The sequence below is a fragment of the Corythoichthys intestinalis genome, chromosome 13 (genome assembly GCF_030265065.1).
Source record: "Corythoichthys intestinalis isolate RoL2023-P3 chromosome 13, ASM3026506v1, whole genome shotgun sequence".
NCBI lineage: Eukaryota > Metazoa > Chordata > Actinopteri > Syngnathiformes > Syngnathidae > Corythoichthys > Corythoichthys intestinalis.
The window spans coordinates 5,152,995-5,360,744 of NC_080407.1; the positions used below are offsets into that span (position 1 = coordinate 5,152,995).

Below are 207,750 nucleotides of genomic sequence, written 5' to 3' on the forward strand. Positions count from 1 at the left end.
ATGGCAATATTTAGTCACAATTTACAAAGTCACATTTATCCTTTAAGAATTACAAGTCTTTCTATCCGTGGATCCCTCTCACAGAAAGAATGTTAATGTAAATGCCATCTTGAGGATTGTCATAATAAATACAGTACTTATGTACTGTATGTTGAATGTATATATTCGTCCGAGTTTTATTCATTTATTTCTGAATGCATTGCCAAAATGTATATGATCGGGAAAAATTATCGGGAATGATTGGAATTGAATCGGGAGCAAAAAAATAGCAATCGGATCGGGAAATATCGGGATCGGCAGATACTCAAACTAAAACCATCGGGATCGGATCGGGAGCAAAAAAACATGATCGGAACAACCCTATTAATAATACATTGCATTTTGAGGAAATACCTCATTTGCTTGTACTATATTGGTTCAATAAACAAAGTTTACAAAAAAAAAAAAAAAAAAAAAAGACTAAGGTGAACACGCGGAGTTTGGCCTTCTGGCCGGATTGTCAGTATCTTGCCGGATCTCTTGCATACCATACAAATCTCATGGTTCAGTGTAGTTGGATGCGAGATATGTGTATTATTTTCATAGATTTGATTAAATTTTAGGTCACCGTTTTCACTAGTATAGGCTCCAGCACCTCAGCATTTCTTGCGGGCATAAGCGGAACGAAGACAAGTGAATGTTTAATTTTTTTGGTTTAAAAAAAATGCCAAATAACAATTAAATTTACTTTGAAAACAAACCTGTTTGCTTGGCTTGCTAAGGTGCAACACTGCAATTTGGTCTTTCAATACCGATTTCATGTACTGATGTTAATTATTAGAAGTAGAGAACAAAACAGTCTCACCAGAACTCAATTCCTAAAAAAAACAAAACTTTACTTCCGAAAAAAAAAAAAAAAACACATCCTCTTCATACAGCAGAAACATCAACAACGATACCACGTACAAACGAACAAGACACGTTTCTCATCTCACAGCGAGCTTGGAAAGCCACATAGCAACCTGGCTTTTACACATTCAAAAACACAAGGCAACACAATCACATTATGTTTTTTCAAGATTCGAGGACCCAGTGATCGAGGTTTACGCGAGTTGACCAAAGACCTGCCACGAGGTCTTACAAAATTCGAATCGACTTTGCATATTCTCAGTAGCAACGTTGAGATAGCAATGTTGAAAGGCTGTTGTGGTATCGGGACATTCGGCAGCATACAAACAAACGCGTTTAAATAAGTGGAAAGTAGATCAAAGATCAGTAAACGTCCAACTAATACATTTTTGGGCTTTCAAGTCTTTTTGCCGTGCGTTAATATATATCTTTTTTTGTTGTTTTTTAATTATGGCCCCATTTAAAGTGAACATGACCTTCACACAAACACAAAGTGGCATCAACTCATTGGCTGCCAATGAGTTTAAAATGGAAAAAAACCTTGGATGCACTCTTAGAGTTAATAAATTACCATTACTTTGTGACAGCAAAGAAAACTAGATACATTTTGAAACTTTTTTTTCCGAAAAATTGCCGTTTACAGGCGAACGGAAAAATTTTCGGGGCCGTTTGAAAAATTCCCTGCGTCGCACGAAAATTCCGATCCTGCCGATACTTGAAAGGTGCTGATCGGTCAAACGGTTCGGGCTGTGCGTTTTTTTTTGTTTTTGTTTTTTTTCCATTAAAAATGAATAGGAACGTTTTTGGCAAATTTCTGGGGAACCGTAAATGTTTTCCAAATTCTATATACAACTTTTATGCCCCTCATTATCCCGGAATTTTTTATGCCCAAATTGTGTGATTTGGTCAAAATTGAAGGACTTGATACATTTTGAAACTTTTCTTTTTTTCCCCATTAAAAATGAATGGGCAAGTTTTAGTCAAATTTCCGGGGAATCGTAATTTTTTTCCAAATTCTGTGCATAACTCATTTGCCCCTCACCATCCTGGAATTTTTGATGCCTAAATTGTGTTATTGGGCAAAAATTATAGGACTAGATACATTGTGAATTTTTTTTTTCTCATTAAAAATGAATGGGCAAGTTTTTGTCAAATTTCCGGGGAACCGTAAATGTTTTCCAAATTCTGTGCATAACTTATTTGCCCCTCACTGCCCTGGAATTTTTTATGCCTAAATTGTGTTATTGGGCAAAAATTATAGGACTAGATACATTGTGAATTTTTTTTTTCTCATTAAAAATGAATGGGCAAGTTTTTGTCAAATTTACGGGGAACCGTAAATGTTTTCCAAATTCTGTGCATAACTTATTTGCCCCTCACCGTCCTGGAATTTTTGATGCCTAAATTGTGTTATTGGGCAAAAATTATAGGACTAGATACATTGTGAATTTTTTTTTTCTCATTAAAAATGAATGGGCAAGTTTTTGTCAAATTTCCGGGGAACCGTAAATGTTTTCCAAATTCTGTGCATAACTTATTTGCCCCTCACCGCCCTGGAATTTTTGATGTCTAAATTGTGTGATTTGGTCAAAAAATTGTAGGACTAGATACAATGTGAATTTTTTTTTGTCATTAAAAATGAATGGGCAAGTTTTTGTCAAATTTCTGGGGAACCGTAATTTTTTTCCAAATATTGTATACAACTTTTATGCCCCTCATCGTCCCGGAATTTTTGATGCCCAAATTGTGTGATTTGGTCAAAAATTAAAGGACTAGATACGTTTTGAAACTTTTTTCCCCATTAAACATGAACGGGCAAGTTTTTGTCAAATATACGGGAAATCGTACATTTTTTCAAAAAAATTTCCACCGTCACTTTTATTCCCCTTGCCGTCCCAGAATTTTTGATGCCCAAATTGTGTGATTTCGTCAAAAATTGAAGGGGTAGATACACTTTGAAACTTGTCTTTTTGTCGTTTTTGTCAAATTTCCATGGAACCGTAAATGTTTTCCAAATTCTGTGCATAACTTATTTGCCCCTCACCATCCTGGAATTTTTTATGCCTAAATTGTGTGATTTGGTCAAAAAATGTAGGACTAGATACATTGTGATTTTTTTTCTCAGTAAAAATGAATGGGCAAGTTTTTGTCAAATTTCCGGGGAACCGTAATTTTTTTCCAAATTCTGTATACAACTTATGCCCTTCACCGTCGCGGAATTTTTGATACCTAAATTATGTAATTTGGTCAAAAATTGTAGGACTAGATACATTTTTTTTCCGGAAAATTGCCGTTTGCGGCGCAACGGAAAATTTTTCGGAGCCGTTTGAAAAATTCCCTGCGTCGTGCAAAAATTCCGGACGTGTCGAAACTTGAACGGTGCCGATCGGTCAAGCGATTCGGGCTGTGCGGCGCGCCGAATGAATCCCATTAAAAAAATTTTTAAAAAACAGAATAACACTATCTGGGTCTTTTTCAAAGACCCAGATAATAAGGCCAACTAGTAAGTTAAAGAAAATATCCCCTATTAATACTATTGTGCTTTACAGCTCCCAAAAAGTTGAAATTTTAAACATTTCAATCATATTTTACTCAATTTTAGTGACAATATTTGGCCCAAATATGTCACCAAAGGGGGGTATACCAATACTTGATAAACACATAGTTTTTTTGTAATTGGCTTGGGTGAGTCATATCATCTTAATGTTAATTGAACTTGCGATTAATGATTAAGGCATCATGTCCATGTTTGCATAATGCTAAGAGTCTTGAATGGCTATAACATAAAACAAATGTGCCTTTCTTATCTAGCAGCACTCTCACGGTGGCTTTTTGTTTCCACCGTGCTGTTAAGGAAGACACGTTGACTTCAAGTGTTCTTTCCTTAAGGAGAAGCGGAGTTGTTGTTTTCAGAAGGGCCAGTGGAAGTCGTCCAGGTCCCCCGACTGACCCACGTTGACGTCGGTCTCCAGTAAGCTCATGATAACGGCCATAGCCGCCTCGTCGCTGCTAAAGCTGCTGAGGCCCGGCACCAGGATGCTGTCCAAGTCCTGCTGGGACGTATCGCCGGCTGCGAGAAGCAAATAATAATAACAAAAAAATTCTAAATAACAAGTGAAGTGGGTGGCTAGCAACAAAACAATGTTTGTTATTTGGCTGCCAACCCTCCCACTTCAAATTGCTTCATTATTACAGTGGGGCAAATAAGTATTTAGTCAACCACCAATAGTGCAAGTTCTCCAACTTGAAAAGATTAGAGAGGCCTGTAATTGTCAACATGGGTAAACCTCAACCATGAGAGACAGAATGTAGGGGAAAACCCCCAGAAAATCACATTGTTTGTTTTTTAAAGAATTTATTTCTCTTTTGGTCACCTACAAACAAGCAAAGATTTCTGGCTTTTAACGAGGCTCCACTCGTTACCTGTATTAATGGCACATATTTTAACTCATCATCGGTATAAAAGACACCTGTCCACAACCTAAGTCAGTCACACTCCAAATTCCATTATGGCCAAGACCAAAGAGCTGTCGAAGGACACCAGAGACAAAATTGTAGACCTGCACCAGGCTCGGAAGACTGAATCTGCATTTGGTAAAACGCTTGGTGTAAAGAAATCAACAGTGGGAGCAATTATTAGAAAATGGAAGACAGACAAGACCACTGATAATCTCCCTCGATCTGGGGCTCCATGCAAGATCTCACCCCGTGGCGTTAAAATGATAACAAGAACGGTGAGCAAAAATCCCAGAACCACAAGGGGGGACCGAGTGAATGACCTGCAGAGAGCTGGGACCACAGTAACAAAGGCTACTATCAGTAACACAATGCGCCGCCAGGGACTCAAATCCTGCACTGCCAGACGTGTCCCCCTGCTGAAGAAAGTACATGTCCAGGCCCGTCTGCGGTTCGCTAGAGAGCATTTGGATGATCCAGAAGAGGACTGGGAGAATGTGTTATGGTCAGATGAAAGCAAAATAGAACTTTTTGGTAGAAACACAGGTTCTGGTGTTTGGAGGAGAAAGAATACTGAATTGCATGCGAAGAACACCATACCCACTGTGATGCATGGGGGTGGAAATATCATGCTTTGGGGCCAAGGGACCAGGACGACTGATCTGTGTAAAGGAAAGAACGAATGGGGCCATGTATCGAGAGATTTTGAGTGAAAATCTCCTTCCATCAGCAAGGGCATTGAAGATGAGACGTGCCTGGGTCTTTCAGCATGACAATGATCCCAAACGCACAGCCAGGGCAACAAAGGAGTGGCTTCGTAAGAAGCATTTCTAGGTCCTGGAGTGACCTAGCCAGTCTCTAGGTCTCAACCCCATAGAAAATCTGTGGAGGGAGTTGTCACTGCTCTAGAGGAGATCTGCATGGAGGAATGGGCCAAAATACCAGTAACAGTGTGTGAAAAGCTTGTGAAGAGTTACAGAAAACGTCTGTTATTGCCAACAAAGGGTACATAACAAAGTATTGAGATGAACTTTTGGTAGTGACCAAATACTTATTTTCCACCATGATTTGCAAATAAATTCTTTAAAAATCAAACAATGTGGTTTTCTGGGTTTTTTTCACATTCTGTCTCTCATGGTTGAGGTTTACCCATGTTGACAATTACAGGCCTAATATTTACAAGTGGGAACACTTGCACAATTAGTGGTTGACTAAATACTTATTTGCCCCACTGTATTATTACTATTTTTTTTCCAAACTTCCAAAGTACCTGCACTTTCAGAAGCACTCGGGCCCAAAGCACTCTTTAAATCAGATAAACTTCCAGCTTCTTCCTCATGACCGGACAGCTGCAGAAAAGCAACAGTTAAACAACAATAAGTCAAAGCACAAGATTAAAATTTTTAGCTCCTCACGCTTGTGCTGGCTCGCGGGGACTCGAGCGCACTCTGGGATGCGCCGAACGGACTGGACACGACACTTGACGGCGAGGAGTTTGCCCTGTTAAAAGAAAAAACAAAAAAAAACTAAAAAGAATGTATTTACAGATATATTTTAATCATATATTACCTGTTGGAATCCATGAGTTCACTAGCAATTTGGGTCCCGATGCTGCCCGCGTAGATCATTTTGCCTACGCCGCTCGTGAGGCCTGGAATTATGGGTTGTTGTTTTGATTCCTCTGAATAAAACAAGACATTTCAGCATAAAAAAAAAAATTAAAAAAAACATTTATCAATACAGATCAAACCTTTGGAGGTGCCTGCTACCTCGTCATCTTTTGTGTGACTGCCCCCCCTGCTGATAAAAACAGGTAGTTAAATGTTAATTACATATACATTATATGCATATAAACATATATGTTATATACTGCAGGCCAAAGGTATTGGCACCCCTGCAATTCTGTCAGATAATGCTCAATTTCTCCCAAAAAATGATTGCAATTCCAAATGCTTTGGTAGTAATATCTTCATTTATTTTGCTTGCAATGAAAAAACATAAGAGAATGGGGGGAAAAAATTAAATCATTATCATTTTCACACAAAACACCAAAAATGGGACGGACAAAAGTATTGTAATTAGGGCTGTCAAACGATTAAAATTTTTAATCGAGTTAATTACAGCTTAAAAATTAATTAATCGCAATTAATCGCAATTCAAACCATTTAAAAAATATGCCATATTTTTCTGTAAATTATTGTTGGAATGGAAAGATAAGACACAAGATGGATATATACATTCAACATACGGTACATAAGGACTGTATTTGTTTATTATAACAATAAATCAACAAGATGGCATTAACATTATTAACATTCTGTTAAAGCGATCCATGGATAGAAAGACTTGTAGTTCTTAAAAGAAAAATGTTAGTACAATTTATAGAAATTTTATATTAAAACCCCTCTTAATTTTTTCGTTTTAATGAAATTTGTAAACTTTTCAATCAAAAAATAAACTAGTAGCCCGCCATTGTTGAAGTCAATAATTACTTACACAATGCTCATAGGTGCTGAAAGCCTATAAAACCAGTCGCACCCAAGCGCCAGCGGAGGGTGGCAAAACTCCATAAAACACAATTAACAAGTGAGCGTTTCACTGTACTGTCATTTAAATCTGTCTGAGCAGGGCATCTGCGTTAATTGCGTCAAATATTTTAACGTGGTTCGTTAAAAAAATTAATTAACGCCCGTTGACGCAATAATTTTGACAGCCCAAATTGTAATACAAGTAAAACTTGGTAGCACAACCTTTAGACAAAACAACTGCAAACAACCGCTTCCGGTATCCATCAATGAGATTCTTACAATGCTCTGCTGGAATTTTAGACCATTCTTCTTTGGCCATCCGCTCCAGGTCTCAGATTTGAAGGGTGCCATTTTCAGAACTCTCCACAGGTGTTCTATGGGATTCAGGTCTGGACTCATTGCTGGCCACTTTAGAGGTCTCCAGTGCTTTATCCCAAACAATTTTTCTAGTGCTTTTGAAGTGTGTTTTGGGTCATTGTCCTGCTGGAAGACCCAGCTTTCTACATTATGCTGCAAAATTTGTTGGTAGTCTTCATGCACACGGTCAAGCAGTCCAGTGCCAGAGGCAGCAGAACAACCCCAAAACATCAGGGAACTTCCGCCATGTTTGACAGTAGGGATCGTGTTCTTTTCTTTGAAGGCCTCGTTTTTTTCCCTGTAAACTATGTTGATGCCTTTTCCCCAAAAGCTGTACTTTTGTCTCATCTGACCAGAGAACATTCTTCCAAAACGTTTCCGGCTTTCTCAGGTAAGTTTTGGCAATCTCCAGCCTGGCTTTTTTATGTCTCTGGGTCAGAAGTGGGGTCTTCCTGGGTATCCTACCATAGAGTCCCTTTTCATTCATACGCCGACGGATAGTACGGGTTGACACTGTTGTACCCTCGGACTGCGGGACAGCTTGAACTTGTTTGGATGTTAGTCGAGGTTCATTCATATTCCGCACAATCTTTCTTTGAAATGTCTCGTCAATTTTTCTTTTCCCTCCACATCTAGGGAGGTTAGCCACAGTGCCATGGGCTTTACACTTATTGATGACACTGCGCACGGTAGACAAAGGAACATTCAGGTCTTTGGAGATTGACTTGTAGCCTTGAAATTGCCCAGGCTTCCTCACAATTTTTCTTCTCAAGTCATCAGACAGTTCTTTGGTCTTCTTTCTTTTCTCCATCCTCAATGTGATACACAGAAGGACAGAGGACAGTGTTTGAGTCAACGTTAATCCATTTTAACTGGCTGCAAGTGCGATTTGGTTATTGCCACCACCTGTTATGTGCCACAGGTAAGTAACAGTTTTGTTAATTAAACAAATTAGAGAAGCGTCACATGGTTTTTCAAAGCGTGCCAATACTTTTGTCCGGCCCATTTTTGGAGTTTTGTGTAAAAATTATATTGATGTTTTTTTTTCCCCATTCTCTTTTGTGTTTTTCATTGCAAGCAAAATAAATGAATGTAATTGTAATCATTTTCTGGGAGAAATTCAGCATTATCTGACAGAATTGCAGGGGTGCCAATACTTTTGGCCAGCAGTGTATATCATATACATACATACAGTACATATATCTATATATATTAGGGCTGTCAAACGATTAAAATTTTTAATCGAGTTAATTACAGCTTAAAAATTAATTAATCGTAATTAATCACAATTGATCGCAATTCAAAACATCTCTAAAATATGCCATATTTTTCTGTAAATTATTGTTGGAATGGAAAGTTAAGACACAAGATGGATATATACATTCAACATACTGTACATAAGGACTGTATTTGTTTATTATAACAATAAATCAACAAAATCAACCATTAACATTGTTAAGCGATCCATGGATAGAAAGACTTGTAGTTCTTAAAAGATAAATGTTAGTACAAGTTATAGAAATTTTATATTAAAACCCATCTTAATGTTTTCGTTTTCATAAAATTTGTAAGATTTACAATCAAAAAATAAACTAGTAGCCCGCCATTGCTGATGTCAATAATGACTTACACAATGCTCATGGGTGCTGAAGCCTATAAAATCAGTTGCACCCAAGCGCCAGCAGAGGGCGGCAAAACTCCATAAAACACAATTAACATGTGGGCCTTTCACTGTACTGTCATTTAAATCTGTCTGAGCAAGGCATGTGCGTTAATTGCGTCAAATATTTTAACGTGTTTAATTTTAAAAAATTAATTACCGCCCGTTAACACGATAATTTTGACAGCCCTAATTTTTTTTTAATAGCAATACATAAAGATCTGACGGCAATACTTACGAGACCACCCGGTTTAACGAGACGATAAACTCAACTTCTTTGGTCCACGGATTGGTGAAACTAAACCACTGGCTTTGGAGTGAAACGTAAGGGCCGTATTTGGCTTTGAATTTGTAGCATTTTGTTTCCAGCTTCTCTCTGCTGCGCAGCACTAATGACAGAACAAGAAACCTTAACAGAAATGTAACTCCCATAACATATTCTCTATCAGCATCAATGGCATTTTAAAAAATGAAATAAATCAATGTTCATTTCACAAACAATTGATATCAAATGATGAAATAATATCACCTAAATGAGATCTTCATTGAAAAGCAATCCATCACCTTGCCTGTGTTTTTCCGCCAAGTGCTGCAGGTCATCCTGGTGGAAGTACTCGTAACAGGAAGTTCCTAAAATTTCTTGCGGGAGGTAACCGATAATGGTAGTCGCTCTGTAACGCGCACACACAAAAAAAAAAGAGAGGATGACACCAAAATATTTAGTTTGGTCGTGCAAGCGAGCTACTAAATTTGGGCGAGCACAGAATGACTGAGCCTCCATCACGTCCACATGCACTCATCAGTCACGCATGTGGGAGAAGCCAATTCACTGTACTTAGGTGGTGAAATTAGGGCCCAATAGTAGATATTTTCACGGGGACGCCATCGAGATGGTCCCTCTGAGAAACAACGGCAAAGACACAAAAGTATTAATTCCTCTGGTGGCGAAATCTCTGCCATTGCTTGCTCAGTTGAAATTTGACCTCGGGCTCGTGATAGACTGGCGTTGGGGGCGCAATTTGAGAACAGAACAAAAGGGGGAAAACTCACTGTTGCTCTACAAAAGTGAACTTGCCGTCGATGGCACAGCGAGTCACGAACTCGGTGGGCTTGACTTTCACGTCTTTGGGGGACTGGTGGGACGCGTGGTCCTGCACGCGGCACATGGTGACCAAACAGGTGAGGCCCGGGGCCTCCTTGTCGCCGTCAGCCTCAGAGTCCTGTTCGCCCCGGGGCCAGCTGCGCATGTAGCCGGTGCAGTGGAGGGTGCAGTATCGGCTGGAATCTGTACGATTGTCAAGAAAAAGGATTCCGTGCAAATTTATTTAATTAAAAAAATAATAATAATAATAATTAAAAATATATTTAAAAGGTTATCAATAGCCTGTTTAAGATGGAAGTTGGGCATTAAATAAAGCGGTGCGCTTTGTCCCCGCTAGAGGGAGCCAGTACAACACCTTTGATATCATTGCATAGGAATCATGTAGCATCGTGTTGCAATAAAACGATTATTATATTAGCAAAATCATTTTCAATATTGTGATCAGTGATTGATGAATCCTGCTTGCTTTTTCCAGCACGAAAAAAGCTATTAAAAAAGAGGTTGTTGTATTTTTGGGTTTTATAACAATTTTAACCTTGTAAGGCCTGCAATATCAAGCAATTGTCAGAGAATCAAAACATTTGAAAAATAAGATCTTAATGAAACCTTTTCTTTTTTCAAATTTGTAAAAAAAAAAAAAATAATAATATGTGTAATAAGCGCTCTAATATCTATAACCGATGGGACTGTCGCGCATGAGCAAATCGCGATGTTTAAACGATATATCGTTCAGGCTTACTTCAGAGACTGCACACTGTCATAAAAGCCAGAGGTGGTGCAACTAAATACTAGAGATGTGTTTTGATTGTTATTTCTTTGTTTGTTTCTCATGATTCCATATATTTTTCCTCTGAATGGAGTGATTCTATATTTATTTCCCTGCACTTGCTCCATAAAAGTAACATTTACTCACCACCACAATGATTTTATTCATTTATTTTAGTGTTTCTGAATGCCAAATAGTTGCACTTTTGAACTAATCCATTTTTTATTTTTATCTGCGTTTGTTCAACATAATGTCTGAGTGAGTGCTCGTCCGAGACTGGTGATTCCATACTTTTTGCTAGGGGTTGCAGATTTACAGCGATGAATAAAGCTGCAGTTACAATATTTCCCACCAAGCGTCGCTGCCTCTCCATCTCAGCGTCCTATTACATGGAAAGTATTTCATTTAACTATGTGCTAATACAGTGCTATAATGCTGACCTATTTCCATTGTTTCTTCCTTTATTTCAATCAAATTGGCCCACATTGCAGACAACGTACAATCCATTTCAACATTCGCTGCCAGGGCCTCAGTTGAAATGAATTGGACGTCGATCACCGTCAATGGGCTCCATGTGATAGCAACAACAGGGTCCCCCCCCCCAGGATTGATAAATCTAAATTCAAGACCTTTAAGACCTTTTTTAATGCCATTTCAACTGAAAATTAATACTTTTCTCGCACCCATTATTTAGATAATATTGAATCAAAATAAAAAAATAAAGCACTGAGCATCAAATTTAACCTCAATTACTAAATGTGTTTGACAAAAGAATGCACATTTATTGAAGATACAATTAAAACACATTTAAATATAAGGTCTTTCAGAATTTTTTTTCCCAGGATAAAATGGATTTTACACTATTATTGTAAAGCAACTTCAGAAATTACATTTGCAATACAAAAGGTTTCCCTTTTAAGTCAAGGTGGTAGGTAGGTGATTGTCAAGTTGGCCACCTTAACTGTAAAGTGCTTGCAATTGGCAGTGAAAGTTTAAAAAACAGCCAATAAATGGCAGTAGTTTACCATTAATTACCACAAAATAAAAAAGCTACACATGACCATTTCCCTTGGTAATTGTTTTTTTTTTCTAATCACATTACAAGAAGTATACAAAGCACATGTTAATCCTTTGTTAGCTATTGAAGACATTTCTTTTAATCAGATAGAGAAAATCCATACTCTTATTTAATCAAGAAAAACATTTAAACATTTATACCAGGAGGTGTTTTACTATCACCTACATTATAATTTGCCTATCACCATGCATTGTTATTCAGATCAACATTACCCCGCACTCGTTCCAATAATAGACAGTGTCAACCGTGTTGTGTATCTGAGAGTGATGGTGAATCTACGACTCTGTGTTTATCCATGCTAAGGCTAGTGCACCTCCTAATACCCCATTGAACATGGCTAACTCTTGAGTTAAAACTGCGAAATTCACATTCATTCGAAAGGCAAACCGTGCAGAAATACATTATTGCATCTAACACATTTTAATTGGAGAAATTGGCAACTTACTTTGAAATGTTAAGCAGGTCCACTGCCTTCGCATGACCCATAAACTGCGACCCAAAGTATCTGGATGCGACTTGGTCACCGATCCAATACCTCACATGCTGGTCCAACTGTTTGGACTTGGTTGTCTTGTCGAGGCTTTCGTCGAACATAACAACTAAGGCATCTGAGCAGTTCCTTGCGTTAGCACACAGTACTGTGCGATTGCCTAATGGTATGATGTTGATGCTAATGATGCTAACGGCGCGCACGCACGAGGTGCAGTGCCTCGTAAAAATTCTACGCGTCATCTTCGTTATGGATTTAAAAAAAAAAAAAAAAAAAACTTCGCCACGGATATAATTTAGGTTGCACTGAGATGTTCTTGAAAATTAAAACCACAGTGAAAAAATTCCAGACTTACGACAGCTGATTTAATACTTTTAATACCTTTAATAATGGAAAACTAAATTCAATGCTTTTTTAATACTTTTAATAACCCGCGGGTACCCCGAATAAGATCAAATTACTCACCTTTCTTAATGGAAACGGTGGGCAGCGTGCGCTTATCCTTGTGCTTTCCCTCCACTCGACTGTGCTTCATGCGGCAGAAGAAAGAGCGTCTGGCGCCGGAGGACAACTGAGACGACGTGACGGAAGCTTCCGCTTGGACAGGGACGCCGGCTGGAATCGCAAAAAGTTGCACCGGGTGTCCGCCGTGTTGGATTTGACTGTCGTTATGGCAACAGACTCACTAGTAGCATCGATGAGGCGATTGTGGGGGTTCAACTCAGATGACGAGAGTTGTTCTTTTACTTTGCTGATGTCTTTGGGGTGGATGAAGTCAAATAGACTTTGGCCCGTCAGCTCCACCTAAAAGTACAAACAGTAATAAATTCTATTCGTCGGTTTTGATGGGAGCGGGGCAATGTGTGGTTTGCTCACACACCCTACTAAAACTGAGGGTCTTGGAGACGGACTCAGATATGAACAAAATTTTCGCCCGGTCGCAACTCACAACCAACAGGAAACCGTCAGCAACCTGGAATGAGCACGCAGATGAACAAATATGGAAATTTTTCCCCCCAAAAATTGAGTCACTTACCCTGAGCAAAAGATGCCTGAGGTCATCGTGAGGGAGGATGGAAGGCTTACGGGCAGCCTCAGCGAAGGCGCTGCCCGACCCGGCTGCAGAGACATAAAAACTTACCGTATTGGCCCGAATATAAGACGGCCCTGATTATAAGACGACCCCCTCTTTTTCAAGACTAAAGTTTGAAGACTTTTTGAACACCAAATTAATTTTTATACAGAAAATAATTACAGTACATCTGAAACAAATGATTATAACAGTATATTTGAGAGAAAAAGCATGTTATTTTGCCTCATTCAAATCTTAATATCTGAACATTTAAATATGTAAACTAAAGTGCAATCACATTCGTGAATGAATGGCTTCTTGTTTTTGAAATGTAAATAAACCAATTTATTGTGATAAAACAACAAAATTGCAATAACTGCATTAACTATCAAAGTCTAACTGTAGTCTTGAAACAAATCTGAATAAGGAAAAACATTGCAATAAAATAATGCAAACTGGTTGAACTTGAGAGTAGCTGAGATCTGTCATGACAGAACATCGCTTCAATGATATCTGGCGCCATCTAGCGTCGTGAATGGGTATAACGTCTAGAACGCGAATATAAGACGACCCCCACTTTTTCAGTCTTATTTCAATGCAAAAAACACCATCTTATATTCGTGCCAATACGGTAATTTACTTCAACGGGCGAACGGACGCCACACCATACCTTTAAGAGCTTTTAGGTGCTGCACGGCTTTTCGCAACACGGTGAGTTTGTCCAATTTCCTCGCCATGGGCTGGCAGGCGGGGATCATGGCGGCCAACTCATCAATGAGGTTGTTCATTTTATCTCGTCGTCGCTTCTCGATCTGACGGTGAGGCTGCCTGTCGTACATACAAAGACAGGATTTGTCTACAAATGTGCCCTCTGGAGGTGTATTTGTAACAGTTCACTGTTAAAATGATTTGAGGAGTTTCATTCCATGGGAAATTTATACCTGAAGCATTTCATTTTGGCTTGCTGGTCATCTTCTGATCTGTAAAACAAAACCAAAGAAAAAACTGTCACTGTAAATAGCACTGAAATACGATCTTGTGATTTTTTTTTTTCTTTAAGCAGGTTGTACCTGTTGAGTTCCTCATCCATTTCAAAGTCAAGACCGTGCCTGTCAAAACACACATTTTAGCATACAGTATTGCAGTAACCACAATGAACTGACTAATCAACAACTAATTGATTACGAAATGAATCGACGGCTATTTTGATTTAGCAATTCTGCTTTTTTTTTTTTATTTATTCACTCCAGTGGCACCACCAGGGGGTGGCCAGGGGTGGCCACGGTCCCCCCCCCATAAAATTGTTGGCCACCCCACTGGCCACCCTGCTTGCCAGTATATCATTAGATTGTTGTAGCATCAGTTATGCATTTCATCCCAAATGAATGCATTTATCTTGTTTTGTTAAATGTACACTTTATGCCTAATATATACATAACACAATAAAACTAGGGCTGTCAAAATTATCGCGTTAACGGGCGGTAATTAATAAATTTTTAAAATTAATCACGTTAAAATATTTGACGCAATTAACGCACATGCCCCGCTCAAACAGATTAAAATGACAGCACAGTGCAATGCCAACTTGTTACTTGTGTTTTTTGGAGTTTTGTCGCCCTCTGCTGATTGATATATCTTCTCTGCGTTGGGAAATAACATAAGGTGTTAAGATAAAGATCAATGGCTACCTTGTTCCCCCACATTGCTTCCCATGTAATTTCTAAACGTAGGGAAAGAGATTGTGAGGCTTTAGCCAATTAAAAAAAGGCTCCAAAGGCTGCCAAAATTCACTCTACTCATTTTACGCTGCCTTTTATCTCTCTATATAGGTAAACCGGCGCCATTACAGATTGAGCCCGACAACGCGTGGGTGGGTCATGCAGCGCATGCATTAATTGCATTAAATATTTTAACGTGATACATTTTATTAATAATTAATTACCGCCGTTATCGGGATAAATTTGATAACCCTACCATAAGGCTAAACAGTGTAAATATTATGTTTGTAATGTTAAATACAATTAGAAAACGATTTAATTTAAAAAAAAAAAAATATATATATATATATATATATATATATTAAAAAAAGGCATGTCCGATTTTTTTTTGCCGATTCCGATACTTTGAAATGACGTGATCGGACCCGATCGATCGTCATCCCGATCGATCTGGATATCTCTAGTGCTAACCATCTCTGGTGATCACATGTCAGTATATCAGCCAATTGAATGGATAAATGAGTCCAGGCGTTTTGCTTTGCTGCGTGCATTCGCACATTGACGTGACTCATCATCGTCAGACTCAGAAAACTGCAACAGCTGGGGAAACCTCCATGCCGTCCGTGGAATAAAATCAATAATAAATATTGGTGGAAACTGATTACGCTAGAAAAGCACTTTTTCATGCTTATTGTTAACACTTGTGTATGTAAATCTGATGTTGGTAGATTTGTTTTCTTCTTGGAGCTGAAATGCATGTGTGGCAGCTTAGCATTTTTTTTTTTTTTTTTACATAGCGTTTTGACAGTTGCCGTCATATTTTCGGAACAAAAGCACCGTGGACTGGAACAGCATTCCAGCCCTGAATTTTATACTGGAACAGCATTCCGGCCCTGAATCTTATACCGGAACTGCGTTCCTGACCGTTCTGGCCCACTTTCACCCCTGATTAGCGGTCTTACTGTGCGAGGGTGTCCAAAGTTCCATCCACAACACCCTTGCGCTTCCTGGGTAGCTCGACAGCAGGCAGCAGGCAGCTGGTTTGGCTCAGCCTTTCCTCCTCCGCGTTGCCACCTAACACACACACACACACACACACACACACACACACACACCATACTTAAATCAGCGTGGGTAGAACTCCCGCATCTATTAGTAAAAGCAAATGGAAGTGACAAAACCCAAAAAGCTCAATGTCCTCTTAATTTTCCAGACTTTATTTTGTCTTCGATTAAATTAATCCCATTCACAAGTCGACTTCAGACACACACACACAGTAGGCTAATCTGTGCACAGCTGTCATGTGTTCCGTTAGGCGTAAGCCAAGGTCAACCATGCGTCCATCCAGAAGGCACGTGAAGATAAATGAGGTTTTAGCTATCATCTTACCTAAAGTTTATATTGCCCCATAACATTGACCTACTTTCTTCACACATTGCAACAAAATAATTGATGAAAATATTGACCTCGAGTGACCTACATTCACTTTTTCTGATTGAAATCCCCTCAGAACTTCAATATTTTGTGATCTAGCGCAGATTATTTTCATAGCTCAACGCTGCTATTGACACGATTCCTCTGAATCCCTATTGGGGAGTTTAGTGGGTCATCAGTGACGCAAAAAGAAGAACGTGGGAGCTCGTCGGCTCGCTCTCTTCCGCCCACTACTCCGCCGCGCACGTTCGCATCTTTTCTCTCACTCCACGTCATCGTTTCGCTCGACTGTGACGTGTCAGCAAAACGCCATGCGTGCACTAGAGTGGCATGAGCCCACAAAAGCATGCATGATATGACCTACATGCCATGCTTTACAGTCTCTAACGAGGGATTATCACATCCCACATGGATGACTACAAGGTATTTGGTTGTCAGATAAGTAATAAAGGCAATTTGTTATCTACAATATCGTTTCAATCAACCCTACTTCATCTTATGACAACTAGTAATATATTTTGCTTCCTAGTATTATAAGAACAGATTTAAAAGCCAATTTCAACTTGTTATTGTTACCCAGTGCGCCCAGCCGTTATTAACTTTCAGGAAGGGAACTGTGTGTATATGTGTGTCCTTCAACTAGAGGCAGACACAAATGCACTCTAAGTACAGCATGTTCTAAAGTTATTTCTAGATGTCACGGCCAGCAGCAAAGCTTTCCTGTATGTTAAAAATTTCAGGGGAAAACACTTTTACTTTACTTTTAAAACTTACATTGAAATTGATCATTTGTCACTTCACTAATTGATGTGATGAGTTGATGTATTTTATACTAAACATTGAAACCTCAATTTCCAAACTCCATATTATTGCCAAATGCACGCTTTTTTTTAATGAATGAATAAGTTTCAACCATTTATAAGCTTACATGTTTTACCTGACAAATATATATTTTAAAACAAACAAATAAAAACAATTTAAAACATATTCTGGAAACATTCGTGACGATTTTACAGCGTCTTGATTATGTCGCCATCTGCGGGCCAAACTGAGGAAGTGCTGCTCCACTGATCTACTGACCCACTTTTCCTCGTGGTCGCACGTGACTAAATTAAGCCCCTCGTGGACGGTTAAAACCAAGTGAAAAATGTATAAAAACCAAGCAATAAGCAAGATATGCATCGAAAGACTCAACGGTATCTGATTAATCGAATTTGGATGTCTATTCAGGACGTTATGTCGCCATGGTGACACTCACGTGCCGACTTGAGGTATGTCGAGCAAGCGAGGCCTCCCCCTCCCAACATGATGGTGCGTTCAATGGTTACCGGGATGTCGGGGAAAAAATATATTAAAGCTTCCTGGAAAATGAATCAGTGTCGTGAAAATGAACTAAATGTTTCAATATTAACTTATAGCGTCAACATGTTGGATGGAAACATTTGAAAAACGACATTTTGATTGATAGTATCGCTAACTATTTAAAATTACAAAATGGCTGCGTTTTCATTCAACATATAGGTACAGGTCTGCTTATGATTTATGTGCGATATATATTTATCTCCGTGACGTTTCTGTAAGTTGCTAAGCTTTGATAAAGCGTTTTAATATAAGAAATTTCAAACATCCGAGTGCTATGGAACGCAACACTAAAACGAGTTTGTACTAGGGAATGAATGGGCGAGTTGACTGGATTTTAACCGGCGTTTTTATTTTTAATTAACACTATGGTATCTTACTCAAACAATACCCAACTAAAAATGATATGTTCAATTTTGTTTTTTCAAAAATAGCTTTTATTTTTCCCTTTTGCCTTGAACACTAGTAAATGTTCCAAGCGTTCAAAAATGGCAAATTTTCACCGATATCACATCCTACATGTAAAATTTTAAATGACTTTCATTTGTCTAAAGGACTCGGACGTGATAAATGGTTCGCTGCTAATGCTAAGAGATTACGGTTGGATGTAGAAGGGTGTCACTTACCTGCCAGACTGTCCGCGGTCCCCCCGGAGCCTCCGTCCGACATGGCCGAGCGAGAGGTGCCGATGTCCGGGAGAAGACTTTACGGCGCACCGCGGCGCGTGTGGAGGTGCCGAGCGAGAGAGGCGCGAGCCGTGAAAAGCCGGCGACTTGTATAATTGACTTCATTTTTGCCTTCCCCTCCCACTCTTCTTGTGTGTGCGTGCATGTATTTTTTTTTTTTCAAAGGAGGCGGAGTGGGTGTGGGGTAAGGTCAAGAGGGCCAGAAACGTGAGGGATGGGACAGCCGTGTAAACTAGGAGGGCGTCCGTGTCATTTCCCCCTTCCATTCACGTCCTGTCTAATGACGTCACTCCGTATCATTCATTGCATACGTTAGCATTCCTCCAAATTCATTCATCCTATATGCTGTTTGTTTCATCAGTGGACAAAATTTACGCTGTGTTCCCAATTAAAAAATACACAAACATAAAAAATGGTCACAGTATTTTATTAACTGAAAAAATGTAAATTGTTAAATGATAGCGATCCAAAATTATGTTTTTTTTTTTTTTTTTTTTAGATATCCCGAATTTATTTGAATGACCTGATACAACACGGATCTTTGTTTACGTGCCTCCAGCCCTCCGTAGGAAGCAGCTCAGTTTAAGAAAAGACGTCTCACTCTGTTCTCCGGCCTTGCTCCAGTAAAAAAAAAAAAAAACTCACGAGTGTTTTAATACAATATTATGAAAGCTAAAACATTGAAATTCAGTTCAATTCTTACTGTTCTAACTGCTTTAATGTTACATATTTTATAAATTAAGTCAATAGCTGCCTTTGACTGCGATAGACGTCCAATCCATGGATAAAAGTATTGTCAGTCTTCTTAATCAAAATGGATTAGACGTCACTCGCGTCAATGGCACGGAAACGTGTCAAAATTATCGCGTTAACGGGCGGTAATTAATTTTTTTATAAATTAATCACGTTAAAATATTTGACGGAATTAACGCACACGCCCCGTTCAAACATTAAAATGACAGCAGTGTCATGGCCACTTGTTACTTGTGTTTTTTGTCTTCCTCTGCTGGCGCTTTGGTGCGACTGATTTTATGGATTTAAGCACCATGAGAATTGTGTAATTATTGACATCAAAAATGGCGAGCTACTAGTTTATTTTTTGATTGAAAATTTTACAAATTTTATTAAAATGAAAACATTAAGAGGGGTTTTAACATAAAATATATATAACTTGTACTCACATTTATCTTTTAAGAACTACAAGTCTTTCAATCTATGGATCGTTTTAACAGAACGTTGATAATGTTAATGCCATCTTGTTGATTTATTGTTATAATAAACAAATACAGTACTTACGTACAGTATGTTGAATGTATATATCCATCTTGTGTCTTAACTTTCCATTCCAACAATAATTTACAGGAAAATATGGCATATTTTATAGATGGTTTGAATTGCGATTATTTACGATGAATTACGATTAATTAATTTTTAAGCTGTGATTAACTCAATTAAAATTTTTAATCGTTTGACAGCCTTAATTTAAAGTAGATTTCATGTCTGTCGCTGGTAATGGCAGTGAATGAGTTAATAATTAAAAGCCCTAATTCTTTTTTAGTTTGTTTTGATTTTACATTAAAATAACCAAAAAGGAAAACAACTGTGTGTATATATAGTCTTTTTTTAAAATAATGTACTTATTTGAAATAAATAAAAAGGGAAGATAACATGATATTCTGTGTAATTTTTATTTCTTTTAAAACATGACAAAATATAGTCAAATAGTATCATACCACTGTGTAGTTTACTACCTGCCTCCAGCATGAAGGAAAAATAAAAACATACTTTCTTTGTGACCGAGGTCCTTAAAAGCAAAGATGAGGGAAATGGGAGATGAAAAATTCAGATTCTGAAGTCAGAGTGATTGGTCTTCTTCTGACTAGACGATCTCGGTGCCTCACCTACATAGTGTAATTTGAGACCTTTGCACGAGACTTTACATAAGAGCGACTGCTGCACGTGCCAGCCAGACACGTGTTGACCTATATATTATATAACTTATGTAACTTTGACTCGTTAACCCATATAGGGACGGGCGTCTCGAGAAAGCACCGAGGTGTCACGTTAGCTGGTGGAAAACAGCCACATCATCATCACGACCGTAAAATAGGTGTTTTATTTCAATACCGTAATGAGAATGCATATAAATTCCAATAAGTTTTAGTGTTCACTTCAATGTAGGTCACACGAGTTGGATTTTTTTGGACCCCTCAGTAGGAAAGACACACAATAAAGCAATTACTCAGCATGAAAGAATGTCACCGTGTCGCCCAAACTCTTCAATTTGAGACTCTAGTCACATATGACGTACATTGACTCATTTGTATGCATTTGCCAGAGACAATAGGCAAATCACGAGAGCTGAGAAAGACGATCATGATGACTTGTGACTCAAAATATCACCTAGGAATCATTCTACAGTTGTGTTTGGAGTATTTTGGTGTACATTATTGTTGCCTTACACCACCAAAGTGCTTGCATTGACGTACAGCGGGGCAAATAAGTATTTAGTCAACCACTAATTGTGCAAGTTCTCCCACTTGAAAACATTAGAGAGGCCTGTAATTGTCAACATGGGTAAAGCTCAACCATGAGAGACAGAATGTGGGGGAAAAAAAACCAGAAAATCACATTGTTTGATTTTTAAAGAATTTATTTGAAAATCGTGGTGGAAAATAAGTATTTGGTCTATACCAAAAGTTCATCTCAATACTTTGTTATGTACCCTTTGTTGGCAATAACGGAGGACAAACGTTTCCTGTAACTCTTCACAAGCTTTTCACACACTGTTGCTGGTATTTTGGCCAATTCCTCCATGCAGATCTCCTCTAGAGCAGTGATGTTTTGGGGCTGTCGTTGGGAAACACAGACTTTCAACTCCCTCCTCACCCCGTGGCATCAAAATGATAACAAGAACAGGGAGCAAAAATCCCAGAACCACACGGGGGGACCTAGTGAATAACCTACAGAGAGCCTGGACCACAGTAACAAAGGCTACTAACAGTAACACAATGCGCCGCCAGGGACTCAAATCCTGCACTGCCAGACGTGTCCCCATGCTGAAGAAAGTACACGTCCAGGCCCGTCTGCGGTTTGCTAGAGAGCATTTGGATGAGGACTGGGAGAATGTGTTTTGGTCAGATGAAACCAAAATAGAACTTTTTGGTAGAAACACAGGTTCTCTTGTTTGGAGGAAAAAGAATACTGAATTGCACCATACCCACTGTGATTTCAAGGTCCTAGATTGCCTAGCCAGTCTCCAAGTCTCAACCCCATAGAAAATCTGCGGAGGGAGTTGAAAGTCCGTGTTTCCCAACGACAGCCCCAAAACATCACTGCTCTAGAGGAGATCTGCATGGAGGAATGGGCCAAAATACCAGCAACAGTGTGTGAAAAGCTTGTGAAGAGTTACAGAAAACGTTTGGCCTCCGTTATTCCCAACAAAGGGTACATAACAAAGTATTGAGATGAACTTTTGGTATTGACCAAATACTTTATTTCCCACCATGATTTGCAAATAAATTATTTAAAAATCAAACAATGTGATTTTCTGGTTTTTTTTTTCCCACATTCTGTCTCTCATGGTTGAGGTTTACCCATGTTGACAATTACAGGCCTCTCTAATATTTTCAAGTGGGAGAACTTGCACAATTAGTGGTTGACTAAATACTTATTTGCCCCACTGTATGTGTCCTGCATTTTAGGCTTTCCACATACAATTTAGATAAAGCGCTATATAAGGACTCTCTCTCCACTCCACATTTGAGGTCAAGCATCACGTCCGCAAACACCTTGATGCATATTTACCCCTTTTTTTGCGTGTATGCTGCTGTATTAATAGGTCATGTCCTCTTTTGTCTTGGAAACGTGGATCCTTTAACTGTGTTTTTGCGTCATTTGCACGTTTAGCAATGCTCATCACTCAAATACACTGCTGGCCAAAAGTATTGGCACCCCTGCAATTCTGTCAGATCATGCTCAATTTCTCCCAGAAAATGATTGCAATTACAAATGCTTTGGTAGTAATATTTTCATTTATTTAGCTTGCAATGAAAAAACACAAAAAAGAATGGGAAAAAAAGTTAGATCATGATCATTTTACACAAAACTCTAAAAATGGGCCGGACAAAAGTATTGACACCTTCAGCCTAATACTTGGTAGCACAAACTTTAGACAAAATAACTGCGAACAACCGCTTCCGGTATCCATCAAAGGAGTTTCTTACAATGCTCTGCTGGAATTTTAGACCATTCTTCCTTGGCCAACTGCTCCAGGTCTCTAGATTTGAAGGGTGCCTTTTCCAAACTGCCATTTTCAGATCTCTCCACAGGTGTTCTATGGGATTCAAATCTGGGCTCATTGCTGGCCACTTTAGAAGTCTCCAGTGCTCTTTCTTAAACCATTTTCTAGTGCTTTTTGAAGTGTGTTTTGGGTCATTGTCCTGCTGGACCTCTGAGGGAGACCCAACTTTCTCACACTGGGCCCTACATTACGCTGCAAAATTCATTGGTAGTCTTCAGACTTCAAAATGCCATGCACACGGTCATGCAGTCCAGTGCCAGAAGCAGGAAAACAAACCCAAAACATCAGGGAACCTCCACCATGTTGACTGTGGGGACCTTGTTCTTTTCTTTGAAGGCCTCATTGTTTTCCTGTAAACTCTATGTTGATGCCTTTTCCCAAAAAGCTCAACTTTTGTCTCATCTGACCAGAGAACATTCTTCCAAAACATTTTTGGCTTTCTCAGGTACATTTTGGCAAACTCCAGTCTGGCTTTTTTATGTCTCTGGGTCAAAAGTGGGGTCTTCCTGGGTATCCTACATTAGACTCTCTTTTCATTCAGACGCCGACGGATAGTACGGGTTGACACTATTGTACCCTCGGACTGCAGGACAGCTTGAACTTGTTTTGATGTTAGTCGAGGTATTTTATCCACCATCCTCACAATTTTTTGTTGAAATCTCTGGTCAATTTTTCTTTTCCGTCTACATCTAGGGAGGTTAGCCACAGTGCCATGGGCTTCACACTTATTGATGACATTGCACACGGTAGACAAAGGAACATTCAGGTCTTTGGAGATGGACTTGTAGCCTTGAGATTGCCCATGCTTTCTCACAATTTCCGACAGTTATTTGGTCTTCTTTCTTTTCTCCATGCTCAATGTGGTTCACACAAGGACACATGACAGAGGTTGAGTCAAATTTAATCCATTTTAACTGGCTACAAATGTGATTTAGTTATTGCCACCACAATGCCATGTGCCACAGGTAAGTAACAGATGCTGTTAATTACACATATTAGAGAAGCATCACATGATTTTTCAAAGGGTGCTAATATTTTTGTCCAGCCAATTTTTTGAGTTTTGTGTAAAATTATAATGATTTAAAAAAAAAAAAAAAACTCTTTATGTTTTTTCATTGCAAGCAAAATAAATGAAGATATTACTACCAAAGCATTTGTAATTGTAATCATTTTCTGTGAGAAATTAGCATTATTTGACAGAATTGCAGGGGTGCCAATACTTTTGGCCAGCACTGTATATTTCCAACGAGCACACCTCATTCAGTGTAGATGTCAAGATTGTTCAGAGTTGTAAAAGTGACACAAGTGGAGAGACTTGAGTTTTTATTTTTTGCCCTGTTATTAACATAAAAAATTACCATGTGAATATATTACTTGTATTTTCCTTTACTGGGCTACATCAGACAGCATACAAATACATCATGACATACATAACCCATCAACATTGTCCTAACTTGGACGACGACCACTTTTTGTTATTTTTTCTAGACTAGTTTGGTCCATACTTACTGTTTGATGTTTTTTTAAAAATTTAATTTGTACTATTTTAGGCAGTGTTGTTTTTGTCAACGATGACGAACAAAAATATTTCGTCAACAAACATTTTTTTCATGACAATGACGGACAATAACGAGCTAAAAACGTGTCTTGGGAGACTAAAACATAACGACACGAAGGCCAGTTTTCGTCTGACGAGACTAAAACGAGACGAAAATGCTCCATAGTTTCCGTCACATGTTGACAATGACTGACATTTTATGGGTAGTTAGCCAACATTGTAGCAGTGTCTGGTTGTGTCACTCATGGGATGTGCTGCGCTTCCCCACGTCACCCGCTAGTGTCCTCTCCAGTCTCCACATTGCTTGTTTTGAGACACACACTGTAAGATTTTTCTTCTTATCTTGGCAAGAGAGAATACCCAATATTGCTTTAGCCTTTAAAGGACTGTGCTGAGTGATCCTCAAACACCAAATGTAATTTATAGCATTAGCATAGCATTCACGTTGGTGTTAGCATTAGGCTATTCTAACGGCGAGCGTCCTTTTAAACTCTCGGACTTTTTTTTTTTTTTAATACATAGTTTGTGGCATCTAGGTAGGTATAAATCATTGAAAATAATTGTCCTGTTTTCATGCTGAGTGTGTAGTATCACGTGATAGATTTGTAGAGGCTACATTATGTGCACATCAGTCAATGTTCATGCGAAATAGTTGCAAACATTTTTTTTTAAAGATGTCGATCGGGTCCGATCACGTCATTTTCGAAGTATCGGAATCGGCAAAAACAGTATCGGACATGCCTTTTTTAATATATATATTTATATGTTTTTAATTAAATTGTTTTCTAATTGTATTTAACTTTACAGACAAAATGTCTTACACTTATCCAGAGTCTTTAGTTTTGGCTTAAAGTAGGGCTGTCAAATTTATCGCGTCAATGGCAGTTATAACATTAAAATAATTAACGCAATTAACGCATGCGCTGCACTACCCACTCACGCATTGTCGCGTTCAATCTATAACGGCACCGTATTACGTATACATAGAGCTAAAAGGCAACGTAAAATGAGTAGAGAGAATTTTGGCAGCCTTTGAAGCCTTTTTTTAATTGGCTCAAGCCTTACGATCCCTCTCTCAGTGATTAGAAGTATCGAGGGAAGCAATGTGGGGAAGCAAGGTAGTAGATCTTCTTCTTAACACCCTTTTTTATTTCCCAACGCTGAGAAGATATATCAATTGGTACCATTACGCACAGTCATGGTTCCACTTCCTATCATGCACTTGGGCAGAAGTTAAATGGCTGCAGTATCATTTACTGAAAGCTCAACAAACACACTAAATGGCAATATTTAGTCACAATATACAAAGTCACAAGTCTTGCCCTCCCACAGAAAGAATGTTAATAATGCAAATGCCATCTTGAGGATTTATTGTCATAATAAACAAATACAGTACTTGTGTACTGTATGTTGAATGTATATATTCGTTTGAGTTTTATCCATTTTTTTCTTAATGCATTGCCAAAATGTATATGATCAGGAAAAATTATCGGGAATGATTGGAATTGAATCGGGAGAAAATAAAAAGCAATCGGATCGGGAAATATCGGGATCGGCAGATACTCAAACTAAAACGATCGGGAGCCAAAAAACATGATCAGAACAACCCTATTTTTTTTATTTATTCATTTTTGGAGTGAAACTTTCAAATTTGACAAACTAAAATATTGAGTAAATGTCGACTAAAACTAGACGAAGACAAACACATTTTGAAATGATTATAATATGACTACGAGATTAATTAGTCAGTATTATCGTCCAAAAGACTGATACGAAAAATAAAATGGCTGCCAAAAACAACACTGCTTTTAGGTCCTTCTTTCACTCATCACTACAACTCATTGTACAGTTCAGTTCCTTCACTCACATTTCTATAACTATTTTAAATTGTGACAGCAATAACAACAACCGGCTTTTGTTGCCAAGAAAGGACAGTAAATGTACACACAATTTGTTATACAAATTGTACATTAAATACTTTACATTACCGTCGAGGGTCATTTTTTCCCCCGTTTTGTCCCATGAACAAATGGATCATGTCATTTTGAACATGAATCTGACTCAAAGGGGGTAAAAATGAATAGATTAGGAATAAAAATTAGATTCAAAGACATATAATTAATAAATAACGCAGTAATATACACATAATCTTTTATACATTACTTGTACTTTACTGTAGAACTCATTACTTGTAACAGAATTAGTTGACGTTATCATTTCCTTCTGCTGCAATAGCACCGACGTGTGGCGAAAATGGAAACAACCTCAGTGCGTTTTACTTTTTCTGTAACTTGCCTGCATTTGTTCTTTTTTTTTTTTTTATGAACAAGACAGTGAATTTGAACACTATTTGAGGTGTGTGTAATGATTAAGGTAGTTTGACGTTAGGCGCATTGAGCGTGAGCTACATCTGGGATTCACGGTCATGGTCTTTGGTAGCCGTTTTTTAACAAGCTGTGCAATTAGAAGCAGACGTCAATGACAATTTCAAAAAAACAAACAAAAAAAACAAACAAAAAAAACAAAAACAAATGTGTATTGAGTGTTAAAATGTAATGTGATATGGCGTTCCATCCACAAGGCTTCATTGTCTACTGTTTGCTTTGACGCACATCATTTTACGAGGATCCTTTCTTATCAATGCCATAAAAATACTGTCATTTAACTAAACCGTTAACGTCAATATTGCTAAAGCTGACCTAAAAAATTTTTTTTCCCTTTCATTTTTCTAAACTTTCCCCTTTTTCGATTCATTGCGATGACCACTGACAAAAAGCCATTTATTAGTTACACGCAAAGGCACTTCGAGAAAGGAAGTGATTGGACCTTGTCTGATTTTTTTTTTTAATCTAGGGGCACAAATGTTAGGGGAAGTAACACAATGGACACTTTGTGTCTGTGGGGTCATCTCATAGGGCGCTGGGAAGATTCCAGCATGATTTGTTCTGTTTATAGGTAATTATAAACCAGGAACTAAAATAATGAAACACTAAAATTCCATCCCTGGTTCCTTAAAGCTACTGCTATTTCTTCAAGCCTACGTTATTTACCCTGTAACACCTATAGACTACCCTTGTTACACTTGGAGGCAACTAAAATCCAAAATCCGCAAGTACGAGACAATATTTGTAGTACTTTGAAGAAAAAAAATTCCTGAGAGGTTTTCAACAAATACCCAATTTCCTCAAAAAGCTCTGAGCAAAACTATGGCCAATCATGCTGAAACCTTCTTGTGTATGTTCAGTAGCAGGTACTTGTTTTGCATATGAGCTAGTTCAAACTATATCAATATGTCAAAGCAGTGATTCGCACGTACACTTGAAGTGACCGAGAGGCGGCTCGGTTTTCGGCACCAGCGGGGGCCAATGGCGGGCCCGACCCTGTTACGTCCGTGAATGTCTTATTTTGGATACTCCCTGTTTGAGCACGTCAGGCTTTACCGGGCTTCATGTACGTGGGGATGGTGCCTCGTTGAGTCAAGCCCTCGAAGCGTTTGTAAGTGTAGTTGAGGAACACCCAATCCTTGGACTTGAAATCAGGTTCTGTTGTATTAGCTGGAACAATTTGGTTTCAATCAACATGGATTAGATATCTATCACTGTCAATGGCAATCAACATGAAAAACAAACGCTTTATACCTGGTTGGAGGATGTCCGACTCTGGGAAATCATCAAAATTGGAGGTGTCGTCGATGCTTTTGATTTCAATGGAGATGGCGGCAGGGCGTTCTCTGTTGAAAGGAAAATACATCAATATTTAATACAGTGCTGGCCAAAAGTAATAGCACTCCTTCAATTCAGTCAGATAATGCTCAGTTTATCCCAGAAAATGATTGCAATTACAAATGCTTTGATAGTAATATTTTCATTTATTTTGCTTGCAATGAAAAAACACAAAAGAGTATGTAAAAAAAAAAAAAAAAAAAAATCATTATCATTTACATAAACTCGAAAAATGGTCTGGACAAACGTTTTGAAAAATCATGTGATGCTTCTCTAATTTGTGTAATTAACAGCACCTGTTACTTCTCTGTGGCACATAACAGGTGGTGGCAATAACTAAACCACACTTGCAGCCAGTTAAAATGGATTAAAGTTGACTCAAACTCTGTCCTCTGTCCTTGTGTGTAGCACATTGATCATGGCGAAAAGACAGAAGACCAAAGAACTGTCTGAGGACTTGAGAAGCAAAATTTTGAGGACGCATGGGCAATCTCAAGGCTACAAGTCCATCTCCAAAGACCTGAATGTTCCTGTGTCAACCATGCGCAGAGTCATCCATAAGTGTAAAGCTCACGGCACTGTGGCTAACCACCCTAGATTGACTCTAAAATTGACGAGAGATTTCAACGAAAGATGGTGAATACCTCGACTAACATCCATACAAGTTCAAGCATAATGTAGGGCCCAGTGTGAGAAAGCTGGGTCTCCCTCAGAGGTCATGGGTCTTCCAGCAGGTCAATGACCAGAAACACACTTCAAAAAGCACTAGAAAATGGTTTGAGAGCAAAGAGTCCAGACTTGAATCCCACCAAGAGCACCTGTGGAGAGATCTGAAAATGGCACTTTAGAGAAAGCACCTTTCAAATCTCAGAGAACTGGAGCAGTTGGCCAAAGAAGAATGGTCTAAAATTCCAGCAAAGCACTGTAAAAATCTCAACTTTAATCCATTTTAACTGGCTGCAAGTGTGAATTAGTTATTGCCACCACCTGTTATGTGCCACAGGTAAGTAACAGGTGCTGTTAATTACACAAATTAGAGAAGCATCACATGATTTTTCAAAGGGTGCCAATACTTTTGTCTGGCCCATTTTTGGAGTTTTGTGTAAAATGATAATGGATTTTTTTTTTTTTCATTCTCTTTTGTGTTTTTTCATTGCAAGCTAAATAAATGAAGATATTACTCCCAAAGCATTTGTAATTGCTATCATTTTCTGGGAGAAATTAAGCATTATATGACAGAATTGCAGGGGTGTCAATACTTTTGGCCAGCACTGTATGAGCAATAAAATGGTCAACAAAACCCCCAAAAAAACATACCTGATATGTTCCCAGTCAACAGACTCAAAAAACTGATGGCTTTTGATTTCTTCCACGCTGCCTGCGCCGACTCGGTTTTCGGCATCAGTGCAATACCTGTTTCGCAAAAAAAGGCACAACGATCACGATTCATTAGTATTTATTATTTAGTCAGTTATATCCAGTATTTTAAAAAGGTCGATACCGCAATATCATGTCCTTAGCTCGCTCCGAAATGGGGACTTCGGGGGGAAACACGAGTGTCTCCTTCCAGTTCATTACTTTCCTGTACGTCTCCTGCGGCGTCTCCGAACAAAAAGGCGGATAGCCTGAAAACAAACCCCATCGTTTTACACTCCCTCTCTCTGCTCCACGTCCATAACAAAGACTACGGCTCACCTATCAGCATCTCGTACATAATGACTCCCAATGACCACCAGTCACACAGCTTGTTGTAGCCTGTTTGCATGAAGACTTCTGGAGCGATGTAGTCCGGTGTGCCCACTGTGGAGTAAGCCTGAAACATAAGAAATATTTTGCATCCTTGCACTATCCTAAATAACCAAAAGAGGGCAGTCTAATTCAAAAATCCGCACCAGCTGTCTCCGGTTTTTCTTCCAGGTTTCTGCTTTCCGCTTCGAGTTCATGTTTTGAAAGGCTGCATTAAAATAAAGAACATCAAATTAATCATTTAAATCCCATCTGCAATAGTCTCCATTTTGGTATTTATAATTTTGTGAGTAAAACCAAGAAAATAAATACTGACAAAAGTCGCTAGGCGGGTTGTGTGTCAGGTTCCTGTAAAATTCAGTGCGGTGGGCTTTCTTAAGTCCCGTACACAAGCCAAAATCAGACAACTTGACATGTCCCTGTGAGAAAAGGCCTTTTAGTGACATACGTCTTCTCGTCGAACAACATTCCATCAAGCTTGACACCTCACCCTGGAGTCGAGCAGCAGGTTGTCCGGTTTGATGTCTCGGTGGATGAAGCCCAACTGGTGAATGGAGTCGATGGCCAGCACCGTTTCGGCAATGTAGAACTGCGTGGCCTCCTCGGACAGGGTGTCCTTCTTCATCAGCAGCGTCATCATGTCGCCTCCGGGCAGGAATTCCATGATGAGGTAGAGGTTCCGTTTATCCTGGAAGCTGTAAAACATTTTCACCACCCAGGCGCCGTCTGCCTCCACGAGAATATCTCGTTCGGCCCGGATATGAGCAACCTAAACAAAAATACGGATTAGTTCAAAATCATAGTAATATGCCGCTTGAAAGACTGTACCTGCTCTTTCTCCAGCATGTCCGCTTTCCGTAAAATTTTCATGGCGTAAATGTGCCCGGTGTCCTTTTTTTGGACCAAACGCACCTGCCGGTAGGAACTCAGATGCAACAATAGAATACAACTCTAACACTCCACCAGATACAGTTGTGGTCAAAAGTTTCCATACACTTGTTAAGAACATAATGCCATGGCTCTCTTGAGTTTCCAGTTATTTCTACAACTCTGATTTTTCTCCGATAGAGTGATTGGAACAGATACTTCTTTGTCACAAAAAACATTCATGAAGTTTGGTTCTTTTATGACTTTATTATGGGTTAACAGAAAAAGTGATCAAATCTGATTGGTCAAAAATATACATACATGGATCTGAAAAAGCGAATAATTGACTTGAACAAGTCAGGAAAGTCACTTGGAGCCATTTCAAAGCAGCTGCAGGTCCCAAGAGCAACAGTGCAAACAATTGTTTGTAAGTATAAAGTACATGGCACTGTTTTGTCACTGCCACGATCAGGAAGAAAACGCAAGCTATCATCTGCCGCTGAGAGAAAATTGGTCAGGAGGGTGAAGATTCAACCGAGAATCACCAAAAAGCAGATCTGCCAAGAATTAGAAGCTGCTGGAACACAGGTGTCAGTGTCCACAGTCAAGCGTGTTTTGCATCTCCATGGACTGAGAGGTTGCCAAGCAAGAAGGAAGCCCTTGCTCCAAAAGCGGCACCTTAAGGCTCGACTGAAGTTTGCTGCTGATCACATGGACAAAGACAAGACCTTCTGCAGGAAAGTTCTGTGGTCAGACGAAACAAAAATCGAGCTGTTTGGCCACAATGCCCAGCAATATGTTTGGAGGAGAAAAGGTGAGGCCTTTAACCCCAAGTACACCATGCCTACCGTCAAGCACGGTGGTGGTAGTATTATGCTGTGGGGCTGTTTTGCTGCCAATGGAACTGGTGCTTTACAGAGCGTAAATGGGATAATGAAGAAGGAGGATTACCTTCAAAATCTTCAAGATAACCTAAAGTCATCAGCCCGAAGATTGGGTCTTGGGCGCAATTGGGTGTTCCAACAGGACAATGACCCCAAACACACATCAAAAGTGGTAATGGAATGGCTAAATCAGGCTAGAATTAAGGTTTTCGAATGGCCTTGACTTAAACCCCATTGAAAACTTGTGGACAATGCTGAAGAAACAAGTCCATGTCAGAAAGCCATCAAATGTAACTGAACTGCACCAATTCTGTCAAGAGGAGTGGTCAAAGATTCAACCAGAAGCCTGCCAGAAGCTTGTGGATGGCTACCAAAAGCGCCTAATTGAAGTGAAAATGGCCAAGGGACATGTTACCAAATATTAGCGCTGCTGTATGTATATTTTTGACCCAGCAGATTTGATCACTTTTTTCTGTTCACCCATAATAAAGTCATAAAAGAACCAAACTTCATGAATGTTTTTTGTGACAAAGAAGTATCTGTTCCAATCACTCTATCAGAGAAAAATCAGAGTTGTAGAAATAACTGGAAACTCAAGAGAGCCATGACATTATGTTCTTCACAAGTGTATGTAAACTTTTGACCACAACTGTATATTCTTTTAGTGTACCTCTCCAAAAGCACCACGTCCGATGACTTTAAGGGACTCAAAGTCATCCAACCCCAGTCGTGTCCTCTTCAAGCGTAAAAACTCTGTTTCTTTGCGAGCGTGTTGTGAGCGACGCATTACTTTCTGTCAAATGAAGAGGACATGCAATTACAAAATGAACGTTAAAAAAGCTCCATACCGAGTGGCGACGGTAAATTTTTTCCAAAAATGCCTCATGCAATCGTGTCATTGGGTGACAGAATGTCAGATGTACCTCCTCATCCAGCAAACCTTCATCATCCATGGCCTTTTCCAGCTTCTTCTGCCTAAAAACAGAAAATAATACATAATCTTTATTTAAACTGCGTATGTCACCAAAAAGCATGTTTATTTCATATTTCACGCCGTGTTTTATGCTCCGGAATGAAATGGACCGCTTGGATGTGTGTGGAAGCGATCGTTTTTTTATATTCAATTTTTGAATCCCACGCCATGAAAATGAGTGACTTCCGGCTTCAGTCTTGGGTTTAGGACGAATGCGAATGTGACGTCACCCGGGTCAGCATCTTACAATACAGCATTGCTTAATAGCGTGCAAATGGACTGCGGATTCAGCTGATTTTGTGGATTAATTCGTTTATTTTTCGCATCACGCCAGTCAAACAGCTGCAGAAAATTGTTGCTGCACCAGGGCAAGGCGGTTGAGCCTTTTTGTGTTTCAAAAGGTTCCCGTCCACCGTGGATTTGGCCCAAACAAGCCCTGCTACTGTGGGACCATTGGACTTACGAGGAAGTGAGTAAACATCGTATTTTGTATTATGTCAAATACTGGGAACATGGCACACGTTCTAATATGGAGGTGGCTTGCATTTTGTGGCTTATTGTCCACCGAGGATATCACTCGGCCGACAACCTGCGGCTTGTTTGCACACGGCCCTCTATACTCGGCTTATTGCCTTCTTCGTGTGCCCGGTGTTCTGTCAAATTTTCAACCCCATCAGTCAATTTTGTTTTAAAAATGGCCGCAAATACAGCGATTACAAAGTAAACACTACAAACTTTCTTTAAATAAAGGACTACCGGTATTTATTTACGTTTGATCATGAACAGACATTTAGAAAAGTTCTCAGACACATCCTGCCATCTTCGCCGTGTATGAAAGCTTTATTTTACACCATCGTGTTGACCATGTGACAGCTACGCGCTCCTCCGATGTCGACAACGCCGACACCGTGTGAAATGACCCGGGGTAGTTTTGTGTGATTTTTCGCTTCGAAAAGCAAAAATAAGACTGTGAAACGTCACTCGGTTCGGGTTAGCATGTCGGCTAGCTGTCACGCCTCTTGGTTTGTTTACACTTTTCGAAGCCGGGGCAGGAAAATGACAAAAGTCTGACTAACTACGGTGGTATAAAATATCGTTCAGGAGGTTCGACAGTAAAGGTGAAGTCGACAGTTTTGACCATTATGGAGTAATTTTCCATGTTGTACTGAATAAATGCATTTTTATTATTTCATATTCCATTTAGTCCAAGACTGTTATTTGACCATACCATTTATTTAGCAACTGGGGAAAAATACTAGGATAGAAAGACTATCCTGTAAAAAAATTGGAGTAGAGAGACTGAAACAATGACATTTTGCGGCGCTCTTCGTCGCATTTTCTGCGTTCTGAATAATTCCCCCTCAATGGGTTGAATTCTAAATCAGATGAAACCATGACCCTGCCGATGTCATCCTCCTGTTGGGCACGTTAGAGCCCTATAATGGTAGGCGTGGCTAAACGGCGGATTAAACAACTTATTTCTCTCATTTGCGCTTTGCCAAATTGTTGTATATAGTCAAATCGTCTCAAAATATGATTCTAATTCACATAATAATGCTGTTTAAGACTTTTTTTTATCCTGTCATACACACTAAGTATTTCATTGTATTTTTAAAAATGTAACTGTAGAGTTAGTTAAGGTAAAAATTGTACTTAAAAGTTAGTGTCTTGCATTTATCACCTCAATATTGTAAATATTTGAGGTGAACAAAAGCATTTAGCATCTCTTTAGCATTTCTCTTTCATCTTCTCAGCTCTTTAGCATGGTGTTTGTACATGAGATCACCTCCCAGGTAACGCAATCTCCCTTTGTTTGCAAGCAAACACCGCACATGTGGTGGACAGCGTGACACCCGAAACTTTAACTAACCTATTAGCTCCCATTGACGGCGATAGAAGTCCAAACCTTTTGGACTCCTAGTCGAACAAGATTGGACGTCTATTGCCGTCAATGGCACTGAAATGTGAAACTGGCCTCATCTCGCGCTCCTCGTGCTGGGTGAGCAGCGTGCTGTAGAAGTTCTCCAGCGTCAACTTGGCCACCGTTACCCTTTCTCGGGTGTGGTTGCTCATCGGGAGGGCGGCTGCCGTCCCTCCGGTCATGGCCATACTATCCTGTGAGAAACACAGTAAGGAATGCCTTGATTAGATCACCCAGAGATTTAAAAAAAAAAAAAAATGTCTGCAGGCTCCAGATAGGCCATGTTTGGTCTAGTCCATAACAATCTCACAAAAACAAACTTCCTGATTTGCTTTGAAGGGGAAAAAAACAGTAGTTGGGGAACTTAAAGTGGAAAATGAGACACAATCAATGTGTTGGTTTTACTGGAAGAAACTCTTCATTCAACAACCACAAGGGAAACAAAAGATTTACATTTCATTTGGTGCAAAGTATGCATACGTAGTAGTACAGACGTAGAAGCAGACTCATGCACACACTCCACCCTTAAAAGGACTGCAAAGAGACCTGCCAGGAAACTTTCCATCCCTGAATGAAAGAGTCCAGTCATGACACTAAGGAGAGGAATGGGCTACGCACACATGACTAATAAAATAAGAGGAAAGGTAGAGGTTGGGGGAGCAATTGATGTATCCATCTATAAATGTATTTTTTTAATTAAAAAATGCAGATTATATGAAAATGCTAAGAATTCAACAGAAAGTCAGACTTTAATTTGGAGCTATAAGGAAATACATTTAAGCAAAGTGAAGGCAGCAGAATAAACAGGAAATTGAAATGAATGAAAATATTAACAAGAAAGAAAAAAAAAACATTTGAATTGTTTAGAATTTACCTCGTGACTTTATTTTTAGGCAGCGGAATGACCTAATGGGTTATCTATATTAATTTTACGGCAGTCTAATAGATTCCATGAGCCAACAGAGTAAAAATAGCCACTACTTTTGAAAATACCATGATGTCAACCTACCTCCGTGTCCTGCTCCAGAGTCAATTATTGGCTCGGCGCCAGCCCCACCACCCGGAGAAAAAGAAAAGAAATGGTGTTGAAGCGCCTTTTCTGCCCAAAATGTAGGCAGAAAAGGCTGGAGGCACCACTTATTCTGCTAACTGTCACCCTTAACGGGGAGCCGCTACACAGCTGTCAATATAGCCGATATCAAAAACAAAACATGGCTCATTTCTTCATCCGATGACAGCAGGCGAACATTTAATTATGTTGTAAAAATTAAAACTGTCTTCGCGCGTCCCTCTCTGTTTGAGTGCGACGGATCTCCAGTCTTAATGGTGAAAAATATGAAAAAAGGTAGCGTCTGTTTCTTGGGATCGTCGGGCTCATCAGACGCCGCAGTTACGCAATGGCGTAGCTTTGGAGAGACGTCAGATCGGACCAATCATATGCGGAGAAATTGGAACCGGCCAATCACGTGGAGAGGATTTTTTAGGATGACAAGGGAGTCAGCCAATAGCGGGTTTGGACAAGCCCCATGGTTTTCGTGCGCTTCAACGCCGATTCATTAGACTGGTTTGCGCTGATGAAAGAAGTCACTGTATCCAAGCTTTTTTTTATTACTGTTTAAACATCATTCTAGCATTGTATTTTGATACACGTTTTAGATAGCACACTTTCTCAAAAATAAACAGTCGCATCCCTCCAGTTTTGGCGCAATTAAAGACAATAATAGCCCATTCAGAGATTTCCATTACAAAGTTTTAAATGTCAAATGTAGTTGAAGGAAAGTCTCCATATTTGGACAATGCAATGCTTTTTAAAGAATGGACTTATGATGTCAGTGTGCATGGACGAGGGGATGTGGGTGGGTGCGACCTGCTGACACTTTGGATTCTGGGTGCGGTGTTAGCACAGAAAGCTTTCATAAATATAAAAACCCAACGTCAACATTGCCCACCAAGCTGTGACGCATCTTCTATTTTTAGTTTTTGGGCCAATAAACCACGTGGCTTTGGGGTTGAATTCAATGTGTTGTTATTGAAGGTTCCCCAAACATGATCCGCATCACTCTTCTCCTTTTCCAGCTTGGCATTTTCCCACTGCTATTTATGTTCTGCTTATGAAACACTCTAAAGTTCGTAAATATACTTTTTTTAAAAAATTCCTATTCCCCCCGCAAGAAGAAATGGTTGTGAACACATGCACTTTAAATATTACAGCATGAGCACTTTTTGGTTAGTGAAATTGTTTATTCAAGATTTAACAAAAATGGACACGTTAGCATAAAATTAGACCTCAAATATTTACAAAATGACTATACAAAACATACTGCAGCCGAACGATACTTATTTTTTCCTCAAGTAAACATTTGTGTTCTTTTATGGCTTTATTCTTTTCACCCGACAGACACATCCAGCATGGGTTTTCGAGGATTGCAGTTGAGTGTTATAAATAAGAAGGACAATGATGTCAAAACGGGGCAGGTCATGAATCAGCAGGTGAAGGCTGGCTCGGCGCGCCGTTGCGGGTACGTAGCTGAGACTGGGCAATGTCTGCCAGGGCGCTCTGGATCTTCTCCAGCAGCATGTCGCCGCGGTTGACCACTTCTTTTAGTCGGGCCGCGGCCTCGTGGTTCTCCTCCTCCAGTTGCCGCAGACTGGCTGCCTGATGAGGAGCAGCACGATGGTGTCACAGTTCATACAGAGCAGTTGTGGAGTGCAAGACTATTTACCTGCAGGGCTGCCGTGGACTCCTCGCTTGGTAAAGAGTCAATCAGCACGTCTACATCTTTCGCTGTTCTGGCAATCAGGGCTGCAAATAGCTGAGCGTACTCTTGATATAGAATGACAACTGGTCACGGTTTCGTCAAAGTTAAGACGTAACAACACATATCATTTGAATTTAAATATGATGGATTATTTATGACTAAGCATTGGGAAGTAAAAGTGAAAACAGTTTGTTCCTGCATCATTCACTTTTGTAAACAAGTCTCAATCGTAGAGTACTGTAATAAAACAACTTGCTTAAAAAAAAATTATACATCTTTTAGCTTTAAAAGTAATAAATCGAGCACCTTCTGTTTGGTTTGCAGGCTGATCGTTGTTTAACGACGTCTGAATATTACTGAAAGAGGCAGGGGGAGCGCACTGTTGCAGGACGCCGATCGCGTTACAAAACTGATCTGCAAGCTAAAAAACAAATATACAGTGTGATTAAAATAAGTGTTTAAATCACGGTGTGATGAAAATAAGTATTTAAACTCGGCAATAACGTACCGAATTGACAGCATCTTGAAGTTGCGTTAGCCTATCCGCCATGTTTCCTGTCTTCTTTGTTTAACGGTTAGTAGTGTAACAATAATAGCTTGACTCAGTAGTGCCACCCTGTGGGTTCATGTATGTTACGATTAAACAAAGATAATACTGTGCGTTTAGTTATACGAAATAATTATGTGGTTTTGTAGTAACATTTAAGAACAATATTTTATATTTTCCATGATTTGACATTTTATCTTTAAATTCTGCTTTTGTCACGCTTGTAGTGTAATCACGCGAGATTTTGTGAGAAGATTCGCGATTGTTGTGATATTGTCTTTTATTATTCCTGATAATCATTTTACGGATCCGGTTTACTAGGTCGAGCAAAGTGTCAATTGAGCTAACTGGACGCGACTTTTTTTTTTTTTTATGTTTGTTTGTTTAAACGTGACTATTGTTAATTAAAAGAGGATCACCTTTGGTGACTCTATGTGGACTAGCGCGTAGCAATAGCTAATGCTAGCTACCAAAACAACAGAAAGAAGGGACCGGGCTAATAAAGCTAATGTCTTGCACTTTGAACTCGCCAGGTAAGTACGATATGGTATATTCCGTTATCCTATTGCTATACATAATTGTGTCGTTTGAAAATATTTCACTGATTCTTCAGTTCACGACGGATTTCGAATTTTACGGCGGCGGAACCTTAATTTATCTATTTGGTCTTTTGACACGGTATTTGCATAGAAAACAACCCAAAAAATATGAAGCAAATAAGTGATTAAGTTCGGACCCTCAAATTTAGTTTAATACAAACTACGTACGACCAAAAATGGAAGAATGACTCAAAATCTTTAAGTGATATTTCCTAATAGTAAGGGTATGTGGTATTTCTTCAGAGATGAATTGCACTTTGGAGAAAGTCCTGGTTGATGCCAAATCGTTGGTGGAAAGACTCCGTAACCACGACAACGCAGCAGAGATGTTAATAGAGCAAACGACTTTCCTCAACAAGCGGGTGGATGCTATGAAACAAGTGAGGACAAGTATACTGTATGAAGAAGTCCACCACGTTTGCTGAGTGTTTTTATTTTTTTCCAGTACCAATTGGAAATTGACACACTGAACCAGGTTGCACGTCATCGGCCTCGATCTAGTCTGATCCTTGGCATCCAACAGGAAAATCGTCAAATAAGAGCCCTACAACTGGAAAACAAAGGTTTAGATGAGTAAATTAGTAAAGTAATTTTTGTCATGCATTTGACTTATCTCGCACATATTTTTGTCCAGAGCTGCGTACGTCATTGGAGGAACATCAGTCGGCGCTGGGGCTCATCATGAACAAATACAAGGAGCAGATGTTCAGGCTACTCATGGCCAGGAAGAGGGATGACCCGAACATTGTGACGCAGCTGAAAGAGCAGCACACAACGGTGAGCGGTTCTAAAATGTTGTACGAGTACAGCTCTAATTTAACATTCCTGCAATCGGATTTTTTTTTTAACAGGAAATCCAAGCACATGCCGACAAGATCAACGAAATGGCCTCTGTCATGAGGAAAGCGATAGAAGTGGATGAAGGGCGCTTATATGAAGATGAGGAACGGATTAAACGACTCGAGGTAGAAGCAATTTCTCGTCTCTCGCTGAAACTGAAATAAAAGCTTCATTGTGTTTCTTGCATTGTAGCTAGAGAACAAAGGACTACGAGAACTGCTGGGAATCAGTCGCGAAGCATTCCGGATCTTGAAGGGGGAAGACACGTCGGAGAGCACGTCACTGTCACCGTCATTGACAAACAGTGACGTCAGTTTGCAACAGAGTTAGACTGACGACTGGGTTGATCATCCACACTTCCGGTACAGTGTGATGCACCAGTTTTCTCTCCATGGAGCCAGTCCAACCTCATTTTCCAAACTGCCAGTGAATCTACTGTATTAACCTCCTCCAGAGCTGCATTTGAACAATCACTTTTGTCATTTTTGGGGTACTTCTTTTAGGTTTCAATAACTTGAAATTATGTGTGAGATTCAGCAAAATGAGAGCAAGAATAAATCGATGACTATCACAGTATTCTACTGTTGTCATTGCTGTATTGTTACACAGTTATCAAATTTTTTAAAAAGTAAATAAATTTACTCATTGACGGCGATGGATGTCCAATCCATTTCAACATGGAGAGGCTGCCACTGAGTTAAGAAAACATTTATTGCACATTATATAGTTTTCACAGAGTATGTGTTGCAGTAGTTAGAAAAAAAATAGTTTATAATGTACCACAGTTAATGGTCTATCTGAAGGTGTTGTCCGAGGCACATCAATGTAGCACGCAGGCATCTCCTGGTGAAGTTTCTCCTGTTCCGGCCGCATGTCCCTCGGCCGTCTCATGACGGCATCCTTTTTTGTGTGTGTCACCCAGTGTCCTACGACAACCATTCAGTGACGTGTCTCCTGTTCCAGCTGCGTGTCCGGCAGCCGCCTCCTGACGGCATCTTTTTATTTTTTGTGTTTGACCCAGTGTCCTACAAAAAACATCCAATGATGTGTCTCCTGTTCAAGCTGCTTGTGTCCAGCGGCCGCCTCCTGATCGCATCTTCCTTTGGTTTTTGTGTGTCACCAAGTGTCTTACGACAACCATCCAATGACGTGTCTGCGCTTCCAGCTGCGTGTGTCCGGCGGCCGCCTCCTGACGTTTTTTTTTTTTTTTTTTTTTTTTGTCACACAGTCTCCTACAACAGGCATCCAATGACTTTTCTCTTCCCACAGAGCGATGCCAAACTTATGTTTACCCTGCTAACGTCCTGAGCTAAAGCTACAGCCGCCCCCACACGCCGTGTCTGTCTACAGGCACCCGACAGCAGTGACCTTACGCTCTCGGCCTTCCCTAGGGCTCGCGGGGATTCTTCCAGCAGGGGCGTTCGACTGGCCGTCTTTATGGGGGGACTGCAGCCGCACCAGCGGGAACCCCATTCTCGCCCCTGCTTTCCGAGCCCGCACTGCAAGCCCCCTTTCTCAGGCCACCTCCTTCAAAACACTGACTGCCTTTGGTTGGTGCCTGCACGGGCACCCGACAGCAGTAACTACACGCTCTCGGCCTTCCCTATGGGCTCGCGGGGATTCTTCCAGCAGGGGCGTTCGACCGGCCGTCTTTACGGGGGGGCCGCAGCCGCGCCCGCGGGAACCCCGTTCTCTCGCCCCCGCTTTCCAAGCCCGCACCGCTAGCCCCGTTCTCAGGCCACCTCCTTCAAAACACTGACTGCCGTTGGTTGGTGCCCGTAAGGCGTCGTCCGCCCTCAGTCTCGGGATTTGGCAGCGCTTGTGAGGGGTCCGCCCACCCTCTAATGGCATTTTCGCCGTACAGTCCCTTCAACGCACTGACTAAGCGACAATGTCTTCACCGTTTCGGCAGCATGTGGCACAAAGGCATCTCCCGGTGATGTGTCTCCTGTTCCAGTTGCGTGTGTCCGGCGGCCGCCGCCTCCTGACGGCATTTTTTCCCCCCGCCACCCAGTGTCTTAAGAAAACTATCCAATGACGTGTCTCCTGTTCCAGCTGCGTGTGTCAGGTGGCCGCCTCCTGGCGGTAATTTTTTTCCCTCTGTCATCCAGTGTCCTACGACAGACATCCAATGACGTTTCTCTTCCAGTAGAGAGTTGCCAACCCCACCGGTTACCCCGACAAGTGGCTTTTTAGTAATTGCAAAACAAACTTCACTTTCGGAATTTTATATATATATTCAATTATAATATTATAATTTTTTACATTATATTTTACAGTATTAAGAATTATATAAGTTTGCTATTTTATAAATTTTAGACCATAATGTTTATGAATACCTTATATAATTATTTAATAAACTATCTTATTGTTTAAGTTTTATTATAAAAATATTGTGATTTATATTATTCTAATTAAACTGTAATGAGTTTTAGCGTCATGCATTGTTCGTTTTCCTCAATTTTATTGTGATGTATTCTCCTGCCATTTATTTGGTGTACTATATTTTGCTTTGTTGTAAAGCTCTTTGGGGACCTCAGATTTTGTAAAAGGGCTATACAGTGGTACCTCTACATACGAATTTAATTCGTTCCAGGACCTTGTTTGTAAGTCGAAATGGTCGTATGTCGAGCAGGATTTTCCCATAGGAATACATTATAATTCCATTAATTCGTTCCAAAGCCTAAAAACATACACTAAATTCTTAATAAATACTGCTGGCACCGTTACAAATGGCAATTAAACATAGAAAAACAAATAAGTTATAAATAAATAATTCAGAATGATATAATAATAAGAAGAATAATTAATAATTACTCCTGTAAATAATGTAACGAATCGGATTCTAATATGGCGGACACTTTTTACTGTCCCTGAACGCACCGCGAAGGTGACGTCTCAGTGAGATAGGTCGGTGCGGTGGAGATAATACTTTCGTTTTCTTGAGAGCGGTCAACTGCTTAAGACAATGGGCGTTTTGTGTTGGATAAGTTCTTAAATAAATGATAAAAACGTGACGAAGCTGGCGATTTCCTTGGCAATGTTACCACAATAATAATTGTCACCTTAACTTATAAATAGTGGCGAACGGTGGTCGGAAGAGGACCATGGAGCTGTATTGTTGAGCCAGTTCAGGGACGCGCACCCCAAGCTCATATTTTTCTATAACTTGCATCTTCATTTCAAAGGTAAGCATCACTTTTTTCCTTGTTTCTCCAACTGTATCAACTTTTTTTGAAAACTGTGTTGATTTCTCACACAAGAAAATCCACCGTGCGTTCGTTTGCAGTGCTGTCATGTCGTCGTATTTCGAGCAACTCGTCGGATATAGAAACAAATGGCGGCTAAAATTTTACGTCGGATGTCGAAAAGATCGTGTGTCGAAGTGATCGTATGTAGAGGTACCACTGTATAAGTAAATTTGAATTTGAACAAATTTATGAATATTGAAACGTTAATACAAACAAAATTGATCAAGTTAACATGAATGAAAATCTGAAGTATGATTAGGGCCCCCAATAGCACTCTCAAGCTGGTGTTTTTTTCTTCTATTACATAGTACTTAAATGGCCTTGGGTACTAAGGCCTCAACTACATTTTTGCTTTAAAAAGCTTTAAGAAAATCATGTTACTCACGTGTCATCATGTCTTCTTAATGGAAATTGATTATAGAGGACAAGTCCATCTCTGCAGAAGAAATAGCAACTTTACTCCCTTGCATTAACAATGATTGAGGCACACTGGCATTAGGTACCATGTCCTCAACAACATTGCTGTTTTAAAATACTCATCAAAAATCATGTTACTCACACATCATGATGTTTTCTTAATGAAAACTGATAGTAGAAGCCAGGTGGAAAGATGTTGCCCTTGTCCTCCATCTGTGCATATATGCTGGTTCTACACCAGCTGAGACAAGTACCAAAACGCAAAACAGATCCAGCAAGATTCAGTTGGATTTGTTGTGTTCTGGCGCTGGTCTTGCTGGTACAGAAACCAGTATAAACTGGATTCCATCGCAAGGATTTGGTAAACTATAAGGAGATGAAGGGAAAAAAAGAATATAATTAGTTCACTATTTGAATTCATTCATTCGTGAAATGAATTACAGATGAATAAAAAACAAATAAATTGTAAACTTTACTAAATTTAACTTTTGAGTTTTGTCATTTTTGTAAATGTTAATCGCTGTATCATAGCGCGTTATATATCCTTAATTTGCTGGACTATGAATGGACGGACAAAGAATGGCATTGTATTTCAGTAAAAATTGAGGTTACACGGTTGACATTATATGACATTTTTATATTTTGTAGCCATTTGCATCGAGTAAAATAAGTAAAAAAAAAAAAAAAAAAAAAAAAACAGCGTTATTTCAAGTTTTTGTTACCCGGACTTGTCATCTGGCCGAAATACTAATTGTGCTCCGCTGTGCTAAGCATGTCTACTTTAAAATGGAGCAAAATTACATTGAAGTCGTGTTTAAAACATAATTTTGGCAACCCCTTTGATTAAAAATAAATAAATAAATAAACACTGCAGCTAAATACATTTAGTAAAAGTATTTTAAATCGAAATAAAGGCTTAAATGTCATTTCATATCTTCGGCGGGCTCACTTACCTTTGAAGTTGCCGACGAACGGATTTTAAAGCTAATTTCTACCTATATGCCTCGTTTTCTCAGATAATAAACCCATTTCTAGTTTAAAATGAAACATAAAAACGTGAACGCCGTATTCAAATGAATAATTATGGCTAAACTTGCTCGACTACGTAAGTTTTTCGTTTAAAACCTAAAGACGTAAGCAACAACAGTAAAGCGTCATGACAGCGTCGTGTTAAAACGGATACTTCGCTTGACTCTTCGATTATTTCATACGTTACACTGATATAAATCGAGGGCAAACATTTTAAGTCGACATGTGAACGTTATTTCATGTTTTTACTTCTTCTGACTTACATTTTGGTGACATTTTTTGAAGGCAGAGCGGTGACATCTGAGAAGCGGTCGGCGTTCCTGTGCTACAGTAGCGGGAAAGTGACAGCTGCGTAGTCAAGCGGAGACCAGATGATGACGTCACTTTTGCTTTTTGCAGTACTATGCAACCTTCGTGATTGTTTTTATTTTATTTATTTATTCATTTATTTATTTATTTATTTTAATTTATTTTTAAGTGTGTAAATCTCGCTATACTAGTATTTTCTACAGCCATTAAAAGATTTAATGTTGAACGCTTTCACGACATCACGAGTTTGCCCCAGCTTCAAAAGCGTTTCGCCTTGTTTTCTCACAATATATTAGAGAGCAACAACTATTTTCTGTCCTCAAAAGACTAAGTTTCCTTGCGAATTTAGTATGTGTTTCATTCTCTCGTGTTCATTTTTTCAATTAAAAAAAAATCAACATACTCTTTAAAGTGAAGTAAAATATTAATGACTTTTATTCAGCAAATTAAAATGAAGTTATCGGTTAAAAAGGAAGAAAGTTGATGATTTGTTCGGCGAAATTGCCTTAAGTGGTTGACAAGGTGGGCGTTTTTTGCACAAGATATCGCGTGACTCGGTAAATCTCGCAGGGAGGCGCGTTCACTGACCTCAGCGCGGTCGAAGAAGCACAGCCACAGAGTAGGGAGGCGTTAGGCAAGCAGAAGAATCTTGAAGTTGTGGAAGTGGGAGAAAAGCATGTTGCTTCTTCGCCCGCGGCGATTTTCAGCAGCAAAATATAGAGGAGTGAGAGGTTACAAATGACTGACGGGACCTATCGAGATCAGTGTTTGCTTTGCAGTCAGATTAACGGAGATAAATAATGTTTTGGTGGATCTGCTGGCTGTTGATACTGCGTTTGAAATGTGTAGTTCAAGCTCAAGATGAAAGTAAGTACAGTGAATTAGTCTGTTTTTGGTGTGTAATTTAACCTGAAATATGATAATCTGAGTATAAATTTGTTAAACGACATGACTCCACACAATGAATGTGTATGCACATATATTTTTTCAGTTAATGTGCAGTGGAAATTATTCAAAGAATGTGTACTAAGGAAAAAGGTTAATCACTTTACAATAATCAGTTGCTTCTTTTGGATATACCATATAATAACTGGTTAAAGATAGAAAATCAGAAAATGCCTGTGTATACTTAAAATGTATGCGCAAGATAGAAATCTACATCATGGTTATTTGTAGTGTGTATATTTGGGATGTTCATTTTTTATTCAAGTGGACCAGTGTGAGTACAGTATTCATTTTTGGGTACTCACCCATACCAAGAACCAATACCACGAGTACCTTTGAGGGATAAAATGCAATTAATTCATTGTGAACAATGACATTAGTCAATGTCAGAAATTACAATCAGTTGCTGGTAATATCAACCTTTACGTTGTATTGATACTTGGTCATCCACTGCAAATGTATAAAATATCATTTTGCCCATAAAAAAATACACCTTTAGTTTCTGATTAATTGAGGTTTATTGAAACATAATGACCCAACACTTTTATAGAATCTTTGGTTTTACAGTAACATAAACAGGTGTTTATGTAGGTTAATGGTTTCCACTCCAAACAATCTATTATAACTCACGTGCTTCCACTTAAATGAGAAGAGGGGGGAGTAGGTTTCCAGCAAAGTAAAGCTGGAGCCTGACCTGAAAAATAACAGCAGAGATCAGTCACCTTGTGACGAGAATAACCTTCTTCATCCTTTTTAAGTGAACATCTACGCAACACAAGCACAGTGGTGTCACAGATACTGCAATGTAAAATCTGGCCTCAAGAAACACTTTCCCACAGCTAATGTTAATCTGGATAAGTGAAAAAGCAATGAGTTATGATTACTGGGTGTTAACAGTAGATTTCACTGTATGCACTGCAAACTTGGCCTCGTTCAACCCCAATGGAACTTGACTTGATTGAATGTAATTATAAGATATGGTCTCAACCCAATGACTGGCTGTCACAGGTCTTTTGGGTTGTCTGCCCTGATATGACACATGATGTTTTCAAGTTATGAAAACTTCATAGTCTGATTTTCCACAGCTAAAAGCTTTCATGTGGAGTAACTCGACCGTTTTTCTTGTGCTAGACCGGGTGTTTTTCCTGCCGGGAGCGTTCCAGAACGTCAGTGTATCGGGGAATGAGACGGTGCAGGCTGTCACCACCGGGATCCCCTCAGAGGTCGCGTTCGTCACGGTGCAGTTGCACACCCAGCGTCACAACGTGACGCTTTCCTACAGCACCGTAAGGAGATTCATTCTCTCAAAATACAGCACTACTAGGCATGCATAGAATCCTAACGTCCATACAGTGGTATGAGAGCGCACAAAGTGTTGCCTTTTCTCAAACAAAGCTCGTCTTCTGCTCGTAACAACGGGTCACATGCTGAGAAGAAAGAAAGTACAGCACCGCATGCCTGCCATTGTTGTCGTGCCATGTCACATTTCACTATTTCCATTAGGGATGTCCCGATCCAGGTTTTTGCACTTCCGATCCGATACCGATATTGTTTTGCACTTCCAATCCGATACCGATACTGGCCGATACCGATACCGACCTATCTGAGCATGTGTTAAAGTTTAAAGTTATTTAGCCTCCTTACTTAGTTGTCAGACTCATGTTGAAAAAGGTTTTAGTACTCTTGATAACAACTAGCCAGCTGAATTAAGTGAGTTTGAATAACACATTACGGTTGGTAACAAGAAACTGACCTGTTTATTCAGTGACAAACACAAAACATTATAAATAACAAACAGAAATGGCATAGTCAGTCAGTAAAACGTGAAAATCATATTGTAAATTGTCTTAAAAAAGCAAAACACACCAACAACCTCAGTGGAAAATCCCACAAATCCCCCAAGCTATTAGATGCTTTTAATGTTTCATGCATTAGTTACAAAAATTGTATAAAAAGCCTCTCAGGTTTAAATAAACGACTATTTCAGTATCAAGTTAACATTTTAAAACAGAAAATAAAATACTCAAGTCCCCATTCTGTATCAGCAGCTTTAAACTACATTCAATTCATTTAATTTTGCGAATCAACTGTGAAAGTTGTTAAAATTGCTCCCGTTATTCCATAATTTCCCTTCTGTCTACTTTTGACATGTGAAAGTTTTAAAACTGTTTTGAAGATAGAGTCAAGTCAAGATTTTGCCGATTTAAGAGTATTTTAGATAAAAAGTTAATTAGGTTCACTTGGAAGGTTCACAACAGCCTACTAGAGAAGTCTTCTGCTTTAAGATGGCGGCTGTTTACTAACGCATCTGGTTTTCAATACTTCAATGTTGCTAACGCAGTCGAGTCTGTCTTTTGCATCTAGTTCTATATACATATGATATCTATTATCTCCAGTAACACGACGTTGACGTAGTTTGTAGCGGCTGTCAGCACCAGTCAGGTATTCTTGTGTTTTTTTATCCAGCGGCATTAGTTGAGCTAAAGCCGTGAGTTGAGCATTGGCATTACCCGGGTCTATGACAAGCATTATGTTTACTTTCGGGACGCAATGCGGTCCGTTTCTCATTGCGTCCCGAAGACCGCGCTGTGTATTAGTTCCGCTTTACTTGACATATTTCAATAATCGGAATCTGGATGTTTGTGAATCGTTCTCGAATCTTCTGCGGCCGAATCGCTCAAGGATGTAATGACTGCTGGGATTGTTGTACCGTGGTTCTAAGTGTTGGATGGTGCGTTTTTACTGACGAGAGATAATGGCTCGTCATCCAGAATGAATTCTTCGGCAATGACTCTTATTCCCTGGGCTTTGGGACTGTCGAGTGCCAGTTTGTCACGCATAGCAAAAGTTTCTGCCAGTGTTAGTTGCATAGGACGTTTCTTTTTGTCTTCGGTTTTCTTAACATACTCCTCATATTGTTTGTGGTGGTATTTCGCTAAATGCTTGATTAGGTTGGTTGTATTAAAACTTCATACAGCTTTACCACTACGCTTGACTTTATTGTGGCATATGTTGCACTCTGCCTCTTCGTCTTTGTCGTCCTTGAAGGTGGAATGATCCCACACAGCTGACATTTTTACCGATAAAGTCTCTCGGTAAATTGGGAGACGGTAATGTAAATGTAGTGTGTTGAAGGTGTGCCGTAAAATGCGGACCGGATTTTAGGGAAACCGAAGCAAAAACTGGAATGGATCATGTCAATCGGTGCGCTGGAAAACCCGGACCGGATTTTTAAAAAAAAAAACTGGATCGGAAGTCTGGATCGGAATTTTTCTGTGTTCCGATCCGATGCCGATGCGCATTTTTTTGCCCATATCGGCATCCGATCCGATCCAAATATCGGATCGGGACATCTCTAATTTCCATTACTCTGCTTGCAAAAATGACAGCAAAACATCACCAGCTGTGCTTAGCATGGTGAATAAGATAACGTGTGTTTGAACAGAGTAGAAAATGACTGGGCTTACGTAACCTTCAGATGCCAATTAAGGATGGCGTTCATGTTTGTTAAATTAGTATGTTTGTAGTGATCGTGAGGATGCCTTACCTTCAGGAGAGGTCCTTTCAGTTTCTGTTTAAGGCCAAACTAAAACAAATAAATACGAATTTGTCAGCAGTGTTGACGTAAATGAAGGTCAAGGATTTACAAGTGTGGAAAAAACCCTGAAAATAGGAATTTCACAGGGGATTTTTTAAAAATAAGAGAGCGTGATTAACACGTTTTGTAGATCAAATGATTACGAAATGAGCTTAACGGCCACTTTATGTAAAAAAATAAACACCACAGTAGGCTATTTTATTTTAACATAGAAATATTTCCTGTGACTTGTAACCACTCAGTTGGTCTGTGGCGCATCGGATAAATTCACCGGAAAGCAGACCGAATGGACAATTTCTGGCCATTGCGGGCGCCGTACAAAGCCGTGATTGTACCCCCACGGTCAGAGTCATCCTCTGTGGGCATTTTGCCAAGTGCTGGCAGGCTACTTATATAGAAGAAAATACTTTTGTTATTATTGAATGATCATTTTTCCCTGCCATGGACCATCAATAAGGACCAATGATTTAGTTGTAGACATATTTTTGTGTTTTAAAGGACAATAGAGACCGTTATTGAGCGTTCAGATGACAAGATTCTGGGAGTAAATCAGGATTTTGACAGAACAAATTAATACCTCTTGATGTTTCCTTCTGTGCTATTCTTTTAATTCATTATCTTAGCTGCTAATTTCAATATGATTTCTGTGTTGCAGACACCAGTATTTGGTCTCTCTTCAACGGCAGTGGACACAGGCATCCTGTTACCTCTTCTGCCGGGTCAAACGTCCTTTACTTTGTTTCTGTTCTCCGCTGATGGGAGCACAGTCACAAGTACGGGGGTTATTCTCCCATTCTCCAACACAGGTATACAAAAAAAAACTACTTTTTGATGTTAAAAAAACAGGAAGGTACTGCGATTTTGGTTCCAAGTTGCGTAAGATTGGAGGAAGTTGCATGTTGTTGGTGCTTCTGCTAAATCAAAACACTTTCAACTTAAACTGAAGTGAGATCATCTTCATTTTTTTTTTCAAGGGAGGGAAGCGCAAACTATTCACTAGTGGGTGTTTAGTAATCATGTGCCTTCTTTCCTGCAGCAAAGTCATACTGACTTGATTCATTTAACCCTTCAGATCCTGTGCCAGGCGGGTGTAACATTGAGTTCAATTTAAACATCGACCCCAACATCTACCTGCGCTACAACCTCTTTGAAACCACGATCCAGTTTGCGCCGGCTAACCTGGGGTATGAAAGGTAACCTAAAAGTTAGCATGTGCATCATGTTTGCTTTTTACCAATTTTTCCGGTAGTTGCTTCATTTTCTGAGAAATGTCCGTTGAAGGAGCTAGCAATCCGGCCAGAAGGGCAAACTCTGCGCGTTCACCTTAGTCTTAACCCATTGTACTGACTCCATTTTGAATGGTTTAAAGAAGGCTCACAGAAAACAAGTTGACAATTTATTCAGCTCGACAGTGATCAAAACGGCAAGGCGAAACAGAAACACACAGGCGGGGAGGCGAGGTCACCCTATGACACGTCAACAAAAGGTTCCCCAGAAAAAATGACAACGCTTAGTTAAACTTTCAGTCTTTTGAAGCACAGGCCGAGTTTGACTTTTGGGGCAGGGGCCAATGTACTTCTAAAAATTGTATCCCCTGGGCAGAGCCATATGGATGTAGATTTGTGTCTTAATTATTCAATCAAAAACAACTTGCTTCAATAAAAAAAAAGTTGCTTCAATTAAAATATATATTTTCAACTAAAAAAATGTCACTTCAATCCCCAAAAATTGTGTTTGAATGCAAAAATAATTTGAAACTCTAAAAAATTCATGTGAAAGCTATTTTTCTTTGATTTTTTTTTTTTTTTTTGGAAGCAACTTTTTTGATTGAAGTAATGTTGATTTGTTTTTGGGCCACGTTTTGACTAGGACATTTTTGTCTTTATTATTCAATCAAAAAATAAGTTGCTTAAAAAAAAAAAAAGATTTTCAAAAAGAAAATCACTTCAATCAAAAAAGGAAAAATTTCTATTAAAAAAAATTTGAATGCGAAAAAATATTTGAGATTGAAAATTTTGCATTTGAACACTTAATTTTTCATTGAAAAAGTTTTCTTTGATTGAAGCAATCCTTTTTGTATCTGAGCCATATTATGATTAGGACATTTGTGTCTAAATCATTCAATCCCAAAAAAGTTGCTTCAATCAAAACAAATATTTTCAATCAAAGAAAAAAAAACATAAAAATTTTTTTTTTGTTTTCTAATATATATGTATATATATGTGTATATATTTATATATATATATTTTTTAAATTTATTTATTTTATTTATTTTTTTAATGCAAAGCAAATGACCGTCTAAGGTGCTCGAAAAATAATTTTGACCCATTATAAAATATTTTTTTGTTCATTTCATTCATTTTTGTTGCAGTTTTGTTTCTTTACAACTTTTATATATATATATAGGAAAGTGAATTACATGCAGTGACACTTTTCGGGCTGACCCCCCCTTAAAATCCACTTATGTTTTGAAGGCTCTCGTTGGGCGGGCCGTGGACAGGAAGAAGGGTGTGTTTGGGATTATTATCCGTTTGTGGATTGGACGGGAGGATTCGGGAGTTACTGTTGTCCGGGCAACGAGGGTTGTGGATTTTGCCACCTCAGCATCAAAGGGGCTCTTGGAGTCTTGTAAGTTGTGTTATCAGTTTGATATCGGGCGTTCTCCGATGCTCACTGTGTTGGGACATAGCGTCCCGCCATTTGTTCTGGACTGTACGGGCGAACTGATTGCAAGAGTTGGTGCGTCAATCTTGCTCATGACGCACACGTTGGGCTTCCGTGATAAGAAGGCGTCGTGTATCTTTTATGCCCTATATTCTGCTTATTTTCCTTAAACTATGGTGTAAGTGATGTTTATTTTATATTGTGTGCCTTAGAGTAATACAAACAGTTAGACGGTGCCTACAAGAAAAGGTACTATCTCCTGCACCGTCAACTGTCACAAAGCTGATTCACTTATAAAATCGCTTCCTTAAACTTTCCTGTTTGCTGGCGGTTGCTTTTAAAGGGCACAAAGAAGGATTGTTCCATTGCCGGGTGAATACTAACTATTCTTCTCTGCTCAGCCGTCACGCACTGATGCCGTTTTTAAGGCGGGAAAATAGGATTTTCAGCTCATTATGAACGTTGATAGATAATGAGATGGAATCATTTGTAGCAAATAAACAGGAAAAAAAATACTTGCTTGAAAATTATGAGCACGGGTTGTCTGCATGTGAGATGCATCGTTGTTTAAAGTTTTGGAACTTCAAATTTTAGCCATCAAATAAGTTCCCGCACAGACTAAGGTATTTTCCTTGTCTACCAGGGGCGACTCTCCTCCATCCTGCGACACGACTACAGGAACAAACACAAGGTGGCGACTACAGTACGACATCTACCGGTACTTCTTGCCTGAGAACGACTTGTCGGAGCGCAGCCTGTTTCGCGGCGTCCAGACGGTGGCGGATGTTGATGGCATGGTGGAGAACGGCAAACTGGTGCAAAAACGATCACTTAAATATTCAACGAGATTAACCGTCTATGTGTTTAACTCCACTCCATACTCTTTGTAGATTATGACGCTATCATCAGCAGAAAGGAGCACTTTGGTTTTTACGTCCATCCCTGGTCAAGGCGTCATTTACTCAGTTATTGTGAGGGATCCAATTCTTAACACGTCGGCCTCTTATGTGCCGGTCCACACGTATGCGTGTAGCTTTGCTTCGAAGCTGGATGGATGTCAAACGCTGGGTAAGAGTTGAAAATGTACTAGTGAATGAGTGAATGCTTCAGTATTACTGATGTATTTTTTCCTGCCTTTTTAGGGAAGATTACAACAAAAGTATTCTTTACAATAGCTGGCTTGGCAGGCCTGTTTGTCTGCTTCTTTGGGCACCGATTCTTTAAATCAGGTGAGCCCCGAAGACTTAACGGTAGCTTGATTTTAGAATATGGTTCTTCTCTATAACCGATTCAGAACACCCAAATACAGTGCTGGCCGAAAGTATTGGCACTCCTGCAATTTTGTCAGATAATGCTCAATTTCTCCCAGAAAATGATTACAATTACAAATGCTTTGGTAGTAATACATTCATTTATTTTGCTTGCGATGAAAAAAAAACCCAAAAGAGAATGAAGAAAAAAACATTATCATTTTGCACAAAACTCCAAAAACGGGCCGGACAAAAGTCATCCTAGCCTAATACTTGGTAGCACAACCTTTAGACAAATAACTCCGAACAACCGCTTCCGGTATCCATAAGCGAGTTTCTTACGATGCTCTGCTGAAAATTTAGACCATTCTTCTTTGGCCAACTGCTCCAGGTCTCTGAGATTTGAAAGGTCTGGACTCATTGCTGGCCACTTTAGAAGTCTCCAGTGCTTTCTCTCAAACTATTTTCTAGTACTTTTTGAAGTGTGTTTTGAGTCATTGTCCTGCTGGAAGACCCATGACCTCTGAAGGAGACCCAGCTTTCTCACATTGGGCCCTACATCATGCTGCAAAATTTGTTGGTAGTCTTCAGATTTCATAATGCCATGCACACAGTCAAGCAGTCCAGTGCCAGAGTCAGCAAAGCAACCCCAAAACATCAAGGAACCTCCGCTGTGTTTGACTGTGTGGACTAGAGGTGTGCGAAATTTCCGATTCTTAGATTATTCGCGATTCGGCCGTAGAAGATTCGAGAACGATTCACAAACATCCAAATTCCGATTATTGAAATATGTCAAGTAAAGCGGAAGTAAAACACACTCAGCGCGCCACGCGGTCTTCGGGACGCAATGAGGAACGGAGCGAGAGTAGCTAAACATCATGCTTTTCATTACCCGGCCCCTCGGGTAATGCCAATGCTCAACTCACGACTCTAGCTCAACTCATGCCGCGAGATAAAAAAAACAACAACATACCTGACTGCTGCCGAAAGCTGCTACAAAGTACGTCCACATAATGTTAAGTTAGATATCATATTTATATAAGACTAGATGCAGAATAGACTTGGTGGCGAAAGCAGCACATGTAGAGAAAGCTAGATGCGAGTGTTAGTAAATGGCCGCCATCTTAAAGCAGTAGACTTCCCTGCAAGGCTGTTGTAACGAAACTTTTTATCTAAAATACTCCTACATCGGTAAAATATTGACTTGAATCTATCTTTAAAATAGTTTTAAAACTTTCACACGTCGAAAGTAGACAAAAGGGAAATTATGGAATAACAGGAGCAATTTTAACAACTTTAACGGTTGATTGACAACATTAAATTAATTGAATGTAGTTTAAAGCTGCTGATACAGAATGGGGATTTGAGTATATTATTGTTTTTAACTGTTAACCTGATACTGAAATAGTCGTTTATTAAAGCCTGCGAGGCTTTTTTTTTTTTTGTATTTTAATACAGTTTTTGTAACTAATGTACAAAACATTAGCAGCTAATAGCGGGGGGGATATAAACATACATTTTAGTGCATAATATTTATGTGCTTGCTTCTTACTGATCTGAAAAAAATTTGTATAAAAGTCGATGTAGTATATGGACTACGTGTCCCATAATCACTCTGGGCTCACGTAGCCAATGGCATGGGACGTAGCACATCTAGTTTGCTATTTCATGATATCTAGTGTGTGTGCGTGCATTAAAAAAGTTAGCAAACGCCGCTGGAGTCGCGTCTGCTCAATACTGCACAACACCAGCATACGACAATCGACTTTCATAAACAGGGCGAGTTTGAAGCACGGCGCTCTTAATTTGCCCCTCAATGTTCATCATGTCCATTGTCCGTTCTCAAAGCGAGGTTGTTCGTAGCAGCCAAGTCGGTAACAATGTTTTGGCGGACTTCGTTGTAAATACCCGGCGTTGTGCCGAAAAATAGCCGCCCCGGGAGCGCCCACACGTCAACAACACCGGCGCGCCGGAGATGGTCCGCAGTCAATCCGGAGCACTGACGCGGCCGGTATTCGTTGAACAATAGGACATAATGGGAACGATTGGCTCCGGCGCTATTTTTTGCCGGACCTGGAACGAAGATGCATTTTGCCCAGTTGGTAACAAGGAATCCGAACTCTTAACAGCACGTGTGCCGCACGCGCGCACGCACGTGCACGCGAGGCGATAAATCGCAGCGGAAAAATTACCCCCTACATTTTTATTTATCGTGCGATAAATGGAATTATTGCATATTGCAACAGGCTTAACTTTAATCCATTTTAACTAGGGCTGTCAAACGATTAAAATTTTTAATCGAGTTAATTACAGCTTAAAAATTAATTAATCGTAATTAATCGCAATTAATCGCAATTCAAACCATCTATAAGATATGCCATATTTTTCTGTGAATTATATATATATATTCTGTAAAATAAATTGTTAGAATGGAAAGATAAGACACAAGATGGATATATATATATTCAACATACGGTACATAAGGACTGTAGTGGGCATTTCAGTCTACTGTCATTTAAATCTGTCTATGCTGTCCTCACTCTGAAGCGTCTACTTTTTCCAAAGCTAGACAGCTAGTGAACGACGCCTTAATAATCAGACTTCTTCCTTTTTCATCTGATTTATTAATAAAATGGCCTCAAGCCATTGTCCTCTTTAGACCGTCGTAAAACTACAAAAAAAAGTACACAAGCATTGCATTAGCAACAATGTTAGCTTAGCACACTATACAGGTTAACTAAACATAAACAAAAAGCGTCTCATACAAAAAATATAACATTTCGCTTATTAACATAATATGTACATTCTTTACAACAACCATACTTACCGACAAATCTTGTCCAAGGATCATATAAGCACAACAGAGACGTCGTGCAGCCATATTGAACTGGCAAGAAAACAATAAACCAAGCGACCACAAGAGTTCGCTGTTAGACAGCACAAAAAGCCTTGCTGTAAAACTTATCAAAAGGCAGAATACTGTCTGAGCGGGACATGTGCGTTAATTGCGTCATATATTTTGACGTGATTAATTTAAAAAATTAATTACCGCGCGTTAACGCGTAAATTTTGACAGCCCTAATTTTAACTACCTGCACGCGTGATTTAGTTATTGCCACCACCTGTTATGTGCCACAGGTAAGTAACAGGTACTGTTCATTACAGGCATGACATGATTTATCAAAGGGTGTCAATACTTTTGTCCGGCCCATTTTTGGAGTTTTGTGTAAAATGATCATGATTTAATTTTTTTCCCCATTCTCTTTTGTGTTGTTTCATTGCAAGCAAAATAAATGAAGATATTACTACCAAGGCGTTTGTAATTGAAATCATTTTTGGGGAAAATTTGAGCATTATCTGACAGAATTGCAGTGATGCCAATACTTTTGGCCAGCACTGTATCTATTTGACCTTGAATAGTTAAAAGCATGAAAGATAAAAAAAGGACTGACTTCTAAATTTCCCTTCCATCTGGTTTATATCTGAAAAAAAAAAAAAGTTTTACGTGCATCACTATGGCAACCACGGCAGACCTCACTTGATAAATGACTTTCCCGCGCATGCAGGAAGTCATGTTTTGCGCGTGAGCCAACGTCGGTGTTCACTGGCTGCAGTTTATCCCCTTGAAATACTGTCAGTCTCTCATGTGGTCCACTGCATGTGATCTAGTAATGTATTTGAAAATGGCCCCATGATTATCCATCCACTTGTCTCCAATGTGACCATGTTTGTCTAGAAGTCTATTTTAGGATATTGTGAATCTCATTTAAGATTTTTTTTCCTCTATTTCCCAGAGTTGTTTTGCATGGGCTTCAGCTTTTCCGCCTTCTTCTTTTTCGTGCTCATCACCAGAACCACGGCGCTGGATTACGACAGTAAATTATACCAGTAATTTCTGTGTCGAAACTATCAATGTGATGTGACCAGTGTCTTGTTTGACGCTTCCGCAGTCCGTTTGGCCGTGTCGGCAGTCATCGGCGTGGTAGGCGGAGTCCTCCTGGTGATGAGTTGGTGGCGTTTCGGCTCGGTCATTGCGTGCGTGGTGGTCATCGGCCTGATGTTGGGCTTCCTCGTTGCATCCACCGTCCTCTTCACTCCCCTCGGTAGGGATAAAAAAGTTCTTTTTTTGTTCAAATGAAAGCATGCAATGTAATTTTTGCTCTTCCGCCAGGTGATCTTGATGTGTTTAGGCGCTCGGATGCTGTTTTCTGGGTGACGTTCTGCAGCATCATGATCATCGTTCCGCTTTTTTTCATGCGTTGGCCCAGAGAGGTAACTTCACTGTCATGTCATGATCAGTGTTGTCACAGATTACTTGAAAAAGTAATTTAATTACTAGAGATGTCCCGATCGATCGGGTCTGATCACGTCATTTTCAAAGTATCGGAATCGGCAAATAATATCAGCCATGCCTTTTTTTAATATACGTTTTTTTTTTTGTTTGTTTGTTTTTTTTTGTTTTTTTTTTAATTAAATCGTTTTTCTAATTGTATTTAACGTTACAAACATAATATGTGACACTCATCCAGAGTCTTTAGTTCAGGCTTAAGGTAAGGTTATCAAATTTATCCCGCTAACGGTGGTAATTAATTTTTTTGAAAATGTATCACGTTAAAATGAGGGCTGTCAAACGATTAAAATTTTTAATCGAGTTAATTACAGCTTAAAAATTAATTAATCGCAATTCAAACCATCTATATAATATGCCATATTTTTCTGTAAATTATTGTTGGAATGGAAAGATAAGACACAAGATGGATATATATATTCAACATGCGGTACATAGGGACTGTATTTGTTTATTATAACAATAAATCAACAAGATGGCATTAACATTATTAACATTCTGTTAAAGCGATCCATGGATAGAAAGACTTGTAGTTCTTAAAAGAAAAATGTTAGTACAAGTTATAGAAATTTTATATTAAAACCCCTCTTAATGTTTTCCTTTTAATAAAATTTGTAAATTTTTCAATCAAAAAATAAACTAGTAGCCTGCCATTGTTGATGTCAATAATTACTTAAACAATGCTCCTGGGTGCTGAAGCCTATAAAATCAGTCGCACCCAAGCGCCAGCAGAGGGCAGCAAAACTCCGGAAAACACAATTAACAAGTGGGCCTTTCACTCTTCTGTCATTTAAATCTGCTTGACAAGTGCGTTAATTGCGTCAAATATTTTAACGTGATTGATTTAAAAAATTAATTACCGCCCGTTAACGCAATAATTTTGACAGCCCTAGTTAAAATATTTAACGCAATTGATGCATGCGCTGTATGACCCACTCACACATTGTCGCGCTTAGTCTGTAATGGCTCCGTTTTAGCTGTATAGAGAGGTAAAAGGCAGTGTAGAATGAATAGAGTGTATTTTTGGCAGCCTTGGAGCCTTTTTTTAATTGGCTAAAGCCTTACAATCCCTCTCCCTACGATTAGAAATATCATGGGAAGCAATGTGGGGAAGCAAGGTAGCAAATGATCTTTTTCTTAACCCCGATAATTATTTCCCAACGCAGAGAAGATATATCAATTGGTAGCACTACGCACAGTCATGGTTCCACTTCCCATCATGCATTTGGGCATGCCTACAGTATCATTTACTGAAAGCTCAACAAATACACTAGATGGCAATATTTAGTCACAATATGCATAGTCACAAGTCTTTCTATCTGTTGATCCCTCTCACAGAAAGAATGTTAATAATGTAAATGCCATCTTGAGGATTTATTGTCATAATACACAAATACAGTACTTATGTACTGTATGTTGAATGTTTTATTCATTTTTTTTCTTAATGCATTGCCAAAATATATGATCGGGAAAAATTATGGGGAATGATTGGAATTGAATCGGGAGCAAAAAAAAAAAAGCAATCGGATCGGGAAATATCAAGTTCGGCAGATACTCAAACTAAAACGATCGGGATCGGATCGGGAGCAAAAAAACATGATCGGAACAACCGTAAAAGTAATCTATCTGTTACTTTTTACCCATTTTTCTCCCTTTACCGCCTCAACGTTAGAATGATAACAGAAAAATGTCATCACATGTAATTGACTTTCCGATGATTGAATTTAAAGGGGAATATCAGAAGCCCTGAAACGAACAAATATCTGACAAACTGCTTGGAATTTGTTGAAATCAACTCCACCGACCAATTAAACCCCGCTAACTCTAAGATTAAGCCTAATGTCAAAACTTCTGAATTTCGGGTTATGGTTAACAGCATATCAGTGCCAATGTAAAACAATGCAAACTGACGGCACAATAATCAGCAACACACAAGTGGATTGTACAGTGCAATAAACACAAAGGTGGTGGCGGGCGCAGATGCGCGGGCACAACCCGGAAGATTTCCTCTCAACACACACGCGGTCAATTTGGCCACAAAACGTGGCGGCAACTAAGCACTTTAGTCGGACTTACAACACATCCCACAGATGCTAAACAAACACATCACCTCACGGCATGAATGTGCAACACGCATATGATGTAAACAAAGCTTGCCAACTTGGAGCGATGACTGCCCGTCGTTGCTCCGGCAAAGCTACGAAACGGCCGTGCATGTAGGGGCTCCAACCTTTTGCTGATACCCTCCAGAATGAAGGAAAAATACTCGCCTTCATTCATGGATATCCACAGATCAACATTCCCTCGCAACGTCTCAATACTCGGCGCGAATGTCCACCCGCCTCAGTCCCACAACACGTGACGCGAGACAAAAACAGGAAATAGCTAAGAGGTTGTCATGGAAACATGTACCGGGAACCTTTTATTTTAGCATTTTCTATTCAAAATGCTCTTCGTACATGACTACAATATTCTTCATTCTACATACGTTATGAGGCAATGAAAAAATAGTAACGCATGAGACACTAAGGAAACTAACTTTAATCAGATTACTGGTGTAGAAAAATGAACGCGTTAGATTACTCGTTACTGAAAAAAGTAATCAGATTACAGACAACACTGGTCATGATGTATGAGTCGAGCATTTTGTTGATTCTAAGTCTGCTTTATCCTCAGGGTAACATCACCACATGCGGCGTCATCGGCGCGTACGCCGTCATCCTAGCGGTGAACGCCTACATCTACACCAGCCTTTCCTACATCACCCTTAACATCCTCAAGCGCTTCCTTAACAACAATTTCAACGCCATGTTCACTGACGTGCCCTTCCAAACAATCGGTGAGTTGGTAAATTGCTCGACAAATACTCGACTGGTAAGACTGTTTTTTTTTTTTTTTGTCCAGACTACATCATGATGACACTTTGGGTGGTGTTGGCCGTCGCGGGGATCGTCTTGCAGCTGTACCGGGAGCGCACGAGGCCTTTTTTCCCACCTAGCCCGTACCTCATGTGGCTGCAGGAGCGAGAACGGCGCAAAACTAACGTGCTCGACCCGAGCCACCACTTCCCACCGCTGCCCAACCGCCTCCTGGCCCGAGCACGGCAGCTCACCAAGCGGATGGAACCGGCTGGCGAGCACACGCCGCTGCTGCTCTAGCTCCCGGACTAATCCAACAAGAACTGAAAGAATCCGGACGTCAGATGGTTCTCATAGTTTTGAAAATGAATAATAATGACAATGTAGCTTTTTAGCCTTTGTTCACTGCACTTTTTCCTGTTTGCACTAAAACACAAACTAGCACATTACCCGCCCTTGCATGGTTCAAAACTCAGGCTCAACTTTTAATTGCAACAATTTTAAAAGTGACGCACCCGAGATGCCTTTAAAAAAGGCTCTGCTTCCACTTTTAAATGTCAGTGAACAACACAACAAAACTGACTATGTCATAAAGTGTTTTATAAATTGAGCCTGCAACTTTTGCTCCGTACCTTGCGATTCATTGTTTTAATCAAAAAACAAAAATAGGTGTTCATATAATGTTTTGACGTCATTTTTGATGCACTGACCCATTATCTTGTGTTGTCCACATTGTTATGCAATATTTCACATTAACATTGTGTCAGTAATTTAAAGAAAATGTCAGGATTTGTACTATATCGTGCTGTAATATAAATAAAATGTGTCTAATCCTTGCAATGTGAAGATTCATACAGTGGGGAGAACAAGTATTTGATACACTGCTGGTTTTCCCACTTGCAAGCCATGTAGAGGTCTGTAATTTGCATCATAAGTTCTCTTCAACTGTGAGGAACGGAATCTAATTCAAAAATCCAGAAAATCACATTGTATAATTTTTAAATAATATATTTGTATTTAACTGCATGAAGTAAGTATTTGATACACAACCAACTAGTAAATATTTCGGCTCTTAGTTCTTTTTTAAGAACCCCTCCTGTTCTCCACTCATTACCGGAAGTAACTGCACCTGTTTGAACTTGTTACCTGTATAAAAGACACCTGTTCACATGCTCAAACAAACAAACTCCAACCTCACAATAGCCAAGATCAAAGAGCCGTGTAAGGACATCAGGGATAAAATAATAGACCTGCACAAGGCTGGGATGGGCTACAGGAAAATAAGCAAGCAGTTTGGTGAGAAGGTAACAACTGTTGGAGCGATTATTAGAAAATGGAAGAAGTTCAAGTTGACGGTCAATCTGCCTCGTTCTGGGGCTCCATGCAAGATCTCACCTCGTGGGGCATCACTGATCATGAGGAAGGTGAAGGATCAGCCCAGAACTACACGGCAGGACCTGGTCAATGACCTGAAGAGAGCTGGAACCACAGTCTCGAAGAAAACCATCGGAAACACATTACGCCGTCATGGATTAAAATCCTACAGCGCACGCAAGGTCCCGCTGCTGAAGCCAGTGCATGTCCAGACACGTCTGAAGTTTGCCACTGACCATCTGGATGATCCAGAGGAGCAATGGGAGAAGGTCATGTGGTCGGATAAGACCAAAATTGAACTTTTTGGTCCAAACTCGGCTCGTCGTGTTTGGAGGAAAAAGAAGGATGAGTACAATTCCAAGAACACCATCCCAACTGTGAAACATGGAGGCGGAAACATCATTTTTTGGGGCTGCTTCTCTGCCAAGGGTACAGGACGACTGCACCGTATTGAGGGGAGGATGGATGGGGCTATGTATCGCCAGATCTTGGCTGACAACCTCCTTCCTTCAGTGAGAGCCCTGAAGATGGGTCGTGGCTGGGTCTTCCAGCATGACAACACACAGCCAAGGCAACTAAAGAGTGGCTCCGTAAGAAGCATCTTAAGGTCCTGGAGTGGCCTAGCCAGTCACCAGATCTGAACCCGATAGAAAATCTATGAAGGGAGCTGAAAGTCCGTGTTGCCCGGCAGCAGCCCCGAAACCTGAAGGCCCTGGAGAAAATCTGCATGGAGGAGTGGGCCAAAATCCCTGCTTCAGTGTGCGCAAACCTTGTCAAGGACTACAGGAAACGTTTGGTATCTGTAATAGCAAACAAAGGTTTCTGTACCAAATATTAAGTGCGATTTTTGTGATGTATCAAATACTTATTTCATGCAATTAAATGCAAAGTTATTATTTAAAAATCATACAAATTGATTTTCTGTTGTTTTTTTTTTGTATTAGATTCCGTCCCTCACAGTTGAAGAGAATTTATGATACAAATTACAGACCTCTACATGCTTTGCAAGCGGGAAAACCAGCAAAATCGGCAGTGCATCATATACTTGTTCTCCCCATTGTATATGTTACTCTGGCGCCCTCTGTTGCCAATGGCTTCATACGCATGTTGTTTTTTTCATAAGCATTTCGTTTTAAAGTTGAGGAAGGCAAGATAAAAGCCTTGAATTAATTTAACCTATGTTTTAGGATATTTTGAGACTTTTACATCTTTATACAACTTTTATATCCTCATACATGCATTATTTATAAATAACAATATACAGTACAAAGCACAAAAGTATTTTTTTTTCGACACTACGTTGTATCATGTCAAAAATTCCAATTTTGACTTTTTTTTTTCTATTCATCCAATTTTTGTGAATGGATTTTAAGGCAGGTGAACCAGATCACGCCCCCTCCAGATGCAGACTTGCCGTGATTGGCTGGTTCGAACAGCACACGCTTCACATCGGTTGATACCGCACTTCACTTGAAACGTTCCAAGTTTTCCAGAAGGAAAAGCCACTCACTTTGATGCAAATTGAAAGGATTTAAACGAAGAGTCGGATCTCTACAGTCTGGCGGTAAGTCTAAAATGCTGTGATTTTACGTGAAACGTGTTGAAAGTTGCAGTGATTCCACGATGCCTCGTGGAAGCACCATTTCCCATTAGTTGCATACACTGTTTGCTATGATTACTAAACAACCGGCGTTGTTTTAGATGTGGTAGCTCTTGTTTACTCACGTATTTGTCAATGATCGGCAGGTGAGAATAAACACTTAAGAGGATCAATGGTAGTCGATCTAATGTGAGTCTGCACTCGCTGAGATGATCACGTGAACGTTTTTCGGATGAAAGCGTCTAAAAGTATTCGTAACAACACTAATTTCGAGCAAAGTAATCACCACACTATTTTAGATCATATTGACGTGTATGGTTGGAAATGCACTCACAAGTTTACGTGCTGCATACTTGCTTTTCAAAGATAGATAGCTTTTACTGATAGACTCGGGGCCGGCCCAGCTTATACGCAGACTATGCAGCTGCTTAGGGCCCCTGACCACTAGGGCCCCCCCAATCTGGCAATTGTTTAATTTATATTCTATTTTGTTCACTACAGTTTGTAAAGATGTCCCGATCGATCGGGTCCGATCACGTCATTTTCAAAGCATCGGAATCGGCAAAAAAATATCGGACATGCCTTTTTTAATATATATACTGTATATATATTTTTTAAATTAGATCGTTTTCCAATTGTATTTACCGTTACAGACAAAATGTCTTACACTCATCCAGAGTCTTTAGTTTTGGCTTAAAGTAGGGCTATCAAATTTATCGCATTAACAGCGGTAATAACATTAAAATATTTAACGCAATTAACGCATGCGCTGCACTACCCACTCACACATTGTCGCGTTTAATCTATTATGGCACCGTTTTACGTATACATCGAGCTAAAAGGCAATGTAAAATGAGTAGAGAGAATTGTGGCAGCCTTTGAAGCCTTTTTTTTTTGTTGGCTAAAGCTTTACAATCCCTCTCTCAACAATTACAAATATTGTGGGAAGCAATGTGGGGAAGAAAGCTAGTAGTTGATCTTTTTCTTAACACCCTATGTTATTTCCCAACGCAGAGAAGATATATCAATTGGTACCACTACGCACAGTGGTACCACATGGTTGCACTTCCCGTCATGCATTTGGGCATCATAGATGGTTCACCACCAAACGTGCATCCAGTTTTGCACCTCCTTAACTGTTTTGACAGATCGTTCATGTAAAAGATGAATAAAATTGGAGATAGAATGATCCCCTGTCTGACTCCATTGCTGACTTGAAAGGGCAAAGACAAACATTACCAAAAAAAAAGGGGGGGGGGGAGAATGACTCTTCTGTTTCTTGAGGGAAAATGCAATTTCAGAGCAAATGCGAATGTTTTGCACCTGCCGGTGACTTCCTGTTGATTTTAGGGTATTTACGGGTCACTTCATATTAATGTTGGGGCATTTATGGGTCACTTCCTATTAGTTTTAAATAATAACCCTCTCAGGTTGGCGCAAGCTAAATCCATCTATCCATCTTAGTGCATACAGTAAGTACTAAATCAAAAACCTTCGTTATTATTATTTAATCAGTATTTAAGCCCTCTGCATTTTCAAAAAGTGTCACTCAGTATAGTATACATGTATTTATGTATTTATGTATTGTTCACTGCAGGCCACTGCCTCATTCATCATACAATGTGTCGTACTCGCCTAGAAACCTTCAATCATTCTGTCTTTTTTTGTTGCCATCTGCTTGATATTTGGCACGGTTCTTAGATTTTAGGCCAGGCGCAACCTTGAGAGACACAAATTAAACAAAAGCAAGCTTATGACTGAGTTAAATTGCACGTGACATAAATGGGCTGCAATGATGCGCGTGCATGGGCACAATGGAAATGATAATGAAAATGGCAGATTACCCCTCATTCATTATGTGTTTGTTGGGGGTTGCATTGTTTGTAGATAGAACTAGAGGACTGATATGCTGTTGGACATTGGTGTGCATCCATTTGTATAAGACTAAGTGATGTAATCGCTTAGCTGATGCTTGGTGTTAGTCACCCGAAATTAAAATAAGCCTTTGACGTGGTAGTACTCTTGCGTGTGGACCAAAATGAACTCTTTGAATGGATTTGGTTTTTTTTGCCCATCCAGTCATTTTGTTGTCTGGATTGATTAGTCAGCAATAGTTCAAATTTAATTTGGTGAGTCAGCTGCTCTTATGAGATTTTAGTTTTGAGTTAATTTCTTAATTTGCTTGTCTGATTTGATCATCGCTTTAGTTCTGTAGTTGATATAATATGTATCATAATGTTTATTTCTTCCGTTTCAGTGATATAAGTGGTAACATGACAAAGTTACTGTGTGATCATTTTAAAAATTAAGGTTGTTCCGATCATGTTTTTTTGCTCCCGATCCGATCGTTTTAGTTTGAGTATCTGCCGATCCCGATATTTCCCGATCCGATTGCTTTTTTTTTTTGCTCCCGATTCAATTCCAATCATTCCCGATAATTTTTCCCGATCATATACATTTTGGCAATGCATTAAGAAAAAAATGAATAAAACTCGGACGAATATATACATTCAACATACAGTACATAAGTACTGTATTTGTTTATTATGACAATAAATCCTCAAGATGGCATTTACATTATTAACATTCTTTCTGTGAGAGGGATCCACGGATAGAAAGACTAATAACTTTGTATATTGTGACTAAATATTGCCATCTAGTGTATTTGTTGAGCTTTCAGTAAATGATACTGTAGTCATGCCCAAATGCATGATGGGAAGTGGAACCATGACTGTGCGTAGTGTTATCAATTGATATATCCTCTCTGCGTTGGCAAATAACATAAAGTGTTAAAATAAAGATCAATTGCTACCTTGCTTCCCCACATTGCTTCCCACGACATTTCTAATGATAGGGAGAGGGATTGTAAGGTTTTAGCCAATTAAAAAAAGGCTCCAAAGGCTGCCAAAATTCACTCTACTCATTTTACGCTGCCTGTTACCTCTCTATATAGGTAAAACGGCACCATTACAGATTGAGCGCGACAATGTGAGAGTGGGTCGTGCAGCGCATGCATTAATTGCGTTAAATATTTTAACATGATACATTTTTTGCAAATTGCTCCCGTTGTACTCGTATGTCTGACGTCGCCACCTCATGATCATCCATCAGAACCATTTAGATTGTCTTGTGAGGCTGGATAGATCCAATTGATTTCCTGAGGCGATGACTTAACGGCCATTAGTTGGCCTTTTGTGTGTTTAGGAAGAAGGTCAGAACAGTCGAATGGAAAGTTGGAAATGTTATCACGCCATTTTTTAAATCCAATCTAGAATCTGTTCTCGTTGTCATGTCGGAGAAAGAATTGTGAACAGTCAGCAGGAACTGGATTACAAACGCCAAAGTGGGCCCGATGGCGTGTCGTGAGCTGTGGATTAGCATCAACAAATCAAAATGGGATTGGCAGGTGGCTACCATTCCTTGAAGCCTTTAAGATGAGCTTTACCTCCACCGTTTCACCTTGGAAACGCCAATTTGCACGTCTGCGAATGTCTTTCACTTGTATGCACTTGTACATATTTACTTTGTCATTCTCCCCTTTTAAAAAGACCCGGGCCCCATCTGTATTGAGAAAGGGGAAGCTCGGTTGTAAATGAAACACTCTTCTGACAGGATAATTAAGTCCAGACACAAAAGGCTCAGCGGGAAGGGGGAGTTGGTTTTCTCCAAGGGAAAGTCAGGGCGAGCAGAGCTCGGGGACTTGGGGAAGTGTGCAGAAGGTTCATTCGGCTGTGGTCCTGGCCACCAGCCACCTAACAGGGTGCCTACGTGGGACCTTTGCAAATGTTACCCAACCTCATTTTTTTCATCAGGTTACCAAGCTGAGGTCATTTTAACTCCACCGACCTCATTAGGTTGCATTTTAGGTGCAGGAAAAAGCAGCGTGAAGGTCGGTGTGTGCTAGGGCTGGGTGATATGGCCTTATGTACGTATCACGATAAATTGAGCAGATTTACCTCGATAACGATTAATGACGATAAATTCGCCCAAGCGGACTGTTATATAATTTGAAAATTTGAATCAATGCATGGAATACAAGTTAACGGTTTCTCGTTACATTTATTTACCAGCTTTCAATTTAACAATTGCACATGCTGTCTAAACATTAAGTATTAAAAAAATCTTGTAAACAAAAAGAATTGTAGTGTGAACATTTATAACGGCGTGTATGACTTGAAAAATGTACAAGAGTTTACTTAATGTCGGGTGAAAGTTTGGCAAAGCTAACTTAAGCCCGACTCCATCCTTTTTACTTGTAGCTTTAGCCGCTAGCGTTAGCCTACCGGGCTTCTGTTTGTTTGGCTTCCTGAAAACCACGTGACTCCATACGTAAGCACACTGTCTGCTTTCTTAAAGGGGAATGAACATAGCCGAACAATACAGAGTCAAAGCGGGATGAAAAGACTATATTTTCTTGTTTTATTAAATTACCGAATTTACTGACATGGTCAAAATGACGTCTGTCATCGTGAAGAATTTCGGTGACGGTAAATTTTCGGTCTACCGCCCTGCTCTAGTGTGTGCTCAAAGCAGAAGATGCCTTTTTGGATTTTGTAAAAAAAAAAGAAAAAAAAAAAGTGACTCGTATAATGTTTTAAAGCACTTGTCATTGGGAATATTTTGCCGTTTTTTTTTTTTTTTTCCCCAAAGAAATGATGAAATATGACATTTCCAGCTTTCAAAAGGGAGTTGGTACAAAGGGTTAAGACTAAGGTCAACGCGCACAGTTTCGCCTTTTGGCCGGGTTGTCGGGGTCTCGCCTGCCTGGGTCGGTGGAGCTGCGCCAGCACGGGTTCAGCGGTTCGGCTGGCGTGATTTCGGCAATCTGGGTAAAAGGTCAGATTCCTTCAATGGGCATTACTGAATGCTTATGACAGATGTCATTAAGTGTCATCCGGCAAATTACGTCACTAACTCCATTTATGTCCAGCTTGGATACGCTACATCCATTCAAAAGTGAGATGATTTGCTGGATGACACCAAAAGTCATCGGTTATAAGCATTTATGCTCATGACAGTGTCATGTTAAAATTATGGTTGTCTTATGACAGTCTTATGGCGCCGGTGGGACCTTTGCAAATTTTTTCATCAGGTTACCGAGCTGAGGTCATTTTAACTCCACCGACCTCATTAGGTTGCATTTTAAGTGCAGGAAAAAGCAGCGTGAAGGTCGGTGTGTGCTCAAAGCAGAACATGCCTTTTTGGATTTTGTAAGAAAAAAAATGACTCGTATAATGTTTTAAAGCACTTGTCATCGCGGATATTTTGCTGTGTTTCTTAATTTCCTGGGAACATTCACAAACATACCAAGTGCCCTTAAAACCACACGTGGGCCAGCTCTATTATTTGTTGCTCATGTTTGGAGTCCCCACGGCATTCTTGGTGCAGAGTGGTGTAAAATCAAACGGACACTCGTCCGGAACGTTCTACTTTTAACTCCTTACATAATGTGTTCTGCTTTTATATTCATTTGGCGGCACGTAGTACGCACAAGCGCATCCCGGCTGCGTGTGCGCGCCACGTGCTTGCGAAGCGTCGTCGAGGTTGATGGTTTTGCTGTCTGGAATAGCGTTGATCCTCTTAACTGATTAGTGGTTGCGACTAAAGAGAGGGGAGGCGACCTGCGTGGGAGGCGTACGGACAGATGTCTAACCCCCCCCTAAACTTCACGCACGCTTTCCTAACATCCTTGTTTATTTCAGGCATGGAGGGCTATAAAGAGTAGAGCTGGGAATCTTTGGGAACATAACGATTCGATTACGATTCAGAGGCTTTTTTTTTTAAATAATGTTTTGTACATTAAACAGCTGTCCCGATCGATCGGGTCCAATCACGTCATTTTCAAAGTATCGGAACCGGCAAAAAAATATCGGACATGCCTTTTTTTGATATATATATATATATATATATATATATATTTTTTTTTTAATTTAATTAAATCGTTTTCTAATTGTATTTAACGTTACAGACAGAATGTGTTACACTCATCCAGAGTCTTTGGTTATCAAATTTATCGCGTTAACGGCGAGAATGAATATTTTTTACATTTATCACGTTACAATATTTAACGCAATTAACGCATGCGCTGCACGACCCACTCACGCATTGTCGCGTTTAATCAATAATGCCGCTGTTTTACCCATACAGTATATAGAGCTAAAAGGCAGCGTAAAATGAGTAGAGTGAATTTTGGCAGCCTTTGGAGCCTTTTTTTAATTGGCTAAAGCCTTACAATACCTCTCCCAACGATTAGAAATATCGTGGGAAGCAATGTGGGGAAGAAAGGTAGTAGTTGATCTTTTTCTTAACACCCTATGTTATGGTTGCACTTCCCATCATGCATTTGGGCAGAACAGTTAAATGGCTACAGTATCATTTACTGAAAGCTCAACAAATACACTAGATGGCAATATTTAGTTACAATATACAAAGTCACATTTATCCTTTAAGAATTACAAGTCTTTCTATCCGTGGATCCCTCTTTTTTTTTTTTTTTTTTCTTTCATGTTTTGTACATTAGTTCCAAAATTGTTCAATTATCCTGTCAGGCTAAACCAAACTACTATTTCAGTATCAAGTTATCATATAACAGTAAACAAATATACAAAAATAACAGTAAACGAAAAACTCCAGTCCCCATTCTGTATCAGCAGCTTTAAACTACATTCAATTATTTTGATTTTGTGAATCAACTGTTAGAGTTGTTAAAATTGCTCCCGTTATTCCATAATTACCCTTCTGGCCGGTTTGCCAGGGTCTCGCCAGCCCAGATCGTTGGATCTGCGCCAGTGCGGGTCTGGCGGTTCGGCTGGGGCGATCCCGGCGGTCTGGCTAGAAGGTCAGATTCCTTCAATCTGGTGTGTGGTAGTATGAATAATAAATCCAACTGCTAGATTGGGAAATTGTCAACACAATTCAAGCATTGTCTAGAAATGAAATGTCACCCAGAGTGAAGGGAGATTGACATTTCAGAGGAAAGGAACAGTCCACATTTCATCAACATCCCTCCAAATGACATGAAACTGTTGTGTGCAACTGGATCCATGACAAAGCTGGGTGTGCAAAGACAAAAACGTGTGTTGTGGTGGTGGTGAACTTGGGAGTGGCCCTGCTAAACCCCAGCACGCAAATTCTATGATGGCTTCCAGGAAGAGAAAATGTCCAACAATGTTAACTCTCTTCCCTTGTAATATTGACCACCTTTGAAGGCAAGAGGCTGCCAGCCTCTGCCAGTTCAAATAGATTGGACGTCTCACGCCATTACATCCCTGAAACATAATAATCATAGCCAATGGTGGGCCAACACGCGTAGATCAAAAATACAACAATTCCCAATTCAAATGGATTGAACGTCAGTAGCGGTTTCTCAACTAGAACACTTACTCAATACCCATAAAATCCTATTTAAGCACTGACAAATTATTCGGTGCTTTCAGCATTCTATGACTGGACTGAGCTGTTCTGAATTCCAGGGATTAACAGAGTAAATGACGCATAGAAACCTGGGATTCAAAGATCGGATTTCGGTTGAGCAACCTGCACTTCTCGTTGAGGAAATTGACAGCTTTGTTTTAGGTTTAATCCCTTGAGAAAAGCTGCTATCTGAAACCTGGCTGAAAGAACCACGTCTATTAAGACAATCAGATGTGTTTTTTCAGACGCATTACTATTGTGAAATATGTATTTTGAGTAGGGTTGTTCCGATCATGTTTTTTTGCTCCCGATCCGATCCCGATCGTTTTAGTTTGAGTATCTGCCGATCCCGATATTTCCCGATCCGATTGCTTTTTTTGCTCCCGATTCAATTCCAATCATTCCCGATAATTTTTCCCGATCATATACATTTTGGCAATGCATTTAGAAAAAAATGACTAAAACTCGGACGACTATATACATTCAACATACAGTACATAAGTATTGTATTTGTTTATTATGACAATAAATTCTCAAGATGGCATTTACATCATTAACATTCTTTCTGTGAGAGGGATCCACGGATAGAAAGACTTGTAATTCTTAAAGGATAAATGTGACTTTGTATATTGTAACTAAATATTGCCATCTAGTGTATTTGTTGAGCTTTCAGTAAATGATACTGTAGCCATTTAACTGTTCTGCCCAAATGCATGATGGGAAGTGCAACCATAACATCGGGTGTTAAGAAAAAGATCAACTACTACCTTTCTTCCCCACATTGCTTCCCACGATATTTCTAATCGTTGGGAGAGGTATTGTAAGGCTTTAGCCAATTAAAAAAAGGCTCCAAAGGCTGCCAAAATTCACTCTACTCATTTTACGCTGCCTTTTAGCTCTATATACTGTATGGGTAAAACGGCGGCATTATTGATTAAACGCGACAATGCGTGAGTGGGTCGTGCAGCGCATGCGTTAATTGCGTTAAATATTGTAACGTGATAAATGTAAAAAATATTCATTCTCGCCATTAACGCGATAAATTTGATACACTCATCCAGAGTCTTTGGTTAACACATTATGTCTGTAACGTTAAATACAATTAGAAAACGATTTAGTTTAAATATATATATATATATATATATATATATATATCAAAAAAAGGCATGTCAGATATTTTTTTGCCGATTCCGATACTTTGAAAATAACGTGATCGGACACGATCGATCGGGACATCTCTATAATGTACTTTCTGTTGATTTTAGGGCATTTACAGGTAACTTCCTTTTGAGTCACTGCCTATTCATTTGTGGGATTCCCGGCTCACTTCCTGTTCTGTAACCGAAAATCAACAAGAATTGCCCATAAAATGCCCCAAAATAAACAGGAAGTGACTAAAAATCAACAGGTATATGGCCCAAAATGACTCTTTGCCAGGCATCAATTGGCTGCCACTCATGGCTATAGAAGTGGGAGGGGCCTGCTTGAAGTGGGAGGGGTTCATTTGCTGCCACCCTCCCAGTTCAAATGGATTAGACGTAAACTTAAAGCAGAAGGATGAAGATAGCTTGTTTTTCTGTTTATTAGCTGTTTTGTAGAATGATTTCCTGACCAATGTATCGATAATCGCTGTATTGCTATATCGTGAGATCATCGTTATCGTGAGCTTCATATCGGAAATCGTATCGTATCGGGAGGTACCAAGGGGTTCCCACCCCTACTATTAAGTGTGTTAGAGTCATGCAAACAGTTAGACGGTGCCTACGAGAAAAGGTACTCTCTTTCACACGACCCCCCCCCCCCCTCACGAAAATGAGATTCAAACCAGAGGTTAATGAATGAAGGTGTGAAAAGGATGTCAAGGTTTGCTCCACTGTCACACCTCCTGTTTCCAGTTTCATTCCGTCCTATGACAGCCTCTTTAGGGAGTTCCTGGTTTGCCCTGTGGCTAGGAGATGTAAATTTTGTGTGTGGGGCAACGGAAACAATGCAGGCTTTGTGAGAGGGAGTTTGAAGGGGTAGCCCTGGCTCAGCCGAGCAAAGGCACTTCATTAGTCAGGGCCCTCCTTTTGCACCTCCTCCAGCCCCCTCCCTCGCAGTCATCTCTCGCCGCTCACTCGTGCGTTGCCACTTTGGCCGGACAGCGTGCCGCGAATACACTTAGCAGAGACGGGAATGCGTTTATCACACTAAGAGGAGCCGCGAAGTGCATTTCCATCACTTGGTCCTTTACTGTTTTTACTCCAAGGTGAGTGATAATGTCATCGTAATCTTGTGCAGATAATGACAGCACTGGCATTTGATTGTAAGGTTATATAAGGTGACGTTCGTAAAGGAGGGATGCTGCTGTTGATGTTGGAGGAGGGGGACTATTGCCTCAGCTGTGTTGACCAAATTATCAGTGTTATTAGGACCTTCATGCTGTGATTGCTTTCCTCCCCCATTCCCATCCAGCACACTCCCCCCTTTGACAAACACTCTCACACATACAACCTCAGGGACAGTTGAGGGTAATCCTTCACATCCTGTGTGGGAAAGGGCAAAAAAGGAGCACCGACACTAACGTCACTTCCTCGTGAGAAAGTCATAAACCCATTTCTTTTCATATCCATCACTGATGGATGAAGGCGTGATTGTGGACTGTGACTAATTAAGAACCATGTACAATCAGAAGACTAAACTGAATTGAGTGACCGACGGAATTCCTCATTGACCCACATTTGAGAATCGCAGTAACAAAAAGATAATTGTCGAAGAAGAAACTTAAGACCGTTCGTAAAACTAGGCCAGGAAGTCATGATTGTAAATTATAGTGACCCTTCGTTACTTGGAAAAATGAGGACCTTTGACCTTGAATCTGTTTTATATATTTGAAATAATTTTGTGAATATTTTTTTCCCCTCAGAATGAAGAGGTGAATCATCTGTGATTGCAGTCATGGCTGTCCAGACGGGCATCCAGGTGAGTTTGAAGCAACGATCCAGTCAAATTAATCTCAACGTAAAACAAAAATCAACTAGGGCTGGGCGATATGGCCTTAAGTACGTATCGCGGTAAATTGAGCAGATTCACCTCGATAACGATAAATGACAATAAATTCATCCAAGCGGACTGTTATATAATTTGAAAATCTGAATCCGTGCATGAAATACAAAATAACCGTTTCTCGTTGATTTATTTATCAATTTAACATATTGAGCAATTGTACATGCAATCTAAACATCGAGTATGTAATTTTTTTGTAAACTATAATAATTAGAGATGTCCCGATCGTTCGGCATCCCGATCGATCGGGGCCGATCGCGTCATTTTCAAAGTGTCGGAATCGGCAAAAAAATATCGGCCATGCCTTTTTTTAATATATATGTATTTTTTAATTAAATCGTTTTCTAATTGTATTTAACGTTACAGATATAATACGTTACACTCATCCAGAGTCTTTAGTTGAGGCTTAAGGTAGGATTATCAAATTTATTCCGATAACGGCGGTAATTAATTTTTTAAAAAAAGTATCACGTTAAAATATTTAACGCAATTAATGCATGCACTGCATGACCCACTCACGCATTGTTGCACTCAATCTGTATTGGCGCTGTTTTACCTATGTAGAGAGATAAAAAGGCAGCGTAAAATGAGTAGAGTGAATTTTGGCAGCCTTTGAAGCCTTTTTTTAATTGGCTAAAGCCTTACAATCCCTCTCCCTACGATTAGAAATATCATGCAATGTGGGGAAGCAAGGTAGCAATTGATCTTTTTCTTAACACCTTATGTTATTTCCCAACGCAGAGAAGCTATATGAATTGCTAGCACTATGCACAGTCATGGTTCCACTTCCCATCATGCATTGGGGCATGCCTGCAGTATCATTTACTGAAAGCTCAACAAATACATTAGATGGCAATATTTAGTCACAATATACAAAGTCACAAGTCTCACAGAAAGAATGTTAATAATGTAAATGCCATCTTGAGGATTTATTGTCATAATAAACAAATACAGTACTTATGTACTGTATGTTGAATGTATATATTCGTCCGAGTTTTATTCATTTTTTTCTTAATGCATTTCCAAAATGTATATGATCGGGAAAATTTTTCGGGAATGATTGGAATTGAATCGGGAGCAAAAAAAAGCAATCGGATCGGGAAATATCGGGATCGGCAGACACTCAAACTATAACAATTGGGATCAGATCGGGAGCAAAAAAAAAAACATGATCGGAACAACCCTAGTTTTCAGTCAAAGGTCTGAGATGTCTTGAATAGATTGTCAAAATAAAAAATATATTGCTTTAGGTGAAATGTAACTGATTGTATTACACGCGTGCATATCATATTAAATCAAAACATTTGCGACTTTGAGGTCCTCCTACCCACTAGTCAAGTCTCTGTTTTTATGATGTCATCAGCATACTATGTACAGCTCCTAGTTATTTTGATTCCATAAAAAAAAAGTAGACATCTGTCTATCACTCGGCAAGTGAAGCAAGCCCACCTTGTGTCGCAACACGCAGTTGTTGTTCTCGTTCTGCATGTCTGGCGTTCCGCTGTCGGGACTCCGAGGAGTATCTTTTGCACATTTTTGGGAGGGGTGCCTGGAATGCGAGCCGAACTTTTTTCTTCCACTCCCAGCAACGAATGTTAGCCATGCAAAAAATCCAAAACAACAAATGTCTCAAACTACATTTTAACATTGCTCCTAATGGGATGCAATCAAATGTATCTACTGTAATTTTCAGACTATAAAACGCTACTTTTTTCCTTCAGTTTGAATCCTGCGGCTTATAGTCCAATGCGGCTTATTTGTTGATTTATTTGTGTTAATAGGTCGCACTTTATTTGACAGCGGTGTCATAAGACTGTCATAGGACCGTCACAATTATGACATGACACTATCATGGGCATTACTGAATGCTTTTCACAGATGTCATTAGGTGTCATCTGGCAAATTATGTCACTAACTCCATTTATGTCCAGCTTGGATCTTTTGCATCTATTCAAAAGTGAGATAATTTTCTGGATAACAATAAATGACATCTGTTATAAGCATTCATTAGTGCTCATGACAGTGTCATGTCATAATTATGATTGTCTAATGACAGTCTTATGGCACCACTGTCAAAATGTTACCAAATACCATAACTAGCAATTAATGAAACAATTGGAACAGTAACTGAAGAATTAATTAGCACAGAACATGGATTTTGATTGGTATTTACATCTGTAGTGCTGCACTGCATGCTAGGAGGCATGTTGGACGACAACAGTGTTGGCAGCAGAGGTTGACTGTCTACCCAAAGGGAGCAGTGATGGCCAAATGAAGCTTCTTGAAGCTTCATGGTGGTTAATTTAGTCTTATGACAGTCGTATGATACCTCTGTAAAATAAAGTGTTACCGGTTAATATCTTTTGGTGTAAATATCCTAATATACAATGAGGATAGCTGCGGCTTATAGTCCAGTGCGGCTTATCTATGAACAAATGCCATTTTCTTGCCAAATTTGGAGGGTGTGGCTTATAGTCAGGTGCGCCTTATAGTGCGAAAATTACGGTAATTAAACCTCCTGCTGAGATTTTTAGGGAATCCCAGTGAGACATTTTGACGCGGATTATTACTGTTATATTTATGGCGGAAAACACTCAGGTGACTTGAAGTTCCGCTCTGAGACCCCCAATTTAGCCAACTTTCAAATTTGTTAGATATGCATGTGTGATACATCATTGGAAAGCTTAAAATCTCAATTTTCTGGGGGAAGAAAAATTTTGAGCAGGAGGGCATTTTTTTTTTTTTTTTTTTTAAATATTTTTTAAACAGCAAAACCCTATCTGGAGGTGAGAGCACACGAGAACAGAATTACAGACGCCATGACTTTAACGAGATATTATCGCGTACCTACTTTGTTTCGATCCAAAAACTCCATGTAGCATGTATCACTGAGTGTCAAGACACAGCTGTGAATGGCCACAGCTGGATTTTTTGGGGATTTTATGGGTGAAACATGGTCATATAACTAGGCTCGCGATGCAGAAATCGCAAACATCAAGGAGTGGTGGAGATTTTCTTTGTCATATATTTACCCGATATTTCCCGATCCGATTGCTTTTTTTTTTTTTTGCTCCTGATTCAATTCCAATCATTCCCGATAATTTTTCCCGATCATATACATTTTGGCAAAGCATTAAGAAAAAAATGAATAAAACTCGGACGAATATATACATTCAACATACGGTACATTCGTACTGTATTTGTTTATTATGACAATAAATCCTCAGGATGGCATTTACATTATTAACATTCTTTCTGTGAGAGGGATCCACGGATAGAAAGACTTGTAATTCTTAAAGGATAAATGTGACTTTGTATATTGTGACTAAATATTGCCATCTAGGGTATTTGTTCAGCTTTCAGTAAATGATACTGTAGCCATGCCCAAATGCATGATGGGAAGTGGAACCATGACTGTGCGTAGTGCTACCTATTGATATATATTCTCTGCGTTGGGAAATAACATGAGGTGTTAAGAAAAAGATCAATTGGTACCTGGCTTCTCCACATTGCTTCCTATGATATTTCTATTCATAGGGAGAGGGAATGTAAGGCTTTAGCCAATTAAAAAGAGGCTCCTAAGGCTGCCAAAATTCACTGTACTCATTTTACGCTACCTTTTATCTCTCTATATAGGTAAAACGGCGCCATTACAGATTGAGCGCGACAATGCGTGAGTGGATGGTGCAGCGCATGCATTATTTGTGTTAAATATTTTAATGTGATACATATTTTTAAAAAATAATTACCGCCGTTATCGGGATAAATTTGATAACCCTACCTTAAGCCTAGCGCTCGAATATTTTAGTAATCGAGTATTCGACTGAAAATTCTATCGATTCATCGAGTAATCAGATAAAACATACTTTTTTTTAGGTAAAGAGCAATTATAAAAATACCGTATTTTTCGGACTATACGTCGCAGTTTTTTTCATAGCTTGGCTGGGGGTGCGACTTATACTCAGGAGCGACTCATGTGTGAAATTATTATCACATTATTATTAGGGTTGTTCCGATCATGTTTTTTTTGCTCCCGATCCGATCCCGATCGTTTTAGTTTGAGTATCTGCCTATCCCGATATTTCCCGATCCGATTGCTTTTTTTTTTTGCTCCCGATACAATTCCAATCATTCCCGATAATTTTTCCTGATCATACACATTTTGGCAATGCATTAAGAAAAAAATGAATAAAACTCGGACGAATATATACATACAGTACATAAGTACTGTATTTGTTTATTATGACAATAAATCCTCAAGATGGTATTTACATTATTAACATTCTTTCTGTGAGAGGGATCCACGGATAGAAAGACTTGTGACTTTGTATATTGAGACTAAATATTGCAATCTAGTGTATTTGTTGAGCTTTCAGTAAATGATACTGTAGCCATTTAACTGTTCTGCCCAAAAGCATGATGGGAAGTGCAACCATGACTGTGCGTGGTGGCACCAATTGATATATCTTCTCTGCGTTGGGAAATAACATAGGGTGTTAAGAAAAAGATCAACTACTTGTTTTTAAGAGGACTGAAAGAGCAGAAACTGCTCTTTCAGTCTTGTCTGTGTTTTCCGCCTTATATAAATTGTGATGTTCTGGATTGGATGGACGCAAACATTTTAACAGCAATGAGGATTGCCATTTAAAACAAGCCACGCCGAGTTTACCTTTGAACTAAACAGCTTGATATTCTATATTACTAGTGCTTTCATACCATCGACAAAATGATAAAGGTGCACGAAATCAGATTCATTGATTGGGTGTTATCCAAGAGACCATGTGGTGATATCGATCCATAATGACTCTGCAGCTGAGGTCCTGGTTGCATCATACGCGTTGTGCAGCGGAGCGTTCAATAAACCGTCTAAAAACACGTCATTAAAAGTGAGCATCTGTGAAGTCTAATATGTCACGTGCGCCCGCTGGCCAGGTTACGTAACCTGAAGGACGAAACGATAGCTTAAAGCGCTAGGTAATAGATTAATGAGTCTTAATTAGTATTTTAAATGGAAAGGACAAGTCAAAACAAATAGAAAATGCAAATGGTTGCATACTAAATATTAGACTGCTTTGGGGTACACCCTCCTCTTTCACCTTTGACCTTATTACAATTCCAGGAGGCCCTCGCTATAAGTGGCTCAACTTAAGAGCATCAGCTCAACTCGATAAGGGTACAATGTAATGTACGAGCACATGCTGATTTAAATCTCCGCACCACGGTTGCATTTAGTTACTGGATTATCAGACCACATTCCACAAAGAAAGAAAATGGTCAATTGGCTGATCTGCAGACACTCCTAATCCAATCACAATGAAAAATACCTTTTATATAATGTGTTTTTAATGCTGCAATGTTGTCAAGAAGAAAAGCATATGTCGCAGCGAACTTGCCCCGCTGAGTTTTGTTACGTAACGCGTGTTTGTCCAGCTGGGTCGATACAGCTCTTTTGATACGTGTTCACATTTTGGCGGCAGAACATCAGGTGCGTGCGTGCTTCCAGGTTCATGTGAGGGGGGAGAAGGTCATTTCGGAGGAGTTCACGTTGACTCCAGCTGTTAGCTCTGGGCTCATATTTGCTCCAGGTTTTATCTAATCAAATTAGGCAAGTCAAAGTTACCCGCGGTGTACTAAACCTAACTAATTGTATAAATAACTTTGAATTTATGTCATTGTGAAGTCCATGACTGTGCGTGGGACCATGTACGATTTACACTGCTGGCCAAAAGTATTGGCACCCCAGCAGTTTTGTCAGATAATGCTCAATTTCTTCCAGAAAATGATTGCAATTACAAATGCTTTGGTAGGAATGTCTTCATTTATTTGGCTTGAAATTAAAAAAAGAGAATGGGGCAAATAATGAAATCAACTCCAAAAATGGGCTGGACAAAAGTATTGGCACTAGGGCTGCAGCTATCAATTATTTTAGTAGTCGATTAATCGATGAACTAGTTAGTTCGAATAATCGAGTAATCGGATAAGGAACATGAAAAATTAAAATATCTGAGCTGAGCCTCAAACGGTATTAAAAATAAATAAATGAGGATCTATGTACAACAAAAGAACAATTGGCTAACTTGGCAAAAATCCGCTAGCTTAAATGGTATAGAATGCTAACCTTTTTTCCAATGCTCTTAACAAATGGTTCAGACTCATATTCCCACAAAAAAAGGCTGAATATACATATAAACTAAATTACGAATGCATTAAAACACATTAGCCCAAAGAAAAACTTAGCTTACGTTGGTCTTAACAGGGAGCAGTTGGATTCAGCCATGTGAAATGAGGCAGACCAGAGGGCAATGTATCCACCCTAATCAATAAACTAAATGTAAACTTTCAAAATAAAACATTACAACGCCACTTAAATTAAACGAATACTCGAGGCAACAAAATTTAATTCTTAATCGATTAATCGTTGCAGCACTAATGGGCACCTTTTGAAAAATCATGTGATGCTTCTCTAATTTGTGTAATTAACAGCACCTGTTACTCACCAGTGGCAATAACTAAATCACACTTGCAGCCAGTTAAAATGGATTAAAGTTGACTCAACTTGTGTCCTGTGTCATTGTGTGTACCACATTGAGCATGGAGAAAAGAAAGAAGTGTTTTCTGAAATCTCCGGGTTCGCGGTGAGTCAGCAACCAGCAGACTTTTGCTCAATGGACGATGTTTATTGATTAGAAAATGCAGAATAAATGAAATTTATTGATTACAATCCCACAACAGCATGCAACAAGTATCAAAACAAGAAGTGGTAACTATGACGTTAGATCCAGTTTGTCAATCCCAGAATCCCCGCGTTACCGCAGCACAACAAACTGTTCCTTAACAATGAAAATCGCTTACCGTTCACAAATGAGCGGGGAGCCAAACGCTTCCACAAAGCGGCGAAAGAACAAAGCCAAGCGACCCGTACGTAATCCTCTGGCAGACTTCCGGGGAATTGGGGGAATCTCCCGACTCTTATAGGTACGTCTGACACGGGGACACGGGTGGCCACTCCCTGCCCCCACGAAAACGCACCACCCGAACTAGGGAGACCCCCCCCCCCCCCACACACACACACACACAATTCTCATGGTCATAAAATCAGTCGCACCCAAGCGCCAACAGAGGCCGACAAAACGCCAAAAAACACAAGTAACAAGTGCACATAACCCTGTGCTTTCATTTTAATCTGTTTGAGCAGGGCATGTGCGTTAATTGTAGAGCTGAACCGAATACTCGAGCAACTCGAGTAACTCGAGTTTAAAAACTGATCCGAGTAATTTTATTCACCTCGAGTAATCGTTTATTTTGACAGCTCTATGCATCACGTTTTGCTCGGACTACTTTTAATGCGGGACAATGTGCTGATGTCACGTGCGTAGAGGAAGAAGCAAAAAAAAAAAAAAAAAACTTACTGCAGCCGAGAGCCGCTACAAACGACGCTGACGTTGCTAAATACTAGCCCGCTCGATGCTACGTTGGTAGCAAGTAGCGTCTGATGAGTCTCATAGAGATCACATGTATGTTGAGCTAGATGCTTAATGACAGACTCAGCTGCGTCTGAGCAGCGTTAGTAAACAGCCGCCATCTTAAAGCAGTAGAGCGCTAAGTGCTAATGTAGAGCGCTAAGCGCTAATGTAGAGCGCTAAGGGCTAATAAATAAGATTGACGTTACTGTCACTAGCTCAAGTAACATTAGCTCTGCGGAGGGCTAGGTTTCTATTAATTAACACCACTTTCAATGCGTGGCTAACGTGTCTTACATACAGGCTTTAACATAACATAGCGTTGTGGAGTGATGAGGGTGTAAAATAAAAACTCAATAATGCTAACTATCAATTTTAGCTCAGAAGTCATTGCTGGATAAAACACCAAGTAGCACTGGTCCCTAATGTGTTCCAATACAGCCTGTATCATACATTTATTTTGAACATTGCAAAAACTCAAAATCCTATCAGGACTTACAGTTTAGACTAACTTAAAACTTAACTAGAACTTAAAAATGGCTTGACACAAATAGAAATTCAATTGAAACACGTGGGAAAAATCCTAACTTTTAAGTGGTGTGTGTTATCAAGCGTAATGGCATTTTTAGGTATATACTGTATAAATATATGTATATACACACATATATATATATATATATATATATATATATTTTTTTTTTTATAAGAGGGTTTATAAAGGTTTTTTGAGTGAAAGCAGTGAATTAGTCTTTTTTTTTATTCTAGTTACATCTAAAATGCAATTGTTGGCTGTTTTCAACAATATACATCGAAAATAAAGACATTGATTGACTGAAAATGGTTCAAGATTAGATGAAATGTCTTGTTTTCTCATGTATATTTATAATTGCGCTTCACCTAAAAATATATTTGTTTTATCCGATTACTCGATTAATCGATAGAATTTTCAGTCGATTACTCGATTACTAAAATATTCGATAGCTGCAGCCCTAGTTAATTGCGTCAAATATTTTAATGTGATTAATTTAAAAAATTAATTACCGCCCGTTAACGCGACAATTTTGACAGCCCTACTAAGAATAAATGCTAACTGCACTTTTTTTTTTTGTTTGTTTCTTTGGGTTTTTTTTTTTCGAATCAAGACTTTTTTTACATCCATATGTATAAAGAATTCAGGGATTCAAGCATATATTCACAATCATTTTCTACGAAAAAAGCTCTTTGTCTATGATTTCACTCGGTCAGCTTTGACGGCCACGCCTACAATGCAGGCCCTCTATTAATCGGCCAACGCCCTGTGTCCCGTCAATATCATTATGAGGTCTATGCTTTGTATTTTCTGTATTTCCTACTTTTCCATAAAATCATAAATCAAAAAAGCTTTCGACATTGAACCCTGACCACATTTCTGCATAATCCACTTATAATTCAGTCTCTGTTCCCCTGCCCACAAGGTTTCCTGTTTGTTGGCAGAACAAACTGGAGTATTTCAAGGCCGCGACAAGACTGCCTTGTTTTCAGCACAATAACTCATCCCAGCGGAATGAATGGCTTAATATCACTGTGCGACATGTAACGGACATCAAGATTATAGCCTTAAGCTAGGAAAGGCAGGGTCGTCTTCCAATAAGTTATGCAACATCTGTCCGGATGAGTCATCTTTATAGACATCTGCTTGTGATTTCTCATTCCCGCTATTGCAGTTTGTAAACAATGAAGGAATGCGTTGAGAATCTGATTCGGTATTCGCGGAGCTGCAACTGAGGAGATGGATATGTGAAGACGTGAGCACGAGGAGCCAGGATCAGTGGTTTGCCGCGGGCACCGCGAGCACGTCTCTTGACGCCCATTTAGGCAGTCAAGTGCAAAGGCGCTCTCTTGAGTCTCCAGCTGCGAGTTTGACTTATACAGTGAACACTAGGGGGTATTCCAGTGAAAATCTACAATATAAAAAATGTTTTCTAGGATGTTTGCAAGAGAACACTGTAACCGAGTCAAGTAAAAACGCAAATTTTCCCCATGAACAGGGTCACCAAAACTCCCTCCCACTACGGGAGGAAATAGAGCAGCTCAAATCACAACACTGTCGAGTCACCACTGGGGTGTGGGAGAATGGAAAACCACTAAATACAGGGTTTTCCCCAGCAAGGATTTGTTTCTTTCATGGATAAACTGTCTTTGTCAAAAAGCTTGTACTCTGAATAGCAATAAGAAACCAAATCTGTTGGGTCAGAACAGATACAATATAACCCTTCAACGCCCACTAATATTTGGCATGTCTTCAGTAGGAAAGGGAACAATTGACTTTCAGTGTGTCACATGACTCCATAAGCAGTCATAGTAATGATGGAAACACAACACCTTATTGTATTTGTAAGCCAATTTTGTTTGTATAGCACCAATGGTTGTGCGATATAGCCTTAAGTACATATCATGGTAAATTGAGCAGATTTACCTCGGTAACAATAAATTAGACTATATTTATTTTTATTAGGGCTGTCAAACAATTAAAATTTTTAATCGAGTTAATTACAGCTTAAAAATTAATTAATCGTAATTCATCGCAATTAATCGCAATTCAAACCATCTCTAAAATATGCCATATTTTTATGTAAATTATTGTAGGAATGGAAAGATAAGACAAACGACGGATATATACATACAACATACTGTACATCAGTACTGTATTTGTTTATTGTAACAATAAATCCACAAATGGCATTATTCACATTCTTTCTGTTAAAGTGATCCACGGACAGAAAGACTTGTAGTTCTTAAACGATAAATGTTATAGTTACAAGTTATAGTAATTTTATATTAAAACCCCTCTTCATGTTGTCGTTTTAATAAAATTTGTAAAAATTTTCAATCAAAAGTAGAGTTAATATAATAACAAGAAGGATAAAAATAACAATAATAAAAATAGAGTGAAAAGTTTTACGTGTATTTTTCATAGCTATTTTGATATGGAATGCCAGTTCATTTTGCATTGTTGTTTAACTGTGTGTCAGAATAGGGCCTCATTACTATAGACTGAAGTGCTTTTCTTTTTGTGAATAATATTTTTGTTGTGCTTTCACTAAACGATACTTATGTTTGTTGTGAAGGAGAAGCTTATGCCAATAAACGGTGCGGTCCAAAGAACGCCTGTGTCCACTCGCCTTTACTGTATAACATATAAGTATCTGTACATATCTTACCCAAAATAAAACAAGAGACACATAATTGCCACTAAAAGAAAGAAAACTTACCGAAATATGTGTGGAGCACAAATAGCAATTTGCATTGCATTGTGAATACAGCATAAACGTCTCACAACTACTAATTCTCCCACGTTTAGAAGAAATAACATGAGTATGGAACGGCGCTGCCCCCAAGCGGCCGGTGGCATTCTCTTCACTCTTAATGTCCATAAACGGCCTCATTGTAATGTTTGGGGCAATATGCCAGCGGGTCATTCATTGCATGCGTTAATTGCTTCAAATATTTTAACGTGATTAATTTAAAAAATTAATTAACGCCCGTTAACGTGATAATTTTGTCAGCCCTAATTTTTATATAATTCGAAAATCTGAATCAATACATGAAATTAGTGCTGCAACGATTAATCGATTAACTCGAGTATTCGATTAGGGAAAAAAAAGATTCAAATTAAATGTTGCTGCCTCGAGTATTTGTTTAGTTAAAGTGGGGTTGTAATGGTTTATTTTGAAAGTATTTGCATTGAGTTTTATTGATTTGGGTGGCTACACTGCCCTCTAGTCTGCCTCATTTCACATGGCTGAATCCAGCTGGTCCATGTTAAGACCAACTTAAGCTAAGTTTTTGTTTGAGCTAATTTTTTCTTATGCATTCGTAATTTAGTTTACAGGTATATTTAGCCATTTTCTGTGGGGATATGTGTTCGAACCATTTGTTAAGAGCATTGTAAAAAAAGAAAACAAAAATTTGCGTTTTATAGCATTTAAGCTGGCAGACTCTTGCTGTGTAAGTTAGCCAATTATTCTTTTGTTGTACATAAATGTTTGAGGCTCAGCTTGGGTATTTTGCTCCTTATCCGATTACCCGATTATTCGAACTTACTAGTTCATCGATTAATTGACTAATAAAATAATCGATAGCTGCAGCCCTACATGAAATACAAATTAACCGTTTCTGGTTGATTTATTAACCAGCTTTCAAGTTAACATATTTAACGATTGTACATGCAGTCTAAACATTACAATATTTTTTTTATATACTTAAACAATAAGAATTCAAGTATGAACATTTATACCAGCTCGTATGACTTTAACAATGTACAACATTATAAAAATCAACACGACGACTGTGTCAACTTCTCATTGTAACACAAATGGCTTACCTTGAATAGTACTCTTCAAACAGACCACTTATTGTTAATGGCTGCTGTAACTAATACTCAACACAAGTGTTTATTTCAAGGTTTCAGGTTTTTTTTCCCCCAGAGCATTTTTGAATACATGCACACACCCGTTAAAGCTCTATTTTGTGATGGCAGTAATGACACAGAATAAAGCAAGCACATACACAAAAATGGCTGTGGCCGTTAAACGGTCATATTATAGGTTTCACTGTTGGATTGTACTTTATCCTGAATGCTTTACCATCATAAAAGCTTTCAGAGAAATCAAACACACGCACAGATACAAAATAACGTGACAGACTCATCTTTAGATGCGGTCGGTGCCCAATCCACTCATTATGTTCAGCCGTTTCGACAAGGTTAGAGCCGCTATCCGACTCCATCACGTTCATTTGTAGCATTAGCAATTAGCGTTAGCCTGTGTCCTAGCTACCAGTAGAAAGCACTGAAAGCACCCTCTCCTGAAATCGTGAGAACCAGGGAGGACAGCGGGTGAAAGCCCGTCAGGATGCCGCCAAGATTAATGTCGTTTGAAAGTTTGGTGATTCTCCCTTAATCCACACTCAGTCACGTTTGCTTGTAGCGTTAGCCAAACGGGCTTCTGTTTGTTTGACTTCCTGACAACCACGTGACTTCATACATAGGCACACTGACTGCTTTATTAACGGGGAATGAACATAGCCCAACAACACAGTCAAAGCCGGATGAAAAGACTATATTTTCTTGTTTTATTAAATTACGGAATTTACTGACATGGTCAAAATGACGTCGGTCATCGTGAAGAATTTTGGTAACGGTAAATTTTCTATTAGCACTATTCAAAGACAAAGCAAATTGCCTTTCTTCGCCAGGTGTGGTTCGGCGAAAAGTTCGACGCCCCAGTACTGAGACCACGGAGTCCCCGCAGCCCCTTGGCGCAGCGTCACGGCCCTGGATTGGCTGACGTCTTCCAGTACGACCAGTGGCTAGCGGTTCGACATGAAGCCACCTTGGTGCCAATGCAAGAGGACCTCGCGATCTGGCTCACTGGCATGCTGGGTAGGTAGGAACAGTCGGGTGTGAATTATAGTCCAGAAAACACGCAAAATGGATTTGGATCAAGGTCTCAACATTGGTAGGGATGATGTATCAGCATAACCTGCATGTACACTTTTTGCTCGGAATGGAACATTAATAAGGCAAAACAGATTGGGTGAACAGGGGTCAGGGCTACATTTCTCACAAATATGAACCTATTTAATTGATAGGCTAAATAAGGGGTGCTCATTATGTCGATCACGATTGACCAGTCGATCGCAACGCTAGTGTGGGTAGCTTGCAGCATCCCAAGATTTTTTTTTTTTTTTTTTTTAAATGTACATAGCTAATTATGATTATGTTGTGTTGTGTGAGCAACATATGAGTTTATGCAGCACCCTTTTCTCTTTAAGCAGCTTCTTGCTCACGTTCTGGTTCTATAGTTTCCAGCAGAGTTTGCTTTATTTCTCAGTTTAATTAACTTTATCAGTAGAAAACACAAACAGAAGGACACTTCTCTCTAAGCAGCTTCCTACTCGAGTTTTGCAAGTTAGCAAGTTCACACAGTTTAATTTTATGCAAACTCTAATGCAGGTTGGACTTTAAGTAGCAAAAATAGTGGTGTGCTTCTCACCTCCACAACATTGGCGTCTTTTGAAATTACTTACAGTGGCTGCTGCCGGCAGAAAAAAAACGTCTAATTTCCCTCCTCTTTGAAGGGGGCGGAGGAGGCGGCATGTTGTCGACTTAGGGGCTGTGCGAGCGCGAGCGTGCATATGTGTCGGGGGTGGGAGAAGTCATCAGCCAATCAAACGTGTGTTTGAAGGGGGGGGGGGGGTGGACCGGCGCATTCAGCAAGTGAAAAGGGGTAAATATAAGTTTTAACATAATGAAAATTATTCACTTAATAATGGTAGGGTCAATGCTTTTCTTGCAACATATGGGAATACAGTCCAAATTACCTGCAGTGTATGACTGAACTCATTATATAAAGCATACTAGTATAAGTTTGCTTAAAGGGTATGACAACACCTGGGGAAATGCTAATATTCCATCATTTGTCCATAAATGCATGCCTTTTGGATTCATATCATGCCACTTCGTGTAATTACACACATCACAACACCAAGAAAATGATAGAAATTTGGATCGATTGTCAAGCTAAAAGGACCCGCCCACGAGATCCCGGAAATCTAGCATATTGTGTGCGTGAAGTCACTACAAGGAAACAACCGGCTCAGTGCTTAGTACTGAATGGCGGCGATGATAGCGGACAATTTTGTTTCTAGTTGCAGCGACGAATCTGACGTAACGAACATTCTTCTAATGGTGACGAGGAGAGTTATGAACCTTTCTTTGGTGTTTTGGGTTATCAATTTGAGCCCAAACGAAAGCCATTGCAGCCTAATGAAAGGATCATTGAGAAGAGCAATCACACTGATGAAACACCGGCAACATCGTGTGGGAAACACCGAATGGTTTGTTTTGCATTTCTTTTTGTGAAGCTGATACACCGCGACCGCAAAATAATGTAATGTATAGAATAATTATCATTTATTGTGCTATCATAGGTTTTCGCTCTGCCAACAGACACAAATATGAATGGGATTCGAGGATTTGTTCTATATATTTTACGAGCGATAATTTATACATGTGTCCAGTCCTATATCCAATGCGTGATATGTTTTTATTATAAAAGAGTACTCACTCTGGCCATTTCGAGCTTGGCTGATCCGCTCCTTTGGTTAGCCTGGGGTGGGACATTTAGGTGGCTGCGCGTGTATGGTGGCTGCTTTCATCAGCAATTTCTTGGCAAAACCTGATTTCATTTGTCCATAGTTCGAATAGCTTTCAGGTGTAAAATGCGCACCACACAAAACCGTGCCGGAGGCTGGGTCTGCAAAATTAGCCCTCTTAGCACGAACGAACTTTACTCATTATCTGCATTGTCCAGCTCTTTTTCTCGCGTTCGGAAACTCATGGGTACTACATTGCGACAAATGGCTATTTGTAGACCACATAGCATGACAGGTTTGAACCATTTTAGCGATTTTTTGATAAAACATGAACGCAACTCTCTCGTCGATAAACAACGATTGCACCTGCCTCGACCTTTCGTTTCCTTGTTACGACGTCTCCGCCCCATTCGGCTGTTTCCGGAATACTTTCGGAAATGTTCGTAATTTTCGATCTATTTTCGATAATTGCTCATGAATGCGATTTATTTTTTGGTTAACTTTATTCGTATTTGTTATCTTGCCACATAACGGTTCTATTGATATCTCACAGCCCCCCTGAGTGTTTTAATACCCTTTAAAAGTTAGTGGGGACATTTTGAGCATTCTGAAAAATTGGTAGTGTTATGTCCCTACCGTCCCTATGCAAACCACCTTTGATTTGGATACTTTCATACTGCTTTCAAGTGGCTCTCAGCAATCCAAACAAAAACTCCTCATTCCGCCTGTCCCGTCCATTATTCTGAGATCTTTTGTCCCTCTTTTTGGTTTAGAATGGGCCAGGGAAGCAGTTGAAACTGGTACTTTTTTTTTTTTTTTTTTTTAAAGTACCACCCTTTCAGTATTTCTCCTGAGGAATGCAGACAAGTTATCGGCAACGTGACTGGAATGACCCATACTGTCGTGTTTCTTTTCAAATTTGACTGGGCGCCACTAAAGTCAGGTGCAGGGGGGTTAGGTTTCAAACCACTGTTGTTATGTGGATTCACACTAAAAAAACCTGAGTGAAGCAATCTTTTGTGCAATCGTTGTAGACTTTGTCCCGCATTACAATTCATTGGCTTTTGTGGAGGTCCCTTAGGGAAGAGATTTACAATGACGGTTCATAGGAGGGCCCCCTCTCTTTGAGACACTTGTTTTCTAAAGCTAAGACTTTTTCTGGGTTATTTCATGATTTATGGATCATTTTTCTGACCAACAAAAGTGGAATTTATTGGCACAGACAGATCACACTAGGGCAGACATGTCCAAAGTCCGGCCCAGGGCCCAAATGCGGCCCATCGTCAAATTTCATCCGGCCCCCAGCCTCTGTCATAAAATCAATAATGTCTGGCCCGCTGATGGGGAAAATATGTGAACCGAAGTGCACATTATGCCTTATGATAAATTCAATCCTGGTCAAAGGGCGGAATGATGGGGGAAAATATTATGTGATGCCTTAACATTAGCACATTATGCCTTTGTGATGTATGATTGCCTCTGTGACTTAGATTGTAACAACTTGTTATTGTTTTTCACCTTGGGTTCCATAGTTAGGAGGGAATCCCACGAGATAACTTGTTTTGCACCCATAATATTTACGACGGGGACAGAACATCTGTTACCAGGACCATGTGAGAAGCCCCTTTTCAAGGGGCTGAACCTAAAGTAGCTTTAATATTTGTCATTGGGCAAGGTGCACGCCTCCTGGGGGTGGGGTTGGCCGTCCCCGAAAAAAAATACCCCGAAATTAACAGGAAGTAACTGAAAATCAACAGGGAATTGACCTTAAATGGCCATAAATTGGTCGTCTACTAGTGATAAACTCATTTCAATTCACAGCAGAAGCTTGTTTTTCTGTTTATTATCAGATCATCATTATCGTGAGATTTATATCACAAATCATTTCGTATTGTGAGGTACCAAGAGGTTCCCACTCCTAGATCACACACTATTAAATGCTCTCGACAATGAAGTTTTGTTGTTTTTTTTTTGCAGAAGAGGAAGTCAGGGCCGAATTCTTCATGGAGGAGCTGAACAACGGCGTGAAACTCTGCCAGCTTATCGGAGTGCTGCAGACTAAGATCGCTCAGAGTTGCCCCTCTGCGATAGGAAAGGTGAGACGGCGCCGAGCAAAAATATCATTCTTCCATCACAAATACCACTCAAAAGTTCATTTTCCTCATCCAACAGCTCTTTCCGACAAGAAAAGTCGCATGTAAACGTGACGCTTCCCCAGGTTCCTTCTTCGCCCGTGACAACACCGCCAACTTCCTGTCCTGGTGCCGGCATATCGGCGTGGAAGAGACGTACCTCTTTGAATCTGAGGGTCTCGGTCAGTTGTGAATTGTAATTTACATCCCCGAGTCTTGTATATGATTCAGTGGTATGAAAAAGTATCTGAACCTTTTGGAATTTCTCACATTTCTGCAAAAAATCACCATCAAATGTGAGCTATCTTTGTCAAAATCACACAGATGAAAAAACTGTCTGCTTTAACTAAAACCACCCAAACGTATGTAGGTTTTCAAATTTTGATGAAGGTAGTATGCAAAAAGTGACAGAAGGGGGAAAAATAAGTGAGCCATCACATTTAATATTTTGTGGCAACTCTTTTGGCAGCAATAACTTCAACCAGAAGCTTCCTGTAGCTGCAGATCAGTCTGGCACATCGATCAGGACTAATATTGGCCCATTCTTGTCTACAAAACTGCTGTAGTTCATTCAGATTCCTGGGATGTCTGGCATGAATCGCTGTCTTTAGGTCATGCCACGGCATCTCAATGGGGTTCATGTCTGGACTTTGACTTGGCCACTTCAGAATGTGTATTTTGTTCTTCTGAAACCATTCTGAAGTTGATTTACTTCTACGTTTTGAATCTTTGTCTTGTTGGAGCGTCCGTCCTCTTTTTTTTCAGGTTTCCCTGCAAAACATCCTGATAAACTTTTGAATTCATTCTTTCATTAATAATTGCAAGGTGTCCAGGCCCTGAGGCAGAAAAACAGCCCCAAATCATGATGTTCCCTCCACCATGCTTCACGGTGGGGATAAGGTGTTTGTGTTGGTGAGCTGTTCCATTTTTCCGTCACACATGACGTTCTGTGTTACTCCCAAATAATTCAACTTTAGTTTCACCAGTCCACAAAATATTTTGCCAAAACTTCTGTGGAGTGTCCAAGTGCCTAAACAAGCAACAATGTTTTTTTTTAGACAGCAGTGGCTTCCTCCGTAGAGTCCTCCCATGAACACCATTCTTGGCCATAGTTCTACATATAGTTGATGTGTGCACAGAGATATTGGACATTGCCGGCGATTTCTGTAAGTCTTTAGCAGAAACTCCAGGGTTCTTTTCTACCTCTCTGAATATTCTGCGCTGATCTCTTGGCATCATCTTTGGTGGACGGCCACTCCTTGGGAGAGAAGCAACAGTGCCAAACTCTGTCCAATTGTAGACAACTTCTCTGACTGTCGATTGATGAACATCCAGACTTTTAGAGATGGTTTTGTATCCTTTCTCAGCTTTACAGAAATCAACAATTCGTGATCGCAGGGCTTCAGACAGCTCTTTTAGCCGAGCCATGACACACAGCAGACAATGTTTCTCATCGAAACATTTCTCACTAGGTGCGTTTTTTATAGTGGGCATGGCAGCTTTAAACCACTCATCAGGGATTGGGCACACACTTGATTTAAAATGTTTGGTAAGAATTGGTTTTAATTGCTATTTAAGTCTCTGTTTTCCGAAATTTCCGGGTTCGCGGTGAGTCAGTAACAAGCACACTTTTGCTCAATAGATGATGTTTATTGATTAGAAAATGCAGAATAAATGAGATTTATTGATTACAATCCCACAAGAGCAAGAAAACAAGCATAACAAACGCTAACAATGACGCTATATTTGAGTTTGTCAATCCCAGAATCCCCGCGTTACCGTTACAGCACAACAAGCTGTCCCTTAGCAATGAAAATAGCTTACCGTAACAAATGAGCGGGAAGCCAACACGCCGGTAAAGGGGCAAAAGGACAAAGCTGGGCGATCCGTACGTCTAATCCACCAGCGGACTTCACGGGTCGCCCAGAAATGTCCGGTTTTTGTAGGGACGCGCCCCGCGGAGGCAGAGAGGCCAACCTCCGTCTCTGAGCGGCGCAGCACTGCCCAATGACAAACATTAAAGCTACTTTTGGTTCAGACCACTTGAAAAAGGACTTTTCACATGGGACAAATGAGCTGTGCTGCAACAGATGCACCAAATGGAAAATATTATGGGTGCAAAACAAGTTATCTAGCTATGGGACCCAGGCGTGTAACTATGGGACCCAGGCGTGTAATAAAAGAATACTATGGCGCAAAACAAGTTATCTCGTGAGATTCCCTTCTAACTATGGGACCCAGGGTGAATGTGCTAATGTTAGGGCATCTAGGTGACAGAGGCAATCATACATAATGTGCTATGTTAAGGCACGTAATATTTTCCCCCATCAGTCTCCTTAGGCAGAGGGTTCACGTACAGTGGGGTAAATAAGTATTTAGTCAACCACTAATTGTGCAAGTTCTCCCACTTGAAAATATTAGAGAGGCCTGTAATTGTCAACATGGTTAAACCTCAACCATGAGCGACAGAATGTGGGGGAGGGGGGGGGGGGGGGAACAGAAAATCACATTGTTGGATTTTTAAATAATTTATTTGCAAATCATGGTAGAAAATAAGTATTTAGTTGACTAAATACTTATTTGCTCCACTGTACTTATTTTTCCCCCTTCTGTCATTTTTTGCATGCTATCCTCATTAAAATATGAAAGCCTATAAATGTTTGGGTGGTTTTAGTTAAAGTGGACAGTTTTTTTCATCTGTGTGATTTTGACAAAGATCACATTTGATGGTGATTTTACGCAGAAATGTGAGAAATTCCAAAAGGTTCATATACTTTTTCATACCACTGTAAATATTGACTTCAAATGTGCCAGTGACAGCAATTAATTTAAACTGAGAATTGTTGTAATGTTTATCTACACGTGTTGCACAACCATTGGCCATGAACTAAGTCTAATTCTAAATGTGTGTTTTTTGAGAACACATTTCAGGATAAAAGAAGCTCAGAGATTTTTGGTAGAAAAAGGCCGAATTCTATAAGCTCCAATCAGGGTGATTAGCTGAGCATGTTCTTTAATCCTCGCGTCTTAATGATGTAATAGGATCTGTCCCACAAGGCAATCAACCCTGAGTAGTTTTGTTTTCTTTTATTTAAGATGACTTCACTCCTAGTGATAGGTTGCGCAAATCAAATCACACAAGAAAAGCAAGTGAGGCTTCAAGCTGTTATATTAATATCTGTGTATTTCTGCTCCAAATTCATGTTCCCTTCTGCATGACTCACCCAGCATCCTCCTTCGGGGTATAATTAAAGTCCAAGTCACGTTTTCAAGCCTTGCACCTCTGTCGTCCCGCTCTGTCCGCCGGATGTTGTCTAACGAGAGCCGAGAGGACAGCTGCTGCCTCCCATTATTCACTCGCAAAGTTTGGATGTTCATTTTTGTGTTTTTTTTTTTCTTCTTCTAAGTGCTGCACAAGGAACCCAGGCAGGTCTGCCTATGCCTTCTGCAAATTGGACGCATCGTCTCCAAGTATGTTCTCAAAGAGGGGAATTTTACTGAAAAATTGTGTGAAATGTCCATAGTTTGATGTGCGTGCGGACTCTTTTTAGGTACGGAGTGGAGCCTCCTGTGTTGGTGAAATTGGAGAAGGAGATCGAGCTGGAGGAAACGCTTCTTCTGACCGAGGAGCCTCCTCCGGCGGTCCAGACTTTCAGTGTGTGCTGCCAACATGGTGGCCTCTACCATTCAGGGGTGAGCTTTGCACTTGTTTCGGAACGTTATTTTGGACGGTCAGCTTTGCCGCTTCACCGGCATGCCGCAGGGGGTGACGCGTGACGCACCATCTGACCACGTGACGCTCCCGCGGGCACTCCGTGACCCGCCATGGCACGTGGCATTTAGGCTTCACGCATGTGACACAGAAATTGACTTAACATTGGTTTAGTTTCCTGTCAGTTTTTAGGGAAAACAATAAGGGTTGTCAAAATTAACGCGTTAACGGGCGGTAATTAATTTTTTAAATTAATCACGTTAAAATATTTAACGCAATTAACAAATGCGCGGAACGACCCAATCAAGAATTGCCGCGAACAGACTACAATGGCGCTGTATATTGAGAGCTAAGGGCAGAGACAAGCAAGTGGAGTGGACGCAGGTGTTACCGGCACCCGCCAAGGGGGCCGCTGTTATTTCAATGTGACCGGCATTGTCAGATTGAGCAGTGAGGAAGAAAGTGGTCGAGGGAGCGAGAGAGTAGAGAAAGTGCGCAGTTAGCGCAGGCTCAAGTGCTGCGTCCCCCACATGCTTTTGTTTTGCTAATAAAAGTACCCACAAAAAGCCATCCAACGCCTCTCGGTGTTTATATGTACGCCGCCGTCTTCCTCAGGAGGAAATTGGACGAACCGAGCCAACCGACGACAGCTAGCTAACATGAATCGCTGGTCCATGGTACCGCCAATTACCAAGAAGGGCGAATTGGTAGCGCAGGCATTTAATGGAGCCGCGCTGTTTAATGGAATCAGCGGTGGCATCTCTTCCACAACTGATATAATTTTTGTGGCAAGCGACATGCGGAACAATAACTGGAGATGATCTGTGTCTTAACACCATGTTTTGTACTCGACGCAGAGAAGATATACCATTTGCAGCTACCACTGTGACTCATGGTTGCTCATATTCCCATCATGCATTTGGGCAGTTAAGAACATTTAAGTCGCTACAGTATCATTTAGTGAAAGCACAACAAAAAATAATATTCCTATCTCTCAAAAATAAAATGTTCACAAAAATAAACGCGCTCAATGCAAAGAGATCTGGTATTCCCAATCAAAATAGCTATGCAAAATAATCTTCTAGTCAAACATTAAGTTTAGCTCAACAAATACACTAGATGGCAATATTTAGTCACAATATACAAACTATCAGAATTACTATAACTTGTACTCACATTTATCTTTTAAGAATTACAAGTCTTTCTATCCGTGGATCCCTTTCACAGAAAGACTGTTAATGTTAATGCCGTCTTGTGGATTTATTGTTATAATAAACAAATACAGTACTTATGTACAGTATGTTGAATGTATATATCAGTCTTATCTTTCCATTCCAACAATAATTTACAAAAAAATATGGCATATTTTAGAGATGGTTTGAATTGCAGTTAATTACGATTAATTAATTTTTAAGCTGTGATTAACTCGATTAAAAATTTTAATCGTTTGACAGCCCTAGACTTTCTTAGGCGTCTTAATTGTTGCAAATTCCACAAAATTAAGCCACCCTCATAGTGCGCCATTGTCTCTTTTCTTTTTCAGGAGCACGGTGGGGACGACCCGCCTTGCAACTGCTCCAACAGGGTGTCCATTGAGTACCTGTCAGAGGGTCGCTACCGACTTGGGGACAAGACCATCTTTATTCGGGTAAGAGCCCAACAGACCCACACATAGAGTGCTAATAATGGGCTATTCCACGTCGGTAATCCAAACCCTCAAAGGAGCAGTGTGAATTGAGAAGGGTCCTGTTGTTCCAGATGGAATTGGATATTCCCAGAGGGAATAATTACCTGAAACCAGCAAGCCTTGTTTTTTTGTGTAGGCATCCATTGAATTGTTGTTTTTTCCCCCCGCAACAAATCCAGTGCATCCAAATTCTATGCACGTGTGTTAATGAAGCCTTATTCCCAAAACAAATGTCCACAAAACTTTACGCATTTCTTATACCGTAGACATGTTCATGTACTTTAGTTATCCAATATAGTATAATCTTCCATATTTAGTTCAGTTGCAGTGCGCCACTATAAATGCTGTTTACGTGTAAGTACCAGTTTAAAGAAGTGGAAGCTGTATGGGCCCAGTTAAGCTTGTTATCCTCCAACAGATGACCTTGTTAGTCAATTACATCATGAACCACAGACAGTGAAAATTCTCTAGTCTTGAAGGTGCTTCTTCCCGATGAATTAACATTGATGTACGGTCCTTAGATGCTTCATGGTAAACACGTGATGGTGCGCGTTGGTGGCGGTTGGGACACGCTGCGTGGCTTCCTCAGCAAATATGACCCACTACGCGTGCTTCAATTCACCACTTTGGAGCAGAAGATTCTGGCCTTTCAGAAGGGACCACCAGGCTTAGGGGGCCACCACAGCACTGCAACAGCAGCTCCCCCTCCTGAAATGGACCCTTTAGCAGCCGTCGACGACCTCATCTCTTCATCCTCCTCCGTGTCGTCGTCGTCTTCGTGCTCCAGCTCTGCCAGTAAGGCGACAACGCCCGTCCCGGGTCAGACGTGTCGCTCGTACGCGACCACACCAGTGTGTACGCCCACCTTGCCCAGAAAAGGGGTCGGCGTGGCACCAAAGAAGAACCTCCAGACAGCCACGCCGGCACTAAGGAAGCCTACCCAACTGCCCCTGCCTGTCACCAGCAAAGCCTACTCCTCGTCTCTGCCCACCACACCTGTGGGCAACTCCAAGCAGCCTCCCAGTCCAGTGCAGGTTCAACGTAAGGCTGTGACACCGCAATCAGACCCCTACTGTACGTCCAAACTCAGGCTTAGACCACCCACACGAGTCCCCGCCTCTCAACCGAGAAGTCCAGTATGCCCCGAGCCTTCTTCCAAATGCCCCAAACCCTCAAGTCCCACTACTACTACTGCCCCCAAAGACGGCAAACCCCCAACAGGCGTCACCCAACGTACCCGCTTAGCACAGCGCCGCCCCGGCTCCCCCGCCTCGCGCCTCCGTTTAGAGACAAGGAGGGTCCGCGCATCGCCAACAAATCCGAGCTCGCGAACAGCCTCCCCGGCACCACAAAAGCCATCGTCCCTGCCAATTAAAGACACCGCATCCAAGACCAAGATTGCCGTCCCCCTCCCACGAGGCGTCGCTGCTCCTTGGCGTCTCCCTGGGGGCAATGCCGCCACCGCCCCCAACATTAAAACCAACCAGAAAGAAGCCATAACAATACAGAAGGCGGCTCAGAAAGCAACTACCGTCACGAAACCCGCGTTACCTCGCGTCACCACCCACCAAAACCCCTCTTCCGATGTCAAAACAAAAACGGATGCAGGAACGAGCAGGAAAATCCCTCAGTATAAGGGAAAACGTGAAGACCCTTATTTTGAAATGAACTATCGGAGAAGACAGAAGACATAATAAAAAAAAAAAAAAAAGCACTTTTCCCCCTTTTTTTTTTTTTTTTTTTTTTAAACTAATCCTTACTGAATCTTATCTACTGCATTAATTCAAAAGGGTCAACGTTTTGTACGTTTTGTGTTTATGGTGACGTCATTGACGGTTCTTCTTGAAACTACCTTAACTGTTACTTCTAATGTTTACACTTACACATGCAGCAGTCGCGACATTGTGACACTTTTTTTCCAAAGTGAGCTTCGAAAGGAGAAAAGGCTACCAAAGTAGTCCGTGTCGTTTTAAAGCAGTCAAATGACACAACTGGAACTCAACTTTTTCTTTCTTGTGAGTGATGGATCAAGATCAGGACTTCTGTCATGTGCCTTCATCACGAATCGGAGTGAATGGCATTAGAATGTACTGTATGAGAGGATGAGGGGGGGATTTTTTTTTTTTAATTAATAATGAAACTTGCACAGTGTGTACAAACACTTTTTAAGGAAGAAAAAGCTTACAACTACTGATTAAACATGTTTTATTATTATTTTATCTTGCCATGCATCACTTAGTGCACATTCAAAGCAGTATAGTTGTCTTTTTATATTCTTTCTAATGTCTGTTTGTGTGTGTGCATTCAAATTCTAGTTTTCTATGTGGTTATTGTGTATGTTTATAAATAGAGTAAATACAGTAAATCAAAAGGTTTTTTTTTCAGTTTGGCACTTTACAGAAACCTATGTTTGTCACACTTTGAATGTTGATCGTGTCTTTTGTCCGAGATACGTTTTAATGTGTTTGTTCCCCCCAATTAAATTGATTAAAAATCAGTCTTGACTATTTGCTTCAATTTCAAAAGAGACACAGGGAACAAACTTATTAGGGCTGAAGCTATCGAATATTTTAGTAGTCGATTCATCGATGGACTAGTTAGTTCGAATAATCGAGTAATCGGATAATGAACATGAAAAATTAAAATACCTGAGCTGAGGCTCAAACAGTATAAAAACATTTTTATTCGGGCTGTCAAAATTATCGCGTTAACGCCCGTTAATTAATTTTTTAAATTAATCACGTTAAAATATTTGACGCAATTAACGCAGATGTCCCGCTCAGACAGATTTAAATGACTGTACAACGAAAAGCTCACTTGTTGTTATGGAGTTGTGCCGCCCTCTGCTGGCGCTTGGGTGAATGACAATCTCGCATATTGCCTCAAACAGATTACAATGAGGCCGTTTATGGACATTAAGAGTGAAAAGAATGCCACCGGCCGCTTGGGGGCAGCGCCGTTCTATACTCATGTTATTTCTTCAAAACGTGGGAGAATTAGTAGTTGTGAGACGTTTATGCTGTATTCACAATGCAATGCAAATTGCTATTTGTGCTCCACACATATTTCGGTAAGTTTTCTTTCTTTTAGTGGCAATTATGTGTCTCTTGTTGTATTTTGGGTAAGATATGTACAGATATATGTTATACAGTAAAGGCGAGTGGACACAGGCGTTCTTTGGACCGCGCCGTTTATTGGCAACTCCTTCACAACAAACATACAGTGGGGACAACAAGTATTTGGTATCAAATACTTGCTCTCCCCAATGTAAGTAGCGTTTAGTGAAAGCACAACAAAAATAATATTCCTATCTCTCCAAAAGCACTTCAGTCTATAGTAATGAGGCCCTATTCTGACACACAGTTAAACAACAATGCAAAATGAACTGGCATTCCATATCAAAATAGCCATGCAAAATACACGTAAAACTATGGTCACTTTATTTTTATTATTGTTATTTTTATTCTTCTTATTATTATATTAACTCTACTTTTGATTGAAAATTTTACAAATTTTATTACAACAAAAACATGAAGAGGGGTTTTAATATAAAATTACTATAACTTGTAACTATAACATTTATCGTTTAAGAACTACAAGTCTTTCTATCCGTGGATCACTTTAACAGAAAGAATGTTAATGCCATTTGTGGATTTATTGTTACAATAAACAAATACAGTACTTATGTACAGTATGTTGTATGTATATATCCGTCATGTGTCTTATCTTTCCATTACAACAATAATTTACATAAAAATATGGCATATTTTAGAGATGGTTTGAATTGCGATTAATTACGATTAATTAATTAAGCTGTAATTAACTTGATTAAAAAATTTTAATCGTTTGACAGCCCTAATTTTTATACTAGAAACTGCAATTTCTGGAGAAATTACTCTGGGTCTTTGCTGTCTGGAGATACAGATCTTAGCCCCGCCCAGAGCTATCAATAGAATGGACAAACATGCCCGTCAATGGCATTAAACAAAGTAAATGCCATTAGAAATGAATGGACAATTAGGACATCCATGGCCGACAATGGCAGCACCCTCCATAAGTGTCAATAGAATTGGGGAAGTTCAGGGGACACGTCCTATTGATATCTTGTCATTTTCTGTTGAATTGGGGACATTTTTTTTTGTAATTGAAAATGAATGGGGAAAAAATTTGGACGTCCATGGCCGTCAATGGCATCGACTTACATAGGCGCCAATGAAATCCAAGTACATTGGCATCAATAGACTGGACAAACATGCCCATCAATGGCATTAAAATAAATGCCATTAAAAATGAACGGGAAATTTGGACGTCCATGGCCGTCAATAGCAGCACCCTTAATAAGCGTCAATGGAATCAGTTTAGGGGACATGTCGTTTTGATAGCTGGTCATTTCCTGTTGATTTGGGGAATTTTTTTCCCCATTGAAAATGAGTAGGAAAAATTTTGAACATCCATTGCCGTCAATGGCATCAAGTTACATAGGCCTCAATGGAATCCGTGTACATTAGCATCAATAGATCCGACATACATGGCCGTCACTTGCATCAGTGCTATGTAAATTTCATTGGAAATTCCATTGAAAGTGAACAGGGAAATTTGAATGTTGCATCCCATTTAAAATGAATGGGAAAGTTTTTGGCAAATTTCCGGGGAACCGTTAATTTTTTCCAAATTCTAAATACAACTTTTATGCCCCTCATCGTCCTGGAATTTTGATGTTCAAATTATGCGATTTGGTCAAAAATTCTAGGATTAGATACATTTTGAAAATTAGTTGTTGTTTTTTTTGAAGAATCGGCATTTACGGCCAAACGGAAAACTTTTCGGGGTCGTTCGAAAAATTCCCTGTGTCGCGTGAAAATTCCGGTCGTTTTGATATTTGAAGGGTGCCAATCGATCAAACGGTTCGGGCTGTGCGGCGCGCCGAATAAATCCCATTCGAAAAAAAAAAAACAGTAACACTATCTGGGTCTTTGAAAAAAGACCCAGATAAAAAATGAGGATCTATGTACAACAAAAGAACACTTGGCTAACTAGAAAAAGTCAGCTAGCTTAAATGCTATAAAATGCTAAAGTTTTTTTCACAATGCTCTAAACAAATGGTTCCGACATATTCCCCCCCAAAAAACGGCTAAATATACCAAAAAACTGAATTATGAATGGATTAAAAAACATTAGCTCAAACAAAAACTTAGCTTACGTTGGTCTTAACAGGGAGCAGTTGGATTCAGCCATGTCAAAAGAGGCAGAACAAAGGGCAGTGTATCCACCCTAATCAATTAAACTAAATGCAAACACTTTCAAAATAAACCATTAAAACACCATTTTAATTAAACGAATACTCGAAGCAACAAAATTTTATTCGAATATTTTTTTCTAATCGAGTACTCGGGTTAATCGATTAATCGTTGCAGCACTAAAACTTATAAAATCCATTGTCCTAAATGATGGCCCATTTCGTAAGGAATAAAGAAAGTGAATACTGTACTTTTATTGTCTGGTCTCGTGAGAAAGATGGAAGATTGTATGTAGTGGGTCACACCCTTTCCATTCAGCATTATAAATACTTCATGAAACAGTCCAGTCCTACAGCTGTCCCTTTAAAGCTCTTTGTAAGTCGATATTACTCCGTTGTGAAGCGTGTAAATATTAAGCACTCTCCAAAAATTGTTGATGCATTTGCAAACATACTTACAGTGCCCTCCATAATTATTGGCACCCCTGGTTAAGATGTGTTTTTTAGCTTCTAATATTTTTTTTAATGAAAATAATATGGGACCATAATGGGGGGGGGGGAGAAAAATCCAACCTTCAGTACAAGTGCATTTATTCAGTGGGGAAAAAATCCCACATAAAGAAAAAATGATTTGACATCAAATAATGTGTGTCACAATTATTAGCACCCCTGGTGTTAATACTTTGTACAACCCCTTTTGCCAACAAAACAAGGTCTGGGGACTGAGATGGCCATGGGAGGAGCTTGATTTTGTGTCTGGTGAACCATTTCTGTGTAGATTTGGCCATATGTTTAGGGTCATTGTCTTGCTGAAAGACCCAGTGACGACCCATCGTCAGCTTTCGGGCAGAGGGCAACAGATTTTGATTTAAAATGTCCTGGTATTTCAAAGCATTCATGATGCCATGCACCCTAACAAGGTTCCCAAGGCATTTGGAAGCGAAACAGCCCCACAGCATTACTGACCCACCCCCATACTTCACAGTGGGTATGAGGTGCTGTCTACACGCCAACAAGCTGTTTGGGAGGCATGCAAGCAGAAAACCTTTCCTCACTCACAATCATAAACGCAAACGTCTGGAGTTCGCCAAGCGGTATTGGGGCTTCAACTGGGACCGTGTGCTTTGGTCAGATGAGACCAAGATTGAGCTTTTTGGCAACAAACACTCTAAGTGGGTCTGGCGTGCCATGAAAGATGCCCATGCTGAAAAGCACCTCATATCCACTGTGAAGTATGGGGGTGGGTCAGTGATGCTGTGGGGCTGTTTCGCTTCCAAAGGCCCTGGGAACCTTGTTAGGGTGCAAGGCATCATGAATGCTTTGAAATACCAGGACATTTTAAATCAAAATCTGTTGCCCTCTGCCCGAAAGCTGAAGATGGCTCGTCACTGGGTCTTTCAGCAAGACAATGACCCTAAACATATGGCGGAAATCTACACAGAAATGGTTCACCAGACACATAATCAAGCTCCTCCCTTGGCCGTCTCAGTCTCCAGACCATGTTTTGTTGGCAAAAGGGGGTTGTACAAAGTATTAACACCAGGGGTGCTAATAATTGTGACACACATTATTTGATGTCAAATAATTATTTCTTTATGTGGGATTTTTTCCCCCACTGAATAAATGCACTTGTATTGAAGGTTGGATTTTTCTCTTTTTTTCTATTAAGTTCCCATATTATTTGAATTTTAAAAAATTATTAGAAGCTAAAAAACACATCTTAACCAGGGGTGCCAATAATTATAGAGGGCACTGTACACTAATAAACTGAACACTCAAATGTAATTTCACTTAAATCGCAGGTATGATATATTTTATGTTATATTATGATTGTGTGGGGTTATAATGATCTTAAAGACGACAAAAATATATTGGTAACAATGTGAAATAAATAGTTTGACTGAGTATATCTCAAAGTGTCTTGAAAATGTATTTTACCTTTACTTTACTGTAGTGCGTTGTCAGAAAAACCTCTGGCGACAGCTGGCTCCAAACATTGAACTGAGGCGCCACTTAGTGGTGAAAATATATATTACATCACCATTCAAAGGGACATCCAGTATTCAAATAGCCTACTAATAGAAAAAGGGAGCGCTACATTTGACATTTCCATTGGTACGACTATAACACAACGTAGCCTACTCTAAATGATGAAATGCTGTAAAATGTTAATTTAACGAAAGCGAGACCTTCAAAAGTTTTATCCAAACATTAACACGAATGAAATTAAAAGCTAGGGATGAGTTATATGTACAGGCTGACACAAGGTGGAGCCACAATCCACGCAATGACTCCTCTAACTACCCCACCAAGTGACCTAAAACTTGGGACTTGAAGACACCCAGGGAAGTGTAAGGTCGTTACACGCAGTTGGCGTCCCACTGAGATCTTTTGTCTCGGTACTTTGCCCACACTTGGCTCGCTTTTGCACCATATGCCACAAGAGGCCATGCTGTCACGTCACATGAGAACCTCTGGTGTGTGATGGCCTTACTGCTATGGAGGTAGAATTGTGTCTTTATTATTCAACCTAAAAAGAAAAAGTTGCTTCAATCAAAATATATATTTTCAATCAAAAAAAAGTCACTTCAATTTAAAAAAAAAATTGTTTGAACGCAAACATACATTTGAAACTAAACAAAAAATGCATTTGAAAGCAAATTTTTTTGGGGGGGGGGGATTGATTTTTTTTTTTTTTTTTTTTTGCAATTGAATGATTTAGACACAAATGTCCTACCCATAATATGGCCCGAACACAAAAAGGATTGCTTCAATCAAAGAAAATATTTTCAATAAAAAATTAAGTGTTCAAATGCAAAGTTTTGAGTCTCAAATATTTTTTTCTATGATTGAAATTTTTCTTTTTTTGATTGAAGTGATTTTCCTTTTGAATATATGTCTTTTTGTTTGAAGCAACTTATCTTTTTAATGGATAATAAAGACACAAATGTCCTAGCTAAAATTTGGCCCAAACGAAAAACAACATTACTTCAATTAAAAAAAAAGTTGTTTCAATCCTAAAAAAATAAATACATTAATTAATTAAATAGAATAGTTTTCAAATGCATTGTTTTGAGTTTCAAATTTATTTTTGCATTCAAACACATTTATTTATCTTTTAAATGGAAAATATAGTATATTTTGACTGAAGCGACTTTTTGGGGGATTGAATAATATAGACGCAAATCTACCTCCACATACTGGTGGCACATTAACCTGGGCTCCAAATATTTATAAATTGCAAATATAGGCTATTTGTGTTCATCTTTATGCAGTGCATTTACAAATGGGTAAATGTGTCTCTCCAAAACATTTTACGTAGACGTTGCTAGTTTATGACTATGTTTATCACTAAATTCTACCATAATTACAAGTAATTACAAAGTAGACACAAACTATCATGTCTAAGAGTAACCATTTCAGCCAAGGGTATTTGGTACTTTTCTTTTTGATTTAAAGAGCAAATGTGAAGTAATTTCATAACATGCCAAATAGGGTCACAATTAATGTAATTAAACATTGTCCAACAAATAAAGCATGAAAAAAGCATTTATATGTTGTATATTAGACAAAATAATCGCGTTTCCGAAGTTCGAGCCTGAAAGGGGACGAACCCGGAAGTGATACGTCACACCGAGAAAAGCAATGGCAGCGCTCCATACGGCCGCCATACAAAGCCCTTCAAACAATGATTCAAACAGCGATATAAGAGATAGATCGAGCGCAAGGGAGGAGATCCAAGTTTTTGAAGAGTTGGAGGAAGAAGAGGAGTTTGGAATTTTATGTTGGACCTAACATGTATTAGCCAGACGCTAATCAGGATGCAAACAATGTGCCTAGACTACCTGACATGGAATGGAGACAAGACCCATCAACCCACCATTGGTAAGATATAGGCTGTTATTATTTTCATGATTTGAATAATTTTATGTTTTTGTCTATCTGATGACATTTTTTTTAAATAATAGTAATCAGACTCCATGTTCATTTTGGCAGATCCGGCAGCTCTCGTGCATATAAAATAATAATATAAAATCGTTGGGGGAAAAGAAGGAGATGAGTCGTTGATGGCTTTCTTCACTTTATTGTGGCAACAATAAGAAATCAAAATAATAGCGGACTGCCGCCACATTCGACCGCGAAGTTTTGCTTCTCACTCATCTCCCCCTCGCCTCCTACTACTCACAGCTCTCCAGTCCCAGCGTCTCTTGAACGGATCGTGCATAGTGTCTTGTTATGAGCTTTTTGTTGTCAAAGTATCAAACACACGACGCGCTGACAACTTTGTTTCTTTATTAACACATGGAGCTAACAGTACAAACACAGCTTGGGGCTCTCGGCAGGCTGTGCGGAGCAATAGATAGAGCCTGTGCCTCTCTATCACACTCTCGCGTCACATGACCAAAACAAGAGTAACGTTGTGTGCACTTCAGGGTACCTCGAAAAGCATTATATCAGAATATTACACGCAGTTAGGACATCACAGTATAAAAAAAAAAAATAATAATATGCATGAATTCATTTACACAACAAATCCCAAGAATTGTATGTAGTTTATGAAAATTAACGTCATATGAAAGAGTCGGAGATTTGTTGGTGCATTGAGAAGCTGGACCAACAAATCACACTCCTGACATTTATAAAAAAAAAAAAAGAAAGAAAACAACTTGAAATTTGCGGCAACTTGGGAGCAAGCAGCCAGGATCAAACGGTATTTCAACATACCAAAAAGACTGTTGCATTTACTGTCTTTTTTCAAAAAGAAGGAAGATGGTTCAAAACGAGTCAGAAAAGCACATAGAAAAGAAAAAAAAAAAAAGTAAAGTCCCACAGCATGGCAAGTGGGCATTTGCGTTTTGTTTTCAGCAACATTTTCTGCATAATGTAACGTCCGTTACTATGTGCGGGCCCGTGAAGGGGCCATCGGACAGCAGAGTGGTGACGTAGCGGGAAGTGAGGAGAAGAGTGCGGCGTGAGAGCGAAGTTGGCGGTCGCATGTTGCAGCAGTCCGCTGTTATTTTTGTTATTTGTTATTTAACTGTTGCCACAATAAAGTGAAGGAAGCCATCATTGACTCCTCTCCTTTTTATTTCCCTATTCGGGCTATTACAATATGTTCCGGGACCTGTCCACGTGCAGTCATCCCTGCGCTGTCATATGTAGTTTGCGTTCCGGCACCTTATGATTTCCAAATTAAGCACTGTTCCACAACAGTTGGCAGCTCTGCTTTTTCAAAGTCATCAGTCATCTATCCAAAAATCACACTTACTTTTGTGCAAATCCTTGATCATAAGCAGACCGGTTGAGGAAGCAGGCATCTTTGAAGTCTTTGTAGCAGAGAACACGACTCGATGATGGCGTGAAATTCATTTGCTTCGTGCGAACAAAGGATGTCCATTTACGTGCCCTGCTATCCTTCAGCCACTCATAAAACTTTTCTTTAGATTGAGAACAATACATCGCCACACACCGCCGTGGCATCTTACCGAGAAACAATGCAACAATACTGTGGGTATGGCGGACAATCAAATGTGCGTTTGAGGAGAAAAAATGGACCGGCACATTCAGCAAGTGAAAAGGGGTGAGTGTAAATCTGAACATAATGAAAATACAGTAATTCACCTAACAATGGAAGGGTCAATTATATTCTTACAACATATGGGAAGACATTATAAATTATTATCATTAATAATTAGCAATTATAATCATTATATAATTCAAATAAGGTTGCTTGAAAGTTGGTGGGGACAATTTGAGGATCCTAAAAAGTTGGTGGTGTTATGTCCCTATACCATCCCTATGCAAACCTATGCCCTTGAGTCAACCCCATATTGCTTTGACGCTTGATTGGCTGACATCTTATTAGCCATAACACAGTTGTATGCCTCTGTCATGACCGGGGTTGAAGCATATGATTTTCTGGCTCCCACTTTCTTTTTGTATGTCAGCACCATTCTGGTGAAAAAGGGAAAAATAGGCAGCATGAGGAATAGTAGCCCAAAAAAAAACTCACTAACCTTACACCCGGTTTCCATACATTTAATATTTTTTGATGCAAAAAAGCTTGGAGTAAATGTTTTAAAGAATGAAACGTGTTTTAATACATTCAGAAATAATGCACATATTGATTTGAATTAATGATTTTCTTTTTCACTTAAATGTAGCTACAACATAGTAAACAAAGGATGAAAATAACTAACCTGAATAAAATGTTGTGTATTCAGCACATAACAAGCGATTTTAACAAAAGAACTGTAACTTGAATAAAAAAATTCTCCTACTGTTGGATCACAAATCAAGCCTGACAAGTGCTAATCCCTGATTGATCATGAATGTTGAGGTATGAAGGTTTTAGGAAACAGTAGTTCATTGACGTTCATCAGAAGTTGTGTTGTGAACTGGTTGATCCACTACATCAAGGGCGTAGGTTTGGTTTCAACATTGGTAGGGACGATATAACAGCATAACCTGCATGTACACTTTTTGCTAGGGACGGTACATTAATAAGAACTGGATGAACGGGGGTCAGGGCTACATCTCTCACGAATATAACCCGTATTAATTAAAAGGCTAAATGATCAATACAAAATAAATCTGTATTGGCTTATACTAAATTTCATAGGTATTGGTTCAGGTGATACGCCATTTGATTCAAACCTTTGTTTTCAAAAACTGTTAAAGATTTTGAAAGCTTCCAGGATAAATGTCTGGGTTTTATTAGGAAATTTAAATAGCAATATTTGAACATAAATTACATTAACATACACAATAAATACAAACTTGTTCTGAATCTCTTCACTATCCAAGAATGCAAAAAAATCCCAAAACATTTATCTTAAGACCACTCAACATTGTAAGATAATAAATGTAACTACAAAAACTTATTAGTCAGGGAATGACAAAAATAAATTTAAAAAAAAGGAGCCTTCTTATATGTAAAACACTATTGTCAACAAGCACAGCCAAACTAAAAAAAAAGAAAAAAAAAAGGGGTAAACTCACTATATTTCTCACAGTTTAATTAATTTTATAGTACAAAACACACACAGGAGGACACTTCTCTCTAAGCAGCTTTCTATTCGAGTTTTGCAGGTTAGCAAATTCAAACAATTTAATGTTATTCTAACTCTGATGCAGGTTCAAGTTTTGGTTAAAAAAAAAATCTGTGGTGTGTTCCCCACCTCAACAACAATTGCCACGTTTACATGGAGCCAAATATTCCAATTACAGTCGGAATATTTGTTCAAACCGAATAAATGTGTTCCATATAAACACCTCATTCGGAATGAACAGGCCCAAACCGAATGGAATTTCATTCCGATTCACAGGGGTGGAATATTCCTTTTCCCAAACCGATTAGAAGTAAAATTATATCATGTAAACAGGGAAGCGGAATGGTGTCTGGTTGCGTTCTTTCTGCGCATGCTCCGTACTGACGTGGTGACGTCACTTGGTGACGTAAGTAACGTCACTTGCAACATGGCTTCCAAGCACACGCACAGCGCACCCACACAACTTTTTAAATGAACGGCGTATCATTCTGAAGTTTTGTTTCCACTCGAAAAGTTAAAACAGCAGCTGATCTGACGATCGATCCCCATGTTTTGCAACGTGACGCTTTGTTTTGATTAATCTGCGCATGTCAGACGGCAGTTGTCAAACGTCCTTTCGGAATAAAGGCAGTCACATGTAAACGCTGGATCGGAATAGATGAAGTGACATGTAAACAGCTGATGTGAAATTTCCATTCGGAATGATTTGAATCGGTATGAATAAAAGTCAGCATGTAAACGTGGCTACTGACTCCTTTTTACATTACTTAAGCGTGGATGCTGCCGGCCAAAAAAAACTTCTAATATCCCTCCTCTTCAAAGGGGGCGGATGTTGTATTTCTGTCAGGGCTTTTAGTGCGTGTGTGTGGTGGGGGAGGAGTCAAGTCATCAGCCAATCAAACATGCGTTTGGGGGGGGGGGGGGGGATTAAACTAGCACATTCAGCAAGTGAAAAGGGGTAAATCTAAGTCTGAACATAATGAAAATAATTCACGTAATAATGGTATGATAATGGTATGATACTGGTAAATTCTATCGTTACAACATATATGAGTAATTTAATTTGTCTTTCCATAAGTGAAGTCATTATGTATTGCAGCAGCTTCCTAATTGAGTTTTGCGGGTTAGCAAGTTCAAACAGTTTAATGTTATGCTAACTCTGATGCAGGTCAGACTTTCAGTAAAAAAATATAAAATGGTGGTGTTTTCCCCACTTCCACAACATTGATGTCTTTTTACATTTTTTACAGTGGCTGCTACCGGATTAAAAAAAAAAAACTTCTAATATCCCTGATATCTAATATGTTTGTGTGTTTGTTGGGGTTGGGGGTCAAGTCATCAGCCAATCTAATAAGCGTTTCGGAGGAGGGAAAAAATGGACCAGCACATTCAGCAAGTGAAAAGTGATACAGAGGTAAGTCTGAACATAATTCACGTAATAATAGTCAATTCTATCGTTACAACATATATGAGTAATTTAGTTTCTTTCCATAAGTGCAGTCATTATGTATTGCGGCAGCTTCCTACTGAAGTTTTGCAGGTTAGCAAGTTCAAACAGTTTAATGTTATGCTAACTCTGATGCAGGTCAGACTTTCAGTAAAAAAATAAAAAATTGGTGGTGTTTTCCCCACTTCCACAACATTGATGTCTTTTTACATTTTTTACAGTGGCTGCTACCGGCTAAAAAAAACAACTTCTAATATCCCTGATATCTAATATGTGTGTGTTTGCTAGGGTTGGGTGTCAAGTCATCAGCCAATCAAATAAGCGTATCGGAGGAGGAAAAAAATGGACCAGCACATTCAGCAAGTGAAAAGTGATACAGAGGTAAGTCTGAACATAATGAAAATAATTCACGTAATAATGGTCAATTCTATCGTTACCACATATATGAGTAATTTAGTTTGTCTTTCCATAAGTGAAGTCATTATGTATTGCGGCAGCTCCCTACTCGAGTTTTGCAGGTTAGCAAGTTCAAACAGTTTAATGTTAAGCTAACTCTGATGCAGGTCAGACTTTCAGTAAAATATAAAAAAATGGTGGTGTTTTCCCCACTTCCACAACATTGAAGTCTTTTTACATTTTTTACAGCGGCTGCTACCAGCACATTCAGCAAGTGAAAAGGGATACAAAGGTAAGTCTGAACATAATGAAAATAATTCACTTAATAGTGGTAGGCTCAGTTACAACAATGATAACATATGGGAACACAAGCTAAATGACATATAACTGAAGTCATTATGCATTGCAAATAACGTTGCTTTAAAGTTGGTAAGGACAATTTGAGCATCCTGAAAAGTTGGTAGTGTTATGTCCTTACCGTCCCTATGCAAAGCTACGCCCTTGCACTACATCAAACCCTGAAGATATGTCAACAAGGACCAAATGACTAAAAACGTCTATAATTATAGAATCAATTTCGCATTATAACTGTTTTATTACCTTATTTTGTCACAGGAATTAGCCTGCATTGCCATGTAAGGGGATTATGAGCAGGCTTGCTGCACTAGAGTAACAAAATTTAAGCGTATATTAGTTTATAGTTGACATAAATACACGTTTATTATTGTTTTTATACAGGTGCTTTATATGCAGGATTCTACGATGATGTTTTTGACTAAAGAAATTATAGGCTGTAGTATAGGAGATAGTGGGCGGGTTCTAGTAAATAGTTATAACCACATTTCAACATGTTGTTTACTATTTTGTCACCCGCAACAAAAACCCATCCGAACCTACATCAAGTAGCAGCTAATAGGATTAAGCCAAAGACCACACAGCGGCTCGATCGTATCCTCGTAACGTTATTTTAGCACGCTAAGCTACGGCGCTAAGCAGAGCACAGCCAAGTCAATAGCTCCGAATTCGGGGAGAGCGAACGGGCGGCGGCCGAGGTGAACTCCGGTGCACTTGGCGAAATCAAAAAGACGCGCGGACGATAGATCCGCGCAGCTCAAACACAACATTCCCCGGCCGTGGGCTTGTCAATTCCTCAAAATGGGGTCTGTTAACGTACGTCTCCGCCATTTTGTGACAGGTTTTTTTCTCCGAGAGTAAACGGGGTACGCGTAATGGTTGAAAGTAACCCTGTCATGAAGATATTTTGCCTGTTTCGCTCGGAAGGGATCGGGGGTCGTTTTCCTGCATCCCCCGTGAGATGAAAGTTATTCGTTGGGCCACGAAGCCACAAGTTGTTTCACAACAACGAGATCACTACGAGACAGCCAAGGGTTACACATGAGTGCATACAGTGCAAAACAGGATCTGAAGCAGAAAATTCATGATAACAAGAATATATTACTTGAATTTGACTTGCAAGAGTGCCTAAAACAAATAGCAAGCCTAAAGATCACGTATGCCTTTGCAAACACATGTAGAATTGTGTTGCTGTTTTAAACGTCACCTCGTAATAAGTCATTTAATTTTAACAAGGGTAAAAATACCCGATATAAAGAGTCATTAAACAAAAGAAAACAAACCAGACGTACTACAAGTAAGGTATATGCGCCCAAATAGTTTAATTTGTGGAAATATATACTTTTCACCCATAGTTTAGCTGTATTCTTATAAAAACAGTCTCCTTTTAAAACTAGAGTAATAAGATCACATGTTTACTACAGTTTATATTCACGTCTGTAGTTTTCGGTCTGATCCAAATTAGGACTCTGAATAATATTCCCCAATTTCATTTGGTACTATTATAGCAGATTAGATGTCTAAATGGCAAATATTTTCATATTTTATAGTTCACTGACGAGTAAAAATTAGTGTTCTGAACCCAATATTGAGTTTTCTGATAGTTTTTTCCCCTGTCGTTTTCACTGTTATCCCAAATTAGGAATATATGTATCCTTTTTAAGTATTCTGCAATAATAAAATCTCGTGTCGATTAGTTATCCCCTGCCCCCCATGGCACATTTTTTTTTACAAGTACCTCCTGACCTGTTTTGCAGGCAATTTGTCAGACGGTCCCTAAAAAAGAAAACAGTCTATTGTTCCAGTACTGTGGACGAACGGGGGCTGCAGAGCACGGATTGGCCAGAGAGGGCGCTGCAAGCACGGCAGGCCGGCCTCCGCGGCCTTCTCATCTTTTTGTCTGAGAACAGGATCCCTCTGCCGCCGCTCTACAGTGTGTGCGATAGCCTCGGAGCTGCGTCCGTACCACACTGTCAAACCACTCCAAACGAATACCCCGCGACCAAAAAGCATTAATCGAACACGTCCCGCCATGGCGCGCCTAATCCGCCGGTAGGTCGCTCGTATTTGGGACTGTTCGTTTGGAACTTAGTCCGGGTTTGAATCGGGCTCGCTGGCTGTGTGCATCAGTCTTTATTAGCGAGCTGCCGCTCTTCTTGCTACCAGCGATTTCTTTAACTTTTTAAACAGTCAGCTTCGCGAATGACTGAGCGCCGGCGGAGTATGGGATCCTTGGTGTCTTAGAAAGCGACTGAAGTGGGCTTTAACCGTTTTTGCATGCAAAAACAATGGCAAATTCGACGGGGAAAAATATTCCAGATCAGCGAAGGAAGGGACAGGCTTTCCTGGACGAGCTGCGGCAATTTCACCAAAGCAGAGGGTGAGATTCGGGCGCCTTTATTCACACCAAATGCAACTTTCGATTCACATCCAACGGCACTCTGACTTGCGCCGAACTGTTATTGAGAGACATTTGTGCTCATTTGTGACGTTATCTCCTCAGATCGCCGTTCAAGAAGATTCCTATCGTGGGTGGGAAAGAGCTGGATCTCAACGCTCTCTATTTCAGAGTCGTCTCTTTAGGTGGATTCGCTAAGGTGAGTGGGAACCAAAAAGTGGATTTTTAAGCCCCGCTCCGTTCGGCGTTTGGACCACTCTGCGACTCCCGGGTGGGCAGCCTGGGACGATCGGATCCCCCCCACAGGCAGCCGTTAGTGGGTCGGTGTTGGCCTTGTGCTAGTTTGCCATGTATCTCTATTGCAATGTGCTGCCTTGTGTTGTTGTGCGCTTTCCATTGAGTGCCGAGCGCTGCCAGCTAGAGCGTACTCGCGAGCCACTCAAAATTAGCGGGCACGTTTAACATCGATTACCGCCACTCGGAAAAGCCCACGGAAGACGATCCGAGCCGCCGGGGCGCCGCTGGCCACTCGGCTAGCCGGGAAAAGCCTTCCTTTTGCCCCCTCTTTCCTCGCCATTTTCCTGGGCTTCATGGCTGCTCGCAAAATGCAGGCCTCGTAGGCCCGCATAGTGAAAGCCGTCAACGGCACCGCACCGAACCCCGAATTAACGCCTTACCGCACACGAACACGTTTCTCCACTCTGCGGGCACAGTTTGTCAGGAGTTTGGCGTCGTTTGAGTGTTAGGCTAGCGTGGGAAAAGTCAACTTAGCCAGTTAGCTGTGTGGCTAACTAGCTTCAACAGAAATGTTAAGTCTTCATGCACACACATACACACTTAGGTGTCAAATGTAAATAAATGCGAGACGTAAACATACTTGCTGCATTTGGGCGTGTTTGCGTCATGTTCTACACGCGTGTTAAACGTTGATTTATTGTCATTTTTAATATAAATTGACCAAAGTTAATGGTTTCAAGGGAAACCTGTAGATAGATTACCAGATGGTATCGACGTTGCTACTCATTGCAGCCTTGCATGTGTGTTTTTATTTTGTTTTGTGCTGATTCCTCTAACATTTCCCTCCTCTGCAGGTGTCTGACAAAAACCAATGGAATGAACTCGGGGAAGAGTTTAATTTTCCAAGGAATTGCTCCAACGCTGCATTCGCTTTAAAACAGTACTACCTTCGGTGAGTAGCACGATTCCGCGGTGTTCTGCCTCCCAGGCAGCATGTGGGAAGTGTTTACAAGTGTTAGGATGCAATCAACAGGCGCTAGTTTTCTCTCCCGGTGCTGGATTTTGTGGTGTGACACCATTTTTTAAAAACATTCGTAGTGAAGATGTCTTTTTTTCCACTGTCATCCGGTTTGTTTTCAATGCTGCAGAAGCTCAATGCCATCTTCCATATTGTTGCGATGTCAGCTGCCAGTGATGGGATCTAAAGAATGGAACTCTCATCCGATGCTAGTTCCCATCATAGGTGTGCGTCTGCTGAAGCCCCACACATCACAATACGTAGTCGGATGCTACCGTCTCCTCTAATAAGTGGCTATTTGTCATGTGTGAACAAGGATGTAGGTTTGATCTCAACATTAAATATACACTTTTTGCTCAGGATGGGACTTTAATAAGACCAAACAGATTGGGTGAACAGGTGGGGAAGCAGGGCTACACATTCCTCACGAATATGAACCTCATTCATTGATATGCTAAATCAGGGGTGCTCATTCCTTCATTCACGATCGACAAGTCAATCGCAACACTAGTGTGCGTAGCTCGTAGCATCCCAAAAAAACAAAAAACTTTTTTTCTCTACATAGTTAATTATGATTATGTTGGGTGAGCAACATATGAGGTTTTGCAGCACCTGTCTCTCTGTAAGCAGCTTCTTGCTCACGTTTTTCTGGTTCTATAGTTTCCAGCAGAGTTGACTAAACACAGTTTAATTAACATTATCAGTGAGGATAAGTGCATGGAAAATGAACGAGTAGAAAACCCAAACAATAGGAGACCTCTCTAAGCAGCTTCACACAGTTTAATGTTATGCTAACTCATGTCGGACTTTCAGTTGCAAAATTAGTGGTGTTTCCCACCTCCACAACAGTGTTGTCTTTTTAAATTACAACAGTGGCTGCTGCTGGCCGAAAAAAACAACTTCCGTCTCTCCTCTTCGGAGGAGGCGGCATGTTGTCAACATGTATTTCTGTCGGAGCTGTGTGAGCGTGTGCTTGTGTGTCGGGTAGAGGCGTGCGAAATTTGCGATTCTTATTCGCGAGTCGGCCGTGGAAGACTCGAGAACGATTCACAAAAATTAAAATATTGAATTAAAGCAGACCTAAAACATAGTCAACGCAGTCTTCGGGACGCAATGAGGAACGGACCGAGAGTAAATATCATGTTCAACTCTGCCGCTAGATAAAAAAAAAAAAAAAAAACAATAATACCTGACTGCTTAAAACAACGCCCAGTTGCTAGTTGCTACAAACATACGGCCTCATACAGCTATAGTAGATATCACATATATTTAGAACTAGATGCAAAATGACAGACGACGGCGCCGGTAGAAGATGTAAAAAGAACTACTGTAACTTATGGACTATTGGGCGCCCCTGATTACAAGCCTCATCCAGTACATTTTTAAAGGAAAAACCATTTTGTACATACATAAGCCTCTCCTGCTTATAAGCCGCGTGTGCCCACTTAGTAGCAAGAGACATTGACAGAGAAATACAGTTTTCAAACGTTTAATAACACACCTTAACTTTTCGTTCCAAACAGCGCCGGCAAACGCAGCAGTTATATAGCAGCAGCACGGAAGTTGCATAGCATCAGCATGGCGGTGCAGCACTAATTGTGCTGGTTAATAAAAACATAAAAGTCTTTGTTAGCAATCTTCATCTTCCTCCTGTGCATTCAAACCATGAAAGTCCTCACATTCAGTGTCGGATATGAAGACGCTCAGATGCACTTCGCCATGCACGCACCTACTCAGTCTCTTCTTTGCGTCGCCTTCAATGTCTCCCATAATGAGGCATATTCACTCCCAGCCTGTGCCGTCCTCCTCGCAGCAGACTGGCCCCTCAAAGCCCGTTGGTGATGGCGGACTCTTTCACAGCGCTTCACGCTGCAAGGCTCCCCCGGCAAACTTGTGCAAAAGCTGCTCTTTGCATGCGGCGAGTCTGGGCAAACGATCTCTCGCCGCTCGTCATCAAAGCGTCCCATACAACTCGGATGGCCAATTTAATTTCTTCTAGCATTTTCCATGATGCAGGTCTGCCAATTCTACTCATGCACAAAGACGAGGGTTCGCCACCTCTATTCATGCACAACGCACAACGTTAAACTACCGGTAGTAGTGCAAACTAGCTTCTTCCTCGACACATATATTCCACGTGTCTCACTCCCACATTCCATGCTCGAGCGCCCCTAGCGGCCGTCAGAAAAATACACAAATTGGCCGCATCATTGAACACGCCGCAGGACCCAAAATGAGAGAAAAAAAGTAGCGGCTTGTAGTCCGGAAATACCTTTAATTGTGACCCTATTTGGCATGTTATGAAATTACTTCACATTTCTGCTTTAATGGCGCGGTCTCGCGCCGCAGGAGCCTTTGATATGCATGCCGAGGAACCCCCCGCAATCGGATTCTCCCACTTTGGAGGCAGGATTCAGAATTTTTCATCTTCGCCAACACCATATGCACGCGAAGCGAGTCTGCTACTCAGTCATTGCGTCTTTTTGTCGCAAAGTCGCCATGTAAACTGCCCCTAAGTTTGAACATAATGCAAATAATTGACCTATTAATGACAGGGTCAGTTCTATCCTTACAACATATGGGAAGACAAATGACCTGTATTACTGAACTCATTATATAATGCATATAAGGTTGCTTAAAGGTTGGTGGGGACAATTTGAGCATCCTGAAAAGTTGGTAGTGTTATGTCCCTACTGTCCCTATGCAAACCTACGCACTTGTGTGTGAATAAGAGTATTTCCAAGTGGAGTGCAAAGCTGATCACTTGGCGGGATGCTGGATGACAAGACAGTCTGTTGTGCTTAATGCCGGCTTTCCTAGTGCGTGCAGCGATGGCGGGAAGCAGTCTAACTCGTAGGCTCAGTAAATATGCAGAATTCCAGTTTTGCATGCGCAGAATGAGTCGGCGCAAGCATTACGGCTGTCTTTTTCAGACTGATTTAAAAGAATGACTGACCTTGGCTGACCACAGTAACAAAGTCGTTTTTCAAATTATGTCGCTCCTAAAATACTAGGTGGTGGTGAAATAGGGAGCAGCAAACGCAGGCTGACAGCCGAGGGAGGCTGCATGCAGAATATATCATTCTCGTGTCACAACAGCCGTTGGAACTAATTTGTTGATTTTTATCAAAGGAAGTTCAGTTTAGTGGATGTCACAGGCTGCGAGCTGCGCTGAGCGAACATTTTTTGCTGACTGTGTGAGATCGCTTATTGGATGAAGGGGGAAATTACATTTGCTTTTACCTTTAAATATAATCGCCGCAGGGTGAAGGATTCCTGTTGGCCTTCGTCCAGGTCGGAGGTTGTAGACGGTCAAGCAGGAAGTTTCTCGCCGAAAGATATGAATGCTTTGTTGGTATTTGCCAACATCGGATGTTAACCTCGGTGTGTCAGATGAAGGACCGCATGTAACTCCTGACTGCGCTGACATTTTCAAGTTGTTCTGGCATCTTTTAAGACTTGTAAAATGCTAGTGTTTGCCCTCAATTTCTTTAATCGACTTGTTTAGGAAAATATTTTTAACAGGAGGAGTGGGAACCTCTTGGTACCGCACGATACGATTTGCGAGACAAAGCTCACGATTTCAATGATCTGGCGATACAACGATTATCGATACATTGGTCAGGAAATCTTTCTAGCATTTTCTACAAACAACTAATAAACAGAAAGAAGTTTCTTCTGTGAATTGGAATTTTATCACTAGTAGACGTCCAATCCATTTGAACTGGGAGGGTGCCACTTCAAACGGATTGAACGTCTATGGCCGTCAGTGGCAGCCAATGCCAAGCAATGAGGTAATTTTGGGCCATTTAAGATCATTAACCTGTTGATTTTCAGTTACTTCCTGTTGAATTGGGGGTATTTTATGGGTCACTTCCTGTTTTGAGTTACAGAACAGGACGTGACCTGGGAATCACCCAAATGAATACGCAGTGACTCAAACTCGACAGGAAATGACCTGTAAATGCCCTAAAATGAACAGCAAGCGACCTGTAAATGCCCCGAAAATCGGACCGAATGACTGTGAATGTTCTGGTTTCGAATGAACAAACGTTACCAGTAGGGGTGCACGATATCAATTTTTTGAAACCCATACCGATAACTTCCTGCTGCTTAAGGCCGATACCGATACGATAACCGATAATATATACCGTAATTTTCGGACTATAAACCACTACTTTTTCCCCTAATTTTGAATCCTGAGGCTTATAGTCCAGTGCGGCTTTTATATCGATTTAATTGGGACAGCAGTGTCATAAAACTGCCATAAGACCGTCATAATTATGACATGATTATGACAGTATCATGGACATTAATGAATGATGAATGTCATTAAGTATCATCCAGAACATTTTGTCACCAACACTCCATTTGTGTCCAGCTCAGATCTTTTACATCTATTCAAAAGTGAGATAATTTGCCGGATGACACAAAATGGCATCTGTCATATGCATTCATTAATGCTAATGGCAGTGTCATGTCATAATTATGATGGTCACATGGCAGTTTTATGGCGCCACTGTCAAATAAAAGTGTTACCAAATACCACTTAAGGAAAAAACTGGGAGAGTAACTGAAGAAATAATTAGAACAGACCATGAATTTTTATTGTTATTTACATCTGTAGCGCTGCAATGCATGCTAGGAGGCATGTTGTACAACAACAGTGTTGACAGCAGGTGGCAACAGAGGTTGACTGTCTCCCCCAAGGGAGAAGTGATAGCCAAATGAACCTTCTTGAAGCAATTAAGCTTTGCAGCCAATTGGTTCAAAGCTTCACGGTGGTACATTTAGTCTTATGACAGTCTTATGATGCCGCTATCCAATAAAGTGTTAACGGTGAATATCTTTTGGTGTACATATCCCATAATACAGTGAGGACAGCTGCGGCTTATTGTCCAGTGCGGCTTATCTATGAACAAATGCCGTTTTCTTGTCAAATTTGGTGGGTGGCAGCTTATAGTCAGGTGCACCTTATAGTCCAGAAATTACGGTATATAATTTTTCAATGTAAATATACCTGAATTTTTGAACACCTGTAGGTCAAAAATACTAGTGGTGGATTCAGTATAGATTTGCCTTTGACCTAACCAGAATTTTCATGATGACATGAACAGGAGTTACCTGATTATTATCATCTAAAAATGTGATAAATATCATGTAAAAACAGGATAACGATCATGTAATAACGGGACATCTATGATGTAAAAACATGATTATCATCATGTAAAATGATGATGTACAAATTATTATGATGTCATCCCAATAAATCCAATAACATTATATAGGTATGTAAACAGGAGTTGAATAAAACGCACACATCCCAATCCACCGACACCGTCCCAAAATTAATATTAATAGGCCCGAATTGGGCCGCCCGATAATATAAAATGTTATTGGATTTATTGGGATGACGTCATAATTCCTATTATCAGACCGATAATCATGTACCTCTAATTCCCAGTCTAAATGGATTGGGCGTTTTTTTTTTTTTTTTGACACATTAACACATTTTTAAAACGATATCTCGATTCTTGACAGGAGCATATCGATAACCTTTTGAGACAAAATATCACGATATATAACCATTTCGATATTTTGTCACACCCCTCCCTATTTAACAGGATGTTACATCTTAGTACTCATGTACCAAAAACACACGTTTGGCATATTAAGGACTTATTAAATTGTCGAGTGTTGTAATGTGAATATGTTTTGTTATTTACAATGTTGCCACGTTTGAATCAGAAAATCATCGTCCATCTAAATTACCGTAATTTTTGCACTATAAGGCGCACCTGACTATAAGCCACCACCCACAAAATTTGAAACAAAAACGACATTTGTTCATAGATAAGCCACACTGGACTATAAGCCGTAGCTATCCTCACTGTATTATAGGATATTTACACCAAAAGATATCAACCAGTAACACTTTATTTGACAGCGGCATCAGAAGACTGACTTAGCTCCAAAACTTCATTGCTTCAAGAAGCTTCATTTGGCCATCATTGTTCTCTTGGGGGAGACAGTAAACCTCTGTCAATACTGTTGTCATCCAACATGCCTCCTAGCATGCATTGTAGCGCTACAGATGTAAATAACAAAACAAAATTCATGTTCTGTGCTAATTATTTCTTTAGTTACTGTTCTAGTTGTTTCATTAATTGCTAATTATGGAATTTATTAAGACTTTATTTGAAGGTGCCGCCATCACACTGTCATAAGACCATCATAATTATGACATGACACCCCCATGAGCATTAAATAATGCGCAAATTATCCCCCTTTTGACTGGTTGTAAATAGAGATGTCCCGATCGATTGGGTCCGATCACATCATTTTCAAAGTATCGGAATCGGCAAAAAAATATCGGCCATGGCTTTTTTTAATATATATTTATATTTTTTTAATTAAATCGTTTTCTAATTGTATTTAACGTTACAGACATAATATGTTACACTCGTCCAGAGTATTTAGTTTAGGCTCAAGGTAAGGTTATTAAATGTATCCCGATAACGGCGGTAATTAATTTGTTAAAAAATGTATCACATTAAAATATTTAACGCAATTAATGCATGCGTTGCACGACCCACTCACACATTGTCGCACTTAATCTGTAATGGCGCCGTTTTACCTATATAGAGAGATAAAAGGTAGCGTAATATGATTAGAATGAATTTTGGCAGCCTTTGGAGCCTTTTTTTAATTGGCTATCGCCTTACAGTCCCTCTCCCTATGATTAGAAATATCATGGGAAGCAATGTGGGGAAGCAAGGTAGCAATTATCTTAATTGGTAGCACTACGCACAGTCATGGTTCCACTTCCCATCATGCATTTGGGCATGGCTACAGTATCATTTACTGACAGCTCAACAAATACAGTAGATGGCAATATTTAGTCACAATATACAAAGTCACAAGTCTTTCTATCCGTGGATCCCTCTCACAGAAAGAATGTTAATAATGTAAATGCCATCTTGATGATTTATTGTCATAATAAACAAATACAGTACTTATGTACTGTATGTTGAATGTATATATTCGTCCGAGTTATATTCATTTTTTTCTTAATGCATTGCCAAAATGTATATGATCGGAAAAAATGATCGGGAATGATTGGAATTGAATTTGGAGCAAAAAAAAGCAATCGGATCGGGAAATATCGGGATCGGCAGATACTCAAACTAAAACGATCGGGATAAAAAAAACATGATCGGAACAACCCTAGTTGTAAAAGATCCGAGCTGGACACAAATAGAGTTAGTGACATAATTTGCCGGATGACACTTAATGACACCTGTCATAAGCATTCATTAATGCCCATGTCATGTCATATTTATGACGTTCTCATGGCAGTCTTATGACGCCGCTGTCAAAAACCTGTTACCTATTAACCCAAATAAATCAACAAATAAGCCGTACTGGACTATAAACAGCAGGATTCAAAATGAGGGGGAAAAAGTAGTGGCTTATAGTCCGAAAATTACGGTAGATCGTCATCCTTATTTCCCAAGGGTTTTTATGTATTTGGGATGAACAGAACGTGTAGTGGTTTACACGTCTCAGCTCGGGTCCTCCCCCTGCTTGTTTGGGTTTTCTCCAGGTCATCTAGCTACCTCCCCACATTCCACAATTCACGTCACTTTCATTGAAGACGCTAAATTGAACGCGAGTTTGAATTTTGACACCCTCTGCGATTTACAAAATGCGCCGCAGCTCCGTCCGGTGCCTCCCACCCGCCGCAGAGCAAAAAGCAGCGTGCAAGTTGACTGTCCATTTGATATCTGAATGTCAGCGGTAATAAGCGAGACACGTGCCAGAGACATTTCTACAGCTCGTTTTCAAGTCGTCGAGGGGCTGCTTTGACGAGATGTGCGCTGCGGATCAAAACCTTGGCTTTGCATTGTTTCAGGTTCATTATCAAAATATCAAGAGAAAGAGCAGCGGGAGAAGAACGCCGCCCAAATAAAAACGTTTCTCAAAAGAGCCGCTGGTTTTTAAAGCCCTAATAAACTTGATCACAGCTGCAGTGCAATGACCACTACCCATGATTTTATAATGATTCAACATTTCAAGTGTTACAGACTAAAATTGCAAATGCTAACTCTCCCAGTTTATTCGGACCAATCTGTTTTCTGGAGTTGTCTCCCTCGTGACTGCTGCAGCAGCTGCAGTGTAACTCACCCCCCTTCTGTAAGCTGATGTAGTTTTCTCCAGATTTGATACTTTTCATTTGGCTGCATTGATTTGTCCATATTTCAGCCAAAATGTTCACATGTCCTCAGTTTTGTCTCTTGTAATTCGTTTCACATGATGTTCGGAAATGCTTTAGCTCTAAACTCCCCGCCCTCACAGGGCGACTGGTTGTTGATTTTCAGTGAAACCTCCCAGCAGTTGTCCAGTGTGAACACGCCTTCATTTGAGAATGAATAAAACATGTTGGGGAAATGAGCTCACTGACGTTGCCACGCTCTCTCCCAATTGTAAACTTGAGGACAAGTCAGGTGACGCGGGTTTAACCTCAGTTTGCCCTCGCCGTCGCTTCCCCAGTGGGAGGGAAGATGGCCCAGAAGGCACAGACATCTAGGAACCACTCGCTCGCACCACTGCTAGCTTTGAAGATGGCCAATGTTCATTTTGATGTTAAAGATTTGACTTAAATGCCTTAACTAGATGAGGAATTAGTAATTATGAGGAATAATATGGAACTACGATCCAGAGACGCATGTAAAAAATACAAAGCATGCCTATGAGATGGGAATGAACACATCCTTTGAGAGCAGCTCACGCGACAGTTGACATGCAAACACACATTCAGCAGGTGTGTTTACTTGTGGTGAAGATTGAAAGTAGTCACATATAGCTACTGAGCGCTGTTATGATCGTGGATTCTTTGTAAATGTTTCGATTAGGGAAATAATATCACTACGAGTTTCACACGTTTGCCGCAAACGGATTGTATTTCTTTTTTATGTGTGGCTAACAGATGCTCTTAACTAGTGTTCTTCTCAGTATGGGAATGTTTTATTGCAAGACCGACCTGCTGCCAAGTTCAATGCGCAAATAAGTATTTAGTCAACCACTAATTGTGCAAGTTCTCCCACTTGAAAATATTAGAGAGGCCTATAATTGTCAACATGGGTAAACCTCAACCATGAGACAGAATGTGGGAAAAAAAACAGACAATCACATTGTTTGATTGTTAAAGAATTTGCAAATCATGGTGGAAAATACGTATTTGGTCAATAGCAAAAGTTCATCTCAATACTTTGTTATGTACCCTTTGTTGGCAATAACGGAGGCCAAACGTTTTCTGTAACTCTTCACAAGCTTTGCACACACTGTTGCTGGTATTTAGGCCAATTCCTCCATGCAGATCTCCTCTAGAGCAGTGATGTTTTGGGGCTGTCGTTGGGCAACACAGACTTTCAACTCCCTCCACAGATTTTCTATGGGGTTGAGATCTGGAGACCGGCTAGACCACTCCAGGACCTTAAAATGCTTCTTACGAGCCACTCCTTTTTTTGCCCTGGCTGTGTGTTTGGGATCATTGTCATGCTGAAAGACCCAGCCACGTCTCATCTTCAATGCCCTTGCTGATGGAAGGAAATTTTCACTCAAAATCTCTCGATACATGGCCCCATTCATTCTTTCCTTTACACAGATCAGTCGTCCTGGTCCCTTTGCAGACAAACAGCCCCAAAGCATGATGTTTCCACCCCCATGCTTCACAGTGGTTATGGTGCAATTCAGTATTCTTTTCCCTTGAAACACGAGAACCTGTGTTTCTACCAAAAAGTTCTATTTTGTTTTCATCTGACCATAACGCATTCTCCCAGTCCTCTTCTGAATCATCCAAATTCTCTTTAGCGAACCGCAGACAGGTCTGGACTTGTACTTTCTGCAGCAGGGGGACACGTCTGTCAGTGCAGGATTTGAGTCCCTGGCGGCGCAATGTGTTACTGATAGTAGCCTTTGTTACTGTGGTCCCAGCTCTCTGTAGGTCATTCACTAGGTCCCTCCGTGTGGTTCTGTCACCGTTCTTGTTATCATTTTGACGCCACGGGGTCAGGAGGGAGTTGAAAGTCCGTGTTGCCCAACGACAGCCCCAAATCATCACTGCTCTAGAGGAGATCTGCATGGAGTAATGGTCTAAAATACCAGCAACAGTGTGTGAAAAGCTTGTGAAGAGTTACAGAAAACGTTTGGCCTCCGTTATTGCCAACAAAGGGTACATAACAAAGTATTGAGATGAACTTTTGCTATTGACCAAATACTTATTTCCCACCATGATTTGCAAATAAATTCTTTAAAAATAAAACAATGTGATTTTCTGGTTGTTTTTCCCCCACATTCTGTCTCTCATGGTTGAGGTCTACCCATGTTGACCATTACAGGCCTCTCTAATATTTTCAAGTGGGAGAACGTGCACAATTAGTGGTTGACTAAATACTTATTTGCCCCACTGTATGTGTATGTTCTTCCTCCTATCGATGTATGAACTTCGCAAGGATCCACATTCTCACGAGCCCCTCTTGGCAATTGCATTAATAGTCCTGTGCTCATTCTTTTTGCTCTTGAGTTTTGAAGGATATAGTACTATTTTCTCGTAGGCACCGTCTAACTGTTTGGATTATTCTAACACACTTAATATAATCAATCTGGGAATAGTATCTTTTCTTGTATTTATCGATCGACTGTTTGTATTGCTCTAACACAGCCAATATAAAATAAATAGCACTTATAACGTAGTTTAAGGAAAACAAGCAGAATATAGGGCATAAAAGATACATGACACCTTCTTGTCACGGAAGCCCAACATGTGTGTTATGCAACTGACTGAGCAAGATTGATGCTGACAAGCCCACGTCCGCACCACCAACTCTTGCAATTAGTTTTCCCGGACAGTCCAGAACAAATGGCGGGACGCCCTGTCCCAATACAAGGAACACCGGAGAATGCCCGATATCCAAATGATATTACGACTGAGAATACTCCAAGAGCCCCTTTGACGCTGAGGTGGTAAAATCTAGGGGTGCACGATATCAATTTTTTGAAACCGATAACGATATCGATAACTTCCTGCTCCTCAAGGCCGATACCGATACGATAACCGATAATATATATATATATATATATAATTTTTCAATGTATATTCACCTGAGTTTTTGAACACCCGTAGGTCAAAAATACTAGTGGTTGATTCAGCATAGATTTGCCTTTGACCGAACCAGAATTTTCATGATGACATGAACATTATTATAATGAACCAAACAAAGACAAGAACAGTTCGAATATTTTATTCTAATCGAATACTCGAGTTAATCAATTAATTGTTGCAGCACTAGTTAAGACCAAAGTGAACGCGTGAAGTTTGGCCTTTTGGCTGGGATGTCGGAGTGTCGCCGGCCCGGGTCGTTGGAGCTGCGCCAGCGCGGGTCCGGCGGTTCGCCTGGCAGGAATCCGGCAGTCTGGCTAAAAGGTCAGATTTCTTCAATCTCGAAGCGCCTTTTGCCTATGTTCCTATCATAAACATTGCCTCGCTGTTTCCACCATGACGTCTCCCAGAGTGAAGGAAACACGCAGCAAATTATTACGCTGATGAATCGGAGAGGCACTAACTTGCTTGGCAAACCAGCTTACTCAGGTGTAAACAAGCATTGCGGCGAATCCTTTGACTCTCTTAAGCCAGTGAAGCAGTCCTTTTGTGGTGGATGGGGGCTCATTCGAGGTGTGCCGTTGACTGAGCTCATGTTGGCAATAGGGCAGCCATATGTTTATTGAAAATCATAGCCTTGGTTGAAAAATATCAACCCTTAAAATGTAGCTTTTTTAACAGATGTTTGAAATATTTATTTAAGAATGAGTGTGCATCAGCCTTGTATTGCATGGCCTCTAAACTGGTTTGCGTAAGCTACTGTATGCTTTCAGTCCATTTCAGCAGACCTAAGAGGAGTTTTGGATTAAGATTAGGCCACGTCCGCAAGATTGCTTGAGATCTATCCATCCTGGACAAGCTGAAAGCTTTTAAGACTTTGCGTTTGTATTTTGACCTGCCCGAAGGCGGCGTCAGCCACGGCGGACAGCCTCATCTCTCCCTCTCGTCTCCTGGCAGGCTGAAAGATTGACAGATTTGCCTTGAACTCAACGGTGGGGCTCGGCAGCCGCTTTTTGTTGCTGCGGCTAAATGCACAAATCATCAGCGGAGACTTTTGTTCACGGGCTTTTAATAAACAATGGCAATAAATTCTACGACTGAAGACTGCTGCGGTTGAACAGTTACACTGTCAAGGAGAAGGTCAGCGTCACTCTGTTGTGAATCAGCCTCGAGTTGTTCAAGTTTGACTGTATGGAAGGAAAAGGATCATTTTTAGAAAACGCTATTGTCAGCACTCGCTTTTATGTCTGACAACATGCAGCAGCTTTCGGCTCTTAAGGAGGAAAAAAAATACTTTTTATCCCCCTTGACAACAATCGCTGTGTTGTCAGTGCTGCAGAAAAACTCGTACCATTGTGAAAGGCTTTTTACATTGCCTCAGATGCAGATGTTTGCAGCTGTAAAAGACGTGAGTGGTATTATTGCCCCGTCTCGTGCACTGACCTTTCTATGTGTATGCGCCTGTCTTATAATATCAGTGGCAGCCAAAGGGACCGCATTTAGAGGAGGGAATCAGTATTTTGGTTCTCGGAGGAATGTTTTTTCAGACAAGATTGTGGCTGTGCCAATAGTCAGGTTATAGTTTACTCTGTTCTATCAATAATTTACATTTTAAAGTGTTATTTTATTCTGGAATTTTTGGAAAACCTCAGAGTTTTTGCACGCCTTAACGCACGTCCAGCAGAGGGCAGTGGATTAAAAAACACCAGGGGTAGTAAAGCAGTCGAACCAAAAGTCAAGACTAACGTATTCATCCAGTCATCAACAAAAGAAGCTGCATTGTGTCGTTAATGTTGTGATGCTATTGTAGGGAGACCATATATTTGATTTCCATAAAAGAGGACACTCAGCCCGGCCTCAAGATACTTGAATTTTACTCGAAGTTCACTCAAAGATGCCTACATCACTTTAATATTTTTAAAGTGTGCCCCCTCACTCTGGATGGAAAAATGCTGTTTGGGGGAAGAAAAAAAAGACCAAAAAAATTTAATTAATTAATTTAATTAATTAATTTTTAAAATTAATCACGTTAAAATATTTGACGCAATTAATGCACGTGCCCCGCTCAGACAGATTAACAGTACAGTGAAATCCCCACTTGTTAATTGTGTTTTGTGGAGTTTTGCTGCCCTCTGCTGGCGCATGGGTGTGACTGATTTTATAGGCTTCAGCACCCATGAGCATTATTGACATCAACAATGGTTTATTAATAACTAGTTTATTTTTTTGATTGAAAATTTTACAAATTTTATTAAAATGAAAACATTAAGAGGGGTTTTAATATAAAATTTCTTGTACATATACTAACATTTATCTTTTAAGAACTACAAGTCTTTCTATCCATGGATCGCTTTAACAGAATGTTAATAATATTAATGCCATCTTGTTGATTCATTGTTATAATAAACAAATACAGTACTTATGTACCATATGTTGAATATATATATATTTATCTTGTGTCTTGTCGTTCCATTCCAACAATAATTTACAGAAAAATATGGCATATTTTATAGATGGTTTGAATTGCGATTAATTGCGATTAATTACGATTAATTTTTAAGCTGTAATTAACTCGATTAAAAATTTTAATCGTTTGACAGCCCTATATATATATATATATATATATATATATATATAGGGCTATACACACACAGGGCCGGCCCAGCCTATACACAGACTATGCAGCTGCATAGGGCCCCTGACCACTAGGGGGCCCCAATCTGGCAATTGTTTTATTTTTATTCTATTTTGTTTACTACAGTTTGCTTTATTTGACTTTTGTGAGTTTTGATACTTGATTACAAGCTTAAAAAAATAAAAATTCTTCCTTAACTTCTTTCTTTCCACTTTTAGAAAAAGGTTTGGCGCTATCTACTGTAACTACTGACAATCATTTGGGGTGAGAAGTAGGCATGTGCCGGTATGAGATTTTCACGGTACGATAACCGTGAGCAAAAATACCGCGGTTTCACGGTATCACGGTATTGCAATTATAGCTCCAAAATTTTTAGATGTATGGGTTTAAAAAAAATAAAATAAAAAATCCATTGAACAGGATTTTTTCAAAACATATTTGCAAATTGGAACATGAATATAATGTGAAAATAAATAAATTAACAAAAAATAACAAATATTATATAAAATTAAAATAAATAGAACCTAGACTATACCCACAGCCACAGCTCAAGTTGCTCAATATTAGCGTAAGAACAAAATAATTGCTATAAAAAGTAAAAACACTTCTAAATTAAAAATATCTACTGTATGACTTTTTTTTGAGGGGGGACGCTCAAGTGAAGTTTCGCCATTTTCAGCCACTGTGTCAACTCTAGTCTACATGATGCCATGCCTTTGTGTTAAAAAGAACAAAGAATTCATAAGTTAATAAGTTAGTTAAGAATGTATAAGTTAGTTTTATAAATTAGTTAAAATGTAAATATTGTTGAGGAAAGGTTTCATCTAAAAAAAAAAAAAAGTGAGGAGTGAGACCTCCTCTCTCAATTAGCGATCTTTGACGCAATTCTTTTTCTTTCCCCCCTGCATTTAAGCTTTTCTCTCACTCAGCGGCTGTGAGACATAAAAGAAGCTGCTCTCCCAGTTTAGCCTAGGCTAACATTCGTCTTTGTAAGTTTTAGTTAGTTTGTATATTGAATTTGAAAGGAAAATGTGTGTTTTGTTTTTGGCGAACTTTTTAATGGAGCTACTGCTATCCTGTTGAACCTAATCACACGTGGAAAAATACAATTGTACAGCGTTTTAAATGCATTTATTTGTATATTTCACCACAATTTGAGAGCTCAATAAATTGAAGAAAAGTACGCCTTGTGTTTGGAGGATTTGTTTTTGGGTTTGGTGGCTGTTTAGTGACACTCACGGCAACAAACGGGAAGGGGTGAGCGGTGCCGCACCAAGCCACTTCGGCTGCATTTTGGCACATGAAAAACAGCGAATACCGTACTAAGGTATGACGGAAAATTTTAGTGGTTTTGAAACCGCGACGTTTTCACACCACGGTAAACCGTGAAACCGGTAACCGGCACATGTCTAGTGAGAAGTTTGAAGTATGCAGTGCAACAAAATCTGATTAATATACAAAATATGGACGTATGGGTTGGATTGCAATTATGGGTTTCACAGTACACTGTGACGAAATGGTGGGCCAAAAATATGTGCCCCTTTGCATTATTTTGCTTAGGGCCCCCAAATGGCCTGGGCCGGCCCTGTATGCATACATGTATAATATATAATGCAGACCCATAGAAATGTAGTCCAGTCAATGTCACATACACACAGTAGGCTACGTGCCAACTAAACATTTTTATAAATTACTATCACGACAATTGTCCTTGACAAATTGTTATTCCCATTCAGTTGATATTCTCATTCATAGTTCTAGATTGCACACAAACAAAAACCGAAATAAACTGACAAACTATTCAACCAGCATGTTTCCATACGTAGCAGTTCAAAAGTACGTTTCCCATAATGGCTAGCGCAGTTTAGCTTACTGATAGCTGGCTGAGGCAAAAATCAAACTTTGCTATAAAGGTTTACAATCATCGGCAGCGCAATGATGCGACACCAAACGGGATTTTACAGTCAAAGCTCTGACAGAAGTCAACAGTTGCCATTTTATTCGTATTTATGGTAAAAACTTTACAACTTGGCAGGCGTTGTGGCCAAATCGTCAACCCAGTAGATGGCGGTAATGCCTCATGATAGGGGTAAACTGCCAACAAAAATAAGAACTACTCCTTCCCTCCCTACTACTAGGAGCCATGTCATCACAGGCAGGCGCTGCCACCCAGCAGCCGGAGGGATTCTCTTCAAATTGGTCCCGTGAAAAATCATAAAAAACGGACATTTTTAAGAATTTATAAAAACCCGCCCGGACCACGAGGATACTACATGAAAGTAGGACTTGTCCGGGCAAAAGAGGACGTTTGGTCACCCTATGCTATTGTGCTTGCTACCTTGTAGTGTGAGGGTTGATGGTGTTTTTTTCTCTTCCTTGCCACTTGAGACGAGAGCAAAAAATCGTTTAAAAGTCTAGGTGTTCGCCTCTCTAACTGAATCTCCGTGATATGATCTACAGTGTCTGGGTCAGGCTTCCTGTCGGCCTGCTTTGATCTGAAACGGGGTGTTAAGCTCACGTTTCCTGTTTTTGACCCTTCACCCCAACAGTTTTACAATCAGTGGAGTGGCACTTGCTGCCAATCAAGATGGTTTGGCAGCAAAGAATCAAAATGGCTGTTTGTGGTCTCGTCATGTTGTATATTTGAAAATTCAATATCTGGGGAAATTGTGGGAATGCTTTCATGGTGGTCAATAAACTGGCATGGATTTCAGGTCACTCCTTGTAAATTTGGTGACATTTTAGGTCACATACTATTGATTTTTTTGGCATTCCTGGGTCACTCTGTGTTGATTTTTTTTTTTTTTTTAAGTCAAAAATAATCACCACCAAGATTTTTGTGGGTCCAAATTGAATTTTAGTAGGTATGAACAATTACTCAGGAGGTGTTGGTAGCAATAATTGGATGAGCATCATCAATGTGTTGTCATTTTTTTTCTTTAACCAAGAATTTTTGGCCCAAAAGAGAAAGGCCTGTGTTTTTTAAATATTTTAGAGTGAGCCAGGTTTAAAGTGTGGGAGAATCAATAACATGTAGTACCCAACAAGAATGCATATGGCGGACAACACTTAGGTGACTTGAAGTTCCGCTCTGAGACCCCCTATTTGACCGAATTTCAAAATTGTCCGATTTGCACGTGTGATACATCATTGGAAAGCTTAAAATGTCAATTTTCTGAGGAAAGAAAATTTTTGACCAGGAGGGCATTTTAAAAAATATATTTTTTAAACAGCAAAACCCTAACTGGAGGTGAGAGCACGCAACAGCAGAATTAAAGACGCCATGATTTTAACGAGATATTATCGCGCCCTTACCTTGTTTCGATCCAAAAACTCCACATAGCATGTATCATCGAGTGTCAAGACACAGATGTGAACGGCCACAGCTGGATTTTTTCGAGATTTTATGGGTGAAACATGGTCATATAACAAGGGTCGCGATGCAAAAATCGCAGACGTCAAGGGGTAGTCGAGATTTTCATTACATATATTTACCCTTTTAAACGTTATTTTTCAAATTTTCTTTGTTTGGAGCGATTATTTATTCTCTAAAATATTGGGGAAAATGCGACAGTATCGAAAAAAATACAATTAAGTGATAGTTATGAGGTAGATACCTGTGACTTTTACAGACACCAATTTTTTCATTGTGACGTAATTTGTTTAAAACTAAAATATGTGAGCAAATAATTTTTTTAAGTTTTTTTTTTATTTTTTTTTTAAACGAAATATTAGACATAAATTCATGATTCTAAACTAAAAGTGACAGACATTTTGAATAATAAATATAATTCTTTTCATGGCTGGGCTGAAGCAAAGCGGTTGCGCGACGTCTGTAAACGGGGGTTTTCAGGGTAAAACGGACAGATTAAAAATAGTTCGGAATAGAGGCGTGCAAAATTTCCGATTGTTAGATTATTCGCGATTCGGCCGTGGAAGATTCGAGAATGATTCACAAACATCCAAATTCCGATTATTGAATTATACCAGGTAAAGTGGAAATAAAACGCAGTCAGCGCGGTCTTCGGGACGCAATGAGGAACGGACCGAGAGTAAATATCATGTGCAGGTAATGCCGCTAGGTAAAAAAAAACAAAAAAAACAATAATACCTGACTGCGGCCGTCAGCCGCTACAAACAGCGCCCAGTTGGTAGTTGCTACAAACATACGGCAACATACTGGTATGGTAGATATCACATATATCTAGACTAGGTGTGAAATGACAGACTTTCCCGCGCTAGTAAACAGGCGCCATCTTAAAGCAGTAGACTTCTCTAGAAGGCTGTTATAGAGAACCTAATTAATTTTTATCTAAAATACCCCTAAATTGGCAAAATCTTGACTTGAATCTATCTTTAAATGATGAAACAGTTTTAAAACTCTCACATGTCGAAAGTAGACATGAGGGAAATTATGGAATAACGGGCGCAATTTTAACAACTTTAACGGTTGATTCACAACATTAAATTAATTGAATGTAGTTTAAAGCTGCTGATACAGAATGAGGACTTGAGTATTTTATTTACTGTTTTTAACCGGTAACTTGATACTAAAATAGTAGTTTGGTTTATTTGGCCTGAGAGCATTTTTGAACAATTTTGGAACAAATATACAAAACTTTTTTTTTTTTTTTTTTAAACATGGGGGGGTGCATCGATAATCGATTTATAATCGAATCGGAGTCTCTCAATCGTAATCGAATCGTTAGGTGCCCAAAGATTCCCACCTCTAGTTCGGAAGCTTAATGCGCCACGAATCTGCTATGGCAACATATAGACATATTGTTCTATCTGACACAACAGTTGTTTTAGCTTAAAATACAACAGTTTATTTTATAGAGGGGTGCGAGAGCAGAAACTGCTTTTTCAGCCTTGTCTGTGTTTTGCGCCATATATAAAGTAGGTACTGACTTGTAGCCCCTCTCTCTGAAAATCTCCCACCCAACCATAGTCATTATCTGCTTTTGGCCAGACGGCGCTTGATGACGCTGCATTCAGGAGCAGGGCCGTATGTCTCACGCTCGCCTCGTTCACTCTCTCCTTCTTCCCTGAGAGCAGCGTATTTATAGTCGAGCGTGTCACCCGGAAGCCAGCGGACGGGGGATTACCTCCATCGTGATGAACAAGCGGGGGCCTCGTTCAGTAACAGCCACTGGCTGGTCCGGTCGGTGACTCACGACCGCACAGGCAGGGTTCACCGCGCTCTCGCCGCGGAGGTATTTAGTGTTTGTGCATTACCACAGAGGAGCTATGACTTAACGTCACTGAAAGATGAAGATTGTCACTCCGTTTGATAAGTTTCTCACTGGGATTTAACCATCTCTGCACAGATATTTGGAGAAATATGAGCGAGTCCACCACTTCGGCGAGGATGACGACGAGGCGCAGCCGGGGAACGCCAAGACCTTTCTTCCAGTCGGCGCAATTCCCACGTCGTACAACTACCAGCAACATGTTGTATCAGGTAGGACAGACACAATTTTAAGAGGGTTTTGGCATTAACTCGAGCTTAGCCCGTTGACGTCTAAGCGAACTCCCCAAAAACTGTTAATCCTCATGCTGATGTGATTACTGTTGCATCACTGTGTCGAGATTTTAAGTTGAATAAAGTCTCATGGCTTATTGTGCTCATGAGGCAACATATTGAATGTTGCTTATCACCTTTATTACGGTGTGCTGTTTACCTCACATTGCACCTCACAGGGTTTCTGCAAATAACACAGATAAATCATTTTCTTAAAATGGAGGAAGCATGCATCCTCGGGATAAAAGCTCATCTGAGAGAAGGAATATTTCCAGCTAAATGTTTCACACTGTTGGCTGAGGCTGGCACCGTAACGTCTCACAAAAACGCACACTCCAGTACGCCGGCTCCTGCTGAGCGGCTCTGAGGCAACTGACAGACACTATTGATGAAAGGAAAAGGGGTGCTTGTATGTTTTCATCTTGCCTCAGTTGAGATTAGGGTCTTCTATATTTCAGTTCATTTGTGGAGCTTCATAGCTGGTTTTGTTTTATGTAAAGAACATAATTTATACACACAGTAACTTTGGGAAAACTCTAGACCAGGTGTCGGGAACCTTTTTGGCTTAGAGAGCCATGAACACATTTTTAAATGCAATCACTTGAGAGCCATACGATATGTTTAAAAATAAAAATACAAGTAATTTGTGCTTTTGATGTAATTTCAACATTTTTAAAGCACAACAAGTCTCTGAATTCTTTTTGATAACATTGTTATTCTGTTGCTAATCAATGATGAGTATTTCTTACCATTAATGCGACTTCTGGCTCTGCATGGTTTTGCTGATAGCTTTGTCGTCTGCTTGATACTTAGTCTGGTTCAGCTTCATGCAGGCGTTGAGAAACTTCATGTTCATGAAACAAGCTTATTCATTTTTTTCTTTCGTGAACTCAGGACTTGAATAAATCCTCCACTCTTGTTGTCCCTTTCAGTCAAAATCTGGCAATCACGTTAAACTGGGAGAAGTTCTTTACATCTGTTGACTCATCCAAAGCGAGAGAAAAAACCGGTGCCGCATTTATGTCCTTATGTCCTGCTGATAAGCAGTGTTGGGCACATTACTTTGAAAAAGTAATTATTTATAGTTACTCACTACTTCTTCCAAAAAGTAACTGAGTTAGTAACTGAATTACTCTAGAGTAAAATTAAGTAGTTACTCGGGAAAGTAACTATTTCCGTTACTTTAAAAATAAGTTGTTGTATGTCAAAGAATTTGAAATTTTCTGAGCAGTATTCGAGTCAGTTGAATAGAGAAGAACAGACAGGTAGTTGTGTTTTAGACCCTTGTAATATTTATTGCATCTCACCAGCAACAGATTTATCCTACACTTGAAGTGCAACAAAAATAAACAGATTTAAATTGCTTACCACAGATTTCGACAAAAGCTGTGCCCCGGGACGTAAATTGCACTTTACGTGCACGTTCTTTCTTTTAATTTCGACCAACTTGAAATGGTGTTTATATCTCCACCTCGTAAAGGACAAATTTTCCTCTGAATGCTCTGCCATCATATCCCTCTGCATCTGTTTTGCGTGTGTGTGTTTGCCGCACGCGCTGTTCCGGTTTGTGTGTGAAAACCAAGGCTCTGAAGTTTGTTTTAAAAAAAAACAACAACAAAAAACTTTATGAACAACAAATGCACATATACAACCATAGGGCGAGACAATTCACATATAAACAACCGGCTCCGAAGTACGTGCGCTATTAGGCTCGAGCGTTTACGTCACAGAATGGGGGATCACATGTGATTTGACAACAACGCAGCCATATTGGAAGCAGGTCTGGCTTGCGGGACATTAAACTTTAACTTGCCAGTTCGATAAAGAGACAAATTCATTACTAAGGCGAAGAACAGATATGTGATCAAAGTTAAGGATGTGAACAATGTTGACCCTTACGCGCAAGCCGAAGACAAATGGAGTAAAGATGTCGACGGGCTTCCACAATTATGCGAAACGGACATTCTGCTGTATTTATTGTATGTTGTATGTTACTAAACTCATCAGCGATTCCGAAATTACAAATCGCTACAAAGCTACGAACAGTTTTGCTGCGGATGGGTGCAGGACCTGCACATTATGACCATATCAAACGGCAACTCCATCGTTCTTGCAAAGGTAGGCTATGTGTGTTTACTATTTTCATTGCCATGAACCTGAACGCACCCCAAGGCTTGGATGACAAATAAACAGAGCAGAGTTGACTCGCTACGGCTGGTAGTTTCTTCAATTTATTCAAAGTAAGTAACACACCGCTTTTGACCGTCAGTAACGGTAACGGCGTTGTAACGGCGGAAAAAATAATTCGTTAGATTCTCCGTTACTGAAAAAAATAACGCCGTTATGTAACGGCGTTATTTATAACGGCATTATTCCCAACACTGCTGATAAGTACGATACTCGTCTTTTTTTTTTTTTTTGCCATCTTCTCAAAAGGGTTTCTAAAATTAGCTGAAAAGAGACAACGAAACCGAAAACGAGGGAACTTTACTTCCTGATCATGAAGTTTGGTTCTTTTATGACTTTATTATGGGTTAACAGAAAAAGTGATCAAATCTGCTGGGTCAAAAATATACATACATGGATCTGAAAAAGCGAATCATTGACTTGAACAAGTCAGGAAAGTCACTTAGAGCCATTTCAAAGCAGCTGCAGGTCCCAAGAGCAACAGTGCAAACAATTGTTTGTAAGTATAAAGTGCATGGCACTGTTTTCTCACTGCCACGATCAGGAAGAAAACGCAAGCTATCACCTGCTGCTGAGAGAAAATTGGTCAGGAGGGTGAAGATTCAACCGAGAATCACCAAAAAGGAGATCTGCCAAGAATTAGAAGCTGCTGGAACACAGGTGTCAGTGTCCACAGTCAAGCGTATTTTGCATCCCCATTGACTGAGAGGCTGCCGAGCAAGAAGGAAGCCCTTGCTCCAAAAGCGGCACCTTAAGGCTCGACTGAAGTTTGCTGCTGATCACATGGACAAAGATAAGACCTTCTGGAGGAAAGTTCTGTGGTCAGACGAAACAAAAATCGAGCTGTTTGGCCACAATGCCCAGCAATATGTTTGGAGGAGAAAAGGTGAGGCCTTTAACCCCAAGTACACCATGCCTACCGTCAAGCACGGTGGTGGTAGTATTATTCTGTGGGGCTGTTTTTCTGCCAATGGAACTGGTGCTTTACAGAGAGTAAATGGGATAATGAAGAAGGAGGATTACCTTCAAATCAGCCCGAAGATCGGGTCTTGGGCACAGTTGGGTGTTCCAACGGGACAATGACCCCAAACACACATCAAAAGTAGAGTTGTGCAAAATTTCCGATTCTTAGATTATTCGCGATTCGGCCGTGGAAGATTCGAGAACAATTCACAAACATCCAAATTCCGATTATTGAAATATGCGAAGTAAAGCGGAAGTACACAACACTCAGCGCGCCGCGCGGTCTTCGGGACGGAACGGAGCGAGAGTAGCTAAACATCTTGCTTCCCATTACCCGGCCCCTCGGGTAATGCCAAAGCTCAACTCACGGCTCTAGCTCAACTCATGCAACGAGATAAAAAAACACAACAACATACCTGACTGCTGCCGAAAAGCTGCTCCAAAGTTCATCCTTATGTTACGGTGGATATAATTTATATAGGACTAGATGGAATATAGATTTGGTAGTGTTAGCAGCACATCTACAAAAAGCTAGATGCGGGCGTTATAAACAGCCGCCATCTTAAAGCAGTACACTTCCCTACAAGGCTGTTGTAGCGAACCTTCCAAGCAAACCTAATTAACTTTTTATCTATAATACTCCTAAATCGGTAAAATATTGACTTGAATCTATCTTTAAAATAGTTTTAAAACTTTCACATGTCGAAAGTAGACAAAAGGGAAATTATGGAATAACGGGAGCAATTTTAACAAATTTAATGGTTGATTCACAACATTAAATTAATTGAATGTAGTTTAAAGCTGCTGATACAGAATGGGGACTGGAGTTTTTTATTTAATATTATTTTTGTATATTTGTTTACTGCTATATGTTAACTTGATACTGAAATAGTAGTGTGGTTTAGCCTGAGAGTATTTTTGAACAATTTTGGAACTAACGTACAAAACATTTTTTAAAAAAAAAGGAGGGGGGTGCATCAATAATCGTTTTATAATCGAATCGGAGCCTCTGAATCGTAATTGTAATCGAATCGTTAGGTGCCCAAAGATTCCCAGCTCTAATCAAAAGTGGTAATGGAATGGCTAAATTAGGCTACAATTAAGGTTTTCGAATGGCCTGCCCAAAGTCCTGACTTAAACCCCATTGAGAACTTGTGGACAATGCTGAAGAAACAAGTCCATGTCAGAAAGCCATCAAATTTAACTGAACTGCACCAATTCCCTCAAGAGGAGTGGTCAAAGATTCAACCAGAAGCTTGCCAGAAGCTTGTGGATGGCTACCAAAAGCGCCTAATTGAAGTGAAAATGGCCAAGGGACATATTACCAAATATTAGCACCGCTGTATGTATATTTTTGACCCAGCAGATTTGATCACTTTTTTCTGTTCACCCATAATAAAGTCATAAAAGAACCAAACTTCATGAATGTTTTTGTGACAAAGAAGTATCTGTTCCAATCACTCTATCAGAGAAAAATCGGAGTTTGTATGTAAACTTTTGACCACAACTGTACATGGTGTGTGGCTGTTTATGATTTGTGCTGCCCTTGCGTTAAACCTTAACTTAAAACAACCGAAAGGACATTTATTTTCGTCGTAGCCCTGCAGCAACTTTTCATGAAGCCTTGTTGTACATTCCTCCTTTTGTTTCTACCCGATGCAGGTGTTCAGTAACTCCTAGGAATTGAATGAAGCATTTGTAGGTGCTCCAGTGATTTACACTAAAGGCTTCCTCCTATTCTGCCCCAATCACTAAAGATGTTTTTCATCCCCGATTACCAGCCCCAACACATTTGCTGTAGCGTAAATCAGACGTTCTTTGAAGCCGAGGCTGCTAAATAATAATGCTGATAAAATCTCACCCCGTGTTTGATAATGATATGTAAATGCACAAAGCCACCAGCCGACGAGATGGCTTCCTTTAGATGTCCTCTGCAGCTTAAGGCAAAAAAGAACAAGATAAATAAATAAAGGCTCAGCTGTACTTTGTTTGCTGCTGTCTTGGCATACAAACGGCCTGACCAGTGAGGAAGGTTAAAACTGATTTTTTTTTCGTTCCTGTTGAAGGGGAGCGTTAAGATGTCGATAGGGAAATAAATCTGAGTTCGACTGGCCTAGCATCGAGGGAGCACAGTGGCCTTTTTTCCGACTGGCATTTGTGGTACACAGTAGGGCTGCACCTATCGAATATTTTGGTAATCGAGTATTTGACTGAAAATTCGATCGATTAATCGAGAAATCTGATAAAACATACTTTTTCAGGTAAAGAGCAATTATAAACCGTATTTTTCGGACTATAAGTCGCAGTTTTTTTTCATAGTTTGGCTTTGGGTGCGACTTATACTCAGGAGCGACTCATGTGTGAAATTATTATCATATTACGATTAGGGTTGTTCCGATCATGTTTTTTTGCTCCCGATCCGATTGCTTTTTTTTTGCTCCCGATTAAATTCCAATCATTCCCGATAATTTTTCCCGATCATATACATTTTGGCAATGCATTAAGAAAAAAATGAATAAAACTCGAACGAAAATATACATTGAACATACAGTACATAATTACTGTATTTGTTTATTATGACAATAAATCCTCAAGATGGCATTTACATTATTAACATTCTTTCTGTGAGAGGGATCCACAGATAGAAAGACTTGTAATTCTTAAAGGATAAATGTGACTTTGTATATTGTGACTAAATATTGCCATTTGTTGAGCTTTCAGTAAATGATACTGTAGCCATTTAACTTCTGCCGAAATGCATGATGGGAAGTGCAACCATGACTGTGCGTCGTGGTACCAATTGATATATCTTCTCTGCGTTGGGAAAGAACAAAGGGTGTTAAGAAAAAGATCAACTACTACCTTTCTTCCCCACATTGCTTCCCACAATTATTCTAAACGTTGGGAGAGGGATTGTAAGGCTTTAGCCATTTAAAAAAAGGTTCCAAAGGCTGCCAAAATTCACTCTACTCATTTTACGCTGCCTTTTAGTTCCATATAGTGTATGGGTAAAACGGCGCCATTATAGATTGAACTCGACAATGCATGAGTGGGTTGTGCAGCGCATGTGTTAATTGCATTAACTATTGCAACGTGATAAATGTAAAAAATATTCTCGCCGTTAACGCGATAAATTTGATAACCCTACCTTAAGCTTAAATTAAAGATTCTCGAAGAGTGTAACACATTATGTCTGTAACGTTAAATACAATTAGAAAATGATTTAACTAAAAAATATATATATATATTTAAAAAAGGCACGGCCGATATTTTTTTGCCGATTCCGATACTTTGAAAATGACGTGATCGGACCCGATCGATCGGCATCCCGATGATATGTATGAGACACATCAGACGCTACCTGCTAACACCGTAGCATCATGCGGGCGTACTTTGTTGAAACGGTGGCATAGTTTGTAGTAGGCCTGAACGCTATTGGAAAAAACTATTGTTGTGATTTTTTTGGGGGTTTGTGATATATTGCGATATTTAAAAAAAAATTATATATCTATATTTTTGAAGAAATTTTCACTTGATGACTTGAATAGCTGTTTGGAAAGACTTTGGATGACTCACCATCACCACAGTGCACAGTGATCCCTCATTTTTCGCGGTTAAAGGGGACCAGAACGCGCCACGATAAGTGGAAAAACCGCGAAGTAGCGCACCCCCCCAATTATTTATTTATTTATTTATTTTTTTTGTGTGTGTGTGTTTTTTTGTGCACAATGTATTTATTCAGATTTCGCATTGGAAAGAGATACATATAAGACATGTTTCTTTCTCACTTTTTCCCCCAAAGTGATTTTAAAAAATGTATATAAAATGGTTTTTAAGCACTTCAAATGTCAAAATTATGATCAGTTTTAAACATAACTGTCCAACCAAATCATTTTTGAACAAGAATAAAGTACTTTAGTAGATAAATGCTTGGCTTTATTAAATGCTTCTGTTTATCTACCTTAGCTGTGACAGTTGGAGTGACATGTAGAAATTTGAAACTCCTCATGATCAGTTCTGGCATTTACATGTCTCCGACGTCTCCACACGCACACACATTCATTCCAGCGCAGCTTCCTTGCAGAAACTGTTTAACAAGTTAAACGATGATTGACAGATGCCCGTGTGAAGTCTGCTTCTTCCTCTATAGATGTGACGTCAGCGCGTTGCCCAGCATTTAAAGTAGTCTGGGCAAAACGTGATGCTGAGAGCTGGCAAAATGAAATGATTCTTAGATGCGAATAAAATTACTCGGATCAATTTATAAACTCGAGTTACTCGAGTATTCGTTTCAGCTTTAGTACACAGAATTTCTTGTCAAATGTGAATATTATAAACATCTTTTTTGTCTTTTTGGTACACCAGACTATCTCCGCCAAAGCTACGGGCTGTCCACCGATTTTATCCCGCCGTGCGACTACAACAAACTGGTGCTGTCTCTCCTGTCTGGTCTGCCCAATGAAGTGGACTTTGCAGTCAATGTTTGCACTTTGCTCTCCAATGAGAGCAAGCACGCCATGCAGCTGGACAAGGACCCCAAACTGGTCACGTTGCTACTGGCCCACACCGGTGTTTTCGACGATTGTACGTTTGATTGACTCGACTACCAAAATATGAATCATTTGTGGAAGTCCTTATACAAACAGATAATAACACTGCACTCTTCTCTTGTCGCTCCTTGTGCAGCGCTAGGCAGCTTCTCCGGGGTGTTCGGTACTGACTGGAAGACGAAAACATCCCGAGACTTTATCAGGGTAATGTTTTGTGGCGTTTCATGATGGAAAATTTCCTTCATTTGTTAAAGATGGTTTAATAATGCATTATAATGCTTGACTAAGTGCTGTTTTTGGTTTTCCCGGTTAGTTTTGGAAGGAAGTCGTGCAGGATGCTGAAGTCAGGGAGCTAATCTGGGACAAGAGCAGCACAGCACAAGGTAAAAAAAAGACAAGCTGGGATGAAACTGTTTTTAAAGTGATCCTCTACCATAAATACATGTAGGCTGTAATAAACCACAATTGTTCTCTTGTACTAAAATATGTTGTTAGAAACACATAAAATGTTAAATCAATGGAAATATTTTATAATATTTAGTACACATTTTGACCGATAGTTGGCGCCATGTTTTGCGGGCTCGCAGTGATGACGTAATTGGTATCTTTCCAAATGTGTAGCGTGTTCAACAATTGCTTATTGCTGCCTAAACTCGCGAAGTAAAATGCCACGGTGTGCTGCTTTTGGATGCAATTTCCAGTCAAATGGAAACAAGGGAGTGACGTGAGTGGTCAAGGTGGGATTAATATTTTTTTGTGAATAAATCTGCATAAGTTGAAGCTTCTCCCCTTTTTGGTCCCTGTATGTATGGGGCGCCGTTTGTAAAGCAGCACATGCTGAAAGTTACGACGACATTTTCTCACATTTAACGCAGCAGTTTTTAAAATGTGTGAAAATTTTAGTCACTTTTTGTGCACATTTAATCTAAATCTTAAACCTAAATCTTAAATCTAAATCTTAAATCTAAATCTTAAATCTAAACCTTAAATCTAAACCTTAAATCTAAACCTTAAATCTAAATCTTAAATCTAAATCTTAAATGTAAACGTTAAATCTAAATCCTGAATCTTAAATATGAATCGTTGTATAGAGTTCATTTTGCCTACACTTATAAATTCGTTAAACCTTTTATCCCAGGCAATAGTAGGTGGTTTTATATACCTGACATGTTTCGGCGAGCACTTCCGCCTTCGTCAGAGGGTCACTGATGTTGGTGTGACGCGTCTTACAGGCGAGTCACGCCCTCTGCTGCCCATTCACTCTTCCAAGATGCTGTTCCAGGTCGTAAATCTTATATTTAAAATGTAAATCTTAAATATATATCTTAAATGTAAATCTTGAAACTGGTGAAACTAAATATTTAGCTAATATGCAAACACAGTCTGAGCTGCTCCAACTTTTTTTTTTTTTTTTACTTCCGGTCACCAGTCATATGAATTTACATGTTACATAAATATTTAGTTCCAACCGTTTGAAGATTTAACATTTACAATTTAGATTTGAGATTTATATTTAAGATTTACATTTAGGATATATAGTTAGGATGTAGACTTAAGACATATATTTAAAATGTAGATTTAACATTTAGATTTAAGATTTATATTTAAGATTTAGATGTAACATTTAGATTAAGAATTTAGATTTAGGATTTAGATTTAACATTTAGATTTAAGATTTATATTTAAGACTTAGATTTAAGATTTAGATTTAAGATTTAGATTAAGAATTTAGATTTAACAATTACATTTAGGATTTGATTTAACATTTTAGATTTAACATTTAGATCAAGGATTTATATTTAACATTTAGATTTAAGATATATACTTAAGATTTACATTTAAGATTTAGATTAAAGATTTAATTAGTTCTGGATTCAAATATTCAAGCCTAATACATGTTATTTAAAAATAAATATTTAAATTGCTAAATAATGTCGTAAATGTGCAAAAAAAGTGACTCTAAAATTTTCACACCACATTTTCAACACTGATGCGGCACTAAATGTGAGAAAATGTTGTCGTAATTTTCAGCATGTGCTGCTTTACAAACGGCGCCCCATATGTATGCACGTATCCTACCAACCACACGTTACAACTGGCGCCGCCCGAACATTTTTCCTGGATCCATAGTCAAGTAAGGGATCCGTCTATTTTCTGGATCCGGCGGTCCCACCACGGCTGCAATATTGGTTTCGAAAGTGTCTATTTTCTGGATTCGACGGTCCCACAGCGGCTTTTCGGATCAGTCTATTTTATTGATTCGACGGCCTGATCGCGGTCTACTTCCTGAGCTTCGAGTGAGTGTAAAAACGCGGAATAAATTGCTATTGTTATCTTTTTTTCTTGCCTATTCTTCGTGGGAGTTCCAGGATTTGTTCCCGTCAGATGATGAATTTAATGAGGACAGTCAGCCACGCTGCGTGCTGTCCTGCTCTTCACTTTTCCGATCCGGTTCAAATTGGAAGGCCAGAACCAACGACATGTTGGGGTAGCTAAGAGTGACACGCTGAAAGTTTGGCAACGGGCCCTGTGACGTCATGCACTGCGACATAACAAGAATGGCGACCTATCACTTAAAATAATTTTACAAATTTTATTCAAACGAAAACAGTAAGAGGGGTTTCAATATCAAATTAATATAACTCATACTAATATTTGTTTTAAGAATTGCTTGTCTTAAAGATCGAGGATCACTTTAAACTTGTTTGGTTTCATGGCCTGCCTTGAACTTCATGTTTGCCGTGTGTGTCTTTAGATGGTACATCAGTAGCAGAACGTTGGCAGAGCCTCTTTCACCCGCCACGGAACCTGGGCATCAGCGACCTGGAGGCCCAGCGGGTGCTGCAGGTCGCCGTCATCCTGCGCAACCTCTCCTTCGAGGAGGCCAACGTCAAGCTGCTGGCGGCCAACCGAACGTGCCTGCGCTTCCTTTTGCTCTGCGCCCACTGTAACCTCATCTCACTCCGACAGCTCGGGCTCGACACTTTGGGCAACGTGGCCGCCGAGGTGAGTGTGAAGCGGTATCGCCCCAAGTAGAAAATGGCTAATGAACAAAGATGAAAAAAAAAAACAGGCTGTTGCTATGGAAAGACGCAGCGTTGGCAAAAGCTGTGTCATAATTAGCTGAACAGCTGCAGTTTTCATGTAGGAATTTGAGTATGATGCCCCAAAACCCGATAAATCCCTGAATAAATAATGATCTTTTGTGGAAACATTAAAATGGAAAACGAGTGATGCGAGTCCCATTTGAATACAACAGATATGCCCTCAACCTTGAAACTCCCACCTCTTTAAAAAGCTTTCACTAAGGCTTCTGAAACTATAATTTGTACACTTTCCGGAGCTTTAGTGACTGATTTATTTATGTTAATTTACTGTTATGCAGGGAAATGACTCCTCATCAAAGTGCTATTTTGAGAAAATCTATTCAAAGTGCCCCGATGCAATCAGTTAGAACTTTGTCGCCAATAAGTAGAGAGGAAATTTATTGTGTCCATAATTCTCATACACCGCTGGCCAGAAGTATCAGCACCCCTGCAATTCTGTCATATAATGTTGAATTTCTCCCAACAAATTATTGTAGTAATTAGAGATGTCCCGATCGTTCGGCATCCCGATCGATCGGGTCCGATCCCGTCATTTTCAAAGTATCAGAATCGGCAAAAAAATATCGGCCATGCCTTTTTATAATACATATAACAACAAATACACTAGATGGCAATATTTAGTCACAATACACAAAGTCACAAGTCTTTCTATCTGTGGATCCCTCTCACAGAAAGAATGTTAATAATGTAAATGCCATCTTGAGGATTTATTGTCATAATAAACAAATACAGTACTTATGTACTGTATGTTGAATGTATATATTCGTCCGAGTTTTATTCATTTTTTTCTTAATGCATTGCCAAAATGTATATGATCGGGAATGATTGGAATTGAATCGGGAGCAAAAAAAAAAAGCAATCGGATCGGGAAATATCGGGATCGGCAGATACTCAAACTAAAACGATCGGGAGCAAAACAACATGATTAGAACAACCCTAGTAGTAATATCTTCATTTATTTTGCTTGCAATGAAAAAACACAAAAGAGAATTTTAAAAAAAAATCATTAGCATTTTACACAAAACTCCAAAAATGGGCCGGATAAAAGCATTGGCCCCCTCAGCCTAATACTTGGTAGCACAACCTTTAGAGAAAATAACTGCAAACAACTGCTTCCGGTATCCATCAATGAGTTTCTTACAATGCTCTGAAGGAAATTATAGAACGTTATTCTTTGGTCAACTGCTTCAGGTCTCTGAGATTTGAAGGGTGACTTCTCCAAACTGCCATTTTCAGATCTCTCTACAGGTGTTCAATGGGATTCAGGTCTGAACTCATTGCTGGCCACCTTAGAAGTCTCCAGTGCTTTCTCTCAAACCATTTTCGAGTGCTTTTTGAAGTGTGTTTTGGGTCATTGGCCTGCTGGAAGACCCATGACCGCTGAGGGAGACCCAGTTTTCTTACACTGGGCCCTACATTATGCTGCAAAATTTGTTGGTGGTCTTCAGACCTCATGATGTCATGCACACAGTCCAGTGCCATAGGCAGCTAAGCAACCCCAAAACATCAGGGAACCTCCGCCATGTTTGACTGAGGGGACCATGTTCTTTTCTTTGAAGGCCTCGTTTTTTTCCCCCTGTAAACTCTATGTTGATGCCTTTTCACAAAACGCTCTACTTTTGTCTCATCTGGCTAAGGGAGTGCTTCTCAATTATTTTCCATTACACCCCCCCAGGAAGACATAAATGTTCCGCGCCCCCCTCGTCAACTCTCTGCCGTCACTGTAAATATACTGTAGTATCATTTGTCTATAAAATTCTTATTATTATAAGTACACCTCTGCATAACATTGTCCTTTTTAATATTAAAGAAAAAAAGTAATATAGATCAACTTACAATAAAGTGTTAAAAAAAAACACAAAAACCCATCCATACTGTAAAAATACACTCAATACATTTTTTGACCGTGTGATACTAAAAAAATGTAATAAAATTAATAACTAATAATAAATTTAAATCGATTAGCAACATTAACTCAAGAGGACAATCTGCCAAACAATTAGACCGAAACAACAAAAATTAATAGAACAAAAACGACCGTTTCACTGGACAGAGCGACAGTTTTTATTTTTGCTGCAGGTAGTATCAGCTCCTTTGCTATGGTGTGGGATTATTTTGCACTGAGCAACTTTTTATGCCACTTTATATGATGCTAACAGTGCTCCCTGATTTACCGATGTAACACTGACAAAGCGGGACGATTTTTGGCAATATTCGGCACATTTTCGCTGAAAAAAAAAATTCCTGCTGTCCGCTGCGAACATTTTTCGATACAGTAAACGCACTGATCTTTCCTCGTGTCCCGCTGTACTAAATGTCAAAGCCAAAAGCCATATGCAACATACGCTTCGTCATATTTCCTCGTCTTAGCTTTTCATATCTCAAGTGCTCTTAGCTGTGTGCTCTTGTTTGGTTCAAAAATACTGCGCACACGCATACGCAGAAATTGATAGCACCACTGCTACCCACTGAGTGTATGTGCAATTAGTTTTTTACTGTACTAGAATAAAGTGTATGTGCCACCCCCAACATCGCTCTGCCCCCCTGAGGGGGCCCGCCCCACTATTTGAGAAGTACTGGGCTAAGGGAACATTCTTCTAAAACGTTTTTGGCTTTCTCAGGTAAGTTTTGGCAAACTCCATGCTAGCTTTTTTATGTCTCTGGGTCTTCCCGAGTATCCTACCATAGAGTCCTTTTCCATTCAGACGACGACGGATAGTACGGGTTGACATTGTTCTACCCTCGGACCGCAGGACAGCTTGAACTTGTTTGGATGTTAGTCGAAGTTCTTTATCCACCAGCTGTACAATCTTTGGTTCAAATTTCTCTTCAATTTTTCTTTTCCGTCCACATCTAGGGAGGTTAGCCACAGTGCCATGGGCTTTACACTTATTGATGACACTGCGCACGGTAGACACAGGAACATTCAGGTGTTTGGAGATGGACTTGTAGCGTTGAGATTGCTCACGCTTCCTCACAATTTTGCTTCTGAAGTCCTCAGACAGTTCTTTGGTTTTCTTTCTTTTCTCCATGCTCAATGTGGTACATACAAGGACACGGGACAGAGGTTGACTCAACTTTAATCCATTTTAACTGGTTGCAAGTCTGATTCAGTTATTGCCACCATCGGTTATGTGGCACAGTTAAGTAACTGGTGCTGTTATTTACACAAATTAGAGAAGCATCACATGATTTTTCAAAGGGTGCCAATACTTTTGTCTGGCCCATTTTTGGAGTTTTGTGTAAAATGAAAATGATTTATTTTTTAAAGCCATTCTCTTTTGTGTTTTTTCATTGCAAGCAAAATAAATGAAGATATTACTACCAAAGCATTTGTTATTGAAATCCTTTTCTGGGAGAAATTGAGCTACAGCTAACAGAATTTCAGAGGTGCCAAGGTTCTAAACAACATATAGTAATAAATGCAAATGAAATGGCATTTTTAATGGAAAATATTTGTTTTGAACTGCAGCATTTAGCCAGGCTGTTTTTTTTTTTTTTTTTTTTGCTTCACTGCTGTTGAACCTGACTTTGCTTCTTGCCCTCCCCAGTCAAGCCATGTTTTGTGTTCATTCAGCAGAATGATTTATTAACTTATAACACTCTCACTGAGATCTTTTTTTTTTTTTGTCTTTCAGCTCCAGCTGGATCCGGTTGATTTTCGGATGACCCATCTGATCTTTCACACTATCACCAAATGCTTAATGTCCAGAGACAGGTTCCTCAAAATGAGAGGTGTGTGTTCACATATAAATCCCTCGTAGCTTAGGCGATGCAGGCATCTTTTATGGAATGTCTCGCTTGTCATGTAGCCATGGAGATTCTGGGCAACCTGAGCAAAGTGGAGGACAACGGCGTGCTCATCTGTGAGTATGTGGACCAGGACTCGTACAGGGAAGTAATGATGCTCCTCACCCTGCCTGACCTCATGCTCCTCATGGCCTCGTTGGAGGTGCTCTACTTGTTGGCTCAGCTCGGGGAGGTTCCCTGCAGTAAAATCGCTTCTGTGGACCGTAGCATAGGTAAGAAGCAAAAACCAATGGAGCATTATTAGTGTATTCCTTGTGTTTTTCTTTGATCGACAAAAACGTATTCATTCAGACTTTTTCTCTGGTGATTATTGATCCGTTCGCTTACAGAAGGTTAAAAATCCGAGTAGACTTTTAGCATTTTGTATGCAAGTTTTGTCCGACTGATTTCCAATCCAAATGAGACTGCTTCCCCGACCCTGGAAGCATTTTGGATTGACTTTTCACTGGAGGAATTAGTTATGTTTGATCTTCAAAATGGACTACTACTGTGCATGTTGTAGTATTTCCTTTACTGCTAAAATTGACAGATTTTCCTCCCCCTCTCTTGTCAGACCTGCTAGTGAGGCTAGTTTCTGTCGATCTTCATACATTTGGACCAGACGCCCTAACAGCGGTACGGTTGATCGAGCATCAAGCCAACGCTGAGCAGGCAACCGAGGTTCGACCGCAGTTGGTCGAGCAGGTACCTGCGGCCTCGCAAGGGGGGCCAGCCAATAGTGAGTGTCCTCCACACAGCCACTGTGACACTGAAGATAAACGTAAAATATTGCCTATTTAAGCCCATATTACTTTTATTATCTTTCAAATGACGTTTTGTGTTGTTTTCCAAGTTCTCTGAATCAACGTAATAAAGTCACCCCTCATCAATGTGTATTGCATCTTGCGACTCAGTCCTTTGAGTCTTAGTTTTTGTGGCTAATGTAGTAATTAGTTGAACTGACATCCATTGGACATTTTGGGATGGCTATTTTTAATTTAACAGAATCAGCACACAATTTTTATTTATAGCGAACCACTGAATTGGTTGTGCGTAAGCATGAACATTTTTTTACGTTTGCTTTTCAGCAACACGGACACCGGTTCCGTCCACTCAGCCACCACCTGGCATTGTAGAACTCGATGGAGAAAAATTTACATTGCAATGGTAAGTCATTGTAAATCAGTATTGATAATATATAAAATGGGTACAGATAATCCTATTTGTAAATGTAAACACTCCCTGGTTTATTTCTTACACAGGCTAAATGCACACTTTGAGACAAATGGCGAAGGTTCGGTATCCCGGTCGGACATGTACTCAGAGTACCTGTCCACGTGCAGCAAAATGGGACGAAGTAACATTTTGAACTCCACTGGCTTCCTCAAATGTCTACGGTAAGTCTTTTAACATCACATCAGTGTCTTATAAGTAGGGTTGGGCATCGGTTGCAGATCATTATCGGCCGATAATGGCAATTATGACATCGCACCGATAATCCAGATTTTTAAAAAAAATTCAACCGATAATGCAATCCGATAATGATATACTTGATGAAGCCTCCAAATGTGTGCAATCGACGCAAATTTGTCCAATTCTGTGCCTGCGCTTTAAAAATGCCTCCTAAAGGCATTTTTGTGCACTTAAGGGGCATTGTATCCACCCAAATCAATAAAACTAAATGCAAACACTTTCAAAACATACCATTATATGGCACTTTAACTTACATATCAAAAGTCCGCTAGCTTAAATGCTATAAAATGCTAACTTTTTTTTTTTTTTTTTTTTTTTTTTTTTAATACAGTCAACTTAACAAATGGTTCAAACACATATTCCTACAAAAAGCGGCTAAATATACCTATACACTAAATTACAAATTCATTAAAAAAAAACATTAGCTCAAACAATCACTTGGCATATGTTGGTCTTAACAGGGAGCAGCTGGATTCAGCCATGTGAAATGAGTTAGGTCATATTCACTGTTGTCATTAGAGGGCAGTGTATCCACCCAAATCAATAAAACTAAATGCAAACACTTTCAAAACAAATCATTATATGTCACTTTAACTTACATAGCAAAAGTCCGCTAGCTTAAATGCTATAAAATGCTAACTTTAAAAAAAATCAATAAAATTTAATGCTCTTAACAAATGGTTCCAACACATATTCCCACAAAAAACGGTTGAATATACTGAACTAAATTACGAATGCATTAAAAAAAACATTAGCTCGAACAAAAACTTAGCTTATGTTGGTATAATCAATATTAATTAATTAATATACATTGGTTTAGATGTTGAAATGTACTCTTTGTTCACATTTGATGTAGAAAAAGGAGCAATGAATTCTATTTTGCACAGCAACATTTTCTGTTGTGTATAATTTAAAATTGTGTATATCTTTTAACAGAATTATCGGCTTCACATTATCGGTTATCGGCTGGAAGGTGGAGGAAATTATTGGTTATCGGTATCGGTTGAAAAATATGTTATCGTGCATCACTACCTTGTTTCGATGCCTTGAGCGTCGAGCGGCAAAAAATTGCTCGAGTTCAAAGACTGATCTTTGTTAAAATTAGCCCCGTGAAAAGTTCATTTTATTTTAAAAAATCATCGAGAAGTTAAGACTTTAATATAAACGATGCAATTTTTTTGACCCTGCATTTTTTTTTCTACCATGCCTCTTAAAAGAATCTGAATCGAGAATCGTTCGTAACCGGAATCGAAACGTGGAATCGGAATCTGAACCGGAATTGTTCCATTTCAAACGATGCCCAACCCTAAGCAGAAAGCCTTTAGTTATTTTAGAAATGCTTACAGTTTCTACGAAAGCTATTCGAGGTCAAATGAATTATTCAAGTTTTACAATGAAGAGCAAATGCATTTTTGAACTCAAGCACAAAAGTCCTAACTCCAAAGGCTATAACACATTGGAGACATTTTATCCTCATGACATTCTCAACTCGCGGACATTCCCCATTGCAGAACTGTGTTTCCCAATCATACGATGCGGCGGCAGGACGAGACCAAAGCCAATGGCCCAGTTCACATCCTCCTGGTGGGGATAAGGCGGCGGTCAATACCGCTGCCCGTCCAGTTGTACTACCAGCAGCCTCAGCAACAGCAGGTGCCTGGTGCAGCGCCCTCCCCTGCTGTTCGACCTGAAACCCCTGCGGACCCCCCAGCTCCATCTCCAGGTAGAACACAAAAGAAATGCCATTTTGACGTTCTTAACCCTACAAAGTAAATGTTACATTTAAAGTATGACATTGTAGTGACTTAATAGTTCTACATTTGTACTTTGTGTGGTTAGGTACCCCATCTGGGAATCCACCACAGGTAGGCCGGCCAGTTGGCCTCAGCGCAGGTGGCGCTAATTCATCTGGGGCCATCAATGTGAAGGAGGCCGCTCCCCACCATACGGGGACCCCGCAGGTGCCTCAGCAGTTACCACCGAATAATCAGGCGCTAGTGCAACAACAACAACAGCAGCAGCAGCAAGTACGGTCTAGTCCAGTTGTCCAGATCCCAACATCGGGACCAACCTCGCAGAACCACAGCCCACAAACCCCTGCTTTGCCAGCTCCGGTTCAGCAGCACTCTCCCATGCTTTCCACCGGGACACCAGTCACGCTTTTTCAGCAAGTACCCCAGGGCCACTTACTCACGGCCAGGGTGCAAGGTGTCTGCCCCCCAATCTCCCAGCACCAGCCCCTCACCCAAACGGCACCTCTGTCCACGCCACAGGGACCCTCTCCTCAAGTAGATCTTCATTGCGGCGTGGCAGGATCCATACCCACCTCTTCCATCCAAGCGGCGTCAAGTAATCCTGGGGCGCCCACTTCCACGGCGTCACGTGTGACTTTTCAAAATATCGCCCCCAAACCGGCTCTAAACCAGCCTGCTAGCACAGCAGCCACAATAGCCAACCAGCAGCCTCAAACGCAGGCACAGAGTGTGGTAATAGTCGGTCCCAGTCCTCAACAAAATCAAGCCTACACCCCCGCCATACACCAAATTGTTCTTGCCAACCCTTCTGCCATTCCTGGTGCTCAGTCTCTCCAAATAGCAGGGCAGCCCGGAGCCCCCTCCAGCCCGTGCCCGGCTGCTGCGTCCCACCCGAATCCCCAAGTCCAGCCCAGTCAAACTGTCAGCCACACACTGTCCGTCAAACGACATCAACAAATGATTTCGCAAGCCCCTCCCTCTCAGCCTACCTCCTCCGAGTCCAGCTTGATCAAACAGCTACTGCTTCCAAAGCGAGGGCCTTCCACGCCAGGTGGAAAGCTCATCCTTCCCGCGCCACAGGTGCCACCACCTAACAGCACCAGTTCACAGGTCATCTACCAGACGGGCCCCCCTCAACAGCCTCAACAGCTCAACGTTCAGCTGGTTCCCAGTCAGGTTCAGCTCCTACCAGGCCAGCTCATTTCCACGAGTAGCCCAACCGCAATCATCCAGACCCCCATGGCGTCTGGACAAGTCACATTTACTGTGGTCCCTAACACTGGTTTTACCACGTCCACGGCAGCAGTCGCCGCGGTCAGCCACGGCGCCGTGGCCCCGAGTGTTCCGTCACCTCCGTTTTCGACGGGAACCGTGCCCCAACAATCTCCAGCAGTTCCACCGCCGTCGCCGGCTCCGCTCAGAGGGGACAAGATCATTTGTCAAAAAGAGGAAGAGGCCAAAGACGCTACCGGGTTGCACATCCATGAACGGAAAATCGAGGTCATGGAGAACTCCTCGATGGCAGACGGAGACTCCTCCAACGGGAAGACCAGTAACGGTGATGTCGGAGTTGGTGCCAAGCTGCTAAACGGTCGGAAGTGCATGGAGTCAAATCTACCTCCATACCACTCAGGGAACAGCCAAGGGACATTAAATGGTCCGGCTGCAGAGAGTCCCCCCGCTAATGGGAAACAGGCCCTCTCCCCTGGCCTCGACGCCGCCTTGGAGGGGAGCCGTGAGCCTAAAAAGACACTGGTCAACGGGGTGTGCGACCCTGACCGGGGTGACAGTGGTGTCATTAGCAAAAACATTCCAAATCACATTGCTTCCAAACAGTACTTGGGGAACGGGGACGTGGGCCCCACTGAGAAGAGTCATAGCTCCAACCCCCTTGCTCCCAGTCCGCCCCTCCAGCAGGACGCTGCCAAAGCCCAACAGGCAGAGCGCCTGGCCAATGGACCTCAGGCGGTAGGCGCCAGGCCGCCCTCGGAATTAACAAATGGACCTTTGGGGCCTGGCCACGCCGTGCCCGTGCTAAGGCAGCAACTGCTCCCCAATTCCACCCTGCCCCCGACTATCCCCGTCACCTCCCAGAGCGCAAACGGAGTCGCCTCAGAGTCCCGAGGCGTCAAGAGGCCCGCCGAGAACGAGGAACCTCGGTCCTCCGGTATCCCCAACAAGGTGGGCGTGCGGATAATCACCATCAGCGACCCCAACAACGCGGGCAGCAGTTCCACGATGGTGGCCGTCCCTGCCGGAACAGACCCAAGCACAGTAGCCAAAGTAGCAATAGAGAATGCCAGTCAGCAAAGGAACTGCTCACCCACACAGACAGCTGGTTCAACGGTGAGTCACTGGATGGATATTGTCAGATCGGCTGACACAGTCCTGTGTTGAGTGCTTTTCAGTGTGTGTGTTAGAAATTTCACCTGCGTTCACTCTGATTTTAAAATCCTCCATTAGTCTGGTAATTGGAATGATGTGGAGGTTAAGAAGGTGAGGCCAGTTAAGACCATGTGGCTCTCACTGATACGGACCTCCTAGAGCAAACCAGCCGAGAGAACAACTTCAGCCTCCAGAGAGAGCTTAGGTTACATCTCGGCGTACAAGGCAATTGAATTTCGTGCATGTAACGGCATTTCGGTTGAAATTTTATTGAAATGACTAGGTTGAAGTAGGGTTGTTCCGATCCGATATTTGGATCGGATCGACCGCCGATATGCGCAAAAAAATGCGCATCGGTATCGGATTGGCTGAAACGGAAAAATTCTGATCCAGACTCCCAATCCAGTTTTTTTATTTTTGTGAGCGCCTGGTCCGGGTTTTCCAGCGCACCGATTTACATAATCCATTCGTTTTTGCTTTGGTTTCTCTAAAATCAAAAATCCGGTCCGCATTTTACAGCACACCTTCATTTTTTTTTTTAAAGCCTTGGTATAGTTGTTCAAGTATAGAGCCCCCCGGGTGCCAAGATAGAAAAAATAAAAAATCATAGCTAATCTGTACCCACAGTTTACTAAACTGTACCCACAGATTACTAAACCGTGCCCACAGTTTACTCATCTGTACCCACAGATTACTAAACTGTGCCCACAGTGTACTAATCTGTACCCACAGATTATTAAACTGTACCCACAGTTTACTAATCTATACCCACAGTTTAGCAATGACCCGGAAACTGTAGTCACCAATGTTTGGCGGGGACTCCAAACGCCGAGGGACCAGATTAGTAAACTGTGGGTACAGATTGCTAAACTGTGGGTACAGATTAGCTAAGATTTTTAAAAAAAATTTCTACCCTGGCACCCTTGGGGCTCTGTATTCAAGAGCATGGAACTGATGCTGAGTTAATAGTTTATTTTCCACGGAGTTTGTTTGTGCGTTTTGCTCTTTTAAGACGGTTTACAATATTATTTGCACGTTTGACTGACTGAATATGCCGTTTCTGTTTGTTATTTATAATGTTTTGTGTTTATCACTGAATAAACAGGTCAGTTTCTTGTTACCAACCATTGTGTGTTATTCAGACTCACCTAATTCAGGTGGTGAGTTGTTATCAAGAGTACTAAAATCCTTTTCAACATGAGTCTGACAACTAAGTAAGTAGGCTAAATCACTTTAAACTTTAATACATGCTCGGATAGGCCGGTATCGGTATCGACCAATATCAGTATCGGATCGGAAGTGCAAAACAATATCGATATCGGATCGGAAGTGCAAAAACCTTGATCGGGACATCCCTAGTTTGAAGATCTAGTATATTTTGGGTTATTCTGGAATTTTGTTTCTTGCATGTATTGCACAATCTACGTTCGTGATCAAAATGCCTTTTCTGCACTGAAATCCCTCATGTTACCTCATACTGTTGGACGTGGCTCCTCCACAGCCCACTGTAACCCCGTCCCCGCCCCCCGCGACCCAGTCGGCTCCAGCGGACAGCAACAACCCTCAGCTCCCTTCAACGCAGCAAGCCCCCACAGTACCGCCCGAGCAAAATAGGAAAGCGGGGCAGAACTACAAATGTCTGTGGCAATCCTGTAAACGGTAAGCTTAGTCATAAACATGATAGTCTAGATGTTTTCTTGCCCCCGACGCACTGGCTTAAAATTTTGTCTGATGATTTAACATCGTGCTCCTCTAGGTGGTTTGAAACTCCGTCCCAAGTGTTTTACCATGCAGCAACACAGCATGGTGGAAAGGATGTGTATGGAGGCCAGTGTCAGTGGGAAGGATGTGATCCTTTTCCGCGGCAGAGATTGTCCTTCATCACGCATCTACAGGTATGAGCTTTTGGAAGAACACCTCATGAAACCCCTTTATTATCTGATAAGAGCTAAGCTAATTTTTTTAATGGATAATGTAGTTTGTTAGTACCTCAATTGGATATGGCGGAAAACACAGACTGAAAAAGCAGTTTCTGCTCTTGCACTCCTCTTTAAAAGACACTTCAGTATTTCAACCCAAAACAACGGTTGTGTTTGATAGAACAATATGTCTATATGATGCCATAGCAGATTCATGGCGCATTAAGCCCGCGAACTATTTTTAATTTGTCCGTTTTACCCTGAAAACCCCCGTTTACAGACGTCGAGCAACCGCTTTTGTTTCAACCTAGCCATAAAAAGAAGGTAAGTAATTATTAGAGATGCCGATCGATCGGGTCCAATCACGTCATTTTCAAAGTATCGGAATCGGCAAAAAAATATCGGCCATGCCTTTTTAAAAAACAATTTTTAAAAAAATTTGTTTTCTAGTTGTATTTAATGTTACAGACATAATATGTTACACTTATCCAGAGTCGTTAGTTTAGGCTTAAAATTACGGCAGTAATTATTTTAAAAATGTATCACGTTAAAATATTTATAGCGCAATTAATGCATGCGCTGCACAACCCACTCACGCATTGTCGCGCTGTATCTGTAATGGCGCCGTTTTGCCATTATAGAGAGCTAAAAGGCAGCGTACAATGAGTAAAGTGAATTTTGGCAGCCTTAGGAATCTTATTTTAATTGGCTTAAACCTTACAATCCCTCTCCCTATCTAGAAATATCATGGGAGGCAATGTGTGGAAGTAAGATAGCAAGTGATCTTTTTCTTAGCGCTTTGAAATGTATCCCATCGCAGAGAAGATATATGAATTGGTAGCACTACGCACAGTCGTGGTTTCACTTGTCATGGTTCCACTTCCCATCATGCATTGGGCATGGCCTTCAGTATCATTTACTGAAAGCTCAACAAATACACTAGATTGCAATATTTAGTCACAATATACAAAGTCACAAATCTTTCTATCCGTGGATCCCTCTCACAGAATGTTAATTATGTAAATGCCATCTTGAGGATTTATTGTCATAATAAACAAATACAGTACTTATGTACTGTATGTTGAATGTATATATTCGTCCGAGTTTTATTCATTTTTTTCATAATGCTTTGCCAAAATGTATATGATCGGGAAAAATTATCGGGAATGATTGGAATTGAATCGGGAGCAAAAAAAAAGCAATCGGATCGGGAAATATCGGGATCGGCAGATACTCAAACTAAAACGATCGGGATCGGATTGGGAGCAAAAAAACATGATCGGAACAACCCTAGTAATTAAATTTATTATTCAAAATGTCTGTAAATTTTAGCTTCGAATCATGAATTCATGTCTAATATTTCGTTAAAAAAAAAAAAACTTTAAAAAATGATTCACTTGCATATTTTAAACTTTTAAACTAATGATGTCACAATGAAAAAAAAATGGCGTCTGTAAAAAAGTCACGGATATCTACCTCATAACTATTACTTAATTGTATTTTTTTTGTTACTGTCGCATTTTCTCCGATGTGTTAGATGATAAATAATCGATCCAAGCAAAGAAAAATTGGGGGAAAAAAACGTTTAAAAGGGTAAATATATGAAAAAGAAAATCTCCACCACTCCTTGATGTCTGCGATTTCTGCATCGCGACTAGTGCTGCAACGATTAATCGATTAACTCGAGTATTCGATTAGAAAAAAAATATTCAAATTATATTTTTCTGCCTCGAATATTCGTTTAATCAAAGTGGCCTTGTAATGGTTTATTTTGAAAGTGTTTACATTTAGTTGATTGATTAAGGAGGATACAATGCCCTCTGGTCTGCCTCATTTCACATGGCTGAATCAAACTGCTCCAAGTTAAGACCAACGTAAGATAAGTTTTTGTTTGGGCTAATGTTTTTTAATGCATTTGTAATTTAGTTTATATGTATATTTAGCCGTTTTTTTTTTGTGGGAATATGAGTCTGAACCATTTTTTTAAAAAGCATTGGGGAAAAAAAAGTTGGCATTTTATAGCATTTAAGCTAGCGGACTTTTGTTATGTAAGTTAGCCAATTGTTCTTTTGTTGTACACAGGTCCCCATAATTTATGTTTAATACCATTTGAGGCTCAGCGCAGGTATTTTAATTTTTCATGTTCCTTATCCGATTACTCGATTATTCGAACTAACTAGTTCATCGATTAATCGACTACTAAAATAATCGATAGCTGCAGCCCTAATCGCGACCCTTGTTATATTACCATGTTTCACCTATCAGCTGTGTCTTGACACTCAGAGATACAGTGGGGCAAATAAGTATTTAGTCAACCACTAATTGTGCAAGTTCTCCCACTTGTAATTGTCAACATGGGTAAACCTCAACCATGAGAGACAGAATGTGGAAAAAACCCCAGTAAATCACATTGTTTGATTTTTTTAAAAAAATATTTGCAAATCATGGTGGAAAATAAGTATTTGGTGAATACCAAAAGTTCATCTCAATACTTTGTTATGTACAATTTGTTGGCAATAACGGAGGCCAAACGTTTTCTGTAACTCTTCACAATCTTTTCACACACTGTTGCTGGTATTTTGGCCCATTCCTCCATGCAGATCTCCTCTAGAGCAGTGATGTTTTGGGACTGTCGTTGGGCAACACGGACTTTCAATTCCCTCCTCACCCCGTGGCATCAAAATGATAACAAGAACGAGGAGCAAAAATCCCAGAACCACACGGGGGGACCTAGTGAATGACCTACAGAGAGCTGGGACCACAGTAACAAAGGCTACTATCAGTAACACAATGCGCCGCCAGGGACTCAAATCCTGCACTGCCAGACGTATCCCCCTGCTGAAGAAAGTACACGTCCAGGCCCGTCTGCAGTTCGCTAGAGAGCATTTGGATGATCCAGAAGAGGACTGGGAGAATGTGTTATGGTCAGATAAAACCAAAATAGCATCATCATGCTTTGGGGCTGTTTTTCTGCAAAGGGACCAGGACGACTGATCTTTGTAAAGCAGGGGTGTCCAAACTTTTTGCAAAGAGGGCCAGATTTGGTGTGGTAAAAATGTGGGGGGCCGACCTTGGCTGACATCCTTTACGTAGAACAATATATTTAAGCAAATTTTAGCAAGCCATTCTGTGTGTCACATTTGCTTTATTATTATTATTATTTATTTTTTTTAATTGATAATTAGAACAATCTCTCAACTAGCCTTTGTGGCGTTCTCTTTCGACTCTGGAGCTCTTGCGAAATACTGCTGCTGTGAAATTAAACTAGCTTTAAATTGCTTCAATTTCTCACAGCTTATCTTTCCTGTAATCTTGTCATACATGTCAGCGTGTCTTGTTTGGTAATATCGCCTCACATTGAACTCTTTAAAAACAGCGACTTTCTCTTTGCAAATGAGGCAGACACAGTTGTTGCGTATTTTAGTGAAGAAATAGTCCAATTTTCACCTATCCTTGAAGCGTCGGCCGTCACAGTCAACTTTCTTTTTTTGTTGTTGTTGATTGTCACCATTTTAGAAAATTGGAAGTAAAAGGTCACATGGGGTAATGTTGCTTAGAGTGCTGCTGCCTTTAAGTGGGTAAATGAGGAGCAGCATTTAGTGTGTAAGCTACTTCATATGCTGGTAGAAGTACTGCTGACCAATTTATTACGTCTGTGTGCGGGCCAGACGTTACTGATTTCATGACAGAGGCTGGGGGCCGGATGAAATTTGACCACGGGCCGCATTTGGCCCCCGGGCCGGACTTTGGACAAGAAAAAATGAATGGGGCCATGTATCGAGAGATTTTGAGTGAAAATTTCCTTCCATCAGCAAGGGCATTGAAGATGAGACGTGGCTGGGTCTTTCAGCATGACACTGATCCCAAACACACAGCCAGGGCAACAAAGGAGTGGCTTTGTAAGAATGATTTCAAGGTCCTGGAGTGGCCTAGCCACCCCCATAGAAAATCTGTGGAGGGAGTTGAAAGTCCGTGTTGCCCAACGACAGCCCCAAAACATCACTCCTCTAGAGGAGATCTGCATGGAGGAATGGGTCAAAATGCCAGCAACAGTGTGTGAAAAGCTTGAGAAGAGTTACAGAAAACGTTTGGCCTCCGTTATTGCCAACAAATTGTACATAACAAAGTATTGAGATGAACTTTTGGTATTGACCAAATACTTATTTTCCACCATGATTTGCAAATAAATTCTTTCAAAATCAAACAATGTGATTTTCTGTTTTTTTTCCCCCACATTCTGTCTCTAATGGTTGAGGTTTACCCATATTGACAATTACAGGCCTCTCTAATATTTTCAAGTGGGAGAACTTGCACAATTAGTGGTTGACTAAATACTTATTTGCCCCACTGTATATGCCACATGGAGTTTTTGGATCGAAACAAGATAAGTACGCGATAATACCTCGTTAGAGTCATGGCGTCTGTAATTCTGCTCTCGTGTGCTCTCACCTCCAGATAGGGTTTTGCTGTTTAAAAAAAAAAAAATTTTTTTTTTTTAAAAATGCCCTGAAGTTCAAAATGTTTGTTCCTCCTAAAAATTGAGATTTTAAGCTTTCCATGATGTATCACACGTGCATATCGGAGTTTTGAAATTTGGCCAAATTGGGGGTCTCAGAGTAGAACTTCAAGTGTTTTCCGCCATAAGTATTTACTTCTTTTGTTTGGCTATTGTAAGCACTGTTAGACGTCTTGGTTTCTCGCATCCAGGATAAGCACTGTTCTCGGGAGGCTTTGTTGGCTGGACTCAAACTGGAGGAACAGCAGGCTCAAAGCCCCAACTCGACCCCTTCCCAGTATGTATAACATGTAAATTTCAGTGAGCATAGAGAATGGTTTTGAAGCAACATTTTGGCTGTGTGGTTTTATAGGACGCCGCCAGTGCCAGGGAGTACTCCGGCGGCGCGACCGCCGAAAGCAATCGTCAATCATCCGAGCGCAGCTCTCATGGCCCTCCGTAGAGGCTCTCGAAACCTGGTCTTCAGGGACTTTACGGTTAGTAGAACTAGCCTCACCCAGAGTAAAGACCTCTAACATGAGAAAAAATGTTCCTATGTCTTGATTTTTTTCCCATCCTAGGATGAGAAGGAGGGACCAGTGACCAAACACATAAGACTAACTGCTGCCTTAACGTTGAAGAACATCGCCAAGCACTCGGACTGCGGTCGCATGTAGGTTGACTACAAATCAAGTGTTATGAATTTGCTAAGCCCTTGACTGACATCTTTCTGTTTCTAGGCTGGTAAAGAAGCACGAGCCTCACCTCTCTGTGCTCGCACTGAGTAACATGGAGGTCTCCACCACGCTAGCCAAATGCCTTTATGAACTGACACGTTCGCTCCAGGCCTAACGCCAAAAGGACAACCTCTAGGAAACCCCTCCGACGCCCTCGCGCGTCCGCCGACACCGGAGGAGAAAGCCGCCGGTGTGAACGTAGCGGGTCTGTGAGGAAGCAGCGCGCAGGATCCGGACTGAAGAACCTCCTCCTGCCACTATCGCTCGGAATCCCTCTCCCGCATCCCGACCGATCCTCGGCTCCTTCAACCTGTGTTTGAAAATCCCGCCACGTACCCTCGTCCAAAAACTGCCACGGGGTCTTCCACCAGCTGCCCCATCAGAAGGAGCTCCTTCCGATGGCTTTTCTGAGGGAATCCACTGACAAACCCCTGAGAAGATTAGCACCAAACACGAGCACATTTTTCGTTTTTTTTTTCTCTTCTTCTTCCCATGAACTAACAAGTTCCGACTGAATGAAGACCACCGGGTTTTAGGGGTCCCGTGTGAGCGGGGCGGGCTTTGGAAGGCGTCCCACAGGGTCGTGATGGAGGAGGACTCGGCCGGCAACTGGCGCAGACTTTTTTTGTTTGTTTTCGTTTTCCTTTCAAACTTGGTAGCTTGGTTTTCTTACTTGAGTTGATATATTTTCACTTATTTATTATTGAAATGAATACCATTACAATTAATGAAATGAATCTTGTAAATATGTTGTGAATATATATAAAGAACCTCTTTCACGATGATGCCACTGGAGAACTTGCTCTGTGGTGTAATAGAAGCATTACTTTGGTAGGGTTGAATAAAGTAGGATGCTTTTTTTTTTGTTTGCTTTTTTTATGATCCCTGGTCACTTGTATCTAATGTGATTCTATACTCAGCAGTGGATGAATGTACTTTAAACCCTGTAAATACTTCTGCAAAGGTACTGATGCTGTAAAGCCTAGGGAGAGGAAAAACAGTTTTTTGTGGAACTGTGACATTTTGTATTATAAGACCTTGTAGAACTCATTTTGCTGGCTGAAAGAGTATGGAATAATATATCGTCATTTTGTAGAAGAAAAAAAAAATATTGAAGGTATTTTCCCCAATTTCTGTTCCCTCACACCTCTTCCCCTCAATGCGTGCGTGCACACACACACAGAAAAACAAGTGACATATATATCTATCCACTGTAAGCGTTTTGTCATTGTACGGGCACAGTGCGCGTACCAAACTTTTTTTGTATTTGTAAATTGGTTTAAATACATGGAGTTTTTATACAGGTTTTCTCCTGTGTTCTTTGCTTTACGTGCAGGTATAATATTTTCTTCACTACTTTTTTCTATCTTAATATAGTGTGGAGTTTTATTGTACTATTTTTTCATTCTTAATACCATGCCACATTCCGGCTCACGTCCTCAAGACTGTCCTCTCTACCGTGTGTTGTGTACCGTTTATGACTGCCTGTCCTGTTAGCATCTGACCGGGGGGCGACCCACCCATCCTCATTTCTGCCGTGTCAGTAGGATGTGTGACTAAACATAGACCTAACAGTCTGTTAGAGATTGGCTTTATTTACTTTGGTGACTGTTTATAGTTTTTAAATAAAAACACTGAACATTTTGCATTTTCATGTTTTCCTCTTCTGACGGACTTTCAAATCCCGTATTTCTATGATAGCATTAAAACACTTTTTCACATTTTCTATGGATTGACTTTAATTTTGAATTTAAACAAATGTACTTTCCCTTTGTCACTGGTTGGCTTAGTTTAATAATTCAACTCTTAATGATTTCATGCGCCAATTCTTGCAGCTCCTAAAATAAATATGGCTCAGGTTTACTCAAAATGACTCTAAATTGTGCTTGGGTGTCATACAGATAATTTGACAAATACTCGAGAGACCTGTTATTAATATTTGGACTATGGAAGGGTTTAAGTATGGCATAACTTTGAAATGGGACAAATGATATCCAGAAATCAAGGGCGTAGGTTTGGTCTCAACATTGGTAGGGACACTATAACAGCATAACCTTCATGTACAGTGGGGCAAATAAGTATTTAGTCAACCACTAATTGTGCAAATTCTCCCACTTGAAAATATTAGAGATGCCTGTAATTCTCAACATGGGTAAACCTCAACCATGAGAGACAGAATGTGAAAAAAAAAAAACAGAAAATCACATTGTTTGATTTTTTAAAAAAAATATTTGCAAATCATGGTGGAAAATAAGTATTTGGTCAATACCAAAAGTGCATCTCAGTACTTTGCTATGTACCCTTTGTTGGCAATAATGGAGGCCAAACGTTTTCTGTAACTCTTCACAAGCTTTTCACACACTGTTGCTGGTATTTTGGCCCATTCCTCCCTGCAGATCTCCTCAAGAGCAGTGATGTTTTGGGGCTTTCGTTGGGCAACCAGGACTTTTAACTCCCTCCACAGATTTTCTATGGGGTTGAGATCTGGAGACTGGCTAGGCCACTCCAGGACCTTAAAATCCTTCTTACGAAGCTACTCCTTTGTTGCCCTGGCTGTGTGTTTGGGATCATTGTCATGCTGAAAGACCCAGCCACGTCTCATCTTTAATGGCCTTGCTGATGGAAGGAGATTTTCACTCAAAATCTCTTGATAAGTGGCTCCATTCATTCTTTCCTTTACACAGATCAGTCGTCCTGGTCCCTTTGCAGAAAAACAGCCCCATAGCATGATGTTTCCATCCCCATGCTTCACAGTGGGTATGGTGCAATTCAGTATTCTTTTTCCTCCAAACATGAGAACCTGTGTTTCTACCAAAAAGTTCTATTTTGGTTTCATCTGACCATAACACACTCTCCCAGTCCTCTTCTGGATCACCTAAATGCTCTCTAGCGAGCAGCAGACGGACCTGGACGCGTACTTTCTTCAGCAGGGGGACACGTCTGGCAGTGCAGGATTTGAGTCCCTGGCGGCGCATTGTGTTACTACTCTGCTTTGTTACTGTGGTCCCAGCTCTCTGTAGGTCATTCTCTAGGCCCGCCTGTGTGGTTCTGGGATTTTTGCTCCCCGTTCTTATCATTTTGATGCTACAGTGTGAGGAGGGAGTTGAAAGTCCGTGTTGCCCAACGACAGCCCCAAAACAGCACTGCTCTTGAGGAGATCTGCAGGGAGGAATGGGCCAAAATACCAGCAACAGTGTGTGAAAAGCTTGTGAAGAGTTATAGAAAACGTTTGGCCTCTGTTATTGCCAACAAAGGGTACATAACAAAGTATTGAGATGAACGGTTGGTATTGACCAAATACTTATTTTCCACCATGATTTGCAAATAAATTCTTTAAAAATCAAACAATGTAATTTTCTGGATTTTTTTCCCCCACATTCTGTCTCACATGGTTGAGGTTTACCCATGTTGACAATGACAGGCCTCGCTAATATTTTCAAGTGGGAGAACTTTCACAATTAATGGTTGACTAAATACTTATTTGCCCCACTGTACACTTTTTGCTGGGGACGGGACATTAATAAGACCAAACAGATAGGGTACATTTCTCGAAAATAGCTGGTTCATACGTAAAGTGAAAAAAGTTCAAACTTATTTTCATGGGAGAAAGTCATTTTTCAAAATGTTCGCTTCATATAAAGGAAATTCACAGTGTGTGTGTTGTGTGTTTTTTTAGGGGGGTCAAAAATGTGCTCAGGTTGCAAATAAAAATATATTTTTTAAATAATCTAGAAAATATATACATTTTGATTGGGGAATAAATGCACAAAATGCACAGTTGAATTAACGTTAACAGTAGAAAACATACAGGAAGACATCTCTCTAAGCAGCTTTCTACTCAAGTTGTACAGGTTAGCAAGTTCACACTGTATAATACCACTCTAACTCTGATGCAGGTCAGACTTTCAGTCACAAAATTAGTGGTGTGTTCCCCACCTCCACAACATTGACGTCTTTTTACATTACTTACAGTGGCTGCTGCTGCTGCTGGTCGGAAAAAAAACCTTCTTTTATCCCTCCTCTTCAAAAGGGGCGGAGGAGGCGGCATGTAGACATGCTTTTCTGTCGGGATTGTGTGAATGTGGGGTTCTAGTCATCAGCCGATCAAACGTTCGTTTGAGGGGGGAAAAAATGGACTGGCACATTCAGCAAGTAAAAAGGGTAAGTCTGAACATAATGAAAGTAATTCACTTAATAATGGTAGGGTCAATTCTATCCTTACAACCTATTGGAAGACAATCCAAATTACCTATATCACATTGTATCCTTACAACCTATTGGAAGACAATCTAAATTACCTATATAACTCAACTCATTATATAATGCAAATAAGGTTGCTTAAAAGTTGGTGGGGACAATTTGAGCATCCCTAAAAATTGGTGGTGTAATGTCCCTACCGTCCCTATGCAAACCTACGCCCTTGCCAGAAATATTTTTTCAGTTCATTTGCAGTCATGGAGGATTTTTCTGCATTTTATCTAGTATTTTATACCTGGTATTTCATCCTCTGTTTGTGTAATGCTTGCTGTGTCCAATAAGGGGCGCTCCTCGCGAAAACTAGCGGCCGCACTGCGAGACATGTGGCCGAGAATTGGTGAAATCTCAGCTCGTGTTTTTTTTAAATATTTTTTTATTTTTTTAAACCCAAAACAACAACTACCGTAACTACAAACTTAGCTTAGCGATTCATTAGCATTTCATCACAGTGAGAAAAAATTAGTCTGGACAGTGAAAGCGTTCCGGCGCGTAAGAAGAAGGCACGGGGGCACTTTAAAGGTGAGTAAGCGACTGTAGCTTGTTTTTGCTAACTGGCCTTAAGCGTTAGCTTGTTCTAGCGACGTAAGCAGGTGTCGTGTTGTTATCCTCAAACTGCTAGTAGGTTAGTTCTAGGAGGTAAATTAAGCTTGTGACTAGTCAGTCGAAGACCTTGACTGCATTTTGGGGCGCTAAAAATAGATTTAGTTCGGGGTTGGTCGCTGTGCTAAATCAGCAGAAGCCACGAAGCTATTTAGTTGCTATTTTGGTGGGTTCTGCTTGGGTTAACTCATATGCTAAGCAATCACAATCAATTAAGAGCTCATTTCGACAATAGCATCAAACGATTAGTAGCCACGAATAAGTACTAAGTGTTTATTAGTTGTTAAAGTCATATTAGCGTTTGTTATTGTTTGGATAGCGGGACACGCGAAAGCTAATTAGTATCACAACTGCGTCCATCGTTGCCATAGAAGTCTCATTCATTGACTTGATTAGGCATGAAATTAATACTGTATTAATGTGGGTATGTGTGAGAAATGGGAAACTCCTCAAACTAGCATTATCACACAGTTATACACATTATTTAAGTTGTGACTCTTTCAAACTAGTGAAAATGCACAATTTTCTGTGACTTTTTCTGTTTTGAATTGATTCAAACAATCATATTTTATTAAGAGTTAAGAATGGGCAAGTTTTTAACATACACCTTTTTGTTTTAGCGGTGATTGGGACAGCCCAGTTCTGGACATGACTGGAGCTGAAAGTGGTGGGTGTCTTCACGCAGTCATGCATTATAGTGGATTATATATAATGTCTTCAAATTGCGTTCCGGTGTAGGTGGCCAGGGGCCACCACCCGACGGGAGCGACGCCGAGGAGGCGGAACGGTGCCCGATCTGCTTGGGGGTCCCGGCCGGAGGAGAGCTCGCCATGCCGGAAAGCTGCTGTCATGTCTTCTGCCTCGGATGCTTACTTACGTGGGCAGAGGTGATGTACAACGCTGCGATGTTACTTTATAAGCTTTTTGATTGTTTGTATTGATACCCCCCCCCCCCCCCCCCCCCCAATAGTTGCAGATAGTACCTTCTTGTCCCGTGGACAGACGGCCATTCAGGAATGTTTACAGATGGGACCGAAGCATGCGCTGTGTGCAGGTCTGTTCTTAGACAGTTGGAATCATTTTTTTCCTCCTACTCTCTGCTACTTTTCAAGACTGTACAATCAAATGTGAGTTGTAAATATTATATTTTTCTGCAATAAAAGGTTCCAGTGAGGAGACGAGTGGTTGAACCAGAAGCTGAGAATTTCGCCTGTAGAGATCCCAAAAATATAGCGTCTCTCAAGTAAAGAATCATTTTGTCATACCTTATCAATCCAAATGATTTATACAAAGTTGAGTTATTTTTGGATTTTCTTCCCAGAAGCAAATTTAGAAAGAGGTCCAGACAGCAAAGGGCAGAGAAAATGGCCGATTCGATGACGAAAGGACTCGTTCGGAAATGTAATCTGCAGCTGCTTTTTGTATGAATTTCAAGCTTGATTCATCTATTTCTAATCTGTCAATTCTTCTACCAGGCAACGACGATGAGTCGTCTCCAGCAAACTATAAAAAGGTGGGATTTTGATTTTCTGTTTGTTATTTTGCTTTTGAATTCACCTCTTTAAAAAAAAAAAAAAACATTCAATATTTTTTTTTCCAGGTGAGAGGAACAGATTGCTGTGATTGGCCCTCATCTCCTTTGCTCTCATCAGCTACATCTACACAAGACATGTAAGTCATTTTCCTAGGTTAATGACAGCTAGGCCTGTCGCGATTAGGGCTGCAGCTATCGATTATTTTAGTAGTCGATTAATCGGGTAACTACTTTTCGAATAATCGAGTAATCTGATAAGGAACATGAAAAATTAAAATACCTGAGCTGAGCCTCAAACGGTATCACAAAAAAAATTAAATAAGGATCTATGTACAACAAAAGAACAATTTGCTAACATACCAAAAGTTGTCAAGGTAAATGCTATAAAACGCTAACATTTTTTTTTTTTTTTTTTTTACAATGCTCATAACAAATGGTTCAGACACATATTCCCACAAACAACAGCTAAATTACCTTTAAACTAAATTACGAATGCATTAAAAAAAACATTAGCTCAAACAAAGACTTAGCTTATGTTGGTCTTAACTTTGTCTCACCTTTTAACTGCAATTTTGCGTTGGGGAGAAGACTGTCAATGTTTTATAGCAGACTAAAGTGGTTAGTACATTATTTTTTTTCCATTACCCTCAATGTAGCAAAGCTAACAGTTTACAATATTTATTATAGAAGTGTATCCTTATTTTCTATGTCTGAATTTTAATTCCACGGCGTGTTGATGGCCAGTAAACATCTGTAAAGGCTACTGGAGTCTCATATGTAATCAACACGCACGTGTGCCGAGTGCACGGACCACACGCGCGGACATATGTATGTTTGCACGCACGTACGCGGCGATAATTCGCAGCCGGGAAAATTACCGCCCTCATTTTTATTTACCATGCAATAATTTGACATATTGCATATCGCAACAGGCATAATGACAGCATACAATATGGCTAGGTTCATACTACAGGTCTTAATGCACGAATCTGATTTTTTCGTGTTTTTCCGATTTGAGTCAGGCATTAACTTGACGGTCTGAACGGGACAAGTCACATAGAAGTGGACCATTTCAAATCCGATCTGAGTCACATTTTTTCAGAACGTGACTGGCAGTCTGAACTGTAAAGATGCCCAAATCGGAATTCATGCAACATTTATGTCAGCAAAGAGCAAGAGGCACGGAGGACGGCAGCCATGTAGGCATTAGCGCCTAGCATGAACTCTGCTTTTAAGCACAAAGCGGGCTTGACCACAGTCATAAAAAAATTAAATGAAGAAAAGAATAAGCCTTACAACTTTCGATATTCATTCTGTGCGCCAAATGAGCAATATTTCATTATTGCACACATGGCCGAGTCGGGGCAAACTGACGCACACACGTCATTTCACGCACACACGTCAAGGCTCGTGTGTGCGTGTATTCGTTCTATCAGTCCATATAAACTTTGAATATAAGACTAAACGGGGATTATTAATGTCTGTTATTTGTGTCCTCTTTTTGGAAATCAAAATATGATCTCTGTGGAATGACATACAGCTAGCATGTGTGATTTGTTTTGATGCTTCTGCGCATGCGGGTCTATTTTCTGAGCGCATCTCGGACTACAAATTAGTGCGCATGCGTGATACTTGAACAGTCTCAACGGACAAAGGCAGTCTGAACGGGCACGCCAAAAAAACGGATTTGTGCATTAAGACATGTAGTATGAACCTAGCCTATTTTGACTCATGACGTGATCATTCTCTCCCAGCAGACAACCTGTGTTGCTGAGCAAGGATGTACTCTATGAAATGAAAGAATGCAAAGTTCAGGTACAGGAATGCCCGTGGTTTTCTCCTGTTGCCCCTATTACCGCGAATGGAACCTCAAGGTAATATCATCTTCCCTGCCATTGTCTTTGTATAAGTTTTGGAAATGCATAAAGGCCTCTTCGTAGTTCATTTACAGCTGATGACAACTTTCCCTTGCAGGTTCGTGCCTCTTAATGACCACCACGGTCCATTTACGTTCGGACTCTGTTCATCTCCTATTACCTCTACTTCATCATTTGGGCCTGATCATTTTGGTGAGTAATGATTACTGACAAGTTTGGGTATGTCCTCGCTAGGGCTGCAGCTGTCGAATATTTTAGTCATCGACTGAAAATTCTATCGAGTAATCGGATAAAACATTTTTTTTAGGTAAAGAGCAATTATTAATATACATTTAAAAACAAGACATTTCATCAAATATTGAATCATTTTCAGTCAATCAGTCTTTATTTTCGATGTACATTGTTGAAAACAGCCAACAATTGCATCTCAGAGGTCACTAGAATAAAAAGACTAATTCACTGCTTTTACTTAAAAAACTTCTATATCTTATAAAAAATATATATATTTCTTACCTAAAAATGTAATTACGCTTGATAACACACATCACTTGAAAGCTATGTGTTTTTCCCACGTGTTCCAATTGAATTTCCATTGTGTCAAGCTATTTTTAAGATTAAGTTTTAAGTGAGTCTAAACTGTAAGTACTGATAGGATTTTGATTTTATGCAGTGTTCAAAATAAATGTGTAATACCTGCTGTGTTGGAGCACATTAGGGACCAGTGCTACTTGGTGTTTTATTCAGTAATGACTGCTGAGCTAAAACTAACTGACAGTTTGCTTTATTATGTTTTAATTTTACACCCTCATCACTCTACAGCGCTGTGTTTTTACAGATTAAATAAAGCCTGTATGTAAGACATGTTAGCCACGCATCGACAGTGGTCATAATCAATCGAAACCTAGCCCTCTGAAGGGCTAACGTTACGTGAGCGAGTGACAGTAACATTATTAGGGCTGCAGCTATCGAATATTTTAGTAATCGAGGAATCGACTGAAAATTCTATCGACTAATCGAGTAATCGGATAAAACAAATATATTTTTAGGTGAAGAGCAATTATAAATACACATGAGAAAACAAGACATTTAATCTAATCTTGAACCATTTTCAGTCACTCAATGTCTTTATTTTTGATGTATATTGTTGAAAACAGCCAACAATTGCATCTCAGATGTAACTAGAATAAAAAAAAAAAGAGACTAATTCACTGCTTTCACTCAAAAAATATATATATTTAATTATATGTATGTATGTACGTATATATATATATATATATATATATATATATATATATATATATATATATATATATATATATATAAATGCCGTTACGCTTGATAATACACATCACTTAAAAGTTAGGATTTTTTCCCACGTGTTTCAATTGAGTTTCTATTTGTGTCAAGCCATTTTTAAGTTCTAGTTAAGTTTTAAGTTAGTCTAAACTGAAATGTATGATACAGGCTGTATTGGAGCACATTAGGGACCAGTGCTACTTGGGTGTTTTATCCAGCAATGACTACTGAGCTAAAATTGATAGTTAGCATTATTGAGTTTTTATTTTACACCCTCATCACTCCACAACGCTATGCTATGTTAAAGCCTGTATGTAAGACACGTTAGCCACGCATCGACAGTGGGCATAATTAATAGAAACCTAGCCCTCCGCAGGGCTAACGTTATGTGAGCTTGTGAAAGTAAAGTTAATCTTATTTATTAGCGCTTAGCGCTCCACTGCTTTAAGATGGCGGCTGTTTACTAACGCTACCCAGACGCGGCCGAGTCTGTCATTTTGCATCTAGTCCATCATACATGAGATCTCTATGAGACTCAGAGTCATCAGACGCTACCTGCTATCAACGTAGCATCGTGCGGGCTTGTATTTAGCAACGTCGGCGTCGTTTGTAGCGGCTGTCGGCTGATGTAAGTTTTTTTTTTGTGCTTCTTCCTCTACGCACGTGACATCAGCGCGTTGTCCCGCATTAAAAGTAGTCCGAGCAAAACGTGATGCTTAAAGCTGTCAAAATAAACAATAACTTGAGGTGAATAAAATTACTCGGATCAGTTTTTAAACTCGAGTTACTCGAGTTGCTCGAGTATTTGTTTCAGCTTTAAACATCATATTTATTAGCGCTGAGAAGTCTACTGCTTAAAGATGTCGGCTGTTTACTAACGCTGCCCAGGCACGGCCGAGTCTGTCATTTCGCATCTAGTTCTAAATGCATGTGATATCTGTTGAAGGAGAAAAGATATCGTCATCGCACACACCATATAATTGTTTGCATTAGTCTAAGACATATATAGTCTAACACATACATATGGTACAGGTTTTCGTAGGCACCGTCTAACTGTTTGCATTAGTCTAGCACACGTAATATAATTAATCAGGAAATAGTATCATTTTCATATCTACGGTAGGACTACACTACTAATATAAAATAAATAGCACACCATAGTTTAATGAGAAGAAATAGAAGAGATACACAATGCCGTCTTATCACAACATTGACGCACCAACTCTGGCAATCAGCTCTCCCAGCAAACTCCAAGGACAAAGCGCTTTGTCCTAAAACAAGTACAACCAGCCCGGACAGCAAAGTTGATAGCGGGCGTCCCAATCCGCGCACGAACCTAAGCCGGCCAAAACCGGCCACAGAGGGGATGGCCCAAAAGCAACGCCCGGAAACGCCTTCGACAAGGCCCGCCTCCGCAAAGACTTTAAAAAGACTGGACACTGAGATAACACAGATTTTTTCTGCCCGGAAACATATAGCCTTGTTTTGGATCCAGAATTGTCCCTCCGTCGTCTGTTTTTGCCTTGTTTTTACCATTGTCGACGAATAAATTGTCAACCTGTTTTTGGTGAGTGTTCTTCAAGCTTTTGAAACATGGAGTCAGTACAAAGGGTTAAAATAAGAGGACGCGCGAGATTCGGCCTTCCCGGCGGGCGCACGCGGGGCAGCGTCAGCCGAGCGGCACTTGTTTTGGTTGGTGCTGTCCGCGGGTGCGTCTGGGCCGGGGGGGGCGAATTTCAACACTATGAGACGCATCGGACACTACCTGCTATCACACTAGCATCACGCGGCTTAGTTTTTAGCAACGTCGATGTAGTTTGTAACGGCTGTTGGTTGCAGTAAGGTTTTTTTTTTTTTAGATTGCTTCTTCCTCTATGCACGTGACGTCAGCGCGTTGTCCCGTGTTAAAAGTAGTCCGAGCAAAACGTGATGCTTAGAGCTGGCAAAATTAAACGATTCCTCGAGGTGAATAAAATTACTCGGATCAGTTTTTAAACTGGAGTTGCTCGAGTATTCGTTTCAGCTCTAGTCCTCGCTCTCTGCCAAAAGTCATTTTATTAGAAATAGATTTCTTTTTTCACATGTCTTGTGTTATTACAGTTTTCCAGGGTGTAGTCTGCGCCATTACCTGTCCTAAAGGTGGAGAGAAGCGGGGTGGACGAGCCTCAAACTCTAAAGCGCCCACCAAAAAAAGCAAATCCCTCCCGTCCCGTCGATCAGGGCGCAACAGTAAATCCCAAGGGGAACCTCATGCATCTGACCCATCGTCTCCGCAGTCCGCCGCGTTGGACTCAGACCCATCCGCCGGTCAGGCCTCAAAACCCGCCGGTCAGACGTCTCCGGTGCCGGTCAAAAGGAAGGGCAAACGGGTAACAAACCGAAAGGCCAGCGGGAAGAGGAAAAACACCAGAAAAAAGCAGTCGTCCGAGTTGGTTGAAAGCCCGTCGGCGAGTGACGATGAAGAGGGCGATGAGGTTGACAACGCTGATGAGGGGGAGAAGAAAGGTGAAACCAATAGTGAGGTGAACAACTCTGATCAGGCCTCTGATACAGAAGGAAGTCCTAATGCAGAACAGAATGACGTGAATTCCCCCGATGGGCAAAAAGGTGCAGAATCTTTAAACAGTAATGTGGAACATGACACTAATGACACACTACTTGAAAAAGACTCTGATGAACGACCGGAGCCCGATGAGAACAGCCAACTGTCTTGTCCTTTGGACTCCCCTCCAAAAAGCCCCGAGTCAGAGTGCCCCGATGACAAAACTATTACACAAGAAGAGGATCCTCCTGTCTCATCAATTTCAACTGGAGACGAGAAGATCTCCACATCGCCGCCATCGGAACTGGAGAACACTCTGGACGACCTCATTTCCGAGTGCGAGAATGTGACTGAACAAAATGACAAAATGGAAACTTGTGAAGAATTCTCAGAACAGCACAGTGATGAAGTGTCGCAGGATGTGCCGACAGAATCGCATGAAAGCCCTGAGCGGGCCTCTCCGTGTCCTGAACCCTCAAAAGAGAAGGTAGCTGACCAAGAAGCAAAAGCATCTGAAGAGTCTAAAACATCTGAAACACAAGCTCCATCACTAGGTGACGATTCGGAAGATGTTGTTAAAGATGATGATCTATCCAAAGATGATACTAGCGTAGTTCCAATGGACTGCAGTTCACCTGTAAGTGAGGCTAATAGCGGAAATATTTTGGAGTGCGTACCATCAGCCGCTGCAGAAACTCCACCCTCCGTTACGGACGAACGTTCCAAAGACCGAGGGGAGAGGGATCCGAGCCATGAGAGGAAGAATGGCAGACAACGACGCTCTCGCTTCCATTCCCCGACCTCGTCCTGGTCGCCCAAAAGGGACTCGAGACGGGAGCCGTGCAGACGCTCCCGCTCGCGGTCAAGAGAGCGCGCCGGCAGCCCGCCGTCTTCCCGTTCCTCCCGCGCTCGAAGCAGAGAAAGGGAGCACGAGCGAGACTCGGCCAGGAGGGAGCGCAGCCGCGAGAGGAAGAGGAGACGGTCCAGGAGTCGCTCCAGATCCAAGTCGAGGTCCCCGTCCAGGATGAGATCACACAGACGAGGATACAGCCCCGAGCGGCCGCTTTCCAGAGATCACTCCCCTCGGAGGGGCGGCCGGAGGGCGATGCAGGGCGGTGCCAACGCCTTCGAGGGACGACGGTATCACGGAGGTGCCGGTCGCTTTGAAAACGGCGTCCCTACCGAAACGTCGCCAGAACACCAAGGCTGGTCGGAGAATCCCGACTGGGTTACCGAAAACACCCGCGGCGAAGCCGAGTGCAGAAACTGGGACGTCGGCGCCGGCTCCCGCTGGGAAGATCGCGGGCCAAGGGGACGCGGCGGCTACGAACGAGGACGCGGAACGGGCCGGGGAGGCGGCAACCGGGGCTTTCACAACCAACAGGATGACGACAACCGCAGGCCGCCACGGAACAGCAACAGTTATTCAGGGAACGACGCCTACAGCCGCTTTAATGAGAATCGCGGCGGCGGCCGCAGGAAACAGGACTCGGACGGCGGCGACTCCATGATGGACCGCTCAGGCTGGTCGTCGGCGTCCAGCTGGGCGGTGCGGAGGACACTTCCTGCTGATGTTCAGGATTATTACTCCAAGAGAGAGAGGGGGGGAGCAGGTGGTTGGAACCGGTCCGAAGAGGAGCAGCCTGCCGCAGGTATAGTGAGAGTTTCATCCCGCAAATACATTATTAAGTAATGGAGGCAAAACCTTCCCGTCATTTGTTAATTTTACAATAGCCAAGTGTGGCCAAGTTTCTCGTGAATGAACTGCAACTAGGCCTTTCGCGATAACAAATTTTAGTGTGCGATAATTTATCTCATAAATTATTGCGATATGCGATATTATTGCGCGCCCCCCCCCCCCCCCCCAATATTTTTTTAGACCAAATTACAATAACACAGTGAGAATACAGTATATATTAATAGATCAAGTACACCCATTTAAACGCGATAAGAAATCACAACTAAAAACAATAGACCATACCTCTTAAGTAAAAGACAACAATATTAATACCACACAGAAACACAGAATATATAAAATGTGTTTTTCAAGAAAAAAAAAATGCATTTAATAACGTAGGCATTTAGGCAAATGAAAACTTTTCCCCTCATAGCTTCTGCAGTGGTGTTCCATAAAGATGCAACGATACAGTTAAGTCACTGTTCGGTACGATTTTCAATACGGGGGAAAAGATTTTCTGTTTCAATACATTTAATGCTCTGGGAAAAAAAAATAACAACTATACTTTTTGTTTCTTTTTTTTTTTTTTTTTTTTTGGGCAAACGAGCAAAAATTAAATTACCATCATATAAACATGCATTTTAGTGCATAATATCTATGTGCTTATTTCTAACTGATCTGAAGAAATTTAGTATAAAAGTGCTGAGAACAATCTTTACTGTTTGTAAAGTGAGGCGGGGCACACTGTTGATTGCTACAGCACTCTTAGCAGCTAGGTTTAGTACATGAGCAAGACATCCTATTTGTGGTCCGAATCCATCTGTGTCGCATATTGAATAAACAATATTTGCAGCGTTATCTTTCGTCACTGGTATGGATTGATTTGGCCTTCTTAACTTCCATTCAGTCATGGCGGTTTATAATTCATCGATGTAGTACAGACATGTCCAAAGTCCGGCCCGGTGGCCAAATGCGGCCCCTGGTCAAATTTCATCCGGCCCCCAGCCTCTGTCATAAAATCAATAACGTCTGGCCCGCACACAGACTTAATAAATTGGTCAGTACTGCTACCATCATATGAAGTAGCTTACACACTAAATGCTGCTCCTCATTTACCCACTAAAAGGCAGCAGCACTCTAAGCAACATTACCCCATGTGACCCTTAACTCCCAATTTTCTAAAATGGTGACAATCAACACAAAAAAGAAAGTTGACTGCAACAGCCGACGCTTCAGGAATAGGTGGAAATTGGACTATTTCTTCACTAAAATACGCAACAACTGTGTCTGCCTCATTTGCAAAGAGACAGTCGCTGTTTTCAAAGAGTTCAATTTGAGGCGATATTGCCAAACAAGAGACGCTGACATATACGACAAGATTACAGGGAAGATACGTAGCGAGAAATTAAAGCAACATGAAGCTAGTTTAATTTCACAGCAGCAGTATTTCGCAAGAATTGGAGAATTGAAAGAGAACGCAACAAAAGCTAGTTGCGAGATTGTTGATATGATTAATTGAAAAAAATAATAAAGCAAAGGTGACACACAGAATGGCTTGCTGAAATTTGCTTAAATATATTGTTCTACGTAAAGTACGTCAACCAAGGTCGGCCCCCCACATTTTTACCACACCAAATTTGGCCCCCTTTGCAAAAAGTGTGGACACCCCTGATGTAGTATATGGACTACGTGTCCCATAATCACTCTGGGCTCACGTAGCCAATGGCATGGGACGTAGCACATCTAGTTCGCTATTTCATGATATCTAGTGTGTGCGCGCATTAAAAAAGTTAGCAAACGCCACAGAAGTCACATCTGCTCATTACTGCACAACACCGGCATATGACAATCGACTTTCATAAATAGGATGAGTTTGAAGCACAGTGCTCTTAATTTGCCACTCAGATATCCGGTGTTGTGCCGAAAAATAGCCGCCCCGCGTGAAATGTCACTCCTGACGGGAGCGCCCACACGTCAATAACACCGGCACGTCGGAGATGGTCCGCAGTCAATCCGGAGCACTGGCGCGGCCGGTATACGTTGAACAATAGGATATAGTGGGAACGATTGGCTCCGGCGCTATTTTGGAACGAAGATGCATTTTGCGCAGTTGGTAACAAGGAATCCAAACTTTTAACAGCAAGTCTGCCGCACGCACGTGCACGCAAGGCGATAAATCGCAGCGGAAAAATTACCGCCTTCATTTGTATTTATCGTGCGATAAATGGAATTATTGCATATTGCGACAGGCTAAACTGCAACTCAACGGGGGACTTGGCGTTGCTGAACAGTCAAACCAGTCTATCGCTAACGACTCCTGTCCGCCCTGTTGGATGTCTAACGCGATCATTGGCACTGAATTGAGTTCATGTTTTATTTGTAGATGCAGCTAAGAGTGAACCCGCACCTGCAACCGTACCCGGCAACGCTCCTGCATCGGTGCTGACGGCGATGCTCCCTCCGCCACCTCCGCAGTTAAACGTCCTACATCACCACTTCCCCATGCAGGGACCCCGCGCACCCATGCCGGCCGGTTTACAGCCTGCAGCGCCGTACGCCATGCCCCCTCCGATTCCCGTGCACCTCCACCCCGCCGTTCCGCTGATGCAGATGCCTGCCGTGGGTCCCCAGGGGCTACCGCCGCCTCCCCCGCCGCCCCCTCCCATGCAACAAGCGAGCCAGACAGCAGCAGCTCAGCCCGATGGCCAGATAACACAGGTATGGCAATGCTAGAGAATAAAGATGCACGATATCGGTTACCGATAATTATCGTCCGATAATGGCAATTATGACGTCACACAGATAAACCAGATTTTAAAAAATTCATCCGATAATCCAATCCGATAATTATATACTTCATTTAGTCTCCAAATGTGCGCAATTGATGCAGTTTTGTCCAATTCTGCATCGCCGCCTACTCAACCCCTCCTCTCTCTGAAGCCCCCTGATGGAGGAGGGGTTGAGGAGTATGGCGTCATAGATGAGGCGGCGTCACACTACAGGGTTGAGGTGATATCATGGCGCCTCTGTCACTAGCGTGGGTTGATTTTTTTTTTCCCGTGTGTGAAACGGTGCTCTCGCCATCTGCAAAACATGCACTGCAAATGTTCCACGAGGCGGAAAGAAGGCGTCCTCATTCAAGACCACTAACCCGATTAGCCATTTAAAACTGCATCACAAAGATTTTGGGAACGAATACGAGGCTGCTGTTAGCGCGAATGCTAAAGCTAAACACACATAAACTAAGCTAAACTACGGGGCTTGTGACTTTTAATAGAATCATCGGCTTGACATTATCAGTTATCGGTTGGAACGAGGAGGAAATTATCGGTATCGGTTGAAAAATGCATTATCGTGCATCACTACTAGAGAAAGAAAGAAAATACCCAATTCCTTTCAATTTGCGCTTCACCCTAGATTGCGAGCAATACAGCCGCTTTCGGAAAAGCGGGCCTACCCCCGACTCCCACCAAAATTAGCCAGCAAGCCGTCAATCAGGCGATGCCTTCGTCGACAACGCCAGTTCAGCATCACAAGGCTCAAGCGGATAGCTCCAAAAAAGAAAAGGTAACTTGAGATAACCGTCGTTTTTCGGGGTTCCCATTTAATGCGGATCTCGTCCCGTTTTTGCTTAAGAAACAACAGATCCAAGAGAAAGCTATAAATGAAGTGAAGAATGCTATTAAACCTTATTACCAAAAGAAGGAAATCACAAAGGAGGAGTACAAGGAGATTGTCCGCAAAGCAGTAGAGAAGGTGTGCAAGTATTTTTCTTTTTACTTCTGCTCCTTTTGTTTCAGCAATGACTTGAATATTTTTTGTCTTCATTGCTCAGGTATGTCTCAGCAAGAGTGGTGAGGTGAACTCAAGTAAGGTGGCCAACCTGGTGAAGGCCTACGTGGACAAATACAAGCACGTGCGCAAAAAGTGAGGCGGCGCTAGACCCATTGTGCAGCTCAAGTGCAATTTCCCCTAGCTGGAATTTAGCTTCCAAACTCCACGATGACAGAGAGCCATTTCTTTTTTTGATATCTCTACCTTTTAATAAACTATATAGATTGTTTTCTATAGATTTTTCATATTTTGTTAGGAAAAAAAGTCCCAATCAGAAGTGATGCAAGAGCCCTTTATTTTGCATAGATTGTGACTTGCAGAACTACTGTAAGGGGAGCAGGGAGGCACGTTAAGTTTCTTGTGATGGAGGAAAAACAAATGTCATGTCTGCTATTATTTTCATGAGAATCATTCTGGCTGGCGCAATAAAATTCCCCTGAATCCTAAATTCAGAGCCTAGTCAAGGATTTTTTTTTTTTTTTTGATAAAAAAAGAGCTCTATAATGAATTTTAGATGAAACGTAAGCCCTGACATGATGATTGACACCCTGATTGGTTGAGGGCAAGTCTGTAATATAATATAAGACGCACATCAGGTTAAATTAATCCAACCTGAATGTGTAGTGAATGTCAACGCATCTAAGTGAAATGTTCATCCAGTGAGTAGTGAAATAAAGTAGCTGCTTCCTGACTGGCTCTTGAGTTTTACTTCTATAGTAGCCTGACAGGATAATACTGTTAGTTGTTTAGTATACCGAGTTATGCTCATCTTACTTATTGGCTGCCAGCGACTGTTGTAAGAAGCACGAGTGGGCGGGAATGTGTGCGAGCATGTGTCACTGTCACTCTTTCACCTAACTCGGGGGTCGGCAACCGGTGTTTTGTGCCCTAGTGGCTCCCTGAAGCATTTTCAAAAATGTTTGAAAATAGAAAAAGATGGTTGAGGGAAATACAGTGGGGTAAATAAATATTTATTCAATTACTAATTGTGCAAGTTCTCCCACTTGAAAATATTAGAGAGGGCTGTAATTGTCAACATGGGTAAACTCAACCATGAGAGACAGAATGTAGGGAAAAAAACAAAAACAAAATCACATTGTTTGATTTTTAAAGAATTTATTTGCAAATCATGGTGGAAAAAGGGTATTTGGTCAATACCAAAAGTTCATCTCAATACTTTGCTATGTACCCTTTGTTGGCAATAACGGAGCCCAAACGTTTTCTGTAACTCTTCACAAGCTTTTCACACACCGTTGCTGGTATTTTGGCCCATTCCTCCATGCAGATCTCCTCTAGACCAGTGATGTTTGGGGGCTGTCGGGCTTTCAACTCCCTCTCCACCCCGTGGCGTCAAAATGATAACAAGAACGGTGAGCAAAAATCCTAGAACCACACGGGGGGGACCTAGTGAATGACCTACGGAGAGCTGGGACCACAGTAACCAAGGCTACTATCAGTAACACAATGCGCCGCCAGGGACTCAAATGCTGCACTGCCAGACGTGTCCCCCTGCTGAAGAAAGTACACGTCCAGGCCTGTCTGCGGTTCGCTAGAGAGCATTTGGATGATCCAGAAGAGGACTGGGAGAATGTGTTATGGTCAGATGAAAACAAAATAGAACTTTTCGGTAGAAACACAGGTTCTCTTGTTTGGAGGAAAATGAATACTGAATTGCACCATACCCACTGTGAAGCATGGGTATGGAAACATCATGCTTTGGGGCTGTTTTTCTGCATAGGGACCAGGACGACTGATCTACATAAAGCAGACATGTCCAAAGTGCGGCCCGGGGGCCAAATGTGGCCCGTGGTCAAATTTCATCCGGCCCCCAGCCTCTGTCATAAGATCAATAACGTCTGGCCCGCACACAGACTTAATAAATTGGTCAGCAGTACTGCTACCAGAAAATGAAATAGCTTACACACTAAATGCTGCTCCTCATTTACCCACTAAAAGGCAGCAGTACTCTAAGCAACATTACCTCGTGTGACCCTTGACTTCCAATTTTCTAAAATGGCGACAATCAACAAAAAAAAAAAAAAGAAAGTTGACTGCGACGGCCAACGCTTCAAGGATAGGTGGAAATTGGACTATTTTTTTCACTAAAATACGCAACATTTGTGTCTGCCTCATTTGCAAAGAGACAGTCGCTGTTTTTAGAGAGTTCAATGTGAGGCGATATTACCAAACGACACGCTGACATGTACGACAAGATACACAGCGAGAAATTGAAGCAACTTGAAGCTAGTTTAATTTCACAGCAGAGTCGAAAGAGAACGCCACAAAGGCTAGTTGCAAGATTGTTGAAATTATTAATTTAAAATATTATAAAGGAAATGTGACACACAGAATGGCTTGCTAAAATTTGCTTAAATATATTGGTCTAGGTAAAGGACGTCAGCCAAGGTAGGCCCCCCCACATTTTTACAACACCAAATCTGGCCCCCTTTGCAAAAAGTTTGGACACCCCTGGCGTAAAGGAAAGAATGAATGGGGCCATGTAATGAGAGATTTTGAGTGAAAATCTCCTTCCATCAGCAAGAGCATTGAAGATGAGACGTGGCTGAGTCTTCCAGCATGACAACGATCACAAACAAACAGCCAGGGTAACAAAGGAGTGGCTTCGTAAGAAGCATTTCAAGGTCCTGGAGTGGCCTAGCCAGTCTCCAGATCTCAACCCTATAGAAAATCTGTGGAGGCAGTTGAAAGTCCTTGTTGCACAACGACAGCCCCAAAACATCACTGCTCTATAAAATAATTTTGACCCATTATAAAAAAATTTTTTTTTGTTCATTTCAGTCATTTTTATTGTAGTTTTATTGCTTTACAACTTTTTTATATATAGACCCTACCCACGTGACGTCACAACTCCGCTCTCCTGAATGGTACCGCCCAATTGTCCGTCAAAACATAGTGCTAACCTGTTACGGCTACGTACATTCCTCCTATTTACGGCGTGTTTTTCTGCTCCTTAACATTAATAATCAAAATGGTGAAGGCGTGTGTGGCTGTTGGTTGCACTAACAGAGAAGATGGAAGGAAAGACTTGAGGTTTTACCGTATTCCGAGGGATCCAAAGAGGAGAGCGAAATGGACGGCTGCAATTCGACGTGAAAACTGGGCACCAAAAAATCACCACAGACTATGTAGTAGTCATTTTATATCCGGTAAGATGCATTTAAGATATACTTTGAGGGTTTTGGGCTGACAAATAACCACAATTAAGATCATTGCTAGGCTAATCGCCAACAACATACACGTATGTATGTAGTGAGAGTGCTATCGCTAAACCATATAAACATTAAAAGCCTTAACTCCATTGACAAACAACATGAAATACATTAGACTTGACAGTGGATGTTAAAGATTTTGAATTGAAAATTTCGTAACTCACCTTTCCAAGCACAAGATAGATTCCTGCCGAATTTTCGTGGACGAGGACTTGTTTCACCCAACCAGCAACGAAGTATTTATAAGCCTCCAAGCACTTGAAGTTTTTCAAATTTTCGTGAGAATAGGCTGATTTTGTGTGGACAAGATAATTGTAAATACCAGCGTAGCAGATGTCAGGCAGACAGGGCGAAGACAGTGGGTCGAAAAACATCGATTTGGGCATCAAATATGGATCTGGCGACTGTATAGAACGAAGCTTTTCCACATAACGCCTTTTATGCAACACATCCAGTGAGTTTACGGCATCAGAAAGCACCGGGTCTTCCATGAAATGCATTTTAAATTCCTCGATCAATTGAAACCAATGCTAATACAGAGACAAAATGACGGACAAGTGGGCGGAACCATACAGCGAGCACGTGGTTTTGTGACGTCGGTGGGTAGGGTCTATAGGAAAGTCAATTTCATGCAATGACACTTTTCGGCCATCCCCCTTAAATTCCGCTTATGCCAGGAAGATTAGGTTGATGACGAAAGAGGAGAGGAGGCAGGATGTCAATTTTCTGTATGTTATTCAGTATTTGTATGTGCCTAAATTTTCTACACGATCACTAAATACGCTCGTTTATATACGGTCACTGTCAGTATTGTTAATCACGGCGTTACTGCAATTTTGCTTGAATGAAACGTGAGTTGTCTGAATTTGTCACAGCTTCCAAAAGCAGACCGGGAAGGGGGTGGTGACGCCGTAGCAAACGCGATGATGATTGGCTAGGTGGCTCGCAACGCTAGGATGGCATTCGCGTTCTCGTTAGCATTAGCATTTAGCGTGGCGAGCGATCTTAAACTCGGACAACTTTTTTCCCCACACACAGTTCGTTTCGTCCAGGTGGGTGCAAATAATTGAAAATAATGTACTATTTTCCTGCTGAGTGTCCATTATCATCACCAAGTTGGCGTTGTTCTTATAGACGCTACAATATATAATATTTAATTACCAAAAATAGTCACTTCCCCCAAACTTTTTTTGAATGACGTATCCATGAACATTGTGTGATGTTTTTTAATCAAAACAACTAGAGTAAAGATACGAGAGGCCGGAGATTCAGAGCCTTACCCGCACATTGAAAAAAAATGATTACTTGTGATTTTCTGTTCGAAAATTGATATGAATCCATTTAGAATTTTCAAAAGCCATTACAATCTCCAATTTCACTTGAAATGTTTTGTTTAAACGGCAAGAGGTTGTTAGACAGAATAATTGTACCTTTTGACACCTAGGAAAAGCATTTATTGTACTGTCGTTGCAACTCATCTGACATTATGGCGATATATACATGTTGGCCACCAAGGGGCAGCATTGTACAAAAAGCTTATTTAGCGACGACTTTCCATTACCGTCACTTGCTCTTGAGCGTCTAGGATTTATTAGGACTAATGCTGATTTTTATCTGGATGATTAGTTTAATATTAGTAGGGCTGCAGCTATCGAATATTTTAGTATTCGAGTAATCGATTGAAAATTCTATCGATTAAACGAGTAATCGGATTTTTTTAAAAAAGAGCAATTATAAATATACATGAGGAAAAAAAGACATTTAATCCAATATTGAACCATTTTCAGTCAATCAATGTCATTATTTTCGATGTACATTGTTGAAAACAGCCAACAATTGCATCTCAAATGTGACTAGAAAAAAATTCACTGCTTTCACTCAAAAAACTTCTAGATCTTATTAAAAAATATATATTTCTTACCTAAAAATGTAATTACGCCTGATAACACACATCACTTGAAAGCTATGTGTTTTTCCCACGTGTTTCAATATAATTTCCATTTGTGTCAAGCTATTATTAAGTTCTAGTTAAGTTTTAAGTTAGTCTAAACTGTAAGTACTGATAGGATTTTGAGTTTTTGCAGTGTTCAAAATAAATGTATGATACCTGCTGTATTGGAGCACATTAGGGACCAGTGCTACTTGGTGTTTTATTCAGCAATGACTATGAGTCAAAACTGACAGTTAGCTTTATTATGTTTTAATTTTACACTCTCATCACTCTACAGCGCTGTGTTTTTACAGATTATATCAAACCTGTATGTAAGACACGTTAGCCACGCATCGATAGTGGTCATAATCAATAGAAACCTAGCCCTCCGAAGAGCTAACGTTACGTGACCAAGTGACAGTAACGTAGGGTGACCATATTTTGATTTCCAAAAAAGAGGACACTCAGCCCGGCCTCAAGATACTTGAATTTTACTCGAAGTTCACTCAAAGATGCCTATATAACTTTAATATATTTAAAGTGTGCCCCCTCACTCTGGATGGAAAAATGCAGTCTGAACAAAAAAAAAAAAAAAGACTTAAAAAAGATATATATATATATATATATGTATATATATATACTGTATATACTGTACATATGTATAATATATAATGCAGACCCATAGAAATGTAGTCTAGTCAATACACATACACACAGAAGGCTATGTGCCAACTAAACATTTTTATAAATTACTATCACGACAATTGTCCTTGACAAATTGTTATTCCCATTCAATTGATATTCTCATTCAATGTTCTAGATTGCACACAAAGAAAAACCGAAATAAACTGACAAACTATTCAACCAGCATGTTTCCAAGCGTAGCAGTTCAAAACTATGCTTCCCATAATGCCTAGCACGCTTTAGCTTACTGATAGCTAGGTGAGGCAAAAATCAAACTTTGCTATAAAAGTTTACAATCATCGGCAGCGCAACGATGCGACACCAAACGGGATTTTACCGTCAAAGCTCCGACAGAAGTCAACAGTTGCCATTATATACGTATTTATCGTAAAAAACTTCAGCTTTGTGGCCAAATCGTCAACCCAGTAGATGGCAGTAATGCCTCATGATAGGGGTAAACTGCCAAGAAAAACAAGAGGAACTACCGTAATTTTCGGACTATAAGGCGCTACTTTTTTCCTTCATTTTGAATTCTGCGGTTTATAGTCCAAGTGCGGCTTATTTGATGATTTTTTTGGGTTAATAGGTAACAATTTATTACAGAGCGGCATCATAACATTTTCATAAGACTGTCATCGATACTTATGACATATCATGGGTATTACTGAATGCTTATGTCGTGAAGTGACATCCGGGAAGTTATGTCACTAACTCCATTTATGTCCAGCTCGGATCTTTTACATCCATTCAAAAGTGAGATAATTTGCTGGATAACACAAAATGACATCTGTTATAAGCATTCATAAATGCTCATGACAGTGTCATGTCATAATTATGATTATCTAATGACAGTCATATGGCGCCACTGTGAATTAAAGTGTTACCAAATACTATTACTAGCAATTAATGAAACAACTGGAACAGTAACTGAAGAAACTATTAGCACAGGACATGAATTTTGTTATTTACATCTGTAGCGCTGCAATGCATGCTAAGAGGAATATTGGACAACAACAGTGTTGACAGCAGGTGGCAGTAGAGGTTGACTGTTTGACATTGATGGCCAAATTAAGCTTCTTGAAGCCATGAAGCTTTGCAGCCAATTGTTTCAAAGTAATTGGTATGATGCCACTGTCAAATAAAGTATTACTACTGGTTAATATTTTTTCGTGTAAATATCCCATAATACATACTTAATGAGATACATACATACATACATACTACAGGACAGCTGCGGCTTATAGTCCAGTGCGGCTTATCTATGAACAAATGCTGTTTTCGTGCCAAATTTGGTGGGTGGCGGCTTATAGTCAGGTGCGCCTTATAGTGCGTAAATTAGGGTACTTCCCTCCCTACTACTAGGAGTCATGTCATCGCAGGCAGGCGCCAGGCGCTGCCACCCGACAGCCATAGGGATTGTCTTCAAATTGGTCCCGTGAAAAATCATAAAAACCGGACATTTTTATGAATTTATAAAACCCGCCCGGACCACGAGGATAATACGTGAAAGTAGGACTTGTCTGGGCAAAAGAGGACGTTTGGTCACCCTACGGTAATGTTGTATTTCTTAACGATGAGAAGTCTACTGCTTAAAGATGGCGGCTGTTTACTAACGCTGCCCAGACGCGGCCGAGTCTGTCATTTCGCATCTAGTCCTAAATGCATGCGATATCTATGAGACGCATCGGACACTACCTGCTACCAAACTAGCATCATGTGGGCGTAGCTTTTAGCAACGTCGGCGTAGTTTGTAGTGGCTGTCGGCTGCAGTTAAGTTTTTTTTTTTTTTATTTGCTTCTTCCTCTGCGCACGTGACGTCAGCGCGTTGTCCCGCATTAAAAGTAGTTCGGGCAAAACGTGATGCTTAGAGCTGGCAAAATTTAACGATTCCTCGAGGTGAATAGAATTACTCGCATCAGTTTTTAAACTCGAGTTACTCGAGTATTCGTTTCAGCTCTAACATATAGTTCACTGCCAATACTCACAGTTCAAATCCCCCGGGAAAAAAACAACAGACATTTTTATATAGGGTCTTTGAATTTAATTGGACAGTAATTACAGGATATACATTGTGTTTCATTGAAACAAGTATGTAACACTGGTCGGCAAAAACCTCTTTGCCCCTGAGCCTCACCGGATGGTTGTGAGACGTAGAGGTCAGGAAGGGGCTCAAGACGGCTTTTCCACTTCCAGTGGACTTGACATGTAACAGAACTCACACAAATAAACTCAACAGAAATACATTTCAGTCAGTTGAAGCTTTGACTTTGCTGAGCAAATCTATTACGATTTCCCCAGTGTGGGTTTGTTTTTTAGCTCCAAAATAAAACAAAACAAAACAAAAAAAAATACAACCACAAAAAAAAACAACGCATATATACAGTTGAATGCAATACATATATATATATGTATATATATATATATATATATATATATATATATATTATATATATATATATACATACAGTATCATATAAATATAATAAAATAGGATGTTATTTTGATGTCACGCTCTTCCATAAATAGATGTTGGTCAACAAGAGTTTGGTGTTGTGTTAGTGTTGGAAGCACAACGTGTGCGTAAGTACGTGCACAAGACTTTTTTTTTTTTGGTGCGTTTGCTTGTCAGTGTGACTCTTTTCTGGATTATACATTTTGCAAGTTTGACAGGCGTTTTTACGACCACTCCATGCGGTCAAATTCAAAGTTGTCTCCCAGAAAGAAAAACCATCTTTGGCCTCCTCTCCTCAGACATGTGCACACTACTTCAACATCAGCAGGTCCAGTTATTTTTGATAAAGTCCAGTGACTTTCTCTGCAGCTCCCAGTGTTGGCTATAAAAAGGCAGGTTTGTTGTCTTTTGCCATTTTCCCGGTGTCGTAGGCCCTGGTCTGGGTTTTCCACCAGTGTGCTGAACGATAAGTGCTTTCCAGTACAGTATGCAAACACGCTTAACTGGCAGATCATTGGCAAAAACAAAAACGTCCAAGCAAAAGTCTGTTGCTTCTGCGAATGTTCGGTTGAGGTTGTTTGCACCGTTTCGCCAGCCGCACTCACGCAAAAACAAAACCGTACCTGAGTGTCAGCTGCTAACGGTTGTTTTGAAACGTTTCCAACTTTGAGGCACGTCCAATTTTACACCATATAATTACAAAAAAAACATTAAAGACAAAAGATAAAATTCAAACCCCAATATAAAAAAAGTATGGGAACAATACGTTCTTTGGGTGTGAAAACGGCAAACTGTACAAGTTCAGGTGTACATTCTCTTGGAACGGCTTTGTCTGTTTCTCAGTCAATCCAAGCGTAAAGTCTTCGTTTTGTCATTTTTGATCTTCATAAATTCGGTGACCTCAATTCACAGACCCTTAGTGTCCGTCGGAATGTCCCTCGGTGGCATTGTGGACCCAGTCGAGGATGATGAGGCTCATGCTGCCGATCATGACCACGAAGCCGCACAGTAGGAAGAGAGTAGCCTGAAGAGACAGAAAATCCAGTTGAGTTTGTTTGCTTTTGCTTAAGTTTAAAAAAAAAAAAAAAAGGGAGTCGTGCAAACCTACCCCGATCTTTTGCACGGATTTCATTGACTCCTTCTTCACTAATTTGATGTAGAAAGCTGAAGGAAGGATGAAGATGAGCATGGCGGCGGCAGATGCACCTGCGTGAACAAGAAAACTGAGATTCAGGACTCGACGAGTGAAAAATTTTAGTTCTAAAACTGCCAGGACGATCATATATTTGTACTAGGGCTGTCAAACGATTAAAAATTTTAATCGAGTTAATTACAGCTTAAAAATTAATTAATCGTAATTAATCGCAATTCAAACCATCTATAAAATATGCCATATTTTTCTGTAAATTATTGTTGGAATGGAAAGATAAGACACAAGATGGATATATACATTCAACATACGGTACATAAATACTGTATTTGTTTATTATAACAATAAATCAACAATATGGCATTAACATTCTTAACATTCTCTTAAAGCGATCCATGGATAGAAAGACTTGTAGTTCTTAAAAGATAAATGTTAGTACAAGTTATAGAAATGTTATATTAAAACCCCTCTTCATGTTTTCGTTTGAATCAAATTTGTAAAATTTTCAATCAAAAAATAAACTAGTAGCCCGCCATTGTTGATGTCAATAATTACTAACACAATGCTCATGGGTGCTGAAGCCTATAAAATCAGTCGCACCCAAGCGCCAGCAGAGGTCGCCGACTCCGAAACTCCGAAAAATAATATTCCTAACCCTCAAAAAAAAAAAAAAAAAAAAAAAGTTCACAAAAAGAAAAGCACTTCAGTCTATAGTAATGAGGCCCTATTCTGACACACAGTTAAACAACAATGCTAAATTAACTGGCATTCCATATCAAAATAGCTATGCAAAATACACGTAAAACTTTTCACTCTATTTTTATTATTATTTTTATTCTTCTTATAATTATATTAACTCTACTTTTGATTGAACATTTTACAAATTTTATTAAAACGAAAACATGAAGAGGGGTTTTAATATAAAATTACTGTAACTTGTAACTATAACATTCATCGTTTAAGAACTACAAGTCTTTCTATCCGTGGATCACTTTAACAGAAAGAATGTCAATAATGCCATTTGTGGATTTATTGTTACAATAAACAAATACACTACTTATGTACAGTATGTTGTATGTATATATCTGTCGTGTGTCTTATCTTTCCATTCCAACAATAATTTACAGAAAAATATGGCATATTTTAGAGATGATTTGAAGTGCGATTAATTGCGATTAATTACGAGTAATTAATTTTTAAGCTGTAATTAACTCGATTAAAAATTTTAATCGTTTGACAGCCCTAATTTTAACGTGATTAATTAAAAAAATTAATTACCGACCGTTAACGCGATAATTTTGACAGCCCTAATTTGTACCAAACACAATGTCTAAATAAAAACAACTCACCAATAAAGCCAAAAATGTCTCTAATGGTTGGTACGAAGATGACCAGGATGTTGGTGCCGGCCAGCAGTGCCACCGTGATGATGGTGTGGCGAATCCAGCTGAATTTTGAGGCGCACAGGAACTGATTGATTGAAGTGCGGATCTGAAAAATGAGGTGTGTTAATCGGAATCTAAAAACTGCTTTAAAGAGTGTTGTTGTTACTCTTGATGACACTTACAGGGAAAAGCACTACAGGCACAGTCAGGGTGACTGCCGTGAGCACAGCCAAGCGGACAATCAGCAGGATTATGTCGGCCTTGTAGACTTTGGAGTAGGTGTGCAGTAGCTCGGGCTCCACATGCACTGCAAGTTAAAAGTTAATTGATTAATCGTCTTCTTGAGAGTCTTTCAGTATGCATATACAGTGGGGCAAATAAGTATTTAGTCAATCACCAATTGTACAAGTTCTACTTGAAAAGATTAGAGAGGCCTGTAATTGTCAACATGGGTAAACCTCAACCATGAGAGACAGAAGGTGGGGGAAAAAAAACAGAAAGTCACTTTGGTTGATTTTTAAAGAATTTATTTCCAAATTAAAGTCGAAAATATGTATTTAGTCGCCTAGAAACAAGCTAGATTTCTGGCTGTCAAAGAGGTCTAACTTCTTGTAACGAGGTCTAACGAGGCTTTACTCGTTACCTTATTAATGGCACCTGTTTTAACTCATTATCGGTATAAAAGACACCTGTCCACAACCTCAGTCAGTCACACGCCAAACTCCACTATGGCCAAGACCAAAGAGCTGTCGAAGGACACCAGAGACAAAATTGTAGACCTGCACCAGGCTGGGAAGACTTAATCTGCAATAGTTAAACGCTTGGTGGAAAAAAATGAACTGTGGGAGCAATTATTAGAAAATAGAAGACATACAAGACCACTGATAATCTCCCTCGATCTGGTGCCCCATGCAAGATCTCACCCCGTGGCGTCAAAATGATAACAAGAACGGTGAGCAAAAATCCCAGAACCACACGGGGGGACCTAGTGAATGACCTACAGAGAGCAGGGACCACAGTAACAAAGGCTACTATCAGTAACATAATGCACCGCCAGGGACTCAAATCCTGCACTGCCAGACGTGTCCCCCTGCTGAAGCCAGTACACGTCTGCGGTTCGCTAGAGAGCAATTGGATGATCCAGAAGAGGACTGGGAGAATGTGTTACGGTGAGATGAAAATAAAATACAACTTTTTGGTAGAAACACAGATTCTCGTGTTTTGAGGAGAAATAATACTGAATTGCATCCGAAGAACACCATACACACTGTGTAGCACGGCGGTGGAAACATCATGCTTTGGGGTTTTATGAGTGAAAATCTCCTTCCATCAGCAAGGGCATTGAAGATGAGACGTGGCTGGGTCTTTCAGCATGACAATGATCAAACAATGTGATTTTGTTTTTTCACATTCTGTCTCTCATGGTTGAGGTTTACCCATGTTGACAATTACAGGCCTCTCTAATATTTTCAAGTGGGAGAACTTGCACAATTGGTGGTTGACTAAATACTTATTTGCTCCACTGTATATTAGTCCTAAGAGGGAGATTTCTTGGATAGGGATTTGTAAAAGTGTGGAGATAGTGTTGTAGTACATGCAGCAACAGCTCCGCTTCTAATTCCATGCACTTGTGGCTATCTTGTATAACTAGCTTGAGTGCACACGTACTATCTTCTCCGGGTTGAACGGGAACACAAATAATGCTGTGGTATGTTGGCATCAGGTGGCCTTTTTCACAGTGTTGCATAACACAGCCTAAGGAATTTTTGGTTGAACGGGCAACTCCCTTTAAATTTAATCTGGTTTGAGATGAATTATGAATTTCAAACATGTCGGTTGCCATTCGAATGATAAAATAACCATTTTTATATGCCTTCTGCTTATATTTACCCCTTATACTTATTAATATAATCCGTTTTTGCTATACCAACCAGATTATTTCGGCAATGACGCGTCTGCAGCTCGATCTACACGTCCCAGAATGCACCACAAGAGTTTTTTTCTTTCCTAGCGCTCAGGTGCGCAGCTGTTTTCCTTTTTGGTAAGTCGCTCATACCACTTGTTTGTACTTTAAAAACTAATTGTGACACAAAAAACATTATTTTTGTCTTTGTGTGCTGTCAAAGTTGTGTGTTTATGAGTTGTCGAAGTTGTGTTACTTAGGGTGACCATATTTTGAGTTCCAAAAAAGAGGACACTCGGCCCTGCCTCGAGATACTTGAATTTGACTTCAAGTTCACTCAAAGAGGCCTACTGTATTGGCCCGAATATAAGATGGTGTTTTTTGCATTGAAATAAGACTGAAAAAGTGGGGGTCGTCTTATATTCGCGGTCTCGACATTATACCCATTCACGACGCTAGATGGCGCCAGATATCATTGAAGCGATGTTCTGTCATGACAGATCTCAGCTACTCTCAAGTTTAACCAGTTAACATTATTTTATTGCAATGTTTTTCCTTATTCAGATTTGTTTCAAGACTACAGTTACAGTTAGACTTCACTTTGGTGGTAGTTATTGCAATTTTTTTGTTTTATCACAATAGATTGGTTTATTTACATTTCAAAAACCAGAAGCCATTCATTTACGAATGTGATTGCACTTAGTTTACATTTTTAAATATTCAGATATTAAGATTTGAATGAGGCAAAATAACATGCTTTTTCTCTCAAATATGTTGTTATAATCATTTGTTTCAGATGTACTGTAATTATTTTCTGTATAAAAATTAATTTGGTGATCAAAAAGCCTTTTTTCAAACTTGGGTCTTGAAAAAGAGGGGGTCGTCTTATAATCTTATATTCGGGCCTATACGGTATATCACTTTAATATTTTTAAAGTGTGCCTCCTCCATCTGGATAGAAAAATTCAGTATTATCTATATTGCCATATAGTATATATGGAGATATTTTTTTACTCAACAGGTTACTCAACAGGCTTTATTCTTCCTAAAAAAGTAATAACAAAACAATAAAAATGCAAAAAAACAAACAAATTTAATAATGATGAAATAATAATATAACGCAGGCCCATGAAATTGGTGTCCAGTCAACACACACACACAGTAGTGCCAACTAAACATTTTAGAACGACTCAATATTGTAGTCTGTAACTGCCTGATCTCTTGCATAAACGTCAACCCAGTAGATGGCTGTAATGCCCCATGATACAAGGGGTAACAAGGGGCCAACAAAAAACAAGAAGAACTACTCCTTCTCCCTCCACATCAATGCAGGCAGGCGCTGCCCCCCATGTATTCTCTTCATTTGGTCCCGTGAAAAATCATGAAAACCAGACATTTTCATGAATTTATAAAACCCGACCGGAAGCTACCGAGAGGACGTGAAAAGTGGACTTGTCCGGGGAAAAGAGGACGTTTGGTCACCTTATGTTACTTAAACGGCCGCTCATTAGCCTTTCATGTTTGGTAATTTGTTTTTAATTCATAAGCGACATTGTCATTCGGCACGAAAGATGAATGAATTAATTAGTCATCTAAAACTACTCAGATCGGACTAGTGTTCACTTACTTTTCATTAAAGCGTCGAGTTTTATAATCGCGGTTTTCCTCAGTGAGCAAGATTGCATATACTGTAGTATATTTGCAAACAAAATACTACACTCAGACAATAAAACCCATTTTTTTCTGTGTCCCCATTGCATTAAAACCAGGCCATATGTCTTACGCAATTGTCAAATCCGATTAGTTATTCTACAGATTGGAGAAATGTGATCAAATTGGCCGTTCAAATCAAATTCCATTTGGATTAACTAATCAGCTGCCTGCCCTCTTGTTCAACTCACCGTTGAAGGTCAGGTATCCGAAGAGGGCCGCCAGGAGGTACATGACGAACATGGCGAGGAAGGACACGTTGGCAACTCCTTGCATTCTTCTCTGGGAACGGCTGTGTGCAGGGAGGGGGAGAAAAAAAAAAATCACCATTTAAATGTTGAGAAGAAGAACAAAGCGACCTGTTTGGTCAGATTAGGGAGCAGCTGCACTTTTTGCAACAAACTTACTTTTTGAGCTCCTCATACATGGGCAGGATAGCTGGGTGGCACACAAAGGCGAAGGTCAGGATAGGAACAGCGTAAACAGTCTAGGGAGGAGATGACAAAAGAGAAAACACATTTTGCAAATTTGTTTTTAAAAATCCAATCTGAAACGTTCAAAAAGGTTGACATGTCTTAAACCTCATACCTGAGAGTTAAAGACAAAATATTTGGGTGTGCAGGCGTCGTTGTAGTCCTCAGCTGTGGCATTGGGTGGTGATACTGTAGCATTTGAAATTTTACTAAATGTCTCATTTCCAGCGTCGATATGATCAGAAAGCGGGCATGGAATCTGGAACTTCTTAATGATCACCTGCAGGAACAAATCACCATTTAAGGTATGACTACCGTAATTTTCGCACTATAAGGCGCACCTGACTATAAGCCGCCACCCAACAAATTTAACACGGGAACGACATTTGTTCATAGATAAGCCGCACTGGACTATAAGCTGCAGCTGTTCTCACTGTATTATGGGATATTTACACCAAAAGATATTAACCGGAAACACTTTGTTTGACAGCAGCAAGACCAAATGAACCACCATGAAGGCAAATGAAGCTTCATTGTTTCAAGAAGCTTCATTTGGCCATTACTGTTCCCTTGGGGGAGACTTTCAACCACTGCTGTCAACACTGTTGTTATCCAATATGCCTCCTAGAATGCATTGCAGTACTAGAGATGCAAATAATCAAAATTCATCTTCTGTGCTAATTATTTCTTCAGTTACTGTTCCAGTTGTTTCATTAATTGCTATTTATGGTATTTGGTAACACTTTATTTGACAGTAGAACCATAAGACTGTCATTAGACAATCATAATTATGACATGACATTGTCATGAGCATTAATGAATGCTTATAACAGATGTCATTTTGTGTTATCCGGCAAATTATCTCACTTTGCTGGACATAAATGGAGTTAGGGACATAATTTGCCAGATAACACTTAACAACATCTGTCATAAGCATTCAGTAATGCCATGATAGTGTCATGGGTAACACTTTATAATAACTATCCGTTTTACTAGTTAATATATCATTAGTAAACTGTTGATAAATGATTTATTGTTGATTTGTGAAGTATTTGTTAACAGTTTGTTAAGCATTTATAGGGTGTTCTTAACCTGAAACACAGTTTGTGTAGAAACGTTTCAAGTTTTTGTGTGTAACGTTTAGCATTTCTGCCTTTTCAGGTTAAGAAAAAGAAGAAAAGGCATTTTGATAAGGCATTTTGCAGGCAGCGCTCACGTTGCACATTTATGAAAATCTGCCATAGAACCAACAAATATTTATACTTTTCTTTCTATAGTTAACCAATAAAACTTATGACCTTCAACATAAAGTGTATATAGTTTTATTGAGGTCCATCAACTGGCATGGGCATTTAGAATGGGGTCAACCATATTGGAACACCCTGTAAATGCTTAACAAAATGTTAACAAATACTTCACAAATCAACAATAAATCATTTATCAACAGTTTACTAATGATCTATTAACCAGTAACCGGATAGTTATTATAAAGTGTTACCGTGTCATGGCATAATTATGACGGGCTTATGACGCCGCTGTCAAATAAAGTGTTACCAATTAACCAAAATAGATCAACAAATAAGCCGCACTGGACTATAAGCCGCGGGATTCAAAATGAAGGAAAAAAGTAGAGGCTAATAGTCCAAAAATTTCAGTAATCTGTAAAGACACTCAACCAATTTATGCGATTAAAATGTTTAATTATGGCTTTCCAGTTTGGAAACAAAAGGCGTCTGTGGAATGAGGAAACGCTGCTTTTTCTACTCACCACAATCAGGAAGAACACCATGCAAAGAAGAGACAGGCCACTGGTGTATCCAAGGTAACCTAATGAAAAGAAGCACAGCATCTGTAAAAAAAAAAGATCTAAAAAGCCTTCTTTTGGTTTATTAAATCGATGATGCCTACCTAAATTCCTGAGCAGCGAGAGCGGCAGAATAATGACCAGTGACACGAGCAACACAAGGTAGTCTCCGTTCGTGTACCATTCACTGGAAAACAACCCAAATAATATTTTAAAGACAACATTATTTTACTAGAAAGTCAAATACAACTGAACTGCATTTATGCAATTATTTTACTACCACTAGAGGGAGCCCACACACGAGCAGTAATACTAGTACTGCTCTTAAAATAACGCTAACAAAGCCGCACTCTTAGTGGCCGGCAACCACTGCGTGAGTGATGCGAAGCAAGGTCGCGGTAACGGAGTGAGTGGGCGAGCGAGCCAATCCCACGCTCACTCTCGCGTACACCCACTCTGGTCTCCATGCGGCACCAGCTGCGGATGACTAAAAGGGCTCTTTGAAGGACTACTCGCTACTTAGCCGTGTGCCTCCTCATCTTAAAGTGCTCACAATCTGTGTTTTCACCTGAATATGACATCATTTTGAACATGTGTTTATTTAGAAATGAAAAAAAACACTTACCCACTTTCTCCAGTTAAAGCCTGAATGACGATGGGTAGCTCATACTTGACAATGTAGAGGTAGCTTGACATGGCTGAAATGACCACCAAAAAAAAGCATACTTTTATTAGTTTAGCCTTCACGTGAGAGCATCCCATGAGATATTTAACTTGCGCAAATATTTGCCGTGTGTTCTCGTGAGTTTGGCACATGCTCCAATTATTTCTGGAGGTTACAGCCTTTTCCCCTCCCACTCACCTCCGATGTTCTGCATGGTGATGGAGCAGGAAGCGGCTAGTTTCCCGGGCATCCCAAAAGCTTTGTAGCCCAGTTGCTCGTACACCAGCGCGCCTGAAACCCAGATTATATCTTGGTTAAAATTGGCTCAAATGTAATGTTTGGAATCATCTGAACGGTGGACTCACCTCCTTCGTTTGCCGTCTTTAGCAGCAAATGCACGGAATATAAAGAGAAAATGGCGACGGCCACCAGTAGGATCCTGTCAAAGTAAAAGGATAGTATGTTTACTTTTGTGCTAGTTCTCTTATAAATTACAAATGTTTTTAGTGCCAAATATGTTAATTTGTGGGGAATTATTTCTTCTGTACTTCATACTTGAAAAATGACATTGTAAAATTGCACTGAGTAAAATCTATGTCCAATTTTTTATGAGCACTTGAGTTTATTGTGCTTCTCTATTTTGTATAAGTTTAGTGTATAAGAGAATGACAGCTGAAACTCAAAAATAAGTTGGTGCAAGGTACTGGTGCACGATAATTATTAGTCGATAATAGGAATTATAACATCCCGATAATTCCAATAGGACCAATAATATGTACTGTTCTGGCTTTACAGTTTCCACACTTGTATGGGAAATCAGTTGACCATTTACGGGGCATTGCTCCCACCTGCTGGTCAGAATAATTCACTGCATCTATTTTTTGTTACAGTATTTTGGTTCAATCACTTACACATTGCGGTGTCTAGCGGTAGCATTGACAATCGTGAATGCTTTCTGTTACGTTTCCGCCTCGGAAATATATGTAAGTATTTTATGTTCACTATAACATATGGATGTGCAACATATATTTACTTCTGTGGTGAAAGGTCATATGTACAGAACTTCATAAGTTGTGTTATAGAAGCCAGCCAATGCTTTAGTAGCTCAAGCTAGTGTGCAATGCTATACATATAACAGTTGTGTATATAAGTGTATTTTGAAGTTTGTTGTATATTGAGTATTGAATATGTGTATTTTTCTGTTGTACTTTCACAATATTAAGACGAGTGTCTTCCCATAAAAGCAAAAAAAGACCAAGCCTTGTGGTTTTTGGAAGTGCATTCATAATTAGCTGGCTGTCGGGCAGTGCAGAAGTGAAACGCACAGTTTTGTTCATGTCATTATAAAAAATCTGGTGAGATTAAAGGCAAATCTATGTTGAATCCACCACTATTTTTTTTTTTTTTTTTTAACCTCCAGGTGTTCAAAAATTCAGGTTACACATTTTAAAAATTATACATTTATTATCGGTTATCGATATCGGTATCGGCTTTGATGAGCAGGAAGTTATCGATATCGGTATCAGTTTCAAAAAATGGATATCGTGCACCCCTAGTGCAAGGAAAAGGTCTCTTACACTCAGGGGTATTCATTAGGGATGAGCGGATCGATACCAAAATATCGATATTTCGATCCAGCGCGTTGAGTTTTAGGTATCGACCCCCAAGCAAAAGTATCGATATTTGGAATTAATATATTATATTTTCTTTGTCTATTTTTTGGGTATATTTTTGTGCACACTTTTTGGACTACTTTTCCCTCAGGCTCACACAAATTGGGAATTATTATTTTCCTGTCCTAACTCAAAAATACAAAATACATATTTTATCTTATTCCACAAAAAAAAAAAAAAAAAAATCAGGTATAGGGACTTTAATAAAAGTGTTAAGTGAATGGTTTGTTAAATATTTAGATGTTTAAACTATCCTGCTGCAGACTTCAAGATTCTCAAGGAAATCCTACTGACCTAATGCTTTACTCGACCTTATTATTATTTCTTATTCATTTATTATTATTTCTTGTTAATTTATGTTTAGTATTTATTTTGTTGGATATTTTATTTATTTTTCTGTTAAATATATTTTTCCATATTGTTTTGTTTCAAACAATTAAATGCTTGATTTCTTATGTTTTGTTGCTATTTATTTTTATTTTGTTAAAGGTCTGTTTCAATTATTTCAAAATCTGTTTGAAAATTGTGTTAGTAGAATAAAATTCAAAAACGGCAAGTGACTATTGTTCATTGGATTTGTTTTTAATGATCTACCATTGGAGGGTGGTCACATGCTACCATTAATTCGTTCTTTAATTAGATAAAAAATATTTAACTTGGGTAGATTAAAATTTGATCAAATACAACGTGTAGCAGGGAAATGTTCTGTGCATATGAATTTAAGGGTCATGGTTAAAGAGTGAGACTGACTAATCAGATTTTATTGATAATGGATTGGTTTGTGAGTTTGTAGGGAAACTGCTTTGCTAGTTATTAAAAGCAGCAGTTTTTTCATTGCAATGCATATTTGACACAAAGAGACTTTTAATAGTTTTTGAGTGCTTGCTGTAGTTGTACATTAGATATCATCAGAATGGCTGAGAACTCTACAGGGTTGTGTGCATATATAATATATATAAAATATGAACTTCAGGTATCGATATCGAATCGGGATCGCAATATTTGGCCTTGGTATTACTTGGTATCTGATCGAATCCAAAATCACTGGTATCGCCCATCCCTTGTATTCATAAAATGGAAATTAATCTTCAGGTTTTTAAAAGGCAGAACCATACTTAAATTTAATACGTTTGTGTTAACGCTTGTGAAACAGTACCTACTTTTAAAATGTCCTGGATTTTGCAAACCTATTTGTTCCTACTCTTGTGCATTACTCTTTATCCTGTTGCATCAGCCACATTCTCGTAATCCTACCTCGCACACCCTGATAGATAGTAGCCTTTACTCTCATTCATTCTCTGAACCGGATTAGCTTGGCTAACGTGAGCGCCACTCCTTTTGTTTGTAAACTGACGCATGCGGCTCTCCCTTTTTTTTCGAGTATTGAATACATTTTAGCACTGCGTTTCCTTTGATTTTTTTTTTTCCAAATACAAACATAACAATCTGGCGCATAGTACAATTTTGCAATGATCTGCGTCTGAAGCACACTGAGCTGTGACCTCGACACCAATGAAAAACAAGCCACTTTGAGTGTGCATAGACAAAGGTCATACTCACACAAATAGAGCAATGCCAGTGTTGGCCATGGCGTACGACAGGCCCAAAATGCCACTGCCCATGATGGCGTTGCCCAGGTTGAAGACGGACATGCCAAAGGAGGCGTTGCCTTGGTGCTGTGAACAAAGAAGAAAAAACATAAATTACGGGTAAAAACCCTGACAGATTCATCGCTTTTAACATTAATAAGGACAAACCGGTCTTACATATTCTGTCTCATACTTCTTGTTGCCTGGGTTTTTTTCTGGGAGGAAATTTTCACTCTCTGCGTCTTGGTAATGGCTGTTGTCTTCTTCACGAGAAAAACTGGCCATCTCTGTTTGTTTCATGCTGCAAAGGAAGAAATGACTCATTTGATTCCAATCATCAACAACCAAGCAGGCCTGAGAATAATCAATATTAGAGCGAGCCCGCTCACTGCTGGGTCATGTGACTCATCGCCGAAGGGAGGGGGAAGGAAGAAGAGCGAGGGGAGGGGGACTTGTGGAAGGGGGGGTCTGGGCTGACGCACCGGCAGTGGAAAAATACCAGACCGGCATTTGAGTCCACCCGACATCACCTCAGCCCCTCTATAGACGCGCCGTGACGAAAAACCGCAGTGTCGGTTTTGCGCTAAATTATGTGAAAGCATTTAAAAAAAAAAAAAAAAACACTACAGGGCGTGTCTAACTCTTTCCAGCAAATTAGCAGTACTCAAATTACAAAATGGTGGCTACATTTTTCAAATTCTATGTAAAAGGAAAAAAATTAGACATCTTTTCCATTTAGATCATAGTCAGTCTGAAAAATACAGATCCCACCCAAGTGCGCTATTAATTGTGTGTCCAGATCATTTTAATCCCATTATGTCTAATGACCGGCTTCAATGGAAACAAAGGCACGTGTTGTCCGTTTATGGGCATGGCCCGAGTCCCCCCCCCCCCCCACTTGAACGATGATACAACATCACACTCTAATTATACTTTTTTTAAACATGCCACTCTTATATACATTTAAGTCCATTGTCACATGTCATCATTCTAACACAGCAGCATCCCTTATCATTAATTCATATGTTCTGAAGCTGACCCAGTAAGACGTAACTGAATGGAGATATTCCGATTTTAATTGAGAATGACAACTCAAAATACGAGAACATGATCAGTTTCTGAATAATTATAGAAAACAAATAAATTGAAGGCTTCTTCTACATTCTGCGTTTCTTCGTGTTAAGAGAAGGAGATGCCGGCATTCTTACCTTATGACAAAACAATGCTGGATGCCTGTAAAATTCCTTTAAAAAATTCCAGAGGACAAAAAATACTCCAAGTGCTGATTGATCCTTGAAAATTATTTTTAAGAAATGTTTGGATAATACCAGACAATTTTCTAAATAACACAAATTCAATTTAAAATACAGTAAGAATATTAGAATACACAGACTAATGTGTAAAACTGAGGTTTTTTTTCCCTGGTCAAATTGAGGCAAAATTACCCAAAAATGATACAACACACACAATAAGAGGACGAGTGTTCTGCCAAAGCGATGGATGAGAACTGATCTCACCCTTTATATAGCATTGCATCAGCCGCCAACTGGGAGGAGGTGGAGGGTGAGAGGAATCATGAGCAGGAGGGGCAACTTGGCTTCGGAAGGAGGGAGGGAGCCATTTTACACACGGCTAGTGACGTGGGTTCTGTGTACAAACAGAACACATTGTGACCTGCAGGCACTCCCCTTTTGGAAAAAGACAAAAATGCTGTAGTGCACTTAAATGCAACATTATATTGCTGTTCAATTGAACAGGGGTGTGTAAACTTTCTTGAAAAAGCGCATTTGCCAAAGGTAAAATTAGACATTTACCCGACAAGAATTAGGTTATGTCCCTCTGCAAAGGTAAAAAGGTCCCCGAGAGGCCAGTCAGGGTGTCTGTCAGTCCGCATTAGGGTCGCCAGAGCGGACCTTCAAAGCAGACCTCCCAGTCGGAAGAAGATTACGCACAAACGCCGTCATGTGACCACGATCATCCTGATATTCGTTCACACACTCGCTTGTGCTCCTCTCGAGGCTCAGGTGTCTAGTAACCTTACAGTTTCAGTTTCAAATTTTATTTATTGAAGGAAGATTGTAAAGTTGGTTGATTATCAACTGGCATTTCCGACATTCTGTAGTAAAAATACTATACTACATCCTTTCGCCAAAACGAACTTTTAGCTGATAGTGCAACTCTCCTATCCAGTTAAACGTGTTAAGCAGGCATCGCTCTAGCCTTCACACAAGTGTGAAAATGTTTTATTTGGTACTTTTTCTTATTATTCAGCCTTTTTCCACGGGCACAATGCACAATTATTTTTGTTCATACGGAACTGTTGCTTCTACTCTTCGTGTTGTACATACCGTAAACTATAAGCCGCTACTTTTTTCCCTCATTTTGGAACCTGCGGCTTATAGACCAGTGTGGCTTATTTGGTGATTTATTTGAGTTAATATGTAACACTTTATTTGACAAGGTGTCATAAGACTGCTATAAGACCGTCATAATTGTGACATGACACTATCATGGGCATTATTGAATGCTCATGACAGTTGTCATTTAATATCCTCCAGCAAATTATGTCACTTAACTTTATTTATGTCCAGCTCGGATTTTTTATATCTATTCAAAATTGAGATAATTTGCCGAATGACACAACATGGCATTTGTCATAAGGGTTCATTACTGCTCATGGCAGTGCAATGTCATAATTATGGTGGTCTTATAACAGTTTTAAAGCGCCACTGTCAAATAAATTGTTACAGAATACCAGAGCTAGCGATTAATGAAACAACTGGAAGAGTAACTGAAGAAATGACATGAATTTTGATTGGTATTTACATCTGTAGCGCTGCAATGCATGCTAGGAGGCATGTTGGATGACAACAGTGTTGACCTCAGGTGGCAGCAGGGGTTGACTGTCTCCCCCAATGGAGCAGTGATGGCTGAAAGAAGCTCTTGAAGCAATGAAGCTTTGCAGCCATTTGGGTCAAAGCTTCACGTTGGTTCATTTGTTCTTATGACAGTCGTATGATGTCACTGTCAAATAAAATGTTACCGGTTAATATATTTTTTGTGTAGATGTCCCATAACACAGACTTCATAATGCATTTATTTTAGGTAAATATGTCGAAGTACAATGCTAGTTTGTTAGTAAATGTAGCTAGCGGCCGCCTTATGTAAACTCAGCTTTTCCGGTGAAAATTTTTGTGAATAAATGCTTAACTCCCCGAATTCTTCATATATATGGACGTAAAACAGTTTCTATTCTTGGTTAAAAGCAAAAAAAACAACAACAAAAAAAGTGCAGTTAGCATTTATTTTACGTAAATATTGCGAACTAAGATGCCAATGCAGTAGCGGCGAATTTCTCACGTTGATTTTTTTTCACAACGTTGAACCCTAAATCCTCAAACAAATCACTCCTGAGACAATCCTTCCTGTTTGTATGCGGTACAGCTTTCGTACTTTTTCAACAGAAATCCGGCGTTAGATAGATGCGTGCGTGTGTTTGTGAATAGCTCCTCTTGATGTGGGCGGCCCCCTACGAGGTGCAGTGCATGACCGATCTGACCTGTCAATACCATTATGAAGTCTATGCCCATAATACAGTGAGGACAGCTGAGGCTTATAGTCCATTGTGGCTTTTCTATGAACAAATGCTGTTTTCGTGTCAAATTTGATGGGTGGCGGCTTACAGTCAGCTACGCCTTATAGTCCTAAAATTACTGTACTCTTCTAGAATGATGTTGAAATGAAAATGCAATGTCCTTTGACAACTTCTGTGCAATTCCGCCATTAATGTACTTATCACATACAGAACAAAATCCTCTCATTGTGCAGTAGTAAAAGATGCCAAACATTTATTTATTATTTATAGGTTTCCCTACACCATTTGTTAAGTGACACATAATATGGTCACGGAAAGTCAGATGACTAAGCAAACGCATGCCCAAGTAATACACAAGTACAATTCTATCCCGTGCAACTATTCTTGAGTTATTAAATAACTTTTAAGCAACTATAACCGTAGGGTGGTTTTTGATCCGTGTCCTGAGTGTTGTTAGGTGTAATATGGCAGAGTTAGCACGTAAAAACTGTTAATTTCTAGAGCAGATCTGTGTTGTCCGTCGCCAACATTTTTTTATAATGTCTTGCTATGTCCAGGCCTTTGTGGTGGTGACCCAGTAGACCTAAATCGGCTCAAAAAAAGTGGAGCAAGTGTAAGACAGCTTTGTACTGGTACCCTCTCACCCATATATTGATGTTACCATCTCAAACTGCATGTGCTGAGATATAATTTTTTATCAGCCATTGGATCCAAAGCAGGAAAAGTGAGTGTAAGTGAAAATGTCTCGCACCCTCTAAAGATTTTCTACCTCCTTTTTCATCAACTCTGCGTTTCTGTTTTTGACTGATCCCTTGTGAGCAATACGGGTTACCAGAAGTGCTGCCTCTGCACAACAAAACAATGTACAGTGGTATGAAAAAGTATCTGAACGTTTTGGAATTTCTCACTTTTCTGCATAAAATCACTATCAAATGTGATCTGATCTTTGTCAAAATCACACAGGTGAAAAAAAGTCTCTGCTTTAACTAAAACCAAACAATCATTTATAGGTTTTCATATTTTAATGAGGATAGTATGCAAACAATGACAGAAGGGTGGAAAATAAGTATGTGAACCATCATATTTAATATTTTGTGGCTCCCCTTTAGCAGCAATAACTTCAACCAGACGCTTCCTTTAGCTGCAGATCCGTCTTGCACATTGATCAGGACTAATCTTGGTCCATTCTTCTCTACAAAACTGCTGTAGTTCAGTCAGATTCCTGGGATGTCTGGCATGAATCACTGTCTTTAGGTCATACCACAGCATCTCGATGGGGATCAAGTCTGGACTTTGACTTGGCCACTCCAGAACGTGTATTTTGTTCTTCTGAAACCATTTTGAAGGTGATTTACTTCTGTGTTTTGGATCATTGTCCTGTTGCAGCATCAATCCTCTTTTTAGATCCAACTGTCTGAGAGACGGCCCCAGGTTTTCCTGCAAAACTTGATAAACTTTTGAATTCATTCTTCCATTAATGATTGCAAGTTGCCCAGGCCCTGTGGCAGCAAAACAGCCCCAAATCGTGATGCCCCCTCCACCATGCTTCACGGTCGGGATGAGGTGTTGATATTGGTGAGCTTTTCCATTTTTCCTCCACACATGACATTGTGTGTTACTCCCAAACAATTCAACTTTGGTTTCATCAGCTCACAAAATATTATGCCAAAACTTCTGTGGAGTGTCCAAGTGCCTTTTTGCGAACATTAAACCAGCTACAATGTTTTTTATTAGACAGCAGTGGCTTCCTCCGTGGAGTCCTCCCATGAACTCCATTCTTGGCCATAGTTTTTCATATTGTTGATGTGTGCGTAGAGGTAATGGACTGTGCAAGTGATTTCTGTAAGTCTTTCGCCGACACTCGAGGGTTCTTTTTTACCTCTCCGAGTATTCTGCGCTGAAATCATGGCGTCATTTTTGATGGAAGGCCACTCTTTGGGAGAGAAGCAACACTGCCAAACTCTCTCCATCTGTAGACAACTTCTCTGACTGTCGATTGATGAACATCCAGACTTTTAGAGTCATTTCCCAGCTTTATACAAATCAGCAATCCTTGATGGCAGGTCTTCAGACAGCTCTTTTGACCGAGCCCTGATGCACAACAGACAATGCTTCTCATCAAGACGTTTCTGTCCAGATGTGTGTTTTATAGTAGGCAGGACAGCTTTAAACCGCTAAATAGTGATTGGGCACACACCTGACTTAAAATGTTTGGTAAAATATGGTTTCAAATGCTCTTTAAGTGTCCTTAGGCAAAGAGTTAACTTACTTATTTTCATCCCTTCTGTCATTGTTTACATACTATCCTCATTAAAATATGAAAACTAGGGGTGTAATGGTACACAAAAATCTCGGTTCGGTACGTACCTCGGTTTTGAGGTCACGGTCCGGTTCATTTTCGGTACAGTAAGAAAACAAAATGTAAAATATAAATGTGCTATTTGTTTATTACACACTTTCGTGCTTTTAACAATAGGAACAGTAGCCTATACAAAGCTAGAATTCTGCTAAAAAAGTAGTGGGTATTTAAAGATAATAATTCAACAACAATTTGCCCTTCAGACCCCGCGTTTTGGTCAGCTTTCTTTTTGAAAGAAAGAAGAAAAAAGAAGTCCTGTGCTAAAGAGAGAAAAGCAATCCCAGTGACAAAGATTTTAACATGTATTTTCCAAATGAAATGCCTCAATGAATTTTTTTCTTATGAACGGTTTTCAAAAGCTTGATTGGTGAATTTTCTCAAGTTAAAGCGCCACACAGAAATTAATAACTTTAATTGTGTAAGCAGGATCTGTGTGTTATTCTTATTATTTAATTACGGGTGTTTTTTCATTTCAATTTATTTTATTTAAATGGGCTATTATTTTATTATGTGTTTGTATTTTACAAATGTGATGTAGTATTCATTTATATTGTAGATTTTATGTTGTATAACTTTAGTTCCTATGTGACTATTCGTTCCTACTTGTTTTGTTGTGGTAGGGGGGTTTTGTATTGAACACGGGCCGTGTTGGTTATTATTATAGCAGAGAAGACAACTGTAAATCAACAAAGACAAGTCAACTATACCCCGATCTACCACTCAAAAGATCTGATGGACTCAAAAAGTGGGTTACGATTGCATATTAGTTTGAAAATCGACCGGATCCACCGTATTTTTACACAAGTGACTTCCGGTCTGCTAGCTAGTAGTATTGACGCAGGAGGGCCGCGTCTCGCGTCAAATAATAAACTCTGCCGTTCTTTTCGCGTGCATCGAGTTGAGCCACTTCTGGGACGCGTCTAAAGCCTGAGTTATACTCCCCCGTTGCGGTGACGGCGTAGCGACTACGGCGTCATTCGACATTCGATAGTTCTGCGGTGAGGGAACGCGTTGCTCTGTAATTCACCGCCAAGCCACTAGAGGGATGTGCCGTTATGTTTGTACGGTTTTGGGGCATGCTTGTTTACTTCCGCTAGTCGGAGAAAAAATAAACAATGCAAGATGGAACTCTTGAAAGTAAATATTCTGCTCATCAACACTGAATAAATATTGAACATACAAATGTTGACGGGCAGGCGACGCAGAAGACGGTTTCGAGGCGGTCTGGCCGACTTTTGATGCCGCACAGAGAGTTTTAGACTCGGGTGGAGAGAGCTAGCTGTGGCGGCTAGCTTCAAACTGGCGTCGAGCACTGCGTTCAAGGTCTGCAAAGCCCTCCAGCCCGATTTGTTTGCCGTGTCCTACAACCAGCCAGTGGGAAGCCATAGCAGATTTCTGGCGTCTAGGGAACTTCCCAAACTGCGTTGGGAGGCTTGATTTTAAGGTTATCATAAAAAGCACCGAGGCACTCTCAACCAGTGATGATGTATTGTGTGTCTGAACTGTCTGTTATTGAAAATCTCTTTTGACACCAAATCTGTGCTTTATTCTTCATATACTTGAAGTGTGACACGTAAACAAGTCACAGACTCACAGCAAACATATGTACACAGTAAATGATGAAGTGCACCAACCAAAAATACGAACACCCACGTCTCGGTGGCAATCACAATAATAATGTCTTGACGAGACTTGCTCTTCGATGATACTCCCGTCGGCTTGGTGCATTTTTGCGTCTAGAAAATAATGTTTGATTCTATTCTACAATGGCGGTGTTTTCGCGGGAAACCGGAAACAACAGTCTGAGCGGACCAATCACAGTCCGTTTTCGTCACGTCATACACGTCTAGGTGACGCGAAGGTTAGAAAATTCGAGAGGCGCGCGTAAGCCTACGGCGTAGGGTCATAACTCGATTCTTCCTTGACGGTGTAGGTCTGACGCGGAAGTATAACTCGGCCTTAACACGCGGCCGCACTGCGACTGGTGTGCATTGGCTGATTGACTTTAACGGCCGCGTTTCACTGCGTTTTCGCGGCGGCCACGTTTTCGCGCCGTTTACGTTTCTTACTGTCCTACCGTGTTGGTCCTCATTATAGTAGAGAAGACGGAGTAAATATAATCAACACAAAGAAACTGTAAGGGCCCAAATACACCAGATGAATGATCGTTGCGGTTCCGGTCCGGTTCAGTGTTGATTGCGTGTCACGTAGTAGTCAAAAACAGGCAAATCATGCCGGCTCCGCACGGCTGCGGTCCGCCAACTCCGTTCCCTCGTGAGCGCTCGCGTGATCGCGCGCTATAATGTGCCATTTAAAACAACAAAAAACACACAGAGTCTATACTCATCAGAGAAGCAGAGAGAGAGCACAATTTTCTTAATTTGCATATTGATATTTTAGTTATGTCTGTCTCTTAATTCCAGCTTGACTGCATCATGTTGAGATCAGGGCTCCGTGTGTGGGGGGAAGGGCGGCGGGGCCCTATTATGCCCTTGGTCGTGTCGGTGGGTTTATATCTTTGTGCACATTTAAAATTTATGGCACATAACATCTCCTAGAGCTGTTACAAACAAATGTTAAATAATCTGTAATATTTATAAAATGAATAACGAATTATATACTACACGAACTAAAAAACAGCGCACTTGGAATTGGTGTCTCAACATTGCAGATTCCTGTGCCCAACGCAAACTGTTGATTTTTCTATGAAAAGTCGAGTATAATGTAAGAAAGAAAGAGAAACGTTTTGAATAGACCACCAGGTCGAAACTTGTGGGTGTCTCTAGTCTCTTTCGTACTTTTTCCCTCGACTCTGTATACAAACCGACATTGTGTGTGCGCCGGGCACGAGAATATCTGCGGTGGAACCACTTCCAGATATGCTGCTTTTTTTTTTTCTCTCTCTCTCGCTCAAAGTTGTCAGCACGTCGTGTGTTTGATATCATTGCCACAAAAACACACATAATACGACACCTTGCAGCTTCCCTTTTAATGCTGTCCTTATAATAACGATTTGCTGCATCGTATATCACTTTGTGACTTTCCACCTCCATGATGAAACGTTCTTCGTCCATGTTACGTCTAGGCCCGGCTCCGCCCATTTTGTCGGATGCATGTCCGGCAAAAATAGAAAATAGCCTCTACCATCCGGCGGGCTGCAGCACGCCAGAGA

At 40.2% G+C, this 207,750-nt stretch overlaps 9 protein-coding genes across 23 annotated transcripts; 5 read left to right on the forward strand and 4 right to left on the reverse strand.

Moving 5' to 3' along the window:
• Positions 1–858: 858 nt before the first annotated feature.
• On the reverse strand, positions 859–19,076 carry LOC130928916 (basic helix-loop-helix ARNT-like protein 1). 5 transcript variants are annotated; one of them, XM_057855735.1, is made up of 17 exons: positions 18,535–19,074; positions 16,078–16,189; positions 14,468–14,506; positions 14,339–14,377; positions 14,068–14,225; positions 13,362–13,444; positions 13,206–13,298; positions 13,012–13,129; positions 12,791–12,940; positions 9,940–10,174; positions 9,454–9,560; positions 9,128–9,278; positions 6,095–6,141; positions 5,914–6,025; positions 5,760–5,844; positions 5,615–5,693; positions 859–3,958 (listed from the first exon to the last, which is right to left on the reverse strand). In XM_057855735.1, exons 1-17 carry the CDS (start codon positions 18,575–18,577, stop codon positions 3,798–3,800), a joined length of 1,812 nt encoding a protein of 603 aa, XP_057711718.1. In that variant the 5' UTR covers positions 18,578–19,074; the 3' UTR covers positions 859–3,797. The 5 variants fall into 5 exon arrangements, with proteins under 5 accessions (XP_057711718.1, XP_057711717.1, XP_057711716.1 ...); XM_057855734.1 differs by having other exon boundaries at positions 13,206–13,444; positions 18,535–19,076; XM_057855733.1 differs by having other exon boundaries at positions 6,095–6,144; positions 13,206–13,444; positions 18,535–19,076.
• A 3,200-nt stretch (positions 19,077–22,276) lies between these two features.
• On the reverse strand, positions 22,277–35,967 carry LOC130929210 (serine/threonine-protein kinase 38-like). The gene is made up of 13 exons (XM_057856238.1): positions 35,578–35,967; positions 34,623–34,762; positions 32,598–32,649; positions 32,345–32,467; positions 30,752–30,835; positions 30,414–30,692; positions 30,240–30,342; positions 30,070–30,131; positions 29,873–29,990; positions 29,679–29,802; positions 29,495–29,590; positions 28,094–28,185; positions 22,277–28,009 (listed from the first exon to the last, which is right to left on the reverse strand). Exons 2-13 carry the CDS (start codon positions 34,754–34,756, stop codon positions 27,885–27,887), a joined length of 1,392 nt encoding a protein of 463 aa, XP_057712221.1. The 5' UTR covers positions 34,757–34,762; positions 35,578–35,967; the 3' UTR covers positions 22,277–27,884.
• An 813-nt stretch (positions 35,968–36,780) lies between these two features.
• med21 (mediator complex subunit 21) lies at positions 36,781–44,352 on the reverse strand. 6 transcript variants are annotated; one of them, XM_057853577.1, is made up of 8 exons: positions 44,274–44,352; positions 43,124–43,347; positions 42,950–43,000; positions 39,118–39,229; positions 37,836–39,023; positions 37,634–37,748; positions 37,292–37,392; positions 36,781–37,224 (listed from the first exon to the last, which is right to left on the reverse strand). In XM_057853577.1, the coding sequence occupies exons 5-8, from the start codon at positions 37,875–37,877 to the stop codon at positions 37,045–37,047; spliced, it is 438 nt and encodes a 145-aa protein (XP_057709560.1). In that variant the 5' UTR covers positions 37,878–39,023; positions 39,118–39,229; positions 42,950–43,000; positions 43,124–43,347; positions 44,274–44,352; the 3' UTR covers positions 36,781–37,044. The 6 variants fall into 6 exon arrangements, with proteins under 6 accessions (XP_057709560.1, XP_057709559.1, XP_057709561.1 ...); XM_057853576.1 differs by having other exon boundaries at positions 39,094–39,229; XM_057853578.1 differs by lacking the exon at positions 44,274–44,352 and adding an exon at positions 43,935–44,112 and having other exon boundaries at positions 39,094–39,229.
• On the forward strand, positions 38,041–39,987 carry fgfr1op2 (FGFR1 oncogene partner 2). The gene is made up of 6 exons (XM_057853575.1): positions 38,041–38,407; positions 38,717–38,853; positions 38,919–39,036; positions 39,108–39,250; positions 39,325–39,438; positions 39,506–39,987. Exons 1-6 carry the CDS (start codon positions 38,383–38,385, stop codon positions 39,641–39,643), a joined length of 675 nt encoding a protein of 224 aa, XP_057709558.1. The 5' UTR covers positions 38,041–38,382; the 3' UTR covers positions 39,644–39,987.
• Positions 44,353–44,741: 389 nt separating the features above from the next.
• Positions 44,742–60,830, forward strand: tm7sf3 (transmembrane 7 superfamily member 3). 2 transcript variants are annotated; one of them, XM_057855992.1, is made up of 12 exons: positions 44,745–45,186; positions 46,396–46,550; positions 49,518–49,668; positions 49,935–50,055; positions 52,170–52,341; positions 52,417–52,594; positions 52,669–52,755; positions 56,571–56,651; positions 56,727–56,879; positions 56,948–57,048; positions 59,801–59,963; positions 60,029–60,830. In XM_057855992.1, the coding sequence occupies exons 1-12, from the start codon at positions 45,120–45,122 to the stop codon at positions 60,280–60,282; spliced, it is 1,683 nt and encodes a 560-aa protein (XP_057711975.1). In that variant the 5' UTR covers positions 44,745–45,119; the 3' UTR covers positions 60,283–60,830. The 2 variants fall into 2 exon arrangements, with proteins under 2 accessions (XP_057711976.1, XP_057711975.1); XM_057855993.1 differs by lacking the exon at positions 46,396–46,550 and having other exon boundaries at positions 44,742–45,186.
• A 1,939-nt stretch (positions 60,831–62,769) lies between these two features.
• gas2l3 (growth arrest-specific 2 like 3) lies at positions 62,770–97,285 on the forward strand. 2 transcript variants are annotated; one of them, XM_057855990.1, is made up of 9 exons: positions 62,770–62,920; positions 73,275–73,330; positions 86,110–86,296; positions 89,989–90,107; positions 90,184–90,325; positions 93,551–93,614; positions 93,695–93,836; positions 95,399–95,503; positions 96,064–97,285. In XM_057855990.1, exons 2-9 carry the CDS (start codon positions 73,307–73,309, stop codon positions 97,234–97,236), a joined length of 1,956 nt encoding a protein of 651 aa, XP_057711973.1. In that variant the 5' UTR covers positions 62,770–62,920; positions 73,275–73,306; the 3' UTR covers positions 97,237–97,285. The 2 variants fall into 2 exon arrangements, with proteins under 2 accessions (XP_057711973.1, XP_057711974.1); XM_057855991.1 differs by lacking the exon at positions 62,770–62,920 and adding an exon at positions 72,473–72,617.
• Positions 97,286–111,279: 13,994 nt separating this feature from the next.
• arid2 (AT-rich interactive domain 2) lies at positions 111,280–162,189 on the forward strand. The gene is made up of 22 exons (XM_057855594.1): positions 111,280–112,079; positions 112,218–112,407; positions 112,531–112,624; positions 113,517–113,614; positions 132,807–132,940; positions 140,516–140,734; positions 140,837–140,904; positions 141,014–141,083; positions 143,456–143,706; positions 147,446–147,542; positions 147,620–147,829; positions 148,171–148,335; positions 148,685–148,763; positions 148,859–148,993; positions 150,581–150,792; positions 150,909–153,169; positions 154,710–154,867; positions 154,965–155,103; positions 159,835–159,920; positions 159,996–160,119; positions 160,204–160,295; positions 160,363–162,189. The coding sequence occupies exons 2-22, from the start codon at positions 112,316–112,318 to the stop codon at positions 160,472–160,474; spliced, it is 4,896 nt and encodes a 1,631-aa protein (XP_057711577.1). The 5' UTR covers positions 111,280–112,079; positions 112,218–112,315; the 3' UTR covers positions 160,475–162,189.
• A 2,721-nt stretch (positions 162,190–164,910) lies between these two features.
• Positions 164,911–178,671, forward strand: scaf11 (SR-related CTD-associated factor 11). Of its 4 annotated transcripts, none has more exons than XM_057856295.1 (15): positions 164,911–165,135; positions 165,837–165,883; positions 165,955–166,103; positions 166,187–166,270; positions 166,380–166,459; positions 166,538–166,617; positions 166,692–166,729; positions 166,817–166,887; positions 168,505–168,624; positions 168,725–168,819; positions 172,024–174,117; positions 176,527–176,861; positions 177,561–177,710; positions 177,780–177,899; positions 177,979–178,671. In XM_057856295.1, exons 2-15 carry the CDS (start codon positions 165,865–165,867, stop codon positions 178,072–178,074), a joined length of 3,531 nt encoding a protein of 1,176 aa, XP_057712278.1. In that variant the 5' UTR covers positions 164,911–165,135; positions 165,837–165,864; the 3' UTR covers positions 178,075–178,671. The 4 variants fall into 4 exon arrangements, with proteins under 4 accessions (XP_057712278.1, XP_057712281.1, XP_057712280.1 ...); XM_057856298.1 differs by having other exon boundaries at positions 168,508–168,624; XM_057856297.1 differs by lacking the exon at positions 164,911–165,135 and adding an exon at positions 165,220–165,238.
• A 7,543-nt stretch (positions 178,672–186,214) lies between these two features.
• On the reverse strand, positions 186,215–200,136 carry slc38a2 (solute carrier family 38 member 2). The gene is made up of 15 exons (XM_057855611.1): positions 199,833–200,136; positions 198,802–198,925; positions 198,596–198,711; positions 195,728–195,801; positions 195,561–195,653; positions 195,324–195,396; positions 194,803–194,885; positions 194,663–194,721; positions 193,010–193,174; positions 192,829–192,908; positions 192,613–192,713; positions 188,991–189,115; positions 188,773–188,914; positions 187,382–187,479; positions 186,215–187,297 (listed from the first exon to the last, which is right to left on the reverse strand). Exons 2-15 carry the CDS (start codon positions 198,922–198,924, stop codon positions 187,190–187,192), a joined length of 1,440 nt encoding a protein of 479 aa, XP_057711594.1. The 5' UTR covers position 198,925; positions 199,833–200,136; the 3' UTR covers positions 186,215–187,189.
• Positions 200,137–207,750: the final 7,614 nt, after the last annotated feature.

What these genes read in the sequence shown, in the direction of transcription:
- tm7sf3 (XM_057855992.1), top strand. Translation starts at nt 45,120, where the DNA reads ATGTTTTGGTGGATCTGCTGGCTGTTGATACTGCGTTTGAAATGTGTA. An exon ending in GGATGGATGTCAAACGCTGG is followed by an intron (nt 52,595 to 52,668) that starts GTAAGAGTTGAA and finishes CTGCCTTTTTAG; the next exon opens with GGAAGATTACAACAAAAGTA. An exon ending in CGTCCTCTTCACTCCCCTCG is followed by an intron (nt 56,880 to 56,947) that starts GTAGGGATAAAA and finishes CTCTTCCGCCAG; the next exon opens with GTGATCTTGATGTGTTTAGG.
- med21 (XM_057853581.1), bottom strand. Translation starts at nt 37,877, where the DNA reads ATGGCGGATAGGCTAACGCAACTTCAAGATGCTGTCAATTCG. An exon ending in GCCTGCAAACCAAACAGAAG is followed by an intron (nt 37,393 to 37,633) that starts GTGCTCGATTTA and finishes TTCTATATCAAG; the next exon opens with AGTACGCTCAGCTATTTGCA. An exon ending in AGTCCACGGCAGCCCTGCAG is followed by an intron (nt 37,225 to 37,291) that starts GTAAATAGTCTT and finishes GCTCCTCATCAG; the next exon opens with GCAGCCAGTCTGCGGCAACT.
- LOC130929210 (XM_057856238.1), bottom strand. Translation starts at nt 34,756, where the DNA reads ATGGCCATGACCGGAGGGACGGCAGCCGCCCTCCCGATGAGCAACCAC. An exon ending in ACATGCTGGAGAAAGAGCAG is followed by an intron (nt 30,693 to 30,751) that starts GTACAGTCTTTC and finishes ATTTTTGTTTAG; the next exon opens with GTTGCTCATATCCGGGCCGA. An exon ending in GTTGACTGGGAACATATCAG is followed by an intron (nt 28,186 to 29,494) that starts GTATGTTTTTTT and finishes TCCTTTCAACAG; the next exon opens with AGAACGCCCTGCCGCCATCT.
- arid2 (XM_057855594.1), top strand. Translation starts at nt 112,316, where the DNA reads ATGGCAAATTCGACGGGGAAAAATATTCCAGATCAGCGAAGGAAGGGA. An exon ending in CATCCCGAGACTTTATCAGG is followed by an intron (nt 140,905 to 141,013) that starts GTAATGTTTTGT and finishes TTTCCCGGTTAG; the next exon opens with TTTTGGAAGGAAGTCGTGCA. An exon ending in GCAAGGGGGGCCAGCCAATA is followed by an intron (nt 148,336 to 148,684) that starts GTGAGTGTCCTC and finishes TTTGCTTTTCAG; the next exon opens with CAACACGGACACCGGTTCCG.
- gas2l3 (XM_057855990.1), top strand. Translation starts at nt 73,307, where the DNA reads ATGGCTGTCCAGACGGGCATCCAG. An exon ending in GTGGCCTCTACCATTCAGGG is followed by an intron (nt 93,837 to 95,398) that starts GTGAGCTTTGCA and finishes TTTCTTTTTCAG; the next exon opens with GAGCACGGTGGGGACGACCC. An exon ending in ACAAGACCATCTTTATTCGG is followed by an intron (nt 95,504 to 96,063) that starts GTAAGAGCCCAA and finishes TACGGTCCTTAG; the next exon opens with ATGCTTCATGGTAAACACGT.
- LOC130928916 (XM_057855733.1), bottom strand. Translation starts at nt 18,577, where the DNA reads ATGTCGGACGGAGGCTCCGGGGGGACCGCGGACAGTCTGGCAG. An exon ending in ACTTTGGACACCCTCGCACA is followed by an intron (nt 14,507 to 16,077) that starts GTAAGACCGCTA and finishes GTGTTTTGACAG; the next exon opens with GCACGGTCTTGACTTTGAAA. An exon ending in AGACCCTCAGTTTTAGTAGG is followed by an intron (nt 13,130 to 13,205) that starts GTGTGTGAGCAA and finishes TTGTACTTTTAG; the next exon opens with GTGGAGCTGACGGGCCAAAG.
- slc38a2 (XM_057855611.1), bottom strand. Translation starts at nt 198,924, where the DNA reads ATGAAACAAACAGAGATGGCCAGTTTTTCTCGTGAAGAAGACAACAGC. An exon ending in CGGATACCTGACCTTCAACG is followed by an intron (nt 189,116 to 192,612) that starts GTGAGTTGAACA and finishes TTTAACTTGCAG; the next exon opens with TGCATGTGGAGCCCGAGCTA. An exon ending in AATCCGTGCAAAAGATCGGG is followed by an intron (nt 187,298 to 187,381) that starts GTAGGTTTGCAC and finishes CTGTCTCTTCAG; the next exon opens with GCTACTCTCTTCCTACTGTG.
- fgfr1op2 (XM_057853575.1), top strand. Translation starts at nt 38,383, where the DNA reads ATGTCTTGCACTTTGAACTCGCCAG. An exon ending in GGGTGGATGCTATGAAACAA is followed by an intron (nt 38,854 to 38,918) that starts GTGAGGACAAGT and finishes ATTTTTTTCCAG; the next exon opens with TACCAATTGGAAATTGACAC. An exon ending in AACGGATTAAACGACTCGAG is followed by an intron (nt 39,439 to 39,505) that starts GTAGAAGCAATT and finishes CTTGCATTGTAG; the next exon opens with CTAGAGAACAAAGGACTACG.
- scaf11 (XM_057856295.1), top strand. An exon ending in GAAAGGACTCGTTCGGAAAT is followed by an intron (nt 166,618 to 166,691) that starts GTAATCTGCAGC and finishes TTCTTCTACCAG; the next exon opens with GCAACGACGATGAGTCGTCT. An exon ending in ATAGCTCCAAAAAAGAAAAG is followed by an intron (nt 177,711 to 177,779) that starts GTAACTTGAGAT and finishes TTTTTGCTTAAG; the next exon opens with AAACAACAGATCCAAGAGAA.